The following is a 288,358-nucleotide window of genomic DNA, read 5'->3' on the forward strand; positions in this document are numbered from 1 at the left end:
TCCCAATGTTTAATCACTTTCTACTGTCCCAGGTTATTATGCAGAGACTATAAGTAAACTATTAGTAGGTTGAGTTCCTTTATAAACATGTCGACCAATTCTCTTTTATGGTGCTAGTGGTGCAAAAAATGACACGCTTCTCCTTTAAAAAGCAATAAAGATCTTGTTGTTATGATCCAGTTACCTGCAGGTTAACCATTTTGTTTGTCTTCCACCCAGTGTCCATATACAGACTACACCTTCTGAGAAGACTGTACAATGAAAGTGTTGGAGGAAAATTTATAAAGACAATGCATCTCTTGGAATTGAATTATATTTCCAGATCAAATCTCTTAGAGACAAAGAAAATGAAGATTTGCTTACTTGGAGGCACAGCAGACTGACCCAGAAGTGATATATAGATCCAGCATGGATGCTGGAGGGAGAGTATTTTCTGAGATAGGATTTCTAAAATGGGAAGATTGCAGGACTGAGGAGGCATTTGGGCTGAATTTAAGTGCTTTAGAAAGCTCATAGTCACCTCTCAGCTCTCAATTGTTCTGTTTTGTAGTTCAGCATTCAAAGATAGGAGTTTAAAAGATTCAAACTGGAGACATAAACACAATTAGGAAGATGTTAAGTCCCTTTCACATGACTTGCGTCAGAGCTTCAACACACAAAAGCGCTGCAGATAGTGCCGCAGAAGGGCGAATTTACCATGTTTTGACATTGACTTTGTGCCACGCATTATTTTTTTCTTTGAATGCCTTCGGCTTTATGTCTTACACAACTCTTGACCTAACTCTTGCTAATCTTTAAAGAGAAAAGTGGTCACCTGCAATAGTCACAGTACTTTAAGGAGATATTTCCACCTGATCTAGTTTTGTTACGTGTTTAGATTGATCCGTGATATGTTGAACTCTAGCATCCGTTATTCCTGTAATTCCTTTCAAGAATATTTATTAAATAAATAAACTGGAAATAAAAAATAGAATTACATCGTCAAAAAACGGTGTTGCCCAAATCTTACATTTTGAAAAACTATCAGTTATTGCACCATCATCAAGCATGATTATTGGAACCTTCATTGTTGGAAATATTTAAATTTTATTGTACACTTTGTTCACATTGTTTTTTCGTGACAATTTCTCATTTAGGGTCATGAACATTAGCCTGGTCCTACCAGACTCTTGTACATTTCATTTGTACAAAGAGTCTGGCCTCTCTCCATTGACAAGCGTTAACTTCCTTGAAGGCGGGTACTCTGTTGAAGTTTAAAACTATTGGATCTGCCCAGAGCCACTCTGGATCTGCCATAACCAATCGCTAACGTGTGGTCGTGACGTATGTCAACTCAAACTAGCACACAACCTCAACGTCATCGTTCTCAGCCACTCCCTCTGTTCAATGATTGGACCGGTTAAAAATCGACCGGAGAAAACGCAAGAATACACCGCAATGCCAGACGTAGTTACTGAAGGAAAATGAAAATTGAGCGGAAGTACATAGGAGGGCGGAGCCAGGCTACATAAACATGCCTGCAACGTTTTGACACTCTGAGGTGTTAAGGAATGCGTGTACAAAATTTTGGACGATTTTGATGTTCACGGGTCAATTTTGGTTAACTGCAGCTGCACAGTCCCGAAATTTTTTTTTAAATTTTTTTTTTTATGTCAGTCAGGGTATTTAAATTTACATTTATGCATTTGGCAGACACTTCTATCCAAACAAATGTACACAGCATTGAAGGCGTACATCTTTATCAGTTAAAGAATGGTAATTTCACTGGAAATTGATTGAATGAGTTTTTCTTGAATTGAATTGAATCCAATTAGGGTCAATTTGACCCGCAACATAAAAATCAGACCAAGAATTCAAACCTAATACAAGGTTAGATTTAAATGAAGCCTAGCGCAAGTTCTGCCAGGAAGACTCAATCGTTCACGTCACTTATTACCTTCTCATCTATCCAATCATATCCTAATAGCCCAGTATAAAAGGGTGGTACTTACGCATGTCTGAGTTCGCAGATGCTGTCGCTTCAACCACCTCCATCCTCCCCAACCACCACCAAGACGGGACCTTTCCTCCATCCCCCCCAACACCACTATGTTGGGTCCTCCCCTCCATCCTCTCCAACACCTCCAGACGGGCTCTCCCTTCCATCCTGAAGACGCCAGGATGTCCTCTTCCTCCTTCCTCCTTCCACCCCACCACCACCAGATGGCCCCCTTCCTTACTTCGCAGGGGGTGGGCTGCGCCCCTGCCTTCGTCTTCAGGCAGGATATGCAGATCCGTGCCCTCGGAATGCGAGTTACGGACGGGGCCTACGCCAAAGAACTTGATTGTTTGCTGAGCTCTTAAATAAATGTTCATTGTCACAGTATTAATTCTCCCGAGTCTTTCTGGTAGAACTACATAGCCTACATATGTGCTAAGAAATAAGTAACTTGTGGTTCTTACAGTGATTATTTTTTTTACTTGAATAAAATAATTTGATCTTGTTACCGCATCAAGCACATTGTAAGATAAAATAATGTCAGTGTGAGAATGCTTATGCAAATTATGCGAAAGGGCCTTTAGTCTTATTTATAAAAACTCTGGAAGCCACGATAAAGGAGTAATTTCCATCAGTGCAGCCATAGCTCTGGGTTTAATGATTGGGAAGCTTCATTTATATTTTATATATTGAGATTTCACATGTTTCCTCAAGCATTATCTAACTGCTTTTGCAGCAGGGTCCGGCTAATTTCACTCTCTCTTGTAGTGATTTAATTATTTCAATTATTTGTCACATTCAATGGAAGCATCGTAACATTGTCACAATTTCTTGACAGTAAACCATAATGTATGAACAGAGTGTTTCCCCCCATGTTCTTGATCCATAGTGGAGAATGTTTCCACACAGCAATCTCCAGGGAGTGTTGTCACATTGCACACATTGTGCGTGTCAGGACACAGATATTCAGTACGTATATGTGATATAGCTTAGGGAGCGGCGCACATGGGACGGCAGAGCGGCTCCCCGAGGCAGCATTTTCCACTTTCTGCTTTCCTTATTATGTTTCCTTAAGGATTCATACCATCTCTGTTTTAGCCACTGCAGCTGCTCTTCCACATGGCATAGACACACTAATGGCAGTTGTTTGAATCGCTTCAAAAACAACCTATAGTGAATTTAGGTTGGATTTTTGATATATGTGTGAGCTTAAGATGATTGCAACTTAAAGTAAACATGAAACAGAAGTTGCAAGAGTATTTTCTTCCCTATTGTGACATATGTTCGAGTAAAATACTTGATGTTGTCCATTTGGAATTGGTTGGATGGTTGGATGGTTGTGGTTTGCTATTGGCAGAGGTGGACAAAGTACACAACGTCCTTACTTGAGTGAAAGTACAGATACTACTGGTGAAATATTACTCTGTTACAAGTAAAAGTTGTAAAGACCGATTTTTACTTAAGTAAAAGTACAGAAGTACTCGTTTTTAAAAGTATTAAGTATCAAAAGTAAAAAGTTGTATTATTGTTGCATCATTGTATGTAATACTTACAGTACCTTATGCCTCTGAATCTATGCCTGCCCCTACCCTCATATCAATATCAAATTTATTTCTAGAACACAGTTCCAGTAGTGGGATTGAATGTGAGATTGAATAAGTGCACTCAGTAACGTCCACAAAGGTTTCAGACACCCAAATGGCTGTTCCCTCAAATAGTGCCCTATTTAAAGTTTTTTGGCTTTTAGTATGAATATGTTAGCCTTACTGTTATCTATAAGCTAGTGTGCTCCAAAACAATGACAAAATTTGCATTTAGAAGACCAAACCCAATGCTGAAAATGAAAATCAGGTTGATGTCAGAATCCAACATCAGATTGACGTTAATCTCCAACGTTGGACAGACGTTGTATTGTGGTTGAAAATGAAAATCGGGTTGACGTCAGAAATCATTGGGTGCTGACGTCAACCCAACTTTCATTTCCAAACAAAATGCAACCCCTGCGACCAAAATCATCCCCAGTACGATATTTGTCTTTCAAATGTAGTGAAGTTAAAGTAAAAAGTTTTCAAAAAAAAAAAAAAAAAATTGTGAGTAAAACAAGATATTCCATGAAAAGATGAGGGTAGGATTTGAATTGTTCGGAGTAAGACCAGGGATTTGCGTTAGAAGGGGGTCAGTTTTAATTTATGTTGACTTAAAGGACAGAGATTCGGTGTTGCCTCAAATTTTCTGGAGTAAAATGACTCAAACATGCCACGCACCATTCATATTAAAAAGAAAATGAATAGTGTCAGTTTGGATTTGTTGTTGACTTGTAGTAATTGAGTGGAGGCACCACACTGATTAGTAAATCCTTGCTATACACTCAGCTGAGAGATCAGTTGTGGTGAGAAGGAGATCCAGTCAGATCAACATCAACTTCCAAACCCCAGGGTTCTTCCATAATATCACACCACCAGCTAGCATCACACATATAGTGCTTAAATCCCAGGTTTCTTACTTTATTCTTGGAGTACGAGCCGCTGACATATTGGATGGCTTTATATGATAAATGATGTGCCCCTAAATAAAAAAACAAATCATAACTGGATGCCTTATAAACTGTGTCAGGGGATATTTTATGTGGATTTGTAGAGCAGTGGCTCACATCTCTAGAGGTCCAGGTCTTCAGAATTTATGAATGCTCCGCACAGCATAAATGCTCATTCTGAAGCCATAATGCATCATTTAAAGCGACTATACTGTAATGCTTCAAGCATTCCCTCATTTGATCAGTATGTAAGGATGTTTAAAAGATTGAAGTGAATCCACTTTAACCTTTTATTACAGTTTAATTCTATAGATGATTATAAACCTTTTCAGTATATTTTGATGTAAAACATCACTTTTTTTTTGTCTCCCTTCCATTCCACCAGTCATGATTTTCATGCTGTGCATATTTGCCTGTGATAATCTGTAACCATAGTAACACAGGCTTGTGTAATTTGGTGATGTTAACAGTGCATGAGCACTGTGATAACACAGATGAGCACTACCCTATATTCAAAAACAGTGAATGTAGCCTCATCTCAGTTTTGTATTTTTAACATAGTCAAGGAATAAATAAAGCTTCTGGTCACAGTTTCTTTAGAGTTTTTAAAGTTCAGAATTTGGTTTCATATTAAAACCAATGAATGCGAGGACCTCCTTAGTGGAGGTAATACTGGTTAACTAGTCATTGGTGGTGATCAATCAATGTATATTGACAGCATCTAAAACATTACACTTTTTATGAACAACTATAGAGACAAAGGTATACAAATAATTTGAAGTGCTTAAAATATTGAATTATTGGAATTTATTTGTTGATTTTTATTGTTAATAATATTAAATTGGATTAATTAAATATGAAGGTAATGGTGAAAAAAACTGGCAATTTTAGTTTCAACCACTTTTCAGAAGATTATTTGTGTACATAAAAGATTTTAACATTTTAGATGCTATCAGTGTGTTGACGTCGTATATATTTGAATGTATTTTTCTGTTTTCAGCTGTTTTGAAAGACTGCTGTGATTGTTTAATCAGTTTGTTAATGCAACAGTGATTCGAAACCCTCCAAAATCTGTGCCGTTTCATTGGTCCCTTTTGATTATAAAGGTCATTTCCATCCTATGAACCTGATGGTGGGTACTTGCTTTCAGTTTTCAGTACTGTAACAGTAATAAGTGTCAAATTAATGTGAGGTTGTGCAGATTATTGTGGTCTCTGGTGGATTTTAATGTGAGAATGCATAGTATGGATAGTAAACATACAAATTTACAGTATGTCAGGAGATCCTCTTCTGTCCACGCATAGCAGTAGCTCAGCTTGGAGTGCATGTCTAATCATCCAAAACAAATGTCTTGTTTACTCATAAGAGACTAGATTTTTGTATGGTATAGAGTAGAAACCAATAATGTGTGGACATAGCATAGATTCAGTCAAGGTAGTCTTCATATGATTGAATCATATTTCTTTTTTCATATTTTTTTATGCGAGATGCATGAACATGGGAAGCCACTCGAGCAGACACTATACGCTTATGCTTCAACTAATTCTCTTAGACATCGAGACCCTTAGGGGCAAACTGCTATTGCGAGTAGGAATGTAGCTTGAAACAACAAATTCTCCATGGTGGTTGAGTTCGACCCCTTCTGCTCAACTGTTTCACTGAGGATGTGGTCTCTGTATAATCGTGATCCAAAATATGTCCTTCTGATCACGTTTAACTCAATTCAAACGTGACATGAGTAGTTTCCTTTAATCTTATGTCATAAAGTGACTCTATAATACACATTAGTATAAATTTAGGTGGATAATTATAAAATAATCTTAATCCAATAATGACTGGCTGAACATGGTAAACATTGTGTAAAGCTGACGTGCATTCATTCATAAACAATGCAGTTACTTTATCAGTTTATTTTGAGTTGAAAGTGCCAGACCTTAATCACACTTTCACCTTATGATGATGTGTAAAAGTATTTCCTTTGCTGCATGATCATCAGTTGTTGACAGCGAATTCCTTACTCCCCAAATTAGACACTTGTATAGACTTATGCATGCTTGTATGCTTTAAAGTTATATTTTTAAATAGCATTGTACCCCAACCTACCCTACTTACTCCTTATTATGATGCATACAAGCTGATAATTTGTCATTCGCTACATTCAAATACATTATTTTCTTACACAAATGTATAAACATTTAAAAGGTAGCAAGGTATTTTTCTTTAATCTTATTTAATAAAGTGGTTCTATAAGCATAGTTTTGCCCCGTCACACTACAGCACTTTTGTGTGATTAGCCACATCTCATATGAACTAATTAAAACAACTGAGTATTGTGCTGTATTTCCCCCCCTCATGAGCAACAGGACAAGGTGCAAAACAGCACGTTATGTTCTTAATATTTTCTCTTATGATACTAGATGGCCACACCCCTACAAACGACTGTCAGATTAACGCGCATTCTTTCTCTCACGCGCGCTGCTCTCTCTCTCTCTCTCTCTCTCGTTCGCGCGCGCTCATATCCATCATCCTCTCGCGACTGAGAAAAAAAACCCGCCAGCGCGAAACAGATGGGAAGGCATCCGCGGAATTTGCGACCGTTACCGTGCAGAGAATAACCGCCAAAACTTAACGGACACCGACAAGAAGTTCAGTTCGTCCAGAAGACTTCTGGACTGAGAACTTGAGGGCATTTCACGTCTATTCACGACTGGAAAAGTAAGTTTTGCATTAATGGCACCGTGTTGAACAAAACTTAAGTGTGTGCGGTGAGTTAGTACGTAAAATACGTCGAAGGGAAGCTTTTTGCAGGCTTTATTCGACAAATAATAACTTTAAATCGCAGAACAATGATAAACATTACACGGTATACACTCACTGTTTTGGTCACACTTTACAGCATACATGTGTGTTCATGTTGCAGTGCAGTGTAATTATATAAGTAGGGAGTAATACCAGCATAGATACAAAATAGAAATCAAAATTTAGAAATCTGTTCAGCTTTATTTATATATATATTTTATTAATGTGATGTGCTGCATTAAAGACGCACTGCCTCAGAAGGCTTTATAATAGGCTACGGTGCGTCTATGTTTAAAACCAAATTGTTTTTGTGTGATTATCTTAAAATGCAACAATATTCTATATTATAAATAGCCTAATACAGTATAATTTGTTTATGTTTAATAATAATGATGTTGAAAAGTCATATAGCATGAGTTCCACCTTATTCTGAGGGTCTTAATTCGACGTCTTGATGAGATGAATAACGAAGTTATTAACGCAGCCTACTTGCTTATTTTAGTCTAATAAATTATGCGAATTAGTAATGGGTAAACGTTTGACTACTTGTTGAAAGGAGAGTCCGTGTAAAACCATCGGCCATCATTGAGGGATGATAGACACATGCATTCATTCATAATAAAGACTCTACTTAGTAGTTTAAAAAACCCTTTCTGTGCAAGAGCTTGTTTAATTTAATTTGTTTTGAGAAAGAAGACCATCACATTTTTTCTTTATGATCATGAAGTGTAAAAGTTGACACAAAATACCCCTCCCCAATCCAATTAGTCACTTTTAACAAGCAATTACATTAAGAAATATTCTCTGTATACATTTTTGTCAGTGATTGACCCATTTTTTAAAATTTATTATAAAAAAACCCCACTTAACCAACTCATCAGTGGTTGTCTAAACATAAATGATATATTATTCATCAATGTCAATTATTCATTGTTTTAATGGTGCTTTTATTTGGTGCCCACATAATGTAAATGATAATAGCCATTATGATGTTGCTCCTTTTAATCTTTAGAGTGGTATTGAGATCATTATGCTAAGAGAAAACAGAATAAATAGTGTGTGCATATTCATTTTCTATGTTCTTATCATTTTCACTTTGCATGATGCGATTGTCTGGCTGTATAAAATAGTGATGTTGAGTTGTGCCACATGATAATATGAGCCATTCACCAGAACTGCTTATGCACTCCTATTGGATGTACCATCAGTCCTTTCTGCATATAAATGAAAATAGGAAGGATTGGGTTATAACTATCTAAGTTTGTAGTACTCAAATAAAGAGCTTCATTTGGGCTGTGCAGGCAGTGTTGCTGTCCGTGGTGCTGAAACGTGGCTGACACATAGTAGGCTACTACTCCAGTGATCAACACCAGAGTTCCTCCATACTTGTAGTCAGTTATGTCAGTTATGTGAACAACTACCTCTGGATAGCAGACATCCTCTTCTGTCCATGCATAACAGGAGCTGCTCTGCTGGAAGCACATATCTAGCTAATCCGAAATGACATTAATAGTTTCAGGACATTTAACCTGATTAATAATAATAATAAGAAGAAGAAAAAAAGACTCATACATGGTTCAGTGCTTTTCATGATTATTTTTTTCTGCATTTGAGAATTTATGCAGATGTTTGATTAGCCCTTAGGAGCATATGGGGTCCAACTGTGTCTCAGGTGGTCTTTTAGCAAGTGCTTGTTGGAAACCGTTGACCTCATTTGTTGCTCAGTTTGTGCGTGCTGCTTAATGAGTGTTCTTTAAATGAACATTACATTGTTTTAAATGATTACATGTAGCCTGAATTGTATTTTACGAACTGTGAGTACATCCAGTGGTGATGGAGAGAGCTTTACTCATCTCGTTCTGACAGATCCCTGGCTTTTTATGAGGTCTTCTACCAGAACGAAGTCATTTTCTCCTGAGAGATGGATTATAACGTTTGACATGTGACATAAATATTATTACACTTTTAAAGGGTCCTGAACTGTAATTTGAATTATGGGACTGGGTTTAGTAAAGGGCTTTGTATGGCTAGAGTTGATTGAATACTGCCTTCAAGTAAATGAAATGCTGCCACTTTTATTGATAGGAATGGTAGAGAGAGGACAGGGAATGATATGGGAAAGAGGTGAAATTGTGATCACAAAATGCTGCAAGATTAATGTTGCCTACTAACCACTATGGTGTTGGAGCACTTGTACCAAGCAACGGCTCCTAAGTGAGTTGTGTGGTCTGACTGACTGTATTCCAGTAAGTAGATCCAGACAAATGTTGCATAAAGTGGACAGCAGTTTAAGCCAGCATTAGCTTGGCCATTTTAATGCATGTTTGTAGGGATTTCTATTGGGAATCAGATCAGTAATTTTTATGCACAAGAGGCTAAATAGCATTCTTCAGTTTTGATTGTGCCTCAAAATGACACTGTACAGTTGGAAACGTGGCTGATTTATTGGATTGCTGATGCTTTATGAAAGGCAGTAACATTCAAATGAATCAGTTCTCTGCATAAGGTCTGACATTGCTTTTTTCATCCCGAAGGAATCCAAAAGCGCTTATAGAGTACCATGCTTATTCACTTTTGCTTTGTTTTTAATGCATACTGTAGGCTGAAGCACATTGTACTCTGGCTCAAAAGCATTGAATAGTGTCAAGATATAAAAACAGCTTTTGTGATCAGGTAAAGTCTGCACATACTGTATGCTTCAACTGGATTGTCTGGGAAACAATCCAGACAGAAAAGCCTAATGCTGTGGCACAGACACTGCATCTGTCTTAACACGAAAAGGTGCATTTACACAGGCAGCCTACAGCTTTTCAAAGGCATATATAAATGAATTCACACTTAGAAATAATGCTATGAAATGATATATAGAGTATAGAAATAAAAATATGAAACTATGACTGTCATGACAATTTCAAAAGGCTCCACTGTTTCATTTACACAGAGCTAAGGGGCCGCTCACACAGAATGTGTTCTGGTGTCCATCTGTGCTGTTTTTATTGTTTTTTATGTAAAAATGCTAGATGGATGTCGGCAAGATTTTCAAGTTAAAAGAAATTAAACTTTTAAATGTTTCCTGAGACACCCCGTTCTGTTCCATTCCTCTTTACAGCGCCTCACTGTTGAAAGCAAGAACATGTACGAACGGCTGCTGAGGAGGGTCAGAGCTGGCATATATTAGCTTTTATGCAGCATTAAGTCTTCACGCCAAATTTTAGATGTCATGGAATAGCCTTAACTTGCGTGTGCTCACAAGGTTTAACCATAAAATGTAACCCTTTAGTCACTGCAGAAAAAAGAACAGACAACACTCTTGGCATGCCATCAGCCTGAAAGTGTATAGTTTATGCAAAACTTCAGCCGTCAGGAACCAGCAGGCTCATTTGTATATTTTTTATTGTAAGCCATTAGTGTTCAAGACTTCAGTCAATAGGTAACTGACCCCTGGGGCATTCTGTTGGCATTCCTTTGACCTTTCCTGAGAGATAACAACCAGGGCGAACCTCTTGCTCTCTGTGTCTCCAAGACTATAATAATGATCTGGTGGAGGTTCTAAAAAAAAATCACACAAAGCTGAAAATGTCACACCATCAGCAAAACTGGAGGAAGCAGCCATATTTTGTCTCACTGAATGATTGTGTGTAAAGTAGCTCATGTTGGCCAGGATCATATTAGCTTTAGCACGACCCTGAAATCCTCAGCTAACTTGTATTTTGTGTATTTTTTCTAGTACAGTAATCAGCATAAGCAATGATTTATTCGCCTAATGGTGTTGGAAATTAAGTCGTGTAATAGTTAAAGCTTCATTGATTGGGCCATATGCATAAGAGTCACTGAAACAAAGTGCCACCAGTCTTGGTCGTGTGATGATTAATAGAGATTATATGCTCCCATTCCCTTATTCTTTATGATCTAAGGTAGCCATCATTAATGGCAGCACTGTGTCCCGTAGGGAGAGACTACAAGAGGTCATGGATTTTACTTAAGCCTAGCAATTGTGATAAATTAATCTACTGAATAGTTGTGGCAGGTTTTTATTAGATAACGATTCTGTTCAGTTCTGCACCATTGACTAGGACATACTATTTCAGCTTTGGTAGTATTGAATATGTCCCACCTGAAAGATGAAAGGCTGTAGGCATTTCTCCCATTGTGGGTACAAGGTGATGTGTCCAAAATGGTCCATTGCAGCACGTGTGTCAGTAGTCTTTTGGCAGACCATTCCTTTCTCCAATAGTAAAAAGAATAATAACAACATATATATGCTCAGTCACATTGATCGAAGGGAATTGGTCCTTTAATTTTTTAAACGCGAACAACATAGCCTTCAATGACGTCAAGACTTTCTCAGAGACAAAAGGGTAGTAGGATATAGCTGAAGCATGGCTCTCCGTTGAAAGGGTTACTTGTGGCATGAGGCAACTTCAAAGCTCCACTCCAGCTGATAGCCCCCATAAATAGCGAATTTGAAGGGGAATTTTAAATCAAAAATTGATTAATATTTCACCTCCGCATTGATTCATGCTGCCTCTGAAGACATTTTCATCTCTCTGAATCGTTTGTATGAGGAATTATGATGACTTTATTCCCATGATCCATGACATCATCTGAGCGTCACATCTTTTCTCACATGCTTTTTAAACTTTTTTTTTTTTTTTCTGCAGTGTAACATTTCATTATTTTAAGTTATCCATCATTGTAGGGGTGGGCGATATGGCAAAAATGTAATATCAGTACAGCCAAATTAATTTCCCTATTGTAAAAATGTAGCCTTACAACTGAACTTATTTAACTTTATTTCATTATTTTGTCTTTGTTATTAAAAATGAGAAGAGTAAGAACAAGAATGCAAATTACAAATAAAAGGACAAATGTAATATAAGATAGAAATGTTATAAACAGTGCTTTAATTTTTGCCAGCCAAAGTAGGTCTATTTAACAGCATTCAAGTTAGAAACTGAATAAGCAAATGTAAAAATGAAACACTACACAGACTTTACTGCATGAATATACACTTATTATTATTAAAGCTACTGAAGTTATTCAGTCAAGAGCAATGAGTGATTTTCATTTTGTATTTTGTTTGATAGGTTTAGTAGGCTGCTGTCACTTTAAGACCTGACACACAGATCTAATATACACGCATCCGAAATGTTTGCTTACATTCACTTAAGATATTAATGACTGTGTTTATGCTCTAAACCTTGTGTGTATTTGACAGTTTAAATACAATAAGACGCGAAAGGCAACTTAGTTTAGTAGCTTTTATTGTGCGTGTGCTTCGGTTGTACACACTCAGAACAGTGTGGAAATAAAAAGTTCAACCGGCAAGGCTTTAAAACGCATGCAAATAATAAACCGTCATGATGGCGAAAGACTGCAATGTCATATGAGCGTAACCCTACTGCTGCGTTGCTAAACATGCGATGTGAATGTACATCACATTCTACAGTATGTTAGGACATGGGTGTCAGAACTGCAACTGAATGCACTGTAGCACGATACTACAACCTCTTTTCAAAGGCAGAGATACTTTAATCATTTACTCACTAAAATCATGATATTGCACACCCCTACATCATTGTCAATTTAAGTTCGAGAACTACAGTAAAAGAAATGCATAATTAGACAAGCTATAACAACTATGTTTTAGAAATGCAAATTGTTTTTATGAATCAGAAAGCCTGTTTAATCCACTTATATTTTGGATCTGCTCCCCTCATGTTATCTCAAGGGCACACTGTTTCCTTATTCTGCAGCATTTTTGACGAGATTTATACTGCGCTCAAGGTGTCTTGCATGATCTCGCTCGGTTTCTACTCCAATAAGAATATTCTTTGATTGACAGCGAGCGACACTTTAAAATGTCCATGTGAGTTATTGCCTGTCCTTGTTCTTTTTTTTTTGTTAAGCTAGCTGTCAACAAATGCTGTGATTTAATTATAGGACTCAAGTATTTGGCCTGTGTTTGCATGAATGTCTATAAAGAAATCAATAAAGAGCAATCTCCTCAAGCTCTGACAGGTAGTGGATTTGTACACATAGCTGATGGAGTTACAGCCCACCCTAGTGTGTAAAAGCTGAATGAAGTGCCTGGGTTTCACTCTTGGAACTATTTAAGAAGGCCGTGTGCACTAGACTAGCCGAATGCGATTTCATGTTCCTCTTAAGTTAATAATGCACTTGCACATGGCTGTGCTGACTCTTTTTGAACATGTAGCATGCATAATATAAGATGCGTTCAAAATATGAATAGAACATGTGAAAAAATAAGTTATAACCTCCGTGGTTGCCCCAAAAAGACCCTGTTTAGAGGTTGATATGAAATATTGGCTTTTAATTAATTTTTTATTTGATTAAATTTCAATGCACGCAATTATGGAGGAAGCACTATGTTGAATAATCTTTAGATAAATGTCTCTCTGTAGCATACATGACTATTATTAATCAATGCTGCATTTTATACCGGGTGATTAATTCAAAGAAGGGTGAGACAGATTATCTAGTGAGAAGGAGCAGTTTCATTGATTCACAGAGATGTAGTTGACTTCATCAGGCAGAACATATCCAACAGATGAATTGAGTGTGCGTGGGATATGTTGTCAAATACTTCCAAGCGTATTTGAAAGCTCTAATTCAGAAGGCTTTCATTCACGTGGTTCAGTTACCCACACAAAGACCTCATCTCCATGTGCCTGTCCATTTAAATGTTCTATTTTAACTTCCTGATCTTAGATATAAAAGCGAGTCATTTCCTTTTTTCCCCTCCTAATTCTGAGTGACGGATGTTGGAACAGGCGGCTCCTAAATTTAGCCTTGTATAACATCATGCTCCCAAACCATGTGCGTTTTCTATTTTTTTGCTCTCTGATTTACTGGAACTGTAGAGTGAAATGCCATTGAGGGACTTTGTAACCAAGGCAACAAACAATAGCGGAGCAGAATGGTCAGATTAGTGTGTGAGGAGTGAAGGGCTTAAACTTGAGATATTTTTCCTTTATTTTGCTTAGGTGGGGGAGCCATGCTGTGAAATGACTGCCACACCTCACCCGCAGTGGAGCTGTTTTACATCAAAACATCATTCTGTAGCTTTAAAGACAATTGGATGACAAGAGTGACGCATTAGGGGCTGTTGACACGTGCACTTTTTATGTAAACACATACCATTGTAATGGATGTCTTTGACTGGTGTGATATATTTCACTGTTTGAAAGATGTAACATAAACATAAACAGGAAAATAAACATACAGTGAGATTAGTCAAACAGATTCATAAACTCACAAGTTGTCAATCTTTCAGTCTGATGATTCCTTCACTGATTGAACTCACTGAATCAGTCAGAGAAATTACTGAATCGTCTCGCTGAACTGCAAGTCATCTTTGCTTTCAGGAATGTCTTAAAATGAACTAAAATCTGTATACTTAAGGTTCAGCAACAGTACTGACTGCTTGTTCATATGGCAATGTGTAGTTAAGAAACGCATTTACAACTGAGTTTTATTGTAATAGAACGTGTGAATGGCTGTTTAGGCTGTTGATGATGCACCGTTGTAACCCGGATGTAACAGACGTAGGTCAGTAAGAGCTGTGCATGTAAACCTCACTCCCCCGGTCTCAAGAGGCGCATTAGCGGCCACGGTCTTAGTGTCCTTGTAAGCGCGCCCGCCTCCCACGCCAGAGATCACGGTTCAAATTTCGCTCTAAACGGGGTGAGTACGACCAGTTATGGAATTATTGTTATTTTTTTTTAATCTTTCAAAGCTCAAGAGACTTAATGGAGGAATGGATTTATGTTTAATTTAGCTATCAACCTTTAATTTGGAGTAATACAGCTTGCATGCATTAACAGTAGGGGTGGGACAAAATATCGATTGGGCAATATATCTTTGTCCTTCTCCGTGCGATACGATAATCGATATGCAGGCGCCAAATATCGATATTTTAATTAATAAAATAAGGCACTCTAAATTGATTTTCCTGCTCCCAGTGTCGCTACTTCATGGCTCCTCGAGGTGGCGCTCAACACGTGAATGAGGGAAACGTGAATGTAAGTTAACTTGCCTAAGAAACAGAGGTTTTTAATGGGAGGGCGGACAGCAGTATAAGTAAAATAATAGATGCCCAAACCATGTTTAAGTCCAAAGTCTGGACGTACTTCGGCTTTTATACCATTTATGGGGACGAACATGTTGTAAATAGACATCTTTGACACTCTTCACGATCTTAAATGAAAGAGTTTGGTAAATTTTGAAATGTACCAGGTTTATATAAAATAGTGGATAAGCAGGTAAATGTCAGTTTACACACAAAAAAAGTTTAAGCTTTTAAAAAGAATAAGCATAAAATGTTTAATTGACTTAGAATGTTCAATTTAATTTACAGACTGAAAAACTTTTTGTGCTGTTTTCTAACAGTTTGGACAATTTGGACTGAAAACCTGCACTTAACCTTTTCACAGGCATTTTTTTTTCATAGTTAGATAGATATTGTGATGTATCATTGTAGGATTGTTTAGCAATATATTGATTATTGCAGAATTGCTGTATTGGGATATTATCGGTATTGTGAGCCATGTATCGTGTATCGTATCGTGAGGTACGCTGTGATTCCCATCCCTAATTAAAATTTTAACTCAGATAAGTTGGCTTTGGAGTTATTTAAAGACAAATGTTTTGGCTCAAATTGAAACCTCTGACTTTTAGTTGCAGATTTGGTTATCTTTGTTCATCTTTGTGACATTGTAAATATCTCTTTTGAGACACATCTCCTGAGATAGCTGAGAAGGCAAACGTCTCCATTTAACTTGATTCTTTTCTTGACTGTGACATTGTGACTTTTCTTTTCTGTTGGAAATGTTTGCAGTGTGTTCTGGATAGGCTGTTTCATAGGTGTTGGTTAGGTTTGGCAGACTTCCTGCAGGGTGAGTCTAATAAGCAAACCAACCGTTTCAAAAGAGGCTTTTTTTCAATAGCAACAGCAAAAGCAAAAAATAAACGCTGTCAGATTGCACACAGTGAGCTGCGTCAGCTGGAGCACAGTCAAACAAATGTACGTGCGCGCACACACAAACTCTACATGTATTAGCGTAGCACGACTAACGGGGGCGTTAGTCCTCCATTAACCAAGCTGTTTCTCACCTTCATCGCTCAGCACTCCTCATCCTCCCACCGTGCTGACCTCTGTCATCCGTTCAATGACTCATCCCTCTCTTTCTCTCTCTCTGCAAAGCTGTACTCTCCAATCACACTGTGTACTGACATAAAAACACTGACTAGCCACTGTCCAGTTCAGTCCAACACTACAGCAATGCACCTCCAGTTATATTTAGTTTGCGGGAAAGAAAAAAAAGCTCTTACACTCAATTGACTGGGAGAGATAATCGAGCGAGGTGGGCTCTTTCACCCATGTGGGTGTAAGGATGCTGGAATTCATCCTTTGTAAAGCCTTGTGGGGCTGTTTTGAGCAGTGAAACGGCTTTCAGCTCTATTAACATATGCGGCAGAGGACATTTTTGTTGGCTCACAATGCTGATCTGAAAGCTTATTAGAGCAGCAGTCATTCTTTTATCTTTCACTCCGGATATGACTGCCTTATAATGTAATAAAGTGGACGATAGCTTCATTCCATGCGCATTTGTGCATTACACAATCTTAATTAGGGGAAAAACATAAAAAATCTACAGTATGTGAAGCCATTCCATGAGTTTTGGTCCTAACCAGACACAAGGAGTGACAGGACATTTTGCAGATTGCTTCCTGGGTAGCGGTGAATATTAAGCAGTGTCCTTAATATTTTTAACACAGTATATTAACTTTACACATCTTTGTTTTCAATTACATTGGTGTTCTGGACTCCTTATAATCGTCACTTTTCCTTTTCTTTCCCTATGTTTTTATGTTAATTGTATTATTTTGATTTCTCAGTGCAGCAGGATTTGTTTGTGAAGATAAAAAGTACAGGGTCACTTTCCTGTGTTGCTTAATCTGTTTTCTCAGGTCTTGAATTTAAGGGCAGAGATAGAGAGACAGAGTGAGTGATTGGAAGAGAGGGAGGGAGAGAGAGAAAGTTCCTGCTGTTCTTGGGTAAGAGCTGGCAGTCACCCTTTTGAGCATCCAGGACAGATTTTTGCAGGCAGGATGTGTGAGACATGCTTCAGTTCCCAGAGCACTCTGAGTGTGTGTGTGTGTGTATGCGTATGTGTGCGTGTGCATTTAAACAAAACAGAGGAGTAGATTTTTTGTGTGTGTGTGTAAATGCGTAAAACTCCCAAAAAACTAATAAGAACTACAGAACACAGATTTTTTTAAACTAAATTTAAAAAGAGAAAATATAAAAACAACAAATAATAAAATCTATAATAGTATATCAATGATACTAATAAAAAAATAAAAAAATAAAATTGTGCATTTATCCTTTTGTTAAATTCACATTGCCTATTTTCTTATCAATTAACATCACTTTAAGCTTTGTACTATCTGAAGGTGAAAAGGATACAAGCAACAGCATGTCTGGATGGCAGAGAAGAGCAACATAAAATTATTGGCTTGCCAATGCACAGTGATAACACCACTAAAATAATCAGGCCATGAGAATACATAAAGGCTCAAGTAACTCTTGCAAATTTCAGTCTTTGGCTCTCTTTCCCAGTCTTAATGTGTTTGTGGGCTGCGTCCAATCTAATTACAGCATGTTCCAACACTCTGTGATGTTCAAAGTCAGAACACCAACACTAAAAGACCAAAGCTGATGGATACAGAAATTAGTCATATTAAGACACTAGATAGTGTAGGATAGGAGCTCAGAAGCTGAACCTGAACAAATAAAACATGTTTTGTACTGAAAGTCGTCCTATAGCCTCATAAGGTTCAAAATGACATCTGTTGAGAGCATGTGGTGAAGCTATCCATGAAATAAACAAGCTGATATGCCACAGTTGGCAGTGTTTGTTGCAATTTTTCTGCACACGTTTGCAGTGGCTCACTTAAATATACGTTTAGGTCATTATTTATTAATCTCCATTTCTATAATATGGCATATGAAGATGATTTGTATTAGCTATTGCTCAGTATTCTCTGCTTAATTGGCAAATAACTATCTTTTACCTCTGTTGTCTCAATCTGAGCGTATTCCTGCTTGACTGCTTCTTTATTCTTCTGTAAACCCCACACGCTTTCCACCATTTATATGTGTGCTACAATGTGTCTGACAGATTTAGTTTGAAATGCCATCTTTTTGCTTTGTGAGTCAAAGTGATTTTTCCAAAGGAGTTGGGTCTTTCGGATTTTGGAGATGTCTCTATAAAATATCTCTATACATGTCTCTGTTCATAAGACCACATATTATCACATATTGCAATTCCTCACATAAAGTAATCTATGTATTTGTAAAAAAAATATATATATATTTTTTTCTACATCTAAAGAGCTTGAAATAATAATTTTCTTTGCCTTAGACAGTAACTTTCTCCTTTTCCAATTTTTTAAAAATGTTTTTAGATTTCTTGATTCATTCACTGCACAGTTGTAGAAGTAAACAGTTTTATTTATTATATTTTTTGCTGGATTGACATTTTTCTTTTTAAAACAAAATACGTATTTGTAAAAAAATAAATAAAAATCTTTTATATATTTTATATTTGTCCGAAAATTTTATGGTCTTAGCTCTCAAACTATATGTTTTGTAGAATTAAGGCCTATATCTAAATATTATAAATATTTATAAATATAAATATTAAGTACTGTTGGACCATTTTTGTCTGTTTCAAATCTGTCTGTTAAACTGCTTACTAATGAGTTCTGTTCTGCAAAACTAACATAGCTTGCTTCCTGTTTGATTAAACATCAAAGACCCATGCAGCATCTACCGAGCACAAGAAATCTGTGAGCAAATCCTGTAATGACCATAATGTAATTTTCAATTTAGAGTTATGAAACATGCTTTACATGAAGATGGTGCTAGCTTCCTCCCCTAGTGACTCGACACCAAAGACCCAAACAGCATCAGCCATGCAGGAATGCTGTATGACTCTCCTCATCGATACATAATAGTCATAAAAGTCAGTCTTAATGAGTATTTCATCTCTACCCACTGTTCTCTTCTGATAGAAGATGGAATTCCACAACATAAAGAGAAATATGAATGAAAGCTACAAGGCAGTGCTTTAAAGATTGAAATGGGCGAAAAATATCAGATGGCTCCTTCATCTCCTTTTGAAGGGAAAAGGCATACAAACCCTTAATTAAGACGAGTGCCAGTTATCATATGAATTGACAACAGGGGGCTCCACATGCAAATGTGGCATGGATTGCAAACATAATAGTATGTTTGTTTGTTCTCATTTGTGAACCAAAAACATTTAAACATTTAAAACATTCTACTGTAACGACAGTACCTTAATCATATAAGTAGTAAAGGCATAGTGCAGTTACTTTGCTGCAGCAATTTTTCACCAATGCTGTGCTGCCAAAAGTGCATTTGTTATACTTATTTCCTAGCCTCATAGGTGAAATTTCTTCAATACATTGAAAGGAAGATAATGCGAAAGCAGGCATCATCCATTATGTTTTATCAGTCAACCGTGTCTCCACATAGGAAATAATACATATGAGTAGATGCAGAAATTGGGTTAACCTGAAATATAAACAGTTTCTGCTACACACAATAGTCAATTTGCTCCCATAATACTTTAGTGCACTCTCCATTGTGCAAGCAAATTGCTGGGAGTTGTTTCTTGTCACCTCTATGGAGTCAACATCTGTTACCACCATGAAGAGTTGACGTCAAATATTAGATAACTCAAACTCCCTGGGTCTTACTGTCTTTTTATTTCCATCTGAGAAAAATAAATCAGTTTCTTTTGATAAAGAGAAGAGGTCTACATACTGTATGTGGATAAAAAGGAATAATATAAGACCGGATTAGCTGTGGTCCATCCTAGAGCAAGAAATTAACTCCATGAAAGGAGACTATGTAAGAATACTTAAAAGCTGACGTTTTTTGACTAACGTTTCTTAATGAAAATTATGTTTCTGCAATAATCTGTTTCCTTCAAAAATGCCCTTTATGCTTGATAGGCTGGGAAGTATTATTGGTGCATATTGAGTGAGGCAAATGAGAGTGCAGTTACCCCTGAATAATGTAGAATAGCCATTGATTAGTCATATTATTGATTTCCTTTTATAAGTTACTTTGTTCCATTTTCCTCAGAGCCTTTACTAATGGCACAAATGGGGACTTCAATTCCAGGAGGAAGCTCAGCAGGAAATGAACACAATTAAATCTTAAACACCATTAAACTAAACTTCTTAGCTGGTTACAGAAGTGGAGTGAATGCAATGGCATATGAGAAGTTAGAATAAAACTGAACTGAACTTCTGTGTGTTTGTTCATGTAGTTGTAATGCAGATGGTGCAGTCGCTGCCAGCTGACACTGTAAGACACATCTAACTATATTTAGCATGTGAGAGGCAGACTGTACAACTACAATATAGAGGACAGCAATGGCGAATAGAAGCACAGTGTACTGCAGTGCTCCCCACAGGCCTGTGTGCACCTGTCACAATTGAACACCTTTATATGAGCATGGTAGGATAGGTGCATGCATGCATGAAATGATCTTTAAAACGAGGACTCATTTAAAAATGCAAAAATTGCCTATCAGGTAATTATAAACAGCACATTCTAGAAGGACATTAGATGTTAAATGTGTCTGGTTTTGCGGTGAAAGTATTTGTAAAAGGTTTTATCATGAAAAGGATACTTGGAAGTGATCAGATGAATCTGAAAACACATGCACACTCCTTCAAATTGGATGCCATGCACACTAGAATTTATAGCCTGTAATTTGTCTCGCCTCTCCTGACTACTGCAGTCAGCAATCCGAACGGACCTTCAATTACTGGGCAGCCTGCATTCAAACTGACTTCATTATTATTTATCTGCCGTGTGAGCTTAAAATATTTCTTGTAATGTAAATTTTATACAAGGCAATTAAAAAGTGTGTAGCTGAAGCAGCATATGAGGCATAGAGATCTAATGAGATTAGAGCGTGCATGTGGTTGTTTGGGGTGTGCGCACTCATAAACTCCTTGTTCTGTTATGAAGAGACATATTTATGACAGTGATTTTGGAAAACATCCCCTAGAGTCACTGAAAATGTGCACACGTCACTCCTCACTGCCCTGTAAGATTCATTTGACAATCCTGCAGTGGAATTGCCATCGATGTTAAGCGTAGCAAAAGATGTGAGAAGAGCATATAAAAACAAAGTAAATGCATAACTCTTTCAAATGAGACTGTAAAGTCTGACAGAAGTCGATGATACATCGATGCACGTAAAAATGATCCCTTGCTAGTTTTATTGCTGGAAGTTGCTGTTCAGTGTGTGTATTATATCAGTGTTGGTAAGAGAGCAGTCTGCTGTTGTCATGGAAATACTGGGAAGTGTGTTAGTATTTGTCATCACCCTGTTTATGCTTGTTGCCAGATCTTCTGTTAAGCATAAATGAATCTGTCTGATGTTGTTGCAGAATGTAAATGCAGTCTTTAAAATGCTAAATCAGTCACAGGGTCACTTCACACACACTTTGTGCCACTTTAGACCTTCCTAACTTTTTCTCAGTTGTGAATAAAAAAAAAGATTTCGAACTGCATTTAATTATCAGGATGTCTACATGAGTAGCCTAGCGCATATAATGTGGTGTGTCAACATAATACATTTAATCATGGAATCATTAAAGAGGCAATATTAAAGGGGGGGTTGGTGGGTCTTCTAGAATAAGTTTGCATTCTTGAATGTTCAAAGAACAGAATATTTTTCATTTTACATTGTTGCAGATCTTCCCTTCCCAGTCTGTCAGTAATGCTCTGTTTAGTTCCAGTCTCTGATTGGTCGGCTGGACCAGTGTCTTGAGATTGGTCACTTTGGAAACTTTGAGCATGTTTCGGAAATGTCACACCCCTTACCATAACCGCAAGTTTCAACACACTACTAATGCAACTCAGTTAGGCCTGTTTTTTTGTTTATTTGTTTTTTGTTGTTTTTTTGCATATGCCTTGGGAGGGAATTATTTAAATGAGGAATGTTGTGATGTCTACGTTCCCTGAAGAAAACTCAAGACTACAATCAAGGCGTTTAGAGGAGTTTAAAAACAGCGCTTAATGATATAGAGAAAGATCCTACAGAAATCATTCTAATATGCAGATTTGGTGCTCAAGAATCATTTCTTATTATCAGTGTTGAAAAAAGTTCTGCTGTTTTATATTTTTATGCAAACCTTGATAATTTTTTTACCCCCAAAGGAACAGTATAAAAAATAAAAAATAAAATAGAATCTTTGCATATTAAAAGTATTCATTTAAAAAAAAAATCTTCCTGACCCCAAACCATTGAAAGGTAGTCTATATTAGCATGTGTGAAGCATTTGTCTCCTGATCACTAAGCTGCACTGAGGAGCTCTGCACAGTGCTGTACATTCACAGTTTATATATTTACACAATTCCCTGTACTCTCAGCCTTATGGTCTGAAGTTTAATTTGTAATTGTGTAATCTACATACATTCCAATGTACATCAGCTGTCCTCTACTAAGCCTGGAACAAAAAACAAAAAAACAAACAAAAACAACTCTCTGGCACAGCTGCTGTGATTTAAAAAAATAAGGCATTGCGCTTCAGTGAGAGCTTGCTGCATGGTTTAACCTGTTAGCCAGCAAACCCCACTTTTGAAAAATCCGCAGAAATGACATACCCAAATTAAAACAGATACAGTTCATGAACCCTTTGCACTAAAAGCACAAGTATGATCTCATCTGAAAGCGGACACATGGCAGTTTATTGTAAATTTAGAATTAATTATTGTCATAATGAATTTTTTTATTTTATAAATAGCTTCAAATTTTTGTAAAGTTATTAGAAAAATATTTGTATGAAATATCTTCATGAAGTTGGCATTGTATCAATCTAGAATTGCACTGAGGCTAAAGCCACATGCCTGACCATGTTATATTCAGGGTTCCCACGGGTCCTTGAAATCCTTGAAAGTTTGTGAATCTGACAAAAAAAATTCAAGGCCCTGGAAAGTTTTTGAAAATAAACACACATAGATACAGGTCCTTGAAAGTGCTTGAATTTATTTTGTGCAAGAAGTTTTCTGGAAAAAATTCCATATTATTCCCTCCGGTCCGCTAATGTGTTATTTCGTCAACACTTCGTGGCCCATGCATATTAGCTTGCTTGATTTACCTTAGTTACCCGCATTTACGCATTACGCTAAGTGTTTCCCGCGTAAGGTACTTTGTGTTGTACGTTGCCATGACGTTCACGCGCGCAAAACTTTAACAATGTATCTTAAAAGGTAACACGATATAACCTTGCTCTCACTTGAAATCTGTCCCCACATTAAGTCCTTGAATTTGAGAGTATTGGACCTGGAAAGTCCTTGAAAGGTCCTTGAATTTGAAGTTAACAAAGGTGTGGGAACCCTGTATATTTAACATCTGAAGATAAGTCTAAAACTCTGTATTTAATTAAGCTAAATGTTTTTAAAGATCATGTCATATGACTTTAATTTGATTAGACTCTAAAATGCAAACTGATGTTTATTGTCATCTTCTAAGCATCCATTCAGTCTATTGTCTCTATTGTTTTGTGGTGCAAACATTACATTACATTATATTTAGTCATTTAGCAGACGCATTTGTCAAAAGCGACTTACAAATTAGGACCAAATTAAGTGAGTCATCGTGAAAAGGCAAAAACAACGCAAGAAGTGGTCAAAATACAAAGTGCAGGCATTGCTCAGAGTAGCATAAGCCAGATAAGGGAGGATTAAGGGAAAAGGAAAGAATGTTTATTTATTTTATTTTATGAGATTAAGTGCTCACGGAAGAGATGAGTTTTCAGTTGTCTTTTGAATGTTGTCAGGGATTCTGCATTCCAGATGAGGGTGGGGAGATCATTCCACCAGCATGGAACCGTGAATGAGAATGTTCTGGAGAGAGTGGTAGCCAGTGCAGAGAGATGAACAGAGGAGTGACGTAAGCCCTTTTGGGCTCGTTGTAGACAAGACGAGCTGCAGAATTCTGAATCATTTGTAAAGGTTTAGTTGCACATAGGGCTGGGCGATATGGCCAAAATTTCATATCCCGATATAGCTCATTTGATATCCCGATAATGATATACGTAACGATATAGCAATTTTTCTGTTAATTCAGTTCATGAATAGTCTACCATAAATCCTCTAATATTGGCCTGTATTCCATTACCGGCCGGGTCTCTAACATTGGCCGGTCTTGCTGTTGGCGGAGGTAAATAATTATTAGAACCAACGTTTTTCTGGGCAGGCCACAACATTATGCTTGTGATAGTAACATGCAAATACCACAGGGGGGCAATGTTTGCTAACGAATCCAAGCCATAGCTACGGTAGCCTGGTCATGTCAATCACTTCGCTCTTGACTCGCACGTGACGTGAGACTTCAGTCACCGGTAGGCTAACGTTGTTTACCATGGCAGCCGCGGAGCCAAAGAGGATTTTTGGCGAAAATCTATTTTTTAACCCCCTGGGTTCGACAATCGCGCCGGCGCGATAGTTTTTTTTTCTTATAAGTGCAAAAGAGATTCAAAATTCTGTTGACTTTGATCTTAATTACGGAGAGCGCGCGCTATTCAAACGCAAATAATCTGAGGCGATCCACGCAAACCTGTGAACACCCACAATCAGTTGGATATGTTCACTTTCAGGTTCACCTCGTTTTCATTTCGAGGAGCAACGGATCCGGTTGAGGAATAGGTCAGTTCTATATTTGCTTTGTTCTAATCGCAATAGTGTCTGTACACGCAAAAAGACTGTTTAAATATGAATCGCGTTTCTCTGTGTGTGTGTGTGTGTGTGTGTGTGTGTGTGTGTGTGTGTGTGTGTGTGTGTGTGAGTGAATGAATGAATGCACAGATGCGCGCTGTTGTGGAGCTACTAACGGGTTGGGTTGGCTGGTCATCTAGTTGAGAATTAACTTACCCTGGTCTGAACCGCGTCTACTACCGTCTTCCTCCATGTTTATGTATTGCAGCGTGCATGGGCATGCCGTGAGGTTAATTCTGCCGTAAAACGCCTTATCGTGGCATAAACGATAGAGCCTTATATAAAACGATAGACATTTTCTATCGTCCAGACGATATATTTCGTCATATTGCCCAGCCCTAGTTGCACATGATGGAAGTCCAGTCAGAAGAGCATTGCAGTAATCAAGCCTAGATATGACCAGGGCCTAGACGAGAAGTTGTGTTGCATGCTCAGTTAGGAAAGGCCTGATCTTCCTGATGTTGTGCAGTGCAAACCGGCATGATCAAGCTGTCTTTGTAATTTGGTCTGTGAAGGTCAGCTGGTTATCAAATATTACTCTAAGATTTCTGACCGACCTTGATTGGGTGATTGATGATAAATCTAGCTGGATAGTGAGGTTGTGCTGTAGAGACGGATTGGCAGGGAGGCATAGAAGCTCAGTCTTTGCCAGGTTCAGCTGCAGATGATGTTCCTTCATCCATGCTGAGATGTCCGCCAGACAGCTTGAGATCCGTGCAGCTACTGTGGGATCATCTGGTTGATGATGTGGTCAGTTGATGTGCTTTTGATACCTCGCCTCTCCATGCAACCTTGAAGGATCTACCTGTGAGATAGGACTCAAACCAGTAGAGAGGAGTACCTGTGATGCCCAGTGATGAGAGGGTGGACAGAAGGATCTGATGATTCACAGTGTCGAAGGCAGCAGACAGATCCAGGAGAATGAGAACTGAAGATTTGGAAGCAGCTTTTGCGGTTCGTTGGGCTTCTGTGACCGACAGTAATGCAGTCTCGTTTGAATGCCCTTTCTTGAAGCCAGATTGGTTGACATCCAGCTGGTTGTTCAGAGACAGGAAGGATGTTACTTGGTTGAAAGCAACTCGTTCAAGTGTTTTCGCAATGAATGGTAGGAGAGAGACAGGTCTGTAATTCTCTACAAGTGATGTGTTTAATGTTGATTTTTTAAGCGGTGGAGTTACCCGAGCCTGCTTGAATGCGGTAGGGAAAACGAGCCCCATTCAGTCTCAGTCTCCCCTGCACACATTCACACCTCTCCGGCCAAACTTACTTTTTAATGACTAAATGTGCATAGGGCGCCCTCAGGCTGCCAGTATGGATTGAAAACACAGTACATCAGAGTATCCAGTGCTCATAATGATTACATCGGCCTATTTTGGGTACAAATTCAATAAATGTTATTCCTCTCTATAGAAATCTGACGTAAACCTATGAGAATCTATCATTATTTCTCTAAATCTGCACATTTTTGAGCTAAAAGCCCTGAGGGATGTTGTTTGGTCAAGTGCTTTCATAACGACCGCACAGGAGTTTTTTTTTGAATGGGAGTGGCTGACGCTCATAATTCATTAAAGGTATCGACTCATTTTTTCATTACATAACTCCTGGCACAAATTAATACATAACTGTCACTATAAGTTTCTCAGAATAAAATAGTGGTCAAATACTGAAAATTTATATATTTTGAATGATGTATAGTTTGTCAAGGTAATGACATTAAATCTGATAGTAACTTTGAACTATTTAAACAAAGAACGATTCAGTGCGTCCGCGTCCTTGTGAAGGCTAACAGGTTAAGCGTGTTGTACAGTCTTCTGTTCCCATGCATTACTGACATCTGAACTGTCTCTAACCCTGGATGTTATAATTGGAAAAAATCCTGTCGGAGCTTTCAGAACTTTACATCTTTAGCAAGTCAAAGAATGCTCTGACCAGATTGGTGTATTAAAGACTTTCTACGTGACGATGATGATGATTTCATTCTCTATGTAGTCGACTCACAAAAAAGTAGGGTAAAGCTTCTGCTGCCATACCGTAGCACTCTGTCTTACACAATCCTCCACAGAACAAGATTAATGCAGAGAGAGAATTCTTTTGTCTGATAAAGTTTCAACAGCGGAGTGCCAACCCTGCCAAGCACAAAGGTGTTGTTTGTGTATATGCTGTATGATGCATGAATTGCATTTTTCATTCTCTAACAAAATGATCAATAATAATGGAGTATACACCACTGCAAAACAAACAGCCAGAGGAGAGAGAAGGAGAGAAGCCATGCAGAGGAAAGGAATAACAATGAGGAATCGGAGGAGCCGTTGTTCAACAATACACAGGGAATAACTGAGAGGAGCAGTCGTTCCAGAGCCGGAGAGCTCCCAGAGCCGGAGAGAAACTGTCAGAGAACTGCACTAGACAGAAATAATTGATAGAGTGTTCCTCTCTTATTTCACCCTGCTCATTATTTTGTGTGTTCCTCCGTTGGTCCAACAATGCGATGAGGCTTGGAGCTTCTCGTGGAGGCAGGCACTCTATTTGTGCCGGACTCAAACATCTCATCGCGTTTGAAACTGGCCTCAGAAAGTCTTTGAAAAACACTCCAATGCCCAAACAGGATAGAGTGAAGCCCAAATGACAGCAGATGCTCCTTTATCAATACTCACATTTTTACTCAGATTTGTAAGTAAGAATGTGCCAGGGGGAGCGGTCTAGAGATGAGATCTGAGCGTCACATTGACTGAAGACTAAATCAGAGGACGACTAAGCTAGACGAAGTCTTCAGCGACGTGTCAGTGATGTTCAAGGGCCTTCTAGAGGCCTGGCACAAACAATATTTATACTTCAGTTCAATCTCATCCAGTCTAAACTTTGTATTAGTGGGGCACATTTGCACACTGGAAATTGGTTTATTTAAAGCTATTAAGCTATTTATTTTTTTGCCCATATATCAGCCATAAAAGGAAAATCATAATCTGCTTTAAAAAATAATTTGAACTCTTCAACAGTCTACATGATTTTGAGATATTATTAATATCTGTAGTATATGCATGATGAATCGCTAACTGGATTTTATTACTTAAGGGTTTGTTTAAATCCCCAATTCTAAGTATGAGCCATCTACTTAGAATTGGCCAGTCCCCATTGGCTACATTACATTTTCATCACTAAGTTGTTGAATCATATCAGTGTTTTGCTGGTTGGGGGTTTAGGAGCATTTTCAATGTTTTATGTTATCTTATTAAAAACAATTTTATATCAGCAATAGATCCAAAAACACCTTTTTCTGAGACCATGAACGCAGATATCTGACAGCGACAGGTCAATACTCTCTCTGCAGAGGCTAAACTCATAGCTAAACTAGATAGGCTTGCATGCATATTATGTAGTATATTAGATGTTACACCATGTCTATTACACCGTTGTCTATTATTGGTCTATTACACCATGTCTGTTTACACTGGACGCAGCAAAGCGACCTTTGCAAATCCATTAGTTCTTCATGTCGGAAGTAGCATGAGAGCTTTAAGTACGTCAGAAATAGAAGAGGCATCAGTTTATTGTCGGGAATTTGTTGTGTAGCGCCATGTCGTATCCAGTGTAGACAGCATCACTGATTATAATGGGTCCTATTTGCTTTTGTGGCGTCGCACTGCTCACATCTGGTGTAGACACAGTTAAAAAAAAAAAAAAAATTGAAATATCAAGTGGATTTTTGCCACATTTAATGGTATTTTTACCCCGATCCCTGGTTAATTTGACCCAACTCAGTGTGCAGTAGGATCTCAAAGCGTCTCTGGATCAGATGTCTAAACCACCTGCTGTAAGCCAATCTGTGGGCCATCAGAAGCTCAGCGATCTCCGTCTCGGCCTATCCGTGGCCCAACCTGATGTCATGTATTTACAAACTAAAGGCAGATGGGACTGATAGAGGGAGGCACAGATTTTGCCAGCTCTGAAAAACTGGAGAAGATGGTGTGATTATGAGAGTGAAGTTTCAGCTGGTCGGGTAGCACAATGCCGCAGGATACACGAGATGCTCGATTACTACTTGCAAACCACCCTTCCTGAGAGACGCAGATGCTGGTGTGTGAATAATGAATACTATTGTCTTCTCCTTTTGTCTCTTGTCATTTTATCAATCCTCATGACTCATGATTGATGTGTGTAGCAAGACTATCTCTCTTATTTCTCTCTCCTTCCCTTGCTTATTCCCTACATGAGATTATTATCATTCCCTCTCCCCTAGTTTCTATTTTTTGTATTTCTCTACGGCGTGCAGAAAGGTTGAAACAGAGTCTAATGTACCAGCCACTGGGTTTAATTAGCATTCACAGTGCCCTTGGGAAAGCAAAGGAACTTTCATTTCTTTTTTCTTAGAAGTTTCCCGTTTCGAATTAAGTTCTGGATCGCCTGATTTCTTTCGAGAGGCGGTAATGAGGAGCTGGAGATGATGTTGCAGAATGCAGTTCTACCCCGCTGTAATCTTCCTCCTTCTCGCTCTCTCTGTCGCTCACGTGGTCGGTTTCTCTTGCTTCCTGTTGCTCTCTTCGCTTCTCCAAAAACCTCAAGAGTTTTCAGCCAATTAAGTTCTTTGCTTGTTGCACAGAGGAACGCTTCTTGAAAGAGAGGAAAGCTCTGTAGACCCTGATACATTTGAAGAGGGACTGGTCTTGCAATTATTCAAAATGTATTATGAATTACTGTACGTTATTGTAATTGCATCATTGGAGAGATGAAACCAGGCCAGGAAATTGAAGACAAATTGCTTTTTTGTGTATCATCTTTTAAATGCACAACAGCATTTATTATATATAATATATGCCATTTTACATCACCATTTAAACATTAGCATGGAGTAGAATTACAAAATGCTTATTCAAATATGAAAACTCTTACTCAGAAAATCAATATACACTCTCAGAAAATCAATATATTATGCATTAGCATTTACGGATAAGCATAAGAGTATGAAGATTAATGAAAAAAAAAACTCAATAAACAAGGCATCTGAAGAACATAAACAGTACTTTATCCTTGAGTAGGTAAATATTTATATAATTTGTGTATATAATATTAATAATATTATATATTGATAAAAATGAGAAGCATTCATATAATTAATAACCTAGAGAAATTTAGCTCTCAACCTGCATTAAAAAAAAAAAAAAAAAATCCTTTCAATAGAAAATGACTGATGATACAGAAGCTGATGATATTGGCTAGAGCACACAGGCCGCTGTTAAACATCTCAGTGTATTGATCAACAGATCTGCCCTCTTCCAAAGACCTGCAAGCCAGATCCCTTGACTATAATGCTTAATATACATTATATATTTGTTAACTAATATATTACTAATTAACTAATCCTGGATTGATCATCCTGTGTGTGCTTGTGCCAAACTGCCCATTATGCTGTGTTAGTAATATCAAAGCATATGGATGTGGAGAGAGTGTGCTGTAAAGAGCACAACCCAACATGGGGAACTATATAGTGCCGTACTGGGAAATCAAGAGCAAAAGTGCATCTACATAAGATCAAAGTTAACGTGTTAACACATGCAATTATAATTTATAATTATACTATATTACTGTATTGAATTTTTAATGCCATTAATACATTCATGTTATTAGTAAAATATGATGAAAGACCCTCTTTATGGATCATCCACACAAATTACTTAAATATGCTTTCATTGTATAAATAACAGCAACTTGAGCATTCATCAAAATTTCTCCTTTTGTGTTCCACAGTCGAGGAAAATCATATGGGTTTGGAACAACATAAAAAGAGTAAATGATGACAGAATCTTTATTTTGGTGTGAACTATCCCTTTAAGGACATTTACACAGCAAACAGAAGTGTAATTAATCATAGAGCAAAGAGCTTCATCACTTACATAACAAACTTCTTAGCATTATATGTAGGTTTACAAAACTGAACAAAGAGGGAAGGAACAAGATAAAGTGGAGCACAGCGAGAGGGGAAAAATGAGGAACGAACAATATGAGAGAGGGAGAGAAACAGAGGACGCAATCTGTGTGTCTGAGGATGTACAGTAAATCAGAAAGCTTGTCCTTTTTCTGCTTGACTGTGTGTGTAAATTGTGTCCTGCCTTTCTCTGTGTTTGCATTATTATTTTTGTTTTAGTATATATATATAGGCTACTCTGTAGACCTTGTAGTGCTCATACATTACTGATGATGAAATAATTAAGTCAGCTGTACAATCATTTCCTAGTGTTGGGCCGTGTGTCTTCTAGACTAGTTTCAAATTGCACACTCACGACCAGCTGGAATCCATTCACTGTGACCGTCTGATGCATATTGCACACAAAACTAGCAAGAGCTGGATTGAATTGCCAGGTTAAATCTGGTTGGCTGGTGTTTTAATCATTCCGTCTGGAAACAAAGTCATATTTCATCCTGGATTGATCTTTATAACATTAAGTCTAGCTACATGAAATGTCTTCCAAGCTGTTGATTAACATCACATTGAAATCATCTTTATCAGTGGCTGTGGGATCATCTGGTTGATGATGTGGTCAGTTGATGTGCTTTTGATACCTCGCAAATTGGCTGTGCAATTAATTGAATTTCGATTTCGGCTCCCAACGCTCACTAAAATAGTACAATCGAGTAAAAACGATTATGTTGCCATGTTCTGTTTTGCAAGGACACTCTTATTTTGTCTTGTGTTTTGAATGACACGCGCACTTCCGCCCGTCCCAAAGCCGTAAACTCTCTCAGCTTGAATGTTTAAACTGATAAGACTTAAAGAAGTGAAAATGATTAACTTTAGTTACGATGCAATACTGGCCTGTTTGTGCAAGTGACAATTCCGTCATGTCCCGACTCCTAAACGCGAGAGTGTAGTTTCTAAGCTTGCTTTGTCCAGCCCATTTTAAGAGACACAGAGAGAGAACACTCACGCGGTTTGTGAAATTGCGTCTTTGCGAAAGTTTTGAAATGATAGATTTGATTTGATTATCTGTGTGGATTAATTTAGCCTACTCATACAATCTACTTGCTAAAGTGAATCAATGTTTGTGGGGGAATTTCCCGCATTATAAGACCTGTGGGAAAATTTAAATACTTGTTGAAGTATTATCTGTCATATTATTTATTTTAATAGTTCAAAAAGTACAATAAATGTAAAAAAAGAATTGAATGAAAGAATTGTTGAAAGGTGTCTTTTTAATAAATGCAACACGTTCCCCAAGTCATGTTAATTAATCGTGTTACATAATCGTGATTTCAATACTGACCAAAATAATCGTGATTATGATTTTGTCCCATAATCGAGCAGCCCTAAGTGGCACCTCCAGGATATTTTGAATGGGGTGGCCAGAGGGGCGCAGTAAAAATCCTAGGGTGGCACACTAAAATGTAAACTGGAATGTGTGGTAACCTGTAATTGTAATTTCAATGATCTAACTAAATCATAAAAATGACCTAATTTGTTTATATAGTCAGATTAAAAGAAAATTTTGACTTGCATAAAACCATTTTGATTTCAAACCATGTTTGATGCTTCACCTCCATTCCTCTGTGGTGAAAAGCTAATATATTTTAGTATTGAATTTTGATAATTAAGATAATTTAGTTGCGGTATGGGTGAAACCATTCAAGATTGAATGGGAAATGACATTCTTAATTCAGTTAAAAAATTAAGATTAATATATGAACATATACTAGAATATCAGATTTCCTATTTCGAGTTACAGGGAGTTAAACACTTTGGGTTGACTCAGGGAGACTCAAGGGGGCCGCACACCGGACGCGCAGCTCAGCGCCGCGCCGCGCCGCGCCACGTCTAGGACAACTCACCTGAAAATCCGTTAGCATCAGCAATATTCTGATTTATGTAAATAAATATAAAACTAAATGTATATTGCAGCACACAGTGATGTCCGTATATACATTAACTACGATTTGAGACACATAAATGTAAATTTAATATAAAACTATGTAAATGGCGCTCTGTGGCGCGGCAGGATTTTGAACACGGTCCTGAGCCGTTGCTGGGCGCCGCGGACAGACGCCGAAAGGCGCCGCCGGTGTGTGTACTCTCATAGAGAATAATGTGTTCGAATTTAAAAGACGTGGCGCTGCGCATCCGGTGTGCGACCCCCTTAACGCTATCAAATTCATCTCTTTTACAAGGTACGGTTTTTGCAGTATGATTAAAGCTAGCATACACGAGTAAAGTGGAGGCAGAGTTAGAGTAGGAAATTCTCAATAAACAAATACCAGAGTTTTTTTTGTCCAAGGAAATCATGGGAGGTTTCTAGTCAGCAAAAATCAAAAGTCGATTGGTTCTCAGTTTCCTCTGTACGTGCATGCAAGTTTCAATAAAAACAACTCTACCGACTAGACTGCCAATAAACAAGTCTCACTTTCATCAAAAAAGAAAGTAAGTCTGTTGGCTTGGAAGAAGTGGAACAATGTGATTTAGACTGTAAGTGTGGTAAAAGGTGCACAAAAGTTTTTCGTTTGTCTTCATCACCCCTATTTCCTTTGGCCACAATTATTCAGCTGGATTTCAGTGGATTTCATACTCACATAACATACTCAGAATTAGGGCTGTAGTCAAGACCACCTTTGTCGAGTCCAAGACCAGGACTAGTCGAGTCCAAGTCAAGACCAAGTCCAAAGAGGTTCGAGTCCAAGACAAGACCGAGTCCAAAAAGGTTCAAGTCTGAGTCAAGACCAAGTCCAGGACAGGAAAAAAAAAGTCTTATGCATGACACTATCAAGACAATAATTTTGGGTTATTATTTGTTGATCTAAAAGCAAAAACAGTGTCAAAGAGCCGACTCTATTTTGAAAAATATAGCAAACATTCGTTTCGACTGTCTGATCAGCCTCACATTCTGTTCCTGTCAATCATACACGCGATGTCAACCAATTAAATTGCATGAGGGAGGGCCGAGCCAACACACACACACACACACACTCTAGAGATGTGTATAAACCGCGGATGACGTGACGAAAAATAATATTTTAATTAAATTCGGGCGGGTGGCGGTTGAACCAATCAAATGAAAAAAGTTTGCCACTAAGCAAACCTGCAAGCTATGAGCCCAGCTGTCAGTCCTATTGGAGGAGGCCGCCCATTAATTAGATGTGCAAGGCAAGCAGGCAAGTTTGTTATGGACAATTAAAAATGTGAATATTCACGTTGCACTAGCGGTGGACTTTCAGCGAGTTAAAACATTTATTTTTTAAAGAGCCGTATGTGTGCTTACTGGGAACATAATAAAGACACCTGGACTCGGTCGAGACCAAAAGCCATATTTGGCAAGACCAGTGGCCGAGACCGAGACAAGTCCGAGTCCGAATACCAGCGAGTCCGAGACAAGTCCGAGACCATAGAAAAACGGTCTCGAGTCCAAGACCGGACTCGAGTACTACAGCCCTACTCAGAATTAAGTACATATCTGTTTTCTTTTTAAATCAATATTTTCAAACAGAAAATAAGTTTCTAAAACAGTATGTACAGCTATGTGAAAAAATAAATAAAAATTAATAGGCTACTCAATCAAAAGAGTGAACACAACTACAAGCCAAGTATACTTAGAATAGTTAATTATACTTTTAAGTATATCTCGATCAAAAATTGAGTACAAGTATAGGCCAAATATACTTAGATTTTTATATACTTTTCTGTCAGTATGTCAAATATACTTAAGTGTAATTTTAAGTATATTTCTTAGAAGTACATAAAAATAAACATTATTTTTTTAGTTTAAAAGAAGTATACTAATAGCACACTTTTTTTTTTTTTTTTTGCCTGGCAGACATTAAGAAATCCCATAGACTTGCACAGAAATAGGGTCCCAGGCTAGATGTAGATACAGATGGTGGACAACCAGAATGAGACTTTTACCGCCGCCGTTCCCGCGGCGGCAAAATTGGGATGTGTATTTGCTGCCTTTTACCGCTGAGTGGCGCTGTAATCACAGACTTTGAAAAGTGTCAGTTTATTCTCTTTATGACGTAATCTGCCGCGGCAGTAATCTGAGCTGAGGCCACAGATAAATTCAAGATAAATATTGTAGTTAAACGAATTAAACTTCATTAAATTTAAACAAAGCAGACACACATTAACATTGTGTGCCCAGTTTTTCTATAATTTAGAAAGGCTATGTCAATAGGTTAGGCTACTTGTCAATACTTCGTGTTATTTTAATTTGTAGATTTATTAACTGAAACATAACAGTGAAATAAATTAAAATAATTTACCGTAAAATTAAAACATTTTCAGGACACTTGCAGTTACTAACCGATGTTAGTCGGTTTAAGCATTCTTTGTTATATTCAGAATTAAATAGGCTTACATGTTGTTATGATTATCAATTGAATTCTTTAATAAATAATCAACCACAATGCCTATTAGGCCTACTGCCGCAGCAAAAATAAACCAGTCGAATTTCAAAGTCGTTCGCGAAATGACTAGGCTATACCGGGTGGCGCAAGTGACAGGGCAAAACAGCAGCAACTGCGGCATTTTAAAAGGTAAGTTTCCTATCTGTTTATTTAAAAAATAATAATAATAAATAAAAAAAACGTGGCGCAAGATCTTGTAAAAAAAAAAAAAAAAAAAAAAACTTTTTTCATTATTTGAACAAAAATGAGACTGATTGAATATGTAAAAATATAAACAAACAAAGCAGAGAATAAAACAAACTTTTAGGGAAAAAATATAGGCCTATTATGCTACTACAGAATTGGTTAACATTAACGAAAGCAAAACATGTAAAAATCCATTTCAAACAAAATAAAACAAAACAAATTCGTGACCGAGTGGTAGGCTATAACTATTCAACTATTCTATTCAGACGATAGCTCTGTGGTCAATGCATTAACAATAGCCTTTCGGATCTTCAAACGATCTGAGATCGAATCTCAGTGTAGCCGACAGTGTTTATGTTTTTCCGTTCTTGATGCTTAAATATGCATCTGTTTAAAGTCAATCGTCTTGTTTAATTATCAATTGTACATTACAACATAAATTTGCTACATTCCAATTGAGCCGCTTTTTTGTGTGTGTGTGAATCATTCACGAGATTGAGATGACTGACAGTGATACCCGGCCATAGCAACGGAAGACATTTTTCAAAACAGATCGAACAAATCAGAAAAATACTTTCAATACAGTATTGCTTTCAATTAAAAAAATAAACAATGAAAATGTAAAAGAAAAAGAAAATTAATTAAGTTTGAAAACCCATCGCACATTTCAAGGTACGAATAAAGTGTCAGTTTATTTATTTAAACAGGGTTGCATCGATAGAGTTTATTCCCTTTGTGATGCAAAATAAGAAACACAGAATCTTATTCTTGCAACATTTTAAATTTCTATTGTCAAAGAAATTGCAGCTAAATAAAAAAATTAAAACGGTACAAAACGAAAAAAGTGCAAAGCAACATAAATTAAGAACAGGCGTTTTTCTTTGCCTCTCTCGCGCTGGATATTTTTTTAGTAAGTTTGGTCTCCCTCACTGCGCGCGGCGGGTCTTTCTCGAAATTAAGCATTTCAGCGTAAAAAACACCATACAGCTGATAATACTGTATATGTCGCTGTGTGTCATCCACACAAATCACGAAAGAAAAAACTGTAACAAATAGCTTTTGTTCCTTCAAAGATACAACATGCCTTGCTGAATTCACCTTACAATAAAACGAGGTGGGTCGCGAATTAAAGAGCTCTGTATCTGCTAAATTGAAATTGTGTGTGGAAAACCTTTAAATACAATCAATAAAACTACAATATTTATAATTTAATAACATATGGACTTTTGGAGATTTTGAGATTAATCCTTAGAAGAATTTTGCCTTTGCCTGCTCATCAGGCTGGCTCCGACACTCTCCATATGAAAGACGGAACATTAACACCTCTGTCCTGCACCCCCACGATAAAGCAACTATTGCCTTCTCCAAACCCCCCACAGGCTAGCTGAGTTTGCAAAACAAAACAAAGAGTTTGCCACTCATGGTGTGCCAAAACACTTAATTATAAACTTAAATATTTCATTCAAAACAATCTCAAAACGCTTTGTGACATTTTGAAAAGCCGTGGATGCATTACTGCCACTGGAACCAACGGCACTTGGTGTTTTAAGCCCCCAACGGCGCCTTCCAGGCAGCGAGGGGATGGGTAGGTTTAAGGTTGAGGGTAGGGTTAGTTGCCTCTAAGGAGCCATTGGGGGCTTAAAACACCATCGAGCCCCATGAACGCAACAGAATACTGGTTCTGATTTTATTGTTTGTCGTTTAAACGTCATATATATATATACAAATTTTAACAGAACTGCTTTTGAAATTACGATTGGAATTATTATAGGCTACAGAAGTAATGTCATTGTATAATATTTGTTCCTTAGTGTAAAATGGAAATGCATGGTGATTTTTATTTTGTAAATAGGCTATAAGCAAAAAACTATGTTTTAGAACTAGACAAATCTCTCTGCATCAACAATAGACTATAAAATGCATTAATAGGCTAATATACAAATATCAGTAGTAGTCCAAGTTAGTTCGGGATTCGAACCCGTGTCATCTAAATGATCGTAACGTAAGTTCAACCACTCGGCCACGATTCACTCGTTGCGACCTGGCCTAACGTTCCAGTGTGTGCTCGCTCACACGAGCGAGAAGCGCTCTTCATTCAAATGAACGCGCAGCCGCGTTTGTCGAACACTAATTCAACATGCCAGAATAAAACCTGGCTTTAGAACAATGCATAGCGCCACTCGTCGTGGTGTGCCAAAAAATTTACAATAATTTAGTTTCATTTATTTCAGTGTTAATGTTTGAGTTAAAAAAATTCTCTACAAATTATATTAACACAAAGTCGGCTATAAGAATCCTTTATAGGCTACGTAAAAAAGCAAAGGGCTTACAGTCTTAACATTTAGGCTACTTTGCTTAAATTCGATACATTTATTTTCAGTAGGGCCTAATACATTTGTAGGGATGTAATTTCAGTATGCTTTACCAACGCTATGTATTCAATTAAAGTTCTAAGAGGTCTGGTCTCTATATTTCCTTCCCAGCTGACACTAATATGCAAGTGCACAGCAAAAATCACAACTTGTGCTTGCTGCGAACGCAAGTTATTTAAGGTGTCTCAACTGTACACAGTCTACCCTACAATGTGAATTCGTTACAAGGTTTCATTTAATTAAATTAATGTGCAGCAATTTGTACAAATAGAGTCTATAGGCCTACTATACTGTTGTAGCCATTAAATAATCTCATTTAGTATCATATTTGTTAAAATATTTAATATTTAATAAGTAAGAGAAGCAAATATAACAGACACTAATCATAGAGGCGCCCGCGCGGTCACTTGCATCTCATCCTCCTAACTTAACGAAACTCAGCGTATGCCTCACACAGACATGATAAATACATCAAATACACAGAGCTTGAAATGTCTTCAAACGAAATAATTCAAAACGAAAAGAAAAAGGCTACTCTCTGATTATGTCTATATGTGCATTTCTCTCTAGGTGCGTTCACTACAAATATGGCGATCGTCAACTTTATCTTTGCAGTCGACACTGTCAGAAAACACTTGTTTATTGATAAAAATCAATGCACGCATCACCGGATTTACAAATACACATCTTGCTTGTTGCACGCACACATATTATGTCGAAAAAACGAAATATTATGTTGAAATAACATTATTATTAATAATACATCTTTTAGAATATTTGATTAAATGCTGATTGTTGCGCTTGTTCAATTTAATAAAATTAAAACTTTAATTGTGATAATTAAAATAATTGAAAATTAAATATTTAGTGGCCAAGTTTTGCTAATTTATTATATAGGCTATTATATGCCTATTGCCTATATTAAGTAGGTCATATTAAGACAAGGCATATATTAAGTTATTTTAGCTGTTATGAGAAAAATAAATCTAACGAAATCTAAAATCTAAATCTAATAAATCTAAAACAAAATTCTAACGCCAATTCAACATGCCAGAATAAAACCGGATTTTTGAACAATGCGTAACGCCACTCGGCCTGGTGTGCCAAAACACTACATTTTAAACTTCAATGTTTAATTCAAAACAATCTCAAAACGCGTTGTGACATTTTTTTAAAGCAGTAGCCTAGCCTATATACATTAAGGGCATTGAAACCAGGATCTTAACTAAAACGCGTTCCGCGTAATCTCTCAAAAATGATGCCACACTACTCCATGTATTTTTTTTTTTTTTTAAGGACTGCTTTTGAAATCACTATAAATTACAATGCAATTGTATCGCTCACCAGAGCTCTTCATTTATCTAATTCCTCAATAGAATAGTAAAAATATTCAGCGTCATTGCTCCTAATATCGTCTCTATTTTTAACTTTTGATTCTATTTTTTCAGTTCTAAAATTGATTCTATCTTCGGTTCTATTCTGTTGTAGCCTTATAGGCCTATTTATATATATGAAAAATATGCCTATTAGGCTTAAGGTTTTATATTTAACCCACTTACATTTTAAAATACGGCAATTGCTGCTGTTTTGCACAATGTCCCTGTGCGCCACCTGGCGGTCATTTTGGGAACGACTTTGAAATGCGGCTGGTTTATTTTCGCTGCGGTGATTTCGCCGCGGCAGCTGGCGCGGCGGTATTAGGCATTCTGGTTGTCCACCATCTGTAGCAGATTATCATAAAGAGGTAAGCAACCACCCTACCCTACCAACCAACCAACCAGAACACCATAGGGAAAACAGCAACACATTATATCACAATATAAAACCATACCAACCACATGGAAACCACCTAGAACACCCTAACATCGTGATGGCCTGAAGTTTTGCATGTGCAGCACAACTCACATTTTTCATAAGTTCCATAAATATTGTTTCATTTGAAATTAGATTGGCAGAGAGACGAATCCCTTAGCAGTGCTCATTGTTTGGAATTTGCTACTGAATTTGTTTTGTTTGTGAATGTCAAAGGGGAGTGTTTATGCACAGCTGTTATTTCCCTTCGGAATGAAAAATGTCACAGAATGTGATATGACGTGAACATGCATATTAATCCAGAATAATTGGTGTGACTGAGTAATACATATTCACACAATGTGCAATGAATTAATAGTGTTGATAACTGGAATTAAATGGATCTATTCTCTAACCTCTCTCTCTCTCTCTCTTTCGGGTTCTTTCAAGGGCAGGGTGGGCCATGCCATTCGGCTGTTTAAATCCTGGCGAGAAGAAGGACTACAATAGTCCTACAGAAATTACAGACAAATATGATCTGGGGCAGATTGTTAAAACGTAAGTGAAATATGTTTTTGTGTAATCCGTCCTCTTTATTTGTGCATCTAAGCTGCAGTTGCAAAAGTTGTTCTCAAATGTATATCCGTAAGGGACAATGTGCAGTCAGCCATGATTATCACAAAATTTGTTCATTCAGACTCTTGAATCATGTGAAGGGGTTTATTTTGCAACAATGATTGACTGACTGTGTATGTTATGCCTCTAATTATATGGCTACTTACTAAATAAATGGATATAAAATATTGATTTCAGTTGAAAGGATTTGATTATGTGAGACTGTAGAGTGTTATGAGAGACATGAAACTAGTATAGTCAGAATATGGTAGTCAAGGACAATGGTCAGTTATACAAAATGTTTTACAGCTGAATGATGTCATTGACCAATCAGAATAGAGCTATTTATTAAAAGTTAAGCACTCATGTGGTAATTCTCTGTAGAGTTTCATTTTGGATGAACTGTTCTATAATGTCTATAAATTCTAATGTAATTCATGCAATAAATGTAATTTCTTCTCAAGGGAGGAATTCTGTGAGATCTTCAGGGCGAAGGATAAGAACACTCTGAAAATGTACACCTGCAAAAAATTCCTGAAGAAAGATGGAAGAAAAGTGCGGAAGGCTGCCAAAAATGAGATTTTCATCCTAAAGATGTGAGTTCAACTCAGTTTTCTTTTTCAAAAACCTTTACAATCATTTTGTAGACTGCGGATTCCTCTGCGGTCCTTTGATCTGCTCTTTTGATTTCATTTGGTGGAAAGAGAATCATATTTTATGAATAATGATTTTTAAAGCTCAGTTAAAAACTGTAATTCCTCTGGAATGATTTGTGTATCCCAGAAGCTCACATATCCTCATTCTGCTGGTCACTTTTGGATTTAAAAATGTCAACTGTTTGCATCAATAATTTGCATCAAGCTTGCCGCAGTGCATCGGCAAAACTAATGTCGACACAGTCCTAATCATTTACTTCCACTGCATACTTTATGCAAATCTATGAGTACAAACTTCAAGCTACTGCACATAAGCATGATTTGAATAAAATTACATCCAGTTTAATGGCACAGAGACTTGAGGTTTTGTATTGAACAGACTCTTACGTCTGCTTCAAAAACCCACATAATATTGCTTGCAAATTGCTTATTTTCTTTAATTCTGTAAAAAGTGGAATCCACACAGTCGATTTTAACAAAAAGCTTATTGACTTTGTGGAGCTATGCGTAGCCGGTGTTCATTATCGTGATTTTCAGTCCTCTCAAAGAACAGGAAAGTACACTAAACACCTAATGATGCAATGAATTTTGTTTAATATACCAAACATGTCAAAGCCTTAAGATATTAGAGATAAATGCTTTGCATCAGTGTATGATTATACTGCATCTAAAAGGCTGATCTACCGTGAGTCACTGATGCCACTTTGATCCTGCAGTGCTACATTTGTGTCCCCGCTCACAAATCACAACGGTAAGAGGGATTTCTTTATGAGTTCAACTTTAGTTCCCCTCTCTTTTGCTGGCAGAAGTGCACATTAGCGTCTTCAAAGCATAATCAGTGTATTCATTTCTTAATTAAAAAGTTGGCTGACATAACCACCTTTACAAAATTCTCAAACACTCTTTTACAGTATCCAGGTTGCATAATGAATTAAATCATACGATTATACGTGCTGGATTTAAAATGTAATATGCTCTAAGGGAAGTTTCATGGAAACTTTCAGTTACATCTGCCATTCAGTTCATTTAATTTCATTATAATACATATTCACAAGCAACTTTAAAAATAAGAATAATGCATTACAAACACCCCAGTGATTAGCTAAAGGCAAGAGTGGCCAAGAATATCTCCCCAAGATTTAGTAGATGAAGAAGAAACCTTGGGAGGAACCAAGACTCAGCTGGTGAAGCCTTCTCCTCAGGCTGGCATATATTTGAAAACAATTACACAAATCATACATACATGAATGTTGATTTGAACAGATGTGATACAGCCACAGAGCATTAATGGTAATGCTGACATTTGTTGTTTAATTAAATATGATTACAGCGGATATAGGAACCCATGCGATATGCAAATGCAGGCGTGTATGACTGGCATTGTATGAGTCTGCGGTGGCAGATGGGGCACGGGTGTGGGGTTGATGGTGGGACGGGGTGGATCTGGGCATGACGCTGCATGTGTATCAGCCTCCCATGTGCTGCAAACTGTCTCTTAACTGTTTGTCCATCTCTCCTCCCCAGGGTGAAACACCCCAACATCCTCCAGCTGATCGATGTCTACGAGACCCGGAAAGAGTACTACCTCTTCCTTGAGCTGTAAGTCCTGAAATCAGTTTATGAGGAAATAGTTCTTTACTGTAAAGATTTCAGTAGTTGGTATTTTCTCAGTTCTCAACACCCCAGCTAAACTAATTTGTTCTTCATTATATGTTAAAAGGCATACCTTCAGGTATTTTCAAATTATGTAGACATACAGTATAATACAATGTAATACAATGATGATTGAGAGAAGTACAAATAAATGTTCCTCAAAAGCCTGTTGTAACATATTTATACTCACATTTGAACATAATTTTTAAAAATATGTTTGGATAATCAACTAAACCAAAGTTGCTGCAGTCTAGTAAGTGTTTATCTTGAAATATTACTATCAATATAAAAGTTATTCTTAGGTTTACTTTATTAAAATCAGTAAATATTTCACAACAAAAAGACACGTGTACCATGACCTGAAGGGAGACATTTTAAAAATGATACTAAAAGGCCTTTTGCTTGCTAAAAAAGTATAAAATATGTAGTAGATTGTGTACAACAGGTTTTTCAGCAGAGTTCTGATCATGTTGATCATTTAGAGAACTTAAAAAATTGAGTGTAAATGATACAGTAGGCTTGATAGGGTTATAGTTATAATCTAAAGTTATAGAGATGAGAGCAATTTTCTTTTCTTGTGAATATTTATTGCTGTTTGATTATTATTGATGACATTTGAGACTGGCAGGTCTATTTGGCTTGTATTTACACTGCAATGTGTAATGCACAAATCTACTTTGAAATATCAGACATTTTGTCTCATAACTTTACATTCTGAATCTGTGTACATTAATATTTTGTCAATTAAGACAAGCGTTTTAACCAAGAAGTGCATTTGACTGCTTGCATACAGCACACAGAACATGTGCACAACTTTGCATGTGAGCGACTGCAAGCAGCTGCCTGTTTCTCAGATGACGTGTGGATGCAAAGGGCAAAACAATGAATAAAAAAAAAAAGCCAAATTCCTCCGGCATAGGTTGTTTGGCGACATAGGTTCTCTTCTATAATGTTGATACTGACTTCAAGAGGCTAAATCCGCTGCTGCTGTTGCCTGAGACATAACAGAAATAAACCCTGCGCTTAGACTGTCCTAGCACGATTTTACCGCCTCGTCCTTGTCACATTCCTACCTGCCTGTATGGATTTGCATTCATTATTTTAATGCCTCGTCCCTTCTGTACGCTGTATGTGTGGCGTGGACTGGCTGATTTGTGTCTGCTACACCTGCATGATTAAGTAAAGCTTTTGATGGTGCCAACGTTTAAAGCAGAGTGTGAATAATTCATAATTGCACAGAAGCAGCAGCTCAGCACGTTGTGTGGTTTCTTGCAGAGCCACAGGCCGCGAGGTCTTTGACTGGATCCTGGATCAAGGCTATTATTCTGAGAGGGACACAAGCAATGTTATCAGACAGGTGATGGAGGCAGCTGCTTACCTGCACAGCCTGAAGATCGTTCACAGGAACCTAAAGGTACGTCGCAAAGCGCCCTCTGGTGGACACTAGCGCATATACTTTATAACGAATTAACCCCATAAACTAGAAGCTTTGCTTCCACTGCACTCAGTTCTGTTTTGGTTTCCAAATCCAATCTTTAGAATTGATGTTCGCACTTTCATTTTTTCATTTTTTTATTTTATGCGATGAAATTAGATTTAGTTTGTTGTCAACATACAATATTCATTGTTGTCAATATGTTTATTGTTCTCTAAATATTGTTTTTTATATCAGTTGACAGTGAATTTAGACACATCTCCAAATTCAAAAATGTATAATTTTTTTTTATTGCTGTTCATTGAGAAAAAAACTTTCTTAATCAGTCAATGTTCTTGTTTAGCATCAAACATCCTTTAAACAAGATGAGTAAATTAGATTTGTTTTCAGAGAAATTACGTTGAATTACGATTATTTGTATTACCCTGTTCGCAAATTATGCTTTATTATTACAATTTTCTAGTGGGGAAAGAATAATTTTACTGGAAAACAAAAAAAAATACTGAATATTATCACGGAAAATTATTTTCGCAGTGCAGACTACAAACTACTGAACATATTTAAATCGGATTTTCTTAGATCGTGTGTATCAACATCAAATACATGCTTACTGACAAACAACTACACATAGTTGTGCTATATCTAAATCTTATATACATTCACTAATAATTATTCTTATTCAGTAAAAAGTGTTCCTAAATTTCACTCCAGAATGTTGTTTGTTTTACATCTGTTGTTTTGGAACACAACATGTCATCTTGTCATTCTCATTCCCTCTAGCTTGAGAATTTGGTGTATTACAACCGACTGAAACATTCAAAAATAGTCATCAGTGATTTCCATCTGGCAAAACTGGAGAATGGACTCATCAAGGAGCCGTGTGGAACCCCAGAGTATCTGGGTAAGAAGCTCTTAAAAACAGGCTAAACCTCTTTGAACACTCATGGGGGCAGATGCAACAGATGGTCTTTATTGAGGAACAACGAAGATTACAGAGCGAGCAAACAAAAGTTTCTTACAAGATTTCTTACAAAAATTAGAATAGCGAACAATGGTAACCAGAGCATTTATGTGTCTGTAAATTATTTGACCTCCTCTTTTTTTCAACCAGCCCCAGAGGTTGTTGGGAGACAGAGATATGGCCGACCTGTGGACTGCTGGGCTCTTGGTGTGATCATGTACATACTGTGAGTGTATTCTCCTATAACCAGGAGCTCATAATACCTTTATTTTCTTCTACTCTCCCACAGCTAGACTTTTGATTATCAGCTGAAGTGGCTGATAATCTGATGTAAGGAACCACCCACTTTGACAAGAATTGTCTGTCTGAGGAATACATTTTAAACTGATGATACTGCAGTAATAGATTAGAGTAAATAAAGCAATATCTAATTCACATAATGTTGCTGCAGTCTCCACAAAATCTGTACAATAATTTTAAAAATGCCAATATTGTGCTCATTTTATGAGCAATATGCATCAGACAGTATGTCAGCGAATCTGCCACCCTTCTCACAGTTTGTAACGATTTTCCTCATCTCATGCACAGACTCTCTGGAAATCCTCCATTCTACGATGAAGCAGATGAGGATGACTATGAAAACCATGACAAGAACCTTTTCCGGAAGATTCTTGCTGGAGACTATGAGTTTGACTCACCATACTGGGATGACATTTCAGACTCTGGTACTTTTACTGAAGAATACTGATAAAACCTCACATGCTTAGTATAGCACAAACTTCTCTTTTGTAAACCTTGATTTTAAAGACATGATGTTAAAGTTTGGTTGTGTTTACTGGGTTACATCTTCCATTTTGTTGGTCCGCAGCTAAAAACTTAGTGTCACGTCTTATGGAGGTGGACCAGGACCAGCGATTGACTGCACAAGAAGCCATCAACCATGAATGGTACTTATAGTATCAATATACTTGACAATTACTCAATATATTGGCATTCATAACTATTCAGAGAAGGTTTTGGGGTATAAAATACAATTCAAAAGTCTGGGACCAGTAAGATTTTTTTAAATGTTTTTCAAAGAAGTATCTTATGCTCACCAAGGCTACATTTATTTGATCAGAAAACAAGATTGTAACGTTTTAGTACAATATCAGTTAAAATATCAGTTTTCTATTTGAATATTTTTTAAAACAATTTATTCCTGTGATGTCAAAGCTGAAGTTTCAGCAACGTTACTCCAGTCTTGAGTGTCACATGATCCTTTTGATCAAGTTACTCCATCCTTACTGAATAAAAGTATTAGTTTCTTTCAATAAAAATAAAAAAATAAAAAATCTTACTGACCCCAACCTTTTGAATAGTAGTATATATCTATAAACAACTTTCCAGGCCATATAATAAGCTTTCTTGTACTATTAAAGGATATCTGGAAATGCTGCTTCCGACAAGAACATCAAGGAAAATGTGTGTGCACAAATCGAGAAAAACTTTGCAAAAGCCAAGTGGAAGGTAATTTCTAAAAACATTTTACCCTCAATGACACATTTTTGACACAAGTTGAGTTTGTCTAAATTAAATCTTGATCATCACCTTCCTGCAGAAAGCCGTACGGGTCACGACCATGATGAAGCGTCTCAGGGCACCAGAGCATCAGACGGCGGCAGCAGCGGCAGCAGTACCAGAAGTGGCTAACCCTGCAGCTGGAGCTCAGGAAAACCCCCAGGCTCCATCTGAGGCCTCCACAGCCCAGTCGAGTACTGCTGAAAGCCACTCTGCCAGCACAGAAGCCCCTGTTGTGGAAGCAGTGGCCGCTGCCGCCCCGCCACCAGAAGAGCCTGTTCTCCACGTCCCAGAGCCCGAACAGCCCGATCCCACATCGCGATGCAACGGAGAAGCTTTAGACTCCCTGCCATCGGACACAGGGGAGGAACAGAGCGGTTAATCTCGCTACCTCTCCCACCTGCGTTTAGATCCCACACTCTTGTACATAAGCAGCAAGCATGCTAATACTGATTCCACAGCACATAGCATTAATCTCAACACTTCTAAAGGCCAATTCACACTGCACCGAGACAATCCGAGAGACAGCAACAGACACTTCATCAGGTGTGTTGAATCAGTGTGTTTGATTGGCTCTCGTTTTTGCTGATTGAACATGTTAAATCTGCATTGGACGGATGTCTGAGAAGTGGCGCACTGTAATATGGTGGTTGTCCACGTTGGTCGCCGTCTGTCGGTGCAGTCTGAATTTGCCTTTCAACATTTTCCAGCAAGCATTCTCTTGTTTTCTATTGAATCACAACGCCGTGTGACGCATATCGAATGCTCTGGCCACTTTAACTTCGCGTAAAATAAGAAAAAAGCTGTTTTCCGCTTACATTAAGCCAAGATTGGAAACTTTAGCACTGATCTGCATACATGCTTTAGGATAGATTATCATTGTAGGCCTCATTTTATAGCTACTTTTAATTTTATTTTATTGCAGTTTGTTGACACCTGTCTTGAACTAGTCAGAGGACCACAGAGACACAGCTTCATGTGCAATGTACAGTTTCTGTAAATAGCTTACTTACCTCTGTAGATTAGACGTAGCCAAGAACAGCATGCTTTTTTTTCAAATCTGCTGTTTATGACACACATGTCCAGGTAACTGACACATTCAGCTTCAGCTTTACATGGACATTTCATGTCTTGATCGAACACGCACTCACGAAACGTTAAGAGGATTCATATGAAAAATACTTTTACAGCAACTAAGGCGGCTAAATTCATCTCGTAATGGTGTTTTAGTGGTTGAGACGTGTGGCCCAATAAATGGAGCAGAGTAGGTAAGCATAACTAATACCTCAGATCTGCTTGGTAGCTAGCCACATGAACAGTGGAAAATGTGATTTGTTCTTATAATGTATTATATACTCATTTGCATACATTGTACATGTTTTGAATAATATACCTTTCCATTTTAAAAGTACACAGCCACACACAGTGATCTTTGTTTTTAACAGGATTTCATTGGAGGCATAAATGTACAAGTTACAGTGGCCATTTTATGCCTACTCTGAGACGCTTTCGTTGGGCTGAATATTTACTTATAATCTTTCTATATTTTTCTTGAACCCAAATCTTTTTTGAATTGCAAGTATATAATAGGCATCGGATATTTAGGCCATAGTATTAAGAAGCATTTTCGTCAAGTACACTAAATACAGGTGTAAACGAGGTCTAAAATGTTTTGAGCTTGTCCACTTTCGACCACTTCCAGAGGTGGTCAAAAACACATTCAAACGGATTGCTTTCGTAGTGTAAACACTCATGTGGTCAACCAAAAAGGACCTCCTACTCTCCGCCTACTGACCTAACATGTATGGGAAGCGCGCTAGCCAGACAGGATTTAAACTTTTGTCGGCTGAAGACTTTTATTCTCTCACCATTCCTGATTTCTAACACACAACTCACATTATTCTCTGTTCTGCTGGTCTTGCGGCTATCAGAGCAAAAAGGAAACCCGCTGCTCTCCGTATGTTTTGCTGTCATCTTTGGGCACGTTTATATATAAATTGCACAAGCTTATTTCGTCCATTAGATAAAAAAACCCCTCCTTTCGAAGAAGTCAGGACAGAAGTGGTTGAAAGTGGACAAAAGAGACTAATTAAAATACCAGGTGTAAACGGGTATGTGTCTCCCTCTTCTACTTGTGATCCAGTCGACCAAAACGCATCTTAATACCAGATGTAAATAGGGCCTTATTTATAGTCATTCAACCCTTTGCCACCTTTCCTTTAAGAAAGGCAGATTAGGTCATATAACAAAAAAGTCTCAGTGACAAGTATAGAGTTCTGCAGGAATGAGTTCGAAAACCCAGAAACAAGTTAGCGTTTTTGCACTTCAGATCGTCCTCAAATCAGTGTTTTTTGAATGGGGTTTTGCTTACTCGCCTGAAATAAAGTCTGTGGTTAACAGGCTCGAGATATTTTACATGGCTAAACGGGACTAGAGGTTTCCAGGGACATTAATGGCCTGTTCACACCAAGGACGATAACTGTTGTGTTTTAATAATCGTTCTAATTCTATAACAATAGGGATAATCATCACAATTACAATGATAACGACCGTTGGAATTACTTTCAGAATAAAAAATGTTTCCAGCTGACTAATAATAAACTTTGACAGCCGATCGGAATCCATTTTAAAGACTTTAAGGAGCTTGAGCATTTAAAGCAGCAGACGACAAAACTACAGTACGTGCTTATAATGAGCAGAACCCTAATATAGTTATCTTTATAGTTGTCATAAATGGTGTGAACGGGCCTTAAACATTATACCGAGCAGGAAACTTTACAACTCGTAGATTTTTAAGTCAATAGTCAATAATTTTATCCATTAAAACTCATCTTTGATAATGAAAATGACATATTTAAAAGTTTTTTTTTTTTTCTGTGAAAATATTTGATCTTTGAGTTCGACAGCTGCCTTCTAAAAATCAGCATCCCTAGATGCTTTAAACATCATCGAAAGTCAGTTGAGAAAAGCTGAGGGGACTGGTTATTTTTAGACGGTCTTAATATTTGTCTGTGCTGTCTTCATTTTTTACACGATTAGGTTGTTTTGTTTTCAGTATACAAACATATTTTAGCGCAGAGAAGCGGCAGGTATAAGGATATATAGGATTACTAGAGCTTAACAAAAGCAAAATCGAAACGGTTGACCTCTTTATATGAGCAATAGTCTACAACTGCGATACTGTGATGCTACTGTCAATGTCAGTGTCCATGTGAACACTCTCAATCTCTGATTAGACTGTCCTCCGTTGAAGTTGACAATAGTGACGTCATTCTGGAAGGACGGGAAGGTCAGGACTTGAGCGGGACAGATGAAGCCAGTGCACCTAATGGTGGTCCTATTATTTAGAACTTGTCATACAGGAAAGGTGAACGAAAACAGCGAGTTTCCCCTCCAGTGGCCAACGATTTGTAATTGTTGTGCAGTGGTGACAAGCTGTAATTTTCTAAACATCATAGGAGTCAGTGGAGGTTTGACTGAAGAAGGCATTGATATGCAATTATGCTGTCAGTGCTCTATTGATTTCATAATGATGCTCAGCATGGGTTGCCACAGGTTTCTACTGAAGTCAGCTTTGATATACTTTAGATCTCACGTGTGTCATTGTCATTTTGTAGCTTTCATTTCTCTTTGATCTTATAAAGTGATGTTTCTCTTCTAAAATCTGTCGCATACCTTTATTCGTTCTATCTACCCTGAGACTTTGAGATGTCATTTGTTTTTCTGTCTTTGATTTCGTATAAAAATTCAAAAAAGCGCAAACTGATAAGATCTAAAATAAAAAAGTAGTAATGTTTCATGTAGGTCTGAAAAAAATATATATAATGTTTTTATAGCATTCATGTATACTAAAACCGCAACTAGATACTGTGTTACACAATTCAAAGCAATTTTTTTTAAAATAGTGCTTCACTATTGCCTTTGGTGTTGGGTGTCTGTTGATTTCCTCATTCTCTCAGATGTTCTTCTCAGTTTGGTTGACTGTGAACCTGTGAATACACTGAGGACTGGCCTCTCTCCACTTTAACCTCTGTATTCTTCAAATCACTTTCATGCTTTCAAAATAAACACATCCTTGAATGATCATCCATTAGTAGTCGTAGTTCTTTGTTGTATGCAACAAGTAGTGTTATTCATTTTAGCATGCTTAGAAAGTAGAGTCACATTATGGGCTCATGTGCACAGGGCTCCTAGAGTGAATATTTGCAACCCATTCTGACTGGCAAGGGAGTTACAGTATTTAATTTATTTTTTATAATATATTACATAAGCATAGCCTATAGGATACACCTGTTACTCCAGCAGAGAAGTTCTCCACTTATATGGGCAAAATAATTGTCAAATCCATATGCATATACAGACTTTTATATAAACATTTAGCCTAAATAAATGGCAGAACATTTATAACATAAAATATTATAGCAGTGGCCTACTCCTCCTATGCAGTGCATCAGAAAGCAACCTAGAGGCTTATTAAAGCTTGCCCTCTGCTGGTTCACATCATTTAGTACACATTTGATCCGTAAAGAAAACCAAGTTTATGACAAAGAAAATCAGCCAAACAATCTTGTCTCTCTTCTGTTGATGAGAATATTTTATTGTCTGCTCAAATGCATTACTAATTACAGGCTATATGAAAGTTTGTGGATGATTCCACAATTAGCCTATCGTCTGCATCTAAACCACTTTACAGGATGTTTATAATGACATCAGAGTCTTTTCTGGCTTACTAATGTCCTGTCCAGACCACAAAACATTCCAAACATGACGTCCTGTAGACCCTACATTCGTCATCTCCCCCTTTCATCAGCTGCCTCTTCTTGACACTCACTCCATTCGCTTCCTCTGAGTCTCTGATCTCAGCCTGATAAGACCGGTTAACGTCTCTGATGTCCTTCAAGACTCGTCAGGTTACTTCAAATTAGTTTTTCAGAGCTTTCGTTTCTCACCAGGGTGCTACAATTCTTAAAACATCTGCTTGGAAGTTGGACAAAACATAATCGATAAAAGATAGGCCTATTCTTTTTTGTCGGGCCGATAAAGAGGTTTTGAAACAGTGAACAAAAGACTTTTTAAGCATGAATAAAGGCCTTTCCATAATGACAGCCTATGATGGCATGTTGAAAGGATGGCACCGCTTCCCCCTCTGAGATGGGTCGGGAAGATAAGCATGTGGGTTTCTGAGCCGTTCAGCTATTCACTCCGATAATCATCCATCACCCCCGGTGGGTGAGAACAGCCAGTCACTGCTGACTGATGCGACTGTGCCCACTGCCCACCACCGGCACTGGGAATGATGGGAGCTATCAGATAAGAGACACAGAGGTTTGTGTGTTGGGGAGATACAAATGGGCCAAAAGAGGCTAGTGATGAAGTCTTTTTCTGCCTAGAATGCGATGTCTGGGATGCCCGTGGTGCCCAGAGAACAACAATGCTGCAACCTATGTATTCACTGGAACCATATTCAGTAACCGTGACTCGCAAGTAGCCTAACACCACAGAAAATACACCAATGTGCTGACAAATACAAAATAATTAGGCTAGTTTCTCAAAATCCCGAGTTCATAAAGTACGAATTGGGAGTTATAAACTCGGAATTGCAAGTTATAAAGTCCGACTTACGAGTTATAAAGTCCGACTTTCGAGTTATAAAGTCCGACTTTCGAGTTACAAACTCGCAATTACGAGTTATAAAATCCGACTTCCGAGTTATAAAGTCCTAGTTAGAAATTATAAAAATAAAGGAGATTGTGATTTTTTTTTTTTATCTCACAATTTCGGATTTTTTTTTCTCTCAGAACTACGAGTTTATATCTCAATTCTAAGAAAAAAGTCAGAAATATAATGCCACAATTACCTTTATTTTTTATTCCATGGCAGAAACAAGTTTCCATTTGTTCCCCAAACACTTCCTAATTTTTTTAATTATTGTTTTCTTGACTTAGGCTACCCAAAAGTCACCATTTTCCTTTATTTTTTATTCCATGGCAGAAACGATGTACCCAAACACTTCCTATTTTTAAATACATTTTATCCAAGTAAAAATATTTAAAAAAAAACACATAAAATCTCTTTTATGAATTTTTTTTTTTTTTATGAAAACAAGTTAATATTTTATGCAAGTGTTGCTTTTCATTTTTCAACATAACTGGCTGGTTTGAGTCTAACAAACAATCATTTTTGCCCTTTAACATGAGACTTGCAGAGCGCTTGTTTCGGTAATGTCCAGTTTGGGTAAAGCATCTGCTAAATGCGCTGTGTAAAAACACCTTGCATGTAGACGAATAGGCTAAAGAACACCGGTGTCATGCAGGTTCAAGTTGATATAGCCTATAGTCAGCTTATAAGAGACACTGCAGAAATCTCACTGCAAGATGCTTTGCTCTCACGAAATCTAAATGAACTGCTTATTTTGGTCTGTTCCTCACACAAAGCTACAGTATAAGGCTTTACAACGTACAAATGGAGTAGGCCTACTTTTATGGTACTATTTGAAGCTTGACAGGTAATTATGCTTTCATTGTATGTTAAACATCTTTTGTGTTCAATGGAAGAAAAAGTCACACAGGTTTGGAACGAGTAAATTAATTTTCATTTTTGGATGAACTATACCTATAAAGTTGCTTGATAAATCTGCATCTCTATAGAAATACCAGGACTGTGCCAGCATGCATTATAGTTTCACTGCCTGTCCTGTCGATCCAGGATTCTTCCATAAAAACAATTCATAACCATTCCATGAGTCTGTGATCAAATAAATCAGCTGGTAAAAAAAAAAAAAAAAAAAAAAATGAACAGTTGAATTACTATAAAATATAGAGCTTTAATTTATTAGTTAGCAACAGCAAGAGGGGAAAAAATCATTTACACAATTATCACAGTAACATCACCTGTGCATTTAGTCAAACTGATGACAAAATAAAAACACAAACATTTCTAAAGACACATCTTAAAAATACCAAGAAATTGTACAACCATTTTCTCTCGATGTAAGACACCGCTTCTTACTGGTTTTGGGGCCGTGTGGTGTTTCGCAGGGAAAGTAACAATACCATCGACTGTTGAGGAAACAGTTTGTCATCGTTTTCAGGTGAATAGTTGCCCTCCGTTTTGCATGTGTAAGACCATCAGTCTTCTGCCCAACACTGACCTTACCGTAAAAACATATCAACAGAAAGAACTGTAACGCAGCTAGCTTTAATTTCGTAATTACGATACCACTACATAAATCATGCACACAATGAAAAGCCAGCTTCCCAAGACCTTGAGTAGTTTAAAACCGTGATAAAATGCTCTATACAGTGTGAACACGTTTTGAAAATGAATGTAGCTTTTGTCATACATCAGCATGTGTCTTTTATAATATTGTAGTCTTCAACAGTTCATCTAAATTCATATTTAGGTTATGTGCCATAATTGGCTGAATCTCACAAAAACTGGTCCAGATCATATTTCACCCCGAAATTTTAAATAAAAATATATGAAATGATGTTTTTAGTACCATTGACATTATTTTCAGGACATTTTCCCCATTCAAATCTAATTATAACATTATAAAAAAAATAAATGTGAAGCATTTATAAAAAGTGCCAATTTAAATAAAATGTATTCTACTGAATTTTAGTGTAATTCAGTCAAATAAAATGTGGGAGAAAATATTTTTAGATTTTCAATTAATGGCTTTATTTATTAATGGCCATTCATTTTAAATGGTGAAATATGACCTGGACATATATGACCATGACATCATTGCGGTGCAAGTTGGTTTGTGCTTTTAGTCTTTTCAAAAGTGGCATATAAAACAATAAAAGCTTACTAAGAGCCCTCAGCAGCTGCTTTACATTAGTCAAAACTTGATCGAGTCCATTCACAAAAAAAACACACAAAAAAACATTATTGTGCCATGAAATTCCATTCATTTGTGCAATGAAAACAGAAGAGTTGTGCATATAGAGTGACATTAGGAAGACAATATGAGCTGGTGTCTCATTGTAACCAATGAGAGACCAGAATGCACTTAGGGGTGGGACTAGTGGTGAAGAGCATGATGTCTGTCTTTCTGTTGAAGAGTCCAAGGGCCAGATTTGTCCCCAGTCGCTCGTTCCTCACCCATCAGTTCAACATAGTTCATAGTCTGTGATTTTACGTCAATGCCCGGAAGATGGAAACTGGAGATTTCTTTTGTTTCGTTTGAACTTGTGACAATAAAAATAATATTACAATAATATTTGCCCGTTAGGTACTTATACACAAAGAGCATTCATTTTTTCTATTTAAGTACAAAGAAATCCACAGAATGGTACTATATACAACCTACAATAAATACTGTGTATGATATCATCTTTACGTGTTAAAAGGGAATTCCGTTTGTTTCTTGCAAAGTTCGGTTTCATGTGATGGAAGTTTTTTTTTTTTTTTTTTACATTTTTTCAGGTTTTCCTCTTTTAGAAGTCTTTCCTATAGGACCGAGGAGTGGAAAACCCCCTCATGTCTCCTCTTCGTCCCCGTGATGTCTGCGATTCCGCGGTTTCTTCTGTTCCTTCAGCTCTTTGAGGTCTTTGGCCTTGATGACCCCGGACAGCGGGTCTCCATACTGCCAATAGTCCTGGCAGTACTGGTTTATGAGGCCCATCTCGGGCTGACTGAGGATGGTCAGAAGGTCTTTGTATTGTCCGGCGCTGGGGGTCCAGGCGCTGGACTGGAGCGGAGAGACCGCGGGACGGCCCGTTTCCACCAGGATGTTGTTGACGGCCTGGTTGGTCAAGACCACCAGCTGGAGTTTGACCAAGGTGTGCTTGAAGTTCTTCTCAGTGGCTGTGCAGACGTAGATGCCAGAGTCTGAGGACTGGAGGGAACGTAGGAGCAAGCCTTGATCTGTCTTCAACACGCGCCCATCGGTGCGGACCTGGAGGAACAGATTAATAAATCAGTGAACTTCGTGTGTAGAATTCAGATTGCTTAATTGATATCATTACAATTTCTATATATGTTAAATCTTTTTTTAATACGTCTATACTGTATTTACAAACATGCACTGAAAACTTTAATGTTACAAAATCTTTCTATTTCAGATAAATGCTGTTCTTTTGAACTTTCTATTCATCAAAGAACCCTGAAATCAAACTTTAACATTGATAATAATAAGAAATGAGCATCAAATCATCATATTAGAATGATTTCTGAAGAATCATGTGAATCATATATATATATATATATATATATATATATATATATATATGCAAATATAGCATATATATATATATATGCAAATATAGCATATATAGCAAATAAAGGCATATATATAAATGCATTTATTTGCTTAAAAATACAAAAAAAAACCTAATATTGTGAAATATTATTACAATTTAAATATGTATATATATGTATGTATGTATGTATGTATATATATATATATATATATATATATATATATATATATATATATATATATATATATATATATATATATATATGTATGTATGTATGTATGTATGTATGTATGTATGTATGTATGTATGTATGTATATATCTCTCCATACACTCACCTAAAGGATTATTAGGAACACCATACTAATACTGTGTTTGACCGCCTTTCGCCTTCAGAACTGCCTTAATTCTACGTGGCATTGATTCAACAAGGTGCTGAAAGCATTCTTTAGAAATGTTGGCCCATATTGATAGGATAGCATCTTGCAGTTGATGGAGATTTGTGGGATGCACATCCAGGGCACGAAGCTCCCGTTCCACCACATCCCAAAGATGCTCTATTGGGTTGAGATCTGGTGACTGTGGGGGCCATTTTAGTACAGTGAACTCATTGTCATGTTCACGAAACCAATTTGAAATGATTCGAGCTTTGTGACATGGTGCATTATCCTGCTGGAAGCTATCAGAGGATGGGTACATGGTGGTCATAAAGGGATGGACATGGTCAGAAACAATGCTCAGGTAGGCCGTGGCATTTAAACGATGCCCAATTGGCACTAAGGGGCCTAAAGTGTGCCAAGAAAACATCCCCCACACCATTACACCACCACCACCAGCCTGCACAGGGGTAACAAGGCATGATGGATCCATGTTCTCATTCTGTTTACGCCAAATTCTGACTCTACCATCTGAATGTCTCAACAGAAATCGAGACCAGGCAACATTTTTCCAGTCTTCAACTGTCTAATTTTGGTGAGCTCGTGCAAATTGTAGCCTCTTTTTCCTATTTGTAGTGGAGATGAGTGGTACCCGGTGGGGTCTTCTGCTGTTGTAGCCCATCCACCTCAAGGTTGTGCGTGTTGTGGCTTCACAAATGCTTTGCTGCATACCTCGGTTGTAACGAGTGGTTATTTCAGTCAAAGTTGCTCTTCTATCAGCTTGAATCAGTCGGCCCATTCTCCTCTGACCTCTAGCATCAACAAGGCATTTTCGCTAGAGATGCACCGATTACAATTTTCTAGGCCGATTCCGATTTCCGATTTTTCATTGAGTTTGACCTGCCGATACCGATTTTAGCCGATTCCGATTTGATTTTTTTCTAACCACTTTACAGCACACACAAATATTTATTTTCGATCTTTTCTTTAACCCTTTCACACGTAAGTTTAAAATATTCTAACTGACACCCCCACCCCCAGAGTGAGTTTTTTTCAAGGCGAACGTTCCCTTTAATGTTTCCATGGCGACGCGTCATGTGATACACCGCAGCCACAATAATACTGTATGACAGATGTGTCGCTTTTATTTCGCTTTTCCTTTTTTATTCAAAATATTCACAAACTTGCTTACCATGTCATCAACTAGCCTATCTGATATTCCGATTCTCAAATATGTGTAACGTTAAGTGAGTGTGTTTGGTCGTTTAAAAACCTTTATAAATAATCTTGATCTATAACATGAGATGGGCGCCGCAATGTTGTCCTGTCAGTCGGATTTACAGCACGTGAATTCATCAGTTTCTCCCGAAATAAATGCAAGAAAGTGGCCGGTGAACTGAGAAGAATAGAGTAAACTTTATAGTTCCTTCCACTATGTTTCTCTGATATGAATAACACATGTCAGCTAATTATATTTGATTAGATTGTTATTGCTGCTTCCACAGACATCAGTGTGTATTTTACAAACTCCAAATGTATTGTTTTACTCGTGCTTATGTGTATTTAAATATCTGAAACTTAAAATAAACATTATGAGGTTGAAAACACTGCTTAGTTGTGATTTATCACAGCGCTGAACGCGTCCGACTCTGGCTCAGCGCCAGCCAATGCGCGAAAGCACAGTTTGAATCTGGCAGTTATGCGACGTCACTGATCATTCTAAATGTAGCACCGTACTCTCGGGGCACAGAAATAAAATCCCATATATGAGACCGTACTGCTCAAAAGGTTAATCATGCGGCGCTCGAGTGCAAGTGCATTTGACCGGCATAAAATCGGCATATGTCAGACTGACCGGCCGGTCGCCGGTCATGGCCGATCACGTGAAAATCGGCCAATTCCGGTCACCAGCCGATCAATCGGTGCATCTCTAATTTTCGCCCACAGGACTGCCGCATACTGGATGTTTTTCCCTTTTCACACCATTCTTTGTAAACCCTAGAAATGGTTGTGCGTGAAAATCCCAGTAACTGAGCAGATTGTGAAATACTCAGACCGGCCAGCCTGGCACCAACAACCATGCCACGCTCAAAATTGCTTAAATCACCTTTCTTTCCCATTCTGACATTCAGTTTGGAGTTCAAGAGATTGTCTTGACCAGGACCACACCCCTAAATGCATTGAAGCAACTGCCATGTGATTGGTTGATTAGATAATTGCATTCATGAGAAATTGAACAGGTGTTCCTAATAATCCTTTAGGTGAGTGTATATATATATATATATATATATATATATATATAATCTTTCTAACATACTGTGCATCTATACTATTTATTCATACATGAATATGGATATGTACTGGTGTGTCCTCACCTCTCTCCTCCTGTCGCTGTTGTCACGGTGCAGGTGCCATTTGATGGCGGCGTGAGGAGATCTGGCCTGGCATTCCAAAAACGTGCTGCTTCCCTCCACCCCGTACTGCACCGTCTCTAGAGTGTTCTTATTGGCTGGACAACAACGACAACAACAACACGTCATTTCTCATAGACATCAACACAGCACTACAGCGAGAACGAGAGCTGACCGTGAATTCATACGGCAGAGCCCGTAGAACGTGAGAGCCGTGTCAGTCAAACTGAGGCCATGCGAATAAAACAAATCCAGATCAGAGCGGAATGATGCTTTCTGTTAACAGCTCATAAGGGTTGAATAAAGAAAGCATGACTGAATTTTACATATACGCTTCATTTTTATAAACAAACTTGACAAATTAATGAAAGCGAGTAAAACGGAATTCATGAACTGATGTTGATAAATGTGTCATGATATGAAAACAAGTATTAGCTGTGAATGATTTACTAATAAATTAGTTGTGCATACAACATGTTTATTAGATGGATATATTTACAAACAAAACAGACTGGACTAAATCTATTTATTGATATTATACATTACAATACATTTATGCATTTACAACTATGAGTTAGGCTTACTGTTGGAATTGTATCCTCTGCACTGGCGAATGGGATTCCCGTATTTAACATCCTGTCGCCGACTGCGTCTGAAAGGAAGCCAATATGGCAAGATAAGACATTTATTTCCACCTGTAACTGATTAAGTATGAAAATATATAACTAGACAAAATTTTAGTGGACAGCTCATCTGATTAGCAGATTGGGTTTTTTAACGCTCAACTTTTAGGGTTTTTTCCAACCCAAACAATGTTGCACCATCTACTGCTTCAATAAATCACGCTGTGTGTGCAGTCACGCTAAAGATATGACAGGTTGAATGCTTGTGTAAAGTTCAGAAGAGGAAGCGATGTTCAATGTGTTTCTCTGGGATTTCATCTTTCTGCAACTCAGGGAAAAATCCTTTCCTGTTTCACAACGATAAGACTCACCCGTCCCTAAATGAGGTTCATATGGACACACCAACAACTTCAAACTGATTTCCCCTGAAATTGCCCAAAATGACTAATGCGTCTGACTGCATTCAGTGCACAATGTTCCCAGAAATCAAGCAAATATGACTGTAAATGAGGATCATATTCTTATGATGAATGCTCTTGACTGGGATGTGATCTTTGATTTGTGTGTTTAGTCTTCCTGAAGTGTTTTAGGCATATTTACCTCTTCTGCGAGGCCGAGTATCTAGAGCAGGACTTGCCGTCCCAGGCACAATAAGGGTCTCGGGCTAAACAGCAGTCAGCACAGGCCTCGCCGTACACGTCACACCTGTGCAAGGCCAGATGAGTCACGCCAATCGCTGACGCCACGTACAGTTGTTGCTGCAACAAAGTCAAACGTCATTTAGCATTTGTATTCTCCCTTTGGATGAAACATGGGTTGGTCCGATTAAAATGAACTCGGGTGCGATTGCTCTATTAGTGCGGTTTATTTGAATCAGTGTGAACGCTGCCATCGGAACAAAACAAGAGGACCGAGAACCCTGAAAAGATGGGTCTTGGGCCGCTTTTGTTTTGCATGTTTGACAAGTTCCATCGCAAAATATAAGCCATATTTTTTTTTTATCTTTAGGTTAGGTGTTAAAAATGACAGTGTGAACGCTAAGCGAACCAGGACTAAATCTATCATTTTCCACCCATAATTTGATTTGATCGTGAAAGCACAGGGTAATACATGATCTTCTGTGAAACCCTTTTGGAAAGATGTCAACCTCACGGTCTCGCCTCTAACGTCATGAATTTGAGATGCAGGCAGGTCTGTGCAGGGTTGGAACCGATGATGGAGCTTTTTTCTCCAGCGTTTGGACACTTGGCATTTCTGTTTTTAGGATCAGCTGTTTTGAATCAGTTATTCTGGGAGAACTAGGGTTTAAAATATGGCTTTGTAATGATGTCATACCGCATCTGCCAACAATCCCAATCACGATGAAAGAATAAAACACAAATTGTGTCATAAATTACATTTTTAGACAGATAGCAGCTGCATGTCCGATTTAAATCGGTTTATTGATATCTTCTTTATGGGTTTGGTTATTCATCCAGTATTAATAAGACATCAGCGTTTGTGAACCATTTATATCAGGTTTAGTGTATAGCTAATTCTTACCCGTTTTGAAGAAATCTTCATAGTTGTGATGGGAGTTGGGACCTGAAAGTGACAGATATGAAAACTTTATTGTACATTAACCTTTACTTTTTGGTAATTTGTTTATTAGGTGTAATGTAGACTTTGTTTTTAGTTTGGTGTCAGTACAATATTAGTTTTTTTGAAAGATATTAATACTTTTATTCAGCAAAGATGCATTAAAATGACCAAATAAAATACGTTTCTTTTTCTTTAAAATAAATGCGGTTCTTTTAAACTTTATATTCATCAAAGAATCTTGAAAAAAGGTATCACGATTTCCACAAAAATATTAAGCAACACAACAATAACAATGATAAGAAAATAAAAAGCTTTCCCGTCACAGGAAATTAATACATGTATGTATCACAGTTCACCAGCGAACAGGAAAGTCCCAGGGTTCAGCGCTCACCTTAAAGACCTCCACTTCCTCCAGCACGAGTTCCTCTGTCTGCAGGTCATCTCTTGGCAGGACGATCACCTTCTGCACTGTACCTCTGTCTGTAGGCCAATAGAAAGACAGTCAGATCATTCACTGAGCCAACCACATGTTAAACTGACTCTTTGTCTTTGACCCGAAAACATTCAAAGCACCATGACATTCCTCTGACAACTTTCTGTCTATTCCTTTTTTCCAAGCCTTTTGTCTTTGCATCTTATGCCCTGATGAAAATCACGATTATTATTCGATTATTACTCCAGAGACTCTTGAGTTACTCTTTCTTTCCATCCCATCTAACATGCAGACCCTTCACGTATTCCATCTACCATCCCTTCCTTTTAAAATCCTTCTTTTGTCTTTTGTTTTCACTGCTTTTCACGGCATGCTCATCTTTCAGCTCGGCTGTACCCTGTCAGGCTCCATCTCTACTGGAACGCTGAGGCTTTCCAGCGGCTGCGCCCTACCGAAACGCTTGTTTGATTTAAGCGTGCCCGTTGCATTCCTCTGTGCACGTCGCTGGAGATTTATTGCAACCGGAGCAATACATCTAACCTGAGCTTTGAATGGAGGCGAGCGACAGCAGCTGAAAGCTAGAGACGTTCCTGTGAGTGCTTGTAGGTGCAATGGGGCACGCAGAGTTGATTTAAAAACCCATTAGCCTCTCAGACTCACAAAGCAAGAAAAGCAGACATAAAGGGATAACCTACAGCATGACGAGACCGTGTACAGAAAGAATGATGGCATTCTGACTCTTTAATGTTAAAAGAGAACTAAAAGAGGAGGAGACGAGAGAAAGAGTTTAGCAGATCAGTGTAGGTTGATGGAACAGTGATCCTCCAAAGTCTTAAGGGGCTGCATTCACAGGTTTAATATAAAGAACAGAAAGATGGAAACACGAAACCTTTTTTTGCGTTTGACTTCCATCTAAGTAGAGTCAGATGCTTTTCACCTCATCTGATAAACGTAGAGTTACAGTACACAGAGAAGGAATAAAACTGACTTTTTTTTCTTGATAAAGGTTTAGCGGGAAGGCAAGGTGATAGTTACTGTATCTAAAAAGCTCTTATACACTACTTTATCAGTTATATTGTTAAAAATATATATATATAATTAAAATGAAAACAAACAAATGAAAAATAATTCAAATAAAATAACTGGGATAACGGAAACTAAACTAAAATACATTTGCATGACTCAAAGTAAAATAAAATAATGTCCGTGATGCACAACTAAAATTTAGATTTTTTTGAGACATGGTATATTATTAAACTTAAAACCTTTACATCCTGTCTGCATTAATCATGAAAATGCCATTAGACAGCAATAACACTAGATTGTGTGGAGAGATATAAATTAAAATGAAATTAAATGATATCGTTACTTTTATCTGTAAATATAAAAATTTAGTTTTTAAATAAAACAAACAAGAAAAGACAAATTGAAAATAACATAAAAAAAAAAACAGATATAAAAACTATATAAAATTTGTTAAACTACAATAACCCAGTGCGGAGCATTATATTACTTTTAATGATACCAGTTAGGGCATTAATTGTATTTGTAAATATATTTATAAAAAAAAAAAAATATATATATATATATTTATATATTTATATATATATATATATATATATATATATATATTTATTATATTATATTATATTATATTATATTATATTAATATATTATATTATAATTATATTAAAAATAATAATTAAATATTTAAATACTAGAGCATATACTATGCTCTGCTATACAATACATCTTATTTTAAGTTACTTACATTTAAGTATGCATATTTTATTGCATATAACATGGTAAATTTACATGTAAGAAAAAAAAAAGAAATATGCAAAAATCAGGGTAGTTTCCAAACTCACCGGTACCCAGAAAGAGCACCTCGTAGTTGCCGTCGGCAGCAGTCACCTGGTCCACAGTGATGGTGGTGAACTCATAGTCCACGTTGGTCCTGACCACCAGGGGGCGCTTGTGCACCGGATACACAGTGTTGTACATGGTGGGATGGTTCCGCATGAAGTTGATGACCTCGTCGGGGTAGTCTTTAGTGGACTTCATGTTGGGGGTAAAAGTCCCACCAGGACACTGAAAAAAATGATGAGGATCAATTTCAGCCAATCAGATCCCTGTACTGTCCTAACGCAGCAGCATTAAAGGCTAACTGAAGTTTGAGCTTGTTGTTCAAACCTTCAACATCAGGTCTAGATTAATATCACTACACCGGTGAGACAATAATCCATCTTATTATTGGTATTCTGATTCATTAGAGGGTGAAACTCACTGTTCCTGGACGAGGGTAGGGGATTTTTCCAGTGTAGGCCACCCACTGATAATTGGGACCTTCTTTGTGGGCAAAAGGTCCATTGAACACCATCCGAATGTCCGCCATGGAGTAGACGCAGACCGCAGAGCCTTTGAATACAGAGCTGGGAGGGAAAATATGACAACGTTTTGTTATAAAGTTCATAATATATAAAGTGATGTTTAGAAGTGAACGTGGAAAAAAACAGATGCAAATGTAGTGGACAAATGCCCATGCTAAACAAGCCCTTCCAGTGTTTACTACAGTTCCCAGATGGAGAAAGACCTGGTCTGACACATTCAAACTCACCCTGACACAGAGAAGACCCCATAGATGACTGGATTTTTAGTGTCCTGCGTGGGCTGTATGTACACATCCCCTAAAAGACACAAACATAGAACAGCACTGCAGTGAAAAAGCTGGAGGAACACTTAGCTAATATTTGCAGTGCATAAATCAAACGCATTTACTGAACTTCCTGTGACTCAGAGTTTCTCACTGCATTTCACTCATCAGATTTGTGTCTTGTTTTCAGCATCTCTTTCAATCGGACTTGATTGGGTTATCTCTATTACAAATTATATTCTCAGTCTTAGACCTTGTAACAGTTTGAGACTGGATGTGTAATTTGTGTGTAACCTATCAAAGCAGAGGTTGGCAAATGCAAGATATTTCTCATAAACCTTACAGTTAAAATGTGTGTAGAAACCTCTAACATTATAAGCCACACCAGTATTATACTTATTGTAGTATTTTTGGGAGTCATTTTGTTCCAGTAAACCGGACAGAAAATTAGGTGAAAGACAGTCACTATGATGAAACTTGCTGAGTCGGCTTGCATAAACACTTATGAGTGCATGTGTGTGTAGGGGAATAAGTGAGTGATAGAGGATAGCAAAGCATATGGTTCCTATTGCTTCACACACACATCCTGCCAACCTTTATACAGTATCTGAGTGTATATGTATATGTATAGTGCAGGTGAAGCATCTTGTGTATATGGACAAGGCTTATAAGGCTCAGTCACAGAGCTATAAACTCATGATCACATAAATGAAAAATGAAAAAAAGTATGACAGTTGTGGTATAGTTGCTAATGCACATGTTCCAGACACACTGAGGTGCTTTTGCCGTAAATGCAAGTTAAGCCTGCAACATGTCCCAGCCCATTATTTTTTATGCTTTCATCTAATAACACCTTTAAGACTCTCTCTTGCCCATGCCAATACATAATGGCAACTCGAGGCAAATGTCCTCCCCCTTCCTCCTTCACAACAGGAGAGATGCAGTTAATGGTGTATATCTAAGGATCCTCAAAAGGGATGAACACACATATTTTTAAATGACACCTCTTTACTGATTTTTTTTTTTTAACAAACAATTGGACATCTGGGACGAATTTTCCAAATCCTTAACGTCTTCCAACTGTTCAAACTCCCATAATCTCCTAAAAGTAAAGCCAGAGCCACATGAGCAACTGTATAGAATCTATGTAAAGATCTACACAATGATTCCCAATAACACTGAACAGAAATAATTGAATAATGATGACAATATAGATTAACGTGCACTGAAAATTTGTGAATAATAAGACCAGAAATATTTATTAAGAAGGTACTCTACAGTTTAAAAGCTAAAGATCAGTCCTTTAAAAAAAAAAAAAAAAAAAATTAGTATGACAAAGTATATATATATATATATATATATATATATATATATATATATACATACTTTTATTCAGCAAGGATGCATTTTATTGATCAAAAGTGACAGTAAAGACATTTATAATGTTAAAAAAATTATGTTTTAAATAAATCCTGTTCTTTTCTATTAATTGAATGCTACAAAAATATTAAGCTTTGCATCATAGGAATACATTATTATTTATTATTATTAAATCTAATATTAAAATAGAAAACAGCTTTTTTTAAATTGTAATAATATTTCACAATATTAGGTGCATTATTAGTGAGCATAAGGGACTTCTTTTAAAAACATTCAAATATTTTACCAACCCTAAACTTTTGGGCCGTTGTGAATATATTAGCGATCTTCTGCTTTCCATATAATATACGTGTGATTATATATAATATATTATGATTATAAACATGGCACAGTACTTAAGCACAGCGCTCTCTCTACTCTAATAAAAGCTTAAACCTGTTCATTAGTAGACTGTCACAACTCACAATGTACTACAGCTTTACTACCTTATTAAAAATGCCTGCACATCCCTCCTTCAACACACACACACACACACATCTAAAACCTCTCCACGAGCCTGTGTAAACATCCTCCCCACTAATAAAGAGCCAAACGTGTTTATAAGTGTTGAGCGGCTGTGTTCGGGAGCCCAGACCTGCTCTTTTAATACGAGCAACAGCTATAAATTCCAGCGTGATCATAACCCACCGTTTCCCAACATCACTGGGGCCAATTAGTCTGGAAATGGCTATAAGTGCGAGAGCGAGACCCTTATTGGACCCTGCATTTCTGTCGGTCCACCTGATCCGTCCACAGGGCATGCCCTTCTCTCTGGACGTCATCCGAACTCTCTCCGCAGCTCATGGCACATCTCCCACACCTTCAGCCTTCTCAAAAGAGCCTTTTGTTCGGAGAAAGAAAGGTGGGTTTCTGTAACACCGCTCCGAATAAGCCATTATCCATCTCGGCATATGGACTAGAGGGGAATCTGGTGCCATATGGCAGGGGGGTGAGGTACGTCACCTGGCGCGGTGTAAATGCAGACCTGGAGGCCCACATTAGGGGATCCAGGATGTAGTGGGTGGATGGAGGGTTTGCATGTGGTTTTGTAGTAGGGTGTGGGCGACATTGGACAGGGCCACTGAAACCTGACTAACCAGGAGAGGATCTTTCTCATTCACACACTGCTAAAGTGATCCCTGACTGGCCCGCAGCCAACACAAACCACTTTAAGAGCCGAGATGGGACTTTTCCACTGACGACTTTATCTGTTGGAGATGAAACGGAAATGGAGACTTACTGAGATCGTCGAAATGCGTTTCAATCCCATCAGCTCCTGGGACTGAGCAGATGAGACGGGCTTTCAGGAAGGTGCTCCACTTGTTGACCAAGCAGCAGTGACCGCCATCATCGTTCTGTAAACACACACACGCGCGGTTTGAGCCGAAATCAAAGAGAGGAGAAATAGCTGTATTTAATTCATTGCAAGCCCCTCCGCAGCGGGAGAGAGAGGAACAAACAGCCAGGAAAAGTTAGCTGTGAGAAGACAAGATTGCAAATAGTGTCTCGTCTGATTCACAAAACACACCCATCTGGTCTGATGGCCGGCCAAATTTTAGGAAGAGGTGGCTGAGGAATCCTGATTTATCATCTGACTTCAAATCCCAACCTATTCGTTTGGGAGGTATATATATGAAGGGATAGTTCACCCATAAACAAAAATGCTGTCATTATTTATTCATTGGGTCATACCAAACTGGTTTCACTTACTTTCTTCCATAGAATACAATACAATTTTCTATTCAATTGTAATACAGTAAATGGGGATTGGTGCTTTCAAGCTTCAAAAAGGACACAAAACACCATAAAAGCATCATTAAAGTTGTCTGTAAACTAGATGTTAACCGCTGTGAACAGGAACATTTTAACCAAAATCTTCTTCAGACTTCATTTCTTAAGATAAATTGTAAGATTCTCATAAGAATGTTGGGAAAGTTCATGCAAAAATGAAAATTGCGTCATTTACTCAGTTGTTCCAAAGCTGTTCAAGTTTTTGTTTTGTTGAACACACACAAAAAAAGATATTCTGAAGAATGTTGGTAACCAGACAGTTGACAGGAGCCATTGACTTCCATAGTAGAAAAAAAAAAAAAATACCATGGAAGTCAATGGCTTCCATCAACTGTCTGGTTACCAACATTCTTCAGAATATCTTTTTTTGTGTGTTCAGCTCATACAGGTTTGGAACACCTTGAGGGCGAGTAAATTATCTTGGTGAATTATCACGTTAAGAACAGTTCTTGAAAAATTCTTAAGTTCTCAAACATTTTAATAAGAATTTTTTTTTTTTTTTTTTGGAAACAAAAAACAACAAACTTTGAAGATATTTGATTGTATGACGGGTCTTGTCGAAGACTTGGTGATCAGCTGAATGAAACATTTTCCAAAATCAATTGTACTTCCTGCAGATATTATAATAATAAATGTGCACAATAAATGTGTTTTTTCGGGCGGCAGTGGCTCAGTGGTTCATGTAGATTGTCTACAAACCGGAAGGTTGGTGGTTCAATCCCCAGTTCCACCTGACCAAGTGTCGAGGTGTCCTTGAGCAAGACACCTAACCCCAGCTGCTCCCGACGAGCTGGATCGCCTTGCATGGCTGACACCGCCGTCGGTGTATGAATGAGTGAGTGAATGGGTGAATGTGAGGCAATATTGTAAAGAGCTTTGGTGGCCATTGGGTCTGTGAAAGCGCTATATAAATGCAGTCCATTTACCATTTACCACATTTATAAAAAATAAATAAATTAATAATTACAATTGGCTTGACGGGACAGAAAAAATGTATTCAATTTCTTTCTTTTGGGGATTTAAGACTATTTGGAGGTTATTAGAATTACAATAATTGTAAGAGCATTCTTTTTAGGATTTCAAATTCAATCCATCAAAGTTTTTGCTTTAGAACATTCTTAAGAAATGTTTCTAGGACTATTTATGATCTGGACATCAATAAATTAATACAGCTAGATTTTCAGTGAGTAATGGCTTAAATTTCAATCTGTTCCTTACACAAACTCTTGCATGACTTCAGTAGATTTGGAATATGATGCACAAAGGAGGCCCACATTAGGGGATCCTAATCTTTAGCAACTTTAAGGTGCTTTACTGTAATTTTGTAGCTTGAATTTCCCAGTCCTCGTTCATGTTCATTCAAATTCACCTTTTGTGTTTCCCAGAAAAAAGTATGTCCTTCAGGTTTGGAATGTGATGAGTAAATAATGAAAGATATTAAAATTTTAGGGTGAAACTATACAGATGCAGCTAAATGAGTTGTATACGACAAACCATATACATGATATGAATGATCACACCTAAGGCTATTTCTGCATGCTTCATCTTTGATCGCATGACTCGTTGTTATTAATAAAAGCTAAAGATCTTTGTGAGAGTGTGGATGGTGACCAGATGGGTTCAGATGTGAGATGCAGAATGGCTGGTTCTCCGGAGTGTGATCCATAAAGCCCTGAGTGCAGGGGTGTGTTTGCATGCTAGGTCACCACATGACCCCGACTCATAAACAAAGACCTGGGGGGCCGCACGACAGAGACCACGCACTCATATAAACACACCCGTAAACACAAAACAGAAAGCGGATAAACACAAAAACTCACCCACACAAACACACATGTAATGTCACCACCATGTGGTTCCACATATGAAACAGCTCAATAAACAGATGCATATTAAAATACACATGCACAAATCCATTTGTAAAGACACACACACACAAAAATCATTTTGTATATAGACTACCATTTAAAATGTTGGGGTCATAAAGATTTTTCTTTTATGTAATTACTACTTTTATTAAGCTTTAAATTGATCAAAAGACATATAATGTTCTGAAAGATTTGTAATTAAAATATCATAGAATTCATGAAAATATTAAGCAGCACAACTGTTTTCAACATTGTTAATAAAAATAAGAGTTATTTGAAATTTTAATAATACTTCACAATATTACTGTTTTACTGTATTTTTGATCAAATAAATGCAGCCTTGTTGAGTATAAGAGATTTCTTTCAAAAACATAAAGTCTTACTAGAAACACTATAAAAAAATCATAAAGCTTCAAAGACTTATAAATAGCACCTTTACAGTCATAAGACATTTAGGAACTTTTATTGTATTGTATTGCATAGCAGGCTGGACATTCTGCAATTAATTGACCCATTTATGTGGGTTTTGTACAGTTTAGCTATGTTTGTGGGAAACTTTTCATTATTTAACCCTCCCAATACAGCTAAACAAGAACAAACCCACAAGCTTACATTAAGCCCAAGAAGATGCACCACAAACCCCTGAGTTTACCCCTGTGGCCCAAGCCTGCCGCTCGATGTTTGTTTTCATTGCCCTGCTCAATTTGCAGCTGTGGTCTGGCACTATTTCATTAAGAACTTGTGGTTAAGCTCCACGCTCGGGACAAATGCTTTGGTGCTAGTAAATTAGCAGTCTTTTCCATAGTACGTAAAGAAACTCAGTCATACTCAGAAGGGCTGATCTGACAGGTCAAAAGGTCACAGGTTCAGGGGTCACATGGATAGAGAGACGTATTGTAAGCAGGGAGGTCAAATATGTGTGGATTTCAGCACGTCAGCGGCAAGCAAACAAAAATGCCACAGTCAAGTATCCACAAACCACAGCTCACTCGCTCTCGGCTGTAGCTGGAATCTCTTCCAGAAATGCTGAATGGTATGGAATGTCTCAAACTTTGGGTTGTATTTATCAAATCACATTTTAGGTCAGAGATTTAAGCTCACCAGGCAGATTCGCCCGATGCGTGACTGTGATTTGGGGCTCTGGCCCATCTCGGAAGACTTCTCACGGAAGAAAAAGTAGAGTTTGTCATCGTTTTTCTCATTGCTGTCGGGGATGAGGTGCACATGGACAAATGAGGGGTCTAAGAAAAAAGAGAGAGGGAGAGAAAAATGTAACATGCAATGGCATTTTACAAATTGCACGATTAAACATTTAGTAACTGAGAAACTACAAGGAATCATTAGGACTATTTAAATGACCTGCAAAAAAGCAAAAGGTAATTAAAAAAATGGACAAGCAGACAGAGCACTAATCAACAAACACTTTCTCTAGACAGACAGATAGACAGACCGACAACTACTCATATCCACTTATTTTACATATTTACCATTCAGCCATCTTGAGTTGTATTGGTCGGTACGCATGACTGCGTTTTTCCCCAAAGTTCGGAAAATAGCAGAGTCTGTTCCCATGAAGTCAATATACACCCCTGCATACAGTTCTCCATCTAAGAGATACAGAAACAGAGAGATAAAAAGAAAGAGTCAAATGTAAGAATCTGCAAATGTGAAAGAATGACGCATTTGATTTATGAGCTTTTATGCCGTCTATGATGAAATGTCAGCCACACCCAAAGTCTAACACCGTTCTTTCAACATCTGTGCAGAGATCCATCAGGACACAGATAAAGAGCATTTAACTGATCAACTGTTCAACTTGCAGTGAACTTACAGGGACAATCAGCCAAAATAATGTTTTTGTTTGTTTTAACAAATAAAATACATTAATGATAATAACTTTAATTATGCACATATTAATATGACACCATTCAATGATATAAAGCTTGGCTTGATGGCAACTGCCAACTTACACTGTACACAATTATGCACAAGATTGATGCCCACTGGGTTTCACATGCGCTGGTCATTATGCATGCGCATGTGAGGGGTTATTATTGCCTCTGGAGGAATTTGTTCCTTGTTAAGTAGTGTGGAGGTCAAGTGTGTGTGTGTGTGTGTGTGTGTGTGTGTGTGTCTATGTGTGTGTGTGTAGAACCCAGTTGCAGGCCATTTGAGCAGGTGTCTCAGTGTGTAGTTGGCAGAGGCCATGGCTGTTGAGGAGGGGGGTCGCAGAACCACGGCCAGACGGAGCTCTGTCGCGGCCCTCAAGATTAATTCCTTCTCTGAGGTATCAAGAGCACAGAGCCTGCCCGCTTTTGCCCACACTTGCTTCTGTTTACAGCGGGAGATACGAGTTCAGTTTGTAGAGGAAACGGACTGGATGTAGAATGAGTTTGTTGAAACAGTCTATTTGCTCTGCCCGTTGGCGGTTTTTCCAAAGGCAGATCAAAACTGTTGATTCTTAGGGGAAGTCTAGGTGCCAACCTGTCAGAACGTCTTGTAAATTCAACCAAACAACTCTAATATATGAGGTGGTGGTTAAATACAACAAGGCAGGCAAGCAATAAAGAGTTCTTTCAAGGACTGGCATGCCAAAGTTTGCAAAAGCTTCCTTGTCATGTTTGTTTGTGGCTTTTAAGGTTGTACCTCGTGTAAGCCTGTGATAAATTGCTTTACTGGCTTAGCTAAGTGGTTTTGCTAGTTGTGGGCTTTGCTAAGCTGTGCTGATTAGATGGTTTAGCCAGTTGTTTTCCTAGTCAAGGGTTTTGCTGAATTACCTGCTGTGTAAGTCCTGCTAAATTGGGGTTTTGTGCTGTTGTTTGGTCTTGGCTGATGACCCGCTAGTTTGGAGATCGTTTATTCAGGAGAAAAAAAAAAACTAATATACAAAACTATTTTGTCAGAAAACACTATGGTTTCCACACTCTAACAAACTAATATTGATTAAGGAAAACATTCTTTAACATACTTTATTCAAATACAAAGACACAAATGCTTTGCTAACATGACAATATTCAGGCTGCTTGCTATGCACATTTTTAAAGAAAAAGACTTTCAGATTTTAAAAGAAAGAAAAAAGCAAACCAACGAATGCAACACCTACTTAAAATAACAAGTAAAATTAAGCTTATTTAGCTAGCAGCATCTACGCGGCACGACTTGGGGGGAAATAAACAAATTGCGATTTTTGTTAAAAATTGAGATTGAGATTTAAAATGCAATTTAAAAAAAAGTGCTTATTTGATGGGCTGTAGAATTTGGTAAAAAAAAATGTGTGACTATCAGAATGACTATAAAATTATTATTAGGGGTTCAAGCACGAAGTGCTGAAACCCTATTGTAATTGTACTGATTTTTATTATTATTAGGGGTTCAAGCACGAAGTGCTGAAACCCTATTGTAATTGTACTGATTTTTAGGGGTTCAAGCACGAAGTGCTGAAACCCTATTGTAATTGTGCTGATTTTTATTATTATTAGGGGTTCAAGCACGAAGTGCTGAAACCCTATTGTAATTGCTCTGATTTTTAGGGGTTCAAGCACGAAGTGCTGAAACCCTATTGTAATTGTCCTGATTTTTAGGGGTTCAAGCATGAAATGCTGAAACCCTATTGTAATTGTACTGATTTTTATTAGGGGTTCAAGCATGAAATGCTGAAACCCTATTGTAATTGTAAGGATTCGTAAAACGCATCGTGCAGGACAAACCGTAAGGCCTAGAGACGTGAAACCTGGCCAGATGGTAGGCCTCAATTTGGGGACAACCTATCAGAGTATGACCCCAATTGGCCCATAGGTGGCGCTACAGCAACCAAAAGTACTAAATCGCTCATAACTCTTAGACCGCTTGTCCCAGGATCAAGTGTCTTATATCGTTGGAATCCTTGGCTCAAGGCGGACAAAACGGCTATCTCCGATTTGGATGTAGGCAGGGGAAATTTTCTGCTATGTCGGATTTTGTCCAAAACCTACTTTTGCGAACTAGTCCCTGGTTTTTCGCCCGATCGGAACCAAACCAGTCTAGGACAATTCTCTGGACTCTCTAGATCAATAATTATCGAAAAAAAGTTGAACTTTTGCATTTGGGTGGCTGTAACAGGGTCATTTAGAAAAGGGGCGTGGCAAAATACACTAAAAAGCCTATAAATCCCAAATGAAAACTCAGAACTTCACCAAAATTGATGAGCATATGTGTCAGAACATGGTGAGGAAGCATGCAGAGTTTCATGGAGATCGGACCACAGGTGGCGCTATAACTGGCAAAAAGCCTTCATTCTTATTAGGGGTTCAAGCATGAAATGCTGAAACCCTATTGTAATTGTAAGGATTCGTAAAACGCATCGTGCAGGACAAACCGTAAGGCCTAGAGACTTGAAACCTGGCCAGATGGTAGGCCTCAATTTGGGGACAACCTATCAGAGTATGACCCCGAATGGCCCATAGGTGGCGCTACAGCAACCAAAAGTTCAAAATCGCTCATAACTCTTAGACCGCTTGTCCCAGGATCAAGTGTCTTATATCGTTGGAATCCTTGGCTCAAGGCGGACAAAACGGCTATCTCCGATTTGGATGTAGGCAGGGGAAATTTTCTGCTATGTCGGATTTTGTCCAAAACCTACTTTTGCGAACTAGTCCCTGGTTTTTCGCCCGATCGGAACCAAACCAGTCTAGGACAATTCTCTGGACTCTCTAGATCAATAATTATCGAAAAAAAGTTGAACTTTTGCATTTGGGTGGCTGTAACAGGGTCATTTAGAAAAGGGGCGTGGCAAAATACACTAAAAAGCCTATAAATCCCAAATGAGAACTCAGAACTTCACCAAAATTGATGAGCATATGTGTCAGAACACGGTGAGGAAGCATGCAGAGTTTCATGGAGATCGGACCATAGGTGGCGCTATAACTGGCAAAAAGCCTTCATTCTTATTAGGGGTTCAAGCATGAAATGCTGAAACCCTATTGTAATTGTAAGGATTCGTAAAACGCATCGTGCAGGACAAACCGTAAGGCCTAGAGACGTGAAACCTGGCCAGATGGTAGGCCTCAATTTGGGGACAACCTATCAGAGTATGACCCCAATTGGCCCATAGGTGGCGCTACAGCAACCAAAAGTACTAAATCGCTCATAACTCTTAGACCGCTTGTCCCAGGATCAAGTGTCTTATATCGTTGGAATCCTTGGCTCAAGGCGGACAAAACGGCTATCTCCGATTTGGATGTAGGCAGGGGAAATTTTCTGCTATGTCGGATTTTGTCCAAAACCTACTTTTGCGAACTAGTCCCTGGTTTTTCGCCCGATCGGAACCAAACCAGTCTAGGACAATTCTCTGGACTCTCTAGATCAATAATTATCGAAAAAAAGTTGAACTTTTGCATTTGGGTGGCTGTAACAGGGTCATTTAGAAAAGGGGCGTGGCAAAATACACTAAAAAGCCTATAAATCCCAAATGAAAACTCAGAACTTCACCAAAATTGATGAGCATATGTGTCAGAACATGGTGAGGAAGCATGCAGAGTTTCATGGAGATCGGACCACAGGTGGCGCTATAACTGGCAAAAAGCCTTCATTCTTATTAGGGGTTCAAGCATGAAATGCTGAAACCCTATTGTAATTGTAAGGATTCGTAAAACGCATCGTGCAGGACAAACCGTAAGGCCTAGAGACTTGAAACCTGGCCAGATGGTAGGCCTCAATTTGGGGACAACCTATCAGAGTATGACCCCGAATGGCCCATAGGTGGCGCTACAGCAACCAAAAGTTCAAAATCGCTCATAACTCTTAGACCGCTTGTCCCAGGATCAAGTGTCTTATATCGTTGGAATCCTTGGCTCAAGGCGGACAAAACGGCTATCTCCGATTTGGATGTAGGCAGGGGAAATTTTCTGCTATGTCGGATTTTGTCCAAAACCTACTTTTGCGAACTAGTCCCTGGTTTTTCGCCCGATCGGAACCAAACCAGTCTAGGACAATTCTCTGGACTCTCTAGATCAATAATTATCGAAAAAAAGTTGAACTTTTGCATTTGGGTGGCTGTAACAGGGTCATTTAGAAAAGGGGCGTGGCAAAATACACTAAAAAGCCTATAAATCCCAAATGAGAACTCAGAACTTCACCAAAATTGATGAGCATATGTGTCAGAACACGGTGAGGAAGCATGCAGAGTTTCATGGAGATCGGACCATAGGTGGCGCTATAACTGGCAAAAAGCCTTCATTCTTATTAGGGGTTCAAGCATGAAATGCTGAAACCCTATTGTAATTGTAAGGATTCGTAAAACGCATCGTGCAGGACAAACCGTAAGGCCTAGAGACGTGAAACCTGGCCAGATGGTAGGCCTCAATTTGGGGACAACCTATCAGAGTATGACCCCAATTGGCCCATAGGTGGCGCTACAGCAACCAAAAGTACTAAATCGCTCATAACTCTTAGACCGCTTGTCCCAGGATCAAGTGTCTTATATCGTTGGAATCCTTGGCTCAAGGCGGACAAAACGGCTATCTCCAATTTGGATGTAGGCAGGGGAAATTTTCTGCTATGTCGGATTTTGTCCAAAACCTACTTTTGCGAACTAGTCCCTGGTTTTTCGCCTGTCCAAAACCTACTTTTGCGAACTAGTCCCTGGTTTTTCGCCCGATCGGAACCAAACCAGTCTAGGACAATTCTCTGGACTCTCTAGATCAATAATTATCGAAAAAAAGTTGAACTTTGGCATGTGGGTGGCTGTAACAGGGTCATTTAGAAAAGGGGCGTGGCAAAATACACTAAAAAGCCTATAAATCCCAAATGAAAACTCAGAACTTCACCAAAATTGATGAGCATATGTGTCCGAACATGGTGAGGAAGCATGCAGAGTTTCATGGAGATCGGACCATAGGTGGCGCTATAACTGGCAAAAAGCCTTCATTCTTATTAGGGGTTCAAGCATGAAATGCTGAAACCCTATTGTAATTGTAAGGATTCGTAAAACGCATCGTGCAGGACAAACCGTAAGGCCTAGAGACTTGAAACCTGGCCAGATGGTAGGCCTCAATTTGGGGACAACCTATCAGAGTATGACCCCGATTGGCCCATAGGTGGCGCTACAGCAACCAAAAGTTCAAAATCGCTCATAACTCTTAGACCGTTTGTCCCAGGATCAAGTTTCTTATATCGTTGGAATCCTTGGCTCAAGGCGGACAAAATGGATATCTCCGATTTGGATGTAGGCAGGGAAAAATTTCTGCTATGTCGCATTTTGTCCAAAACCTACTTTTGCGAACTAGTCCCTGGTTTTTCGCCCGATCGGAACCAAACCAGTCTAGGACAATTCTCTGGACTCTCTAGATCAATAATTATCGAAAAAAAGTTGAACTTTGGCATGTGGGTGGCTGTAACAGGGTCATTTAGAAAAGGGGCGTGGCAAAATACACTAAAAAGCCTATAAATCCCAAATGAAAACTCAGAACTTCACCAAAATTGATGAGCATATGTGTCCGAACATGGTGAGGAAGCATGCAGAGTTTCATGGAGATCGGACCATAGGTGGCGCTATAACTGGCAAAAAGCCTTCATTCTTATTAGGGGTTCAAGCATGAAATGCTGAAACCCTATTGTAATTGTAAGGATTCGTAAAACGCATCGTGCAGGACAAACCGTAAGGCCTAGAGACTTGAAACCTGGCCAGATGGTAGGCCTCAATTTGGGGACAACCTATCAGAGTATGACCCCGATTGGCCCATAGGTGGCGCTACAGCAACCAAAAGTTCAAAATCGCTCATAACTCTTAGACCGTTTGTCCCAGAATCAAGTGTCTTATATCGTTGGAATCCCTGGCTCGAGGCAGACAAAATGGCTATCTCCGATTTGCTCGCCCTGCAGGCGCCAATTTCGAGAAAATTGCATTTTTTTGAAAAACCTATTTTTGCGAACTTCTCCTAGGTTTTTGGCCCGATCGGAACCAAACCACTGCAAGAATGTTCTCTGGAGTCTGACAATCAATAATCATCCAAAAAATTCTAAATTTCAATTAACGGTCGATAAGGGGAACCAAAATATTTGATGGCACCAGGGCCACTTTTACTAAAACGGTTATAAATTGTGAACGGAAAGGAATTTTTTTGCTAAACTTGGGATACATCTTCCGGACCTCAACCTGAGATCACTTGAAAAAAATCGCAACAATTGGCCACTTGGTGGCACTATAAAACTGTTATAACTTGTGAACGGAAAGAGATATTTTCACAAAACTTGGGACACATGTTCATGAGCTCATTCTGAGGTCATGTGAAAAAAAAATCATGACAATTGGCCACTTGGTGGCACTATAAAATGGTTATAACTTGTGAGCGGAAAGAGATATTTTCGCTAAACTTGGGACACATGTTCATAAGCTCAATCTGAGTTGGCATGAAAAAAATCGTGACAATTGGCCACTTGGTTGCGCTATAACAGTGAAAAAAATCATGAAAATAGCTATAAGCGCACCCAACTGTTAGTCTACTGAAAATTGGCACGCAGTGTCTTTGTCCAGGGTGCCATAATAGTCTATGAGAACATTGGTGTATCTAAAAAAACTCAGTATACGTCAGTGGCACAATGCCTTGAAGGAGCCTTAGAAGTTTTCTCTCGAAACTTAAAAAATTACATAATTGATAACCAGCTGTGTCAGCATCAGCTCATTTAAAGTCTACAAATGTAATATTGAAGTAAATGTTTTTGACTATGTTGTATATATTTTAGGATGTTATGGTTTTTTGATTCGTTTTTTAATTTATTTAATGTTTTAATATTGTGCACCTGCCCGGGGACTACAGATGGAAAATAGCTTTTGCCAATTCTGGTACAAAACATCTTTTCGAAAGATTAATGTATTTTGTACATTGTCCCTGACAAATAAACTAATAAAATAAAATAAACTAAATAAAGTTTCAAGCCAGTGTTTTTTCACAGGAGTGACCTCCTAAGACTCCTGAATCCTTGCCGAGTCCAACAATACCAAACATGCCAGGTTTCGCCTTATGGTTTTTGTAAGTGTCATTTAGAGCTTTAAAAAATTGTTTATCTTCAAAGCCGTTAGTCCGATCGAGACAACAACAAAAAAACAAAGGAAATTTGAAAACATAGGTAAATAGCTAAACAATAACGCCAAAATGTTAAACTTATGATAGGAACTGACAAAAAAAATTCACCCATGGATCATTTTGATGCTCTCACATGTTTGAAACGAACAATGATGGATTGTGATGAAATTTGTTTTAAATTGGGAGTGGCGAATCCCCGTCCATACTGTCATTGACCATTCGCAAAGACCCGCCCACTTTACTTACTGTTGCTATGTCTGACAAGCGACGCCACTCTCACACCACACCAAGTTCTCACGCAGTGAAAAATACATTGCAGATCAGAGAGGAGACTGCGTGCTGACAGACAAGTACTTTTGATATGAAACAAATGGCGCTTTTCCACTACACAGTACCAGCTCGCCTCGGCTCGGCTCGACTCGACTCGGCTTTGTTTGGTTTTCCACTGTGTAAAAGTTGTGCCTGTACCTGCTTCCAGGTACTTTTTTTCGTACCACCTCCGGTAAGGTTCTAAGCAAGCTGAGGCGATACTAAAATGTGACGTGAAAACACGGCAGACTGCTGATTGGTCAGAGAGAATCGTCACTATTCACACGCCAGACGGAGTATCCTGAATAAAAAACAGCAAAAACAAAAACATCCAAAAACAGCATACACTTGATTTCCTCCATTGTCCTGTGTGTGTGGCAGCGGATGTATCTTGCGTAGAAGATTAAGTCACGGCAGTTTCCTGCGGCGTCGCTATGACGACCAGGTACTATTGTGGAGGTACTATCTGCAATGGAAAACGGAGCGAAAAGCAAGCCGAGCCGAGTCGAGTTGAGCTGGTACTGGTAATGGAAAAGCGCCAAAAGTCTCACCTTTCAAATGTAGTCATTTTTTAGAGACATTTAAACAATAAATACCGTTTTGTGACTCTTTAATGTGTCTGACAGATCGCTGTAGACTCGAGGCTCAGTTAAAGCTGCTCGTGAACCGATCATCTCTTCCTTCTAGTTAATTTATAGCATTAAAATAAACATGAATGAACATAAAAGGAATGTTGTTTTAAAGTGCTAAGACGTCAGTACACTTTGTTTTTCAAATTTAAATCCTCCAAAGTTAATCTACTAACTCTCCTGACTGCTTTGTGGGACAAAATGGAGGATTATGATTAGTCAGATCGCCTGTCAATCAAACTCCCTGCGAAGGGTCAATTGACAATGCCCATGCGCACAATCCTGATCTAATCGACAACTTTGCAGTTGCACATAGGAAAGCCCAGAAAATCCCGCTATAATGTAAGAAAGCATCTTTTTTACATATTTGGACCTAGGCCTAACAATGTTATGGTGCGCTGTCACCAGTGTTTTTTTATTGTTTTTTTTTGGTGAGCGTAGGCTCCTCCTGATTTTGTTTAGTCATCTCATCTCTTATATGCTGTGTATGATCATATCCTGCCCTATTCATGGTAGCCTACTCGCGGACATTGCGTCATCAATGTCATCAATTGCGTCATCAAGGGGCCCGCCTTGATAATCCTACTTAAGGGCCGGTGTTGGCTCGTTACGCCACTGAATATAATTGTCTAAACTCCTTATCAAAATTACATATTTACAACAAATTTGACACATATATATATATATATATATATATATATATATATATATATAGGCACACTTTGAGTACTACTAATAAAAGTGGTGGAGATCAGGCAAGACTGTAAGAAGACTCAGGCAAAAAGGTGCTATAACTAAAATATATAAAATAAAATAAAATATATACTGTAAAAACGCTTTAAAACCATAGATTTCCTATGGCAAACTGCATGTATTGGCTGTAAATTGACTTTTTCATCTATGATGGCAGTTGTTAAATGCTTGCTAAATAAAACGTAATGTCTTTTGATGCTTGTGTGATTAAAGGCCTTAAAGGCCTTAACTGCTTGAACCCCGATAAATGCTGCTTGCAGCTTTAATTATTATTATTATTCTTCTGCCGTAAAACGCATCGTGCAGCCCAAACCGTAAGTGCTAGAGACTTGAAACTTGGCCAGAAGGTAGTACAAAAATCGAGGAGAGGTTCAGAGAGTATGACCCCGATTGGCCCATAGGTGGCGCTATAGTGCCAAAAACCAAAAAAAATCACGGTTTTGCTTAAATCTCCTTAACCCTTTGTCACAGACTCAAGTGTCTTATATCACTGTAATCCTTGTCTCAAGACGGACAAAATGTATATCTTCAATTTCATTTCCGGTATGCAAATTTTTCCGCCATTTTGAATTTTGTCTAAAACCTACTTTTGCAAACTAGTAGAGGGTTTTTTTGGCCAATCGGAACCAAACCAGTGCAGAAATGTTCTCTGGAGTCTGATTATCAGTAATTATCGAAAAAAAGTTGAAATTTCGATCCACGGTTGCTAAGGGGCGTCAAAACGTTCGCAGGAGGCGGAGCCAGTTTACTAAAATGGTTATAACTCATGAACGAAATTAGATATTTTCACCAAACTCGGAACACATGTGTATGAGTTCAATCTGGGGTCACAGTAAAAAAATCGCGACGATTGAACACTAGGTGGCGTTATAACATGAAAAAAACATGAAAAGGGCTATAACCACCTGACCGTTAGTCCAATTGACTTGAAAATTGGTATGCAGTCTCATGGTCCAGGGTGCCATGTATATCTATGATGACATTGGCGTATCTCGAAAAACATGGCCGCCATCGGCCAATGAAGTTGAGCACCTATTAGACAAGGTTAACGGAGGCCGATCGGAACAAAACTCGATGGGCATGTTCAACTCATGGCCCTAGAGGTATGTAAGATTTTTGAAAGAAATCGGCCACTAGTTGGCGCTAACGAGTTTTATGGCTCTGTAATCACGTGGTGTTAAACTTATTGTCACATTATGCATATCATTTGATAGATCTGCTCATGCTGAACAACTTTGCCTCAAGAACCACTACTGTCAATCAAACTGTTCATTAAATATTTGCAAACATGTTAAAAACCTACTTTTGCGAACTAGTCCCTGGTTTTTTGCCCGATCAGAACCAGACCAGTCTAGGGTAATTCTCTGGACTCTCTAGATCAATAATTATCGAAAAAAAGTTGAACTTTTGCATTTGGATGGCTGTAATAGGGTCATTTAGAAAATGGGCGTGGCAAAATACACTAAAAAGCCTATAAATCCTAAATGAAAACTCAGAACTTCACAAAAATTGATGAGCATATGTGACATAACATGCTAAAGAAGCATGGAAATTTTTATGGAGATCGGAGCATAGGTGGCGCTATAACTGTTAAAATGCTTTAAAGCCATATATTTCCTATGGTAAATTGCCTGTATTTGCTGTAAGTGGTGTCTTCTATCTATTATCGTATAATGTTCATATCATAATGTTCAAAACCAGTGCAGCACAATTCTCTGAACTCTCTAGATCAATAATTATCAGAAAAAAAGTTGAACTTCTTCAAAAGGTGATTTTATATGAATATAATGACATATTAAGCCAATAAGTGGTATTTTACTGCCCCCTGCTGTCATTTCATCATACTACTCCCTAATATTGTTATAAAATTCATATTTAGACTTTATAAAATCATTATTTTAACATTTACAATCACATTTTGTCAAAACTCATCTATTGAGTATTACTATTGACAATAGGCTCTATGCACGAACGCTGCTGACGTATTTCCGGTAGGATCTCAGCCAGCGTCTTTACTTCCGCATAGCGCGTTCTATAGGACAATTCACTTCAATAAAATTAATTTTCTCAGAAACGGAGACAACGATTTTAGAAACTGATTCGCTAGTCGGATTTCGCGCGATATGAGAGAATACTCACCCTCAAAGTTGTTGATGTAGCTCGTAATTTATAATTTAAAGAACTTCTCTTTTTTACTCATGTGTGACAGTTTAACTGCCTTACAATATTGTTAACATCATTCACGTTAACCGCTGGAAGTTTTTGTAAACCGCGAGTGTAATTTGCCATTATCTCCACCTAATGCAAAAACTGCTTCTGACGCAGCACCGGATGTAACTGGGCGGGCTGAGACAAAACGCGGAAGCGATCGTGCATAGAGCCTATTGTGTTACACTGAGATATGGAAATGGACGAAAGTAAGTGAATGAAATGAAACGAAAGTATAACGGCATTTAAGCCACGCCCCCGAATACAAATTCATTCATAACTCGAAAACGGAAAGTCGTTGCGCGCTCAAATTTTGATGGTGAGGACATCTCCGGGCTCTTGATCGAAACGTGTCGTCGCGGGCCTCGGGAGCGCGCCCCCCGCGCATCGCCAGTCCGCGGGACCCCCGATTTTGAACGACCATTACTCCCGACCCAGACCACCCCGAACATTGTGTGAGAGCTCGTTGGAAAGGTCCCGTCTTTGGCTAGCTTCGATTCAAATGTGGTGTTATTTGCCCTGGGCATTCCAGAGATAATAGCCCGAACAGATATGCCTTATAACAGCCATAACTCCCAGCCCCAATCGCCCAAAAACACCTTGATGGTCTCATTCAACAGGGCTCCTCAAGCACTATCTATGCTCTGAGTTTCAGAATTTTTCGCCTTTTGGTTCCTGAGATATAAGTAAAAAAACAAATTCCCATTCATTCATTCAAACACTTCAAATGTAAAATGTAAGCTATGATACCACTGTTGTCCACTAGAGGGAGCAGCAGGATTACGCATGATCTTTTAATTCGCTTTCAGTATTGGGAAATAAACAAATGCTTTAAGAAGCAATCTTTTTTATTATGATTTTTTTTTTTTTTATGATATTTGTATATATTTTATTTTTTTATTATGATTATGAACGGTTTGATTGACATTAGTGATTCTTGAGGCAAAGTTGTTCAAGATGAGGAGATGAAGATATTTTCACAATATCACATCCTAAAAACATTGAAAACATATTTGTCTTTGTGTGTGTGTGTGTGTGTGTGTGTGTGTGTGTGTGTGTGTGTGTGTGTGTGTGTGTGTGTGTGTGTGTGTGTGTGGATGTGTTTGTGTGTGTGTCTGTGTGTGTAAGCATGCTTAATGGAAAGAACATGGAGAAACTGCTTTGTTTTACTGGTGGATAAAAAAAGTCTTTCAAATGAAAGTGAGTCAATTAGTGGTCTTCTACTATGGAAGCAGGACATTCTACTTAATAAAATATTTTCATCTGTGCTTTTGCATAAGTTTTTGGACTATATAAAATTATTGCATGAAAATCACCTATTATAACAGTCATGTTTTGTCAAAGTTTATCACTTCATTTTTACTGAGCTCTCAGTTTGAACAATTCTGCCTCTCAGTGATTAATTTGAAATCTGAAAATGGTGTTATACAGAGGAGATTTGCAATTATCATTTTGTTACCTATCTTTTATTTTAAATATCTCCATCTACAACAAAATGTGTGTGCATGTGTGTGTTCAAGCATGGTTAGTGTATTAAGTATTATTGTTTAAGTATTATTGTTTTCATTTACATTTTAACCACCAGATGAAGAACACTCATTGGTTCATTCTGCTCACTAAAATATTATATTTCATTTTTTTTCCATTTGAAATATTATTTAAACTTAATAAAATAATTAAAATAACATTTCAAATCATATTTTGTCTGTTTATAAATCCCACAGACTCACATTGGCTGCAATACTAATGTTTTTGTAAAACACAGACCTGATAGTCTAATCTGTGTGTATTGTGCATATATTATTGATATTATTGCTATTGCAAATCATGTTATTGTAACTCATATCTTAATAGAATATTATTTGTAATTTTAATTCTTTATTTCTTAATTGTTTTTTTATGATTACTACAGATATTATCACCAAAGATATCAACTACACCTTCACTTTTAGTATTGACACGCTGCACACACAGCACAATCACACACTCACTAATGCATTCAAATAAATGTAATCTTACTGTGCTACTTTATTTGTACATGATTAGAATGAACAGAAATCTAAGAATATTTTTCTTCTTTTGTTAAAGCCATTTCAGACTCCAAGTAAGCATTACATTACTAATCATCTATTTTACAGGTGCCATACAATTGAAAACTGTATTTATCTTGGCATAGTTGAATGATAAGAGTTCTGGACATGGAACTGACATACCGTGAGCCTCAAACACCATTGTTTCCTCCTTCATGTGTAAATCTCCTGTTTGCAAAAGACCGCTGAAAAATGAGTGAATCCCACCATAACACCGACTGTGACGTTGGAGTCAGGATCATTAATATTTATACCCCCCAAATTTGCATTTTCCAGTCCATGTTCTAGGCCAGGCAGTGTTAATGTGGACCTGCACAGCCGAATCATCAGAAGATCTGCAGGTATTGTGAAGAAGCAAGCAAGGACAATAGTGAAAATGGCAGATCATGGATATAAATGTTATGTCTGAGGCTGTGCTGTGGATTTGAGAACTTTTCATTCCCTTCCCACAAAACTGTCAACAGGCATGGTTGATGTTTACAACAGGATACCTCACCATTTTAATTCAAAGCTGTTAGTTTGCTCTTAACGGAGGCCGATCAGAACGAAACTCGATGGGCATGTTCGACTCGTGGCCCTAGAGGTCTGTAAGAATTTTGAAAAATCAGCCACTAGTTGATGCTAACAGGTTTTACGGCTATGTAATCATGTGATGCATATCATTTGATAGATCTCCTCATACTGAACAACTTTGCCTCAAGAACTACTGCTGTCAATCAATTTGTTCATTAAATACTTGCGATTATGTTAAAAACCTACTTTTGTGAACTAGTCCTAGGTTTTTCGCCCGATCGGAAATATACCAGTGCAGTACAATTCTCTGGAAGCTCTAGATTATTAATTATATAAAAAACTTTAACTTTATCCATTGGGTAGCCATAACAGGATCATTTAGAAAATGGGTATGGCAAAAAACACTCAAAAGCCTGTAAATCCTAAACAAAAACTCACTAAACTGCCTTATGTGCTTAAAGACCCTAAATGCTTGAACCCCGCTAAATGCTGCTTGCAGCTTTAATTAGGGGTTCAAGCATGAAATGCTGAAACCCTATTGTAATTGTACTGATTTTTATTAGGGGTTCAAGCACGAAGTGCTGAAACCCTATTGTAATTGTACTGATTTTTATTATTATTATTATTCTTCTGCCGTAAAACGCATCGTGCAGCCCAAACCGTAAGTGCTAGAGACTTGAAACTTGGCCAGAAGGTAGTACAAAAATCGAGGAGAGGTTCAGAGAGTATGACCCCGATTGGCCCATAGGTGGCGCTATAGTGCCAAAAACCAAAAAAAATCACGGTTTTGCTTAAATCTCCTTAACCCTTTGTCACAGACTCAAGTGTCTTATATCACTGTAATCCTTGTCTCAAGACGGACAAAATGTATATCTTCAATTTCATTTCCGGTATGCAAATTTTTCCGCCATTTTGAATTTTGTCTAAAACCTACTTTTGCAAACTAGTAGAGGGTTTTTTTGGCCAATCGGAACCAAACCAGTGCAGAAATGTTCTCTGGAGTCTGATTATCAGTAATTATCGAAAAAAAGTTGAAATTTCGATCCACGGTTGCTAAGGGGCGTCAAAACGTTCGCAGGAGGCGGAGCCAGTTTACTAAAATGGTTATAACTCATGAACGAAATTAGATATTTTCACCAAACTCGGAACACATGTGTATGAGTTCAATCTGGGGTCACAGTAAAAAAATCGCGACGATTGAACACTAGGTGGCGTTATAACATGAAAAAAACATGAAAAGGGCTATAACCACCTGACCGTTAGTCCAATTGACTTGAAAATTGGTATGCAGTCTCATGGTCCAGGGTTCCATGTATATCTATGAGGACATTGGCGTATCTCGAAAAACATGGCCGCCATCGGCCAATGAAGTTGAGCACCTATTAGACAAGGTTAACGGAGGCCGATCGGAACAAAACTCGATGGGCATGTTCAACTCATGGCCCTAGAGGTATGTGAGATTTTTGAAAGAAATCGGCCACTAGTTGGCGCTAACGAGTTTTATGGCTCTGTAATCACGTGGTGTTAAACTTATTGTCACATTATGCATATCATTTGATAGATCTGCTCATGCTGAACAACTTTGCCTCAAGAACCACTACTGTCAATCAAACTGTTCATTAAATATTCGCAAACATGTTAAAAACCTACTTTTGCGAACTAGTCCCTGGTTTTTTGCCCGATCAGAACCAGACCAGTCTAGGGTAATTCTCTGGACTCTCTAGATCAATAATTATCGAAAAAAAGTTGAACTTTTGCATTTGGATGGCTGTAATAGGGTCATTTAGAAAATGGGCGTGGCAAAATACACTAAAAAGCCATAAATCCTAAATGAAAACTCAGAACTTCACAAAAATTGATGAGCATATGTGTCAGAACATGCTAAAGAAGCATGGACATTTTTATGGAGATCGGAGCATAGGTGGCGCTATAACTGTTAAAACGCTTTAAAACCATATATTTCCTATGGTAAATTGCCTGTATTTGCTGTAAATGGTGTCTTCTATCATCATATAATGTTCATATCATAATGTTCAAAACCAGTGCAGCACAATTCTCTGAACTCTCTAGATCAATAATTATCAGAAAAAAAGTTTAACTTCTTCAAAAGGTGATTTTATATGAATATAATGACATATTAAGCCAATAAGTGGTATTTTACTGCCCCCTGCTGTCATTTCATCATACTACTCCCTAATATTGTTATAAAATTCATATTTAGACTTTATAAAATCATTATTTTAACATTTACAATCACATTTTGTCAAAACTCATCTATTGAGTATTACTATTGACAATTGTGTTACACTGAGATATGGAAATGGACGAAAGTAAATGAATGAAATGAAACGAAAGTAACGGCATTTAAGCCACGCCCCCGAATACAAATTCATTCATAACTCGAAAACGGAAAGTCGTTGCGCGCTCAAATTTTGATGGTGAGGACCTCTCTGGGCTCTTGATCGAAACGTGTCGTCGCGGGCCTCGGGAGCGCGCCCCCCGCGCATCGCGAATCCGCGGGACCCCCGATTTTGAACGGCCATTACTCCCGACCCAGACCACCCCGAACATTGTGTGAGAGCTCGTTGGAAAGGGCGCGTCCTTGGCTAGCTTCGATTCAAATGTGGTGTTATTTGCCCTGGGCATTCCAGAGATAATAGCCCGAACAGATATGCCTTATAACAATCATAACTCCCAGCCCCAATCGCCCAAAAACACGTTGATGGTCTCATTCAACAGGGCTCCTCAAGCACTATCTATGCTCTGAGTTTCAGAATTTTTCGCCTTTTGGTTCCTGAGATATAAGTAAAAAAACAAATTCCCATTCATTCATTCAAACACTTCAACTGTAAAATGTAAGCTATAATACCACTGTTGTCCACTAGAGGGAGCAGCAGGATTACGCATGATCTTTTAATTCGCTTCAGTATTGGGAAATAAACAAATGCTTTAAGAAGCAATCTTTTTTATTATGATGTTTTTTTTTTATTATGATATTTTTTATACATTTTATTTTTTATTATGATTATGAACGGTTTGATTGACATTAGTGATTCTTGAGGCAAAGTTGTTCAAGATGAGGAGATGAAGATATTTTCACAATATCACATCCTAAAAACATTGAAAACATATTTGTCTTTGTGTGTGTGTGTGTGTGTGTGTGGATGTGTTTGTGTTTGTGTGTGTGTCTGTGTGTGTAAGCATGCTTAATGGAAAGAACATGGAGAAACTGCTTTGTTTTACTGGTGGATAAAAAAGTCTTTCAAATGAAAGTGAGTCAATTAGTGGTCTTCTCCTGCCCTCTGCAGGACATTCTACTTAATAAAATATTTTCATCTGTGCTTTTGCGTTAGTTTTTGGACTATATAAAATTACTTGCATGAAAATCACCTATTATAACACAGTCATGTTTTGTCAAAGTTTATCACTTCATTTTTACTGAGCTCTCAGTTTGAACAATTCTGCCTCTCAGTGATTAATTTGAAATCTGAAAATGGTGTTATACAGAGGAGATTTGCAATTATCATTTTGTTACCTATCTTTTATTTTAAATATCTACATCTACAACAAAATGTGTGTGCATGTGTGTGTTCAAGCATGGTTAGTGTATTAAGTATTATTGTTTAAGTATTATTGTTTTCATTTACATTTTAACCACCAGAAGAAGAACACTCATTGGTTCATTCTGCTCACTAAAATATTATTTTTCATTTTTTTTCCATTTGAAATATTGTTTAAACTTAATAAAATCATTAAAATAACATTTCAAATCATATTTTGTCTGTTTATAAATCCCACAGACTCACATTGGCTGCAATACTAATGTTTTTGTAAAACACAGACCTGATAGTCTAATCTGTGTGTATTGTGCATATATTATTGATATTATTACTATTGCAAATCATATTATTGTAACTCATATCTTAATTGAATATTATTTGTAATTTTAATTCTTTATTTCTTAATTGTTTTTTTATGATTACTACAGATATTATCACCAAAGATATCAACTACACCTTCACTTTTAGTATTGACACGCTGCACACACAGCACAATCACACACTCACTAATGCATTCAAATAAATGGAATCTTATTGTGCTACTTTATTTGTACATGATTAGAATGAACAGAAATCTAAGAATATTTTTCTTCTTTTGTTAAAGCCATTTCAGACTCCAAGTAAGCATTATATTACTAATCATCTATTTTAAAGGTGCCATACAATTGAAAACTGTATTTATCTTGGCATAGTTGAATGATAAGAGTTCTGGACATGGAACTGACATACCTTGAGCCTCAAACACCATTGTTTCCTCCTTCATGTGTAAATCTCCTGTTTGCAAAAGACCGCTGAAAAATGAGTGTTTACAACAGGATACCTCACCATTTTAATTCAAAGCTGTTAGTTTGCTCTTAACGGAGGCCGATCAGAACGAAACTCGGTGGGCATGTTCGACTCGTGGCCCTAGAGGTCTGTAAGAATTTTGAAAAATCAGCCACTAGTTGATGCTAACAGGTTTTACGGCTATGTAATCACGTGATGCATATCATTTGATAGATCTCCTCATACTGAACAACTTTGCCTCAAGAACTACTGCTGTCAATCAATTTGTTCATTAAATACTTGCGATTATGTTAAAAACCTACTTTTGCGAACTAGTCCTAGGTTTTTCGCCCGATCAGAAATATACCAGTGCAGTACAATTCTCTGGAAGCTCTAGATTATTAATTATATAAAAAACTTTAACTTTACCCATTGGGTAGCCATAACAGGATCATTTAGAAAATGGGTATGGCAAAAAACACTCAAAAGCCTGTAAATCCTAAACAAAAACTCACTAAACTGCCTTATGTGCTTAAAGAACCTAAATGCTTGAACCCCGCTAAATGCTGCTTGCAGCTTTAATTATTATTATTATTCTTCTGCCGTAAAACGCATCGTGCAGCCCAAACCGTAAGTGCTAGAGACTTGAAACTTGGCCAGAAGGTAGTACAAAAATCGAGGAGAGGTTCAGAGAGTATGACCCCGATTGGCCCATAGGTGGCGCTATAGTGCCAAAAACCAAAAAAAATCACGGTTTTGCTTAAATCTCCTTAACCCTTTGTCACAGACTCAAGTGTCTTATATCACTGTAATCCTTGTCTCAAGACGGACAAAATGTATATCTTCAATTTCATTTCCGGTATGCAAATTTTTCCGCCATTTTGAATTTTGTCTAAAACCTACTTTTGCAAACTAGTAGAGGGTTTTTTTGGCCAATCGGAACCAAACCAGTGCAGAAATGTTCTCTGGAGTCTGATTATCAGTAATTATCGAAAAAAAGTTGAAATTTCGATCCACGGTTGCTAAGGGGCGTCAAAACGTTTGCAGGAGGCGGAGCCAGTTTACTAAAATGGTTATAACTCATGAACGAAATTAGATATTTTCACCAAACTCGGAACACATATGTATGAGTTCAATCTGGGGTCACAGTAAAAAAATCGCGACGATTGAACACTAGGTGGCGTTATAACATGAAAAAAACATGAAAAGGGCTATAACCACCTGACCGTTAGTCCAATTGACTTGAAAATTGGTATGCAGTCTCATGGTCCAGGGTGCCATGTATATCTATGATGACATTGGCGTATCTCGAAAAACATGGCCGCCATCAGCCAATGAAGTTGAGCACCTATTAGACAAGGTTAACGGAGGCCGATCGGAACAAAACTCGATGGGCATGTTCAACTCATGGCCCTAGAGGTATGTAAGATTTTTGAAAGAAATCGGCCACTAGTTGGCGCTAACGAGTTTTATGGCTCTGTAATCACGTGGTGTTAAACTTATTGTCACATTATGCATATCATTTGATAGATCTGCTCATGCTGAACAACTTTGCCTCAAGAACCACTACTGTCAATCAAACTGTTCATTAAATATTGGCAAACATGTTAAAAACCTACTTTTGCGAACTAGTCCCTGGTTTTTTGCCCGATCAGAACCAGACCAGTCTAGGGTAATTCTCTGGACTCTCTAGATCAATAATTATCGAAAAAAAGTTGAACTTTTGCATTTGGATGGCTGTAATAGGGTCATTTAGAAAATGGGCGTGGCAAAATACACTAAAAAGCCTATAAATCCTAAATGAAAACTCAGAACTTCACAAAAATTGATGAGCATATGTGACATAACATGCTAAAGAAGCATGGACATTTTTATGGAGATCGGAGCATAGGTGGCGCTATAACTGTTAAAATGCTTTAAAGCCATATATTTCCTATGGTAAATTGCCTGTATTTGCTGTAAATGGTGTCTTCTATCTATTATCGTATAATGTTCATATCATAATGTTCAAAACCAGTGCAGCACAATTCTCTGAACTCTCTAGATCAATAATTATCAGAAAAAAAGTTTAACTTCTTCAAAAGGTGATTTTATATGAATATAATGACATATTAAGCCAATAAGTGGTATTTTACTGCCCCCTGCTGTCATTTCATCATACTACTCCCTAATATTGTTATAAAATTCATATTTAGACTTTATAAAATCATTATTTTAACATTTACAATCACATTTTGTCAAAACTCATCTATTGAGTATTACTATTGACAATTGTGTTACACTGAGATATGGAAATGGACGAAAGTAAGTGAATGAAATGAAACGAAAGTATAACGGCATTTAAGCCACGCCCCCGAATACAAATTCATTCATAACTCGAAAACGGAAAGTCGTTGCGCGCTCAAATTTTGATGGTGAGGACCTCTCCGGGCTCTTGATCGAAACGTGTCCTCGCGGGCCTCGGGAGCGCGCCCCCCGCGCATCGCCAGCCCGCGGGACCCCCGATTTTGAACGGCCATTACTCCCGACCCAGACCACCCCGAACATTGTGTAAGAGCTCGTTGGAAAGGGCACGTCCTTGGCTAGCTTCGATTCAAATGTGGTGTTATCTGCCCTGGGCATTCCAGAGATAATAGCTCGAATAGATATGCCTTATAACAGTCATAACTCCCAGCCCCAATCGCCCAAAAACACCCTGATGGTCTCATTCAACAGGGCTCCTCAAGCACTATCTATGCTCTGAGTTTCAGAATTTTTCGCCTTTTGGTTCCTGAGATATAAGTAAAAAAACAAATTCCCATTCATTCATTCAAACACCTCAACTGTAAAATGTAAGCTATAATACCACTGTTGTCCACTAGAGGGAGCAGCAGGATTACGCATGATCTTTTAATTCGCTTCAGTATTGGGAAATAAACAAATGCTTTAAGAAGCAATCTTTTTTATTATGATGTTTTTTTTATTATGATATTTGTATATATTTTATTTTTTTATTATGATTATGAACGGTTTGATTGACATTAGTGATTCTTGAGGCAAAGTTGTTCAAGATGAGGAGATGAAGATATTTTCACAATATCACATCATAAAAACATTGAAAACATATTTGTCTTTGTGTGTGTGTCTGTGTGTGTGTGTGTGTGGATGGATGTGTTTGTGTTTGTGTGTGTGTCTGTGTGTGTAAGCATGCTTAATGGAAATAACATGGAGAAACTGCTTTGTTTTACTGGTGGATAAAAAAGTCTTTCAAATGAAAGTGAGTCAATTAGTGGTCTTCTCCTGCCCTCTGCAGGACATTCTACTTAATAAAATATTTTCATCTGTGCTTTTGCATTAGTTTTTGGACTATATAAAATTACTTGCATGAAAATCACCTATTATAACACAGTCATGTTTTGTCAAAGTTTATCACTTCATTTTTACTGAGCTCTCAGTTTGAACAATTCTGCCTCTCAGTGATTAATTTGAAATCTGAAAATGGTGTTATACAGAGGAGATTTGCAATTATCATTTTGTTACCTATCTTTTATTTTAAATATCTACATCTACAAAAAAAATTGTGTGCATGTGTGTGTTCAAGCATGGTTAGTGTATTAAGTATTATTGTTTAAGTATTATTGTTTTCATTTACATTTTAACCACCAGAAGAAGAACACTCATTGGTTCATTCTGCTCACTAAAATATTATTTTTCATTTTTTTTCCATTTGAAATATTGTTTAAACTTAATAAAATCATTAAAATAACATTTCAAATCATATTTTGTCTGTTTATAAATCCCACAGACTCACATTGGCTGCAATACTAATGTTTTTGTAAAACACAGACCTGATAGTCTAATCTGTGTGTATTGTGCATATATTATTGATATTATTACTATTGCAAATCATGTTATTGTAACTCATATCTTAATAGAATATTATTTGTAATTTTAATTCTTTATTTCTTAATTGTTTTTTTATGATTACTACAGATATTATCACCAAAGATATCAACTACACCTTCACTTTTAGTATTGACACGCTGCACACACAGCACAATCACACACTCACTAATGCATTCAAATAAATGTAATCTTACTGTGCTACTTTATTTGTACATGATTAGAATGAACAGAAATCTAAGAATATTTTTCTTCTTTTGTTAAAGCCATTTCAGACTCCAAGTAAGCATTATATTACTAATCATCTATTTTAAAGGTGCCATACAATTGAAAACTGTATTTATCTTGGCATAGTTGAATGATAAGAGTTCTGGACATGGAACTGACATACCGTGAGCCTCAAACACCATTGTTTCCTCCTTCATGTGTAAATCTCCTGTTTGCAAAAGACCGCTGAAAAATGAGTGAATCCCACCATAACACCGACTGTGACGTTGGAGTCAGGATCATTAATATTTATACCCCCCAAATTTGCATTTTCCAGTCCATGTTCTAGGCCAGGCAGTGTTAATGTGGACCTGCACAGCCAAATCATCAGAAGATCTGCAGGTATTGTGAAGAAGCAAGCAAGGACAATAGTGAAAATGGCAGATCATGGATATAAATGTTATGTCTGAGGCTGTGCTGTGGATTTGAGAACTTTTCATTCCCTTCCCACAAAAGAGAACTGTCAACAGGCATGGTTGATGTTTACAACAGGATAAACTCACCATTTTAATTCAAAGCTGTTAGTTTGCTCTTAACGGAGGCCGATCAGAACGAAACTCGGTGGGCATGTTCGACTTCGTGGCCCTAGAGGTCTGTAAGAATTTTGAAAAATCAGCCACTAGTTGACGCTAACAGGTTTTACGGCTATGTAATCACGTGATGCATATCATTTGATAGATCTCCTCATACTGAACAACTTTGCCTCAAGAACTACTGCTGTCAATCAATTTGTTCATTAAATACTTGCGATTATGTTAAAAACCTACTTTTGCGAACTAGTCCTAGGTTTTTCGCCCGATCGGAAATATACCAGTGCAGTACAATTCTCTGGAAGCTCTAGATTATTAATTATATAAAAAACTTTAACTTTTGCATTGGCCTGGCTGTAACAGGATCATTTAGAAAATGGGTATGGCAAAAAACACTCAAAAGCCTGTAAATCCTAAACAAAAATTCAGACAACTCACTAAACTGCCTTATGTGCTTAAAGACCCTAAATGCTTGAACCCCGCTAAATGCTGCTTGCAGCTTTAATTAGGGGTTCAAGCACGAAGTGCTGAAACCCTATTGTAATTGTACTGATTTTTAGGGGTTCAAGCACGAAGTGCTGAAACCCTATTGTAATTGTGCTGATTTTTATTATTATTATTATTATTATTATTATTATTATTATTATTCCGCCGTAAAACGCATCGTGCAGCCCAAACTGTAAGAGCTGGAACTTTGAAACTTTGACAGATGGTAGTACAAAAATCGAGGAAAGGTTCAGAGATTATGACCCCGATTGGCCCATAGGTGGCGCTATAACAACCAAAAGCGCGAAACTGCTCATAACTCCTAGACCGTATGTCGTAGACTCAAGTGTCTTATATCATTGGAAAGCTAGACGCCTGACGAACAAAACGTATATCTCCGATTTCATTTCCGCCATGATAGATTTTCCGCCATTTTGAATTTTGTCAAAAACCTACTTTTGCGAACTAGTCCCTGGTTTTTTGCCCGATTGGAACCAAACTAGTGCAGAAATGTTCTCTGGAGACTGAATATCAATAATTATCGAAAAAAAGTGGAAATTTCGATTCACGGTCGCTAAGGGGCGCCAAAACGTACGTTGTGGGAGGGGCCTATTTTACTAAAATGGCTATAACTCCCGATGTAAATGAGGTATCTTCACCAAGCTTGGTACACATGTGTATGAGTTTAATCTGGGGTCACAGTAAAAAAATCGCGACGATTGGCCTCATGGTGGCGCTATAAATTGAAAAAAACATAAAACAGGCTATAACCACCTGACCGTTAGTCCGATTGACTTGAAAATTGGTATGCAGTGTCTTGGTCCAAGGTGCCATGTATGTGTATGAGGACATTGGCGTATCTCAAAAAACATGGCCGCCATCGGCCAATGAAGTTTGAGCACCTATTAGACAAGGTTAACGGAGGCCGATCGGAACGAAACTCGATGAGCATGTTCGACTCATGGCCCTAAAGGTCTGTAAGAATTTTGAAAGAAATCGGCCACTAGTTGGCGCTAACGAGTTTTATGGCTCTGTAATCACGTGGTGTTACACTTATCGTCACAAAATGCATATCATTTGATAGATCTGCTCATCCTGAACAACTTTGCCTCTAGAACCATTGCTGTCAATCAAACCGTTCATTAAATATTCATGAATATGTTAAAAACCTACTTTTGCGAACTAGTCCCTGGTTTTTCGCCCGATCGGAACCACACCAGTCTAGGACAATTCTCTGGACTCTCTAGATCAATAATTATCAAAAAAAAGTTTAACTTTTGCATGAGTATGGCTGTAATAGGGTCATTTAGAAAAGGGGCCTGGTAAAATGCACTCAAAAGCCTATAAATCCTAAACGAAAACTCAGAACTTCACAAAAATTGATGAGCATATGTGTCATAACCTGCTAAAGAAGCATGGGAAATTTTATGGAGATCGGACCATAGTTGGCGCTATAACTGTTAAAACGCTTTAAAACCATATATTTCCTATGGTAAATTGCCTGTATTTGCTGTAAATGGTGTCTTCTATCATCATATAATGTTCATATCATAATGTTCAAAACCAGTGCAGCACAATTCTCTGAACTCTCTAGATCAATAATTATCAGAAAAAAAGTTTAACTTCTTCAAAAGGTGATTTTATATGAATATAATGACATATTAAGCCAATAAGTGGTATTTTACTGCCCCCTGCTGTCATTTCATCATACTACTCCCTAATATTGTTATAAAATTCATATTTAGACTTTATAAAATCATTATTTTAACATTTACAATCACATTTTGTCAAAACTCATCTATTGAGTATTACTATTGACAATTGTGTTACACTGAGATATGGAAATGGACGAAAGTAAATGAATGAAATGAAACGAAAGTATAACGGCATTTAAGCCACGCCCCCGAATACAAATTCATTCATAACTCGAAAACGGAAAGTCGTTGCGCGCTCAAATTTTGATGGTGAGGACATCTCCGGGCTCTTGATCGAAACGTGTCGTCGCGGGCCTCGGGAGCGCGCCCCCCGCGCATCGCCAGTCCGCGGGACCCCCGATTTTGAACGACCATTACTCCCGACCCAGACCACCCCGAACATTGTGTGAGAGCTCGTTGGAAAGGTCCCGTCTTTGGCTAGCTTCGATTCAAATGTGGTGTTATTTGCCCTGGGCATTCCAGAGATAATAGCCCGAACAGATATGCCTTATAACAGCCATAACTCCCAGCCCCAATCGCCCAAAAACACCTTGATGGTCTCATTCAACAGGGCTCCTCAAGCACTATCTATGCTCTGAGTTTCAGAATTTTTCGCCTTTTGGTTCCTGAGATATAAGTAAAAAAACAAATTCCCATTCATTCATTCAAACACTTCAACTGTAAAATGTAAGCTATGATACCACTGTTGTCCACTAGAGGGAGCAGCAGGATTACGCATGATCTTTTAATTCGCTTTCAGTATTGGGAAATAAACAAATGCTTTAAGAAGCAATCTTTTTTATTATGATTTTTTTTTTTATTATGATATTTGTATATATTTTATTTTTTTATTATGATTATGAACGGTTTGATTGACATTAGTGATTCTTGAGGCAAAGTTGTTCAAGATGAGGAGATGAAGATATTTTCACAATATCACATCCTAAAAACATTGAAAACATATTTGTCTTTGTGTGTGTGTGTGTGTGTGTGTGTGTGTGTGTGTGTGTGTGTGTGTGGATGTGTTTGTGTGTGTGTCTGTCTGTTTAAGCATGCTTAATGGAAAGAACATGGAGAAACTGCTTTGTTTTACTGGTGGATAAAAAAAGTCTTTCAAATGAAAGTGAGTCAATTAGTGGTCTTCTACTATGGAAGCAGGACATTCTACTTAATAAAATATTTTCATCTGTGCTTTTGCATAAGTTTTTGGACTATATAAAATTATTGCATGAAAATCACCTATTATAACACAGTCATGTTTTGTCAAAGTTTATCACTTCATTTTTACTGAGCTCTCAGTTTGAACAATTCTGCCTCTCAGTGATTAATTTGAAATCTGAAAATGGTGTTATACAGAGGAGATTTGCAATTATCATTTTGTTACCTATCTTTTATTTTAAATATCTACATCTACAACAAAATGTGTGTGCATGTGTGTGTTCAAGCATGGTTAGTGTATTAAGTATTATTGTTTAAGTATTATTGTTTTCATTTACATTTTAACCACCAGAAGAAGAACACTCATTGGTTCATTCTGCTCACTAAAATATTATTTTTCATTTTTTTTCCATTTGAAATATTGTTTAAACTTAATAAAATCATTAAAATAACATTTCAAATCATATTTTGTCTGTTTATAAATCCCACAGACTCACATTGGCTGCAATACTAATGTTTTTGTAAAACACAGACCTGATAGTCTAATCTGTGTGTATTGTGCATATATTATTGATATTATTACTATTGCAAATCATGTTATTATAACTCATATCTTAATAGAATATTATTTGTAATTTTAATTCTTTATTTCTTAATTGTTTTTTTATGATTACTACAGATATTATCACCAAAGATATCAACTACACCTTCACTTTTAGTATTGACATGCTGCACACACAGCACAATCACACACTCACTAATGCATTCAAATAAATGTAATCTTACTGTGCTACTTTATTTGTACATGATTAGAATGAACAGAAATCTAAGACTATTTTTCTTCTTTTGTTAAAGCCATTTCAGACTCCAAGTAAGCATTATATTACTAATCATCTATTTTAAAGGTGCCATACAATTGAAAACTGTATTTATCTTGGCATAGTTGAATGATAAGAGTTCTGGACATGGAACTGACATACCGTGAGCCTCAAACACCATTGTTTCCTCCTTCATGTGTAAATCTCCTGTTTGCAAAAGACCGCTGAAAAATGAGTGAATCCCACCATAACACCGACTGTGACGTTGGAGTCAGGATCATTAATATTTATACCCCCCAAATTTGCATTTCCCAGTCCATTTTCTAGGCCAGGCAGTGTTAATGTGGACCTGCACAGCCAAATCATCAGAAGATCTGCAGGTATTGTGAAGAAGCAAGCAAGGACAATAGTGAAAATGGCAGATCATGGATATAAATGTTATGTCTGAGGCTGTGCTGCGGATTTGAGAACTTTTCATTCCCTTCCCACAAAAGAGAACTGTCAACAGGCATGGTTGATGTTTACAACAGGATACCTCACCATTTTAATTCAAAGCTGTTAGTTTGCTCTTAACGGAGGCCGATCAGAACGAAACTCGGTGGGCATGTTCGACTCGTGGCCCTAGAGGTCTGTAAGAATTTTGAAAAATCAGCCACTAGTTGATGCTAACAGGTTTTACGGCTATGTAATCACGTGATGCATATCATTTGATAGATCTCCTCATACTGAACAACTTTGCCTCAAGAACTACTGCTGTCAATCAATTTGTTCATTAAATACTTGCGATTATGTTAAAAACCTACTTTTGCGAACTAGTCCTAGGTTTTTCGCCCGATCAGAAATATACCAGTGCAGTACAATTCTCTGGAAGCTCTAGATTATTAATTATATAAAAAACTTTAACTTTACCCATTGGGTAGCCATAACAGGATCATTTAGAAAATGGGTATGGCAAAAAACACTCAAAAGCCTGTAAATCCTAAACAAAAACTCACTAAACTGCCTTATGTGCTTAAAGACCCTAAATGCTTGAACCCCGCTAAATGCTGCTTGCAGCTTTAATTATTATTATTATTATTCTTCTGCCGTAAAACGCATCGTGCAGCCCAAACCGTAAGTGCTAGAGACTTGAAACTTGGCCAGAAGGTAGTACAAAAATCGAGGAGAGGTTCAGAGAGTATGACCCCGATTGGCCCATAGGTGGCGCTATAGTGCCAAAAACCAAAAAAAATCACGGTTTTGCTTAAATCTCCTTAACCCTTTGTCACAGACTCAAGTGTCTTATATCACTGTAATCCTTGTCTCAAGACGGACAAAATGTATATCTTCAATTTCATTTCCGGTATGCAAATTTTTCCGCCATTTTGAATTTTGTCTAAAACCTACTTTTGCAAACTAGTAGAGGGTTTTTTTGGCCAATCGGAACCAAACCAGTGCAGAAATGTTCTCTGGAGTCTGATTATCAGTAATTATCGAAAAAAAGTTGAAATTTCGATCCACGGTTGCTAAGGGGCGTCAAAACGTTCGCAGGAGGCGGAGCCAGTTTACTAAAATGGTTATAACTCATGAACGAAATTAGATATTTTCACCAAACTCGGAACACATGTGTATGAGTTCAATCTGGGGTCACAGTAAAAAAATCGCGACGATTGAACACTAGGTGGCGTTATAACATGAAAAAAACATGAAAAGGGCTATAACCACCTGACCGTTAGTCCAATTGACTTGAAAATTGGTATGCAGTCTCATGGTCCAGGGTGCCATGTATATCTATGAGGACATTGGCGTATCTCGAAAAACATGGCCGCCATCGGCCAATGAAGTTGAGCACCTATTAGACAAGGTTAACGGAGGCCGATCGGAACAAAACTCGATGGGCATGTTCAACTCATGGCCCTAGAGGTATGTGAGATTTTTGAAAGAAATCGGCCACTAGTTGGCGCTAACGAGTTTTATGGCTCTGTAATCACGTGGTGTTAAACTTATTGTCACATTATGCATATCATTTGATAGATCTGCTCATGCTGAACAACTTTGCCTCAAGAACCACTACTGTCAATCAAACTGTTCATTAAATATTCGCAAACATGTTAAAAACCTACTTTTGCGAACTAGTCCCTGGTTTTTTGCCCGATCAGAACCAGACCAGTCTAGGGTAATTCTCTGGACTCTCTAGATCAATAATTATCGAAAAAAAGTTGAACTTTTGCATTTGGATGGCTGTAATAGGGTCATTTAGAAAATGGGCGTGGCAAAATACACTAAAAAGCCTATAAATCCTAAATGAAAACTCAGAACTTCACAAAAATTGATGAGCATATGTGTCAGAACATGCTAAAGAAGCATGGACATTTTTATGGAGATCGGAGCATAGGTGGCGCTATAACTGTTAAAACGCTTTAAAACCATATATTTCCTATGGTACATTGCCTGTATTTGCTGTAAATGGTGTCTTCTATCTATTATCGTATAATGTTCATATCATAATGTTCAAAACCAGTGCAGCACAATTCTCTGAACTCTCTAGATCAATAATTATCAGAAAAAAAGTTTAACTTCTTCAAAAGGTGATTTTATATGAATATAATGACATATTAAGCCAATAAGTGGTATTTTACTGCCCCCTGCTGTCATTTCATCATACTACTCCCTAATATTGTTATAAAATTCATATTTAGACTTTATAAAATCATTATTTTAACATTTACAATCACATTTTGTCAAAACTCATCTATTGAGTATTACTATATTGACAATTGTGTTACACTGAGATATGGAAATGGACGAAAGTAAGTGAATGAAATGAAACGAAAGTATAACGGCATTTAAGCCACGCCCCCGAATACAAATTCATTCATAACTCGAAAACGGAAAGTCGTTGCGCGCTCAAATTTTGATGGTGAGGACCTCTCCGGGCTCTTGATCGAAACGTGTCGTCGCGGGCCTCGGGAGCGCGCCCCCCGCGCATCGCCAGCCCGCGGGACCCCCGATTTTGAACGCCCATTACTCCCGACCCAGACCACCCCGAACATTGTGTAAGAGCTCGTTGGAAAGGGCACGTCCTTGGCTAGCTTCGATTCAAATGTGGTGTTATCTGCCCTGGGCATTCCAGAGATAATAGCCCGAACAGATATGCCTTATAACAGTCATAACTCCCAGCCCCAATCGCCCAAAAACACCTTGATGGTCTCATTCAACAGGGCTCCTCAAGCACTATCTATGCTCTGAGTTTCAGAATTGTTCGCCTTTTGGTTCCTGAGATATAAGTAAAAAAACAAATTCCCATTCATTCATTCAAACACCTCAACTGTAAAATGTAAGCTATAATACCACTGTTGTCCACTAGAGGGAGCAGCAGGATTACGCATGATCTTTTAATTCGCTTCAGTATTGGGAAATAAACAAATGCTTTAAGAAGCAATCTTTTTTATTATGATGTTTTTTTTTATTATGATATTTGTATATATTTTATTTTTTTATTATGATTATGAACGGTTTGATTGACATTAGTGATTCTTGAGGCAAAGTTGTTCAAGATGAGGAGATGAAGATATTTTCACAATATCACATCCTAAAAACATTGAAAACATATTTGTCTTTGTGTGTGTGTGTGTGTGTGTGTGTGTGTGTGTGTGTGTGTGTGTGTGTGTGTGTGTGTGTGTGTGTGTGTGTGTGTGTGTGTGTGTGTGTGTGTGTGGATGTGTTTGTGTGTGTGTCTGTCTGTGTAAGCATGCTTAATGGAAAGAACATGGAGAAACTGCTTTGTTTTACTGGTGGATAAAAAGGTCTTTCAAATGAAAGTGAGTCAATTAGTGGTCTTCTACTGCCCTCTGCAGGACATTCTACTTAATAAAATATTTTCATCTGTGCTTTTGCATTAGTTTTTGGACTATATCAAATTACTTGCATGAAAATCACCTATTATAACACAGTCATGTTTTGTCAAAGTTTATCACTTCATTTGTACTGAGCTCTCAGTTTGAACAATTCTGCCTCTCAGTGATTAATTTGAAATCTGAAAATGGTGTTATACAGAGGAGATTTGCAATTATCATTTTGTTACCTATCTTTTATTTTAAATATCTCCATCTACAACAAAATGTGTGTGCATGTGTGTGTTCAAGCATGGTTAGTGTATTAAGTATTATTGTTTAAGTATTATTGTTTTCATTTACATTTTAACCACCAGATGAAGAACACTCATTGGTTCATTCTGCTCACTAAAATATTATATTTCATTTTTTTTCCATTTGAAATATTATTTAAACTTAATAAAATCATTAAAATAACATTTCAAATCATATTTTGTCTGTTTATAAATCCCACAGACTCACATTGGCTGCAATACTAATGTTTTTGTAAAACACAGACCTGATAATCTGTGTGTGCATATATTATTGATATTATTACTATTGCAAATCATGTTATTGTAACTCATATCTTAATAGAATATTATTTGTAATTTTAATTCTTTATTTCTTAATTGTTTTTTTATGATTACTACAGATATTATCACCAAAGATATCAACTACACCTTCACTTTTAGTATTGACACGCTGCACACACAGCACAATCACACACTCACTAATGCATTCAAATAAATGTAATCTTACTGTGCTACTTTATTTGTACATGATTAGAATGAACAGAAATCTAAGAATATTTTTCTTCTTTTGTTAAAGCCATTTCAGACTCCAAGTAAGCATTATATTACTAATCATCTATTTTAAAGGTGCCATACAATTGAAAACTGTATTTATCTTGGCATAGTTGAATGATAAGAGTTCTGGACATGGAACTGTGAGCCTCAAACACCATTGTTTCCTCCTTCATGTGTAAATCTCCTGTTTGCAAAAGACCGCTGAAAAATGAGTGAATCCCACCATAACACCGACTGTGACGTTGGAGTCAGGATCATTAATATTTATACCCCCCAAATTTGCATTTTCCAGTCCATGTTCTAGGCCAGGCAGTGTTAATGTGGACCTGCACAGCCGAATCATCAGAAGATCTGCAGGTATTGTGAAGAAGCAAGCAAGGACAATAGTGAAAATGGCAGATCATGGATATAAATGTTATGTGCTGTGCTGCGGATTTGAGAACTTTTCATTCCCTTCCCACAAAAGAGAACTGTCAACAGTTCAAATTCAAAGTTTAATTCAAAGCTGTTAGTTTGCTCTTAACGGAGGCCGATCAGAACGAAACTCGGTGGGCATGTTCGACTCGTGGCCCTAGAGGTCTGTAAGAATTTTGAAAAATCAGCCACTAGTTGACGCTAACAGGTTTTACGGCTATGTAATCACGTGATGCATATCATTTGGTAGATCTCCTCATACTGAACAACTTTGCCTCAAGAACTACTGCTGTCAATCAATTTGTTCATTAAATACTTGCGATTATGTTAAAAAACCTACTTTTGCAAACTAGTCCTAGGTTTTTCGCCCGATCGGAAATATACCAGTGCAGTACAATTCTCTGGAAGCTCTAGATTATTAATTATATAAAAAAACTTTAACTTTACCCATTGGGTAGCCATAACAGGATCATTTAGAAAATGGGTATGGCAAAAAACACTCAAAAGCCTGTAAATCCTAAACAAAAACTCAGACAACTCACTAAACTGCCTTATGTGCTTAAAGACCCTAAATGCTTGAACCCCGATAAATGCTGCTTGCAGCTTTAATTATTATTATTTTTCTTCTGCCGTAAAACGCATCGTGCAGCCCAAACCGTAAGAGCTGGAACCTTGAAACTTTGCCAGATGGTAGTACAAAAATCGAGGAGAGGTTATCAAATTATGACCCCGATTGGCCCATAGGTGGCGCTATAGCAACCAAAAGCGCGAAACTGCTCAGAACTCCTAGACCGTATGTCGTAGACTCAAGTGTCTTATATCATTGGAAAGCTGGACGCCTGACGAACAAAACGTATATCTCCGATTTCATTTCCGCCATGATAGATTTTCCGCCATTTTTAATTTTGTCAAAAACCTACTTTTGCGAACTAGTCCCTGGTTTTTCGCCCGATCGGAACCAAACCAGTGCAGAAATGTTCTCTAGAAACTGAAGATCAATAATTATCGAAAAAAAGTCGAAATTTCGATTCACGGACGCTAAGGGGCGCCAAAACGTACGTTGTGGGAGGGGCCTATTTTACTAAAATGGCTATAACTCCAGAAGTAAATGAGGTATCTTCACCAAACTCGGTACACGTATGTATGAGCTCAATATGAGGTAACAGTAAAAAAATCGCGACGATTTGCCACATGGTGGCGCTATAATATGAAAAAAACATAAAACAGGCTTTAACCACCTGACCGTTAGTCCGATTGACTTGAAAATTGGTATGCAGTGTCTTGGTCCAAGGTGTCATGTATGTGTATGAGGACATTGGCGTATCTAAAAAAACATGGCCGCCATCGGCCAATGAAGTTTGAGCACCTATTAGACAAGGTTAACGGAGGCCGATCGGAACGAAACTCGGTGGGCATGTTCTACTCATGGCCCTAGAGGTCTGTAAGAATTTTAAAAGAAATCGGCCACTAGTTGGCGCTAACGAGATTTATGGCTCTGTAATCACGTGGTGTTACACTTATTGTCACAAAATGGATACCATTTGATAGATCTCCTCTTGTTGAACAACTTTGCCTCAAGAACCATTGCTGTCAATCAAACCGTTCATTAAATATTTGTAATTATGTTAAAAACCTACTTTTGCGAACTAGTCCTAGGTTTTTCGCCCGATCGGAACCAAACCAGTCTAGGACAATTCTATGGACTCTCTAGGTCAATAATTATCAAAAAAAAGTTGAACTTTTGCATTTTTCGCATGGCTAACAGGGTCATTTAGAAAATGGGCGTGGTAAAATGCACTCAAAAGCCTATAAATCCTAAACGAAAACTCAGAACTTCATGAAAATTGATGAGCATATGTGTCATAACCTGCTTAAGAAGCATGGAAAATTTTATGGAGAGCGGACCATAGTTGGCGCTATAACTGTTAAAACGCTTTAAAACCATATATTTCCTATGGTAAATTGCCTGTATTTGCTGTAAATGGTGTCTTCTATCATATAATGTTCATATCATAATGTTCAAAACCAGTGCAGCACAATTCTCTGAACTCTCTAGATCAATAATTATCAGAAAAAAAGTTTAACTTCTTCAAAAGGTGATTTTATATGAATATAATGACATATTAAGCCAATAAGTGGTATTTTACTGCCCCCTGCTGTCATTTCATCATACTACTCCCTAATATTGTTATAAAATTCATATTTAGACTTTATAAAATCATTATTTTAACATTTACAATCACATTTTGTCAAAACTCATCTATTGAGTATTACTATTGACAATTGTGTTACACTGAGATATGGAAATGGACGAAAGTAAATGAATGAAATGAAACGAAAGTATAACGGCATTTAAGCCACGCCCCCGAATACAAATTCATTCATAACTCGAAAACGGAAAGTCGTTGCGCGCTCAAATTTTGATGGTGAGGACCTCTCCGGGCTCTTGATCGAAACGTGTCGTCGCGGGCCTCGGGAGCGCGCCCCCCGCGCATCGCCAGCCCGCGGGACCCCCGATTTTGAACGGCCATTACTCCCGACCCAGACCACCCCGAACATTGTGTGAGAGCTCGTTGGAAAGGGCACGTCCTTGGCTAGCTTCGATTCAAATGTGGTGTTATCTGCCCTGGGCATTCCAGAGATAATAGCCCGAACAGATATGCCTTATAACAGTCATAACTCCCAGCTCCAATCGCCCAAAAACACCTTGATGGTCTCATTCAACAGGGCTCCTCAAGCACTATCTATGCTCTGAGTTTCAGAATTTTTCGCCTTTTGGTTCCTGAGATATAAGTAAAAAAAACAAATTCCCATTCATTCATTCAAACACTTCAACTGTAAAAAGCTATGATACCACTGTTGTCCACTAGAGGGAGCAGCAGGATTACGCATGATCTTTTAATTAGCTTTCAGTATTGGGAAATAAACAAATGCTTTAAGAAGCAATCTTTTTTATTATGATGTTTTTTTATTTATTATGATATTTGTATATATTTTTTTTTATTATGATTATGAACGGTTTGATTGACATTAGTGATTCTTGAGGCAAAGTTGTTCAAGATGAGGAGATGAAGATATTTTCACAATATCACATCCTAAAAACATTGAAAACATATTTGTCTTTGTGTGTGTGTGTGTGTGTGGATGTGTTTGTGTTTGTGTGTGTGTCTGTGTGTGTAAGCATGCTTAATGGAAAGGATATTACTGGTGGATAAAAAAGTCTTTCAAATGAAAGTGAGTCAATTAGTGGTCTTCTCCTGCCCTCTGCAGGACATTCTACTTAATAAAATATTTTCATCTGTGCTTTTGCATTAGTTTTTGGACTATATAAAATTACTTGCATGAAAATCACCTATTATAACACAGTCATGTTTTGTCAAAGTTTATCACTTCATTTTTACTGAGCTCTCAGTTTGAACAATTCTGCCTCTCAGTGATTAATTTGAAATCTGAAAATGGTGTTATACAGAGGAGATTTGCAATTATCATTTTGTTACCTATCTTTTATTTTAAATATCTACATCTACAAAAAAATGTGTGTGCATGTGTGTGTTCAAGCATGGTTAGTGTATTAAGTATTATTGTTTTCATTTACATTTTAACCACCAGAAGAAGAACACTCGTTGGTTCATTCTGCTCACTAAAATATTATTTTTCATTTTTTTTTCCAATTGAAATATTGTTTAAACTTAATAAAATCATTAAAATAACATTTCAAATCATATTTTGTCTTTTTATAAATCCCACAGACTCACATTGGCTGCAATACTAATGTTTTTGTAAAACACAGACCTGATAGTCTAATCTGTGTGTATTGTGCATATATTATTGATATTATTACTATTGCAAATCATGTTATTGTAACTCATATCTTAATAGAATATTATTTGTAAATTTAATTCTTTATTTCTTAATTTTTTTTTATGATTACTACAGATATTATCACCAAAGATATCAACTACACCTTCACTTTTAGTATTGACACGCTGCACACACAGCACAATCACACACTCACTAATGCATTCAAATAAATGTAATCTTACCGTGCTACTTTATTTGTACATGATTAGAATGAACAGAAATCTAAGAATATTTTTCTTCTTTTGTTAAAGCCATTTCAGACTCCAAGTAAGCATTATATTACTAATCATCTATTTTAAAGGTGCCATACAATTGAAAACTGTATTTATCTTGGCATAGTTGAATGATAAGAGTTCTGGACATGGAACTGACATACCGTGAGCCTCAAACACCATTGTTTCCTCCTTCATGTGTAAATCTCCTGTTTGCAAAAGACCGCTGAAAAATGAGTGAATCCCACCATAACACCGACTGTGACGTTGGAGTCAGGATCATTAATATTTATACCCCCCAAATTTGCATTTTCCAGTCCATGTTCTAGGCCAGGCAGTGTTAATGTGGACCTGCACAGCCGAATCATCAGAAGATCTGCAGGTATTGTGAAGAAGCAAGCAAGGACAATAGTGAAAATGGCAGATCATGGATATAAATGTTATGTCTGAGGCTGTGCTGCGGATTTGAGAACTTTTCATTCCCTTCTCACAAAAGAGAACTGTCAACAGGCATGGTTGATGTTTACAACAGGATACCTCACCATTTTAATTCAAAGCTGTTAGTTTGCTCTTAACGGAGGCCGATCAGAACGAAACTCGGTGGGCATGTTCGACTCGTGGCCCTAGAGGTCTGTAAGAATTTTGAAAAATCAGCCACTAGTTGACGCTAACAGGTTTTACGGCTATGTAATCACGTGATGCATATCATTTGATAGATCTCCTCATACTGAACAACTTTGCCTCAAGAACTACTGCTGTCAATCAATTTGTTCATTAAATACTTGCGATTATGTTAAAAACCTACTTTTGCGAACTAGTCCTAGGTTTTTCGCCCGATCGGAAATATACCAGTGCAGTACAATTCTCTGGAAGCTCTAGATTATTAATTATATAAAAAACTTTAACTTTACCCATTGGGTAGCCATAACAGGATCATTTAGAAAATGGGTATGGCAAAAAACACTCAAAAGCCTGTAAATCCTAAACAAAAACTCAGACAACTCACTAAACTGCCTTATGTGCTTAAAGACCCTAAATGCTTGAACCCCGCTAAATGCTGCTTGCAGCTTTAATTATTATTATTATTTTCCCCTAAAACGCATCGTGCAGCCCAAACCGTAAATGCTGGAGACTTGAAACTCAGCCAAATGGTAGTCCTCAATTTGGGGAGAACCTATCAAAGTATGACCCCGATTGGCCAATAGGTGGCGCTATAGCAAGCAAAAGTATGAAATCAGCCATAACTCCTAGACGGTTTGTCATAGAATCAAGTGTCTTATATCACTGTAATCCTTGGCTCAAGACGGTCAAAACGTATATCTCCGATTTCATTTCCGCCTGGGAAAATTTTCCGCCATTTTGAATTTTGTCAAAAACCTACTTTTGCGAACTAGTCCTAGGTTTTTCGTCCGATTGGAACCAAACCAGTGCAGAAATGTTCTCTGGAGCCTGAATATCAATAATTATCGAAAAAAAGTTGAAATTTCAATTCACGGTCGCTAGGGGGCGCCAAAACGTACGTTGTGGGAGGAGCCTATTTTACTAAAACGGCTATAACTCGAGAAATAAATGAGGTATCTTCACCAAACTCGGTACACATCTGTAATAGTTCAATCTGGGGTCACAGTAAAAAAATCGCGACGATTGAACACTAGGTGGCGCTATAACATGAAAAAAACATAAAACAGGCTATAACCACCTGACCGTTTGTCCGATTGACTTGAAAATTGGTATGCAGTGTCTTGGTCCAAGGTGCCATGTATGTCTATGAGGACATTGGTGTATCTCGAAAAACATGGCCGCCATCGGCCAATGAAGTTTGAGCACCTATTAGACAAGGTTAACGAAGTCCGATCAGAATGAAACTCGGTGGGCATGTTTGGCTCAAGCCCCTAGAGGTCTGTAAGAATTTTGAAAGAAATCGGCCACTAGTTGGCGCTAACGAGTTTTAAGGCTCTGTAATCACGTGGTGTAACAAATTTCGTCACAAAATGCATTATCATTGGATAGACCTCCTCATCCTGAACAACTTTGCCTCAAGAACCATTGCTGTCAATCAAACCGTTCATTAAATATTCATGAATATGTTAAAAACCTACTTTTGCGAACTAGTCCCTGGTTTTTCACCCGATCGGAACCAGACCAGTCTAGGACAATTCTCTGGACTCTCTAGATCAATAATTATCAAAAAAAGTTGAACTTTTGCATTTGGATGGCTGTAATAGGGTCATTTATAAAATGGGCAGGGCAAAATAAATAAAAAACCCTATAAATCATAAATAAAAACTCAGAACTTCACAAAAATTGGTGAACATATGTGAAATAACATCATTAACAAGCATGCCAAATTTTATGGAGATCGGACCAAAGGTGGCGCTATAACTGTTAAAAAGCTTTAAAACCATATATTTCCTATGGTAAATGGTCTTTTTCATCTATTATGTCAGTAGTTACATGCTTGCTAAATAAATCTTAATAACTTTTGATGCTTTTATGCTTAAAGGCCTTAATTGCTTGAACCCCGATAAATGCTGCTTGCAGCTTTAATTATTATTATTATTATTATTATTCCGCCGTAAAACGCATCGTGCAGCCCAAACCGTAAGAGCTGGAACTTTGAAACTTTGACAGATGGTAGTACAAAAATCGAGGAAAGGTTCAGAGATTATGACCCCGATTGGCCCATAGGTGGCGCTATAGCAACCAAAAGCGCGAAACTGTTCATAACTCCTAGACCGTATGTCGTAGACTCAAGTGTCTTATATCATTGGAAAGCTGGATGCCTGACGAACAAAACGTATATCTCCGATTTCATTTCCGCCATGATAGATTTTCCGCCATTTTGAATTTTGTCAAAAACCTACTTTTGCGAACTAGTCCCTGGTTTTTTGCCCGATTGGAACCAAACCAGTGCAGAAATGTTCTCTGGAGTCTGAATATGAATAATTATCGAAAAAAAAGTGGAAATTTCGATTCACGGTCGCTAAGGGGCGCCAAAACGTACGTTGTGGGAGGGGCCTATTTTACTAAAATGGCTATAACTCCCGATGTAAATGAGGTATCTTCACCAAACTTGGTACACATGTGTATGAGTTCAATCTGGGGTCACAGTAAAAAAATCGCGACGATTGGCCTCATGGTGGCGCTATAAAATGAAAAAAACATAAAACAGGCTATAACCACCTGACCGTTAGTCCGATTGACTTGAAAATTGGTATGCAGTGTCTTGGTCCAAGGTGCCATGTATGTGTATGAGGACATTGGCGTATCTCAAAAAACATGGCCGCCATCGGCCAATGAAGTTTGAGCACCTATTAGACAAGGTTAACGGAGGCCGATCGGAACGAAACTCAATGGGCATGTTCAGCTCATGGCCCTAGAGGTCTGTAAGAATTTTGAAAGAAATCGGCCACTAGTTGGCGCTAATGAGTTTTATGGCTCTGTAATCACGTGGTGTTACACTTATCATCACAAAATGCATATCATTTGATAGATCTCCTTATGCTGAACAACTTTGCCTCTAGAACCATTGCTGTCAATCAAACCGTTCATTAAATATTCGCGAACATGTTAAAAACCTACTTTTGCGAACTAGTCCCTGGTTTTTCGCCCGATCGGAACCAAACCAGTCTAGGACAATTCTTTGGACTCTCTAGATCAATAATTATCGAAAAAAAGTTGAACTTTTGCATTTGAATGGCTGTAATAGGGTCATTTATAAAATGGGCGTGGCAAAATACACTAAAAAGTCTATAAATCCTAAATAAAAACTCAGAACTTCACAAAAATTGGTGAGCATATGTGACATAACATCCTTAACAAGCATGCAACATTTCATGGAGATCGGACAATAGGTGGCGCTATAACTGTTAAAACGCTTTAAAATCATATATTATATGGTAAATTGCCCGTATTGGCTGTAAATGGTATTTTCATATAATCATATAATGTTCATATAATAATGTTCAAAACCAGTGCAGTGCAATTCTCTGGACTCTCTAGATCAATAATTATCAGAAAAAGTATAACTTCTTCATTTGGATGGCTATAATAGTGTCACTTCAATATGTAGCCTTGACCAAGTGTCTCCAAAAGCCTATATCTCTTTAATAAAAACAAGTCAGAACATGTGACTCTTAAGAAGTATGAAAAATTTCAGACAGATCGGACAAAATTTGCCTCTATAACAGTTAAAAATGTAAAAAAATATATAACATGGCATATTAAGCCAATAAGTGGTATTGTACTGCCCCCTGCTGTCATTTCATCATACTACTCCCTAATATTGCTATATAATTCATATTTAGACTTTATAAAATCATTATTTTAACATTTACAATCACATTTTGTCAAAACTCATCTATTGAAGTATTACTATTGACAATTGTGTCACATTAATGAATGGAATCCAGAAACGAAAGTAAAAACGGAGGCCGCCATTTAGGCCACGCCCCCCCAGTACAAATTCACTCATAACTCGAAAACGGAAAGTCGCTGCGCGCTCAAATTTTGATGGTAAGGACGTCTCCGGGCTCTTGATCGAAACGTATGGTCGCGGGCCTCGGGAGCGCCCCCCCCCCCCCCCCCGCGGATCGTTAGTCCGCGGGACCCCGACTTTGAACGCCCGTAACTCCCGACCCAGACCACCCCGAACCTTGTGTGAGAGCTCGTTGGAAAGGGCGCGTCCTTGGCTAGCATCGATTCAAATGTGGTGTAATTTGCCCTGGGCATTCCAGAGATAAAAGCCCCAAAATAATATGCCTCATAACTCCCGGGCCCAATCGCCCAAAAACACTGCGATGGTCTCATTCAACAGGACTCCTCAAGCACTATCTATGCTCTGAGTTTCAGAATTTTTCGCCTTCTGGTTCCCGAGATATAAGTGAAAAACCAAATTCCCATTCATTCATTCAAACACTTCAACTGTAAGATGGAGACTGTAATTCCACTGTTGTCCACTAGAGGGAGCAGCAGGATTACGCATGATCTTTTAATTCGCTTTCAGTATTGGTAAATAAACAAATGCTTTAAGAAGCAATCTTTTTTTATGATGTTTTTTTTATTTTATTATGATATTTGTATATATATATATATTTTTTTTTTTATTATGATTATGAACGGTTTGATTGACATTAGTAATTCTTGAGTCAAAGTTGTTCAGGATGAGGAGATGAAGATATTTTCACAATATCACATCCTAAAAACATTGAAAACATTTGTCTTTGTGTGTGTGGATGTGTTTGTGTCTGTGTGTGTGTCTGTGTGTGTAAGCATGCTTAATGGAAAGAACATGGAGAAACTGCTTTGTTTTACTGGTGGATAAAAAAGTCTTTCAAATGAAAGTGAGTCAATTAGTGGTCTTCTACTGCCCTCTGCAGGACATTCTACTTAATAAAATATTTTCATCTGTGCTTTTGCATTAAGTTTTGGACTATATAAAATTACTTGCATGAAAATCACCTATTATAACACAATCATGTTTTGTCAAAGTTTATCACTTCATTTGTACTGAGCTCTCAGTTTGAACAATTCTGCCTCTCAGTGATTAATTTGAAATCTGAAAATGGTGTTATACAGAGGAGATTTGCAATTATCATTTTGTTACCTATCTTTTATTTTAAATATCTACATCTACAACAAAATGTGTGTGCATGTGTGTGTTCAAGCATGGTTAGTGTATTAAGTATTATTGTTTAAGTATTATTGTTTTCATTTACATTTTAACCACCAGAAGAAGAACACTCATTGGTTCATTCTACCCACTAAAATATTATTTTTCATTTTTTTTCCCATTTGAAATATTGTTTAAACTTAATAAAATCATTAAAATAACATTTCAAATCATATTTTGTCTGTTTATAAATCCCACAGACTCACATTGGCTGCAATACTAATGTTTTTGTAAAACACAGACCTGATAGTCTAAACTGTGTGTATTGTGCATATATTATTGATATTATTACTATTACAAATCATGTTATTGTAACTCATATCTTAATAGAATATTATTTGTAATTTTAATTCTTTATTTCTTAATTGTTTTTGTTTTTTATGATTCTGTAATCATATTATATTATCACCAAAGATATCAACTACACCTTCACTTTTAGTATTGATAAGCTGCACACACAGCACAATCACACACTCACTAATGCATTCAAATAAATGTAATCTTACTGTGCTACTTTATTTGTACATGATTAGAATGAACAGAAATCTAAGAATATTTTTCTTCTTTTGTTAAAGCCATTTCAGACTGCAAGTAAGCATTACATTACTAATCATCTATTTTAAAGGTGCCATACAATTGAAAACTGTATTTATCTTGGCATAGTTGAATGATAAGAGTTCTGGACATGGAACTGACATACCGTGAGCCTCAAACACCATTGTTTTCTCCTTCATGTGTAAATCTCCTGTTTGCAAAAGACCGCTGAAAAATGAGTGAATCCCAGCATAACACTGACTGTGACGTTGGAGTCATATATGTCAGTGGTTAAATGCTTGCTAAATAAAACTTAATAACTTTTGATGCTTTTGTGCTTAAAGGTCTTAAAGGCCTTAACTGCTTGAACCCCGATAAATGCTGCTTGCAGCTTTAATTATTATTATTATTATTATTATTATTATTATTATTATTTTTCTTCTGCCGTAAAACTCATCGTGCAGCCCAAACCGTAAGAGCTGGAGCTTTGAAACTTTGCCAGATGGTAGTACAAAAATCGAGGAGAGGTTCAGAGAATATGACCCCAATTGGCCCATAGGTGGCGCTATAGCAACCAAAAGCGCGAAACTGCTCATAACTCCTAGACTGTATGACGTAGACTCAAGTGTCTTATATCACTGGAAAGCTGGAAACCTGAAGGTCAAAACGTATATCTCCGATTTCATTTACTGTATGCAAATTGTCCGCCATTTTGAATTTAGTTAAAAACCTACTTTTGCGAACTAGTCCTAGGTTTTTTGTCCAATTGGATCCAAAACAGTGCAGAAATGTTCTCTGGAGTCTGAATATCAATAATTATCGAAAAAAAGTCGAAATTTCGATTCCTGATCGCCAGGGGGTGATAAATTAATGTTGTGGGAGGAGCCTATTTTACTAAAATGGCTATAACTCGAGAATGAAATTAGATATCTTCACCAAACTTGGTGCACATGTGTATGAGTTCAATCTGGGGTCACAGTAAAAAAATCGCGACGATTGATCACTAGGTGGCGCTATAACATGAAAAAAACATGAAAACGGCTATGACCACGTGACCGTTAGTCCGATTGACTTGAAAATTGGTATGCAGTGTCTTGGTCCAAGGTGCCATGTATGTCTATGAGGACATTGGCGTATCTCGAAAAACATGGCCGCCATCGACCAATGAAATTTGAGCACCTATTAGACAAGGTTAACGGAGGCCGATCGGAACGAAACTCGATGGGCATGTTCGACTCATGGCCCTAGAGGTCTGTAAGAGTTTTGAAAGAAATCGGCCACTAGTTGGCGCTAACGAGTTTTATGGCTCTGTAATCACGTGGTGTTACACTTATCGTCACAAAATGCATATCATCTGATAGATCTGCTCATGCTGAACAACTTTGCCTCAAGAACTAATGCTGTCAATTAAACCGTTTATTAAATATTCGTAATTATGTTAAAAACCTACTTTTACAAACTAGTCCTAGGTTTTTCGCCCGATCGAAACCAGACCAGTCTAGGACAATTCTCTGGACACTCTAGATCAATAATTATCAAAAAAAAGTTGAACTTTTGCATGTAGATGGCTGTAATAGGGTCATTTAGAAAAGGGGCGTGGCAAAAAAAACACTAAAAAGCCTATAAATCCTAAATGAAAACTCAGAACTTCACAAAAATTGGTGAGCATATGTGACATAACATCATTAACAAGCATGCCAATTTTTATGGAGATCGGACCATAGGTGGCGCTATAACTGCTAAAAAGCTTTAAAACCATATATTTCCTATGGTATTTCCTGTAAATGGTCTTTTCCATCTATTATGTCAGTAGTTACATGCTTGCTAAATAAAACTTAATCACTTTTGATGCTTTTGTGCTTAAAGGCCTTAACTGCTTGAACCCCGATAAATGCTGCTTGCAGCTTTAATTATTAGGGGTTCAAGCACGAAGTGCTGAAACCCTATTGTTATTGTAAGGATTTTTAGGGGTTCAAGCACGAAGTGCTGAAACCCTATTGTAATTGTACTGATTTTTATTAGGGGTTCAAGCACGAAGTGCTGAAACCCTATTGTAATTGTGCTGATTTTTATTATTAGGGGTTCAAGCACGAAGTGCTGAAACCCTATTGTAATTGTACTGATTTTTATTATTATTATTATTATTATTATTATTATTATTAGGGGTTCAAGCACGAAGTGCTGAAACCCTATTGTAATTGTACTGATTTTTATTATTATTATTATTCTTCTGCCGTAAAACGCATCGTGCAGCCCAAACCGTAAGTGCTAGAGACTTGAAACTTGGCCAGAAGGTAGTACAAAAATCGAGGAGAGGTTCAGAGAGTATGACCCCGATTGGCCCATAGGTGGCGCTATAGTGCCAAAAACCAAAAAAAATCACGGTTTTGCTTAAATCTCCTTAACCCTTTGTCACAGACTCAAGTGTCTTATATCACTGTAATCCTTGTCTCAAGACGGACAAAATGTATATCTTCAATTTCATTTCCGGTATGCAAATTTTTCCGCCATTTTGAATTTTGTCTAAAACCTACTTTTGCAAACTAGTAGAGGGTTTTTTTGGCCAATCGGAACCAAACCAGTGCAGAAATGTTCTCTGGAGTCTGATTATCAGTAATTATCGAAAAAAAGTTGAAATTTCGATCCACGGTTGCTAAGGGGCGTCAAAACGTTCGCAGGAGGCGGAGCCAGTTTACTAAAATGGTTATAACTCATGAACGAAATTAGATATTTTCACCAAACTCGGAACACATGTGTATGAGTTCAATCTGGGGTCACAGTAAAAAAATCGCGACGATTGAACACTAGGTGGCGTTATAACATGAAAAAAACATGAAAAGGGCTATAACCACCTGACCGTTAGTCCAATTGACTTGAAAATTGGTATGCAGTCTCATGGTCCAGGGTGCCATGTATATCTATGAGGACATTGGCGTATCTCGAAAAACATGGCCGCCATCGGCCAATGAAGTTGAGCACCTATTAGACAAGGTTAACGGAGGCCGATCGGAACAAAACTCGATGGGCATGTTCAACTCATGGCCCTAGAGGTATGTGAGATTTTTGAAAGAAATCGGCCACTAGTTGGCGCTAACGAGTTTTATGGCTCTGTAATCACGTGGTGTTAAACTTATTGTCACATTATGCATATCATTTGATAGATCTGCTCATGCTGAACAACTTTGCCTCAAGAACCACTACTGTCAATCAAACTGTTCATTAAATATTCGCAAACATGTTAAAAACCTACTTTTGCGAACTAGTCCCTGGTTTTTTGCCCGATCAGAACCAGACCAGTCTAGGGTAATTCTCTGGACTCTCTAGATCAATAATTATCGAAAAAAAGTTGAACTTTTGCATTTGGATGGCTGTAATAGGGTCATTTAGAAAATGGGCGTGGCAAAATACACTAAAAAGCCTATAAATCCTAAATGAAAACTCAGAACTTCACAAAAATTGATGAGCATATGTGTCAGAACATGCTAAAGAAGCATGGACATTTTTATGGAGATCGGAGCATAGGTGGCGCTATAACTGTTAAAACGCTTTAAAACCATATATTTCCTATGGTACATTGCCTGTATTTGCTGTAAATGGTGTCTTCTATCTATTATCGTATAATGTTCATATCATAATGTTCAAAACCAGTGCAGCACAATTCTCTGAACTCTCTAGATCAATAATTATCAGAAAAAAAGTTTAACTTCTTCAAAAGGTGATTTTATATGAATATAATGACATATTAAGCCAATAAGTGGTATTTTACTGCCCCCTGCTGTCATTTCATCATACTACTCCCTAATATTGTTATAAAATTCATATTTAGACTTTATAAAATCATTATTTTAACATTTACAATCACATTTTGTCAAAACTCATCTATTGAGTATTACTATATTGACAATTGTGTTACACTGAGATATGGAAATGGACGAAAGTAAGTGAATGAAATGAAACGAAAGTATAACGGCATTTAAGCCACGCCCCCGAATACAAATTCATTCATAACTCGAAAACGGAAAGTCGTTGCGCGCTCAAATTTTGATGGTGAGGACCTCTCCGGGCTCTTGATCGAAACGTGTCGTCGCGGGCCTCGGGAGCGCGCCCCCCGCGCATCGCCAGCCCGCGGGACCCCCGATTTTGAACGCCCATTACTCCCGACCCAGACCACCCCGAACATTGTGTAAGAGCTCGTTGGAAAGGGCACGTCCTTGGCTAGCTTCGATTCAAATGTGGTGTTATCTGCCCTGGGCATTCCAGAGATAATAGCCCGAACAGATATGCCTTATAACAGTCATAACTCCCAGCCCCAATCGCCCAAAAACACCTTGATGGTCTCATTCAACAGGGCTCCTCAAGCACTATCTATGCTCTGAGTTTCAGAATTGTTCGCCTTTTGGTTCCTGAGATATAAGTAAAAAAACAAATTCCCATTCATTCATTCAAACACCTCAACTGTAAAATGTAAGCTATAATACCACTGTTGTCCACTAGAGGGAGCAGCAGGATTACGCATGATCTTTTAATTCGCTTCAGTATTGGGAAATAAACAAATGCTTTAAGAAGCAATCTTTTTTATTATGATGTTTTTTTTTATTATGATATTTGTATATATTTTATTTTTTTATTATGATTATGAACGGTTTGATTGACATTAGTGATTCTTGAGGCAAAGTTGTTCAAGATGAGGAGATGAAGATATTTTCACAATATCACATCCTAAAAACATTGAAAACATATTTGTCTTTGTGTGTGTGTGTGTGTGTGTGTGTGTGTGTGTGTGTGTGTGTGTGTGTGTGTGTGTGTGTGTGTGTGTGTGTGTGTGTGTGTGTGTGTGTGTGTGTGTGGATGTGTTTGTGTGTGTGTCTGTCTGTGTAAGCATGCTTAATGGAAAGAACATGGAGAAACTGCTTTGTTTTACTGGTGGATAAAAAGGTCTTTCAAATGAAAGTGAGTCAATTAGTGGTCTTCTACTGCCCTCTGCAGGACATTCTACTTAATAAAATATTTTCATCTGTGCTTTTGCATTAGTTTTTGGACTATATCAAATTACTTGCATGAAAATCACCTATTATAACACAGTCATGTTTTGTCAAAGTTTATCACTTCATTTGTACTGAGCTCTCAGTTTGAACAATTCTGCCTCTCAGTGATTAATTTGAAATCTGAAAATGGTGTTATACAGAGGAGATTTGCAATTATCATTTTGTTACCTATCTTTTATTTTAAATATCTCCATCTACAACAAAATGTGTGTGCATGTGTGTGTTCAAGCATGGTTAGTGTATTAAGTATTATTGTTTAAGTATTATTGTTTTCATTTACATTTTAACCACCAGATGAAGAACACTCATTGGTTCATTCTGCTCACTAAAATATTATATTTCATTTTTTTTCCATTTGAAATATTATTTAAACTTAATAAAATCATTAAAATAACATTTCAAATCATATTTTGTCTGTTTATAAATCCCACAGACTCACATTGGCTGCAATACTAATGTTTTTGTAAAACACAGACCTGATAATCTGTGTGTGCATATATTATTGATATTATTACTATTGCAAATCATGTTATTGTAACTCATATCTTAATAGAATATTATTTGTAATTTTAATTCTTTATTTCTTAATTGTTTTTTTATGATTACTACAGATATTATCACCAAAGATATCAACTACACCTTCACTTTTAGTATTGACACGCTGCACACACAGCACAATCACACACTCACTAATGCATTCAAATAAATGTAATCTTACTGTGCTACTTTATTTGTACATGATTAGAATGAACAGAAATCTAAGAATATTTTTCTTCTTTTGTTAAAGCCATTTCAGACTCCAAGTAAGCATTATATTACTAATCATCTATTTTAAAGGTGCCATACAATTGAAAACTGTATTTATCTTGGCATAGTTGAATGATAAGAGTTCTGGACATGGAACTGTGAGCCTCAAACACCATTGTTTCCTCCTTCATGTGTAAATCTCCTGTTTGCAAAAGACCGCTGAAAAATGAGTGAATCCCACCATAACACCGACTGTGACGTTGGAGTCAGGATCATTAATATTTATACCCCCCAAATTTGCATTTTCCAGTCCATGTTCTAGGCCAGGCAGTGTTAATGTGGACCTGCACAGCCGAATCATCAGAAGATCTGCAGGTATTGTGAAGAAGCAAGCAAGGACAATAGTGAAAATGGCAGATCATGGATATAAATGTTATGTGCTGTGCTGCGGATTTGAGAACTTTTCATTCCCTTCCCACAAAAGAGAACTGTCAACAGTTCAAATTCAAAGTTTAATTCAAAGCTGTTAGTTTGCTCTTAACGGAGGCCGATCAGAACGAAACTCGGTGGGCATGTTCGACTCGTGGCCCTAGAGGTCTGTAAGAATTTTGAAAAATCAGCCACTAGTTGACGCTAACAGGTTTTACGGCTATGTAATCACGTGATGCATATCATTTGGTAGATCTCCTCATACTGAACAACTTTGCCTCAAGAACTACTGCTGTCAATCAATTTGTTCATTAAATACTTGCGATTATGTTAAAAAACCTACTTTTGCAAACTAGTCCTAGGTTTTTCGCCCGATCGGAAATATACCAGTGCAGTACAATTCTCTGGAAGCTCTAGATTATTAATTATATAAAAAAACTTTAACTTTACCCATTGGGTAGCCATAACAGGATCATTTAGAAAATGGGTATGGCAAAAAACACTCAAAAGCCTGTAAATCCTAAACAAAAACTCAGACAACTCACTAAACTGCCTTATGTGCTTAAAGACCCTAAATGCTTGAACCCCGATAAATGCTGCTTGCAGCTTTAATTATTATTATTTTTCTTCTGCCGTAAAACTCATCGTGCAGCCCAAACCGTAAGAGCTGGAGCTTTGAAACTTTGCCAGATGGTAGTACAAAAATCGAGGAGAGGTTCAGAGAATATGACCCCAATTGGCCCATAGGTGGCGCTATAGCAACCAAAAGCGCGAAACTGCTCATAACTCCTAGACCGTATGACGTAGACTCAAGTGTCTTATATCACTGGAAAGCTGGAAACCTGAAGGTCAAAACGTATATCTCCGATTTCATTTCCTGTATGCAAATTGTCCGCCATTTTGAATTTAGTTAAAAACCTACTTTTGCGAACTAGTCCTAGGTTTTTTGTCCAATTGGATCCAAAACAGTGCAGAAATGTTCTCTGGAGTCTGAATATCAATAATTATCGAAAAAAAGTCGAAATTTCGATTCCTGATCGCCAGGGGGTGATAAATTAATGTTGTGGGAGGAGCCTATTTTACTAAAATGGCTATAACTCGAGAATGAAATTAGATATCTTCACCAAACTTGGTGCACATGTGTATGAGTTCAATCTGGGGTCACAGTAAAAAAATCGCGACGATTGATCACTAGGTGGCGCTATAACATGAAAAAAACACGAAAACGGCTATGACCACGTGACCGTTAGTCCGATTGACTTGAAAATTGGTATGCAGTGTCTTGGTCCAAGGTGCCATGTATGTCTATGAGGACATTGGCGTATCTCGAAAAACATGGCCGCCATCGACCAATGAAATTTGAGCACCTATTAGACAAGGTTAACGGAGGCCGATCGGAACGAAACTCGATGGGCATGTTCGACTCATGGCCCTAGAGGTCTGTAAGAGTTTTGAAAGAAATCGGCCACTAGTTGGCGCTAACGAGTTTTATGGCTCTGTAATCACGTGGTGTTCAACTTATCGTCAAAAAATGCATATCAACTGATAGATCTGCTCATGCTGAACAACTTTGCCTCAAGAACTAATGCTGTCAATTAAACCGTTTATTAAATATTCGTAATTATGTTAAAAACCTACTTTTGCAAACTAGTCCTAGGTTTTTCGCCCGATCGAAACCAGACCAGTCTAGGACAATTCTCTGGACACTCTAGATCAATAATTATCAAAAAAAAGTTGAACTTTTGCATGTAGATGGCTGTAATAGGGTCATTTAGAAAAGGGGCATGGCAAAAAAACACTAAAAAGCCTATAAATCCTAAATGAAAACTCAGAACTTCACAAAAATTGGTGAGCATATGTGACATAACATCATTAACAAGCATGCCAATTTTTATGGAGATCGGACCATAGGTGGCGCTATAACTGCTAAAAAGCTTTAAAACCATATATTTCCTATGGTATTTCCTGTAAATGGTCTTTTCCATCTATTATGTCAGTAGTTACATGCTTGCTAAATAAAACTTAATCACTTTTGATGCTTTTGTGCTTAAAGGCCTTAACTGCTTGAACCCCGATAAATGCTGCTTGCAGCTTTAATTATTAGGGGTTCAAGCACGAAGTGCTGAAACCCTATTGTAATTGTACTGATTTTTATTATTATTTTTCTTCTCCGCTAAAACGCACCGTGCAGCCCAAACCGTAAGACCTGGAACCTTGAAACTTTGCCAGATGGTAGTCCTCAATTTGGGGAGAACCTATCAAAGTATGGCCCAGATTGGCCCATAGGTGGAGCTATAATGACCACATTTACTAAATTGCTCATAACTCCTAGACAGTTTGTCCTAGAATCTCAATTTTAGCATCACTGTGATCCCTGGCTCCAGACGGACAAAATGGCTATCTCCAAATTCCCCTACGAGCAAAAAAAAAATTGTTATGGGCAAATTTGTCCAAAACCTACTTTGGCCAACTAGTCCCTGGTTTTTGACCCAATCGGAACCAGACCAGTCTAGGACAATTCTCTGGACTCTCTAGATCAATAATTATTGAAAAAAAGTTGAACTTTTGCATTGGCCTGGCTGTAACAGGGTCATTTAGGAAAGGGGTGGGACATAAAAACACTCAAAAGCCTATACAACCTAAGGGAAAACCCCAAACTTCACAAAAATCGATGAGCATATGTGTCAGAACATGGTGAAGAAGCATGCCAAGTTTCGTGAAGATCGGACAATAGGTGGCGCTATAACTGTCCAAAACGTCTCTTCTTATTAGGGGTTCAAGCACGAAGTGCTGAAACCCTATTGTAATTGTACTGATTAGGGGTTCAAGCATGAAATGCTGAAACCCTATTGTAATTGTGCTGATTTTTATTATTAGGGGTTCAAGCATGAAATGCTGAAACCCTATTGTAATTGTGCTGATTTTTATTAGGGGTTCAAGCACGAAGTGCTGAAACCCTATTGTAATTGTACTGATTTTTATTATTATTATTATTATTATTATTATTATTATTTTTCTTCTGCCGTAAAACTCATCGTGCAGCCCAAACCGTAAGAGCTGGAGCTTTGAAACTTTGCCAGATGGTAGTACAAAAATCGAGGAGAGGTTCAGAGAATATGACCCCAATTGGCCCATAGGTGGCGCTATAGCAACCAAAAGCGCGAAACTGCTCATAACTCCTAGACTGTATGACGTAGACTCAAGTGTCTTATATCACTGGAAAGCTGGAAACCTGAAGGTCAAAACGTTTATCTCCGATTTCATTTACTCTATGCAAATTGTCCGCCATTTTGAATTTAGTTAAAAACCTACTTTTGCGAACTAGTCCTAGGTTTTTTGTCCAATTGGATCCAAAACAGTGCAGAAATGTTCTCTGGAGTCTGAATATCAATAATTATCGAAAAAAAGTCGAAATTTCGATTCCTGATCGCCAGGGGGTGATAAATTAATGTTGTGGGAGGAGCCTATTTTACTAAAATGGCTATAACTCGAGAATGAAATTAGATATCTTCACCAAACTTGGTGCACATGTGTATGAGTTCAATCTGGGGTCACAGTAAAAAAATCGCGACGATTGATCACTAGGTGGCGCTATAACATGAAAAAAACATGAAAACGGCTATGACCACGTGACCGTTAGTCCGATTGACTTGAAAATTGGTATGCAGTGTCTTGGTCCAAGGTGCCATGTATGTCTATGAGGACATTGGCGTATCTCGAAAAACATGGCCGCCATCGACCAATGAAATTTGAGCACCTATTAGACAAGGTTAACGGAGGCCGATCGGAACGAAACTCGATGGGCATGTTCGACTCATGGCCCTAGAGGTCTGTAAGAGTTTTGAAAGAAATCGGCCACTAGTTGGCGCTAACGAGTTTTATGGCTCTGTAATCACGTGGTGTTACACTTATCGTCACAAAATGCATATCATCTGATAGATCTGCTCATGCTGAACAACTTTGCCTCAAGAACTAATGCTGTCAATTAAACCGTTTATTAAATATTCGTAATTATGTTAAAAACCTACTTTTGCAAACTAGTCCTAGGTTTTTCGCCCGATCGAAACCAGACCAGTCTAGGACAATTCTCTGGACACTCTAGATCAATAATTATCAAAAAAAAGTTGAACTTTTGCATGTAGATGGCTGTAATAGGGTCATTTAGAAAAGGGGCGTGGCAAAAAAAACACTAAAAAGCCTATAAATCCTAAATGAAAACTCAGAACTTCACAAAAATTGGTGAGCATATGTGACATAACATCATTAACAAGCATGCCAATTTTTATGGAGATCGGACCATAGGTGGCGCTATAACTGCTAAAAAGCTTTAAAACCATATATTTCCTATGGTATTTCCTGTAAATGGTCTTTTCCATCTATTATGTCAGTAGTTACATGCTTGCTAAATAAAACTTAATCACTTTTGATGCTTTTGTGCTTAAAGGCCTTAACTGCTTGAACCCCGATAAATGCTGCTTGCAGCTTTAATTATTATTATTATTATTCTGCCGTAAAACGCATCGTGCAGCCTAAACCGTAAGTGCTAGAGACTTGAAACTTGGCCAGAAGGTAGTACAAAAATCGAGGAGAGGTTCAGAGAATATGAGCTAGATTGGCCAATAGGTGGCGCTACAGTGCAAAAAACAAAAAAATGGCATATTTTTGCTTAAATCTCATCAACCCTTTGTCACAGACTCAAGTGTCTTATATCTTTGGAATCCTTGGGTCAAGCCGAACAAAAAAGGCCTCAAGGATTTCATTTCCGGTATGCAAATTTTCCCGCCATTTTGGATTATGTCCAAAACCTACTTTTGCGAACTAGTCCCTGGTTTTTCGCCCGATCGGAACCAAACCAGTGCAGAAATATTCACAGGAGTCTGAAGATCAATAATTATCGAAAAAAATGTAAAATTTCGATCCACGGTTGCTAAGGGGTATCAAAACGTTCGCAGGAGGCGGAGCTAATTATACGAAAATGGCTATAACTCGTGAACAAAATGAGATATTTTCACCAAACTCGGTACACATATGTAAGAGCTCAAGTTGAGGTCACAGTAAAAAAATCGCGGTGATTGGCCTCATGGTGGCGCTATAATATGAAAAAAACATAAAACAGGCTATAACCACCTGACCGTTAGTCCGATTGACTTGAAAATTGGTATGCAGTGTCTTGGTCCAAGGTGCCATGTATGTGTATGAGGACATTGGCGTATCTCAAAAAACATGGCCGCCATCGGCCAATGAAGTTTGAGCACCTATTAGACAAGGTTAACGGAGGCCGATCGGAACGAAACTCAATGGGCATGTTCGGCTCATGGCCCTAGAGGTCTGTAAGAATTTTGAAAGAAATCGGCCACTAGTTGGCGCTAATGAGTTTTATGGCTCTGTAATCACGTGGTGTTACACTTATCATCACAAAATGCATATCATTTGATAGATCTGCTTATGCTGAACAACTTTGCCTCTAGAACCATTGCTGTCAATCAAACAGTTTATTAATTATTCACGAATATGTTAAAAACCTACTTTTGCGAACTAGTCCCTGGTTTTTTGCCCGATCGGAACCAAACGAGTCTAGAACAATTCTCTGGACTCTCTAGATCAATAATTATCAAAAAAAAGTTGAACTTTTGCATTTGGATGGCTGTAATAGGGTCATTTATAAAATGGGCGTGTCAAAATACCTTAAAAAGCCTATAAATCCTAAATAAAAACTCAGAACTTCACAAAAATCGGTCAGCATATGTGACATAACATCATTAACAAGCATGAAAAATTCTATGGAGATCGGACGATAGGTGGCGCTATAACTGTTAAAAAGCTTTAAAATCATATATTTCCTATGGTAAACTGCCTGTATTGGCTGTAAATGGTCTTTTCCATCTCTGATCATATAATTTTCATATCATAATGTTCAAAACTAGTGCAATACAATTCTCTGGACTCACTAGATCAATAATTGTCAGAAAAAGTTGAACTACTTCATTTGGATAGCTATAATAGGTTCACTTCAAAATCTGGCCTTTACCAAGTGTCCCCGAAAGCCTATATCTCTTTAATCAATGCTCAGACCTTCTTAAAAACAAGTCAGAACGTGTGAAATATCACCCTGAACAAGCATGAAAATTTTCAGACAGATCGGACAAAATTTGCCTCTATAACAGTTAAAAAGGTGAAAATGATATGAATTAATGGCATGTTAAGCCAATAAGTGGTATTTTACTGCCCCCTGCTGTTTAAAATAGTCATTTTGTCATATTGGTATTGGTATCAGCCATGGTAAATCATGATAAACTATGGTAAGTGTGTGTGTGTGTGTGTGTGTGTGTGTGTGTGTGTGTGTGGTACAAATATAACAAAGGTTTTATTTTCCAACATGAAAACAAACATAACAGAGTGCTAGTGCACAAACAATAACCGACAATGATAATGGGTGAGAGGGGAACTTAAATACACAGATCAAGACAAGGACAACAGGTGACGGTTATGATGATGAGGAGCAGGTGATGATGATGAGGGTGATGAGGAGCAGGTGCAGGTGATGACGACAGATGGTGAATGTGATGAAGACAGAAGGTGAATGTGATGAAGGTGAATGTGACACCAATATCACTGAAACATTTGTGTGTGTGTGTGTGTGTGTGTGTGTGTGTGTGTGTAGCATTATTGTGTGTAGCATATGTAGCAAGTATGCATTATTGAGTTAACATGGAAACACTGGTTTGCTTTAGTGCAGAAAACTGGTCAAAATCATGAGGTTTAAAGTGAAAGTGAGCCAATAAGTGGTCTTCTACTGCCCTCTGCTGGCCATTCTACTTATTAATTAAATTTTTCCACATGTGCTTGCATTTATACTTGAATACACACTAAAAATCACTTATATAGCAATAACTATTATAACACAATCATATTTTGTCAGTGTTAATCACTTTATTTGCACTGACACTTCAAATAATTGCTAGTAATGTGGTAAATCATGGTAAATCATGGTTAACTATGCTGTGTGTGTGTGTGTGTGTGTGTGTGTGTGTGTGTGTGTGTGTGTGTGTGTGTGTGTAAGCATGCATTGAGTTAACATGGATAAACTGGTTTGCTTTAGTGCAGAAAACTGGTTTAAAGTGAAAGTGAGCCAATAAGTGGTCTTCTACTGCCCTCTGCTGGCCATTCTACTTATTAATGAAATAATTCAACATGTGCTTGCATTCATACTTGAATACACACTAAAAAAATCACTTATATAGCAATAACTATTATAACACAATCATATTTTGTCAGTGTTAATCACTTTATTTGCACTGACACTTCAAATAATTGCTAGTAATGTGATAAATCAGGCTAGAAACATGGTAAATCAAAGTAAATAATACTAGATTGTCGTTTATCTCCTGGTAAATAATACTAGAACGTGGTATATCATGGTAAATCATGGTTAACTATGCTGTGTGTGTGTGTGTGTGTGTGTGTGTGTGTGTGTGTGTGTGTGTGTGTGTGTAAGCATGCATTGAGTTAACATGGAAAAACTGGTTTGCTTTAGTGCAGAAAACTGGTTTAAAGTGAAAGTGAGCCAATAAGTGGTCTTCTAGTGCCCTCTGCTGGCCATTCTACTTAATAATGAAATATTTTACATGTGCTTTTGCATTCATACTTGGACACACACTAAAAATCACGTATATAACTAACTATTATAACACAATAATATTTTGTCAGTGTTCATCACCTCATTTGCACTGACACTTCACATAATTGCTAGTAATGTGGTTAATCATGCTAGAAACATTGTAAATCATAGTAAATAATACTGAAATGAGGTGTATCAAGGTAAATCATGCTAGAATCCTAATAAATCATTCTGGAACATGGTATATGATAGTAAATCATGCTAGAATCATATTAAATAATTCTAGAATGTGGCAAATCGTTGTGGGAGGAGCCTATTTTACTCAAATGGCTATAACTCAAGAAGTAAATGAGATATCTTCACCAAACTCAGTACACATGTGTATGGGTTCAATTTGAGGTCACAGTAAACAATTTTATGGAGATCGGACCATAGGTGGCGCTATAACTGTTAAAAAGCTTTAAAACCATATATATCCCATGGCAAATTGCCTGTATTGGCTGTAAATGGTCTTTTCCATCTATTATGTCAGTGGTTACATGCTTGCTAAATAAATCTTAATAACTTTTGATGCTTTTGTGCTTAAATGCCTAAAAGGCCTTAACTGCTTGAACCCCGATAAATGCTGCTTGCAGCTTTAATTAGGGGTTCAAGCACGAAGTGCTGAAACCCTATTGTAATTGTGCTGATTTTTATTATTATTATTATTATTATTATTATTATTCCGCCGTAAAACGCATCGTGCAGCCCAAACCGTAAGAGCTGGAACTTTGAAACTTTGACAGATGGTAGTACAAAAATCGAGGAAAGGTTCAGAGATTATGACCCCGATTGGCCCATAGGTGGCGCTATAACAACCAAAAGCGCGAAACTGCTCATAACTCCTAGACCGTATGTCGTAGACTCAAGTGTCTTATATCATTGGAAAGCTGGACGCCTGACGAACAAAACGTATATCTCCGATTTCATTTCCGCCATGATAGATTTTCCGCCATTTTGAATTTTGTCAAAAATCTACTTTTGCAAACTAGTCCCTGGTTTTTTGCCCGATTGGAACCAAACTAGTGCAGAAATGTTCTCTGGAGACTGAATATCAATAATTATCGAAAAAAAGTGGAAATTTCGATTCACGGTCGCTAAGGGGCGCCAAAACGTACGTTGTGGGAGGGGCCTATTTTACTAAAATGGCTATAACTCCCGATGTAAATGAGGTATCTTCACCAAACTTGGTACACATGTGTATGAGCTTACTCTGGGGTCACAGTAAAAAAATCGCGACGATTGGCCTCATGGTGGCGCTATAAAATGAAAAAAACATAAAACAGGCTATAACCACCTGACCGTTAGTCCGATTGACTTGAAAATTGGTATGCAGTGTCTTGGTCCAAGGTGCCATGTATGTGTATGAGGACATTGGCGTATCTCAAAAAACATGGCCGCCATCGGCCAACGAAGTTTGAGCACCTATTAGACAAGGTTAACGGAGGCCGATCGGAACGAAACTCAATGGGCATGTTCGGCTCATGGCCCTAAAGGTCTGTAAGAATTTTGAAAGAAATCGGCCACTAGTTGGCGCTAACGAGTTTTACGGCTCTGTAATCACGTGGTGTTACAAATATCCACACAATATGCATATCATTTGATAGATCTCCTCATCCTGAACAACTTTGCCTCAAGAACCATTGCTGTCAATCAAACTGTTCATTAATTATTCATTAATATGTTAAAAACCTACTTTTGCGAACTAGTCCTAGGTTTTTTGCCCGATCGGAACCAGACCAGTCTAGGACAATTCTCTGGACTCTCTAGATCAATAATTATCAAAAAAAAGTTGAACTTTTGCATTTGGATGGCTGTAATAGTGTAATTTATAAAATGGGCGTGTCAAAATACATTAAAAAGCCTATAAATCCTAAATAAAAACTCAGAACTTCACAAAAATTGGTCAGCATATGTGACATAACATCATTAACAAGCATGAAAAATTCTATGGAGATCGGACGATAGGTGGCGCTATAACTGTTAAAAAGCTTTAAAATCATATATTTCCTATGGTAAACTGCCTGTATTGGCTGTAAATGGTCTTTTCCATCTCTGATCATATAATTTTTATATCATAATGTTCAAAACTAGTGCAATACAATTCTCTGGACTCACTAGATCAATAATTGTCAGAAAAAGTTGAACTACTTCATTTGGATAGCTATAATAGGTTCACTTCAAAATCTGGCCTTTACCAAGTGTCCCCGAAAGCCTATATCTCTTTAATCAATGCTCAGACCTTCTTAAAAACAAGTCAGAACGTGTGAAATATCACCCTGAACAAGCATGAAAATTTTCAGACAGATCGGACAAAATTTGCCTCTATAACAGTTAAAAAGGTGAAAATGATATGAATTAATGGCATGTTGAGCCAATAAGTGGTATTTTACTGCCCCCTGCTGTTTAAAATAGTCATTTTCTCATATTGGTATTGGTATCAGCCATGGTAAATCATGATAAATGATGGTGTGTGTGTGTGTGTGTGTGTGTGTGTGTGTGTGTGTGTGTGTGTGTGTGTGTGTGTGTGTGTGTGTGTGTGTGTGTGTGTGTGTGGTACAAATATAACAAAGGTTTTATTTTCCAACATGAAAACAAACATAACAGAGTGCTAGTGCACAAACAATAACCGACAATGATAATGGATGAGAGGGGAACTTAAATACACAGATCAAGACAAGGACAACAGGTGACGGTTATGATGATGAGGAGCAGGTGATGATGAGGAGGGTGATGAGGAGCAGGTGCAGGTGATGACGACAGATGGTGAATGTGATGAAGACAGAAGGTGAATGTGATGAAGGTGAATGTGACACCAATATCACTGAAACATTTGTGTGTGTGTGTGTGTGTGTGTGTGTGTGTGTGTGTGTGTAGCATTATTGTGTGTAGCATATGTAGCAAGTATGCATTATTGAGTTAACATGGAAACACTGGTTTGCTTTAGTGCAGAAAACTGGTCAAAATCATGAGGTTTAAAGTGAAAGTGAGCCAATAAGTGGTCTTCTACTGCCCTCTGCTGGCCATTCTACTTATTAATTAAATTTTTCCACATGTGCTTGCATTTATACTTGAATACACACTAAAAATCACTTATATAGCAATAACTATTATAACACAATCATATTTTGTCAGTGTTAATCACTTTATTTGCACTGACACTTCAAATAATTGCTAGTAATGTGATAAATCAGGCTAGAAACATGGTAAATCAAAGTAAATAATACTAGATTGTCGTTTATCTCCTGGTAAATAATACTAGAACGTGGTATATCATGGTAAATCATGGTTAACTATGCTGTGTGTGTATGTGTGTGTGTGTGTGTGTGTTTGTGTGTGTGTGTGTGTGTGTGTGTGTGTGTGTGTGTGTGTGTGTGTGTGTGTGTGTGTGTGTGTGTGTGTGTGTAAGCATGCATTGAGTTAACATGGAAAAACTGGTTTGCTTTAGTGCAGAAAACTGGTTTAAAGTGAAAGTGAGCCAATAAGTGGTCTTCTAGTGCCCTCTGCTGGCCATTCTACTTAATAATGAAATATTTTACATGTGCTTTTGCATTCATACTTGGACACACACTAAAAATCACGTATATAACTAACTATTATAACACAATAATATTTTGTCAGTGTTCATCACCTCATTTGCACTGACACTTCACATAATTGCTAGTAATGTGGTTAATCATGCTAGAAACATTGTAAATCATAGTAAATAATACTGAAATGAGGTGTATCAAGGTAAATCATGCTAGAATCCTAATAAATCATTCTGGAACATGGTATATGATAGTAAATCATGCTAGAATCATATTAAATAATTCTTGAATGTGGCAAATCGTTGTGGGAGGAGCCTATTTTACTCAAATGGCTATAACTCAAGAAGTAAATGAGATATCTTCACCAAAATCAGTACACATGTGTATGGGTTCAATTTGAGGTCACAATAAACAATTTTATGGCGATCGGACCATAGGTGGCGCTATAACTGTTAAAAAGCTTTAAAACCATATATATCCCATGGCAATTTGCCTGTATTGGCTGTAAATGGTCTTTTCCATCTATTATGTCAGTGGTTACATGCTTGCTAAATAAATCTTAATGACTTTTGATGCTTTTGTGCTTAAATGCCTTAAAGGCCTTAACTGCTTGAACCCCGATAAATGCTGCTTGCAGCTTTAATTATTATTATTATTATTATTCCGCCGTAAAACGCATCGTGCAGCCCAAACCGTAAGAGCTGGAACTTTGAAACTTTGACAGATGGTAGTACAAAAATCGAGGAAAGGTTCAGAGATTATGACCCCGATTGGCCCATAGGTGGCGCTATAGCAACCAAAAGCGCGAAACTGTTCATAACTCCTAGACCGTATGTCGTAGACTCAAGTGTCTTATATCATTGGAAAGCTGGATGCCTGACGAACAAAACGTATATCTCCGATTTCATTTCCGCCATGATAGATTTTCCGCCATTTTGAATTTTGTCAAAAACCTACTTTTGCGAACTAGTCCCTGGTTTTTTGCCCGATTGGAACCAAACCAGTGCAGAAATGTTCTCTGGAGTCTGAATATCAATAATTATCGAAAAAAAGTGGAAATATCGATTCACGGTCGCTAAGGGGCGCCAAAACGTACGTTGTGGGAGGGGCCTATTTTACTAAAATGGCTATAACTCCCGATGTAAATGAGGTATCTTCACCAAACTTGGTACACATGTGTATGAGTTCAATCTGGGGTCACAGTAAAAAAATCGCGACGATTGGCCTCACGGTGGCGCTATAAAATGAAAAAAACATAAAACAGGCTATAACCACCTGACCGTTAGTCCGATTGACTTGAAAATTGGTATGCAGTGTCTTGGTCCAAGGTGCCATGTATGTGTATGAGGACATTGGCGTATCTCAAAAAACATGGCCGCCATCGGCCAATGAAGTTTGAGCACCTATTAGACAAGGTTAACGGAGGCCGATCGGAACGAAACTCAATGGGCATGTTCGGCTCATGGCCCTAGAGGTCTGTAAGAATTTTGAAAGAAATCGGCCACTAGTTGGCGCTAATGAGTTTTATGGCTCTGTAATCACGTGGTGTTACACTTATCATCACAAAATGCATATCATTTGATAGATCTGCTTATGCTGAACAACTTTGCCTCTAGAACCATTGCTGTCAATCAAACAGTTTATTAATTATTCACAAATATGTTAAAAACCTACTTTTGCGAACTAGTCCCTGTTTTTTTGCCCGATCGGAACCAAACGAGTCTAGGACAATTCTCTGGACTCTCTAGATCAATAATTATCAAAAAAAGTTGAACTTTTGCATTTTTCGCATGGGTATAATTGTGTCATAAAGAAAATGGACGTGGCAAAATGCAATCAAAAGCCTATAAATTCTAAACAAAAACTCAGAACATCACGATAATTGGTGAGCATATGTGTCGTACCATGCTAAAGAAGCATGGAAATTTTTATGGAGATCGGACCAAAGGTGGCGCTATAACTGTTAAAAAGCTTTAAAACCATATATTTCCTATGGTAAATTGCCTGTATTGCCTGTGAATGGTCTTTCCCATCTATAATCATAATGTTCATATAATAATGTTCAAAACCAGTGCAGTGCAATTCTCTGGACTCTCTAGATCAATAATTATCAGAAAAAGTATGACTTCTTCATTTGGATGGCTATAATAGTGTCACTTCAATATGTGGCCATTACCAAGTGTCCCCAAAAGCCTATATCTCTTTAATGAATGTTCAAACCTTCTTAAAAACAAGTCAGAACATGTGAAATATCTCTCTGAACATGCATGAAAATTTTCAGACAGATCTGACAAAATTTGCCTCTATAACAGTTAAAAAGGTGAAAATGATATGAATTAATGGCATGTTAAGCCAATAAGTGGTATTTTACTGCCCCCTGCTGTTTAAAATAGTCATTTTCTCATATTGGTATTGGTATCAGCCATGGTAAATCATGATAAACTATGGTAAGTGTGTGTGTGTGTGTGTGTGTGTGTGTGTGTGTGTGTGTGTGTGTGTGTGTGTGTGTGTGTGTGTGTGTGTGTGTGTGTGTGTGTGTGTGTGTGTGTGTGGTACAAATATAACAAAGGTTTTATTTTCCAACATGAAAACAAACATAACAGAGTGCTAGTGCACAAACAATAACCGACAATGATAATGGGTGAGAGGGGAACTTAAATACACAGATCAAGACAAGGACAACAGGTGACGGTTATGATGATGAGGAGCAGGTGATGATGATGAGGGTGATGAGGAGCAGGTGCAGGTGATGACGACAGATGGTGAATGTGATGAAGACAGAAGGTGAATGTGATGAAGGTGAATGTGACACCAATATCACTGAAACATTTGTGTGTGTGTGTGTGTGTGTGTGTGTGTGTGTAGCATTATTGTGTGTAGCATATGTAGCAAGTATGCATTATTGAGTTAACATGGAAACACTGGTTTGCTTTAGTGCAGAAAACTGGTCAAAATCATGAGGTTTAAAGTGAAAGTGAGCCAATAAGTGGTCTTCTACTGCCCTCTGCTGGCCATTCTACTTATTAATGAAATATTTCAACATGTGCTTGCATTCATACTTGAATACACACTAAAAATCACTTATATAGCAATAACTATTATAACACAATCATATTTTGTCAGTGTTAATCACTTTATTTGCACTGACACTTCAAATAATTGCTAGTAATGTGGTAAATCATGGTAAATCATGGTTAACTATGCTGTGTGTGTGTGTGTGTGTGTGTGTATGTGTGTGTGTGTGTGTGTGTGTGTGTGTGTGTGTGTGTGTGTGTGTGTGTGTGTGTGTGTGTGTGTGTAAGCATGCATTGAGTTAACATGGATAAACTGGTTTGCTTTAGTGCAGAAAACTGGTTTAAAGTGAAAGTGAGCCAATAAGTGGTCTTCTACTGCCCTCTGCTGGCCATTCTACTTATTAATGAAATATTTCAACATGTGCTTGCATTCATACTTGAATACACACTAAAAAAATCACTTATATAGCAATAACTATTATAACACAATCATATTTTGTCAGTGTTAATCACTTTATTTGCACTGACACTTCAAATAATTGCTAGTAATGTGATAAATCAGGCTAGAAACATGGTAAATCAAAGTAAATAATACTAGATTGTCGTTTATCTCCTGGTAAATAATACTAGAACGTGGTATATCATGGTAAATCATGGTTAACTATGCTGTGTGTGTATGTATGTGTGTGTGTGTGTGTGTGTGTGTGTGTGTGTGTGTGTGTGTGTGTGTGTGTGTGTGTGTGTGTGTGTGTGTGTGTGTGTGTGTGTGTGTGTGTGTGTGTGTGTGTGTAAGCATGCATTGAGTTAACATGGAAAAACTGGTTTGCTTTAGTGCAGAAAACTGGTTTAAAGTGAAAGTGAGCCAATAAGTGGTCTTCTAGTGCCCTCTGCTGGCCATTCTACTTAATAATGAAATATTTTACATGTGCTTTTGCATTCATACTTGGACACACACTAAAAATCACGTATATAACTAACTATTATAACACAATAATATTTTGTCAGTGTTCATCACCTCATTTGCACTGACACTTCACATAATTGCTAGTAATGTGGTTAATCATGCTAGAAACATTGTAAATCATAGTAAATAATACTGAAATGAGGTGTATCAAGGTAAATCATGCTAGAATCCTAATAAATCATTCTGGAACATGGTATATGATAGTAAATCATGCTAGAATCATATTAAATAATTCTAGAATGTGGCAAATCGTTGTGGGAGGAGCCTATTTTACTCAAATGGCTATAACTCAAGAAGTAAATGAGATATCTTCACCAAACTCAGTACACATGTGTATGGGTTCAATTTGAGGTCACAGTAAACAATTTTATGGAGATCGGACCATAGGTGGCGCTATAACTGGTAAAAAGTTTTAAAACCATATATATCCCATGGCAAATTGCCTGTATTGGCTGTAAATGGTCTTTTCCATCTATTATGTCAGTGGTTACATGCTTGCTAAATAAATCTTAATAACTTTTGATGCTTTTGTGCTTAAATGCCTTAAAGGCCTTAACTGCTTGAACCCCGATAAATGCTGCTTGCAGCTTTAATTATTATTATTATTCTTCTGCCGTAAAACGCATCGTGCAGCCCAAACCGTAAGTGCTAGAGACTTGAAACTTGGCCAGAAGGTAGTACAAAAATCGAGGAGAGGTTCAGAGAGTATGACCCCGATTGGCCCATAGGTGGCGCTATAGTGCCAAAAACCAAAAAAAATCACGGTTTTGCTTAAATCTCCTTAACCCTTTGTCACAGACTCAAGTGTCTTATATCACTGTAATCCTTGTCTCAAGACGGACAAAATGTATATCTTCAATTTCATTTCCGGTATGCAAATTTTTCCGCCATTTTGAATTTTGTCTAAAACCTACTTTTGCAAACTAGTAGAGGGTTTTTTTGGCCAATCGGAACCAAACCAGTGCAGAAATGTTCTCTGGAGTCTGATTATCAGTAATTATCGAAAAAAAGTTGAAATTTCGATCCACGGTTGCTAAGGGGCGTCAAAACGTTCGCAGGAGGCGGAGCCAGTTTACTAAAATGGTTATAACTCATGAACGAAATTAGATATTTTCACCAAACTCGGAACACATGTGTATGAGTTCAATCTGGGGTCACAATAAAAAAATCGCGACGATTGAACACTAGGTGGCGTTATAACATGAAAAAAACATGAAAAGGGCTATAACCACCTGACCGTTAGTCCAATTGACTTGCAAATTGGTATGCAGTCTCATGGTCCAGGGTGCCATGTATATCTATGATGACATTGGCGTATCTCGAAAAACATGGCCGCCATCGGCCAATGAAGTTGAGCACCTATTAGACAAGGTTAACGGAGGCCGATCGGAACAAAACTCGATGGGCATGTTCAACTCATGGCCCTAGAGGTATGTAAGATTTTTGAAAGAAATCGGCCACTAGTTGGCGCTAACGAGTTTTATGGCTCTGTAATCACGTGGTGTTAAACTTATTGTCACATTATGCATATCATTTGATAGATCTGCTCATGCTGAACAACTTTGCCTCAAGAACCACTACTGTCAATCAAACTGTTCATTAAATATTCGCAAACATGTTAAAAACCTACTTTTGCGAACTAGTCCCTGGTTTTTTGCCCGATCAGAACCAGACCAGTCTAGGGTAATTCTCTGGACTCTCTAGATCAATAATTATCAAAAAAAAGTTGAACTTTTGCATTTGGATGGCTGTAATAGGGTCATTTAGAAAATGGGCGTGGCAAAATACACTAAAAAGCCTATAAATCCTAAATGAAAACTCAGAACTTCACAAAAATTGATGAGCATATGTGACATAACATGCTAAAGAAGCATGGACATTTTTATGGAGATCGGAGCATAGGTGGCGCTATAACTGTTAAAATGCTTTAAAGCCATATATTTCCTATGGTAAATTGCCTGTATTTGCTGTAAATGGTGTCTTCTATCTATTATCGTATAATGTTCATATCATAATGTTCAAAACCAGTGCAGCACAATTCTCTGAACTCTCTAGATCAATAATTATCAGAAAAAAGTTTAACTTCTTCAAAAGGTGATTTTATATGAATATAATGACATATTAAGCCAATAAGTGGTATTTTACTGCCCCCTGCTGTCATTTCATCATACTACTCCCTAATATTGTTATAAAATTCATATTTAGACTTTATAAAATCATTATTTTAACATTTACAATCACATTTTGTCAAAACTCATCTATTGAGTATTACTATTGACAATTGTGTTACACTGAGATATGGAAATGGACGAAAGTAAGTGAATGAAATGAAACGAAAGTATAACGGCATTTAAGCCACGCCCCCGAATACAAATTCATTCATAACTCGAAAACGGAAAGTCGTTGTGCGCTCAAATTTTGATGGTGAGGACCTCTCCGGGCTCTTGATCGAAACGTGTCGTCGCGGGCCTCGGGAGCGCGCCCCCCGCGCATCGCCAGCCCGCGGGACCCCCGATTTTGAACGGCCATTACTCCCGACCCAGACCACCCCGAACATTGTGTAAGAGCTCGTTGGAAAGGGCACGTACTTGGCTAGCTTCGATTCAAATGTGGTGTTATCTGCCCTGGGCATTCCAGAGATAATAGCCCGAACAGATATGCCTTATAACAGTCATAACTCCCAGCCCCAATCGCCCAAAAACACCTTGATGGTCTCATTCAACAGGGCTCCTCAAGCACTATCTATGCTCTGAGTTTCAGAATTTTTCGCGTTTTGGTTCCTGAGATATAAGTAAAAAAACAAATTCCCATTCATTCATTCAAACACCTCAACTGTAAAATGTAAGCTATAATACCACTGTTGTCCACTAGAGGGAGCAGCAGGATTACGCATGATCTTTTAATTCGCTTCAGTATTGGGAAATAAACAAATGCTTTAAGAAGCAATCTTTTTTATTATGATGTTTTTTTTATTATGATATTTGTATATATTTTATTTTTTTATTATGATTATGAACGGTTTGATTGACATTAGTGATTCTTGAGGCAAAGTTGTTCAAGATGAGGAGATGAAGATATTTTCACAATATCACATCCTAAAAACATTGAAAACATATTTGTCTTTGTGTGTGTGTGTGTGTGTGTGTGTGGATGTGTTTGTGTTTGTGTGTGTGTCTGTCTGTGTAAGCATGCTTAATGGAAAGAACATGGAGAAACCGCTTTGTTTTACTGGTGGATAAAAAAGTCTTTCAAATGAAAGTGAGTCAATTAGTGGTCTTCTACTGCCCTCTGCAGGACATTCTACTTAATAAAATATTTTCATCTGTGCTTTTGCATTAGTTTTTGGACTATATCAAATTACTTGCATGAAAATCACCTATTATAACACAGTCATGTTTTGTCAAAGTTTATCACTTCATTTGTACTGAGCTCTCAGTTTGAACAATTCTGCCTCTCAGTGATTAATTTGAAATCTGAAAATGGTGTTATACAGAGGAGATTTGCAATTATCATTTTGTTACCTATCTTTTATTTTAAATATCTCCATCTACAACAAAATGTGTGTGCATGTGTGTGTTCAAGCATGGTTAGTGTATTAAGTATTATTGTTTAAGTATTATTGTTTTCATTTACATTTTAACCACCAGAAGAAGAACACTCATTGGTTCATTCTGCTCACTAAAATATTATATTTCATTTTTTTTCCATTTGAAATATTATTTAAACTTAATAAAATCATTAAAATAACATTTCAAATCATATTTTGTCTGTTTATAAATCCCACAGACTCACATTGGCTGCAATACTAATGTTTTTGTAAAACACAGACCTGATAGTCTAATCTGTGTGTATTGTGCATATATTATTGATATAATTACTATTGCAAATCATGTTATTGTAACTCATATCTTAATAGAATATTATTTGTAATTTTAATTCTTTATTTCTTAATTGTTTTTTTATGATTACTACAGATATTATCACCAAAGATATCAACTACACCTTCACTTTTAGTATTGACACGCTGCACACACAGCACAATCACACACTCACTAATGCATTCAAATAAATGTAATCTTACTGTGCTACTTTATTTGTACATGATTAGAATGAACAGAAATCTAAGAATATTTTTCTTCTTTTGTTAAAGCCATTTCAGACTCCAAGTAAGCATTATATTACTAATCATCTATTTTAAAGGTGCCATACAATTGAAAACTGTATTTATCTTGGCATAGTTGAATGATAAGAGTTCTGGACATGGAACTGACATACCGTGAGCCTCAAACACCATTGTTTCCTCCTTCATGTGTAAATCTCTTGTTTGCAAAAGACCGCTGAAAAATGAGTGAATCCCACCATAACACCGACTGTGACGTTGGAGTCAGGATCATTAATATTTATACCCCCCAAATTTGCATTTTCCAGTCCATGTTCTAGGCCAGGCAGTGTTAATGTGGACCTGCACAGCCGAATCATCAGAAGATCTGCAGGTATTGTGAAGAAGCAAGCAAGGACAATAGTGAAAATGGCAGATCATGGATATAAATGTTATGTCTGAGGCTGTGCTGCGGATTTGAGAACTTTTCATTCCCTTCCCACAAAAAAGAACTGTCAACAGGCATGGTTGATGTTTACAACAGGATACCTCACCATTTTAATTCAAAGCTGTTAGTTTGCTCTTAACGGAGGCCGATCAGAACGAAACTCGATGGGCATGTTCGACTCGTGGCCCTAGAGGTCTGTAAGAATTTTGAAAAATCAGCCACTAGTTGATGCTAACAGGTTTTACGGCTATGTAATCATGTGATGCATATCATTTGATAGATCTCCTCATACTGAACAACTTTGCCTCAAGAACTACTGCTGTCAATCAATTTGTTCATTAAATACTTGCGATTATGTTAAAAACCTACTTTTGCGAACTAGTCCTAGGTTTTTCGCCCGATCGGAAATATACCAGTGCAGTACAATTCTCTGGAAGCTCTAGATTATTAATTATATAAAAAACTTTAACTTTATCCATTGGGTAGCCATAACAGGATAATTTAGAAAATGGGTATGGCAAAAAACACTCAAAAGCCTGTAAATCCTAAACAAAAACTCAGACAACTCACTAAACTGCCTTATGTGCTTAAAGACCCTAAATGCTTGAACCCCGCTAAATGCTGCTTGCAGCTTTAATTAGGGGTTCAAGCATGAAATGCTGAAACCCTATTGTAATTGTACTGATTTTTATTATTATTATTATTCTTCTGCCGTAAAACGCATCGTGCAGCCCAAACCGTAAGTGCTAGAGACTTGAAACTTGGCCAGAAGGTAGTACAAAAATCGAGGAGAGGTTCAGAGAGTATGACCCCGATTGGCCCATAGGTGGCGCTATAGTGCCAAAAACCAAAAAAAATCACGGTTTTGCTTAAATCTCCTTAACCCTTTGTCACAGACTCAAGTGTCTTATATCACTGTAATCCTTGTCTCAAGACGGACAAAATGTATATCTTCAATTTCATTTCCGGTATGCAAATTTTTCCGCCATTTTGAATTTTGTCTAAAACCTACTTTTGCAAACTAGTAGAGGGTTTTTTTGGCCAATCGGAACCAAACCAGTGCAGAAATGTTCTCTGGAGTCTGATTATCAGTAATTATCGAAAAAAAGTTGAAATTTCGATCCACGGTTGCTAAGGGGCGTCAAAACGTTCGCAGGAGGCGGAGCCAGTTTACTAAAATGGTTATAACTCATGAACGAAATTAGATATTTTCACCAAACTCGGAACACATGTGTATGAGTTCAATCTGGGGTCACAGTAAAAAAATCGCGACGATTGAACACTAGGTGGCGTTATAACATGAAAAAAACATGAAAAGGGCTATAACCACCTGACCGTTAGTCCAATTGACTTGAAAATTGGTATGCAGTCTCATGGTCCAGGGTGCCATGTATGTGTATGAGGACATTGGCGTATCTCGAAAAACATGGCCGCCATCGGCCAATGAAGTTGAGCACCTATTAGACAAGGTTAACGGAGGCCGATCGGAACAAAACTCGATGGGCATGTTCAACTCATGGCCCTAGAGGTATGTAAGATTTTTGAAAGAAATCGGCCACTAGTTGGCGCTAACGAGTTTTATGGCTCTGTAATCACGTGGTGTTAAACTTATTGTCACATTATGCATATCATTTGATAGATCTGCTCATGCTGAACAACTTTGCCTCAAGAACCACTACTGTCAATCAAACTGTTCATTAAATATTCGCAAACATGTTAAAAACCTACTTTTGCGAACTAGTCCCTGGTTTTTTGCCCGATCAGAACCAGACCAGTCTAGGGTAATTCTCTGGACTCTCTAGATCAATAATTATCGAAAAAAAGTTGAACTTTTGCATTTGGATGGCTGTAATAGGGTCATTTAGAAAATGGGCGTGGCAAAATACACTAAAAAGCCTATAAATCCTAAATGAAAACTCAGAACTTCACAAAAATTGATGAGCATATGTGACATAATATGCTAAAGAATCATGGACATTTTTATGGAGATCGGAGCATAGGTGGCGCTATAACTGTTAAAATGCTTTAAAGCCATATATTTCCTATGGTAAATTGCCTGTATTTGCTGTAAATGGTGTCTTCTATCTATTATCGTATAATGTTCATATCATAATGTTCAAAACCAGTGCAGCACAATTCTCTGAACTCTCTAGATCAATAATTATCAGAAAAAAAGTTGAACTTCTTCAAAAGGTGATTTTATATGAATATAATGACATATTAAGCCAATAAGTGGTATTTTACTGCCCCCTGCTGTCATTTCATCATACTACTCCCTAATATTGTTATAAAATTCATATTTAGACTTTATAAAATCATTATTTTAACATTTACAATCACATTTTGTCAAAACTCATCTATTGAGTATTACTATTGACAATTGTGTTACACTGAGATATGGAAATGGGCGAAAGTAAGTGAATGAAATGAAACGAAAGTATAACGGCATTTAAGCCACGCCCCCGAATACAAATTCATTCATAACTCGAAAACGGAAAGTCGTTGCGCGCTCAAATTTTGATGGTGAGGACCTCTCCGGGCTCTTGATCGAAACGTGTCGTCGCGGGCCTCGGGAGCGCGCCCCCCGCGCATCGCCAGCCCGCGGGACCCCCGATTTTGAACGGCCATTACTCCCGACCCAGACCACCCCGAACATTGTGTAAGAGCTCGTTGGAAAGGGCACGTCCTTGGCTAGCTTCGATTCAAATGTGGTGTTATCTGCCCTGGGCATTCCAGAGATAATAGCCCGAACAGATATGCCTTATAACAGTCATAACTCCCAGCCCCAATCGCCCAAAAACACCTTGATGGTCTCATTCAACAGGGCTCCTCAAGCACTATCTATGCTCTGAGTTTCAGAATTTTTCGCCTTTTGGTTCCTGAGATATAAGTAAAAAAACTAATTCCCATTCATTCATTCAAACACCTCAACTGTAAAATGTAAGCTATAATACCACTGTTGTCCACTAGAGGGAGCAGCAGGATTACGCATGATCTTTTAATTCGCTTCAGTATTGGGAAATAAACAAATGCTTTAAGAAGCAATCTTTTTTATTATGATGTTTTTTTTATTATGATATTTGTATATATTTTATTTTTTTATTATGATTATGAACGGTTTGATTGACATTAGTGATTCTTGAGGCAAAGTTGTTCAAGATGAGGAGATGAAGATATTTTCACAATATCACATCCTAAAAACATTGAAAACATATTTGTCTTTGTGTGTGTGTGTGTGTGTGTGTGTGTGTGTGGATGTGTTTGTGTTTGTGTGTGTGTCTGTGTGTGTAAGCATGCTTAATGGAAAGAACATGGAGAAACTGCTTTGTTTTACTGGTGGATAAAAAAAGTCTTTCAAATGAAAGTGAGTCAATTAGTGGTCTTCTACTATGGAAGCAGGACATTCTACTTAATAAAATATTTTCATCTGTGCTTTTGCATAAGTTTTTGGACTATATAAAATTATTGCATGAAAATCACCTATTATAACACAGTCATGTTTTGTCAAAGTTTATCACTTCATTTTTACTGAGCTCTCAGTTTGAACAATTCTGCCTCTCAGTGATTAATTTGAAATCTGAAAATGGTGTTATACAGAGGAGATTTGCAATTATCATTTTGTTACCTATCTTTTATTTTAAATATCTCCATCTACAACAAAATGTGTGTGCATGTGTGTGTTCAAGCATGGTTAGTGTATTAAGTATTATTGTTTAAGTATTATTGTTTTCATTTACATTTTAACCACCAGAAGAAGAACACTCATTGGTTCATTCTGCTCACTAAAATATTATTTTTCATTTTTTTTCCATTTGAAATATTGTTTAAACTTAATAAAATCATTAAAATAACATTTCAAATCATATTTTGTCTGTTTATAAATCCCACAGACTCACATTGGCTGCAATACTAATGTTTTTGTAAAACACAGACCTGATAGTCTAATCTGTGTGTATTGTGCATATATTATTGATATTATTACTATTGCAAATCATGTTATTATAACTCATATCTTAATAGAATATTATTTGTAATTTTAATTCTTTATTTCTTAATTGTTTTTTTATGATTACTACAGATATTATCACCAAAGATATCAACTACACCTTCACTTTTAGTATTGACATGCTGCACACACAGCACAATCACACACTCACTAATGCATTCAAATAAATGTAATCTTACTGTGCTACTTTATTTGTACATGATTAGAATGAACAGAAATCTAAGACTATTTTTCTTCTTTTGTTAAAGCCATTTCAGACTCCAAGTAAGCATTATATTACTAATCATCTATTTTAAAGGTGCCATACAACTGAAAACTGTATTTATCTTGGCATAGTTGAATGATAAGAGTTCTGGACATGGAACTGACATACCTTGAGCCTCAAACACCATTGTTTCCTCCTTCATGTGTAAATCTCCTGTTTGCAAAAGACCGCTGAAAAATGAGTGAATCCCACCATAACACCGACTGTGACGTTGGAGTCAGGATCATTAATATTTATACCCCCCAAATTTGCATTTCCCAGTCCATTTTCTAGGCCAGGCAGTGTTAATGTGGACCTGCACAGCCAAATCATCAGAAGATCTGCAGGTATTGTGAAGAAGCAAGCAAGGACAATAGTGAAAATGGCAGATCATGGATATAAATGTTATGTCTGAGGCTGTGCTGCGGATTTGAGAACTTTTCATTCCCTTCCCACAAAAGAGAACTGTCAACAGGCATGGTTGATGTTTACAACAGGATACCTCACCATTTTAATTCAAAGCTGTTAGTTTGCTCTTAACGGAGGCCGATCAGAACGAAACTCGGTGGGCATGTTCGACTCGTGGCCCTAGAGGTCTGTAAGAATTTTGAAAAATCAGCCACTAGTTGATGCTAACAGGTTTTACGGCTATGTAATCACGTGATGCATATCATTTGATAGATCTCCTCATACTGAACAACTTTGCCTCAAGAACTACTGCTGTCAATCAATTTGTTCATTAAATACTTGCGATTATGTTAAAAACCTACTTTTGCGAACTAGTCCTAGGTTTTTTGTCCAATTGGATCCAAAACAGTGCAGAAATGTTCTCTGGAGTCTGAATATCAATAATTATCGAAAAAAAGTCGAAATTTCGATTCCTGATCGCCAGGGGGTGATAAATTAATGTTGTGGGAGGAGCCTATTTTACTAAAATGGCTATAACTCGAGAATGAAATTAGATATCTTCACCAAACTTGGTGCACATGTGTATGAGTTCAATCTGGGGTCACAGTAAAAAAATCGCGACGATTGATCACTAGGTGGCGCTATAACATGAAAAAAACATGAAAACGGCTATGACCACGTGACCGTTAGTCCGATTGACTTGAAAATTGGTATGCAGTGTCTTGGTCCAAGGTGCCATGTATGTCTATGAGGACATTGGCGTATCTCGAAAAACATGGCCGCCATCGACCAATGAAATTTGAGCACCTATTAGACAAGGTTAACGGAGGCCGATCGGAACGAAACTCGATGGGCATGTTCGACTCATGGCCCTAGAGGTCTGTAAGAGTTTTGAAAGAAATCGGCCACTAGTTGGCGCTAACGAGTTTTATGGCTCTGTAATCACGTGGTGTTACACTTATCGTCACAAAATGCATATCATCTGATAGATCTGCTCATGCTGAACAACTTTGCCTCAAGAACTAATGCTGTCAATTAAACCGTTTATTAAATATTCGTAATTATGTTAAAAACCTACTTTTACAAACTAGTCCTAGGTTTTTCGCCCGATCGAAACCAGACCAGTCTAGGACAATTCTCTGGACACTCTAGATCAATAATTATCAAAAAAAAGTTGAACTTTTGCATGTAGATGGCTGTAATAGGGTCATTTAGAAAAGGGGCGTGGCAAAAAAAACACTAAAAAGCCTATAAATCCTAAATGAAAACTCAGAACTTCACAAAAATTGGTGAGCATATGTGACATAACATCATTAACAAGCATGCCAATTTTTATGGAGATCGGACCATAGGTGGCGCTATAACTGCTAAAAAGCTTTAAAACCATATATTTCCTATGGTATTTCCTGTAAATGGTCTTTTCCATCTATTATGTCAGTAGTTACATGCTTGCTAAATAAAACTTAATCACTTTTGATGCTTTTGTGCTTAAAGGCCTTAACTGCTTGAACCCCGATAAATGCTGCTTGCAGCTTTAATTATTAGGGGTTCAAGCACGAAGTGCTGAAACCCTATTGTAATTGTACTGATTTTTATTATTATTTTTCTTCTCCGCTAAAACGCACCGTGCAGCCCAAACCGTAAGACCTGGAACCTTGAAACTTTGCCAGATGGTAGTCCTCAATTTGGGGAGAACCTATCAAAGTATGGCCCAGATTGGCCCATAGGTGGAGCTATAATGACCACATTTACTAAATTGCTCATAACTCCTAGACAGTTTGTCCTAGAATCTCAATTTTAGCATCACTGTGATCCCTGGCTCCAGACGGACAAAATGGCTATCTCCAAATTCCCCTACGAGCAAAAAAAAAATTGTTATGGGCAAATTTGTCCAAAACCTACTTTGGCCAACTAGTCCCTGGTTTTTGACCCAATCGGAACCAGACCAGTCTAGGACAATTCTCTGGACTCTCTAGATCAATAATTATTGAAAAAAAGTTGAACTTTTGCATTGGCCTGGCTGTAACAGGGTCATTTAGGAAAGGGGTGGGACATAAAAACACTCAAAAGCCTATACAACCTAAGGGAAAACCCCAAACTTCACAAAAATCGATGAGCATATGTGTCAGAACATGGTGAAGAAGCATGCCAAGTTTCGTGAAGATCGGACAATAGGTGGCGCTATAACTGTCCAAAACGTCTCTTCTTATTAGGGGTTCAAGCACGAAGTGCTGAAACCCTATTGTAATTGTACTGATTAGGGGTTCAAGCATGAAATGCTGAAACCCTATTGTAATTGTGCTGATTTTTATTATTAGGGGTTCAAGCATGAAATGCTGAAACCCTATTGTAATTGTGCTGATTTTTATTAGGGGTTCAAGCACGAAGTGCTGAAACCCTATTGTAATTGTACTGATTTTTATTATTAGGGGTTCAAGCACGAAGTGCTGAAACCCTATTGTAATTGTACTGATTTTTATTATTATTTTTCTTCTCCGCTAAAACGCATCGTGCAGCCCAAACCGTAAGAGCTGGAACCTTGAAACTTTGCCAGATGGTAGTACAAAAATCGAGGAGAGGTTCAGAGAGTATGACCCCGATTGGCCCATAGGTGGCGCTATAGCAACCAAAAGCGCGAAACTGTTCATAACTCCTAGACCGTATGTCGTAGACTCAAGTGTCTTATATCATTGGAAAGCTGGACACTTGAAGAACAAAACGTATATCTCCGATTTCATTTCCGGTATGCAAATTTTTCCGCCATTTTGAATTTTGTTATAAACCTACTTTTGCGAACTAGTCCTAGGTTTTTCGTCCGATCGGAACCAAACCAGTGCAGAAATGTTCTCTGGAGTCTGAATATCAACAATTATCGAAAAAAAGTCGAAATTTCGATTCAGGGTCGCTAAGGGGCGCCAAAATGTATGTTGTGGGAGGAGCCTATTGTACTAAAACAGCTATAACTCCAGAAATGAATGAGGTATCTTCACCAAACTCGGTACGTATATGTAAGAGGTCAATCTGAGGTCACAGTAAAGAAATCGTGGCGATTGGCCACATGGTGGCGCTATAACATGAAAAAAACATAAAACAGGCTATAACCACCTGACCGTTAGTCCGATTGACTTGAAAATTGGCATGCAGTGTCTTGGTCCAAGGCCCCATGTATGTCTATGAGGACATTGGTGTATCTCAAAAAACATGGCCGCCATCGGCCAATGAAGTTTGAGCACCTATTAGACAAGGTTAACGGAGGCCGATCGGAACGAAACTCGGTGGGCATGTTCGACTCATGGCCCTAGAGATCTGTAAGAATTTTGAAAGAAATCGGCCACTAGTTGGCGCTAACGAGTTTTATGACTCTGTAATCACGTGGTGTTACACTTATTGTCACAAAATGCATATCATTTAATAGATCTGCTCATGCTGAACAACTTTGCCTCAAGAACCATTGCTGTCAATCAAACCGTTCATTAATTATTCGCGAATATGTTAAAAACCTACTTTTGCGAACTAGTCCTAGGTTTTTCGCCCGATCGGAACCAGACCAGTCTAGGACAATTCTATGGACTCTCTAGATCAATAATTATCAAAAAAAAGTTGAACTTTTGCATTTTGCGCATGGCTATAATAGGGTCATAAAGAAAATGGGTGTGGCAAAATGCACTAAAAAGCCTATAAATCATAAATGAAAACTCAGAACTTCACAAAAATTGGTGGGAATATGTGCCATAACATCTTTAACAAGCATGCCAAATTTTATGGAGATCGGACCATAGTTGGCGCTATAATTGTTAAAAAGCTTTAAAACCATATATTTCCTATGGTAAATTGCCTGTATTGGCTGCAAATGGTCTGTTTCATCTATGATCAAATAATTTTCATATCATAATGTTCAAAACTAGTGCAGTACAATTCTCTGGACTCTCTAGATCAATAATTATCAGAAAAAGTTGAACTACTTCATTTGGATGACTATAATAGGGTCACTTCAATACGTGGCCTTGACCAAGTGTCCCCGAAAGCTTATATCTTTTAAGATGCTCAGACCTTCTTAAAAACAAGTCAGAACATGTGAAATATCACTCTAAACATGCATGAACATTTTCAGACAGATCACACACACACACACACACAAATGTTGTTTTTTTCAATGCTATTGGGATATGTCATTATGAAAATATATTTGAATGGTCTATAAACACTTCACAAAGTCTTTGTAAACTATTAATCAGATTATTCAGAATTTATTCAGAAACCTAACTTCACATAATTGCTAACAATGTGGTAAATCATGGTAAATCACGCTAAAAACATGGTAAATCATAGTAAATAATACTAGAATGTGGTGTATCAAGGTAAATCATACTATAATCCTGGTACATCATTCTAGAACATGGTATATCATGGTACATCATGCTAGAACATGGTAAATCATGGTAAACGTTGCTAGAACAGGGTAAATCATGGTAAACTATGATAAATCATGATAAACTATGGTGAACCATGCTAGAATCACAGTAAACAATGGTAAATCATACTAGAATGTATGGTAAATCATACTAGAATGTAGTATATCATGGTAAATCCTGCTAGAATATGGCAAATCATGCTAGAATCATAGTAAATAATACTAGAATGTGGTAAATTGTTGTGGGAGGAGCCTATTTTACTAAAATGGCTATAACTCAAGAAGTAAATGAGATATCTTCACCAAACTCAGTACACATGTGTATGGGTTCAATTTGAGGTCACAGTAAACAATTTTATGGAGATCGGACCATAGGTGTCGCTATAACTGTTAAAAAGCTTTAAAACCATATATTTCCTATGGTACATTGCCTGTATTGGCTGTAAATTGTCTTTTTCATATATTATGTCAGTGGTTACATGCTTGCTAAATAAAACTAATAACTTTTGATGCTTTTGTGCTTAAAGGCCTTAAAGGCCTTAACTGCTTGAACCCCGATAAATGCTGCTTGCAGCTTTAATTATTATTATTATTATTATTATTATTATTTTTCTTCTGCCGTAAAACTCATCGTGCAGCCCAAACCGTAAGAGCTGGAGCTTTGAAACTTTGCCAGATGGTAGTACAAAAATCGAGGAGAGGTTCAGAGAATATGACCCCAATTGGCCCATAGGTGGCGCTATAGCAACCAAAAGCGCGAAACTGCTCATAACTCCTAGACTGTATGACGTAGACTCAAGTGTCTTATATCACTGGAAAGCTGGAAACCTGAAGGTCAAAACGTTTATCTCCGATTTCATTTACTCTATGCAAATTGTCCGCCATTTTGAATTTAGTTAAAAACCTACTTTTGCGAACTAGTCCTAGGTTTTTTGTCCAATTGGATCCAAAACAGTGCAGAAATGTTCTCTGGAGTCTGAATATCAATAATTATCGAAAAAAAGTCGAAATTTCGATTCCTGATCGCCAGGGGGTGATAAATTAATGTTGTGGGAGGAGCCTATTTTACTAAAATGGCTATAACTCGAGAATGAAATTAGATATCTTCACCAAACTTGGTGCACATGTGTATGAGTTCAATCTGGGGTCACAGTAAAAAAATCGCGACGATTGATCACTAGGTGGCGCTATAACATGAAAAAAACATGAAAACGGCTATGACCACGTGACCGTTAGTCCGATTGACTTGAAAATTGGTATGCAGTGTCTTGGTCCAAGGTGCCATGTATGTCTATGAGGACATTGGCGTATCTCGAAAAACATGGCCGCCATCGACCAATGAAATTTGAGCACCTATTAGACAAGGTTAACGGAGGCCGATCGGAACGAAACTCGATGGGCATGTTCGACTCATGGCCCTAGAGGTCTGTAAGAGTTTTGAAAGAAATCGGCCACTAGTTGGCGCTAACGAGTTTTATGGCTCTGTAATCACGTGGTGTTACACTTATCGTCACAAAATGCATATCATCTGATAGATCTGCTCATGCTGAACAACTTTGCCTCAAGAACTAATGCTGTCAATTAAACCGTTTATTAAATATTCGTAATTATGTTAAAAACCTACTTTTGCAAACTAGTCCTAGGTTTTTCGCCCGATCGAAACCAGACCAGTCTAGGACAATTCTCTGGACACTCTAGATCAATAATTATCAAAAAAAAGTTGAACTTTTGCATGTAGATGGCTGTAATAGGGTCATTTAGAAAAGGGGCGTGGCAAAAAAAACACTAAAAAGCCTATAAATCCTAAATGAAAACTCAGAACTTCACAAAAATTGGTGAGCATATGTGACATAACATCATTAACAAGCATGCCAATTTTTATGGAGATCGGACCATAGGTGGCGCTATAACTGCTAAAAAGCTTTAAAACCATATATTTCCTATGGTATTTCCTGTAAATGGTCTTTTCCATCTATTATGTCAGTAGTTACATGCTTGCTAAATAAAACTTAATCACTTTTGATGCTTTTGTGCTTAAAGGCCTTAACTGCTTGAACCCCGATAAATGCTGCTTGCAGCTTTAATTATTATTATTATTATTCTGCCGTAAAACGCATCGTGCAGCCTAAACCGTAAGTGCTAGAGACTTGAAACTTGGCCAGAAGGTAGTACAAAAATCGAGGAGAGGTTCAGAGAATATGAGCTAGATTGGCCAATAGGTGGCGCTACAGTGCAAAAAACAAAAAAATGGCATATTTTTGCTTAAATCTCATCAACCCTTTGTCACAGACTCAAGTGTCTTATATCTTTGGAATCCTTGGGTCAAGCCGAACAAAAAAGGCCTCAAGGATTTCATTTCCGGTATGCAAATTTTCCCGCCATTTTGGATTATGTCCAAAACCTACTTTTGCGAACTAGTCCCTGGTTTTTCGCCCGATCGGAACCAAACCAGTGCAGAAATATTCACAGGAGTCTGAAGATCAATAATTATCGAAAAAAATGTAAAATTTCGATCCACGGTTGCTAAGGGGTATCAAAACGTTCGCAGGAGGCGGAGCTAATTATACGAAAATGGCTATAACTCGTGAACAAAATGAGATATTTTCACCAAACTCGGTACACATATGTAAGAGCTCAAGTTGAGGTCACAGTAAAAAAATCGCGGTGATTGGCCTCATGGTGGCGCTATAATATGAAAAAAACATAAAACAGGCTATAACCACCTGACCGTTAGTCCGATTGACTTGAAAATTGGTATGCAGTGTCTTGGTCCAAGGTGCCATGTATGTGTATGAGGACATTGGCGTATCTCAAAAAACATGGCCGCCATCGGCCAATGAAGTTTGAGCACCTATTAGACAAGGTTAACGGAGGCCGATCGGAACGAAACTCAATGGGCATGTTCGGCTCATGGCCCTAGAGGTCTGTAAGAATTTTGAAAGAAATCGGCCACTAGTTGGCGCTAATGAGTTTTATGGCTCTGTAATCACGTGGTGTTACACTTATCATCACAAAATGCATATCATTTGATAGATCTGCTTATGCTGAACAACTTTGCCTCTAGAACCATTGCTGTCAATCAAACAGTTTATTAATTATTCACGAATATGTTAAAAACCTACTTTTGCGAACTAGTCCCTGGTTTTTTGCCCGATCGGAACCAAACGAGTCTAGAACAATTCTCTGGACTCTCTAGATCAATAATTATCAAAAAAAAGTTGAACTTTTGCATTTGGATGGCTGTAATAGGGTCATTTATAAAATGGGCGTGTCAAAATACCTTAAAAAGCCTATAAATCCTAAATAAAAACTCAGAACTTCACAAAAATCGGTCAGCATATGTGACATAACATCATTAACAAGCATGAAAAATTCTATGGAGATCGGACGATAGGTGGCGCTATAACTGTTAAAAAGCTTTAAAATCATATATTTCCTATGGTAAACTGCCTGTATTGGCTGTAAATGGTCTTTTCCATCTCTGATCATATAATTTTCATATCATAATGTTCAAAACTAGTGCAATACAATTCTCTGGACTCACTAGATCAATAATTGTCAGAAAAAGTTGAACTACTTCATTTGGATAGCTATAATAGGTTCACTTCAAAATCTGGCCTTTACCAAGTGTCCCCGAAAGCCTATATCTCTTTAATCAATGCTCAGACCTTCTTAAAAACAAGTCAGAACGTGTGAAATATCACCCTGAACAAGCATGAAAATTTTCAGACAGATCGGACAAAATTTGCCTCTATAACAGTTAAAAAGGTGAAAATGATATGAATTAATGGCATGTTAAGCCAATAAGTGGTATTTTACTGCCCCCTGCTGTTTAAAATAGTCATTTTGTCATATTGGTATTGGTATCAGCCATGGTAAATCATGATAAACTATGGTAAGTGTGTGTGTGTGTGTGTGTGTGTGTGTGTGTGTGTGTGTGGTACAAATATAACAAAGGTTTTATTTTCCAACATGAAAACAAACATAACAGAGTGCTAGTGCACAAACAATAACCGACAATGATAATGGGTGAGAGGGGAACTTAAATACACAGATCAAGACAAGGACAACAGGTGACGGTTATGATGATGAGGAGCAGGTGATGATGATGAGGGTGATGAGGAGCAGGTGCAGGTGATGACGACAGATGGTGAATGTGATGAAGACAGAAGGTGAATGTGATGAAGGTGAATGTGACACCAATATCACTGAAACATTTGTGTGTGTGTGTGTGTGTGTGTGTGTGTGTGTGTGTAGCATTATTGTGTGTAGCATATGTAGCAAGTATGCATTATTGAGTTAACATGGAAACACTGGTTTGCTTTAGTGCAGAAAACTGGTCAAAATCATGAGGTTTAAAGTGAAAGTGAGCCAATAAGTGGTCTTCTACTGCCCTCTGCTGGCCATTCTACTTATTAATTAAATTTTTCCACATGTGCTTGCATTTATACTTGAATACACACTAAAAATCACTTATATAGCAATAACTATTATAACACAATCATATTTTGTCAGTGTTAATCACTTTATTTGCACTGACACTTCAAATAATTGCTAGTAATGTGGTAAATCATGGTAAATCATGGTTAACTATGCTGTGTGTGTGTGTGTGTGTGTGTGTGTGTGTGTGTGTGTGTGTGTGTGTGTGTGTGTAAGCATGCATTGAGTTAACATGGATAAACTGGTTTGCTTTAGTGCAGAAAACTGGTTTAAAGTGAAAGTGAGCCAATAAGTGGTCTTCTACTGCCCTCTGCTGGCCATTCTACTTATTAATGAAATAATTCAACATGTGCTTGCATTCATACTTGAATACACACTAAAAAAATCACTTATATAGCAATAACTATTATAACACAATCATATTTTGTCAGTGTTAATCACTTTATTTGCACTGACACTTCAAATAATTGCTAGTAATGTGATAAATCAGGCTAGAAACATGGTAAATCAAAGTAAATAATACTAGATTGTCGTTTATCTCCTGGTAAATAATACTAGAACGTGGTATATCATGGTAAATCATGGTTAACTATGCTGTGTGTGTGTGTGTGTGTGTGTGTGTGTGTGTGTGTGTGTGTGTGTGTGTGTAAGCATGCATTGAGTTAACATGGAAAAACTGGTTTGCTTTAGTGCAGAAAACTGGTTTAAAGTGAAAGTGAGCCAATAAGTGGTCTTCTAGTGCCCTCTGCTGGCCATTCTACTTAATAATGAAATATTTTACATGTGCTTTTGCATTCATACTTGGACACACACTAAAAATCACGTATATAACTAACTATTATAACACAATAATATTTTGTCAGTGTTCATCACCTCATTTGCACTGACACTTCACATAATTGCTAGTAATGTGGTTAATCATGCTAGAAACATTGTAAATCATAGTAAATAATACTGAAATGAGGTGTATCAAGGTAAATCATGCTAGAATCCTAATAAATCATTCTGGAACATGGTATATGATAGTAAATCATGCTAGAATCATATTAAATAATTCTAGAATGTGGCAAATCGTTGTGGGAGGAGCCTATTTTACTCAAATGGCTATAACTCAAGAAGTAAATGAGATATCTTCACCAAACTCAGTACACATGTGTATGGGTTCAATTTGAGGTCACAGTAAACAATTTTATGGAGATCGGACCATAGGTGGCGCTATAACTGTTAAAAAGCTTTAAAACCATATATATCCCATGGCAAATTGCCTGTATTGGCTGTAAATGGTCTTTTCCATCTATTATGTCAGTGGTTACATGCTTGCTAAATAAATCTTAATAACTTTTGATGCTTTTGTGCTTAAATGCCTAAAAGGCCTTAACTGCTTGAACCCCGATAAATGCTGCTTGCAGCTTTAATTATTATTATTATTATTATTCCGCCGTAAAACGCATCGTGCAGCCCAAACCGTAAGAGCTGGAACTTTGAAACTTTGACAGATGGTAGTACAAAAATCGAGGAAAGGTTCAGAGATTATGACCCCGATTGGCCCATAGGTGGCGCTATAGCAACCAAAAGCGCGAAACTGTTCATAACTCCTAGACCGTATGTCGTAGACTCAAGTGTCTTATATCATTGGAAAGCTGGATGCCTGACGAACAAAACGTATATCTCCGATTTCATTTCCGCCATGATAGATTTTCCGCCATTTTGAATTTTGTCAAAAACCTACTTTTGCGAACTAGTCCCTGGTTTTTTGCCCGATTGGAACCAAACCAGTGCAGAAATGTTCTCTGGAGTCTGAATATCAATAATTATCGAAAAAAAGTGGAAATATCGATTCACGGTCGCTAAGGGGCGCCAAAACGTACGTTGTGGGAGGGGCCTATTTTACTAAAATGGCTATAACTCCCGATGTAAATGAGGTATCTTCACCAAACTTGGTACACATGTGTATGAGTTCAATCTGGGGTCACAGTAAAAAAATCGCGACGATTGGCCTCACGGTGGCGCTATAAAATGAAAAAAACATAAAACAGGCTATAACCACCTGACCGTTAGTCCGATTGACTTGAAAATTGGTATGCAGTGTCTTGGTCCAAGGTGCCATGTATGTGTATGAGGACATTGGCGTATCTCAAAAAACATGGCCGCCATCGGCCAATGAAGTTTGAGCACCTATTAGACAAGGTTAACGGAGGCCGATCGGAACGAAACTCAATGGGCATGTTCGGCTCATGGCCCTAGAGGTCTGTAAGAATTTTGAAAGAAATCGGCCACTAGTTGGCGCTAATGAGTTTTATGGCTCTGTAATCACGTGGTGTTACACTTATCATCACAAAATGCATATCATTTGATAGATCTGCTTATGCTGAACAACTTTGCCTCTAGAACCATTGCTGTCAATCAAACAGTTTATTAATTATTCACAAATATGTTAAAAACCTACTTTTGCGAACTAGTCCCTGTTTTTTTGCCCGATCGGAACCAAACGAGTCTAGGACAATTCTCTGGACTCTCTAGATCAATAATTATCAAAAAAAGTTGAACTTTTGCATTTTTCGCATGGGTATAATTGTGTCATAAAGAAAATGGACGTGGCAAAATGCAATCAAAAGCCTATAAATTCTAAACAAAAACTCAGAACATCACGATAATTGGTGAGCATATGTGTCGTACCATGCTAAAGAAGCATGGAAATTTTTATGGAGATCGGACCAAAGGTGGCGCTATAACTGTTAAAAAGCTTTAAAACCATATATTTCCTATGGTAAATTGCCTGTATTGCCTGTGAATGGTCTTTCCCATCTATAATCATAATGTTCATATAATAATGTTCAAAACCAGTGCAGTGCAATTCTCTGGACTCTCTAGATCAATAATTATCAGAAAAAGTATGACTTCTTCATTTGGATGGCTATAATAGTGTCACTTCAATATGTGGCCATTACCAAGTGTCCCCAAAAGCCTATATCTCTTTAATGAATGTTCAAACCTTCTTAAAAACAAGTCAGAACATGTGAAATATCTCTCTGAACATGCATGAAAATTTTCAGACAGATCTGACAAAATTTGCCTCTATAACAGTTAAAAAGGTGAAAATGATATGAATTAATGGCATGTTAAGCCAATAAGTGGTATTTTACTGCCCCCTGCTGTTTAAAATAGTCATTTTCTCATATTGGTATTGGTATCAGCCATGGTAAATCATGATAAACTATGGTAAGTGTGTGTGTGTGTGTGTGTGTGTGTGTGTGTGTGTGTGTGTGTGTGTGTGTGTGTGTGTGTGTGTGTGTGTGTGTGTGTGTGTGTGTGTGTGTGTGTGTGTGGTACAAATATAACAAAGGTTTTATTTTCCAACATGAAAACAAACATAACAGAGTGCTAGTGCACAAACAATAACCGACAATGATAATGGGTGAGAGGGGAACTTAAATACACAGATCAAGACAAGGACAACAGGTGACGGTTATGATGATGAGGAGCAGGTGATGATGATGAGGGTGATGAGGAGCAGGTGCAGGTGATGACGACAGATGGTGAATGTGATGAAGACAGAAGGTGAATGTGATGAAGGTGAATGTGACACCAATATCACTGAAACATTTGTGTGTGTGTGTGTGTGTGTGTGTGTGTGTGTAGCATTATTGTGTGTAGCATATGTAGCAAGTATGCATTATTGAGTTAACATGGAAACACTGGTTTGCTTTAGTGCAGAAAACTGGTCAAAATCATGAGGTTTAAAGTGAAAGTGAGCCAATAAGTGGTCTTCTACTGCCCTCTGCTGGCCATTCTACTTATTAATGAAATATTTCAACATGTGCTTGCATTCATACTTGAATACACACTAAAAATCACTTATATAGCAATAACTATTATAACACAATCATATTTTGTCAGTGTTAATCACTTTATTTGCACTGACACTTCAAATAATTGCTAGTAATGTGGTAAATCATGGTAAATCATGGTTAACTATGCTGTGTGTGTGTGTGTGTGTGTGTGTATGTGTGTGTGTGTGTGTGTGTGTGTGTGTGTGTGTGTGTGTGTGTGTGTGTGTGTGTGTGTGTGTGTGTAAGCATGCATTGAGTTAACATGGATAAACTGGTTTGCTTTAGTGCAGAAAACTGGTTTAAAGTGAAAGTGAGCCAATAAGTGGTCTTCTACTGCCCTCTGCTGGCCATTCTACTTATTAATGAAATATTTCAACATGTGCTTGCATTCATACTTGAATACACACTAAAAAAATCACTTATATAGCAATAACTATTATAACACAATCATATTTTGTCAGTGTTAATCACTTTATTTGCACTGACACTTCAAATAATTGCTAGTAATGTGATAAATCAGGCTAGAAACATGGTAAATCAAAGTAAATAATACTAGATTGTCGTTTATCTCCTGGTAAATAATACTAGAACGTGGTATATCATGGTAAATCATGGTTAACTATGCTGTGTGTGTATGTATGTGTGTGTGTGTGTGTGTGTGTGTGTGTGTGTGTGTGTGTGTGTGTGTGTGTGTGTGTGTGTGTGTGTGTGTGTGTGTGTGTGTGTGTGTGTGTGTGTGTGTGTGTGTAAGCATGCATTGAGTTAACATGGAAAAACTGGTTTGCTTTAGTGCAGAAAACTGGTTTAAAGTGAAAGTGAGCCAATAAGTGGTCTTCTAGTGCCCTCTGCTGGCCATTCTACTTAATAATGAAATATTTTACATGTGCTTTTGCATTCATACTTGGACACACACTAAAAATCACGTATATAACTAACTATTATAACACAATAATATTTTGTCAGTGTTCATCACCTCATTTGCACTGACACTTCACATAATTGCTAGTAATGTGGTTAATCATGCTAGAAACATTGTAAATCATAGTAAATAATACTGAAATGAGGTGTATCAAGGTAAATCATGCTAGAATCCTAATAAATCATTCTGGAACATGGTATATGATAGTAAATCATGCTAGAATCATATTAAATAATTCTAGAATGTGGCAAATCGTTGTGGGAGGAGCCTATTTTACTCAAATGGCTATAACTCAAGAAGTAAATGAGATATCTTCACCAAACTCAGTACACATGTGTATGGGTTCAATTTGAGGTCACAGTAAACAATTTTATGGAGATCGGACCATAGGTGGCGCTATAACTGGTAAAAAGTTTTAAAACCATATATATCCCATGGCAAATTGCCTGTATTGGCTGTAAATGGTCTTTTCCATCTATTATGTCAGTGGTTACATGCTTGCTAAATAAATCTTAATAACTTTTGATGCTTTTGTGCTTAAATGCCTTAAAGGCCTTAACTGCTTGAACCCCGATAAATGCTGCTTGCAGCTTTAATTATTATTATTATTCTTCTGCCGTAAAACGCATCGTGCAGCCCAAACCGTAAGTGCTAGAGACTTGAAACTTGGCCAGAAGGTAGTACAAAAATCGAGGAGAGGTTCAGAGAGTATGACCCCGATTGGCCCATAGGTGGCGCTATAGTGCCAAAAACCAAAAAAAATCACGGTTTTGCTTAAATCTCCTTAACCCTTTGTCACAGACTCAAGTGTCTTATATCACTGTAATCCTTGTCTCAAGACGGACAAAATGTATATCTTCAATTTCATTTCCGGTATGCAAATTTTTCCGCCATTTTGAATTTTGTCTAAAACCTACTTTTGCAAACTAGTAGAGGGTTTTTTTGGCCAATCGGAACCAAACCAGTGCAGAAATGTTCTCTGGAGTCTGATTATCAGTAATTATCGAAAAAAAGTTGAAATTTCGATCCACGGTTGCTAAGGGGCGTCAAAACGTTCGCAGGAGGCGGAGCCAGTTTACTAAAATGGTTATAACTCATGAACGAAATTAGATATTTTCACCAAACTCGGAACACATGTGTATGAGTTCAATCTGGGGTCACAATAAAAAAATCGCGACGATTGAACACTAGGTGGCGTTATAACATGAAAAAAACATGAAAAGGGCTATAACCACCTGACCGTTAGTCCAATTGACTTGCAAATTGGTATGCAGTCTCATGGTCCAGGGTGCCATGTATATCTATGATGACATTGGCGTATCTCGAAAAACATGGCCGCCATCGGCCAATGAAGTTGAGCACCTATTAGACAAGGTTAACGGAGGCCGATCGGAACAAAACTCGATGGGCATGTTCAACTCATGGCCCTAGAGGTATGTAAGATTTTTGAAAGAAATCGGCCACTAGTTGGCGCTAACGAGTTTTATGGCTCTGTAATCACGTGGTGTTAAACTTATTGTCACATTATGCATATCATTTGATAGATCTGCTCATGCTGAACAACTTTGCCTCAAGAACCACTACTGTCAATCAAACTGTTCATTAAATATTCGCAAACATGTTAAAAACCTACTTTTGCGAACTAGTCCCTGGTTTTTTGCCCGATCAGAACCAGACCAGTCTAGGGTAATTCTCTGGACTCTCTAGATCAATAATTATCAAAAAAAAGTTGAACTTTTGCATTTGGATGGCTGTAATAGGGTCATTTAGAAAATGGGCGTGGCAAAATACACTAAAAAGCCTATAAATCCTAAATGAAAACTCAGAACTTCACAAAAATTGATGAGCATATGTGACATAACATGCTAAAGAAGCATGGACATTTTTATGGAGATCGGAGCATAGGTGGCGCTATAACTGTTAAAATGCTTTAAAGCCATATATTTCCTATGGTAAATTGCCTGTATTTGCTGTAAATGGTGTCTTCTATCTATTATCGTATAATGTTCATATCATAATGTTCAAAACCAGTGCAGCACAATTCTCTGAACTCTCTAGATCAATAATTATCAGAAAAAAGTTTAACTTCTTCAAAAGGTGATTTTATATGAATATAATGACATATTAAGCCAATAAGTGGTATTTTACTGCCCCCTGCTGTCATTTCATCATACTACTCCCTAATATTGTTATAAAATTCATATTTAGACTTTATAAAATCATTATTTTAACATTTACAATCACATTTTGTCAAAACTCATCTATTGAGTATTACTATTGACAATTGTGTTACACTGAGATATGGAAATGGACGAAAGTAAGTGAATGAAATGAAACGAAAGTATAACGGCATTTAAGCCACGCCCCCGAATACAAATTCATTCATAACTCGAAAACGGAAAGTCGTTGTGCGCTCAAATTTTGATGGTGAGGACCTCTCCGGGCTCTTGATCGAAACGTGTCGTCGCGGGCCTCGGGAGCGCGCCCCCCGCGCATCGCCAGCCCGCGGGACCCCCGATTTTGAACGGCCATTACTCCCGACCCAGACCACCCCGAACATTGTGTAAGAGCTCGTTGGAAAGGGCACGTACTTGGCTAGCTTCGATTCAAATGTGGTGTTATCTGCCCTGGGCATTCCAGAGATAATAGCCCGAACAGATATGCCTTATAACAGTCATAACTCCCAGCCCCAATCGCCCAAAAACACCTTGATGGTCTCATTCAACAGGGCTCCTCAAGCACTATCTATGCTCTGAGTTTCAGAATTTTTCGCGTTTTGGTTCCTGAGATATAAGTAAAAAAACAAATTCCCATTCATTCATTCAAACACCTCAACTGTAAAATGTAAGCTATAATACCACTGTTGTCCACTAGAGGGAGCAGCAGGATTACGCATGATCTTTTAATTCGCTTCAGTATTGGGAAATAAACAAATGCTTTAAGAAGCAATCTTTTTTATTATGATGTTTTTTTTATTATGATATTTGTATATATTTTATTTTTTTATTATGATTATGAACGGTTTGATTGACATTAGTGATTCTTGAGGCAAAGTTGTTCAAGATGAGGAGATGAAGATATTTTCACAATATCACATCCTAAAAACATTGAAAACATATTTGTCTTTGTGTGTGTGTGTGTGTGTGTGTGTGGATGTGTTTGTGTTTGTGTGTGTGTCTGTCTGTGTAAGCATGCTTAATGGAAAGAACATGGAGAAACCGCTTTGTTTTACTGGTGGATAAAAAAGTCTTTCAAATGAAAGTGAGTCAATTAGTGGTCTTCTACTGCCCTCTGCAGGACATTCTACTTAATAAAATATTTTCATCTGTGCTTTTGCATTAGTTTTTGGACTATATCAAATTACTTGCATGAAAATCACCTATTATAACACAGTCATGTTTTGTCAAAGTTTATCACTTCATTTGTACTGAGCTCTCAGTTTGAACAATTCTGCCTCTCAGTGATTAATTTGAAATCTGAAAATGGTGTTATACAGAGGAGATTTGCAATTATCATTTTGTTACCTATCTTTTATTTTAAATATCTCCATCTACAACAAAATGTGTGTGCATGTGTGTGTTCAAGCATGGTTAGTGTATTAAGTATTATTGTTTAAGTATTATTGTTTTCATTTACATTTTAACCACCAGAAGAAGAACACTCATTGGTTCATTCTGCTCACTAAAATATTATATTTCATTTTTTTTCCATTTGAAATATTATTTAAACTTAATAAAATCATTAAAATAACATTTCAAATCATATTTTGTCTGTTTATAAATCCCACAGACTCACATTGGCTGCAATACTAATGTTTTTGTAAAACACAGACCTGATAGTCTAATCTGTGTGTATTGTGCATATATTATTGATATAATTACTATTGCAAATCATGTTATTGTAACTCATATCTTAATAGAATATTATTTGTAATTTTAATTCTTTATTTCTTAATTGTTTTTTTATGATTACTACAGATATTATCACCAAAGATATCAACTACACCTTCACTTTTAGTATTGACACGCTGCACACACAGCACAATCACACACTCACTAATGCATTCAAATAAATGTAATCTTACTGTGCTACTTTATTTGTACATGATTAGAATGAACAGAAATCTAAGAATATTTTTCTTCTTTTGTTAAAGCCATTTCAGACTCCAAGTAAGCATTATATTACTAATCATCTATTTTAAAGGTGCCATACAATTGAAAACTGTATTTATCTTGGCATAGTTGAATGATAAGAGTTCTGGACATGGAACTGACATACCGTGAGCCTCAAACACCATTGTTTCCTCCTTCATGTGTAAATCTCTTGTTTGCAAAAGACCGCTGAAAAATGAGTGAATCCCACCATAACACCGACTGTGACGTTGGAGTCAGGATCATTAATATTTATACCCCCCAAATTTGCATTTTCCAGTCCATGTTCTAGGCCAGGCAGTGTTAATGTGGACCTGCACAGCCGAATCATCAGAAGATCTGCAGGTATTGTGAAGAAGCAAGCAAGGACAATAGTGAAAATGGCAGATCATGGATATAAATGTTATGTCTGAGGCTGTGCTGCGGATTTGAGAACTTTTCATTCCCTTCCCACAAAAAAGAACTGTCAACAGGCATGGTTGATGTTTACAACAGGATACCTCACCATTTTAATTCAAAGCTGTTAGTTTGCTCTTAACGGAGGCCGATCAGAACGAAACTCGATGGGCATGTTCGACTCGTGGCCCTAGAGGTCTGTAAGAATTTTGAAAAATCAGCCACTAGTTGATGCTAACAGGTTTTACGGCTATGTAATCATGTGATGCATATCATTTGATAGATCTCCTCATACTGAACAACTTTGCCTCAAGAACTACTGCTGTCAATCAATTTGTTCATTAAATACTTGCGATTATGTTAAAAACCTACTTTTGCGAACTAGTCCTAGGTTTTTCGCCCGATCGGAAATATACCAGTGCAGTACAATTCTCTGGAAGCTCTAGATTATTAATTATATAAAAAACTTTAACTTTATCCATTGGGTAGCCATAACAGGATAATTTAGAAAATGGGTATGGCAAAAAACACTCAAAAGCCTGTAAATCCTAAACAAAAACTCAGACAACTCACTAAACTGCCTTATGTGCTTAAAGACCCTAAATGCTTGAACCCCGCTAAATGCTGCTTGCAGCTTTAATTAGGGGTTCAAGCATGAAATGCTGAAACCCTATTGTAATTGTACTGATTTTTATTATTATTATTATTCTTCTGCCGTAAAACGCATCGTGCAGCCCAAACCGTAAGTGCTAGAGACTTGAAACTTGGCCAGAAGGTAGTACAAAAATCGAGGAGAGGTTCAGAGAGTATGACCCCGATTGGCCCATAGGTGGCGCTATAGTGCCAAAAACCAAAAAAAATCACGGTTTTGCTTAAATCTCCTTAACCCTTTGTCACAGACTCAAGTGTCTTATATCACTGTAATCCTTGTCTCAAGACGGACAAAATGTATATCTTCAATTTCATTTCCGGTATGCAAATTTTTCCGCCATTTTGAATTTTGTCTAAAACCTACTTTTGCAAACTAGTAGAGGGTTTTTTTGGCCAATCGGAACCAAACCAGTGCAGAAATGTTCTCTGGAGTCTGATTATCAGTAATTATCGAAAAAAAGTTGAAATTTCGATCCACGGTTGCTAAGGGGCGTCAAAACGTTCGCAGGAGGCGGAGCCAGTTTACTAAAATGGTTATAACTCATGAACGAAATTAGATATTTTCACCAAACTCGGAACACATGTGTATGAGTTCAATCTGGGGTCACAGTAAAAAAATCGCGACGATTGAACACTAGGTGGCGTTATAACATGAAAAAAACATGAAAAGGGCTATAACCACCTGACCGTTAGTCCAATTGACTTGAAAATTGGTATGCAGTCTCATGGTCCAGGGTGCCATGTATGTGTATGAGGACATTGGCGTATCTCGAAAAACATGGCCGCCATCGGCCAATGAAGTTGAGCACCTATTAGACAAGGTTAACGGAGGCCGATCGGAACAAAACTCGATGGGCATGTTCAACTCATGGCCCTAGAGGTATGTAAGATTTTTGAAAGAAATCGGCCACTAGTTGGCGCTAACGAGTTTTATGGCTCTGTAATCACGTGGTGTTAAACTTATTGTCACATTATGCATATCATTTGATAGATCTGCTCATGCTGAACAACTTTGCCTCAAGAACCACTACTGTCAATCAAACTGTTCATTAAATATTCGCAAACATGTTAAAAACCTACTTTTGCGAACTAGTCCCTGGTTTTTTGCCCGATCAGAACCAGACCAGTCTAGGGTAATTCTCTGGACTCTCTAGATCAATAATTATCGAAAAAAAGTTGAACTTTTGCATTTGGATGGCTGTAATAGGGTCATTTAGAAAATGGGCGTGGCAAAATACACTAAAAAGCCTATAAATCCTAAATGAAAACTCAGAACTTCACAAAAATTGATGAGCATATGTGACATAATATGCTAAAGAATCATGGACATTTTTATGGAGATCGGAGCATAGGTGGCGCTATAACTGTTAAAATGCTTTAAAGCCATATATTTCCTATGGTAAATTGCCTGTATTTGCTGTAAATGGTGTCTTCTATCTATTATCGTATAATGTTCATATCATAATGTTCAAAACCAGTGCAGCACAATTCTCTGAACTCTCTAGATCAATAATTATCAGAAAAAAAGTTGAACTTCTTCAAAAGGTGATTTTATATGAATATAATGACATATTAAGCCAATAAGTGGTATTTTACTGCCCCCTGCTGTCATTTCATCATACTACTCCCTAATATTGTTATAAAATTCATATTTAGACTTTATAAAATCATTATTTTAACATTTACAATCACATTTTGTCAAAACTCATCTATTGAGTATTACTATTGACAATTGTGTTACACTGAGATATGGAAATGGGCGAAAGTAAGTGAATGAAATGAAACGAAAGTATAACGGCATTTAAGCCACGCCCCCGAATACAAATTCATTCATAACTCGAAAACGGAAAGTCGTTGCGCGCTCAAATTTTGATGGTGAGGACCTCTCCGGGCTCTTGATCGAAACGTGTCGTCGCGGGCCTCGGGAGCGCGCCCCCCGCGCATCGCCAGCCCGCGGGACCCCCGATTTTGAACGGCCATTACTCCCGACCCAGACCACCCCGAACATTGTGTAAGAGCTCGTTGGAAAGGGCACGTCCTTGGCTAGCTTCGATTCAAATGTGGTGTTATCTGCCCTGGGCATTCCAGAGATAATAGCCCGAACAGATATGCCTTATAACAGTCATAACTCCCAGCCCCAATCGCCCAAAAACACCTTGATGGTCTCATTCAACAGGGCTCCTCAAGCACTATCTATGCTCTGAGTTTCAGAATTTTTCGCCTTTTGGTTCCTGAGATATAAGTAAAAAAACTAATTCCCATTCATTCATTCAAACACCTCAACTGTAAAATGTAAGCTATAATACCACTGTTGTCCACTAGAGGGAGCAGCAGGATTACGCATGATCTTTTAATTCGCTTCAGTATTGGGAAATAAACAAATGCTTTAAGAAGCAATCTTTTTTATTATGATGTTTTTTTTATTATGATATTTGTATATATTTTATTTTTTTATTATGATTATGAACGGTTTGATTGACATTAGTGATTCTTGAGGCAAAGTTGTTCAAGATGAGGAGATGAAGATATTTTCACAATATCACATCCTAAAAACATTGAAAACATATTTGTCTTTGTGTGTGTGTGTGTGTGTGTGTGTGTGTGTGGATGTGTTTGTGTTTGTGTGTGTGTCTGTGTGTGTAAGCATGCTTAATGGAAAGAACATGGAGAAACTGCTTTGTTTTACTGGTGGATAAAAAAAGTCTTTCAAATGAAAGTGAGTCAATTAGTGGTCTTCTACTATGGAAGCAGGACATTCTACTTAATAAAATATTTTCATCTGTGCTTTTGCATAAGTTTTTGGACTATATAAAATTATTGCATGAAAATCACCTATTATAACACAGTCATGTTTTGTCAAAGTTTATCACTTCATTTTTACTGAGCTCTCAGTTTGAACAATTCTGCCTCTCAGTGATTAATTTGAAATCTGAAAATGGTGTTATACAGAGGAGATTTGCAATTATCATTTTGTTACCTATCTTTTATTTTAAATATCTCCATCTACAACAAAATGTGTGTGCATGTGTGTGTTCAAGCATGGTTAGTGTATTAAGTATTATTGTTTAAGTATTATTGTTTTCATTTACATTTTAACCACCAGAAGAAGAACACTCATTGGTTCATTCTGCTCACTAAAATATTATTTTTCATTTTTTTTCCATTTGAAATATTGTTTAAACTTAATAAAATCATTAAAATAACATTTCAAATCATATTTTGTCTGTTTATAAATCCCACAGACTCACATTGGCTGCAATACTAATGTTTTTGTAAAACACAGACCTGATAGTCTAATCTGTGTGTATTGTGCATATATTATTGATATTATTACTATTGCAAATCATGTTATTATAACTCATATCTTAATAGAATATTATTTGTAATTTTAATTCTTTATTTCTTAATTGTTTTTTTATGATTACTACAGATATTATCACCAAAGATATCAACTACACCTTCACTTTTAGTATTGACATGCTGCACACACAGCACAATCACACACTCACTAATGCATTCAAATAAATGTAATCTTACTGTGCTACTTTATTTGTACATGATTAGAATGAACAGAAATCTAAGACTATTTTTCTTCTTTTGTTAAAGCCATTTCAGACTCCAAGTAAGCATTATATTACTAATCATCTATTTTAAAGGTGCCATACAACTGAAAACTGTATTTATCTTGGCATAGTTGAATGATAAGAGTTCTGGACATGGAACTGACATACCTTGAGCCTCAAACACCATTGTTTCCTCCTTCATGTGTAAATCTCCTGTTTGCAAAAGACCGCTGAAAAATGAGTGAATCCCACCATAACACCGACTGTGACGTTGGAGTCAGGATCATTAATATTTATACCCCCCAAATTTGCATTTCCCAGTCCATGTTCTAGGCCAGGCAGTGTTAATGTGGACCTGCACAGCCAAATCATCAGAAGATCTGCAGGTATTGTGAAGAAGCAAGCAAGGACAATAGTGAAAATGGCAGATCATGGATATAAATGTTATGTCTGAGGCTGTGCTGCGGATTTGAGAACTTTTCATTCCCTTCCCACAAAAGAGAACTGTCAACAGGCATGGTTGATGTTTACAACAGGATACCTCACCATTTTAATTCAAAGCTGTTAGTTTGCTCTTAACGGAGGCCGATCAGAACGAAACTCGGTGGGCATGTTCGACTCGTGGCCCTAGAGGTCTGTAAGAATTTTGAAAAATCAGCCACTAGTTGATGCTAACAGGTTTTACGGCTATGTAATCACGTGATGCATATCATTTGATAGATCTCCTCATACTGAACAACTTTGCCTCAAGAACTACTGCTGTCAATCAATTTGTTCATTAAATACTTGCGATTATGTTAAAAACCTACTTTTGCGAACTAGTCCTAGGTTTTTCGCCCGATCAGAAATATACCAGTGCAGTACAATTCTCTGGAAGCTCTAGATTATTAATTATATAAAAAACTTTAACTTTACCCATTGGGTAGCCATAACAGGATCATTTAGAAAATGGGTATGGCAAAAAACACTCAAAAGCCTGTAAATCCTAAACAAAAACTCACTAAACTGCCTTATGTGCTTAAAGACCCTAAATGCTTGAACCCCGCTAAATGCTGCTTGCAGCTTTAATTATTATTATTATTATTATTTTCCCCTAAAACGCATCGTACAGCCCAAACCGTAAGTGCTAGAGACTTGAAACTTTGCCAGATGGTAGTACAAAAATCGAGGAGAGGTTCAGAGAATATGAGCCAGATTGGCCTATAGGTGGCGCTACAGTGCAAAAACCAAAAAAATGGCATATTTTTGCTTAAATCTCACCAACCCTTTGTCACAGACTCAAGTGTCTTATATCATTGGAATCCTTGGCTCAAGTCGAACAAAAAAGGCCTCAAAGATTTCCTTTCCGGTATGCAAATTTTCCGCCATTTTGGATTTTGTCCAAAACCTACTTTTGCGAACTAGTCCTAGGTTTTTTGTCCGATCGGAACTAAACCAGTGCAGAAATGTTCTCTGGAGTCTGAATATAAATAATTATTAAAAAAAAGTTTAAATTTCGATTCACGGTCGCTAAGGGGCGCCAAAACGTTCGAAGGAGGCGGAGCTAGTTTTACTAAAATGGCTATAACTCCAGAAGTAAATGAGTTATCTTCACCAAACTTGGTACACATGTGTAAGAGGTCAATCTAAGGTCACAGTAAAGAAATCGCGGTGATTAGCCACATGGTGGCGCTATAACATTAAAAAAACATAAAACAGGCTATAACCACCTGACCGTTTGTCCGATTGACTTGAAAATTGGTATGCAGTGTCTTGGTCCAAGGTGCCATGTATGTCTATGAGGACATTGGTGTATCTCGAAAAACATGGCCGCCATCGGCCAATGAAGTTTGAGCACCTATTAGACAAGGTTAACGGAGGCCAATCAGAACGAAACTCAGTGGGCATGTTCGGCTCAAGCCCCTAGAGGTCTGTACGAATTTTGAAAGAAATCGGCCACTAGTTGGCGCTAACGAGTTTAATGGCTCTGTAATCACGTGGTGTTACACTTATTGTCACAAAATGCATATCATTTGATAGATCTGCTCATGCTGAACAACTTTGCCTCAAGAACTATTGCTGTCAATCAAACCGTTCATTAAATATTTATAATTATGTTAAAAACCTACTTTTGCGAACTAGTCCTAGGTTTTTCGCCCGATCGGAACCAAACAAGTCTAGGACAATTCTATGGACTCTCTAGATAAATAATTATCAAAAAAAAGTTGAACTTTAGCATTTTTCGCATGGGTATATTGGGTCATAAAGAAAATGGGCGTGGCAAAATGCACTCAAAAGCTTATAAATCCTAAACGAAAACTCAGAACTTCACGAAAATTGGTGAGCATATGTGCCATAACATTCTAAACAAGCATGTAAAATTTCATGAAGATCGGACGATAGGTGGCGCTATAACTGTTAAAAAGCTTGCCTGTATTGGCTGTAAATGGACTTTTCCATCTATTATTTCAGTGGTTAAAAGCTTTCTAAATAAATCTTAATGTCTTAAATGCTTATGTGCTTAAAGGCCTTAAATGCTTGAACCCCGATAAATGCTGCTTGCAGCTTTAATTATTATTATTATTATTATTTTCCCCTTAAACTCATCGTGCAGACCAAACCGTAAGAGCTGGAACCTTGAAACTTGGCCAAATGGTAGTCCTCAATTTGGGGAGAACCTATAAAAGTATGACCCCGATTGGCCCATAGGTGGCGCTATAGCAACCAAAAGCGCAAAACTGCTCATAACTACTAGACCGTATGACATAGACTCAAGTGTCTTATATCATTGGAAAGCTGGACGCCTGACGAACAAAACGTATATCTCCGATTTCATTTCCGCCATGATAGATTTTCCGCCATTTTGAATTTTGTCAAAAACCTACTTTTGCGAACTAGTCCTAGGTTTTTCACCCGATCGGAACCAATCCAGTGCAGAAATGTTCTCTTGAGTCTGAATATCAAAAACTATCGAAAAAAAGTTGAAATTTCGATTCACGGACGCTAAGGGGCGCCAAAACGTACATTGTGGGCAGGGCCTATTTTACTAAAATGGCTATAACTCCAGAAGTAAATGAGGTATCTTCACCAAACTTGGTACACATGTGTAAGAGGTCAATCTGAGGTCACAGTAAAAAAACCGCGGCGATTGGCCACATGGTGGCGCTATAACATGAAAAAAACATAAAACAGGCTATAACCACCTGACCGTTAGTCCGATTGACTTGAAAATTGGTATGCAGTGTCTTGGTCCAAGGTGCCATGTATGTGTATGAGGACATTGGCGTATCTCAAAAAACATGGCCGCCATCGGCCAATGAAATTTGAGCACCTATTAGACAAGGTTAACGGAGGCCGATCGGAACGAAACTCGATGGGCATGTTCGACTCAAGGCCCTAGAGGTCTGTAAGAATTTTGAAAGAAATCGGCCACTAGTTGGCGCTAACGAGTTTTATGGCTCTGTAATCACGTGGTGTTACAAATATCCACACAATATGCATATCATTTGATAGATCTCCTCATCCTGAACAACTTTGCCTCAAGAACCATTGCTGTCAATCAAACCGTTGTTTAAATATTCGCAAACATGTTAAAAACCTACTTTTGCGAACTAGTCCTAGGTTTTTCGCCCGATCGGAACCAGACCAGTCTAGGACAATTCTCTGGACTCTCTAGATCAAAAACTATCAAAAAAAAGTTGAACTTTTGCATTTGGATGGCTGTAATAGGGTAATTTATAATATGGGCGTGGCAAAATACATTAAAAATCCTATAAATCCTAAATGAAAACTCAGAACTTCACAAAAATCGGTGAGCATATGTGACATAACATCATTAACAAGCCTGCCAAATTTTATGGAGATCGGACCATAGGTGGCGCTATAACTGTTAAAAAGCTTTAAAACCATATATTTCCTATGGTACATTGCCTGTATTGGCTGTAAATGGTCTTTTTCATCTCTGATCATATAATTTTCATATCATAATGTTCAAAACTAGTGCAATACAATTCTCTGGACTCACTAGATCAATAATTGTCAGAAAAAGTTGAACTACTTCATTTGGATAGCTATAATAGGTTCACTTCAAAATCTGGCCTTTACCAAGTGTCCCCGAAAGCCTATATCTCTTTAATCAATGCTCAGACCTTCTTAAAAACAAGTCAGAACGTGTGAAATATCACCCTGAACAAGCATGAAAATTTTCAGACAGATCGGACAAAATTTGCCTCTATAACAGTTAAAAAGGTGAAAATGATATGAATTAATGGCATGTTAAGCCAATAAGTGGTATTTTACTGCCCCCTGCTGTTTAAAATAGTCATTTTCTCATATTGGTATTGGTATCAGCCATGGTAAATCATGATAAATGATGGTGTGTGTGTGTGTGTGGTACAAATATAACAAAGGTTTTATTTTCCAACATGAAAACAAACATAACAGAGTGCTAGTGCACAAACAATAACCGACAATGATAATGGATGAGAGGGGAACTTAAATACACAGATCAAGACAAGGACAACAGGTGACGGTTATGATGATGAGGAGCAGGTGATGATGAGGAGCAGGTGCAGGTGATGACGACAGATGGTGAATGTGATGAAGACAGAAGGTGAATGTGATGAAGGTGAATGTGACACCAATATCACTGAAACATTTGTGTGTGTGTGTGTGTGTGTGTGTGTGTGTGTGTGTGTGTGTAGCATTATTGTGTGTAGCATATGTAGCAAGTATGCATTATTGAGTTAACATGGAAACACTGGTTTGCTTTAGTGCAGAAAACTGGTCAAAATCATGAGGTTTAAAGTGAAAGTGAGCCAATAAGTGGTCTTCTACTGCCCTCTGCTGGCCATTCTACTTATTAATTAAATTTTTCCACATGTGCTTGCATTTATACTTGAATACACACTAAAAATCACTTATATAGCAATAACTATTATAACACAATCATATTTTGTCAGTGTTAATCACTTTATTTGCACTGACACTTCAAATAATTGCTAGTAAATCAGGCTAGAAACATGGTAAATCAAAGTAAATAATACTACATTGTCGTTTATCTCCTGGTAAATAATACTAGAACGTGGTATATCATGGTAAATCATGGTTAACTATGCTGTGTGTGTATGTGTGTGTGTGTGTGTGTGTGTGTGTGTGTGTGTGTGTGTGTGTAAGCATGCATTGAGTTAACATGGAAAAACTGGTTTGCTTTAGTGCAGAAAACTGGTTTAAAGTGAAAGTGAGCCAATAAGTGGTCTTCTAGTGCCCTCTGCTGGCCATTCTACTTAATAATTAAATATTTTACATGTGCTTTTGCATTCATACTTGGACACACACTAAAAACCACGTATATAACTAACTATTATAACACAATAATATTTTGTCAGTGTTCATCACCTCATTTGCACTGACACTTCACATAATTGCTAGTAATGTGGTTAATCATGCTAGAAACATTGTAAATCATAGTAAATAATACTGAAATGAGGTGTATCAAGGTAAATCATGCTAGAATCCTAATAAATCATTCTGGAACATGGTATATGATAGTAAATCATGCTAGAATCATATTAAATAATTCTAGAATGTGGCAAATCGTTGTGGGAGGAGCCTATTTTACTCAAATGGCTATAACTCAAGAAGTAAATGAGATATCTTCACCAAACTCAGTACACATGTGTATGGGTTCAATTTGAGGTCACAGTAAACAATTTTATGGAGATCGGACCATAGGTGGCGCCATAACTGTTAAAAAGCTTTAAAACAATATATATCCCATGGCAAATTGCCTGTATTGGCTGTAAATGGTCTTTTCCATCTATTATGTCAGTGGTTACATGCTTGCTAAATAAATCTTAATAACTTTTGATGCTTTTGTGCTTAAATGCCTTAAAGGCCTTAACTGCTTGAACCCCGATAAATGCTGCTTGCAGCTTTAATTAATATTAATATTGTTATTATAAACACCTGATCCTGAGATGCTCACGTGTAAACATGCAGAACTTACATATATTGAATTAAAAAACAGCATTTGCAATATGATAATTGCACTAAACCACATTGCGATTTCGGTTTTATTTAACGTAATAGTGCGGCTCTATTTCTATGTTTCATACCTAATTTAACTACAAGGAGCCAAATAAAACAAAGCCGTCTTTTCCTCAACATTATGCTGTTTCTCTTTGAATATGGAACATATCTAAATGCGAAAAGCTTTTTTCCCCTCAAGCACTATTCTGAAATGACCCGTTACCAATGATCTATAAACCGTTGAGTTTGGTAGTGCATGAAGAGTCGCAGTGAGAAGCATCGTTAGAGGGCTTGTTAAAACACACCGTGCACTTCATTGATTCGCATGGTTCAATATAAACAGCTTTCACTGCCATCTGAGTTCTCCATCAAGAGTTACTCAAATCATGGATAATAAAACGCATAACTAATAATCCCATGGTTTCTCCATTTAATTAAATTTTCATTCAGTTACATTTTTTTCACCATCTTATGGGAAAATGCAGGAATGCAGGAAAAAAAGAACAATGCTTAGGAGCTAGTCGCTTTTTTTAGGGCAGCAGTTGAGCAATAGCTCTCTATAAAGCGATTAGCTCTGATTAGTCATTTAAAGAGCGTTCACAAGAATACAAGATGACGTTTTTTGGAGCAGGACACTGCACGTTCAACACCCAACTCTCTGAAGTGGAAATATATTTTCCATCATTTTTAAGGGACTTACTAATCAAAGCGGAGACGCTGTTCAGTTTTGGATCATATGGGCACTTTCCCTTCCCAGAATCCTCTCTGCCGGGCTCCAAATGGAACACGTATTCCTGAAAGGGAAAGAAATTGAAAGCAAAGATTAGATCTCTCTGTCTTACAATCAATAATCCAGAAAAAAAACACTGTAGTCTTCAGTCCTCAGATCCCTACAAAACATGACATGGACTTAGGCAACAGGGTTAGGCATGTGACAAAAAAGACTGATGCACAACAGTGAAAGAGAGAAGCAATGATGCAAAATGAACTAATCTCAGAGTTGGATCTCTGAATATAATGCGCAGATATAAAGTTTCACTATCCAAACTTCTCTGCTCGTCCGTAGCCTGCAACACCTGTCTAATCCTGCACAGCGAGCGTGGCGGAATGGCTTACTGACACCGGCCCATCCCAGCATCCCTCGGGCATGATATAGAAACACTGACTGACAGGTATTTGGATGTGCGATTTAGGAATTGCCACGAGCGTGCGCTGACATGCCCCGGAGACTCGCCATGAGCCAGATCCTTAAGTTTTCTAACCCGAGATTTTCCTTTACCGTCAAAGATGCAGATGGAGGAGTGGAAGACATTTCTAATCTTATCCATCAACATTCATTTAAATGAGAGCGGAAAAGCTGTCAAAATATTCAGTGCTGTCCAGCTTTAACAGATTCCCTTTCACCGTTATTAAAATCAACACTGCAGAAACAACGGCGCTGGCAGATCCTTAAGTGCCTTAAATTAGAAATATTGGTATGTAAAAATTGTGACAGATGCCCTATATTCTTCTGTTTGGCAGAGGAGATTGAATGGAAATTATAGTGAGCTAAAAATATTTTGCGACAAACTTTTGTGAGAATTACCTGAATAACCATTTCTAAGAAAAGTTTTTAAATGTCTTATTTCATACATGTGCTTGCCATCAGTTCAAGCCAATTTTTTTTGTACTTGTTTCTCTAATGTTGTTTTTCCCTCACTATGTTGTTATTATTATTATTAATATGTATATGTGGTATATGTATATTATGTACAGGTCACAAGAGGGTCAAGCGCTTTTTCTTGTGATGTGAAATGTAGGACGGCTAAAGTATTTGAGTAATGTTTAGCTCTGAAGGTCTATTATTTCCTCTGCTTCTTTGTGTTTGCTCTGAATCAACTGCCTGTGTGTGTGTGTGTGTGTGTGTGTGTGTGTGTATTTAGCATTTACTTTGATGGTATGAACATTATGTATTGCAAGTTAGTTAATCATAAAGAAATAGCAAGGTCCAGAAAAAAAAGAAATAGAGTTGCGAAATATCTTACAAATTAACTTGAAAAGTTAGGTTAGCAGGTAGAAAGGGTACAAAGAAAGAAACATTTAACAAGCTAAGACACTATAGAAGAACAGAAATTAAACAAAGATCAGCTATTAGCCATTAAGACATACTAAAACTAAAAGAAAGTGACTTAATGCACACAAAACAAGATGTGGGCCACAGAACAAAGCTTTAAAAAAAAAAAAACATGTTAGAAAGGCATGACAGTTAGAGTCAACAACAACAACAAAAAACTCCAGACATCAGACAGATGAGACGGAACAGGAAAAACACAGAGGAACAAAGAGCATGCAGGTTAATGCATCTTTAGACAACGGGGAGCCAGCAGCAGACGTCCACATCCGTGTCCCACCTGTAGTCCTGTCTCATCAAACACGATTTCAGGTTCAGCAGCACGACTAGTTCTTCCTCTGGTCTGGGGCATCTGGAGATGCATGGCCGTCTAAAACACAACATAGTTGCATGATCTATGATGTTACCCACTTACCAAGTAAGGTCCCCCTTTTTAGCACCCCCCTATATATAAAAAAAAAAAAATAATATATATATGGACAATAATCATGTGTGCCATGTATTTTAAAGCTTTGGGAAGTGATCTCCAGTAAACAGTATAAACCAGCCTTAAGGTGGTTTAAGTTGTTCAAGTTAGTCCTCCAGTCTGGACTAGCTGGTCAGCCAGCTAAAAAGTGTCTAAAACAGTCTAACAAATCACATGGTTTACTGTATACTGTTTTTCATCATGTCCACACGGTTCACTAAGTTGCCGAAGAGAGTTAGTGTGCGAAAGATATTAGGCACTATAGATATCTTGAAGTGTAAATCAAAACCCGTCTGGGATTGTGGTGTCATGTGTTCGAGTCAAGGGTGTTATCGTAGCGTGCTGCTGTCGAATGGTTTGACCATTATGGGTTGCACAGCTGGCTTTCGGAAAACCCCAAAAATCAACATTGTGAGTCAGCACGTCTGCTGCGGCCACATGTGTTTCTTTCAACATACTGTCTTGGGTACAGTCTGAATGCAAAGCATGGACTAGCACGCCAAAGACCTGCTGCAGTTGGCCACATCTGGATGTCTTTGGGTTAATGTGCGTCTGTATGTGTTAGACATGATGTGTCATGCTCATTGGCACAGACATGGAGATGTTTGCCTGGCTGGAGGACTTTGTGGACGCAGTCTGTGACCCAGGTTTCCTGTCTAGAAAGAGCAGGGTGTTAAGGGGTATATCACATCACCTCTCAGCTCTTGTACCAACATTCACACGCGGAGGGCATTAAAAGGATGTGTGCCAGTTAAAAATTCCTGGGAAAAGTTGAGGCAATTCATTATGATGGGAAATAGACCTCCAGCACCATACTGAGACGCTATAATGGGAGCTCCCAAAGCATAACACCCTACATAATACTGCTTTCAGAATTAAAACTGGGAAATTATAGGAATAATTCTGTCATTATTAACTCGCACTCAATTCCAAACCCATGAGACTTTCTGAAGAACATCTAATGGAGGTATTTTCCATACAACTAGTGACTACAGCTGTTAATCTCTGAATCAAAAAAAAAAAAAAACTGACGGAATCATTGAGTCAGTGAGTTAAATCAAAGACTTTAGATATACAAAGATGGTGCACTCATATTACTACTGAAATATACAATTTATGGTACAGTTCGTGTCCGATTTTGTTGCTGATTTGAAATATGTTATTTAATTGAGAGTTCGGCAAGCCGTTTTTGAGATTCCAGGATTTCCCCATTCAAATAGATAGGACTTGGTCTTGGATGCCCGGAATAACTGCCCGGATATGTTGCAAATATGGCCGCTGAGTGAACAGACTTTCCTTGAAAGGGACTTTGGTTGAATTCCAACTTATGAACAAATCTGTTCACTCTTGTTTGTGAAACGAATCAACTATTTCACTAACAAGAACCATCTAAAGTTAAACATTTTGAACAGCAGTACAAAGGCATTTAAATGTAGTTGATTCATTAAATGGTTCATCATAAATTATCAGTAAACACTGACATTTAAATCTGTCCGAAATAAAACTTTGTGAAGGTTTGAGATAAAGTTGCAAAAATAACTTGCATTTTCGGGTTAATTATTTCTTTACGAAATGCATCGCTACATAGTATAAGTATAGGTGTGATTTTATAAGTGTGTGCGCGTTAAAGAATAAAAAGCCAACTTCTGACTTCTATTAATTCTATACTTTAAACGTCCCTGGACCGTCATTAGAGAACAAGTGTTGTGTTTAGAGAGACAAAGTGCTAGCTGTACAAGCAAGGGTCCTAAAAAGGCAAAGAGGGTCCACAGAGTGATGCCTGGCTCGAGCGAAGAAACTCAAGCTCCTCAATTAAAGAGTAAGACTAAACAGGAGAGAGAGTTATAGTGCGCTGGGGAAGGCAGCTGTGAGGGTGAACGCCAGCCAACACCTGGAGGGTTTTTACCGGGGGAAGGAGGTCACACAGGGGGACGGTGAGTGACAAATCACTGTTGATGGACTGTAAGAGTCGGTAATGGATAGATTTGTGGAGAAATCTGGAAAAGGCGTATCTATTAATACAGGAAGAACACCTGTGCCCCACAGGTATCCAGGTGTACCCGCTACGTTTAAGACACACCTCTCATGCCCTGTTACCCCACTCTCAGAAAAGGCTATTTACCATTGGCTTGCGTCCTCTGTTGACATAAGTGCATATTGGGTTGTAGGCGCCCGTCCCGCACACGTACAAGTGCGTCCTGTTCCATGGCTCGATCAGACGGATGAAATTACCACACTCGCCCTGAGAGAGGAAACAATCACGTTAACTATTTTCACACATGTCTATGACAGACTGAACAAAAGACCCATTAGGCCAGACATTAAAAAGCCAGTGAATTTACAATGTGAGTTTTATGGCTTTTAGCTCACATTAGTGCTATGTGCTACATGCTACCGCTAAATAAACTTTAAGAAGATATAAACATTTGAAATTTAGTCCTAAACTTCTGGGAAAATGGACCAAAATGTTGATTTCTGCATGCAGAGGCATTTGGTCCAAAAACGAGAACTGTACCAAAGCCAAAAACATAGTATGCTAGTATGCATACACAGATGCTAATGTTTGACCAGCACATTCAGGTATTCGGGTAGCTAGCTATAAACATGCCAGAATTTTAACTGATTTCAAACTTATACTTCTCAATCTGTTGCTCCACTCTCACTGTAGTTGACATAAGAGAAAACAGCTGTAGAATACTTTGTAATATGATAGTTTATCATAACACTTAAATATGATGCAGTTGCACCATTACTTTTGTTCTGACATACACTGCCTTTCAAAGGTCTGTGGTCGGTAAGATTTATTTGATCAAAAGTACAGTAAAAACAGTAATATTGTGAAATGTTATTACAATTAAAAACAGTTGTTTACCATTTATTATTGAATTAAGTCTGGTGATGCAAAGCTGAATTTTCAGCATCATTCTTCCAGTTTGCAATGCCACATGATCCTTCAGAAACATTTTAATATTCTGATTTGCAGCTCAAGAAACATTTCTGATTATTATGTTGAAAACAGTTGTGCTGCTTAATATTTTTGAAGAAACGCTCTGATGAATACAAAGTTCAGAAGAACAGCATTTATTTGAAATAGAAAACTTTTTTTAACGTTTTAAATGTCTTTACTGTCACTTTTGATCAATTTAATGCATCTTTGCTGAATACAAGTATTCATTTCTTTGAAATCTTACTGTGTTGTTTTTACACAGAATATTTTTCAGGCCTAATACTATCCATCACTAACTAGCAACCGCATGCAGCTAATCATGGTTTTGTTGGCAGTTAATTTTTTTTATAATTTCATGTTTCAATAGGAAATCACAGGAAAGAATAACCCAACTACTTCTTTGTCTTTAAACTTAGGACTGGAAGTGATTTCAGCAACCCTATGTTAAGTTCAAAAGAGTCAAATCAGCTATCAGAAAAGCACCTCTAGAGAGCTACATGTGGATTCATTTCACAGCAAGTGTATTCAACATTATGAATAACTCATGAGCTGTGGTAAAACCCATAATGTCCCACTACCATACCAGACACTAAGTACCATACCAGTGCACAACCAAACACCCCCTTCCCTGCAGATGTGCAGATGATCAGGTGAAGCTCACAGTTTCTTTACCAGACCACTAAACCACACACCCAATTCCATATGTCCGCAAATCCAGGAATTTGACTGGTTCAAATTCGTTTCATGCTGGATCTCGCATCTGTTTTCCTTCTCTGAATATCTATGAGTGCATGTGTTTTAGTGTGTGGTGTCTGACCAGGAGGGTTGAGGTTTGTAACACATATATTTGACCTCAACACTATTCCTAAACCTGAATATCTCACTTTCACTTCATTTATATCAGCATATATATAGCTTGAGGGTTGTAGACCCTGACCAAATGGTTTTATACAAGCAGTGCATTTGTAATGACATATACAGCTAAAACACAAACTTTAAGCAGATTTCACATGCAAAGCCATAGAGTTTCATAAGTGAGAGCTGGCTGGAGTTGAGTTAAGATGTCTAAACAAAGATATTTTGCGAGCAAATGAAGACCAACTGTAAACTGAGAAACTGGTTGTGTATATTGTCATAACACTTTCTGTAACAATTCTTGGAGGTCTTAAAAACAAATGAGACAACATTTAGTTCCAGTCCTGTTATTTGATGGGTTGCAAGAGTACTATTCTTCGTTTTCACACTGTTCCTGATCAGAGTATGTGAGTGGTGTGGAAGCAAAGCAATTGAAAAAGAAGGCACTCACGTTTGTGTCTTTGCCACTTAAAATACACTCCGTCTTCCTCTGCGGGGAAACAGGCCAGTGTATCTGAAAGAGAGAGTACGAAAGAGAGAGAAGGGTCAATCCCATTTGTCACAACAACGACACACTATCTCAGAAACAATCCCATTTAACTCAACAACCTTTCACCATAATGAGCTGAACTAGCCAGGGAATGTTCACCCTGCATTTTTATAAGGCCCCAGGGTTCCCCCCATATCCAGGCTTTAGTTTTATAGAATTTAATAGTCAGTTTCCTGCATTGCTGTGAGCTAATCAGTAAAAAGTAACAGTGATACAGGAATGACCCTTGGAGCCTGTTGTGATTTAGGTTATGGCTTGTGCTTGTCCAGGAACTAAAGCCAAAACAGGGTGAACAGTGTGGAAAAAAGAAAGAAAAATAATTTAAATAAAAAAAGTAAATAATAAAATAAATACAAGCCTTAAAATTAAAACTAAACAGTTAAAAAAAAAAGAAAAAAAAGAAAAAAGAATAATTAATTATTATTTACTACTACTACTGCTGCTGCTGCTGCTACTACTACTACTAATAATAATACTTGCATAAATACTAATAATAATAATTATTATGTAAATAAATAAAATAACAAAAGTAAATACATAAATATAATAAACAAACAAAAATAATGAAAAAAATAAAGAAAAAACATAAATGTATAATAATGTATACATTTATAATAAATACATAATAATACATTTAAAATAAATTATAAATAAATAAATAAATCGCTCCATCCATTCATCCATTATTATTATTATTTTTAGTAGCAGTATGTAAATAAATGAATAATACAAAAATAAATGAATAAATAAAAATAAAATACAACAGTAAAAAACTAAATACAAAAGGAAACAATACACATATTACAAAACAAACCAATAATTTTTTTAATTAAAATTAATAAAAATGAAAACAATAAAAAATGTAATTGTAATAAATAAATGGAGTGTTTTGTGCTGGTTCTTACTATGAGTGGCTCTCGGTTTATGTCGTGAAGGTCCAGAGAAAGGATGTAGTCTTTGCTGCCCACATACATGCGGTCGTGATCCTCATCCATGCGCAAGATGCGATAGTCTGATGTGTTCAACAGGAAAGAGAAGTAATGGGCTGTACCTGTAGACCTCATATCTGCAGAGAGAGAGACAGAGACAATTCAGTCAAAATCAGACAAAAACAGACAAGACATTTAATGCTGTGATATTGTTTTAGAAAGATTTACATAGAAGTAAAGAGAGAAAGTGTTTCCACTCCCAGTTTTTTTTAATACGTCTCATAAAACCATGGTAACTTGAATATAACATATAACAATAGTTTTGGCTACAATTCTTCTACTCCATCTATTTCATCTAATTCAATTAAATTCAATTAAATTCAAATTTATTTGTATAGCGCTTTTCAGTTAGTTAATCATGTATTAATTTGATTAATAATGAGACAATGAGATACTAATGAGATAATCCAGAGTTTGTTATTGCATACACAAAACATGGCAAACTGTAATTATGTCTTCACGTTTTTCCATCAAGTCTTACAGAGACACATACGAACATTTGAGGTCTAGAAGATGCACCCCTTTGAAAAAAAAAAAATTCACCTTGTTTCCAAAGAAAAAGGAAGTTATCAAAAAAAAATTTTTTGTGTGTGTTAAGCCCTGACTTCATTTTATGGAGTGAAAGAATAAGATATTACAAATATTACAATTTTGGGCGTAAAGCATTACTCAACGGATAGTTAACAGACAGCAGTTAACCTGTTGTTACCATCTTTGTACACGCAGTTTCACAGAGGACAAGGAAAACACCCATATACACACATTCACACGCACGCACACACGCACGCACACACGCACACACACACACACCTCTTCTGTGTTTTTACCACTCAACACCCTGCAGAGATAAGATTACAAATAAATTCTAATCTTAGTAATTCATCAAAACAAATGCAATGTAAAATTACCGGTTTATCTGCCTGACAGGCCCCGAATTTACTAGCATAATACACTGATTAATCACATTACCATTGCTCTATTTGTATAGTTTGATTTAATAAATCCTTGAGCGAGGGTTGTGTTTTGAGGTCAGGGATTTGATTGACAGCTGTCCGAATGGTGTGTGAGAGCCTCCGTCAGTGAGATTATTTGTGTTTGAGCTCAAGCCGGAACAATCAATCCACCATGTAGACTGCATGAAGATAGACATGAACAGACAGACAGAAAGAAAGAGACAGAAAAAGCAAGAAAAGAGACAAGCGTAAAAGACAGAAAGGTGTGAAAGAAAGAAATATAGAAAAGGAAAAGAATGAGAAAGAGAAAGAAATAAGGAGAGAAAATAAGAGTGAAAGAACGAGCAAGAAAAAGAAAGAAAGAGCAAAAGAGAGAGCGAAAGAGAGAGCGAAAGAAAGAATAAAAGAAATAAACGAGCGAAAGAGAATGAAAGAAAGAAAGAATGAGCAAAAGAGAGCGAGCGAGCGAGCGAAAGAAAGAGAGCGAAAGAAAGAAAGAAAGAAAGAAAGAAAGAAAGAAAGAAAGAAAGAAAGAAAGAAAGAAAGAAAGAAAGAAAGAGCAAAAGAGAGCGAGCGTGCGAGCGAAAAAGAAAGAGCGAAAGAAAGGAAGAGCAAAAGAAATAAAGAAAGAACGAGCGAAAGAAAGAACTAAAGAAAGAAAGAACTAAAGAAAGAAAGAATGAATGAGTGAGTGAGTGAGTGAGTGAGTGAGTGAGTGAGTGAGTGAGTGAGTGAGTGAGTGAGTGAGTGAGTGAGTGAGTGAGTGAGTGAGTGAGTGAGTGAGTGAGTGAGTGAGTGAAAGAAAGAATGAGCGAAAGAAAGGGCGAGCGAGTGAAAGAAATAAGAAATCAAGAGTAAAAAAGGTAAACAGGCCCGACCACTTGCCAATAAAAAAAAGCAAAAGAAAGAGTGTGAAAGACAGAGTAAAAGAAAGTGCACAAAAAAGAAAGAGAAGTAAAGAAAAGAGCGAAAGAAAGAGAAGTAGATTCAATATAGTAGTTCCAGCTCCTCTCAGTAAGAGTAAAAGAACGAGCAAGAAAAAGAAAGAAAGAGCAAAAGAACGAGTGAAAGAGAGAGAGCGAAAGAAAGAATAAAAGAAAGAAACGAGCGAAAGAGAATGAAAGAAAGAAAGAAAGAGAGCGAGTGAGCGAGAGAGCGAAAGAAAGAAAGAGAGAGCGAAAGAAAGAAAGAGAGAAAGACAGAAAGAACAAAAGAAAGAAAGAGTGAAAGAGAATGAAAGAAAGAACCAGCGAAAGAAAGCGTGAGCGAAAGAAGGAAGATCGAGCGAAATAACTAAAAGAAAGAAAGGGTGAGTGAGTGAAAGTAAGAATGAGTGAAAGAAAGGGCGAGCGAGTGAAAGAAATGATAAGAAATCAAGAGCAAAAAAGGTAAACAGGCCCGACCACTTGCCAATAAAAAAGTGTGAAAGAAAGAGTAAAATAAAAAGTGCACAAAAAAAGAAAGAGCAAAAGAAAGAGAAGTAGATTCAATAGCAGTTCCAGCTCCTCTCAGCATGTCTGTCAGCGTCTCCTAAACATCTGTTTGACTGACCATCTTTCACTGAAGACAGATTAAGCTTTCACACACAAGACCATGAGCTCCATCATTACACACTACATGCCAAAGCTGGCACCATGATGCTGGGATGTTCTGAGTGGTTGTTAGGGTGTTGCTAAGTGGTTGCTTAGTAAAGTAATAGCACACTTCTCAATAAACCACACATCTTGAGTTATCATTCATGTCCGTCGCACAAACAGAGCATCATTAACGGTTAATACCTAAGGTTAGGGATCTGTTCAAATCTTTGCCTCAGCAAGCAGCTCTAATAAGACCGTACAGCCAATCTGTCCGCCACATAACCTAAATATAACACTTCCACAGGATATTCTCCACGTGTATTCAATGATTTTTGCCGAGCCGTGCAGCAAATCCAGTTCCTGAAGCCCTCAAAGAAAACACTAGTGTTTAAAGTCTGGAATGTTCTACTGGGAGGGGAAAATGTAAGTTTACTATTGTTGGAATTCAAGTATGCACTGTGTCTCTGAATGCACAAAGCTTGCTTCAGCTCCAAGGCTTGGCATATGGTCGAAACCAGAGTAAATACGGAGCGGAGGCTGTGCATGCCAAAAAACTAAATGCTACTCTTATCTCCTCCTTTTCTTGTTCTCTCCCTTGATTTTCAACTCCCTCCTCTTTCTCGTTCTGTCCTTTTCTCTCTTGCAAGACAGAGGGCCACCTGTGGAAACAAGACCAACTGGCTAAAGATCCTTGTACTCCAATACCAACAGCTCCATGTCTATCTGGGATCTATCCGGACACATGAGCCGACAGCTTCCTTCAGACAATATCAGGCTAGAGTCTACCTAGAAGGCAATACAAGCTACTACCTACTATGGTGTCTGATTTGGATTAAGCTAAAGACAGGTCAGAGAGACTGATAAAACAGCAGAGGTGCTGAAATATTGCAAGAACAACCACAAATTTGATCTACAAGGCCAACGTCTACCACAACCACAACATTCTTCGATAGATCCTCTTTCAACCTTTAGGTACAAGACCTGTGAAAATCCAGTCAAGTGGATCCAGATAAAGCCTGGAGGAACACCATTGCCCGGTGTAGTCTTAGTGGCTAACTACTGGGGGGTCTGTTTTACACACATACACACACTGGGGACTTTGTGTTGAGAAAGGCCCCTCTCTATGCTTCGCCTCCGTAGCATGAAATGGCCTGTTGGAGGGGAACTAGAACTTGGTCCTGCTAACGAGCAAGTAACCGGACCCTTACTTGCACTTTTTAGCCTTTTTTTTATTTTAAACCCCTCTCTCACGGATACATGCCCACCCTGTTTCTTTGCATGAGCAGTGTAGCAGGAAGAGACAGAGGGATATTCGTTCCGAAATACGGCTGCTACGTTCTCCTCCCTCTCTGCTTTTACATTCTCACATGGTCTTGTTCGCACAGAGTTTCTCCAATCAACTGAAAACCTTTTTGCTTCCTTCACGCCGTGTGCACTGTTAAACCCTAGGGAAGGTAATGTAACCTGGTGTGGGTATGTGAGATCAGCTCTAATCCATGCTTGCTATACATGATGGTACCAAGATCTCCAGAACTGACCTCTTTCTTCCTGACTGGCTTTTCCATTTGCTGGCCAAAGACAATCACAGCCATGCATGGCCACATCTAAGACCGAACAATGGGTCAACTCTGCTCCAAAGCCCACAAAGGTACATGTTCCCATAGCATTACAATCATATGCTGTCAGATAAAGTCACTTCCCATAAGACGTTCTTTTACTTAGTTGCATTTAACTCTAGTATGGTTCAGTCCACGGACCTTCGAAAGTCCACAATGGTCACTTTATTGGCTGCAAAGAAGACTGCCCAACTACAGAACATCTGGCTTAGTTGCTTTCAGAAAGTGTGCTTGACATTGGTGTTACACTCAAGAAGTGAAAAACTATATACAATATTGTTCTAACAATGGCAAAACTACTTTTCCAAAATGCTTTCCACTTCTGAGAGACATACAAAGTTCATATTCAGAGATTTTTTTACTGTATTACAAAGACAAAACAGCTGGTGAGTGGTGAATACCATAAGCACATAAGTTACTCTTTTTTCCCCCATCTATTGGTCAGCTGTTCGCGTTGTGCCGCCAAGTTATGCTTGGTTTTGGCAGCGGGAGCAGATATTACGAAAGGTCTCATCCCTTTTGTTGACGCCACCGTAGGACATTTCTAGCTTGGGGAACACTTATCTCTGAATACAAACTTTACACAAAACGTCTTCATGTGTTATTCCTCATACTTTTTTTCGTAGGAGTATTTGTGAATTCTGTCGTACTACATAAACCAGTATTGTTTGGTTTAAATGTTTTTATGTATGCCTATTTACACATACTCAAACATCATTAACTCCAGAATGTATATATTTGGAAGCACAAATGGTCATGGGTTTAGAGGCACAAATGGGACTAATAATAATAATAATAACAATAATAAAAAATAAAAAAAAAATGGAAAAAAGGTCAGAAAAAAAGTGACAAAAATATGGAATATCTAAATAACTAGCAATGTGGCATATGCTGGAGTAAAACTAGAGGGGGAAACACATGAAGACTGAGATGTCAAAAAGGTTAAATTTTGATCTGATTTTGACTTGGCTTCATTTTATTCATGTTAAAAAATATATATATATATATATTTGAGAGCGGAAACGTTGTTCTAACAATAACAATCATTCAACAACATCACTACTTGTGAGTCCAGGTCGCTAGCAGTGCGGTTATCTTGATACCGCCTGAAATTACAGTCCATCCGGCGGCAGATTTCTCCAGTTTCAAATTTTGTTAAATTAAAGAGCCTCTGCCAAGGCCTGCGGAGCGAGTTCCTGCACGAAACTCAGTCTGGCCTTGAAGAGAGGAGAGGTGCTTGGAAGAGGAAGAGAGAGATGAGGGTGGTTTGGGATTAGCGTGACACCATGTATGCAGGCGGTCCGCGGACAAAGCCAGAACCCACATCATCACTCTTCGCGGCGTATGCCGTATGACTGTGCTGGCTCACTCGCTCACACGCACAACACAAGCAGAAGTGACATACTGTACACTTATAGAGTGATAATTACAGTTTAAGAGGAGCAGGTGACACATAAAGCACAGGTTCCACCTAGTCACACACACACACACAAAATCAAAAGAATGACAACAGCATCTTCCAAGTCAAGATATACCTTAACTTATCTATAACCAGCCGTTAAGTCTATGTAATTGAGTGGTATTTGGTTGAGCTTGTCCTACACAAGTGTCAAAAAAAAAAAAGCAGAAAAGTAGCCAAAACTAACAGCTACATTAGTAAAAAATGGATGGCAATAATGTCTGTTTTTAATGAGACTGGCTCGTACATTGAGCAGACAGCTGTGTTTAAGAGTCTTGCTTAGCAGCCATTAAAATGTGCACGTTTTAACACATTCATTTTTTTTTTTTTATAATATCTTGCTTTGTCCAAAACGTCACTTTGCACTAAAATTTATGATGTGAAGTTTTGCTAAACCCTGACAACAGCCAAACATCTGCTATATGTATATACTGTATGTCTACTTGAAATCTGTAACATGACTCTGATTGGTAAATTATAACTATAAAAGAAGGGGATTGGGGCCTAAATGGGACATTTGAGGAAAAAGGGATGTGAGGGTGAGCAGTGCCCATTAAAAAGAAAATCTATGCATTTAAACTAGTTTTGGATCATGACAGGATTGTTTAATTCTTTCATTTATACATTTAGCTGACTTTTTTTTTTTTATCAAAAGTGACTTACCAAGAGCAACAAAAAGCAATTTGTCAGAGCCAACAATATTTGTAATACACAATGCCACGATAATTGGACAACTAGATCAGGAAGCAAGCTAGAGAAGAGCAGAAATGCAAGAAAAAAGAAAAAAAAATCAGATTTTTTAATGAGTTTTAAATACTTCAGTTGCCCACCCCACACATCCAAAATGCCAATAACTCTAATTAGATAATAAGATTTTAATAAGATAATTTAAGAGTATAATGCCATAATTAGCAAGTCTACTGAGTATTAGCAACATCACAGATACTGCAAATGTGTGTCTTTTCTGCCAACCTTTAAGCCCTTTAAAGTGTGATTACTGTATAGTCATGTGACCCTCCTCAATGCCCATCCATGTAGAACAGCTTGCCTTGTGTCTACGTGTGGTAAAGTGGGCAGACCAACACACACTCTCACACACACAGATGGAAGCAGTCCAACCCACTGTATGCCGCAGTGCTCTTGTGTTATTGTTCTGACAACTCACACATGCTGATTTCCTGTAAGACTCTGATAAGAGCTCAGAGCGCTGTCTTTATCCCTAATATGTTCCAGCCGGATGTTGCACCTGATTCATATCTAAAGTTCTGGAAGCCTGGTTGTATATGAGGTAAGCTGTGTCTTTATCTGCTCACAGTACAGTTACATTACTCCTGAAGCTATGACTCATGCTGTTAAAAGTCTTGCCTTAAGAGCAATATCCTTTTGTGTCATAAATTAATACATACTTGTTCCTCAGCCTCTCTCTCTGACACACACACACGCACACACACACAGTTTTTGTTGGCCTCCAGGATCAAAAGATGATCCAACGGAGAAGGAATGCTTCTATAACTACTGAAAAGCAGGTCTGGTGTACTCTTTACTGTTTAGTTTGGACCTGTTTTAATCACAGCTGAGAACCACAGAAAGACCATTACAAAATACATAAGCGTGGAGAGGAACAGACGTTCGCCCCTGATGTGATACACACACACAATATGTATACACATTTATAAATGCACATTTATTTATCTGACACAAAAAAAAGGATAAGGATTAGATAAGGATAGAATAAGTAATTCCTCACTTAATGGTTTGAAATTAACAAAGGATGGTATGAAGGAATGAATTAAGGACAGAATGAATGAACAAATGAAGGATGGACAGAATGAACAAATGATAGATGGAGTGAAAGAAAGAGGATGGACGGAATGAACGAACAAATGAACAAAGATCTTAGGATAAATCACTTGTAAAATACCTCACTGGCTGCTTTGGATTGAAGACTAAATTGTATTAAGTTAATGTAAAACAGACTGTGAACTGGGGACAGATCTTTCTGTTGTAAATATTAGCGCATGTCTACAGTGCATCAAACTCTTTTATCATGATGTCCTTTTTAAACCCCCGTCTGGTTTCTGGGGTAGCAAATAAAAACACATTGAGGGTCTTTATCTTTCATTCAGTCAGTAAAATTAGAGATCATGGTCTCATGTTTTGGCCTCTATCATCTGTGTGACCTTATAAATCTGCAGAATTTAGATGGTGTACAATTCTTTTGCACTTTAAAATGCACATGTGTTTTGAGGTGTTTTCAGGTACACTCCATTTCTTCGCTGGTGATTTCATCAGCAATGAGCAAGTCTAATAAACTACATCTGCAGATGTCTTTCTACCCACTGACTAAACTATGCGCCGCTGTGTGTCACATCAGTTCTGTTTCAGGATCATTTAAAATGTTTTAAAAAACCACCTCCAACCCAAACTCTCGAACTCACCATTCTCAAAGATATAATTAGCACCCAGTGCAACAAACAATATAATAGCATCCATTTGTCTTAAAGAAAAAAATATACAGGCTTTTAAACATTTTAAAGGATCAGAACCATACTCTTCGCAAGTATGCCAATGTGAATGCTAGATCATTGCGTAAAATACCCATGGTTAAAACATATGCTAACATTAAAAATTATCATATATCTGCCAATACGACGATTGGTGGACGATATATTGTTCAAATAGCAGTTTAAATGTTTTATGTTTACATAGTTTATAATATTTATTCTGTTCATAAATCGACCAAGGTGAACATATTTAGACTGTTTTGTGAACCCTGTTTTGTTCTTTCAAGAAAAAGAAAAAAAAGTCCAGCACAAACGTTACTGCTGCTCATCAACGGCTTTGCTAGGTGACAAGAGCAATCCTCTGTTGGCTAGACCGTCCCATTTAACAGAGCTTGGTCTGAACTTCAAGGACTTCAAAGGTGTGGCCTTTGAAGTGCGCATCCTTTGAATTGGGACGCAGCTTATGTCAATGGCTACTATAGCACCCCTTGTGGCAACAGCGAGAATAAAATGCATAATGCAACAAAAAATACACATGAAATTGAGCTTGCATAGCTAGAAGCATAACCATAAAAACCCAAATTTCAACCACTTCCTCTTCCTGTTTGATACTAAAGACGAAATAAATGGCAGGTGAAATCAATGAAAGCATCACTGGTGTTTAAATCTGCTCATCTGATGGAAAATCCATTTCCTACAGGAAAAGCTTGAATGTCAACAAACCGCAGAGAGTTTTCTCTCTCAGCGCAAGGTATCTGTTAAGAAGGCTTCAATTGTGAAGGAGAGAGACAGCTTGCTTTGAATTAGACACATCTGTGAAAACACGGCTCTCTATCACCACAGACATGTTTTATTAACAAGCGCTCTCTCAACAGCGATCAATCTCGGACGTCTGCCTCTCACACGCGTTGCCCTCTTGTGCCCTGACCCCAGGAGGGTGGGCGGCCTCGGATGTCCAGGGATCAGGTGCATGTTGGAAAAAGACACCTTTAGATTGGCAAAATATTGCAAAAAACATCAGCGGGATCAGCGGATTTTGAAATATTAGATTGTCCGAGAAGGGTGAACCAGAAAGAAACTGAACAGCTGTTCTTTCTGTACTCTCCTTTCTTTCTCAATCTCAGAGAAACACTCATTCCCGCCAACGTAAATACATCAGACACCGGAGCGCCAGGGCTCAGAAGTCGTGAGGCAGCAGCAAAGACTGCTTGAGCTTGAGATTAATCCAGGATTAGCCCCGGGGTCAGGGTCACTGGCCCCGACCTGAGCGGAATCAGGAAGCAGGGATTACACAAACAAAGTGGCATTACTGCAAAGAATCCCAATGAGGTTTCCAAGCAAAAGTGAAATAGAAAAAGGGAAAGTCCACTACAGTCTAAAAATTTGGGGTCAGTAAGGTTAAAAAACAAACAAAAAGGAAATGAATACTTTTATTCAGCAAGGACGCATTAAATTGATCAAAAATGACAGTAAAAGACATTTAAACTTTCTATTCATCAAAGAATTCTGAAAGAAATGTATCATGTGTGTATTACTGTTTTTACTGTATTTATAATCAAATAAATGCAGCCTAGGTGAGTATAAAAGCCTTCTTTCAAAAACATTATATTAAGTAAAATCTTACCGACCCCACAATTTTGAACGGTAATGTATATTCAAAAGAGTAAAGACGTGCTCACGAGGATTTTACAGAATATACATTATTTCAAACTCAGCAGCTGTTTTGAATTGGTGTCTAATAGTTAAGTAAATAATATTCCTAACTGATGACAATTTGAGGTCCAGGCTGCAAATGAACTTACTTTGAAACGAATCATATTAGTTTGATTGAGCTTTTTTTTGGTCTTCTGAGACTACAGGCCACCCTTACTTTGTTTCCAAACTGCCAAAAGCCATACACACTTTCATAGTATCAGTATGAAGATGTTTGACTTGGCGTCGACCAGAAGGAAGTTTAAATTCAGCAAAAATGTTCCACTTCATTGACCCTTGTTATTATTAAAGAACGGAGATTTGAAGACCGCGCTGAAAGGGTTGAGCCTCAATAGCTCTCAAAACAAAAACGTGAGGAAAGGGTTTGATTTCATTTGGTATACTTTTTCCATTCAGGTGTCCAAAGAGGTATACTAATATAGTTTTGATTGTGACATGAGAGTCGAGGGAAGATTTGCACTTACGAGAAGGACAGATGTCTGCACCATAGTCCCTTACTAAAAAAAGGTTACCCAAAAGGACGCCACAGGCAGAACTGCTACAGTACATCATCTTTACAATGAAACAATGTCCTCCTTATATAAACACAAGCACCTAAAAAGCCTCAGGAAAGGGGAACGGAGGAGAAGTGCTTCGTCAGCAACACAGAAAGATTTTCAAAATGCTGAATGCCTGAGACTAGCAGGTTTTCTGCGAGAGTTCCTGTCAGTATCCTGTGACACGTCGACGGCTAATTTACGATCACGGACATCTAGGAAGGTGATCTCTTGTGGCTCCTGGAGGTGATGGGAAATGTCCTACGTACACCCTGGTGGAAGCCTCCGACTGCTGGACTATCACAACAGAAGCTGAGGGGTCAAGGCACGGCAGAGGTGCCCGTGGAATTGTTCCCCCGTTTCCTCTGAGGCAGACGGGAAGGAATGCTAAAAGTGACAGAAGCCATTGTGTAGAAGTTCTATCCTTCGGCTACTCTCCCGCTGATGCCTGTGTTTACCGCCCGCTGCTGGGTCTCTATAGCGCTGCCTCGTTACTTGTCACTACAACCTATGGGACCTGAAGAGATGACTGTTGCTTTTGTAAAATGGAAAAGTTTATATATAGAATGACTCTTTTCACACTATTCATCCTATAAGACCTATAAGAGCCAATGCATGAGAGAAAGCCAACATTGGTGTTACATTTGGCAGATGCTTTGGATGCGATCAGGGCTACATATGTTCCGTTTCCCAGGCCAGACAGGAAGGAAGCAGGATTAGGATTGAGTCAACATGTTCATCTATTTCGCCCTGTCGCTCTTCCTCTCCATTTGCACAAGCGCTCATCTGAGAATGAGGTGATTAGCTGCGGACAAACAGCAATGAGGTTTGGTGCGCCACACTTTCACCCGGCACCCCACACACACACGCCCTCCCATGGGAATAAAATGCCAGATGGTTAACCCTTTCAGGACAGGTTCTGTCACCACGGGTAGGAGTTCATTCTGAGGGAGAGCTGGACAGACAGGTGTCACGAGCCTACAGGGTCCCTGTTGGTAAGCCTTGCAAAATGACAGGCTCAAACTGCCCACGTTGACTGTGAGAAAGATGCAAGATCTGTCTAATGAGGGAAGAAAAACAAATACAACATGTATGTAATGTTTTTTTTAGAACATAAAAGGAATACACAAAGTTTCTTTCCATACAATGAAAATAAATGGATGTTGTCAACCTTAAAAAAAAGCCATTTGACCAGAACTTCTTGCCTGTCTACACTTGACTGTCCTATAAAATAAAGAATTTATTAGTAAAAATAATGAATAAAAATAAGACTAATAAAGCCAAAGAAGGTGAATAAACTACAACTAAATTATCTAAAACATGAATTGAGGTACATAAAACCTATAAACAAAAATTCTAATTAATTAATTAAAATTCAGTAAGTAAGTAAATAAATAAATAAATAGGAATGACATAAGGATGAGTAAATTATGATTTTTGACAACTATGAACATGCCAATTCAGTTAATATTCAAACAGAATTTAGCTTAAGCTATAAGAAAGCAAACATGGCAATAGTTAATTTATCCATTTGGGAAATCAACATAGGAGTGATTGTACATGGGTGTTACTTGGTAACATGCTATGAGATAGAGCTACTTGGGAAAGATCTGTTATCCTGAATACACTGCAAGTGCATATTAGCACATAGATTCCTTTTTTAAACCTGGTAAATTTAGTACCTTCACTTTCACATGTCTTTAGGAGTCATTATAACACCTAATTCTAATGCACTTATAGCTAATTCCCTTATATATTATCTAGCACTAACTAATTCTGACATGAGGATACAAGCCAGTATGTCCTCATTGGAAAGAGGAAGGACTTGACAGACTGAAAGGAAGGAAGAAGGGCAAGATAAAGCAGATAGTAAGAAGAGGAGGCCGATTTAGTGACTCCCTGTTTGCTGGTAATCGGCTGAGAGAGAGAGATTACCAACAACATGACCGTGAAAGTGGCAAAAAAAAAAAAAAAACATTCCAAGACCCATTCCAGAAATGAGTGCAAACAGAAAGGTGCATGAAAATTACAAAGGGTTCAAGAAATAAATTGGTTCAAGTGGTTGTCACTCTCACTCATGGGGAGAAGACGGCTGAACCCCTTTAAACTCCAAAACCAAATTATAATCAGCGAGTCAGTATTAAACACTCTTTTTGAAGGAGAGCAGAGCCTGAGAGAAACGACGAAAAGAGAACCATTTCAATTACAGGTATGGAAAAATTCAGCCCTATGAATAGTTTACAGTACTTGGAGGCGAATGAGGTAACCATGCAATCAGACCTGGCATGGAAGGTAACTGTCAGATGATTTACAACCCAAACCTTGCCAACTTCAAGACACAATGTTGAACAAATACTTCTGCGTATAAGGAATGATGTGTTGCTGTAGGGTCCACCATCACGAAGACCTGCGAAATGAGCTTGCTGGCTCATTTTTGTTAAAGGTTTGAAAATTAGTAGGAAAGAGAGTGCATGACATCTTGAAACGATCTTCTGGTTACCATCAGTTCAAAATTTACACTATAGGGTGTAATGAATAATGAACAATATAACGTTTATAAACTTAAAACAATATTTTTTAAAAAAAAAGCCATTGAGTGAAAATCAGTTAGCAGCTGTACGGCGAGTGTGGATTCATTCACAAGAACATAGACTAATTTTTCTTTAAATAATAGCCCAATTGCAATAGCAGAAAGTCATTATAGAGAGCTACAATTCACTTTCGTGTTGTTTTAAATCCAGCTGGGTGGTTGAAGGTTCCTAAAAGCTGGTTTGATCAATGATGTGTGAGAAACAAGTTCATGACATTTTTTGATTTATCGATGCAATTCCCCAGAGCCTAAATTGGGCTTGATGAACTCGCTTTACGTTCTCACCCAGAAACTTAGAATTGATATTGATTTACCATGTTGCTACACCATCAGGAAGACTATGCTTTAGTTTTTATATGAAATGATCAATATCAGACCTTTAGCTTGCATACAAGTCCAACAGTCCATTAGGAAACATTGACAAAGCAGCACATTTTCTCAGCTAAAAAAAATACCAGCATGAATTTCCATGCTGGTTTATGCTGGTCTAGCTGGTGGAACATTGCCAAAAATGCCAGTTAACCACCACAGTCTTTCTGGTTAATCTGGTTGACCAAGGTTAATGCTGTGGGAACAAATGCTTTCCTAAAAAAGGCCTAACAGACAGTGTCTTCTAATAAATCCCTTCAATGACACACTCCGTGCGAGTCTCTCGCTGTGTTTTAGATATAGAAAGCATCCCGATTAGCTTCCAGCGGGAGCAGGGTCGTAGGGTTATCATAGCACTGCGTTCAGACGGCCAGTAGACACGGAGGGTCACAGGCTGTCCAACCTCGTCCAATGATAGTACGCCCAACACTTCAACCTCATCCTCTTGTCTCCATCTTTAACTTCAGCTCTAGATAACACCACATCAACCAGAATGCTGCAAGTGCCAAACAAAACCAGAGATAAATGAGAGGATTTCTATGATATTAAAATTGTATTATGATGCCCTTGGTGGCCTGCTCAACCGGGCCAAATTGATCTCTGACACAGTTTGCAGTCGGCATAATGGACTCTCACATAAGCTGACTGATGCGAAAGAGATTTGGCAAGATTTGGCAGTTGCTATTGATTTTCTAAAGAGAAATGCAAAGCAATGAGCAATACTCTTGATTTTTTCACTCCATTAAACATGAGTGAATTGCTGTTGTCCATTGAGGATTTTATTTTAATAGCAACAAAAATATATTCACTTTAAGTATATTACGATTTAGAAAAATGAGCTTAGAATCAGAAAGATGGAAACTAATGCATAAAACACACAATTTCATTTCGGAGGTAGTGTTTCTGTAATCATATGCGAGCAATATAATCCTCTTTATCCTTCAACTAAAACCCAAAGACCTGTTGCTCGGACTAAAAATCATTCCACCATAAAACCTGATATCTGCATGCACACCTTTCACAAAATGTATATATATATATATATATTTTAAATATCTTCTAAATATCTGTGTTTTTCCTGGAAAGTTTGGATGTTCCAAATCCACTAGAAATCCTACTATGCATTTGAACAGCAAGGCCAAGAACAGAACATGTGTTTTTATGAGAATTTCAGGCCTTTTCATTAAGTTTAACCACGATTGCGGTAGGGCATGTGGATGAACTTTACAAAACATGTCCAGGTCATATTCAAAGGAACACTATGTAGCTTTTCAACCTTCATAATATATTTCCAAGACCCTTGTGATGGTACATCAACTTACAATAGGTTGAATGACACGTCTGCCATAGCCTGACGGGGTCTGTATCGCTTTGACTGGCACTACGTAACTTCGGGGTTCGGGTAGTAACCCGAGCACAAAAAGAACTACAAAATTCGACTGCTTTACGGCATACGTCACTTCCCTCACCACTTCCTCAAATTTGGACGTGAGAGGCCAAGCAACCAGCGTTTGTTTTCGCCGGCTTTCGTGCGTATGTTTTTGTCATGGGGGCTGTTTACACCAGGCCACTTCATGCGTTTTCTCAGATCGGATAACTATCTGATCGTGAAAAGACCAGGTGTAAATGCCCTCCGAAACGCATTCAAGACGGATTTGAATCCGATCGCTCAAACCACTTCAGGAGGAGGTCTGTGCCGCATTCCAGACGAAACTGGACAAGTGTAAATGCATCTGGTTGTTGAAACCACATATGTAAATTGTAATCCTCCCAAAAATGCTAAAAAAAACAAATAAAAAAAAAACGTGTGAGAGCGTGTTATAGGCTATATGTTATAGCCAGATATGACGACGCTACTGGAACACGCATCACCGCAGATGAGCAACCGAGCATATTCATCAAGACAACGTGCAAACTATCGCAAATCAAAGTGAAAGTATTTACGACAGTGCAAGTATTCCACAGCGACTCTAGGGGTCGCTATTTGACAAAAACACAATTTCTACACAGTGTGCCTTTAACCACTACCATCATGTCTAAATACCTTCTAATTTCAGTAATAGGAATGAGATTTTTTTTGCATTTACAGTATGCAGAATTGGGCTTAAGAATTGGGAGAAATGTAGTTTAATAATTTATACGCCTTTAGATTCAGGAGGTGAAATATTACCCAGACATGTTCTTGACCGGTTCACTCATGCACATGCCATATAAGACAAAACTTTGTTCTGCACTCCTAGATTCCTGTATCTTACCCCATATACTGTTTTACACTACAGTGAGATTTGGATACCCAACAAACCCAATTCCTCCCACAGAAGTGCACTTATAGGTCTGTTCTCAGGAGAGGGAAGCTGAGAAGAGAGAGCTCTCATCCATCATCAGAGGTCTACCTGGATTATCCAGGCCTCATAACTTCCCAGTGCCGAGCAGTGGTGTAAACCTTCCCTCCCCGCCCTTTATCATCCGAATCCCAACCATCCATTCTCCCTATCAGCCATTAGGAGTATCCTTGGGTTGACCTCACACTTCCAATTAATAACAAAAAAAAATAAGCCAACACCACCTTCTTAAAGTGCATGCACAGACAGGGGTTTCATGGAGATGTAATCTATTACCCAAGGTGCAATGGGAGTAGTATGGTAGTCATGAAAAAGAGGACAGAAAGGAATATGTAGGAGGAAATAGGGTCTGAATAAAAAAAAATATATACAATTCCCTAGACTCTATACAAGAACTCAGGAAATGGAATCCTACTAGTCCTACTCAAATGAACATGACAACAATTCAGCATTCATTTGATGGTTAATAATCTAGGAATAATTATCCAGGAGCACAGATTTTATGAGGGGGCAATTTCTTGATAATATTGAGACATCATAATATATAGATTTTGAACGGTAGGGCATTATATATTTTAAAGGAGTATCACCTGCAACTGATATTTCAATTGCATTCAACATTCTGCCTCCAGGAACAGCTAACCACAGTCAGGCCTGTCAGATATCCCAAAATATCTCCCCCAACTCATAAAACTCCAGCCCCTGAGGCTCAGGTCTCACACGTTTGGGGTGAAAGATAAACAGCGAGGGGAAAGAGTGACAGCCCAATAAATTAACACCCATCTAAGGAGCTCGTTTATCTTTACCATCTCTCCCCTACCAGCAATCTCAACCCTCACAAAGTCTCGAACCTGTCAGAGCTCATTCTAGTTACACATGATTGACAGATGAAACACCCAATCAGGCTTGACAGGCAGGCAGGACATCCTAAACCATGACCTAACGGTTGACCTCTCACCTCTAGCAGTCAGGTTGCTAGACTGCCGTAAGATGAAGACATGAGATACTGCTGTATTTCCCCCCACGTATTCTGAGTTAGCGTCTCGGTTAACAGGGAAATATTCGATTTTTTTCCATAGCTTCATACTTTAGGTTGCAAAAACTTAAGCCAACCTTACACTTATGTGATTTTCTTGAAATAATAAATACCCAAAAGGAAACCATTGTCCACAAGTCAGTATGTGGTAAAAAAAAAAAAAAAAAAAAAAACACAAAACCAACGAATCAGAGGCTTTGTAATTAAAACCGAACTATGCTATATAATGAAGTACCTATGGCTAAGAATCTCCAAAGCCCATTGAGTTCCAGTGGAGGGGAAAATGAGCGTTGTTCCTAAATCTTGGAGGCAAAGATCTCTCTATCTGGGTCTCTGGTCACGGTTCAGCAAGATCAAGTGAAGAAGAACCTCCCTTTTTCTCACACTCCTTTGTGGTCTCCAAGTTTTTCAGAATTAAGCATAAAATGAGCGTAACCGTCTCCATTGAGAATGCCCCCTTGTCCAGCGAACGAGATTAATGAAATTCCCACACAGTGCCAAAGCGAACAAATACCTAGCGTCACTGAGTTAGCCATTAATACTGCTTGTTATTGTTGGCTTCATTTTACAACAAAACAGCGAAACCCTCATAAAAGCTCATAAATTTCAATCACAACAGCCATACTGAGAGGCCACGTCAAGGTAATTTCTCCGATTACTGTCAAACTGATCAGAGTTAGATGAAATCTGAATATGTTTTTAATAATGGCCATGTATTTCAACTGAAAACTAACCAAATTTGACTTTAAATTAGCAGGTTGTGAAGTAACTTATGTGCAAAATCCCAAATCTCTCAAGTAATTTTCTATCGCAATATCAGCAAAGCTACCTGCAGCATCGGCATGTAATCTGTCAAAGCCTTTTCATGTTAAAATCTCGGCAACATCCTTAAATCAAGATGGCAGAGTTTAGCCTCTCTTTCTCCGGGTGATTTGCTAATCATATTTGGGAAAGAGCCAATGGTTTTTTCCCCTCTTGTTTGTTGTGTTTCGCTAGACTTTTCTTCTGCAGCTCTTCCAGAGATAACAGTGTGCCAAAACGGAGTAAAAGAGAGAGACCGCCGAGGTGCCACCCCATGATGTTCAGCAGAAAACATTTTAATTGCTTTAGCAATTAAGCAAGATGAGTCAAAAACCGAGCATGCCTGAAAATTCCCACAGCAAGACGTTAATCTACCTCCTCGGGCAAAACTGTTCCTCAATGGAACGAGCCAGCGAGAGAAGGAGGTGTTTCGTTTTCTAAGAGAGGAGAGCTGCACAAAATAGAGAAAATTAAAAACAGATAAGTTCTATGTTAATCTTCGTCAAACAGTATGTCACTCTGTGTTTATAGATTCAAACATATATATTTCAATCTGCAAAGTTTTGTTGGACCTATTCAGCCAATGGCATCAATAAAGTGAACTAACTGTTTTACAGATGGTATTACGGTTTCTTCTTGACAAGTTTTTAGATGCTGGTTATTTAGTTGTTCTAAGAGAGCTCAAATATGTAAATTGTGATTCTTCTGTATATAAAATGTACAATATAAACTAGAAAGGAATTACCTAAAAAGGAGAAGTCTACCAAACATCTAATGAAGATATCCCAGTTGCTGCCATGCACTGGTGCTCTATGCATGTGCACTGAATCTGAGAGTGTATGCATTTGTGTGTGTGTGTTCAATCTGGGTGGTACATTAGAGAGAGGGGAATGGTATCAGTCTCCAACTTCTTGTTCGACAGATTACAGCACAAAGTATTTCATTAAAGGGATTAAGTCGTAATTCAGTCCTCCAAGGATTCACTGCAAACTCTGGCTTGTGGATCGTAAATCCCAGTCTTTTGGCTGAACATCTCTAAAGTGTGTTTTCCTTTAGCCTACATAAAATATGTTCAAAATATATTTAAGACAACTTGGATGTATCCCGTTACCAGCTTTCCTTGGCACATTAAGATGTGGACATTTATTATGTAAATGGTCAATTTAGATTTTTTTTTTTGTCATGTCTCTAAGTTTAGGCCCCAATATACTTCAAGTGCAACAGAAGAACATACTAGTGTGACCTCATTTTGAAAAACTTAGTTTGGAGTTTGTTTTAGGAGATTAAAACATCATCTTTCTAAAGCGATATTTAAGTTCACTCCGGCTGGCAAACCCTTTCGTACTGCCATTGATCCATGGCGACCACATAATAGGTGTGCTCTGAAGCTCAGCCTTTATAGAGACGTGGAAATATTCTCCCGTTCATTTCATCTGTTCAGTCCGTCGAGGTTGGACGTCCACAAGTGAAAACATGCATGAACACAAACGGAGAGATGCTTCAAGTTGTAATTCTAATTGAAAGAGACACTGACACTGTTTCATGTTTAAAACTGTAGAGCTGCTTGTGTTTAAGCAATCTATTGTATAAAGTGCTATATAAATAAATGCAACGTGACTTTACTGGAGTGCCGAATTGCAAAGCTTGTGCAAACATCAACATCGCTATGATCAGATGCTTTCTTAACTGCGGTTTACCCCCCGCTGTAATTTCTGTTGTGCGTTTATTTTGTTATTGAGAGGAAAGCACCCATTGCACAGATTTCAGTCCAATAAAACTCTCTAGAATGGTCCCTCCTCTTGATTCCACAGTCATCCATCCAACAAGCAACTAGTAAATAATTTCATGATGTAATTAAAGCCTATTTGCTACTGAGAAATATAAATAGTACGAACCCAAAATGATCAGGTTTCACTAGGAAATTCATTAAAGCAGCTCACTGTACTTTGGCTTTGAGAACAATTATTCTGAATATGTGTTGTCACCGAGAATGTAAATCCTTAATTTTACAATCATTTTGATTTGTAATGGCTTCTTTTATCCACTCATAAAAGATCACATTTTCATCGTTTTAATTTGCAGTGAAAATACTGTTCTACTGAGAGACTTCTGACTGGCTATGGGAGAAAACGGTCTTGTTCATATCAAAATAATAAACGTGTGAACTCTAAATCAAGTTGGACTCCATCTGGGAACAGATCTCTCATAGAACTGAACTCTAGTCCAAAACCAACCCTCTGTTTCTGCATACAGCCGAGCCATTATAAGCACAACTGGAAATAATACAAATCACCTACAGCGAGACGTAGCGAGAGAAACAAATTGAAGTCTATGTTGAGAAGTGCATGGGCCTGAGATGACAAGTTTTAAACATCATATTTTCCAGCGGTTTCCGTGACCATCGGCGTGATGTGATTGCCATCAAACAGCGCTGGACTTGCGTGCCCTCTTAACCGTAGCTTGTCAAAACTAAGAACCGAATCTTAGAAGAGGTCGTCCATCTAGCTCCACTTGAAGTTTCCAGCAATTAATTCTGTCACAGAGTAAAGAGCGGTGAAGACCTTGGACACAGTGGACCAGCCACAAGATCTTGTAGTGCTTTTTCCTGCATTCTAATGAAATGCCATAAATCAGAACAGATGAAGGCTGTTAAAGTCACCTCTCAGTTGTTAGACGTCGTCGACTGATGCCAGCTCTGTAACTCCAAGCAAACTGTTAGTTTTTTCCAGGCCTGAACAGGGACCGCTTTGGCAATGCACGCTGGCACATAACCAAGAGAGGGCTGTAACGCAGGTCTGTCATGGCTGGACAAATGTGTCCTGATCTAGAGCAGGTTTGGGCTTCAGGTAAGAGATTTTTGGCACGAGTGCATGTTGTACTTTAATTAACATAATCAGTAGTGACACCATGACTTAGGAACTTGCTCAAGCAAAACATGCCTCGCTGCCACCATAATAATAATTTAAAATACATTCACACTTTTCAACTAAATCCTAACTAAATAATTGGTTCTAATAATATCAGATCTAGCAATGACATATACAGTGGAGTAATGGTATTCTTCAGACACCCACCAAAAAAAAAAAAAAAAACAGTTTTCACAGGTAAATAACTTGCTAAAATACATAGAATTTTAAGATCCACCATTAGAGAAGCGTAACAGAAAAAAATGAAAATAACGCCATAATAATAATAATAATAAATGTATTATTATGATTATTATTAATATATAAAATATCATTAACAATATTTTTTATATGCTTAATGTTATTTATTCATTATTATTAAATAATATAATTAAACATCATGTTTAATATTTTATTATTATTAAATAACATTAATACAAACAATTAATATATTAATATTATTAATAATAATAATAATAATAATAATAATAATAAATAATATAATTATTATAAACCTAAAATATTTAATATAATAAATTAATTACTACTGTTATTATTATTATTATTATTATTATTTAGTAGTAGTAGTAGTAGTAGTAGTAGTAGTAGTAGTAGTAGTAGTAGTAGTATAAACCAATATAAACAAAATTAACAATATTGTCAATAGATAATATCAAACAATATCTACACTTATATAGGCCCAACGTAGCAAAAATGACTACATCTTTCAGTTGTCAGTCACCAAAATGAACCGTTCTAAAGTGGTCTGATTACTATAGGTCTTAGGGATCATTTAAAGGGCGATGAGGAACTTATGAACTCAGCCTTAAAGAGACGTAAACACGCATACATGAGAACAAACCTTGCCTGGCCTTTTAAACGAGTTCCTCTGACATTTATTTTCCCCTAGAGTGTCATTAGAAGAGTCTCTGCTCATCATTGTTTATCTCTACACTGCTAATTAGTTCCAATCAATTAAAGTTGATCAATTCTGCGTCACTGGGGCAAGCGTTGCTCTTTTTGCTTCTTTGCATGATGAACATTAGGAACATAAGGAACACTTTAATACTGAACTATCACTAACACTGAATTTTAACAAGGTGCAACACAAAACATCAAGCAACAAATCAAATCTCTTCTATGTTTTTTTTTGTCTTGCCTTAACCAGCCACAAAATCAGAAGCCCAGAAAGACAACTTGACCCTCAAAATTCATCACATTAAACCAAGTTAGAGGAAAGTGACGTTATTATTTCCGTTGGGTGGATTGGTTTTAGATTTCCACATATTGTAAAAACATTTCAATGAGTCATGAATATGATGCAATATGAAAATAAGTTTCCAAAAAAATTATTTCTGAAAGCATTGGGATATTTAAATAGTCCATTATCATCACTGCAGCTGTTCTACTGGCTAATTGATGGAGTTATTAGTCATTTTGTACAGAAAATAAACCATGAGAAGTGGGTGATGACAATCATAATCCCGTGGCAGCGGTCACACACTTACACGTTAACACAAATACAATCCCTGTGAGTCAGGATATGTTCTTAATGGCAGTGAGAATAAAAATGATGGCTTCCACACACATCTGGAGCACAGCCTGATTATACACTTGCTTCACGACACCCAAGAGCCACCAGCACACATTTACTCAACAGCAAGAATATAGACTGTAACTCAACGCTCACATTAACAAGTGTGTGCACGGAAGATAAATTCTAAACATGTCCAAACAGGACCGACGTAACAGGAAGATTGCTGAGGCATCAACCTTAGGGTCTGGAGGGAAATCTGATTCCTACTGTATCCCCATCCTGGACAACCACACAAACACACACACACACACACACCAAAGCAAATTCAACTCCTGCCCCCTTCCATGCACGCCATCCTCCTTTGCAATCTCTCTGCTCTCGTCTTTGTGTGTGCAAGTCTTTCCCTCACTTGTACTCATCCCACGTTTGTGTTTTCCACAGAAAGGAAATGCAAATGTGTCGTTTCCCCACTTCTCTGGGAAACGCCACAGGGCGCCTGGATTGAGAAATTAAACTAAGTCGCCGTGATGCATGCGGCAAAGTGGCAATAAAGTATTCATTAACAACCATTCAGACGCTAAGCGGGGCAACAAGTGGTCAAGTTAAGAAGTTAAACAGGGACTTTATGTGGCAAAACCTCCCCTGGGCTTATATATTTACAAAACAAAAGAGCTCCTTTGACGGGTCTCGCGGAGCAGTGCACCTTGCTTGGGGGGAAACGGGCTATGTGAATGGGACTTGGAATAAAGTGCGTTTACCTACTGAGTGGCCTTGCTTTGATGTGAGAGGAGTGGGTTAAAACATACACCATCAGAGAAAAGACCCATCATTTTGCATTTTGAAGGACTCTGGTCTTGGCCGTTAGATGCAAGGAGGAGTTTGGGGTGAAATGACAATGCCTTTCTTAAAGAAACACAAATAAGTTGAAAATCTCTCCTTACTTTGGTTATATGGTACATCTGGGGTGGAACCAAATTAGCAATAGACTGATATAAAGTTCAGGAAGATTAATTGGACAAGGTGTGGACATTTGGAAATTATCTGCATCAATCATTAACAACATTTGCTGTCAGTAAATTATATAAAATAATAAACAAAACATTAATAATAAGCCACACTGCTCTCTAGGCTTTGGCCACCATTGAGTTCTAAACTGGCTTGAATTTCTATAAGATATATCAGTTCTCAAAGATCTTGATGCTAGTTCAAAGGTGTATGTTGTCTTGGTTCAGAATGCCATAAAAAACTATATGAATCAGCATGTGCAAGGCATTTGACTTCCATAATGTGACATATATCTGAGTCTAATAGAATATTTAGTCAGAAATATAGGGCTGACACAACCTAATTGAAATTAATGTGAATATTTGGTGATTTAAGCATTTTACAGCTACTAAATTCCATCTGATATAAAAAAAAGAAAAACTTCTAAATAACAAATGAATCAAAACACAATAAGACCAGGGACAATTATAAGAAAATGAAATTGGGTCAGCTTTGAATTTATGTCTTTAAGCAACACATACAACTAATTCAGATGCTGCATGCTCTTCAGATTGAATTTATTTTTTGATCGATGACATTCATTTCAAAGTTTCCTTTCTACACAAATTCTGCCATCCTCCGTTCCCTCTATACGTTCATAAGTTAGAGGTTAATGTGTATGTGTAAAGTGTGTGTGTTGCTCTGTGGCACACTGTGCAAGGCACTCATTGATGGAAAATAAAGGCCCAGTGCCAGTCACAAGCCCACCCCCAGATCTCCCAGAATGTGAATGAACTGCTGTGAATGGAACGATGAACCCACACAAATGCCCTCTCACCACTCACGCCCGCCCGCTCGCCCTTCTTATGTGGATGAACGCAGGGGCGAGACGAAACAACAACAACAAGGGATGTGTGAAGCCCCGTCCCATTTTCATTCCATCCTTTTGGACCCCTAGGTCTACAATACGCCCCCGACTCCTGGCCAATTCCACAGTCCACAGGGAACTTAAAAAGTTGATCTTCTCACAAAGCCATACCTCCACCCATTTCCCACCAGGAACAGGGGTGGATTGTGGGTGGAGGGTCAGTGGTGGAGACTAGGGAGGACCTGGCACGGCTTCAATGAGAGCAGATGAGAGCTCATCTCCTTCCATGACAATTGCCACCCACTCGAAAAGCATGCAGTGTCGGGTGACTGAAGAACGTGAATCAGCATCTCAATGAAGGCTTCAAAGTCTCCTGATGCAGGGGCGGACGCTGAGTTCCACACTTCACAAATGTTGTGTCCTCTCCACACCACTACAGACTGAAAGGCTGGGGGACTGATTGAGAACAAGATTAAGTAAAGCAGGAGGGTTAGAAAACATTGGATATTTTTTCATGTTTTGGCTTCCTTCTTTAGAGCTCATTCCATGAACTGTCATTCTGGTTCCCGATGACTCATTATTGACTTTGAGAAAAACTTATAACAAGTTTCTTCATGTTGCATGGTTTAATCAACTGAGAAATGAGCATTATTTTCAGGCATACACACTGTAAATCAGGCAAACTAAAGCAAATCCAGATCATCTCTAGAATCTAAATCTGAAAATATCTGAGATGAGCAGATCTAGTGGGTGAATGACTGACAGCGTGCTGATTAATGATGCCCAGCTCATTAAATAGAGCGTGCTCTTGACCCCATCCCACGGAGAGGTCAGAGCTCCTCCAAAACTTCACAGGAGGACGTTCTGGGAAAATTTTCCAAACTCTGAATGATGCTGAACTGTAGACATTATAACAGCACATGTTCTGCCTTATATTTTGCATTAAAATGAATCAAACAATATGTGCAATAAAATGTCTTGTGAACCATACAAATACAAATTTCTACCTTTCAAATAAGAAAATCCATTCAGTTCTATATTTTTTAGATAATTATAATCAAAACTGTGATTTTCTCATTGGTCACTATCATTTCATGGGTGGCCAATGACAGCACAGCGATTCAGGATTTCTTTATCCTACTATGACGATCAAATGGTTATGAAATACAAATTATACTCTAAATGTATATAAAACTCATAGACATGATCGAAATTATGGCTCAAACTAGATATGAGAGACAATTCTCTGGTCAAGACCTAATTAAGACATGCTAAAAATCACCTCTCACCCCCCCCCACTGAGCATTCTCAGCTTATTTTCCACTGCATTCCACTCACACACACAACGTTTCCGCTCACGGCACAACAAACACGTGTCAGTAATAATCACTCTCTCTTAATCCCACTAGACCATTATTCTATCCGACACTTTAATCTGAGAACGATAGCATTAGATCTAAATATACTCCATTTAAATCTAGGGTTGAATTCAAAGCCACAGGTATCTTAGATAAAGAGTCAGTTTTGTAGGCAAGTGATTTCAGATTTTCAATATTTGGTCATTTGCTGTTGTTGCTGGTTGCATAGTTTGTTCCTATTAGAAAGAATCTACAGATAAACTTCACAAAACACTGCAATTGTTTTTGTAATAAAATCATCATAAAGGCAATTTAATAATAAATTCAATTATGTATAGATCATTTTAATTAATATTTTTCACATTACAGTATGGAGAATCAGCAGTGAGTGCTTAATTGTAATTGCAAAATCTTAATTTTGTGAAACCCACCGATATTTCTTGGGTGATATCGTGACAACAATGAGAAAAATAACTGACTCAGTTATTGTTCAAGTTAAACATGAATGTGATTTCCTGAGTCACTCTCCAGTGTGGCACATAGACCAGAAGGAATGAAATAAAGAAGTGTGGAGTGGCATCCCTGAGTGTTCCTGCTGAGGAATGATCCCAGTTTAATCACAGCTGAGCTCTGACAGACGGCGAAACCCAAAACCCCCAGAAGCGCACAGGTGAGAGTCCAGAAGGGAGGCCACGGTAAACTCAACATCACTCTTCCTGTGAGAGCTAAAAGTGTGCACTGCTGCCGCCCCAAGAATTCAGAGTATTCGGCCTCCCTGAGATTCCCCCGTGTCAACGGATCAGATGAGAGAAGAGAAAGGAGTTATGGGGAAAGACAAAAAGAGAGTGAGAAGACAGAAAGAGAGAAAACGAGAGAGAACCAAGGCAAAATGCAAGAGAAAATATACATGCAAGTATAGTCAAGTCAAATATACAAGTGCTAATGTATAGTCAGATGGTCATTATCGCAAAATAAACTAGATTTTATCACGCTGAAAGGGTTTATTTTGTGATAATGACATGGATCCCTCTTATTTCACGGCTACTAACCAAATAAACAAAACTGATTGAAATATAAAATACTGACCAACATGAAGTATTGATTTGAGTTGACTCAACAAAATACAGGATATTTAAACTAGCACAGCTGTGTAGAAATTGGTTGCCTGGGACAAGATACAAACATTTTTTACAGCAGAATGAAGTGACTGACCAATTAAAATCAAGTAGGCCAATTCTAAAGAGCCATTTTGTAGTGAACATACAGTCACCTATAGTTCCTGTGACCTCAGATGAATAAACACTTCATTAAGTGAGAATCCCTATGGCTGTATGTGCGCAAGTACGACACACTTCATCCTCACCAGGTGTCTACATAAACATCCATCTCCAGCATCTGCAGACAGACCAGCAGTAAATCCCATGGAACACACAAACAGACAGACACACACAGACACACAATGAGAAATGAGGACCACCTATGCGAGTTCTGATATGCAGACGCACCATAAAAATTTCCAGTGTTGGACACATCTGACTGTATGAAATAACTAGTAGCATCCAGTGCCTATAAACAGGAAATCTTCCCAAATATAAAAGCTTTATCATCATTGACTCAGCACATGTCATTCTAAACCCCTTTGACCTAAAGGAATGTCCTTTTAAACTAAAGGAATACCATGACAAATTATATTAAGAAACACTCTGAGTGGACAAGTTTGTTTTAAGACTAAGATATTTTTAAAAGAACGAAAACATTTGGGGTGGGGGTTTAAAAAAAATTGCCGGGGTCATATTTCACCCAAAAATCTAAAGAACAACAAACAGAATAAGAAAATATTTTCAGCATAAAGAAAATGAAGGATTTTGCATTGCAGCAATGATGATTCTCATTGCATTCTAATTATTGTAAATGTAATTAAAATGGCAGTTAAAATAAAGGTTAGTAAAATGTTTTACTTAAAATATTCAAATGGTAATACAGCAAAAAAATAAAAAAAGTATTTTATTTATTTTCTTTAAATAAAATAAGCATAAAGGCAATACAACAAATATTTAAATGATAATTTGCAATTTAAATTAATAAATGATTAAATAATATTTCCTTTGCATTACAGTATTGAGAATAGAGGTAAGGTGCTTGATTATCATTCTTAAAATAATTAGAGATTTGATGCCTTTGGCAGAGAGATTCATCATATCGCAGCCTCAGAAGCCGTTCCCTCTATCTACAGTCACACTGAACCGGCTGACCTGAAACTCGTGTGAAAGGGCAGTGATAATCCGCTGACCTCACTCTGAGCGCTTGCAGTGCATGCTCCGGGTTTGTGAGGTTTTTTTTTTAGGTCCAGCTGCTGCCCGTGTCCTGATGAGATGCAAACGGCCTGCATTATGATGCAGCTACACGGATTAGAGCAGAGGTTTGTGGGAAAGAGTCAAGACATCATCATATCACTCCAGATTAATGAACCATGCCGGCCTGTGCAGTCAGATACACTGAATGTGGGTCAATGGTGTTGAGCAACCAAAATTGCTGGTCATATTCCCCTGTTTTAGAGCGGTTCTGTGCATGTCAGCAGAATCTGATCTGTGCATGAAGTGGATCAAAGCAATTGTTCTGTTTAGTCTGCAACAGAATAAATTCATTTTGAGTAGGACTGATTGATATACTATTACAGCCTTTGTACTTTGTACATATACTGTAGTAGCATGATAAATGGCACGGAATGACTTTCCATGACAGTAAATGAATGAGTTTGAACTGATTCATGTAAATGAATTAAAAATACATACTCTAACACCATTTTTGCTACTGGCATTTTATCAAAAAACCTGTTAAACCATCTTAACACTTCCATATGCACAAATCGCAAGACAAGGAAGAATTAACACACCATACATAGACAGCCACATATAAAGCACATTAACAACACAGCAATATTGCTTACTTTTATAAAGAAAAGAAAGAAAATTGTTCTTGAAAGTGCCCTTTCTGTGATTGTAAGTACTCGTAGGGGCCAGTAAGTCTGCACTACTTATCTTTACCCAGAGCAGCTATTTTAATACAGGACTATGACCTAGCCCATTTGTGCATAGAGGGCAGGAACACCCTCACAGGGTTAACGGTCTCACAGTCTCGAATGCCAAAGGCCCTCAAAGTGAATTGGAGCCTCCAGTGTCGCAAGACAGTGTTTTCCTGAAATCCGAACAGCCTCTGAGGAAATGGCTTAGATGGAAAGAAAGAGAAAAAGAGCTAGAAAATAAGAAAGAGGGACTCTTCCAAATGGCTCTTTTCCCCTTATCATCCATCTGTCTATTCATCCTTATCAGATCTCCTCTTGAGATCCTCATGTGGTCGCAATGCCAGGTTTGAATGATCATTACCCCTCTCAAATACAATGCGTCCAGTGTTCCTCCTATAAAAGCGGATACTTAAAGGCCTGGAGAACAAATCACTCTCGACTGACTTCATTTCAAATGACCTGATTTTACATGACAGCACAGAACTGTTTATAGAGATCGGATGACATCAGACACATTAGAGGGAGATCACGGAGCGCTGAAATAAAAAAGAATGCTCAAAAGTGCAGCTACAGAAATGAAGCCCCATCTTTTAATTAAAAGAGCCAATGAGTTTCTGATAATAATAATGATTTACTCTAGAAGGTGCATGTGCATTAGCTGGAAAAACACCTGGAAATATTTTTTAGTGTTGTGGTGTACCTAGATATATGACTCCGCTGGTAAAAAATAAATATTCCCACTTGCCCATAACCTGTCCATAAGCAGTTCTGTTTTCATCATATAAGTGCTGTTTCCCCTGCTGGCAGACACTTTTAGCACACTAATTATAGTGTATTATGGCTATATTTGTTATTGTTGTATTGGGTGTAATAGTCAATGAGACGTGTAATGTTCACCACCACTTTGGCCAAAACCGACACCTCAAAGTAGTTATTTTACGAAATTAAAAATGATATTTTATGGGCAACTATGAATGCCACATGTGTGGCATAGCGGTTAACCGCATAAGTAAAAACAAGCTGAGACTGGTATGGGGCTCCCTGGTTTCGTCCAGTTCCCAAGGTTCAATTCTGATCAAAATGCAGGTCACTTAAAAGCTGAGATGTTACTTGAAGAACAAAAAAAAAAAAAAACTAACTTCTACATGTGTCCAATTGTATTTTTAAATGTAGAAAGTATGTGTACATTATGAATTAGTAAACTGTGCCACTCAAAGACATGACAATGATCCATGCTACTTAACTTCAGAACATTTGCATGGGGGTTTTCAACGCCCTTTTTGCTGATCTGACAACAGTGTTGCTGATTTTGTCACAATATCAACTGGATTATTGGTAAACCGCTCTAAGATCAGTGTAAAAATGGCATCCATTGAAATAAACTGGGATGCAAAAACAATGACCAAATTACCACCAATTTTTCTGATTGGCTGACAATTTTTTTGGTGGACTTTTTCTCATTGACTTTACCCCTGCATTAAAATATAATAAACCTGGCATAAACTGAGATCTGTACATGTTGCTATCTGCTACCCTTTACAATTCAATAAAAAAAGAATACAGAAATGATCACAGTACTGTGAACAGACCCAATCTACCCCTAATTCACACTGCCACCAGGCTCAAATTATTCTTTTAAACTGGCTTTGCAGAAAAAATATCAGCAGAAAGCCTACTATGGTTTTGTGCCAGGATGAATTTAAACCCAATGTCACCTGTACAATACCATTTACCGGGGTCAAACTGAAACAGGGAGCATATTTCACATGCATGTCATTAAAAGCTTTAAAGTCAACTTTGAACGCTATTGCGTCACAACAGCATGAGCTCAACGGTTCCACCTATGAATTCTCCAAGCACGAGAACTTAAACATTTTAGGACATCACTCTTTTACACTTATCCAGAGCCATGTTTACTTACTCTAATCAGTCCCAGACCCTTTTAGAAAAGCAGCAATACTGACATCAGATTAGCAAGTTAAGCCAACACTAGCCAAAGCACCCAGTGGGATGTGTGTGTGTCCGTATAGTTGAAGGGGTCAGAACCCCCTAGAGGGAAGCTGGCGACACAGACTCCTACGGCTCTAAATCAATTGTGCATGCTGGGTTACCTTTCAACGTTGGGGACAAGACACGGAATTAAATCACACATTCAAACAGCGTCAATTTACATCAAATGAGCTGTGGTTGATAACCCTCCGTTGGCTCAAATAATTAACTCATGCATACAATACGACTGAAAACGGGCATCTGGATCCAGCCAACGGTTTGATTAATCATCACTGAATCAGTGTCATCTCATTTACCATGACAATCCATTTCTACACAGACCAAACAGGATTGGGTTTCTCCTAAATCTGATATGGAAAAGGTACCACATCTGCCACTGGTTTAAAAACCCTCACCGTTGGCATCATGGGAGATTTTCCCGAGGGAAACAACCTTGACGAAGTTCAACGCAAGGGGGAAGGAAGTTGCAAAGCTCAAAGAATAATTAAGATGCTTTTGATTTACTCTCCAAGTGGGGTGGAACCGCTTTACTAGAAAAGTGAGCTGCTCTCGTGTGAGGGGTCGCAACTCTTGACCCCTAAAGTGGGTTGACAGAGCAATTCGATTTAAGGCATCATAGACAGTCGGACATTTTACTCACAGAGAAACAAAAACGAGATTCATGAGGCTTAAACGTGTTCAGCTTGGCATGGTATACTTATGTCACGGAGTTCCTGAGAATAATAGCACTGTAAAGTGGAAAACCTGATAACGTATCTAAGAGCGGTCGACGTATTGACACAGCTAACTTAAACAAAGACGGGTTGGGTTTTAGATCTTCAAAGCTTTGAGAGCTACTCAAGGAAAGTTTTAGGGAAACGCTTCAATGATCATATAATGCACACAAATTGAACTCAAGTGAGAAGGGAGGTTTAGAAATCTAAAAATGGGCATGGGTTAGACAATAATTAGCACATTCCTGTGCTTGCTGTGAGGTGTTATGTGGTGAAAACAGTAGGCCTGCAGTTTGGGGTGGACTGCAGGTGCTGTCTTATGATGAGGTTTGCAGTTGCTCTCCAAAACCAATTAAAAGCGCTAAATGCGAGTTTGGCTCGAGAGCTCTGCGACTGCAGGATCCAAAAAACGCTGCGCCCAACTTGATGGGGTATGCAAGTAAGCAATGAATCAGCTTTTTCTCAAGAGAACCCGCAAAATGACAAATCCATGACCCTTTCAACCATAACCACATTAGATCCTGTTGGTAGCAATACATGTACAATTTACACATCATGGAGCTAATAGACTGTGTGGGTGCAGGGTTCTAGCATAGCACAGCTTCATGAGGTAAAGCGATTTCTGAGGGACCAATATTTGAAATCCTTCAAAAATGACTGGATCTACAAACATGCTCAGTGGAGTGTTAAATCCATCTTGATTAAAGCGGGGGGAAAAGCCTTGAATAACGAACTGTGCCGGGGAATTTGGCAAACAGTGGAATTGCGTAGTCCCTTCTCTGAAACGGCTAATCGCAGGACGGATCTCCAGCAGTGCAGACCTGAGGCATATTGATGTGCATGGCTGATCTAGACAATTTAACTCTACAAGATGCTTTTAAAACCCCAGACACAGCCTGGCCAATTGAACTCTTAAAACTAAAGCTTCTTTAATGCTTTTTGCAACACATTAGAATCAATCAAAACTAACTTTAGCTGGACAATAACTTTATTCTAGAGCTGCTGTAAAGTCAAAACAATCTCTGTTACTGTAATTTCCTATTATCACTGTAAAGCTGCTTTGAAACAATCTATATTGTTAAAAGCGCTATATAAATGAAGGTAACTTGACATTAGGTTCAGCGAGACACATTTTTCATTCTATAAGGTTACAGAGTTTGCTATACGGATTTTTGGGTTTAAAAGTTGAACTTGATGTTGTACAAGTACTTGATGTACGCTATTAAAAATAAATAGTTTTTGGTTCCTCAAAGAACCTTTCAGTGAACGGTTCTTAAAATAACCATTATTTTTCTTAGTGTGAAGAAAAACATTTTATATAATCAAAAGAACATTTGTTCTGTATGTTAAATGTTCTTCATGGAACCACAGATGCCAATAAAGAAGCTCTATTTTAAAGAGTGTACATTATTGTTTTTTTTAGGTCAGAATGGAACTGACTTTGAAATGAAAAGGTTATCTTATGGCATCAGGCTGTAAAAACCTTTTAAGCAGCTTGAAGCGTGAATCTGTGAGAGAGTACAGGCCCTGAGCTAAAACAGTAGGCTCATCTGCCATCATTTCATCACTAACTTCTCACATCTCCTGTTTTGCATCTGCAATTGATTATTTCAGAAATGTGCTTAAAAACATACTACCGAAAATAACCGAGACGGCGTGTTCGGCTTTCTGTAAATTTCTCTGACCTGTGTTGAAGTTTCGGAATGATTGTTTCTTCAACTCTTGTTTGTGTCTTTAATTACTCTGACACCGGATAAAAGTGGACGCAGCTGGCTGGGAGAAAAAAAATCGAAGATGTTTGATGGGAAAGCCATTAGGAACACACGGAGGGTTTTCACTCATTCGGCGTGCGGTTAGACCGGAGAATCCATCTACGCTGTGAATTTCCCGCCGAACCTAAAAACATTTATCAACTCATCAAATTCAGTCATGAAAACCAGAAGGTAGCATGTGAAAAAAAGTATACTCCAGAACGTTCACACGGTTCCTCCAAACCACAGGCCACACAACTGGAGCTGCAATCCCTAAAAGAAAACCAGAAGCAAATCAAGAGAAAGCCAAACAGCCAACCTACCTTTGAAGGACAAGAAGACCCGGGGGGCGCTCTGAGGTTCGCTGTCCAAACCCAACGTCAGGACAGACAGAGCCAGGAGAACCTGGACTGACCAAGGATTGCCCAACAGCATGGTGCATCCGTTGAAGTCAGAAAGACACAATTGCAGAGGCCACTGGCGAAAGAAAACACATGATTGTAAATTATATGACTTCATATACTGCTTTCCAAAGGTAAAGCATGGCTCAAACAGAATGATAAAAAGTTAATTTCTTTGGGTTACAGACTGTAGGTCGAATTCGAATTTGCATGCCGTATATCAGAGCACATTTATTTGATTTATTCACTAAACACTCGCAAAACAAAAGTGCTGTAATAGCACTGCTCTGTATTCAAATTAAGTCACTGTCATTCTTCAAAGCACAAACCTCCTTTCAATGTAAATTAGGTTCATTATAATTTAACCTTATTCACAAAACTCACAGCTGATTTCTTTTAGTTAAAGCTGCACACAGAAAGCAGGTGGAAAACTTTTTTAAAGAAATATTTACACATTTGATTTTATATTAATGATCACATCAGCAATAACTTATCAAATGAAGAACAAAAGATTAAGACAAATATGCAATGAATTTTCCCTATGCATTCTCTAAATGTCTAAGAAAAATCCAAAGTTATATCTGAAATCTTGTTCGCGTGTACTATATGTAGGCTATTCCAGATAGTTTAAAGTTCCAGTTTTACCTCTGGGCTCCCTGCTTTATTAAGAGAAGCTAAGAGGCCCTCCACAGTAAACATTTCACCAAAAAATAAGGGTTTGGTTACATTTGTTTGAAACATACAGCAAAGGGATATTCCCCAAGGGACTATGTTGACAAACCCCACTGCTGCCACATAGTCCATCTCTTTCACATGGGCAGGAACAAGGCTGCCACCCATAGAGGGGCTGCACTCGTGTTGCTCAGTGGTGGCGTGACATAACCTTAAAACCTTAAATCTGTTCGGATAACTGAATCAACGAGACCGTTCCCAAACCCACATAGCATTGACATCAATCACAACTGTATATGCGTCATATTTTCTTTCTTATTTTTTAAGAAGGAGCAAACATCTCAGAACAGAAAAAGTAGTTCTGGCGGAAGACGATCTGTCCAAAAAGCGCTGCCTGGCCGCAGAGCGTTTATGAGTGGAAGCAGCTGTTTAAACCTCAGCTATTTGCAGGCAATTTGTTAACTGTCCGGCTGTTTATCTAAATTCTCTGCCTCTTTACCTCACACAAGCCAGTGAAATTAAACAACAATTATATGAACACAAGTGCATACAGACACAGTTGGAGGTAAGCAATTATGGATACAATCTCACAAATACACTGAAAGAATGAATCAATCCATAAACCCCAAAATATATGGCTTTTAATGCTTTTTTAAGAACAGGCAAAATATTAAGTGAAAAAAATGTGGGATAGCAAGAAACATTTAGTCCCATTTCTTTTTACTTTTTGATCTTTTAATTAGTTCTAATCTTAAAATGCCACTTAAAGAGGATTCTATCAATTTCTTTTTTTTTTTTTAATAAATAAATAAATAAGGCTTATCCTTTTAAGCCTTATTTATTTATTAACTATATTAAAAAAAAAACGATTTACCGATTTAATCAATTCTGATGACAAATTTAAAACATAAAATCTAGATTCAATAAAAATATGAATAGAATGGTCTCTTCTGCTACTTGTAACTCAAGAAAGTCAGATTTGGCTTGTAAATTCAGCCTTCCTGGTACACATTGAAAGTTGTCAACATTTGTAAGGACTTGTTATGACTGATCAGCAAGATGACTGGTCTCACTTATTTTTATGCAACTCTTGCTTTCTGCATGTTGTTACCCCATTTGGCACTAGAATAGCTATATTTACTGTGTTTGTTTAATGCTAGTTTCTGAAATTGTTACAGTGTTTATTTTGTACATGCACTCTGGCCCCTGGAGATATTGTATTTTGTTTCTTTTTCCTGCCACCCAGCCGAGAACTGAAAATAAACTACTTTGACTCGGTCTTAAATGCCTATTGTGCTGTTATATATACAGGAGCTCTCAGTGTATGGTTAACTTATTTTAGAAAAACACTGGGAAACAGCATGAAAGGAGATGTGCAAAGCAAAGCAATTTCGTCTCCCAGTGAAGAGTAATATAAGTGACAATGCAAAGAATTATTTAAGGTTATTTAGTGTGCATACTGCCATATGAATGTTTGTGGGTAATACAACTTCAGAGCATGCGTTATTCTTAATCTAACCAACATTGACATGAAATGTCAAGCAGTTTCTGCATAGTCCTTTGGCATGACATTCTGCAATTCATCTGAAACTACTTCTGTATGTGTTTAGGACCATATTACATTAAGGTACTATGTGGAATATTTTGTACTTTTAAAAAGCAATGTCACCAATGAATACGTTGGTGGATACATAGGATACATAAAAAAATAAAAAAAAATAAAAAAAGGAAATATTTCTGCCAACACTGACTGTTATATTGGAAAATAATTATTATAAGATACCATTTTAACAGGAGTCTGCATTCATTGCAAAGTCAACTGAGATCAAAAGATGCATTTAGAAATTAATGTGAAATGTGACTCATACTAAAACAGTACGATGATAGTGTTGAGAAAATGAAAACAAAAGAAATTAATGTTTACCTGCTTTCTCCAAACTGTCCAAAAGCAACTTTGAGCTCAACTCAAAGAGTGAATCCAGTAAATGCCAGAGTTCTTGTGTATGTTCGTGTGTTTATGTCCCAGGTTCTGCAGGTAATGTGAGGTACAGTCCTTATCTCTCTGAACACCTGAGCGCGGTGTGCTTCTTCTCTATTATAGTGTTCATTTGGCACAGTTGTTATAAAATCCCGTTTGATATCGCGCTAAGAATCGTTAAAGAAGCGTAAAAGCCACCTGACAACTCCGAGAAGAGCTTCAGCGCTGTGACTGCCAGTCTGAATATCTCCAAACACAAGCGCACTCCTGCCCGCACTCATTCGCTCGCCTCAAATGCTGCCCAAACAGCTTGGCAGGTGGATGCAGTGTCGCTCATTTGCATACGACACACCCACGGGGCGAGGTTTACCTTGGAGCTCCGCCCCCTTCAGCGCGAGTCGCTGTGATTATCTTCAACTGTACTGTCACTGCGATTACATTCATGTTTCATTAGGTGGAGTAAACTCAGGAAGTATTCACAAGAACTTAGATATGAAGTGCAATTACTGTGTGGAACGCTATATTTGTGCATTTTTTACATTGTGTGGTGTACACTGTAGTTCATAATAATCCTCTTAAATGACAAACAAAAACAAATTCTCCAAACTTTGGTATAGCCTACTTTGTTTGCTATTGAATAACACAATAAAACTACACTAGCATACATTCAAACAAAAGTCATCTAAAGGTTGAATTATGTTCTGAAAGACGGTGTATTTTTTATAATATACTGCTAATAATGTACTTTTTTTTAATCACAATATTTTCTGGTCAAAACAGTGATTTTACATTTTTGTATGTTAGATGTTGCTTTCATTAATTATTATGTTTTTTACAATTGTTATAGTTTTGTGAAAAGCTTTTAATAGGCCATTTATTTTAAAAAAGGGGACAACTTACCCCTTTACTTACTCAAAAAATGTCAATGTGTGTACTGTATTTAAAAAACAATATTCAATATCTTTTTTGTAGCTGCAATATTAAGTTGTATTGTGTACACAGAAATTGAATTATTGTATTATATAGAGAAACAGTCACCAGAGTGAGATAAGCAGCCTCTATTATTTATCCATGTAATATTTATCCATCTATCGATATAGCTATGACACATGACCTTAAAAAGACACTTATTAAGGTCTGTGAGCGAGAGCAGTAGAAGTTTCTCATGGCCAAAATATGTTATTTGTTTACATATTAAAGGTCAGAAAATTGTGCAAGATGAAGATATGTTTTAACTTAGTGTTTTCCCTTGAGGAACTGCAGCAGTGAAAACCTTCACTCTAGTAACTCTAAGAGCTTTGCAACTCACTTTTGTAGCTTGAGTTTGTGACACTGGAATCATCACTTCCAGTTTCGCTGCTTCTTTCAAACAGGTCTTTGCTTTGAAACTCATATAAAAGATAAGCAATAAGATGCAATTAAAGTTACAGAGCCCCAGGCTTGATTTATCTATGACCGTTTGCACACCACATACACACACGTATTCAAGTCCCTTCAGCTCAGCCCGTAAGCAGAAACATTCTTGTATTAGGGAGTAAATGCTTTTGCATGTTAATACATGACACAGGGTTTTAGATAAAAGGCATACCAATGCTTAAAGGTTGAAAAACTTCCTGCACATGATTTACAGAATATCAGCATGCAACTTTTCTACTTTCTCAGAGCAGCTCGTAGAGATACAGGAATGAGGTTCTACTCTCTTTGATGCAAACCATGCAGTGACATAACTTAACGACATTCATCTTTGGGAAATTATCATGTGTGTCTTCTTCAATTAAGGTGATATGAGCATGGTGCCATTATAGCATTCAGACTGCTTGATATAGAGAGTGTTGTCCCTATGTGGAATGCTTGGGAAAACCTCTGGGAGAAATCAGGACAGATATTCTGGCATGTATCTTTCTTACAACATGATGAAGTTAGTTAGAAGATCATTTTTTTAATGCACATTGATGGCAGACAAAGCAGAGCAATCTAACATGATACAAATTATGCAATGTTGGTTGATTTTTTGTTTTTGAAAGCATTGTGCGGTGAATTTTGTCATATAACTACAGTACAATGTTTTTGAAAGAAGATGCTCATCAAGACATTTATTTGATCACAAATAGGTTAGTAAAATAAAGTAAATTAGTAAATTAGCAAAACAGTAATATTGTGAAATATTATTATAATTTAAAATATTATTGTTTTTCAATTTGAATATATTCATCACTCAGTCTTCAGTGTCACATGATCCTTCAGAAATCATTCTATGCTGATTTGGTGCTCAAGAAACATTTCTTATATTATCATTCATATATATATACATATATATTGTCCCTTCATCATCATTTTAATCATTTTAATTGTGCAAAATGCCACAGCATAGTCAATTTACAGATATACAGTATATACAGTATATATAATGTTCAACATATCAGATGGCTGCAAACTCAACTGTCAACTTGAAGCAAATTTCTCATTGTTCAGCAAACTTTTTGAACAGAACAAATTCCTTTTTGGTCAGCAGAATCTACAGGATGGCCCCCAAAAAAAAAAAAAAAGGTGAGACATCAACATGGATGAAGTGTTCAGCAGCGGTCGGTATACAGAGCCCTACATCTTTGTCTCTCACGTCATGAAGTTATTTGAAAACCTTCGACTTGAGGCGACTAATGAAAAGTCATTCCGCTATTGTCAAAAAAAGATTGAAAAAGCTAAATCCAGGCTTCGCATTGCTGCACTTCTGTCGCTCACTTTCCGTGGGCCACATTCTTTATTAGCCTCCTATTTCATCTACGTTCGCCGCAAAAAAAATTCACATTACGGTCACAATGCAGCCTTGCCGGTGAGATTGGGCTCGGGCTAAAAATGTTGAATGGACAGAACCGGAGAATGAAGGGGGAATCTGTCCTTTTCAGCACCGTCGAACCATTCACCCCTCCCTCCTCTCTCGCACCGACCTGCAATAAAACTGTTTTCAAAGACGACTTGGCAGAGGTCAAATGGAAGATGTCTGTAAATGAAAGCAGACTGACTTTGTCTCCCTCCAGGCGAACTCTGACAACTTCGACAACTTATCTTTTCAGAGTGGGGCTTCTGGAGGAGGCAGGTCTACACAACTGTCTCAGAACCCTTCACCCCATCCTTTATGTGGAAATAAAAGGCATTTCAGATGTCAAGACTGGATGTGGAGTCTGAGTGAGCCTGTGAACTTGTTTCCACCATGCTATTGTCTTTCATCCAGTTTGCTGTATTGACATCGGATCTTCCCTTGAGGGCTGGTCCTCTAATACGGCTGCAGAAATATTGGTCGAATGTTTCAGTGGGATGACATGACTAGTTCATGCTGAGCCACCTCGCGCTACAGAAAGAATTGGCTTGCGTTCCTGTGGTGCGGTAAAGCCCTGAGGCTTCAGGTGTTATTGTACCTGTGCGCATCTGCGATCTGAGGGTGATAATGAAGGGTCCAGACACTTTAGTCACAAGTGCTCACACTGTGATTACCTCAGGGGTCAATAACCTGACACATTTTCCCACAGCGGAGGTGTGTGTTGAAAACTGGGCCCTTTAGTTCTGTGCTTTTGTGCTGATAGAGTTTAGCTGAAAAATATGTCCCCAGAAGAAATCTTAGTAAACAGATAGTTTTTTTAAATATTGTAAATTGTTTATTTTTTTTATTCTAAAACATGTAAATATTCAGAACATTTTTTATTCATTTAATAATTCCTTTAAATTAGGAATTACCTGAAAATAAATTCATTTTATTTAAAGGAATAATTCTGTCATCATTCACTCACCATCACGTCGCTCCAAACCTGTATGATTTTCTTTCTTCTCTGGAACATATAAAGAGATGTTTTGCAGAAATATTACAAATGCATTATAAAAGTACCATGACAATAGCCCATAAGACTCTTGTGCTCAAGTTTGGGGTTGGTAAGATGTTTTTGAAAGTGTCTTCTGCTCACCAAGACTGCATTTATTTGATTTAAAAATTACAGTAAAAACAGTAATACTGTGAAATGTGGATCCAACAGCAAATGTATTATATATAATATACATTTATTTTTTTAAATGTTTTAAAAACTTTTCTAGATTTAAGATATTTATGACTGTGAAAATGCGTCATCACATTCTGTGAAAAGGTTCCATTATTGCAATTTAAAATAACTGTTTTCTATTTGAATATATATATAACATTTTATATTAATATATACACTGTAAAAAAATTGCTGTAGTTATGCAGCTGTTTGCCAGTAACTTACTGTAGATTTAAATTTATGCTATTTACTGGCAACAGTTTGTTCAAAGTTAAATGAACATTAAACATTAACAAGTCTTTGTCTTTACAGAATAAAACTATAAAATAACAATCTAATGCAAAGCATTCTGGGAACCAGAAATCTTCATCAACCTTTTTCTGTTTTTCCTTCAGATTTTGGTTCCCAGAATGCTTTGCATGAGGCTGTTATTTTAGTTTTATTCTGTAAAGATAAAGACTTGTTAATGTTTAATGTTCATTTAATTTTGAACAAATTGTTGCCAGTAAATAACATCAATTTAAATCTACGGTAAGTGGCAAGTAGCTGCCAGTAATACTGTAATTTCTACAGATTTGTCTAACAGTGTATATTAACATGTAATTTATTTCATGTGTTGCAAAGCTGAATTTTCAACATCCTTACTCCCGTCTTCAGTGCCACGTGATCCTTCAGAAATCATTCTATGCTGATTTGTTGCTCCAATAAGAAAAATGTCTTATTATTATCAATGTTAAAAACAGTTGTGCTGTTCTGTTATGATATTTTTGTTTTTTTGTATAACCATGCCTATACTGTCACTTTTGACTAAGAAAAAAATCTTACTGACCCCCAACTTTGTATATTCCAAGGCAAAATTGACTACAGAAAACAGACCACTTCCAATATGATTTTCTATTAAATATGTTTTTTAGCTGTCTAAGATCCTCAATTGGCTGCAGTCATGGAAATCAAGCGTAGCATCAGTTCTGGCAGGTCACGTTAGTCAAGCTCGCGTCAGCTGACTCTCAACTGATCCACGTCTACCTATACGAATACGACGCCTATCACTGTATGTATATATAAGCTCCTTCCGTATTATCAGCAGATATCGCGTTTCTCAGGAGCTAATTACCCTCCTCCATCCCCAGCTCCTCCTCTCGTCCGTCAGTATGGCATTCTGATTCCCCTTGAATCAGAATAAATTCTCGAATTATGAAATCTTGCATTAATGATATCTGCAATACATTCATGTTGGTGCTGTTCTGTTCTTATCCATGCTAGGTTGCATGGATGCGCAGGGAGTTCTTGCCCAGAATGGAACCACACCGCCAATCCTAACTGTATGCTAATTGTCAATCGTATTTGACGATAGTAGTCCTGACAGAAACATTATACTGACATCTTTCAAGAAACTGGAGAAAACAGCTTTATTTTCTCTGAAGAAGTCCTACTGTCATCTTGACAAACAGACAAAAGATCTCTATTCCTGTTCAGCCTGATACAACCTTGAGCTTCCCTTTACTTAAGTACTGTAAAAAGCAACGATTGTTCCTTGAACCATTCGTTGGAGTCCGTCTCAGCGCTAATGGTCCCGATTAGTCTCCTGTACTGGTTTCCCTCAGGTGCTAGGAGATTTGGAAGCCATCCTTTACTCTTTCTCAATTCGTGGAGGTCTAAAAGTCACTCTTGTCTCAGTGCTTAAGAGGTTCTGTTGAATAGGGCTCTATTTGTACCCAATCAAAGAAGACATATCACATCAGCCATTTGAATCACTCAGGAGGCATTAGCCCTGTTAGCGCTTGTAAATAAACACCGGTCTCAGGGTTTTTCTCTGGGGAATACCTGTTTTCTGGAGACTCAAAACCAAACTCGGTCACCCGCAGCAGTTCCTTACTTTTACGGGGAAGAAAAAAACAGTGCCAAGATCACGAAAGCTCTCTTGGCTTCTCAACGCAAAGTTTTTGGGTCAATGCTAACACGCTATCTATGTACTCATAACAATGAATATGGCTGGATAAGAACAGCCTTTGTTTCTTAGAGTCAGAAAAGCTGCTCAGAAACTGATGTTAAAACAATTTATAATCTTGGAGACAAAAAAATAGAGTGCTGACGAACAAATATTATAACATTCTGTACTTCATCAGCATGAATAGTTCGCGTAAAATGTAATGTTTCATCATCAGTTGCTCGCTGTCAGTCATGTCATTCACTAAAATAGAATATTTATAATATTATATAATATTAAATATAATATTATTTTCATCCCACCAAGAAACACAAGATGTTTCCAGAATATCTATCTATCTATCTATCTATCTATCTATCTATCTATCTATCTATCTATCTATCTATCTATCTATCTATCTATCTATCTATCTATCTATCTATCTATCTATCTATCTATCTATCTATCTATCTATCTATCTATCTATCTACCCATCCACCCATCCATCCATCCATCCATCCAAGTGAACATTCAAAGTTTGTTAAAAATTAGTCAAATAATTCTATACTTCTGTCTTATATTCAAATTCAAATTGCAATTCTTCAACCTGTTTGCTACCCTAATTCAAATTCAATTTAAATCTAGAACTGTAGATGATTCTCAGATCATTTCTGAATGGCGCATCACCCTGATGATAACTTTGGATGCCAAGCTCCAACATTCTATATGGACCAGATTGAACAAAACTACAGTGTAAGTATTCTTCAGTGATGGACACACACTCAATAACTTATATGTACAATACACACACACGCGCACGCACACACACACACACACACACACCCTCAAACAGTACGACAGATTAAATGTTTGAATTAATGAGAGAACATGTAGTAATCTCACAGCCTCAATAGGAACCTTAAGCTGTGACAAGATATGACATGAAAAAGGCCTCCTGACAACCCAGCGGTAGAGCTGATGTCCTGTCTCTCTCATTAGCATATATATGAGAAAAGTTCTCTGCCTCACCTTGAGCATTCACAGGTCTTCATCTCCACTCAAATAACTCAAAGCAGAGTTTATACATCTTTCCCAAAGTTCAGATTTTTTTGTCTCATTTTCTTTTTGCAGCTGTGAAAACACGTTTTATATGAGAATCGTGGACAGTCAAACTCTTTGTCAACTTTCAAAATAAGAAGTGAAGGTTTATTGAGGCCGTTCTACTTTGGCAGAATGAAATATTATGAGTCACCATCACTGAGGTCCTGTATACAGGGTGAGGACATAAAATGTGTTGGACCTGCAAGAGAGGAAACATTTATGTTTCAGCTGTTTGTCATTTGTATATAATGTACTTGGCTGAAGCTTATTTAAATCAAGAAAAATGTATCTCTCGTGCGCTTGTGCTGTTCTTAAGTCTGAGCTCAGTGGATTTGTTTGCACTATAGATTGGGTTGTCAATTTTTGGTATTCGTATCAAATTCTCTGAAGCATTTTAGACATTGTGATAATAAGCAGCGATGGTGGAATGGCGCCTTGTGTATTCGTTTTCTTCTTCCACTCATGAAATCTCTGGCAGCCCATAGAACCGCTTGGGGGAAAATAATGAAATTTGGCACACAGATATAGGACAGTCTGAACATTAACCACAGCAATTTTGGAGTCTCTAACTCAATCCCTCTAGCGCCACCAACTGTCCAAATCTGCACTCATGTTTGTGTTAATTGCTTTTGAACTGTAAGGGCTAGAAGCATGTTTTTCTGAAACATGTTTTACAGATTATTTTCCTTTACTGAAACATTGACCTGGTTCCTTTGGGTTTTCATTCAGACCATCCCATTAGCATCTATATTCACCCCAATCAGTCAAAACTATAATTTCAACACAATTATATATATCTGAGGACACAATGAACAATGTGGGGATCAAACCCGCAAGGTTAAGGTTTTACTTAGCCTAAAGGCCAATTCACACCGCACCGACAGACACAGACACGACGCCGGGTTTTGTCGGATCAGTGTGTTACCCCTGACGGAGTCTGTTGGCATCTGTAGGAGCTTGTTTCCGCCCGTTTGAACATGCTTAATCAGAATTAGAATTGACGTGCTGTAATTTGGTGAAATCTGTAATCTGTCGGAATTGGCCTTTAAAGGGATAGTTCACTTTGAAAATAAATGTTGATATGTTTTAGCTTACCTCAAGGGCATCCAAGATGTAGGTGTCTTTGTTTCCGCAGTAGTTTCAATTTTGATATTTTTAGGTCAAACCGTTCTTGTCTGTCAGTCATATAATGCAGGTCTATGGTCACTGTCTCAAAACCCAAGCACAGAGTCCAAATTAAAACAATTCCCCATCGTCCAAATGAAACAATTCCCCATCATAAGTACACATTGATGGCCTAAGACACAAAACGAGCGGTTTGTGTGAGAAAACGAACAGTATTTATATCGTTGTTATCTCTTGAAAACAGCACACGTCCAAATGATCTGACGGCGCGGGCGGGTATAGATATATACATAGATGTCGCCTTGGCTACTGCAGTTCATTGGAACAAAACCGTAGCCAAGGCGACTTCTATGTATATATCTATACCCGCCCGCGCCGTCAGATCATTTGGACGTGTGCTGTTTTCAAGAGATAACAACGATATAAATACTGTTCGTTTTCTCACACAAACCGCTCGTTTCGTGTCTTAGGCCATCAATGTGTACTTATGATGGGGAATTGTTTAATTTGGACGATGGGGAATTGTTTTAATTTGGACTTTGTGCATGCTCTTTGAGACAGTGACCGTAGACCTGCATGAAATGACTGACAGACAAGAACGGTTTGACCTAAAAATATCCAAATTGAAACTACTGCGGAAACAAAGACACCTACATCTTGGATGCCCTTGAGGTAAGCTAAAACATATCAAAATTTATTTTCAAAGTGAACTATCCCTTTAAATACTATGCCACACCATCTTTATTGAATAACTGGATAGAATTTAAGAGCTTGTATTTTGACTGACAATTGTGCCAAATAATGGGAAACTATATAAAAGGATCTAGTAGTCTTAGATGGCTCTTTCAGTTTACTCACACTTTTTACCCAAAAAGTTGAATCCGCTGTCCACAGACCAGCAGACCAAGCTCTAGAGAGTGCTGGTCTGGAAGAGAGCCACCTCCAAGAGTGTGTGTGCCAGTTCACTCACTCACAGATTCAAATGTAAAACTAGACTTTCATCCTCCACCGCACAGAATCAATGTTTAAAAATGCCTTATAAATACACCTTAATTGAATAAAACCACAAACCAGAGTTCTCTGGTGCACTACTTATTCAACAGTTCTTTGTAATGTATTTCAGACCAGTCCAGACTTCATCCTGGCTCGTTCTGTGGGAACACACACTGACGTGTGAGGTGAGGTGTGTTGGGGGGTATGAAAGGTTCAAACACTGATTTAATTCAGTGCAACTTGAACAACCTTGACAAAGAGAGGCAAATGCATGTGTAAATCATAGGAGGGTTATGTTATGATTCATTTATGCGTCAAGGGTTTGGGTTCGGTCCAAGGGAGGCACAGGTCTGGTTTGTGGGCACATGCTATGACCACTGAATTAAAAAAAATTCTGACATCTCACCATTGACCATGACTGTTTAAAGGAGTTTGAAGTGCAGAAGAATGATGAAGTGAGTGAAGGGCAGAAGTGAGATGAAATGCTAGTAATTTTGACTGATTATGATTATGCTGATTGGATGGTCTGAATGATATTTTGGCCATCATTATTAAAAAAAGTTTTGGAAACAAAGTTTTAATGTATTTAAAGTTTATACAACTTTGTCAAGTAACCATGAATGAAAGTCAAATGTAAAACAATCCAAGCATTTTTGTAAGTAAGGCCTAAAATACACAGAGTAATTCCTATCAAAACACTTTCAGGCTTCAGTTCAAGTGTTTATATCAATTAAGCCATGCGGAAAAGGGTAACCAGGTTTGGCTTGTTTATCCAAAATGGAGAGACCAAAATGTCTTACATTCAGCTCAGATATATAGACTCAGATTCAGAATATATATACTGTGTGCAAACACACACACCTACACCCCCCCCCCCCACACACACACACACTATAGATCAGTCCTTCTGGAGTAACCGAAGGTCATGCTCAAGAGCACAATATTGATTGATGGATCAACTCTTGAGGGATTTGAACCTACAACAATGAAACCTTTTGATCATCAAAATCGTTGATGCACAGGCTACATGACACTAAGAAAATGTAGATTTAAGGTGGAGAAGGGATGCTGGATGAATTCATGGAAGGAATGAGGTAAGTAGCCGTGTACATATTATTTTCTTTATGACCGCTGCCATAATAAGCATCAATACACTCCTCCCAAACTCATGAGGAGAATGATCCATCCCCATTTTTAATCACTTTTAAGTTGTGACAATCTCCTCAGAGAGATCTTTAAATGGGTGGGGGATGCAGTATCGTGCAGTGACATGCTAAACAATGTACTTGGTCATCTTCATCCTTGTTTAATCTGTATCTCCGCCATGTAAAAAGTAAACAAACAGTGATCAACCACTACAGAAGTGTCATGCCATGAGGGTCAAATCAAATCATACTTGATCCTGATAAAGCTTGCAATTATAGAGTCAACAATCACCAAAATCTGTTTGTGGTCCTTGCTCACATCAAGCTCAAAGAGGAAGTGGAATACTGTCTATTGTGCTGCAACCTTGGCGGGCACAGTGTGTGCCTATCCTTCCTAAGGACACAGTGTGTGTGGCAAGCCCCGGTAGGGAGGAAAGGCTCATGCTATTACAGAGTTTTTGCTTTTTTGTAGTTCATCTCGGTGGCATTTCAGCTGGTGGCCTCCCTTCCTGCTACCAGAAACCAACATCAAAGGCAAAGTTCTTGTGTGTGTCAATGCTAATGCGAGTAACAAAACCTTGCCAATCTCAATTAAGAATAATGACTAGCACTTTTGCCATGGGCCAAACCTCCCAGCATAACTGCCATTGTAAAAATCATATAAATACTCCATCATAAAGAACCGCAAACAATGAAGCAGGCAGACAACATTGAATGTGTTTGCAGAACACAAAAAGATATTTCTATAGAAACCTTTGACTGATAGACAGCGTAAACGGCTTGTTAAATTGCATAATTAAGCATGCACAATTAGAAGAGTCTGAATGAAGAAATGAAAACAATGATCTCACTGTTTGAGGTTTTGAAATTGTCTTATCTACGCCAGATAGAGTACAAAAAGGAGCCCTTTTGTGAATTTAAGGTCATCTAAATGACATCATGTTTGTCAATGCAACATTAAGTTAATTAGAAAATGGACAAATTGGAAACTATAAAGCAAGGATTGTTGTCTTAAACTTGGATTTTATGCTGTTGTGACATAACTCTCTCTCTCTCTCTCTCTCTCTCTCTCTCTCTCTCTCTCTCTCTCTCTCTCTCTCACTCTCTCTCTCTCACTCTCTCTCTGTTTTTTTTCCTCTAATGGCACCAACTCACACCCAGAACAATGGCGGAACACCCCAGAACACAAAGACTTGGACTATGTTGGGGAGAAAACCCAAACTCCTGCAAGCAATAAACTCTCCATAACAGAGCTGTTTCACATGAAGCATTAAGGCAAGCCGCAGAGGAGAAAAAACCTGAATCAGAAAAACACAGCATCATGCATAATGTTAAATGCAATCATTACTGTCTTGGGTTGCAGTGCTCAAAGAGCATTGCATGTATCTTAAAACCTCAAAAAAGCCACCAGTGTGTTTCATTTATGCATTTGGCAGGCATTTTTATCCCAATATAGGCTCATTGAAAATAAGTGTCTCTACCTACGTTTTTGCAAAACACCAAAAACACACCCATCACTGCAGTTTCCAGCTAAAATGAACATTATTGTCAGTTAAACCCCTTTTATTCTTTTTCACACAAATGATGACTATGGGAGTAGATTACTTGCTCAATACAATGTTATGATTTCAAAACACACTTTTACCATAGTGCTTGATTTATAAACTACTACATTTTCACGTTTACATCACATACATGTATGCACTGTAAAACTTTACTGTAAATTTACAGCGAATTTCCTACAGAATTGTACTGTATTTCCATAATACAGTATTCGGCTGTATCTTTTACAGAACAGCTGTAAATATACAGCACATTTCTGTTTTCAACCGGATAAATTCGTAATACAGTATCATACTGTAAAAGCACTGCATTGTGGGATTGATTTCTTTCGCGCTCAATTCAGTTCAAATGTGACGCGAGCAGACAGTAGCTACTACAGGCAAACTTAGCTGGATTCAACTGAACAGAAAAATCATTCCTGTGATCAAGATAAACAGTGTCTGCGAATCTGTGAGCAATTTTTAAGCTTTTGTGAGCTTCGGTTCGTGTTTCAAACATTAGTTGCCTGTGACGCAGCAGAAAATGGGAGACTTTAACGTACATGAAGACGGATGGAAGAATTTGTCATCTGAATAACCTGCGCCTGTGACGATTAGTGGGATTTAGAGTTTGAGAAGATGGAAAATTGTTCAACTGAGTGATACGGTAAGCCAATATATATATATATATATATTTTTTGCGTTCGCATTTCTAACATACGTTGATTTCACGAATGCTTATTTGGTTTGAAGTTGCGAACGCGGTTTTCTGCCGCGGCCGCGCAAACAATTCACTCTGTTCCACCTGTTTACCAAGTAACGTTAACGTTAACTTCGATATTTCACATAATAGACAACATATAAGTTACCATGTTATTTGCATGACCTGCTTTTGATATATATATATATATATATATTTCGTTTCAGGCTTTGTAATCTGATGACGGTCCAGTGCTAATGTAAGTACTTTTAAGTAGTGTTACAGTTATAGTCTATGTGGTAAAAAAAAAAAAAAATGCCATCAAATGCTGTCAGTTCTGTGATCGTGCTTTTGAATCGTTGTCATAATATTGCTAGCACAAGAAAATCCATGTTCCTAATGCTGTTTTCAAATGTAGTATTCCTGATTGCCATGCCATGGTCCTACAACTAACAATTCAAAGAGAAGTTCGACGGTGTTATCCTTCAAGCAGATAAGTAGAGATTATTCACCAAATCTCATTAATCTGTAATATTTTTTATGTTTTGGTTCTGTTGATCATGGCTGTTCTGTCCTTTTTAAAAATTGTTTCAGGAATTTGCAACGCTGATGTCCAGCAATCTACACTTGCCAGAGAGTCCATGCCTTATTTCCTGGTATGTAAACATTAAAGGGGTAGTTTAAACCTAAAATGAAAAGCCATCATTTACTCACCCCACTGCAAAATATATTTTTCTTAATTAGTGTTTTTTTTCTTGTTTCCAGTCCAGATATATAAAATTCTTACATGAAGAAGCATTTAATAGACAAGTAAAAATTGTCTTGTTTTCTGAAAGAATATGTCAAAATTTAGTGAGTTTATGCTTAAAACAAGCAAAATAATATGGCAGTGCGTTTTAGTGTTCTAACCCTAATCAATTTTAATTTTTAGGTGAAAAATTTAATTTATAGAACTATGAATAGATAGACAACTACATCGAACCACAGTGGAACCCACAATAGTTATTTTAATTATTAATATTATTTATTAATTCATTTTATTATTATTTTTTCAATTACAGGTCAATCTCTAAGCAACCAGTGCTGGACATTACGTTTGGAAGGTCAAGGTGTGTGTGAAAGGATCACAGCCTCTTCATCACTGGCCTGGCAGCGCTGTTTGCCTCCTCCTATAACTTCAGCTTGCAGTACCAGGAAGAGGCAGCACCTTGAGTTTGTTCAGAGGTTAGTCATTAGCATATTTGCCATTCATATAAATATTAGACTGAATTGTGACTTGTCTTGACAGTATTTATTATGTTGAATGACTACTGGTATGAACAATATGGCCCTGGTTTCCATACTGGGCTTAGCTTAAGACAGGTCTAGGCCTTAATAAAATTAGGGTATTTAAGCAGCTTTTATAAAAATGTCTAATAAAAAAAAAAAACATTACTGGTGTGCATCTTGAGACAAAACAGTGACAGTCACATATTTCAGATATGTCAGTGCAAGTTGTTTTCAGTTGAAGGATTAGTGAAAATTCTGTCATTAATTACTCACCCTCATGTCGTTCCAAACCTGTAAGACCTTCGTTCATCTTCAGAACACAAAGTAAGATATTTTTGATGAAATCTGAGAGGTTTCTGAACCAGCCATAGACAGAAACATCTTTGTAACTTTCAAGGCCCAGAAAGCTAGTAAAAACAAATTGTTTAAATAATCCATGTAACTACAGTGGTGCAACCTTAATATTATGAAGCGATGAGAATACCTTTTGTGCACAAAAAACCCCAAATAACGACATTATTCAACAATCTCTACTCTTTCACGTCATTCTCCTACGCTGTTGACGTAGTGTAAACAGTGTCAAGTCACCTTCATTTATATAGCGCTTTTAACAATATAGATTGTTTCAAAGCAGCTTTACAGTGATAATAGGAAATTACAGTAACATAGATTGTTTTGGCTTTACAGCAGCTCTAGAATAAAGTTATTAGATCGACTATTTTTGACTGTCAAAATGCAGGCGGACACAGTTTCCGTGAGTTGTTCAAAATCTTTATTTTTAGTAAACTCTGTGTACACAAACAATGTTCTCAATGCTGGAGTTCATGTGTAGAGCCTCTGGTGATACTGAGAGCACAGTTTCATGTTGTGTCGAACCTTCTTAGTGTTTTAAAAAATAGCGATTTTTAATGCTATCATAGTCGTGCCACAAGCACTCCCATTCAAAAGGCAATTTGACCGAAAACGAAAATACGGTCAAACTTAAAAGTGGCGTTTCCATCCTAATTATGCTTTTAAACGAAGGTTTGCCTCTGGTAGATTAACAAAAAGAACCCTAGGTTGCATTTTGGCAAGAGTTATCCTTTAATACACTCCGGCCCACTCATCCTCACAAAACAGTGTAGGAGAATGACATGTAAAAGAAGATATTATTCAACAATGTCGTTATTTTGGGGTTATTTTGCACACAAAAAGTATTCTCGTCACTTCATAATATTAAGGTTGAACCACTGTAGTTATATGTACTATTTACCAATGTTTTTACCACCTTTCTGGGCTTTGACAGTTGCAATGACATTGATGTCAATGGAGGGACAGAAACCTCCCAGATTTCATCAAAAATATCTTAATTTGTGTTTCGAAGATGAACGAAAGTGTTAAGGATGAGCAATAATGACAGAATTTTCATTTTTCGGTGCAAACATGCATTTTAGTCTGGTAAATGTCATGTTTAACATTATCATGTAGTCATGTATGCAATAAACATTGCAAGGCTTGCAATTAAAATTAAATTATTTCTGTCACAAAGGTTTGGGCTGGATTCTGGCAATGTGTGCTCTATATAAACAGAGTCTATGGCTGCCTTTCCACTGATACTCTGATGGGACCTGATGAGGGGATGATATTAAAAGTTGTAGAATAAAACTTTAAATCTGGCAACCCCACTTCCAAAAGTTTAGTTAGTTGACAGTGCACATGTAAACAGACACATTGAGTTGATGTATTTTAACCAGGGCAGAAAAAAATATCAGTTATTGATCACAACATCCAACATTGCATTTTTTTTTTCATGTTGTTCAGTTTTATCCAAACAGTTTAGTCGTTAAAACCGATATCTGGTTTTTATTTACACATCTTTTGTGCTGTCTCTCTTTGTCAAAATATATAAACTCAGTCCATAATATTTCATTGTTTTTTTTCCCTTTCTTTTCTGCCTTTTAGACGATTTCCTGACATCAATCCTGAACGTGGATCAAAAACAAAGAAAGGACAAGTAACTTCAAAGAAAACTGGCCAAGTTGTGCAAAAAAAGAACACTGTAAGCCTACAGGTGTCCTCACTTCTGCGAAACCTTGAAGACTTTGAATGGGATTTCGTTTGCACTTGTATGGACTTCAAAACAGAAACAGCAATTCACTGCCATTATAAAGCTTGGAAGAGCCAGGACATTTTTTTAATATAACTCCGATTGTATTCGTCTGAAAGAAGAATGTCATATAGACCTAGGATGACTTGAGGGTGAGTAAATCATGAGCTAATTAAAAATTTTGGGTGAATTATCCTTTTAATTAAGTGCTAAGTGTTACCTGTTTGTTGTTAAGTGTTAAAATTGCATTTTATGTTTAAAAAAAATTCAGCCAACATGTTCACAGAAGGCAATTTTCTGATCTTTGCTTTTAACCAAAATAAATGTTTTAAAACCCAGAAAATGTTGTTTTCTTTTTCATAGTGTGACTACTATACAATTTATTGCTGTAGACAAGTTTAATATTGTAAAATTATGTGGTATATACTGTATTTGGTAATTACAGTGGAGTACTGTAAATGCTGTTTACTGTACTAGTGCTGTAAAAATACAGTATGTGGCTGGCAACCCAGCTGCCAGTATTTTACTGTAAATTTACAGTGAAAAGTTTTACAGTGTGGCTTTTCTGATGTAGTAAACTTGCTTGGTAGCTCACCTGGTACAACATTGCACTTGTGATGCACCATGCACCGGTAAAACACATCTCGCAATCAAAGAGCTCAAAGATTTGCAGTAGCAATTTTATTTCACAATAATAATTTTATTTCATTATAAGTTAGGTTTAGGGTAGAGTTTAGTGTAGGTGCTACATTATTTTCAAAAATGATAATTAGACAATTACCTTTAATGTAATCTCATAAATGTGCCAGAACTTAAATGTTAGTCATAAATATCATTGTTAATGATATTTATTAATGGTGTGGTTAATAATACTGGGGGTAATACTTAACTGATGCTTTAGCCAAAGAAAGAGAGAGAAAGCAGCCTACAGTACATTATTCCTCCACTTTAATCAGATGCCAATGTCCCTTTAAGGCAAGGTAGTTTGCTCAGAGGCCATCTTGGCAGCGTCCCCAGGCTGCTATTTTCTAGTCATGTAAGTATGAAGAAAGACTGAAGAAAGACTGAACTATCCAAGACTGTTGGATAAGCTTACATTTCAATAACATGTCAAATCACCAATATAATCCGACAACTGGCATAATAAAAGTCGCTTTTTAGCTCAATTAAGGCTAAACCAATAGGGCCCTATTTTAACGATCTGAAACGCAAGTGTCAAAGCGCAAAGCGCAAGTAACTTTGTGGGCGGGTCTTGGCGCTGTTGCTATTTTCCCGGCGGGATAAATGACTCTTGCGCCCGACGCAAATCTAAAAGGGGTTGGTCTGAAGTAGCTTCATTATTCATAGGTGTGGTTTGGGCGTAACGTGAAATAAACCAATCAGAGCGACATCTCACATTCCCTTTAAGAGCAGGCGCGCTTTTTCTAAGCGGATTCCTATTATAACGGCGGATTTGCCAGGCGCGCGCCAGGAGCGGTTCACAGCCGAGGAGACCGACGTCCTCGTCACGGCCGTAAAACACAGAGAAGTAACATTGGGGATGGAGAAACAAACACACCCAAATTGGCTTCGGTTAAACTGGCGTATGATAATTTGGGCGTATGATTAAATGTGTAAGCTAGATTTATGCCTATTTTAATTTCACATCTTCATGGACACAACAATGATTTCCCTCGTGTATTAATATGAATAAATGAATGAAATCTTTATTTCGAACAATTAAAAAATAAATTAAACCAAAGACAGCAACACATTAAATATCCATCAATAAAAATAAAACAAAATCAAGAAAAACAAAACCTTTTTTTTTTTTTTGCATAATAATCACACTGTTCGTAAAGGGATACGTAGAAGCCCTAGGCTTATCAAGACCTACAAGACCTAATATTTTTCCTAGTAATAATGTATGATTTGCAAAAATGAAAACGGCTGCTTCTGTGTAGATGAGAGCATCAAATTGTAATGCGCGTTGTGCACACGCTACATTGATTATGGCCAAGCATGCGCCCTTAAAATAGCATGAATAACATGCCCAACGCGCCACTGACTTTAGACTAGGTTTTTCCTGGTCACTGGCGGAATTGTTTTCTAAACCTGCAAAATAGCATGAGGGAACGTTTGCGCCGAAACACGCCTCCTCTTTGCGCTGAACCGCCCCGGGGAGCGCAAGTGTATTTGCTAGTTAACCGACGTGCTTCTGTGGAGGGAAAAGTCCGCTTTGCGCGGGTGCAAAATAGGAATGATACATGCGTCAGTGTACAAAGTCAATTGCGCTGGGTGCAAGATAGGGCCCATAGAGTGGTGCAGGGATGATGTGATTTTTGTACGCCAAAACCCGGAAATGAGTTAGCATTTAGCAGTCCTGGGGCCCTATCTTGCACCCAGCGCAATTGACTTTGTACACCGACGCATGTTTCATTCCTATTTTGCACCCGCGCAAAGCGCGCTTTTCCCTCCACAGAAGCACGTCGCTAAACTAGGGAATGAACTTGCGCTCTCTGGGCGGTTCAGCGCAAAAAAGGAGGCGTGTTTTGGCGCAAACGTTCCCTGGTGCTATTTTACTGTTCCATAAAACAATTGCGCCACTGGCCAGAAAAAACCTAGTCTAAAGTCAGTGGCGCGTTGCGCGTTGTTCATTATGCTATTTTAAGGGCGCATGCTTGACCATAATGTATAGAGTGCACAAACGCTCATACACTGTGATTCTCTAATCTACACAGAAGCAGCAGTTTTCATTTTTGCAAATTATATTATTACAAACGATAGATAGATAGATAGATAGATAGATAGATAGATAGATAGATAGATAGATAGATAATTTATTATAAATATAATAATTTATTATAAAAGCATACATCTAGCTTACACATTTACCCACATTATTATATGCCTGTTTAGCCGAAGCTAATTTGGGTGTGTTTCTCCATCCCCAATGTCACTTCTCTCTCTTTTACGGCCGTGACGAGAGCGTTGCTCTCCTCGGCTGTGAACCGCTCTTGACGCGCGCCTGGCAAATCCGCCGTTATAATAGCAATACGCCAAGGAAAAAGTGCGTCTGCTCTTAAAGGGAATGTGAGATGATGCTCTGATTGGTTTATTTCACGTTACGCCCAAACCACACCTATGAATAATGAAGCTACTTCAGACCAACCCCTTTTAGATTTGCGTCGGGCGCAAGAGTCATTTATCCCGCCGGGAAAATAGCAACAGCGCCGAGACCCGCCCACAAAGTTACTTGCGCTTTGCGCTTTGACACTTGCGTTTCAGATCGTTAAAATAGGGCCCCTGAAGTGTTTTTTTTGGTTAAATGATTGAAATTAGGTCTGTGGTGAACACAAGCTCAAGATATTTTTACGTTTTATTCTACGATATAAAATACATCAGTAATACCCTCTTTTGATTTTTCTTGTCTTGTAAAAGGTGGTTGCTAACAATTTTACTAAAGGGGACTACAGAGGTTATTGGAGACATTAAATGTCATCAGTCGAATAGGTAAACTCATCTACTCACTAGTCACTTTTACAGCCACATTGGGTTTATAAATTGCACACTTGAAAACAATTACTCGAACTTTCAGGGAAAATGTTTTTAGATAATGACTGAAAGAGATGTTGAGGCTTAGTGATGGTGACATCGTTTATAGCCTACGTTTAGCTTTTGACTTCTGCCGGTTGTATTGAATTGTACATTTACATGACAACAATGTACTAAAAACAGAAAGGTTTTTTCCTTTGCATTTTTGACGTATAGACGACAACGTTGTCAAAATGACCCCCGTTCACATGGATCCACGAAAACGATTCAAAACGCTGTAATATACTGCCAGGCCAGTAGTTGGCGATGTCAATTCGTAAGGAACAACTACGCACATATAGACTGAACACGTAATATGTATGCGTCACGTCACATCACGTTTTTGAAGTTTACATGGAGACAATAACGATATCGTTTTCAAAAACGTGCACTTTGAAACTCGTTATAAAAAGTTTGCATTTTCAGGCCTCGAAAACACCATTGTCATGTAAATGAACGGCCAAAAGGCATAAAATGTTTTCCGTTTTTAGTTTAAAACGGTGTTGTGTATACGGCCCCTGGATGAAGGTGCACCATGGCGGTGACTCTTTGGTCTAGTGTGAATGGAAAGCTCAGGACTCTGGCAGTCAGGAGCCAGAAGGATTAGGCGTGTTGGAAATGCTTTTGTTTCCGAGGCACTGTGGCTGTTGACTTAGGCACTTCTGCCTGGTTGCCTCGGGTTGGTTGCATCAGATCAGTAAATGTCAGCGAGAGCCGCTTTATTGTTGTCGATGGCACTAATAGTTGATGAATACATGTTGACGCACTGTGGTACGTTAATGGTAGTTTACGGTACTTTTTTTGTCTCACATTTACTTCCCCTCCTTTTCCGGGCCGCAGGATGAGAACAAGGGTCCCTCAGTTGCCAGGTGGGATGTGATGATGTCACAGTGTGCTTTTACAGTTACATTTACCTCACGACTCTAATACACACTGCTCTAGAAGCCTGGAAACACATGTGACATCAGAGCAGGAAACATTATCTTTTTTTACAATGGCTTCCTGAAACCACCCTCTTCCCTTAAAACTGCTTTGTCAGATCCACATTCACGCAACTTCCCTGCTTTGTCACCTCCTGTGACGCTGGTACACACCTCATGTTGGTAATGACATAATATAGTTTAACATCCATTTTGCAAGCTGCGATTTTATTTATAAATCAAGTGTACGATTTGAACTTAAATGCAATGGATCTGATCCTGTAGTAAAAGGAACAAACAGTATTTAGAATGAAAGAACAAAATGTCAAGTTGAAAGTTGAGTTAGCGAATCAGTGAGTCAGTTTTAGGATCAGAGAGAGAGTCATTCTTTTCTACAAATTACATTTGAACTAAATGATTTGTTCATGCAAACCTACCATATGGCTGGACTTGGAATATAGCACACAAGTCATATTGGCTATATTTTGATTTTTAGGTTGTTTTATGGAAAAAGAGTGTTTTTTTATATATCATATTTTTAGGAGTGACATGTCCGTGACTAAATAATGATAGAATTGTTGAATGAACTATTCCTTTAAATAAATAAATTAAGCATCTTTTTAAAACTTGCTTGTAGGAATATTCAAGACTTTATTGTGCATTTACTTTTAGGATTATACAATCATCTTTATAAATGAGGCTCCAGGTCTCCAAATCTCCCAGAGGGACATCAGAAACTCCTCAGCCTCTTTAAAAGTCTTCAAAAAAAGTGTTTTTCTTTTTAGCACAGGTTTTACAACATCAAGGTGAAAACTGCCGAAATGTAATTACCCCAAAACCAGCCCGGGGCAGGAAGGATATCTGAAAACACAGCAAAGTTGTCAAAGCAACAGAGATTTAGTCAGAATATGTTAAGAGAACTATTACAAGGTCTGCCATAGTGCTGGAGGGAGTGGAAACATGCAAGCCTGGGCCTTTCAGTGTTTTAGTATCCGAGTATATATAAATATGTTCATTGTTAAATCTGTTTCAATAAAAAAGTGGCCTAAATACAGTATTAATGATGTCATGGGAGTGGCGTTTGACTAAAAGAAGACATATCTACAAAGAGAGAGAGGTAGACAGTGAAAGCAGCAGAGACAGAATTAGAAAGCACTGGGGATGTTTTTAATTTTCACTTTTCTCTCACAGACATACTATCCGTGGCGCTGCTGCCAGGAAATTAGCCAGCATGATTCCCCCCAAACCCCAAGACACTCAAACCCCAGTGTACTGCATTCAGAATGTTACGAACCAGGTCAAGACTTGGGCTCACATGGGTATACAAATCAGACATCTCATTTTTCTTCTCTTTTTTTGGGGCACAATTTAGGTGTTAGCTCATGGTACTGGCAGCAGTCAGCCTGTCAAAGCCAGTGAGAAGCAAATTTGAAGCCACATAAAAAATTCTGAGAGTTCTTGAATTCTGAGAGAGAGTATTGCTTCCCTGAGTTTCTCAAAATCATCTCCAATAAATTATATCAACTGACACTGACTAGCAAATAGCATATTATGGTTTCTCAGGGTGACTTTTCTTGTATTAAATACATTACTTGATTTCAATATATCTGTTATTTTGCATGTGATCAATAAAGCATTTAGGCTACCAAGACATAAAAACTCGCTAAATGTTGTCTGTCAGATGATAAGCAGATGTTTCATCACTTTTTTCACATATACACAACCGTTCATAAATTTGGATTTGGTAAAATTTTGTTTTTTAAATTTTGGCTCTTATGCTCATCAACTGTATCAAATATAGAGTGTCACAGTAACATTGTGGAATATTATTACAATTTAAAAACTGTGTACTGTTTTTGTAGCAATATAAAAGCCTTTACCGTCACTTTACATCAATCTAAAGCCTCCTTGCTGAACAGAAGTATTAATTTCTTTCCAAAAAATAAATAAAAATCTTATGCATATATATATACACTCACCTAAAGGATTATTAGGAACACCTGTTCAATTTCTCATTAATGCAATTATCTAATCAACCAATCACATGGCAGTTGCTTCAATGCATTTAGGGGTGTGGTCCTGGTCAAGACAATCTCCTGAACTCCAAACTGAATGTCAGAATGGGAAAGAATGGTGATTTAAGCAATTTTGAGCGTGGCATGGTTGTTGGTGCCAGACGGGCCGGTCTGAGTATTTCACAATCTGCTCAGTTACTGGGATTTTCACGCACAACCATTTCTAGGGTTTACAAAGAATGGTGTGAAAATGGAAAAACATCCAGTATGCGGCAGTCCTGTGGGCGAAAATGCCTTGTTGATGCTAGAGGTCAGAGGAGAATGGGCCGACTGATTCAAGCTGATAGAAGAGCAACTTTGACTGAAATAACCACTCGTTACAACCGAGGTATGCAGCAAAGCATTTGTGAAGCCACAACACGCACAACCTTGAGGCGGATGGGCTACAACAGCAGAAGACCCCACCGGGTACCACTCATCTCCACTACAAATAGGAAAAAGAGGCTACAATTTGCACGAGCTCACCAAAATTGGACAGTTGAAGACTGGAAAAATGTTGCCTGGTCTGATGAGTCTCGATTTCTATTGAGACATTCAGATGGTAGAGTCAGAATTTGGCGTAAACAGAATGAGAACAAGGATCCATCATGCCTTGTTACCACTGTGCAGGCTGGTGGTGGTGGTGTAATGGTGTGGGGGATGTTTTCTTGGCACACTTTAGGCCCCTTAGATCCAATTGGGCATCGTTTAAATGCCACGGCCTACCTGAGCATTGTTTCTGACCATGTCCATCCCTTTATGACCACCATGTACCCATCCTCTGATAGCTACTTCCAGCAGGATAATGCACCATGTCACAAAGCTCGAATCATTTCAAATTGGTTTCTTGAACATGACAATGAGTTCACTGTACTAAAATGGCCCCCACAGTCACCAGATCTCAACCCAATAGAGCATCTTTGGGATGTGGTGGAACGGGAGCTTCGTCCCCTGTATGTGCATCCCACAAATCTCCATCAACTGCAAGATGCTATCCTATCAATATGGGCCAACATTTCTAAAGAATGCTTTCAGCACCTTGTTGAATCAATGCCATGTAGAATTAAGGCAGTTCTGAAGGCGAAAGGGGGTCAAACACAGTATTAGTATGGTGTTCCTAATAATCCTTTAGGTGAGTGTATATATTGCACATATGCACTCACATATGCATTCTAGGAGTAGCAAACTTTTAATATAAAACAGCAAACTAAATCTGAAAACAATTAGTTCACATGGTCAAAGACAACATTATTGAGGAATGACTGGATTGTCAGATGAAAATAGCACATCATGGAAAATGTTGAGGAAAAAAGACTCCCATTATTTTTTGACTCACACAAGCATGTTTGAGGTTAAAACTTCAATAAAAAGTATGTTTTGATTGTTTCTTCACAAAACATCAAAGCATTCCAGCCACTTCCTCTGCAACCAATTTATGGCTGTGAAAACAAGTAATGTATGAGCTTTAATACAAGAAAAGTCATCCTGAGAAACCATAATACTCTATTTGTTAGTCAGTGTCAGTTGATATAATTTATCGGAGATGATTTTGAGAAACTCAGGGAAGCAATACTCTCTCTCAGAATTCAAGAACTCTCAGAATTGTTTTATGTGGCTTCAAATTTGCTTCTCACTGGCTTTGACAGGCTGACTGCTGCCAGTACCATGAGCTAGTAAGGGAATTGTGCCCCCCAAAAAATGAGGTCTGATTTGTATACCCATGTGAGCCCAAGTCTTGACCTGGTTCGTAACATCCAGAATGCAGTACACTGGGGTTTGTGTGTCTTGGGGTTTGTGGGGAATCATGCTGTCTAATTTCCTCTTGCATAATTATGGAAGATTTTTTATTTTATTTTCTGGAACAAAAAGTCTGTAAAAATGCGCTACATTAGATTTGAAATCCGCTTCTTTCATATTTTTAATAGATTTTAAATGTTCCTTTCTGTTATTACTTGAGAATTGCATGTCTCATTTGTTGTCGTTCTTAAGGCAATGAAACTTGCTTTAATCAAACAACTGATGGATAAAATTCCCTGCTGTGACATCAAAGTGTTGTGGAGTGGTAAGCGGCCCTTCTAACTATGAGTGAAGACAAACAGATCTGTTTTGCTGGTCTTAAACAAAGAGCCAGCAGATAATATCTCAGCAGACAAGATGACATGCATAGAGGATGAGGGCGATTCCCTGTCGTGGTCTGGGTGGTATTTGGGAGTATTCGCGTGAGAGAGTGTGTGTGTGTTCGTGTGAGTGCTGAGGGTCTTTTCCGTCACTAATGCTCATGTCAAGCATTCCTCGCTTCTGTCCCCAAAAGATCATGATATAATTCACATGCCAAACATCAGCCTGTCCCACCCAGCCCTTTGTGTGACTGCGTGCTACGGTATCTCCACCTTAACAGGTCCTAAATCTAGATCCTCTCACGCTAATACCTCAGTGCAAAGATCCGGCAGCTTATCAGATCCACCGTTTGACTGCAAGGAGATTTGGGGAAACACAATTCACCTGGTCTCCACCCTCGGCTTACAATCTGACTCTGTAATAATAATTGGCAACTTCCTTTTTACTTGTGCTTATCTCATTGTATTGTTAGAAGAACACTGTTTTATCCCCTCTTTGTGTTTGTCATTAACGGCTTGTTGTAGGGAGGACAGTACGACCCAGGGCTGTATTACAGGACAGATTTACACTATTGGTGTTTCCAGTATTGTCATTGCCCTGAAGGGAAACAACAAAGGCCGTCTTTCATCTGGAATTGTTGGAAGGAAGGCTTCCCCACCTCAGCTTGTTTACTGACACATACACGTGGGAAGTGATTTCCTGTAGCTTCACCTTCAATAACGACTCAATAAACGCATGCGTTTAATACACCTGCAACTGAGGACCATCTACAATGTGAAAGACTGAGTCTCTCTGAGGTTAGAAACTCTAGATTTAAGTCAATCTGAAGTACTGAATTTCATAAGTTACTCGCTCTCTATGCTACAGACGTCAACAATACCTCAAAATGTGTGGCTTATGGAGCAGAGGTGTACTTTTCTAGATCGTTTCTAAAAGATCAGGCTTTCGTTTTTGTTTTCCACACTATATAAGAGAGTGCATTTTCTGTTACGTTTTAATAGACTTGTATGCATTTATGATAGAAAAAGAATATAAGCTTTAGCCATATTCCAAAACCAGGACTTTTTGACTGCTCTGTTTTCATTTAAACACTCAGATCATATTCCCAGATGGCAAGTTTTTATTTTTCTGCAAAGCATGTTGATACACATTATTCTGCATATAAGATGTTTCATTGTTTCCACATGTTGAAAACGTAATTATTCCATCAGAAAAAACACAACACTCTGTGATGATCCTACATGACTTTTAGATATTCCGAAGGAAGGATTTTAAAATCGCTCTAACACATTTTGATTGCCTTATTAATAGGAAGACATCAAAGAAGTGGTGTGAACTCGGAAAATACATAGCTTGAGGTTTGGAAGGCACAGCTTGTTCCTGCCTGCAGAGAAGTCCTGTCAACATCATTACGCTTGTGTTTGTGCAATGCAAAGAACTGCCCATGTCAAGGTCAGGGTGGCATGTCTAATCAACCCATGTGGCAGGAGTTAGAGATCAGTGCCAAGCTGCCAGCAGTTGAGATGGCATGTGGGTTGAGATGGCACAGTGCCTTAAAGGGAAGAGGAAAGCTTTCTTGAAAATGTGTTTGTTTGGGTTCATTATGAGGTCCTCAACCCGCTGGCGCTCTCTGTCTATCAATGATGTTTAAGTTTCCCACCATAAGATGACACATAATCTGAACATGTAAACACAGAGAGATCCAGGATCCAGATAGAATCATAGATAGACTGAGCTTAACTTTCTAAAATTACCCTGGGACCGTTTCTGTACTTAAACTCTCACTCACCCTTAAAAAAATAAATCAATACACTTTTACCACAAACCCTTAAGCAAAAGTAAATCAGTGTTTTAGTTTTTTTTTTTACCATTTAATTAGTAGTGTCTGTGAGTGAGCCATTGCTGCTGAATGCTGTAATTATGTCTATATGAACCAAGCAGTTAGTACAGCATTTTCCCCGCTCAAGATAAAAAAATAAAAACTTTCATTTTACAAGGAAATAATTTCCTGATTGTGATGATTGAACACGTAATTGCATGTAGAGCATATAACTTTTTAATTAGCTTGAAGACTTAAGCTTAAAATATGTCTTAAAGGGATAGTTCACCCAAAAATGAAAATGCTGTCATAAATTACTCACCCTCATGTCCTTCTAAACCCGAAAGACTTTTGTTCATCTTCAGAACACAAATTAAGTTATTTTTTATGAAATCTGAGAGCTTTCTTACCTCTCACTTACAATAACATTTTACTTATGACCTAACTCTTTACAATAAGTCCCATTAGTTAATATTATTTAATGCATTGACAATGAACAATACATTACAGTAGTTATTATTCTTTATTAAGATTAGCTAATAAAAAATAAAAAACAGTTTATTGTTAGTTCATGTTAGCTCATGTCCAATACATAATATTAACAGATGCGACTTTTGATTTTAATGCATTAATAAATGTTGAAATTAACATCAACTAAGATTGTTTCTGTAAACTAATGAATGAACTAATGTTAACAAATAGAACCTTAAGTGTCACTGTTACATTTCTATTTTACTGCTTAAAATTAGAAAGAAAGAGGGCAAGAAAGAAAGAGCACAAGAAAGAAAGAAAGAAAGAAAGAAAGAAAGAAAGAAAGAAAGAAAGAAAGAAAGAAAGAAAGAAAGAAAGAAAGAAAGAAAGAAAGAAAGAAAGAAAGAAAGAAAGAAAGAATACACACTTACACTGACACACTGAATGAGTTTAAAGGTGTGTGTGTGTGTGTGTGTGTGTGTGTGTGTGTGTGTGTGTGTGTGTGTGTGTGTGTGTGTGTGTGTGTGTGTGTGTGTGTGTGTGTGTTCCCCGCTGCTACATGCTGTTGTTATTTACATGAGAAACATCCACAGGAGCCCGAAGCATTCACAGAGAATCATTTGAGGCAGATGTCCTGTGGTCAGTCCTCACTAATCAAAGCCTTTAATTGGCATTTGTCCCGCTCACATGAAGACCTGTTAATGTTTCTCTCCCCGTGACACACTTACAGGAGCTTTGTTGCTTTGAATGCGTAATGTGTTATTGCTCGAGGCAGCCTCCAAACTAAAGTCTGACCCACTGCCCTGATGACACATGGAACAACAACGGTAGTTTTCAAATTAAACTTTACCTTTCATTTAATAAAAATAAAGCTTAATGTTTTTTTGTAGTCATGCACCATTAAAATTTGAACATTGCAACATCTATTAAATACAGTATGTTCAGTTTGGCATAATTGGCAATCATTATTATTGGCATAATAAGTAATCCTTTATTTACCCTTTTGTCAAAAATATATATATTTTTTTACTGAAAAGCATGTAAAAATGCATCTTTTTAAAGATAAAATTAAAAGAAAAATATGTAAGAGTTTTTTAACTCTAAAAACTAAAAGATATCGTAAAACAAATCAATATGAACCTGCCAGTTTATTCCAAATTTTCTGAAGAGACTTGATCGCTTTATATTATGAACAGATATAGTTGTGGTGTGCTATTCTTTTATATTTAGAATGATTTTTAGAACTACATCTTTATCATTATTGTTATAGTTATTATGTGAACTGGCCTTTACCGTTAAAAATCTGAAAGAATACATTAAAAAAAAAAAAAAAAAAAAATTCAGACCTGTGTGTAGAGCCAAGATATAATGCATAAATTGAAAAAAAGCAAGACTCTCCTTCCTCTCTGACTATCTCTGCTGTCTCTCTGTCTTTCTCTCTAGAGGATTCCAGCAAAAGGAATAGCTGATAAAAACAGAAAAAAATGAGAGAAGGGGACTGCTGGCTGTCTGGAAATCCTGCCGAGTAGTGAATTAGTAATGGAGAAGTCTTGTTGGTTTGCTTTGAGTGTGTTTGTGTGTGCAGGTATGTGAATTTCTCTCAGGTGCTTCTCTACTGACAGCCAAATGTATTATGGAATATGTTGCCAGATATCTCCTTCTGCATTCGATATTCAGCGCCTGAAGGAATATAATATCATTTCAGTAAAGACCCCCAAACTGCTTTGGACACAAGAATCAAACCCCAGTCAGACACCAGAAGCACAGTCTGTCTGTGTAAATGGACTTGGGCCAAGGAAGACACATTTGTCCCCTTTGAGAGCTGTATTAGTGGCCTGATAGGGTTTCAAGCAGGAGTATTTACATACACCCCTTGCTTAGTGTGTAGCAGTCACTCATACTAGACAGCTGTACGTAGCACTCATCTGCCAAATGAAGTTGAGATGACCATGAACAAAAATCACTGGAGTTCTGCTGACACTCAGTATTGTCAGTGCCAATGACTAGCTAAAAGAGGGCCTGAGCATTCAAATGGCAATGTGACGGCATAGTCATGCATAGGCACGGTTCATCACGTATCAAAATGGGTCGCGTTGCGTCCCGAAGGACCTTGGGTTGTCTGCATTCAGGCCAGGCTGGTAACTCGAAGCCCAAACTGTATTGTAGATCACAACTTGAAATACTTCTCTCTTCATCCAGAACCCCGAGGAGCATCAGGTGATAGCTAATGACCTGCTAAATGCACATTAGCATAGGCACCATTCTTAACTGAAGGGTACGAGCAGCAGATTCCAGCTCTATCAATGCAGACAACCCAATATAGTTAATACAGTCACATAATATATAAATTCTCTCTCTCTCTCTCTCTCTCTCTCACACACACACACATAGGATTATGAGGTTATTGATAACTTGAGTCCACAGTAAACCAAGATCATAACAAATCAAGCTAAATGCATTTTATGTATAATAAATTGGCTATATTCAGAATGAAATATTTGCAGTTGCTTACTTCATAGTATATAGAGTAGTATATAGTGCTAATTATTTGTATACTTTGTGAAAAAATATTCAGTAGGCAGCAGTTAAACATTTCAAACAATAATATGCTATAATATAGTCAAATAATATCACTATGTTGATGCTTCATAAATAAATAGATAGATACATACACACATACACACATACATTAACACCCGTAACCCACGAAATGCGGGTGGATTTCAGCAGTGTTGAGCAATTTTATATATAATATACATTTTTCAATTGTAGTCCTTTAAAAAGCTGAAATAGTCACAAGTCGCACACAGGTATATTTGTGGCAATAGCCAACAATACATTGTATGGGTCAAAATTATAGATTTTTCTTTTAAGCCAAAAATCATTAGGATATTAAGTAAAGATCATGTTCCACGAAGATATTTTGTAAATTTCCTACTGTAAATGTATAAAACATTTATTTTTGTGAGTGAATGCCGCACAATCGCGAACATAAATGGACAACTTTAACAGGTGATTTTCTCAATGTTTCGATTTTTTTGCACCCTCAGATTCCAGATTTTCTAATAGTTGTATCTCGGCCAAGTATTGTCATATCCTAACAAATCAATGCATCAATGAAAAGTATAATTATTCAGCTTTCAGATTATGTATACATCTCAATTTCATAAAATTGACCCATGTGACTGGTTTTGTGGTCCAGGGACACATATAAATTCTTCTATACATATCGATACTGAAATATCTGGAACGCTTCCAATACTCATTTTCTGAGTATTGAAAGTATATTTGGGTACACACCCAAAGTGTGCGCACATTAAGCTCAAGTGTACTCAAGATGTAGACTATATTACACAAATATGGAAAAATATAATAAGTTGCGCAGGTATATCATGCATATACATAATACAATAAAGTTTAGGGTTGTTAGGATGCTTTATGCTTTTAAGGCTGGATTTATTTGAAAATTTGACAACATTCAAAAAAAAAATTGTTGTTATATTTTTGTGGAAACCTTGATACTTTTTTTTCCAGGATTCTTTGATGAACAGAAAGTTCAAAAGAACAGCATTTATTTAAAAAAGAAACATTTTGTAACATTTGTCACTTTTAATCAATTTAATGCATCCTTGCTAAATACAAATATATCTATCTTGTTTAATCTTACTGATCCCAAACTTCTGAATGGTGTATATCCATTTGCATACATTATACATATTGCATAATTGCAATGGCAGAACAATAGACTGATGTACTGATGTTGTACTAACATAAGGTGACTATAAGAAGGACCACACATTACATAAATATAGACAGTGGTTCTTCATCTCTCTTCTCAACATCTCATGTAAGGAGACAAGCACTCTAAACAAGAGAGAACAAGTTCATCTAAGGCGTCCAAACAACTTTAGGTTAAAAAAAACCTTGACACCTCAGTGTTGGTAGAGAACGAGCACAGCGTTGACTTTCCACACTTCAAAGGCTCTTAATGGCTCTTAATTTACGGCCTCTTCAGCTAAAGAGCGTGCCATTTTTCTGTCGTAAACCATCATTATTCACAGCCTTGTCATCTCACGCTTCTCACATGCTCCGTTGACACTAGCTGGCGCATGTGTGTGTGTGTGTGTGTATCAACCGCTGACGTGGACTCCAACAACACAAACATACAAAGACTTTTAAAATGGTGAAGTCACTGCATTTATGCTCATTATCCTGACAAGAAACTATTCATATGTTCAACATTCAGTTTAGGATTGAATGGAGGATTAATATTATAATATAAGACAGAAGTCAAGTCTTATAACACAGTGTTTGATATGTGATAACTTAAAATGTTGCAACAAAGATTAATCCAACAAAAATTATTGAAATATTTTAGTCTTTCTACTTTGAAATTTCATGTATAATTCAATGTACAATGTCTTTATGAAATTTACTAGCAATTTCTGGGTGAAAACGGTTTTATGACAATTTTGTGTGTGTAGCAAATATTAATCAAGTCAAGCCACCTTTATTTATATAGCAAATTTTGATTAGCATTAGCATTACTCTGACATCTAAGTTGTTCTAGCATGTTCCTTTAGCAATTTATACAGTACACAGATAACACAATAAAAAAGTTTTGGTAGTGCCTTTTCTTAAATGTTTGATTTTCTCAGTTGTCATTTGGCGTTGAACACGTGTTGACCTCTAGACTAGCGGCTAACAACACGCTATAGCATGAGGTGCTTTCAGGACACACACCCTTGAGCTTTCCCACGCTAAACATGACAGACACATGGCACTATGGCTTATTTCATTCTGAGGACAGCTGTGAACAGCAGCCCGGTCCGTCACACATGGCGCTACATTGAAAGCATTAGCTTCACAGCTAACAACTGGAAACAAACCATCAGGGCTATGGAAACAGATTTACACTTTCACCTGTTTAACAATCATTCACCTGTTAATCAGTCAATCAAGGCTACTGACCGGAGATGCTACTGAAATAGTTTTGTGATGAATAGTTCATTTGTATTTGCATATCGTCAAATATGGATCAAAATGCATCATGCCATATTGACATCAATGATGGCAAACGCTTTTAGATGTCAGAATGTCAACAGAATCATGATTTTTGAAGTAAAATAATATTTTTATATTAATGACATTAAATGCTTATTAAAGCAGTGCTATTTTAGTACTATTATAGTATGTATTAATAGTTTATATATTTTAAAATTATATATTTATATAATTTTAGTTTAAATTTCAGTAAATTTAGTAAAAAAAAATACATTTTTGTTTTTATTAAATATTAATATTTAGCTATATTTTTATTCCAGTTTTAATTTAAGCAATTGTATTATGTTTAATGTTGCACAAAAGAAAGCAATATGTTGGATTTTATTTCAGTTAGCGGCCAAAGCAACTTTTCTCAAAAAAATTTCAAATAAAATTTTCAAATACTTTAAGTTCAAGTTTTTGGTCAAATATTTATATTTTATTAAAGCTTTTTTTTTTTTATGAGCAAAAAATAGTTTTTATAGTTTTAGTTTAAGAAAACAATAGCAACACTGCATAAAAAAAAAATCATATAAATTGCAATTAATCACATATATATCAAAATATTTTTAATTGTTATCTACGTGCACATTTTGTTTACGGTTTTCTTGGCATTTCACACCATCAGCACAATAAATATTCCTTATGAATACAAACAATTGCATTAAAAGTCTGCATGAAATGGAAGCTGCGATAGTCTTTTCTTCCTATTGCGACGCATATACGAGAAAAATGGCTTCTCGTACAAGAAAAAATGTAGGGTGGGACTTGATTTTGTCCATGGGGAATTGATTGGATGGTTGTGGTTTGCTATTGGTCGATCTCATATGAGTCACAGGTTGCCCCGGATAAAAAAATTATGTGCACAGATAAATTATTTATAATAAATACTGCAATATTCTATAAGAAAGAAAAAAAAAACGTCAAATTTGATTTCACGGTGACTACGTTTTCAATTGCATTTTTCAAAATATGTATTTGCACTAAATCTACACGCTAAATGGTGTAGAAAATATTGTTAAACAAAATATTTTGCTTTTTTTTTTTTTTTATCAAATTTTCAAATATTCATTTTCCAGCTGAGTTTGTTCATCCCACTGTGCCATGCTTTGTTTCAGTGATCCCCTCCTCACTAACATCTTACATAATCTTTCTGAGCTACCTTAATCTAAAGCCCTAAAATGGGGTCCAATTCTATTACTCAAATTCAACTTGTTTTGGTGAAAAGGGTACCGCTGGGATGGTGTTTATGTATTTAGTCTTTGAAGCTCTGTCAAACCCTGATCTCCAAACCCCCTCAGACCAAACAAGTCAAGCAGACCTTATTAGCCGAGCGTCAGACTGGCTATGGCGGTGGCGTCAAACCACCAGAGAGGATATGACCTCTGACCCCAGCTTGTGCTTTTAATTAATGAATAGCACTTAACAATGGCCTTGAGCTGTCTACACACCCAGTGGCTGTATTTTACTCTCACAAGTCCAATTCATCACCCTCCCACCTGGTAGTAAAATATTAAGGACCAGTGTCCACTGCATAGATCTATTACCATAATGTAAGCTTTTTAGTAACATATAGCCTCTAATACACTATTCTCATGTCTAAATGTATTTAGTTAAGTAATTTACACTGCACTGACCCCAAAAAGAGAAGAGGGTGTTGACAGCCTGCAAGTGTGTAAAAGCATTCATTTTCAACGTAATGCCCTCTACGGGGTCACACTGAAACCGATTTATAACAGAGAGGGCAAATATTTCTGAGACACATACACACTTCCCTCTGGCCTCTTTCAGACCAGCTCCCTGTAATTACACAACTTCCACTGAATGACAGTTCGGCCCCTCACACTTCAAAGTACCGGACCCTTCACACTTCCAGTCAAAGGGAGGTTCAGTGACACAAACATGTAAATCCCCCCCCCCCCCCCCCTGTTAGATGTTAACAGAGCTCACCATGAAATCAAAATGGACAATTATTTGTATTTATTTTATGGAATATTGCAGTATTTATCATAAAAGATTTATCAGTGCACATCTTTTTTTTTATTATTCATGTGCCCTATAATTAAAATAACTTCCCCTTTCTCTTGCAGCATCTCTTCTCTTCTCTGATGATGTGTTTACTGTCGCGAGGGCGGGGCAACCTGTCACTCACATGAGATCCACCAATAGCAAACCACAACCATCCAATCTGATGGACAAAACCAAGAACCGCCCTTCATTTGTTCTTGTTCGAGAAACCAGACCAGCTCCAATGTTAATAATCTTCTGTTGAGCCATCAATCAATTCAATTCAATTCAAATTTATTTGTATAGCGCTTTTCACAATACATATTGTTTCAAAGCAGCTTTACAGAAAGTGCATTTCAGAAATGTAAATACAGTTAGTTAATCATGTATTGATTTAGGGCATAAACATATCGCCAGCATCGAGTCGTCTCTTCACGGGCGTCGAGTCGTCTCTTCACGGGCTTCGAGTCGTCTCTTCACGGGCTTCGAGTCGTCTCTTCACGGGCGTCGAGTCGTCTCTTCACGGGCGTTGGGGCATCTGTAGTTTCCATGGGAGGCTGGATACAAACTGGAATCAGCATCATTTTAACTTCAAATTGTATTTAAATGACCAAATTCCACGTGTAAAACTACACTACCCATGAATACCTGATAAGAAAGGTCCACGAAACCAGGATTCACAACAAACAAATCAAGACCAAAGAACCCAGGAGAGAACTATACCACAAACCTTTGCATATGATTTCATTGAGTCAAATGACAAGCTCAAACTTAAGAAGTCTACATATACACTACCATTCAAAAGTTTGGGGTCAGTAAGATATTAATGTTTTTGAAAGAAGCCTCTTATGCTCATCAAGGTTGCATTTATTTGATCAAAAATACATTAAAAAGCAGTAATATTGTGAAATATTATTACAATTTAAAAATATTTTCTATTTGAATATATTTTAAGATGTAATTTATTTGTGAGGCAAAGCTTTTAGTGTCACATGATCCTTCAGAAATCATTCGAATATGCTGATTTGCTGCTCAAGAAGCATGTATTATTATTATCATCAATGTTGTGATGCTTAATATTTGTGGAAATTCTGAGATTTATTTTTGAGCATAAAAGGACAAAAGTTGTGTAATATTGTCTTATTTTAATCAATTTAATTTGTCCTTGCTGAATAAAAGTATTCAATTTAATTCACTTTTTTTTTTTTTTTTCTGACCTCAAACTTTTGAATGGTAGTAAATTTCATAATTGTGTGATTCATCTTGGAGCTGATGGTTTGTGTTATGTATTTGAACTCTTTATTTAATACTTTTTTTTTTTAAATCCCTTTGGAGAAAATGAAGGCCAAGGCCACTGAAAAAATGAACAGTCACTGTTGTTGGACATTATTCATGTGATTGACACAATTATCCAATCAGATGATGTTCTCCTTTCCTTTAGTTTCTGTAATCACAAAGATGCTCTGAATTGAATAAATGGAATTAAACAGCATTGCTATATACATCCTGTGGCAAACGATTGTGAAAAATTGCATATCATTATAGTCCGTGCAAGCTGAGATCTCTAAATGATGCATTGGAGTACATGCTCTGGTGAGGGTTTTTAACAGGTAACAGATGTGTTCTGGCTCGGTTTCCTCCAGTACCGTGTGTTTATTTGACTGTGTGCGTGGTGTGTCAGGACCCCGGGGTCTCCAGCAAACTCCCAGTCCTAATAAATTTTCATTTATTAAAGTTACACTGACATTACCCTAAACAGTCAAACTGGCTTGTACTTCCGTTAATTGGAAATGTGCAGCATGCAATCACAAATCGACACACACATTGTGCAGCACACCATATTGGCAGCTATAAAACCTGACTTGCAATAACAAGGTGGAAAGACATTTGAAATGTACTGTTCCAAATGTAAATATGCCCATCCCGTCCTCAAATTCATCTGATTGTTCTAAAAGTGACTCTGATCCTCTTTCCTGCATATGAAAAGCTCAACTATAAAAAAATGACGAAAAAAGATCATCACAAATCTTTTCTCTAAGATTCAAAGTGTGAAGAACAACTGAATAATCTGAATAACCTTTTCACACTATAAAGAATCTTTTGTGCAACAGAAAGAGGTTCCATGGATGTTTAAAGGACAAGTTCGGTATTTTACATAGGTGCACTGGAACAATCCTTCCTAAAACGCATTCAACTTTCGTTTACAAAGACGTGAAACTCACCGAGTGGTCAGGGGTGTTCACTGATATGCTCACACAAAAATCGCTGCAAAAGATGCTTTCCAACAGGTATTTTACCATTCGTTGTAAAACTGTGGACCTATTTTTCCAAACGCCTCACACCCGTACATTCTTCCGTTGAGAGCTTGAATAATAGACACTCCAGCCCAGTTGGTTGGTCGTTTCCAGCGGCGGAGTAATACCGTACCTCACAGCACATCCAATACAAGTCAATGGAGTTGGACAAAAACTACGATAAAACCTGTTGGAATTTTGTGTGAGCATATCAGTGAACACCCCTCACCACTCGGTGAGTTTCACGTCTTTGTAAACGAAAGTTTAATGCGTTTTAGGAAGGATTGTTCCAGTGCACCTATGCAGCCATTGTGGAGGTGGGGGGGTGCTACCACAGAAACCGAAAATTCTCGGGCCAGCAGTGTCCAAATGTCAATCTTAACCGTTCTATTTCATCAGAAACGATCTGAAAACAGGGCTTTAAGTGTAAAATAACGAACTTGTTCTTTAAGGGACAACCTAGGGTCCTTTGCACCATGACCTCGAGCCAAACACCCCACAAATAATGGAAGTGACCTCGACGTCCGGGTTAGCGGTAGCATGAGCCATCAGGCAAGTGTTATTTAAATAAACTCCTGACGTACTTACTAGAGTTCTCAACGGGCCTGAAAATAACAACCCGACCCGACCCGGCCCGTGGCTTTTAAAGCCCGGACCCGATGTAACCCGACACATCAACATGAATTATCTGCCCGAACCCGGCCCGCGGCCCAACGCTGCGTCGGATTTTTTTTTTTCTCATACACGTATTATCATGACCAGCAGACGGAAATTCAAATCAACCTTTAATGTTCACGCCTTTTAACAATACAAACAACTGAAACAATAAACTTTAAATATATAAATAGGCTGTAGTAGCGACGGTGAATTCACCTGAGGCAAGTTTACTTTTCACCAACTCCATCTTCTTCTCCAGGCTAAAGGCGACGGCGTGCACGCAGCGGCGTCAGGTCTGCCCCCGCCCCTCTCCGTGATGCGCTTGCACGCAGCAGCCAGACTTTCTTTACGGTGAACAGCAGCGATGATTAATAAATGTTGTTTTTTTTTCACTGACTGGAAAAGATTAAGCCCGAGGTCCAACCCGACCCGAGTCATTTGATTATATTTTCGACCCGAACCCGGCCCGAACCCGCGGGTCCCGTCGGGTTTGTCGGGCCGACCCGACCCGTTGAGAACTCTAGTACTTACAAACTTTCCAATGCCTCGTTTTATGAGAACAGAACCTATTTGTACTACTGTAGAAGTTTGGTACCATTCTGGGCATTATTAGTGGGGTAATTTACGAGATACATCCTTGGATCCATTAGCGCCTGCACTAAGCCATTCGGCTGATATCTCTAAATAAGCTCTAACTTTAATAATGTTCGACCAAGGGGAAAAAAGGCTTCTGGGGGGGGTGTTTGGCTCGAGGTCATGGTGCAAAGGACTCTAGGCTGATTTTACTCCGAACCATCCCTTTAATGGTTCTTCATGGAACCATAGATAATAATAAAGAATCTTTGCTTTTAGGAGTGTAGCATGTTTACACTGACCAACCATTAAAAATGTGTGCAGTTGAACACTATGTCCTGTGAACGGCTCTTAGGCCTGCTCAGAGTGCATGGTGGTTTAAGTTGGAGTTGACTGGTTTGTGTCTTAAAAAAAAGAGGAATGAGAGAAGACAGCTTTGACAGTGATCACATAACTTGCCCTTTCTACATTAACCTCTGACCTTTTGTCTTATAATGGTTAAAGAGTGGATTTGGGTAAGGAAACTGATCGAATATCAGAGTACATGTAAATTAGATCATGCTTGCCTTAGCACACACAGTATGAGCAATAAAAACAGCAAAAACCCACAAAAATCCTCACGTTACGATCCCTCTTGAGCTTCTGAAGATGTGTAGTTCAGTTCATAAAACAAGGGCAAAATAAGTGTGAAGGGAGAACTGTTATTGCCATAGCTCTTAGTGGATATTAGAGAAGATGAATCAAAGAGAGAGAGAATGAGTTTTGACCGTACAAGAATCCAAGAAATTCCTCTGAGGTTTTAAAGAACCTAAATCCTGCTCAGAGACATTGTTTTCTTTAGAGTATTGCAACAGTATATTGCTTCATATCACCATTCTGAGAATTGAAAAATATTAGAGTTTGCCCCAGAAAACGGTTTATCGCGGCAATAAATTGAAGAGAGAGACAAAAAGGGAAAGGCACTATTTAGGGAAACATTCCTTGTGGAAACAACACTGAGAAAGCTAAAATGTTTCCTATTTCAGAATGTTTAAGGCAGAGAAAATGACTTTTTAAAGGATTTTTACTTGTTACTTTTAAAGGATTCATTCTCCCAAAAATAAAAACTATTGCTTTAAATGCCCCATAATCCTTTTTTTTTTTTTTTTTTTTTTGGCGTTTTCGAGATGCCAAGAGCTCCACATCCGCGACTAACTTCGACTTGACGAGACACCGCTCTTGCATGTACTTTATGTGACAGGTGAGCAAAATAACATTATAACTTTTAACACACTCAAATGCAGTTTAGTATGATAGTGTAGACCAAGTGAAACCTGTGTGTGTTACCTCGTAGACCAAGTGAAGTGTTACCTCACAAGTTTAATTCGTCACATAAACCTTTATATCCGCGGGACTCGCTCTCTGTATGAAATCTGTATCTCATTAGCAATCGCGCCCTGCTTCATACAACAGTCATGTTAAAAAACATCAGTGTATTCACTCATCCATAAACATTACTAGATCCATCAGCATGACGACAAGTTCCATAATTCCACTTATGCGTCATCAACCTACGCCTTTGTTATTGTAAGAGGTTAGCGACCCCTAGCGGCAAAAGAAATTACATATTGTAGATTTAATTCCATGTGGAGTGTGACATATTACCCAAACGTTCCTAAACAACAAATTGTGAAAGAGTTAGTTTCAGTTTGTTGAAAGTTTCACCGTCTCTGGGCGTGTGTGTTATTCAGAAGACAAGAACGCCATCCCAGCGTCTCGGTTCATTGATGCTGCTATGAATATATTTTCATTCTGCCAAAAATATCTCCCTCCCCTCACTATTTAAAAACAGAGAGGCTTCCAAAACTCTCGGAAACATTTAAAAGGGGGGTCTGAATGCGTCTTCCCTCCACCTGTGCCTGGCTTCCACCAAAAGAAAGTATCATTGAAAGATATGATATTTATTATGCATTAAACCAAACATCTCTAAACACAAACACTCCCATATCAGAATTAATGTGCAAACGCTCAATGGTGCTTTGGCAAAAGAGGTGGAATAACAAATTACAAAGAGAGATAAGGAGTGAAAGAAGGGCTGGCAAAATGAAATAATGGCATAGGAGGAATGAGTGAGAAGAAACGATGCGTTGTAGAGAATACATCAGTATTTGTGCCTTCCATTAGTGGACCAACACTGGTACGTCTCCCCATTTCAAATTTAACTAATCGTTTTACTGTAGTAATTTGATATGGCTGGTAAAACAGTGCATTGTAATTAACCTTACCCTTTAAATCTGTCCAATAGAGGAACATTAGTTCTTCTACGGCGCAAGCGAATGAAAACCAGCTGGAAGGAAACAGACTCGCAGTCCAACAACAAAGCTTGAATCTGATTAGGATACAAGGACGAATGACAGAATTAAGCCCGGGGCATATAAATGAACACTCAGCCCTTGTGGAAAGTCTAACGCTTCATCCGAGGAGAGAGGAGGAAGGCACGTTGTTTGATTTAGTGGAGCTCCTGTCCGAAAAACAGCGGCCAACAAAGACTCAGCTAAACTCCTCTAGGAGTCGTTTTGAACAGGAGCCAGGTCAGGATGAGGGTTATGTGGAGTAGAAAAATTAAACAATGGCGGCATGAAAGGTTTGGATGTGAACACAGGGAACAGGAGTGCTGGGTTTCATAATGAGGCTAAACTGCAAAGACAGAATGATCCTGTAATCAATGTGGTGAGGATATTGTGCTGTGTAGTGATAAGCATACACACACAAACATTATATATATATAATGCACTTACTCTACCATTTCTGTCATGACAACTCTCGGAAAGATTGGCATGGTATAGAGATTGGCATGGTTATGGATATGGCAATGTCTTAGCGGAATAGATCTGCTACGCTTCTGCTGCAGAGCAAGTACCGAGACTTGCTACTGCCGATACATTCACAGACATTAACTGTGAGCATACAAGACATGCTGCTGCACATGTAACATACATGAAATAACCCCGTAGCAGATCTATACAGGTGGAGCTGGGGAAGATTGCTAAGATTGCGCGCCGCAGACTGCTAAAGCAAAGCTTTTGAAAACTCAGGTCCCAGTTCCATAAAGTGCATGACAAAAATATAGAGATAACTATCAATCAGGAAGAGACATACCTGTGCACATGTGGTGCAGCTGCTAAAGATGAAAGTCTATGATAAGGATGTTGTATGCTTTGCAGAGAGAAAGTTTGACCATTGTCAGGCTAAACAGCAAGAATGAACTAAACTGTACTAGTTAAGTTGGCCATAACTGGTCAAACCTCACTCATATCCACTCATGTTTTTGTGTCCAGGCATATTATGAGAACCAGTTGTGGTACCACTTGGTTTTATAGGCACTGTATTGATGGTTAGCCGTCATTTACTCCTCACGGATCTCCCAAGGTCCTGTGATCAGAGGGGGGTGTTCATTCCCTGTGTGTTTCCCTCCACGCTCCTGATCACCAACCAAAACAACAGCCCTATGCGGTGGACCTACTCACGAATATTTTGGAATGCTCTGCATGCGATGTGCAGAGTCCCATATGGCTTGTGGTTGTGCAACTGCTGTTGGTGTGTGTGCATGTATGTGTTTTCATATGCATGCATGGGGTTATTGGTGTAGAACAGCCCTGAGGTGGGTTTAGAACATAAATACAATAGCGAGAAAATAAATAAGATCCATTTAAGGAAACTGCTTCATTTCAACAGCGTGACTCCCTCCAAAATGACAAATACGATAAGCCTTAATTAATGACCAGTAAGTGACCCCTCTGATTACGTGGCCGTACTATAGATTTATCTTATTTTAGCTGCATCGTAGATAAAGACGGGATTACTCATTCAGTGATAAAAATGACTGTTGTTAAAGTACATCTCAGGTTGCAGTCATGAGAAGGGTCTCTGATGCAGTGCCATTGCATGTCAGTCACTCCTCGATACAAATTAATTTCTATTGGGCTAGAATTTAAGATTGAGCGGCCTCTTGCATCATCTTGTGTGGCCGAAACCAAAGCCAAGACATCCAACCATCAAGCCAAGACATCTGGCAAGAGGTCGTTTTCACTTTAAGATTAGACTTGTAACAATGGGAACAGCTGTACGTCAAAAGTCTCTGTGGATTGGTGACTTTTTCCTTTCTTCACACACACACATTGTGTTTTCATGTTTTATGGGTTATGCGTATTAATGTGTGTCGTATTTCCAGCTCCTTTAAAACTATTACTATTAGATAATCAGCACCAAAAAAATCCACAGGGCATCTGAACCTTCTTATGAATATTCTTGCCAGTGAAATATTGACCTATATAGGTTCTATTAGTTATATTTTTTGCGCATAAGTGTTTGCAGATAATGCATATGACAATAAGCTGCTTTGGGTCTGAGCTGGAGTGATTCTGACCCCTAAACTTTGGCTAATGGATTCAGGCCTTCAGACTTCAGATCTACTGTGGGCAATTAGACTTTATGTTTGGAACAAACCGCACACAAACAATTAGCTGTGGACTATACAGTGTGCGTATGTGTGTGTGTGTTCCTCAGTATGTCTATAGGGGCCCGTGAGAGTACTTAACCTTATGTTTATGTTTAGATCCCTGCCTCGCGTGTGTGTTGATGTGCGTGTGTGCGAGCGGCTCTCTCCAGGGTCACGAGTGTTTACGGCTTGGTCGTTCTTGTAATTACCAGCATGTCTGAGGTACACTCTGATTGTCTCACTTCTCCCTCGAGATAAATCGCATTAGTCAGCGATATCCCTCTCCCCTAATTTATCTTAATCTCACCCCTAATTTCTCCCTTTGGGTGCTACCCGCTTTTTCCTTTGTGCATCTTATCTTACAGTCTTCAGAACCAAAAGAAATTCTGAAAAGAAACAATGTGTCGGCAAAGTAGTGCAGGTTACCATTTGTCTTTCCATCGCTTTCTCCCAGGCACGGCACTCCAGTGTCTCTTGTTTCTCGCACGAGAAAGCAAAAGCCTTCTGGGAAGAGCCTTTGTAGTGGTTGAGAGTCGAATAGGGGTATTTGAGTAAGATGGGACGATTTCTCGACGGATGTGTCTACGGGTGACATGCAACTCTGCCCCACCCTTCTTTAGTGCTTAAGTTCAGAAATGATCATCACTATTAGTACTGAGTATCTCAAATCAGGTTCTTCTTAGTGAATCAAAAACATAAAATAAAGGTTCTTGGCATCGATGGTCCAATGAAGAATCTTTAACATCCACTGAACCTTTCCTTTGCACAAAAGGTTCTTCAGATTATTAAAATGTTCTTCACACTAAGAAAAGTCCTTTTAAGAACTGTTCACTGGTTATTTGGGGAGCCAAAAATGGTTCTTCTATGGCATTGCTGCAAAAACTTTATTTTTAAGAGTGTATTTCAAAGGTGATTAATTTCTGTGCCAGATAAACATGTTTTTTATCTCTGTGACTGTCAGTGTCTACATGCTTTGTGTTTGACATTTCAGAGCTGATGGATGTAAATTATGATCATTAGTCCATGTGGATTAGGTTCAGAGGGTCTGGAGTGTGTCAGACCCTGATTAGTGTGGATTACAGCCCACCTGATTCAGGTACACAACTCGTAGATTAATTGCCATCAGACTAAAGACCTTCACCTTATCAGCAGTGTGGGAAAGTGGAGAGAGACAGACAGGATCCTCCTACAGATTTCATCGAGTTTTGTGTATTATGGTCTAGACCTTTATCTGAATGAAAGCAGACATACAAAAATAAACTTACTTTAGACAAACTGCCATTTTTGGAACAGACACAGTGGCCAGGGATACAGGGATAATTCACTCAAAATTATAATGTTGTCATCGTTTACTCACCCTACTGTAAAAAAAAAAAGCTGAAGCCTCAAATTTTTAAGTATAATCACCTTGGATGTTTAAGCTATTTCACCTTAAATTACATTAAACTGACTTTAAAAAATGAAAATTGCTTAACTTATTTTGATGAGTTAAAGCAATGTAAAAATATATGTTGTTATAACTTATTGATCATATAATTATTTTTACAGTTACAATTCCAATTTATTTAGTGTTTTTGTAAAAGGTTTCTTATGCTCACCCAGACTGTTTATTTGATGAAAAATACAGTAAAACCAGTAATATTGTGAAACATGACTACAATTTAAAATGTTTTCCATATTAATACATTTTAAAACTTAATTTATTCCTGTGATGCACAGCTGAATTTTCAGCATCATTACTCCAGTCTTCAGTGTCACATGATCCTTCAGAAATCATTCTAATACGCAAATTATTTTAAATATTAGGTCAGTATTTCCCAATATTACTGATTTTACTGTATTTATAATCAAATAAATGCAGTCTAGGTGAGCATTAAAGACTTAAAAATCTTTAAAAATCCAGGTTCTGACCGTTATAGTGTATTTATAAAAATGTCTCTGTGTTTGTTAACAGAATAAAAGTCCACAGGATCCAGTGTTGTTTCAGACAGCATTGATTTTCACTGTGTGAACAAAAACAGTAAAATAGGAATAAAGAAATGCATACGGGCTTGAAGAAAAAAACATGAGGGTGAGTAAATGATGTCAGAATCTAGTGAACTCTCCTTTTAAGCCACACTTAAAAATCTCTAAATGTCATGGCAGAGAGACAAGAGAGATAGCACAAGCACATTTTAAGCAAAACATCTCTTAAAACTAAATGATATGATTGACTGCTCAAAATGATGACTAAATGAAGCACTAAGTAAAAATGATGTGTATATGTGTCAGTGTTCTGTCACTTCAACCAGGTTATATTCTTGGGATGGTGACAGAGCTCTGACACTCTTATCGTCTTGACTTTGTGTGATGCGTGGTGTTCAGATCCAGGCACTTTGGTCTAGTTCAGTTTAGGTTCAGGGCTGGGGTTTGGACATTCATGCTCCATGTGTTTGTCTTCCGTTGTGAGTGCACAAGATGAGCATTCGCTCGAAGCCGTCCGCTCACACAAAGACAAAACGATAGAAGTGTCACAGCTGTCACCATCCAAAGAAAAAAACCTGACCGAAGTGACAGAACCCTAATATATGTATTCATTAAATGCATACAAAGACTTCACAGAGCACATTATATGTGAGGCACCGCACACATCAAGACAAGTTCTAGAGATGCCACACATGCCTGACTAATACAAAGGCTTAAATGGCCCATTTTTTAACATAAACAGGATTGCCCTCCGCTAACGGCCCATCATTATTGCACAAATGAGGTCATCTGTGTTTAGATTCGCTGCATGTATGAGCCTATCCCACTGAAGCAACACAAAGAAATCATATAACACCATAGAGCACTGTCAAACCTCACCCTATCTAATCACTTGGCCCTCTGCTTGAAGCAACAACGCTTATAGGACGCTGGTCTATTTAGGGGAAAGCACTCGGGGTCCCACCATTGCTCTTTTGTCCAATGGCAGGCGGAAAAGATAACCCTGACCTGATAAATCTAGCTGTGATTGAATCCAGAGGGAAGCCTTAGCTGTTGGAGGGAGGGAAGGAATATGTGTCCAGTTTCTCAGTATTATTGAAGATGTCCAGAAAACAACCCCATTATGCATTTCGGCATTGGGATAATCTTTTATAAGCGCCCAACCAATCTGTCACTGAGACACAACTTTTAACTCGAACTGCTCACAGGATGGAAATATCAATGGAGATATCTTAGCAGTTTTATGAGGTAATGCTCTTGCAATAGTAAAATCCCTTTCATACCAATGCGAACTGTCATGCTGGTAAATGTAGCCGTGTTCTCAATGTCAGAGCCGCCGAAGCAGAGCGTCATGATGAATGAAGCCGGCAAAGACCAAGAATTTCTTTTTCAGTTTAAATTACATTGTGATGAAACAACGCAGCACGCAAAAAAATGTAATGCTTAGATCAGATTTTGATTTTAATTGTCCAGTGATGCAATGCCATCTGGATGGACAAGGATGTAACAGAGATTCAGATAGATAAGTGGTCAGTCCTGCAGCCTTTCTATCTCTATGGCCATCCAGTCAAAAAGAAAACAGCGTAATATCTGTCTCATCTTCATAATGAAATCAGTCTGTTTTGGTGCAACGTGCATGTGGGTTTGTGTAGATATATTTTGTGGACAAAACTCCCCTCAGATGTTAGCTAAATATGCCTTTGGAGATGTCTTCTAAATGTAAAAATGTACAAAAGTTAAAAATGCTAAATGTTTTGTTTTTCTTTAGTAATACTGTGCACAGAACATATTAATGTTTTTTTTGTTTTTTTTCAAACAAGTAGCGCACCTCTCGATTTCTTAAAAGTGAATGTGAATTGCTGTTTACAACCCATTTTACTTTAAAGGAGAACTCGGGTCAATTTTAACATTGAGCTCATTTTTTTATACATTTGGAGTGCTGTCAGTACAGAGAACAACGTCAAAAATCGGTGTTGCCTACACCGTGTTATCCTCGTTTTAAAATTTGCACCCTGCTTTAAACCTGCTTTTAGCCTCTTAACATCCTTGATGTGTCATTACAAGTGCACAGGTCATGTGAGTGATTCCTTCGGAGTGAACGCGGGTGAATCTGACTGCAGTAGATGTGAAAGAAATATATAAAAAATTATGTTTAGGTTAGTTAGGTTTAGTACCTATGATCACGCGCGTGAACTCGACAATCGACTACTGTGGACTTCGACCGAAAACAGGATGTAAATACAGGTATGTGCGCTGGCTGAATTAACATCATTTTTTATATATTTCTTTCACATCTACTGCAGTCAGATTCACCCGCGTTCACTCAGAAGGAATCACTCACGTGACCTGTGCACTTGTAATGACACATCAAGGATGTTAAGAGGCTAAAAGCAGGTTTAAAACTTGCCCCATTGAAGTCAACAGGGTGCAGATTTTAAAACGAGGATAACACGGTGTAGGCAACACCGATTTTTGTCGTTGTTCTCTGTACTGACAGCACTCCAAATGTATAAAAAAATGAGCTCAATGTTAAAATTGACCCGAGTTCTCCTTTAATAATGTGGCAGTTAAAGAGGAAACTGGATATTCAACAAGTGAAACAGCTAGACGAGACCTGATTTTATGCATTGGGAATTGATTGGATTATGAGAAGTAGATGTTACATACCATAATGTAGAAAGACTGAATCAGAGTATGCTAAAGTAACATTTATTTAGACATTGTTTATCATTATCTAATGAGAATTCTGCCCTAAAACGCTTAGAACACTCTTGTTTTCTGTTGTTTATGCAAATAAGTGATTGCCTAGTTCTGTCATTAAACAAGATGACGCAGACTAATGAGTCCTTAACGCAAGCTGATGATATTTACCGAATATATATAATTATATAGCACTTCCAAGAGTAACATTTCTTGCAATCCAAATATTGTGCTTCTTAAGCTGATGGTGAGAAAAAGAAATGCTAAAGTGTTTTCCATAAAAACTAACAATATAATGCCATTCAGTCAATAAATAATGCAATAATGCAATAATGTAACATTAGTTTGAAAGTAACAATGCTTGAGGTTTTATATCTTTATACAAAACCAACAGAAATCATGGCAATTCATAACTATTGTATGTTTTAGCAAATTGATCTGCTTACATGATGGTTATGTTAAGGCGTGGGGTTAGGTTTGGATCTTCATGCTTACCTTTTGTAAAAAAATAATAATAATTATGTTTTCGTATGATTCACATTGTACAAATTCATATGAAATCGCCACCTATAAATATGTAGTTTTCCTGTGAGGATCGGTTGGTGCATACTTGATTATATAGCTACAGCAGGTAAACGTGTGTGTGTGTGTGTGTGTGTGTGTAGGACGAGTAGTGATTCTGAATGGGTCTCTGGGATAAGGTTCCTGCAGTGGTGGGATGCCCATGAGGACATGGATAAGGGTGGATCCTCGTCGGCTTGCTTATATTCTAGGCATTCCCAGAATGCCGCGCTGGGAACGTGGTATAGGATCTCCTTTCTGGTTCACGCATCTGCCCCCAACCCGTCATCGCCCCCAGAATCACGAGCCGCAGCGTTTTGACTCTGTAATAGAGGAATCAGAGGATACCCAGAAAGACAGACAGAATTCAAAAGAAGACGAGAACCACAGAAATAGAGTGAGAGGTCAACGGGATATAACTGGGCTCGTATCACGGCTGGAGAGTGTGAGTGTCTCTGTGTGTGTGTGCGTCGTTCTGTCTGTGACAAGCGGCGTTCTGTCTGTAACAGGATAGAGTTGCACTACAACTTGTTGCGTGATGCTAAATAAATGCTGGCATGTGTGGCCAGAAACATGACGCTTTGGCTGAAAAGGGTCACTCACCTCATGTCCACAGTGCCTGCTGATGCACAAGTCTCTCTGCATTAATGACAAACCATGGATCGCAGCCTTTATATTCCTCTGCTGTCCCATCAACACCATTATGTGACAGGGCAAAGGTTTGCTAACAAGGACATCAGTGAGATAATACAGGTCTTTAAACTCACTCTCACTTCTCCATGGCTCCGCTCCAGAGCTGTCATGATATCTACAGTCTACATGATCATCAACCTTAAAGCAGCATCCTAACGGAAAATAAACCTGGTAAGGGAAGAAGAAAAGATGTAAGTAGAGAAATAAAGATGAGCATTAAAAGTATATACAAAGTATATAAAAAGAGATAAGTATACAATATGCCCCTCAAGTGCACAAGACCTGATCCTGATGTTAGCATGTTGCTAAGCTAATGACACAATACAATAGATTGAACTATTTTAGCAATAATTTGTGATGCCTTGGTCAAATGAATGAATGCAAAATAAAATAATGCATGTAAACAAATTTACATACCACTGCTTATTATTTTAAGTTTTCTATTTGAATATTTAAAAATGTAGTTTAGCCTATTCCTGTGATGCAAAGCTGAATTTTCAGCATTATTACTCCAGTCACATGATCCTTCAGAAATCCTTTTCATTTGATGATCTGGTGCTCAAGACACATTTTGAATTAGCAATGTTGAAAACGTTTTAATATTTGCTTAATATTTTTGTGAAATAGGCAACTTTGTGGATCATTTTTGATTAATAGAATGGTCAAAAGAACCAAATTTTCTTTTTTTGACAATGTCACTTTTCATAAATTGAATGCATGCTTTATTTGACAGATAATTATAAGAGATCGCCACATATTTTTGGGCATGTAGTGTACATTACCGTATAGTAAGTTTATTGTGCCAGATACATCACACTGCTCAAATCCATTTCTAATCCTCTCTTGCCCCACTCGGGCAGCTCTGTTATTCCAAATGGATATATTGACCCACCTTCGGCCCATTAGCCCAGTAACACAAGGTCACAGAGATGCACATTCACCCATGTGTTTTCTGCTCTAGCTTTGCCAGATCTCCCTCAAGTCATTATAGGCCAAGTTCATTAGCTCTCGAGTTGTCTGTGATCAATAGCGCCTCTGTACCGAATCCCCCAAACTGTTCCGCAGGCTCTGTTATTGACTAGAACAAAGTGAATATATTATACAAACACAACTATGATCAATGACTCACGCTGCCTATCAGGTCGGACTAATGGAGGATACAAGCGCTTTCAGAGAAGGGTCAAACCCTCCGATGGACTTAATTAGCAAGAAATTCCGATAAGCTCTCTGAATGGCATGCAGCACTGATGTGATAATGATGGACACATTCATTATAATTTACTGCACAAGGTCTCATCGCTAGTGATGATATATGAGTGAATATATCAAAGATGGATCAAACACTATGACTGGATTGACTGTGGCCAATTAAATATACATGATGAATATGTGGTGGAAACATAAATCCTAAATTAAAGTGGTTACTTAAGACTATCTTTTCAAATATTTAATCGTAATGATGAAAATACATAAAATAACCTAATTTTGAGATGGTAGCAAATCTGTAAAAAAAAAAATAATAATAATAATAATAGTTGTATTTATAAATTATGTTAGAAGTATAAAAAAAATTAAAATCTTTAAGATCAAAATTTTGTAACACATGTAATATGATTTTCACACAAAAAGGCAGCACAAGTGTTTTCAACATTAATAATAATAATAAGAAATGTTTCTTGAGCAGCAAATCATATAGACTGATTTCTGAAGGATCATGTGACTGAAGACTGGAGTAATGATGCTGAACATTCAGCTTTGCATCACAGGAATAAATGAATGTGACATTATTAAATCAAACACAAAATACATTAAAATAGAAAACAGGTATTTTAAATTGTAATTTCACAATATTAATGCTTTTACTGTATTTTTGGTCAAATAAATGCAGCATTGGTGAGCATGAGAAACTTCTTTCAAAAACATGAAAAAATCTACAAACCCCAAACTATACCCAATATATACACAAGCTATGCTGCAGTCTGTTCCAATATAACTGGAAATTGTGTTAGATGTTATGGTTGTAATTATGCCTTGTGGAAGGATGAGAAATGTGTACTCTGGCCTGAACAACCAAAGAACACCTGCTACCATAGTGTGAAATTTGGCCTCTTTCTAAATCACTCCATAAACACACACATTATACACAGAGCAGCACAGGAAGGAGATGGTCTCTCATAAGACACTGACATTGGCATTTAAGCAGGTGTGTGTGGTGGTGGGGGGGGGGGGGGGGTCTTTCTAGGGCCACACATCAAACACAGCTGTACGCTTACAGATGATGATCCTGAGACTGCAACTGTTCCTGCATCTGTCCGCACCTCTGGTACGTGTGTGTATGTGTATTCCTGTGCTTGAGTCCACATGGAAACAGCTAACATGCATATATCACTTTACAGACACCAGGAAACATGTAAATCCAGAATGTGTTCAGTCATAACTTACTGCTGTCTGCATGTTATCCACTTTAATCATGACACAATTGTGTCTTTCACTCTGAGCTGACATGTAACAAGGAGACAGACAGACAGACAGACAGACAGAATACAGATAGAACAACAGAATGAATAAACAACAGATAAAACGACAGATAGAATGATAAAACAAATGATAGTAAGACAGAACAAACAATAGATTGACAGAACAACAGAAAAAACTAAGGAACGATAGATCGAACTAACGATAGATGGAACGACAGAACGAATGATAGATAAAACGACAGATCAACAGAATTAACAAAAATTAGTGATAGACAGAAACAAACGATGGATGGATGGATGGATGGATGGATGGATGGATGGATGGATGGATGGATGGATGGATGGATGGATGGATGGATGGATGGATGGATGGATGGATGGATGGATGGATGGATGGATGGATGGATGGATGGATGGATGGATGGATGGATGGATGGATGGATGGATGGATGGATGGATGGATGGATGGATGGATGCAAAGACAAAACAATACAGATAATGACAGAACTAACGAACAAAAGATTGACAGAACAAACTAATGAACAAACTAAGATCGAACTAACGATATACGTAACGACAGAACAAATGATAGATATAACGACAGAACAAACGATAGATCAACATAATTAACAAAAAACATGTGAAAGAAAGAAAGAACAAATGCTAGATAGATAGATAGATAGATAGATAGATAGATAGATAGATAGATAGATAGATAGATAGATAGATAGATAGATAGATAGATAGATAGATAGATAGATAGATAGATAGATGATAGATAGATAGATAGATAGATAGATAGATCAATATGGCTTTAAAAAAGTTACAGTGACAACTAAGGGAAAAAACATGCAACAATGGAAAGGCGAGTACAGAGTCTGGAAAATATGCATCCATCATTGTTGGGGGAATTTCATGGAAGCCCACAGATCCACTCCCAAACCCTTTGAGAACTTATTTAGTGTAACAATGACTCTGCTAATCTCACAGAGTGAAACCGTCATGCTAAAGGATAATGTTAAAAAGAAGCATTTCATACAAGCACAGGATGACAGCTAAAGTATCTGAGAAAGAACCGGTGAAATATGGGAACAATTAATTGTTCCCATCATGTGCTGCTTCAAGCTGTCTATACTGGCCAAACCAAACCATTATAGGAAAACTGCGGTTTCAAATGATCCTCTTCTGACTGGAGAAAATACAGAGTTGTTCAGTAGCATTCACCCAAATGTTTGTCATAGGATACATAATCCTTCTCTCCCCACCACTGAAAAATCACAGAACTCACATGATTGCTAACATAATATTTGGTTAACTCGAGGAGAAGAGCTTTGTAATGGAATGGAGAGATGGCCTCTTGTTTTCAATCATCCGCTTAATTAAGGCTTTATTTCTCCCTGGACAGCTGTAATTATTGATGGGTTCCATAGCAATGAACTTGTGGGGCCACATTTATCATGTTCAAGCTATCATGCTAATTGTTCGTTTTTGTGTGAGCTTAAACCCAGTTGACATTAAAAGAATGAAATAACGTATGTCTTTAGTTCTGTTCTCCTAGAAACTGACCAGGCCAGCTACAGTACAATTGTTTCCCTTTCAGGCTTTTTCCATCAATGCTAATGCTGCACTTGCAAAAAAATAAGCTTTAACCATAGACTGTAAAAAGAGAAACTATGGACATAGTGTCAGTGACGTTACTCGTAGGTTTCTGAAGAGCGATTTTGAGGCCCAAAGTGGGCGGAGCCGGCCGTCGTCCATCTTGGCAGCGCGTCACCACGCATCACTCCTGGATAACCGAAAATGGGCAAAGAGGCGGGATTAGCTAAGGTGACGCCTTACGGCTAGTAGTGACAGCAGCGGTAATCCACCTGTCACTCAAGTGGCCACGCCCTTAATTATGCAGAACTTTACGGCTTAATATAATTTAAACAGATGAGATATAACAAAGTTCACCCCCCTAACAGTTGTCATGAAGGGCAAAATTAGCTATATAGACCAAAACCACTTTTTGTACCAGGCTGTAAACATATTGTTTTTTTTATTACCATGATATTACCATGGGGGGGGTCTATGGGATTGACTCTCTTTTGCAGCCTGTCTCTAGCGGCCAGTCGATGAATTGCAGTTTAAGTCACTTCCGTTTTGGATTCAAGAGACCACAAGGTTTCCGCTTGGCTTAAACCAGCCTAAGGGGGTATGCTGGTCTTAGCTGGTCTACCAAGCTTGCCGACTTAAACTTTGGAACGCAGTGAAATTCACATGAGCCTGCATTTCCTTTCTTCCACATTCGCATGCATATAAATCAAAGTCAGTGGAAAGAAATTTATGGTGTGTCACTTAATCCTTAAAAACACAGATATTAGCGTAGAGGGACTGAACTTGATCCAGTCTAGTCTTTATCTGTTTAAATCGCCATAAGCCTGCGGCTTCCCTGACTCATCTTATGTCTTCGAGTCTGCCCCTACCACCAAGGTCACACCAGGTCACCACACTACAAGTATACTTACCCGTGTAATATTTGAGAACAAGGTCGAGAGATACTATAACCAAGCCAGGTTTGAACTGGGCCCACTTTAATGACCAAATCAACTCAGGTTACAAATGAGAAGGGGCCTCCCGAGCCCCAGTGCTCGCCACCTCATGCTCTCCTCAACAATGCCCCGTTAAAAACCCCACCGCGGCCTGACGACGACTCCTCTTTCCCACGGTGAAGAGCGCCTGGCCCCGTGCCCCCCTCCACAGCATATAAAACAGCCAAACTTGAGAGGAGGCCAGCTTTGGAGAAAGATGGGGCGCCATGCTGTAGCGTACATCATAAATTATGGGCTCCCCAACACACACACACACATACAGTTGCAAACTATAAGAAGTGTGCCCTCTTGTAGCCGCCCTGCGGTCTGTGGTCGTGACACCGTGCTCTCGTTCCAGACATAATAGGATATCTCATAATAATCAATGGCTCAGGTAAGGGTGGGAACATTTTGTCTTAATAAGGAGACGGGAGAGCATTAAGTTGCAGGTTTATTAAACTTATTAATGGTGAAATATAGCTGTGTCCAGCCTTAGATGGATTATTAGGGCGCCTAGAGTTTACACTGCATCAGAGAACAACGCTAATTGATTTCAATGGGGATGGCGTGCACAAGAGTTTGCAAATGTGATGCTCTATCATGCAAGTAAAATCAAAACTTTTGCTGCAACATCAGTGAGTATAATTCATTACAAATAAGTAAAATCAAATACATTTAGAATAGAATATAAAATAAATATCTCTGACAACATCCAAGTTCATTTACTGTTGCACAGTCACACGGATATAACGTATCACACTATCAAATTGAACTGACAAGACTCTAGCAACAAATAATTGTTTATTAGCCGTGCAATGCATAAAAGTCATTGTTAGCCCGCACTGGTGTGTATCGTACGTGCACTTTGTGAGGGAACTAAGGAAATGCATATACTCAACTGTCGGCCAACACAAACTTTCGCTTTATAGCTAGCTGGGACTTATATTGTCCTCTGCTTCTACAAAAACCACTCAAGCATGGTGAAAGTTCTCAGAAGACTGATTCAGGTTACATGCCTCCAATTGAAAGTCGTCTTTCTACACTTTAACCCATTACATATGTTAAAAACTGCCCAGTTACACACACACACACACACACACACACACAAAAACCTAACTACACATTTTTTTTTACTGTAATTAAAGACCATTAGTGATACTTCAACAACAAATGACTTCAGATAAAGCTGACTCGGGCCAAATGGGTTCAACCAGAAATGCAATTCAATAGACTTCTAATTACTAAACCTACTGTTTCAGCAAATTCCCCATTATGAGTTAAACGAATTTGTGCTGGGTTGTTTTGCTTCGTGAGCAATATCAGTGAAAATTTGGCTGTTGTAAAACTAGTCAAATCTGAATCATTGAGCAGATGTTGTAGACGAAAAGCGATGTTTGTTTAACCTTCTTTAACTAAACTCTGCTGTACTGTGACTACTACCAGGGGTTGTTTATTTGTGCCTAAAGGTTCATTTGCTTGATTATGTATGTGTATTTCTCATTCCTGCGGCCTGTATATCCCACAGCAATCTTGATTCTGTCAATGTTGACTCTGTGAATTTGGGAAATCAGTCAATAGTGCAGTGCACTGGGAATTTTCAGTGTCAAGCATCAGGACAACTTCTCAATGACAGACACCAGCTCTCTAAGCTAAACCACATCACTCGACATCATTGCAAAGGAGGTTTGCTTTGTCAGCATCCATAGTCGGGCCTTTTTCTGGCAGGTTAACCGAAACTGCTTCGAAAGGGTTGTGCCCCTTTCCCTCGATTATTTCCTGTCTCCTGATCTCTCTTGGCCTTTCATGCATCTTACGCTAACTCCTTATGCAAGGTTGACAGGGAACAGGGTTTGGTCGAGACCTAGACCGTTGACATAGAACGGCATAGATCTATCACCAACCTTTCACTCTTTCTCTATCCTCACAGATGAAAGGAGATGAGTTTTATCCATCAGAACCATACAGATGCAGTCAGCATTAGAGATATGACCTTGAATAAAAAGAAATCCATCAGATGTTCAACAAAAAACCTAAAGAATAAAAGTTCCTTTTTTATGTTCCTTTCATGATGAGAGAAACGAAGACATACATTTTTTTTTTTTTTTTTTTAGTCGTAATTTTAGTTATTCGTTTAAACTTATTTTAGTTAGTTGTAACATCTCTAATTTTTAAGTTGAAGTACTAACAACTAAAACTGAAATACAAGTTGAAGTGATACAGAAATCTTTATTTTAAATCTAGAATTTTTTTTACAAAACCACATAACAAACTGACTAAAACTTTCTAATTTCATATTTCTCATTTTAGTTTAAGTTTTAGTAATTTTGTTATGTACTTTTGTAATTTTTACTAGATAATAATTTTTTTTTATGGCTTTAATTTATTTCAGTTATTCAACTTAAAGTTATTTTAGTTAGTAAGTTAAAGTACTAGTACTAATAACTAAACCTGAAATAAAAGTAAAATATAGAAATATTCATTTTCATATTCATTCATAAATATTATAAATATTCATTCATTTTCTAGTAAAAATTACAAAAGCAAAAAAAAAAAAGCAAATTTAAAATTTGGTCACACTTTTGTTAGGGTCCAATTCTCACGATTAACTAACTATTAACTATGACTTTTGACTCATTTTCTAATTACTGGTTATTAATAGTTAGTAAGGTAGTTGTTAAGATTAGGTATTGGGTAGGATTAGGCATGTAAAATATGGTCATGCAGAATAAGGCATTAATAGGCGCTTTATAATAAACAGCCAATATCCTATAGTAATTTGCATGCTATAATAAGCAACTAGTTAATAGTAAGAATTGGACCCTAAACTAAAGTGTTGCCCAAATTTTTTATAAAAAGTTAATATCGGTGAGTTATCAAACACAAGAACCTCAAGTATTGCCTCCATTATCGTATCAGATTTTCTTGTTCTGTAACTCTACTCTTCAGTCGTTCCTGTAACGAGAGCTTGATTTGGTTGATTTTTATCATGGAAGACGATGGATGTTCTGTCAAATTTTGTACAAAGACACCCTCTTTTCCATCCTCACGTCCCCCTTCACTCGCTCTCCTCCTATTTCTTCCTCTTTTGTAGCTCTCGTTCTCCGTCTCCTGTTCTCTTGTTGGACGCTGAGAGAAAAGATACGACGCAGAATCTGAAAGCAGGTATTTGTTCGGGGGTCAAGGGGATGGATTGACTGTGTGAAGAGACAGGTGGGTCTGGTGAACTGAATCAATTGACCCATTGAAAACCAGTCAACCTGTTGAAATTGTTAATCTAATATTCCCCAATTTCATTTCCTTCCACAGTGGTCATAGTTTGATAAACCAATAGTAAATGGTGGCTTTGAATGGAGTTGATTGATTAAAAAAATTATGACAGTATAACATACAATCAAACTGATTGGTAAACAAATGAACCTCACATTAAAAAGAGAGATAATGAAAATAACAATGTGAACAAAAATGGGGGGTGAGAGACAGAACTGTGATAATCAGTCCAGCTTCATTTCACTAGTCACTCAGTCAAGCAGAAAACAAGCTCACCATCTGATAAAGGCAGATGCTGCCTCAGAGAAATCACATACTTTTACCAGCTTCAGTTGCGTAGCTTCACTTCTTAACATTTAAACATTTAACCTTAACATTTTAAATCTTAAGCATTAGAATCTTTAACATTTAGAATCTATAGCATTCATAATCTTAGGAAATTTAGGATAAGAAAAAAAATGTTAAACGTTAACATTTACAGTACACTACCGTTCAAAAGTTTAGGGTCAGCATGTTTTTTTTCTTCTTTGAAATAAATTTGTCCTTTTAATCGTCAAGGATGCATTGAATTGGTCAAAAGTGACAGTAAATACATTTATAATTGTAAAAATATATATATATTTTAAATATTTTTTTCTTTTGAACTTTGTTCATCAAAGAATCCTGAATAAAATGCATCACAGTTTCCACAAGAACATTAAGAGGCACAATTGTTTTTAACATCGATAATAATAATAAATGTTGTTTGAGCAGCAAATCGGCATGTTAGAATGATTTCTGAAGGATCATGTGACACTGAAGACTGGAGAAATTATGCTGAAAATTCAGATTTGCATCACAAGAATAAATGACATTTTAAAATATATTAAAACAGAAAACTTATTTTAAACTGTAAAAATATTACTGTTTTTACTGTATTTTGGATCAGATAAATGCAGCCTTGGTGAGCAGAAGATACTTTAGAATCATCTTTAGCATTAGAATCTTTTTTAATCTTATGATTTGAAATCTTCAGCATTAAAATATTTTGAATCTTCAGCATGTAGAATCTATAGCATTCATGCACTTAGAATCTTTACCATTATGAATCTTTAGAACTCATTTAGATCTTAGAATCTTTAACATTTACAATCTATAGATTAACATAATTGTTTCTGTCTCCAAGCTCAGGTCTGTCATATCTAGATATCCATATCTCATCACCTGCAGCAAACCTTCAGATGCTCATCTCATCCAAAACCCTTGATTCTTTCTAGATCAGCGGTGAACCGTCTACACCAACAGGGGCTCCACTGCGAGAATCCCACCGGCATCGCAGTCTAGTCAGGTTCCCACTGCTTCCAGAGCCGCCAGCAGCCAAACCCTGAAACCAACTCCCAGCAAGACAGAAAACAACAACCTCTGATTTCTTCACATGCTTGCATGGGCCCGTGATGAAAGGCTTCAGCATCTATAGATCTCCTCTCTGTAGTTTGGCTGGGATTTTTCTTTATTTTATTTCTCTTAGCAGGACAGAGCTGAAAAGGAAAGATTCTCTGAGGGCTGCGTAAGAGATCAGAAGTGTGTTCTTGAGAGTCGAAAAACCTGAAGTGCATTCATGTTGTAAGAGACATCCGACTTTTCCGCAGAATGAGCATCTTGGGTAATGAGATCAAAACACTTGGCCCAGTGTGATGTGGAGAGTTTGAGAGGTTAGTTGTCTGGCTGCCCAAAGTAAAGTGACTGACAACGTTTCTGAAATTTATAAGACATACAATATCTCTTCTTTTCACTTTCTTTAAATCTTTATCCATGAATGAAGCTAAAGCATGATCTTCATCATGCTAACCCTGTACCAGCTCTTTCACAATGATCCACGCTTATCTCATTAAAACTGTGGCTGTGTTCTAAACCCTAGTGCAATGGCTCAGTCCACAGAGGCTGCTAACTGAAATGGAACCTCCTGACTAAATTTAAATCATGTACATTGGCAGCAACTTTGGTTCACAAACATGTACCACACAAATACTGTAGCACAAAAATAGAGACTGATATTAGCATGCTGCATGACAGAAATTCCATTTTTGGGTGAACTAATGCTTTAAAATGAATAAACAACACAATATTATATCCAACATTTCCCATTCTGAGAATGCATTGTGGGATTGCATTGTCCTTAAGTGATACAAACGATGCTGCTTTTAGACAGCATAACTTTGCTAACAAACGTTTCGGAATAGCATTTGTGTTGGGAATGATGTCCAACAATGCTGTAAGTAAATATGTTTCCATCTCTGATGCACAGGCTTAAGTCAAACTGAGGGAACTGCCCCACAGCTGCCCCTCAGAGGTACTTACAACATGACCACAACCACAACCACAGCCAGTCTGCTCGTACAAGGCACTACTCGAAACCAGGCAAGACAAGCGGACATTGAAAACAGTGACGTGAGGTATCTGGCACCAACCACAAGTCTTAATTCAGAAGATGATGTTACTTCATTTGGCAGAAGAAGAGAAAGAATCAGAGAGAGAAAATTAAGAAATTATTGCTTAAGATTACTGGCAGATGAAGATTCTTAAATACTTGGAATGAAAGTGTCCTGCAGTCTGAGTTTGTACACAAAGTGTATTCATCAAAACTCCATCTGCTGACCTCGGTCAGCGCAAAGGAATGCTCAGAGCCTTTAATAAGGGGTCATTGTTGTTGAGGATCTTCTCTCGGTATTTCCCAGCTATACACTGAGGAGAAATGAGAGACAAGGAATGGTGTTTTTATATAGGTTTTTTTGAGGCATCCACCCTTGAGTACACACACGTGCCGGGTCACACCGGCCCATCTGGAACCCACATGTAAAGTTGGGCGTGTCAGACATAACCACAGTAACCCAGTTGAGACCACTCTGGGAAAGTTTAGGTTCGGCATGTCTGTGGCGCTTGACATATAACACATGCCTTGTGGAGCTGTGAATATCTGGGTCATTTTTAGGATTAAATGTATTATTCTAAAAATCACTTTCAAAAGAATAAAATGATAGACCTGCACAATAAACACTATTTCACCTGATATCAATTCTAAAAGGACTGCATTTGATTTATTACTTAAAGTCAATGTGAAATGACATTATACTTCCATCATACTTCCAATATGTGACATATTGTAAGTGAAAAAGGATATTCAACAAGAAAAAAGAAAAAAAAAGTGAAACTTGAATTCACCCATTGAGAATTGATTGGATTGTAAAAAGTGTCTGTTTCATATTAGAATGATGTATGCAGTCAAATTTGCAGGTTATTCCCCTCCTAAAACATCACCAGCTCTTCTAAGGAGACTTTTAGAGTGAGATGGGGATGTAGAAAATCAGTTTTGAAAGTATCTCAATGGTAACAAAACCCATCATAATTTACTATTGCTGTAACTTTGATTGCATTCTGAGCCTGAACCAGCAATAAATTACTGCAATAACTGTTACCAAGATTTTAGAAAGGCTGCATTACCAACGCTATCGCACGGCTAATTCGTATGAATTCGTACAAGTGAGTACGATTTATCTAAACCCCAGTGATGGGTAGGTTTGGGGATGGGGTCAGGGGGAGGTCATTCGTACGAATTCATACGAATTGGGCAACTCGTAAAATATGTACGATTTAGCAAAAATCGTACAAGTTCGTACGAGTGAGGTCGTATGAATTCGTATGAATTAGCCACCTCGTAAAATACGTATGAATTGCCGTGAGATCGGGCAAAGGCAGCCTAAATAATGACTAAATCGCAAAGTTTTAGTCCACCTTTTAGTAAATAACAATACAATACAATGCCAGCAATTCAACAGATTACACAGATGTCTGATAGCAAACCCTCTAGCTCTCTTTGTGACCTCCTAAAATTATTTCATGAGTGATCCTCACACCAAACATCTTTCATAAACACCTTTTTCAGCACATGACCCCTGAGAGGAAGCTGACAGTGATGGATGACCTGCGTGAATTGTGTGTGGCAACACCACCCAAAAAAACTGATAATGGCCTTAACTCTCCAACAAGCTGTAAAGACTTAAACGCCTCGCTTCACTATTTTACTATGACATAAGTCCCTTTGTGAGCAAGCCACGGTGAGGTAACCAGATAATTTCACGGCACCTTCGGGATGCAGCTGCTCCTGCCAACCCTGGAATTACAATTCTCTCTCATTCTCTCCCCTGTCTAAGGATGTCCCACAGCGTCAGACGTTTCTCAGGGAACAGTGTTCCTGGAACATTTCGGCTTTCCAAATCAGCCATGAACGTGTGGGCTAACAGTTGAGAGGAGTAATTAAAGATGAATTTTTATTATTTATTTACAAGCAAAATGGTAAGCATTGCATTTGACAATCACAATACATTTTTACCTAATACAGTCTCATATGCTTTAAATCAAAAGTGCAGAACTGTCGGCAGTGGAGGTAAATGTGAACGATCAATCACTTTTGGATTATTAACTTTCCATATTTGCCCAATCAATTGACCTTCTGTACCTGAGTTGACAAATTGATTTTGATTTCCAAAAACTGTGAATATATAGCGGACCTGCAATACCACCACAGACCACATGAAAAAGACCCCATCCTTAGTGCATGATTTCACATGAGTTGATACAAAATAAAATGTTAAGCAAATGTTTTATATAAATACTTCTCACAAGTTGCACGTTAATAGCTCTCACTATTAAATATCAATTTTGTCTCGGATATTTCTAAAAAAAAATTGTAGAAGTTTGATGAGAAATGTTTCATATAGTTCATATATTGAGATCTCTGATATCTCACTGCATACTGTTTTGACAAATCGGAGTACAATTTGAGTCCATGATGAGAACTCTACTGAAACTCAAGAGAAGATGAATGTGAGATTATGGGTCCATTATTTCTCAGGATAAAAATAAGCAGGGGATGAAACAAATGTCTCCAATTGCAATTGCTCTCATATAATTTCATTATCTCAGCGGTTTCTAGGAGAAAAGGTTGAGATGTTGAACAGATCTTTATTATAGAGCATATTAGTACATACACTCACCTAAAGGATTATTAGGAACACCATACTAATACTTTGTTTGACCCCCTTTCGCCTTCAGAACTGCCTTAATTCTACGTGGCATTGATTCAACAAGGTGCTGAAAGCATTCTTTAGAAATGTTGGCCCATATTGATAGGATAGCATCTTGCAGTTGATGGAGATTTGTGGGATGCACATCCAGGGCACGAAGCTCCCGTTCCACCACATCCCAAAGATGCTCTATTGGGTTGAGATCTGGTGACTGTGGGGGCCATTTTAGTACAGTGAACTCATTGTCATGTTCAAGAAACCAATTTGAAATGATTCGAGCTTTGTGACATGGTGCATTATCCTGCTGGAAGTAGCCATCAGAGGATGGGTACATGGTGGTCATAAAGGGATGGACATGGTCAGAAACAATGCTCAGGTAGGCCGTGGCATTTAAATCGATGCCCAATTGGCACTAAGGGGCCTAAAGTGTGCCAAGAAAACATCCCCCACACCATTACACCACCACCACCAGCCTGCACAGTGGTAACCAGGCATGATGGATCCATGTTCTCATTCTGTTTACGCCAAATTCTGACTCTACCATCTGAATGTCTCAACAGAAATCGAGACTCATCAGACCAGGCAACATTTTTCCAGTCTTCAACTGTCCAATTTTGGTGAGCTCGTGCAAATTGTAGCCTCTTTTTCCTATTTGTAGTGGAGATGAGTGGTACCCGGTGGGGTCTTCTGCTGTTGTAGCCCATCCGCCTCAAGGTTGTGCGTGTTGTGGCTTCACAAATGCTTTGCTGCATACCTCGGTTGTAACGAGTGGTTATTTCAGTCAAAGTTGCTCTTCTATCAGCTTGAATCAGTCGGCCCATTCTCCTTTGACCTCTAGCATCAACAAGGCATTTTCGCCCACAGAACTGACGCATACTGGATATTTTTCCCTTTTCACACCATTCTTTCTAAACCCTAGAAATGGTTGTGCGTGAAAATCCCAGTAACTGAGCAGATTGTGAAATACTCAGACCGGCCCGTCTGGCACCAACAACCATGCCACACTCAAAATTGCTTAAATCACCTTTCTTTCCCATTCTGACATTCAGTTTGGAGTTCAGGAGATTGTCTTGGCCAGGACCACACCCCTAAATGCATTGAAGCAACTGCCATGTGATTGGTTGATTAGATAATTGCATTAATGAGAAATTGATCAGGTGTTCCTAATAATCCTTTAGGTGAGTGTACACTTCCAATCAAACATTTAGGGTGAGTAAAATTTGTATTTAAGAAATTAATACTTTGATTAAGCAACGATGCATTCAATTTCTCAAAAGTGAAAGTAAAGAGATTATACATTTTTTAAAAAGATTTTAAACTTTCTATTCATCAAAAAAAATGTATCACAGTTTCCACAAAAATATGAAGCAGCACAACTGTTTTCAACATTGATTATAATAAGAAGAAATGTTTCTTGAGCAGTAAATCAGCATATTAGAATGATTTCTGAAGGATCATGTGACACTGAAGACTGGAGTAATGATGCTGAAAATGCAGCTTTGATCATAGGAATATATTACATTTTAAATTATATTCAAATAAAAAAAGTAAAATAAATGTATTTTAAATTGTAATAATATTTCACAATATTGCTGTTTTTACGGTTTGAAAAAGTCTTTCTTACTACAAACTTTGTATGCGTATTGTGTTGTATTGTTAAAGTATATTTATGGGATATTTATCCGAGAACAATAAGTACTTTAAGCAAAAAAAGGACCTCTTAGTAGGTGGAGACAAATGCACAGAAATGTGGAACATTTTCCAGGAGGTCTGTAGTATGACAGAAGACTTTTTTACTATAGATTACTGTCAGAGGGACACATGGAACAACTTACCTCTAACCCACGGCCAAAATCTGTGAGCACACACAGTAAACGCTAGAAGGAACCTGTCACATTTATAGATAAAATCTACAACGAATCTACAAAATATAGAGCATTTTATTTTTATATGACATTTCCAGACCTCTATGATATTATTTGTGAGCTTTACTGTCACAAAGTACAGTATATTTACAGTAGTGCTCAAATTTACCACCTCTCTCACATTTTTCTGTGTATGTGTCAGCACAATCGTGAGATCTCTTTACAAGCTCAGTTGACTCATGCCTGGCACAAATTGTTCAGAAAATGAGATACCTGATACTTTTTCTTTTCCCGAGTCTTAATAAAGGAAAATTGCAGCACTCTTGAAGGAAATGGTCCTTTTAAAATCTTTACTTTAAAAACACCCATTCAAAGATTGTCAAGTCATATCAAATACTACACAGATGTAGGTTTGTAGGGTTGGAGTAAGACAGGAAGTGGAATCCTTGTGAAAAATGAGGCCACTTGTACACAAGTTATGAAACTTGAACTCTTGAGGTTAGTTACGATTGGCCAAAGTTCTACTACACTTGACCCCCCGTAATACACACTGAGTAAACAGAGGGAAGACACAAGGTGTATTATTTACACTCTTACATTCACACTCATGCATACAGTAGTCTGATAAAACACGCCTGAAAGCACAACACAATAAAATAGCAGAATAACAGAAAATATCTGAAGTTTAATTTTCAGGGTTGGGGGTTTGTTAAAATACTCAACACCAAGTATGAGCATAAGTGATAGTATACTAAATATACAATACCATTTGTATAGAGAACTAGCACACACATAATGTGGGTGGTCTTTCAAACCCCTGGAGATTTTCAGATGTGTGAACGTGAATATGATGTGGTGAGAACATGAGTTTGTGGCCAACGTACAAAGAGAGAGAGAGAAAGAAAGAGAGTCAGAGTCAGTCATTGACCGGGTCAGGATATGAACATCAATAAGTTAAAGCCGATCATGTTACCGAGTCTGATTTATGAACAAGCAGCTGCAGTAAAGTATGAGATGGCAAACAAAGAGTAACTCACAAACGAACGCTAAACTGTATCACTGCACACTGCAAACTAAGTACCTGATACGCTATCAGTATCTTTACACTGTAAATCAATGCAGGCCAGCATGTGACTCAAAACAGGGATGTCTGAGGTTGGAAATAGACACGTCTTTGGTTTAAAGGGATCTGATCTATCTCATTCACACGTATTGAAATGAATATGCTAACGTTTGGTGTCTGGACTTCAAAGAACTTCATTATTTACCGTATTACACATCTCCTTATCTATATCCTATGTAAAGAGACATTTATATAATTGTAGGGTGAATTCAGGTTGATTGGGACACTTTTTTCTACATGCACCCCAACCACATCATTTTATGCAGACACAATTTTGTGTAGGTAGCCTAGATAAGTTTGTTTGTTTTTCAGGCTAAAAATTATAGACACATATAAAAAAAGGTGTAAAAAAAAAAAGAAATACATAAAATAGAAATACAATACAATTATATATATAAAGTTCTATTTTATGTATTTATTTTATTCTTACTTTATTATATTAATAAAAATAATGACATGAGGCGAATATGTGTTATGCTGACTTTGAATAAAATAAATGCATACAATCTGCACAAGTCAAGAATACATAAGCTAATGTTTCAATGGGAACAAACTCAACAAGTAGTTTTTACTGTATACTCACTCTTGTTATGATCATACTCTGCATTTCATATGCTTTACAGGCAGATCAAAGTATTTGAAAGCCTTTACTGTGACAGAGAGCAGCATAAATCTTTCCATCATGTGTGTCTGTATCAGTCCACTGGCTCCTTTCCAACAGGATTGAGAACAATGAGCGTGAACAGTCCCGGCAAAATCTCTTTAGTCTGAAAGTACTTAACTAGATTTACTAACCTGCTCATTGTGAGCTGTTTTACAAGAGCTAAATAAAGTCCAAGAGGCATGCCAAGAGATATGTAATGTCACAGCGACGAATCGTGTCACTATAAAGGCCTGTGCAAAAATCTTAGCATGTGCCAAAGACTTTGATTAATCTACACATAAACTCCAGTCCCATGTTCATGAGATCCTTCTAATGACACACCACACATTCTAAGTCCCATACAAACGGCAAAGGGCGAGCAACTGCACTACTTAACATTATAAATACACCCTTTGGCCCCCAAGGGGGCACTTACTCTCACTTCTGCCCGGCTCTGGTTTCACACAACCCCGCTGAGAGCTCCACAGCTCTGGGGCTATTGTTGCTTGAGCTTCCCTGATGCCTGGTTCTCAAACAGGCCTCAATGGTCTTCCTCATCCAGACGCGCTCATCCGTAACGGCCTTAACTGAAAGCGAGGCTGGCGATGTGGGTGTAGGCAGCTCTAGGAGCCTGGTGTTGACCTCTGGGTAATTTACTGCAAGTAGTGATGGGAGAGCGTGTGGCTGTTTGGTGCTATCCGCAGAAAAGGCCAAGGAGGGTTTAGTGGGAATATAAAGCACCATGATTGGACACCATACTGCCAACACAGTTCATAAAATATCACCATCTCTGTAACTGATACAAGAAAAGTCAGCAGGTGACGACGCTCTGTATTGTTGGGATTGCTAATAAAATGTAATTGTGCAGTCGTAGGCCTCAGTGGTATACAGACAGCGCAACTGCAAATGCCGTGAAACACCTGGTGAATCATTGGGGTTTTTAAAATAACAGGAGAAATGTTCATAAACGTCAGTAGTTGAGAAAACAGGGACTTGAGAATGACTAGTTGTACCAATAGCCAAATGTTAACACTTCTGAGAACACTTCAAAAAAATAAAATAAAAGTCATATTTTGCCTTATTTTCCAGTTAAAAAAACTTAATTTTTAAAACATGCAACACTGGATATCAACACATTTTTATACATTTAAGTATTCTTTGTCTTTCTGAATTGGAAGATTTTTTCCACTTTTTTAGGTATTGACAAGGTAAAAAAATGTTTTATAAAAAAACACCTGCCACTGCAGTAAGACAATATACAGGTATTCAATGTACAAAGTATTAATATCTTAAAATCTGCAGTAAATTTATCTTTTAAGGATAATTTTATAGTCAAAAGATAAATCAAAGAAAGTCTGTGCAATGAATAAAGGATGAATATTGTCACTATCTTACTGTATATGAACAAATCATCACTATTTTCAGCTCAGGGATTTTAGGGAGAGTAGATGCATTGTCGTAAATTACTGTAATTACGAGATTCCAACTTGTACAAATCATTGACCTCCTTGTAGAACTCGTAATTACAACTTGTAAACTGTAGTTTTAGTTCCTACTTGTACCATGTGACTGCTGTACCATCTGACTGTTGTAGAACAGTCTATTCTATTTTATGTAGAATAGAATAGTGTTATCATCTTGAAATTACGGTAATTACGACATGGCGTGACCGCAGAAAAACATCCCAGTCAGAGTTGATGCTTTGATTTTTCTGAGCTTTGCAAGAGCAACCTCTGAAAGATGTGTATGTGACCCTGGATCACAAAACCAGTCACAAGTCACACAGGTATATTTGTGGCAATAACCAACAATGCATTGTATGGGTCAAAATGATCGATTTTTCTTTTATGGCAAAAATCATTAGGATATTAAGTAAAGATCATATTCCATGAAGATATTTTGTAAATTTCTTACCGCAAATATATAAAACATTTATATTTGTGAGTGAATATTTTTTTGCACCCTCAGATTTCAGATTTTCAAATAGTTGTATCTCGACCAAATATTGTCCTATCCTAACAAACCATACATCAATGGAAACTTATTTATTCAGCTTTCGGATGATGTATAATTCTCAATTTCAAAAAAGTGACCCATGTGACTGGTTTTGTAGTCGAGGGTCACATTTATTATTAAACTGTTAGCTTAGCAACATGCTAATGTCAAACTCTATGAAAATCAATTGCATTGTAGAGCAGTTATGAGTTTACACAATGTCCTTTTACCTTTGTCTTTATGAGACACCACAGAGCTGATTTAGGAGAACCGCTAACTCATCTCTTCAAAGGGACCGTGGGACAGTTGAGAATAACTGCTGTTCTAACACCATTATCACAGTGCAGACAGAAGGCTGCTCCTCCACAGAAACACCTCCCTATCTCCTCATTGTGCTTTAAGTGCTGGGGAGTCTTGGCATCTGCCTGAGAGCGATGAAAGACAAATGAGACAGAGAAACTACAGATGAAGGACAAACTCAGGGAGGTCAATGCTGTATAGAGGACTACTGCTGCACTGGGTTTACTGATGATGCTTCAATTTACTGTATTTTTGTCACTATGGAAGACATGCAAACTGGATTAGAAAGCATAGTTGCATGTGGCCATTAAAAAGTACCGTGTACACGCACAGACATACGACCAAATAATTTGTTACTGTATCTTTATACCCTCTCTAACTTATCTCATTAAAGCCAATTTATTAGGGATTTTAAAATGCAATTGTGTGTTCATATTTCATTCGAATCACACCTAAGTTCATTTGGAAGTGGACTGAGATACATCTTTTCAGCAGTCTCTGTCCGCTTGTGGGTTCGTTTTATTGGAACAAAACATTCTTGAACAATGATTGTGAATCAAATGTTGTAAGGGTCAATTTAAATATTTAGTGCGATTTTAATGTTACTTATAACGAATAAACCAGACTATGAGCCATATGAAAAACAAGATTTCCAACAAGCTCAAAAAGGCACGAATGCTTGATTTAGCCTCTGCGTCCAGCCATATGGGCAGGCATAAACAGACCTGATATTTTCATAACCCGGCATCTGTGAGGTAAGGAGCTATAAGCGACAGACACTAACATAGAGATACAAGTTCTCGACAGCTGCCTCTGATATGACATCTTTCCTGGACCTTGATCTTGTAACAGCAGGACGGTTCCCAAAATAGAGCCAGCAGCCTTCCAACACCAGCGTTCAAAAAGGTGAAGAGCACCAACTCTCGAATGTGTTTATATTGAGCAAATCCTGAGCTGGGAACTTCAGTGATGTAATTGCAGTTCTACATCATTTGGTTTTAGCGCCAGACGGTATAAGACTGTCCACACTATTGATCAGATGTCTGACCAGCGGTCAGTATACAAATGGTGTGTGTGAATGCCAGACTTTTCTCAACAAAGAAAAATTCTTTGCTGATTAAATATCAGCTTTTGCCATCAGATCAATTAGTCATTAAGACAGCAAATAACTATAAATTGCTCTTGTACAAAGCCACAGGAAACGCACTTATTTGTTTAAATCCCTGTTAAAAAGTATTAAACTTTGTGCTACGAACATGAATGATATCTCAAATAATGCAGCAAACGTACCTTGCAATCAGATTTACAGTTACAGATAATAAAAAATCCCACAGACTTAAACTGAAGGACCGACTTGAGCCAAATTTACAGACTTTTATACAGGCCCTTTTTGACTTGAGCCAGCAAGAAACAACCCAGATTACTCTAACAACCACAAAGCAAGTTCAAACTGAATATTAGAATGGGGAAGGAAAGTGATTTAAGTGACTTTGAATGTGGCATGGTTGTTGGTTGTTGGAGTATTTCAGAAACTGCTGATCTACTGGGATTTTCACGCACAATTATCTTGAGGGTTTACAAAGAATAGTCCGAAAAAGAGAAAATATCCAGTTAGTGGCAGTTCTGTTGGAGAAAATGCCTTGTTAATGCCAGAGGTCAGAGGAGAATGGCCAGAATGGTTCAAACTGATAGAAAGGCAACTGTAATTCAAATAAGCACTCGTTACAACCGAGGTCTGCAGAATGAGTCTCTGATGAGTCTCGATTTCTGCTGCAATAGTGTCACAATTTAGCGTAAACAACATGAAAAAATGGATCCATCCTGCCTTTATCACTTGTTTAGTCTAGTGGTGTAATGGTGTGGGGGATGTTTTTCTATTTACACAACACCGTTTTCAACTAAAAACGTAAAACTTTTTATGCGTTTTGGCCGTTCGTTAACACGACAACGAAATTTTGGGTGCCTGAAAAGGCAAACTTTTGAAAACGGGTTTCAAAGTGCAAGTTTTTGAAATCGGTATCCGTGTAAACAACAAAAACGCGAATCTCTGAAGACAATGATGTCATGCACATGCGTATTACCTGTTCAAGTCAATAGTATTTCATCGCCATCTTATGGCCTGGCAGCAGAATACAGGGTTTTTAGTCGTTTTCGCGGATCTGTGTGAATGGGGATCGTTTTGACAATGGTGTACGCGGAAAACTCAAAGGAAAAACTTCTCAGTTTTAAGCATATCGTTGACTATCTCCCTCCCTTTGTGACCACAGTGTACCCATCTTCTGATGGTTGCTTCCAGCTGGATAACGCGCCATGTCACAAAGCTCAAATCGTTCCAAACAAGTTTCTTGAACATGACAATAAGTTCACTCAGGGCCATCCCAAGCATAGAGTGGGGCCCAGTGCGAGGCAGCAGAAGCGGATCGTGTTCGAGATCGTGTTCCTTGGGTGAGATATATGTGAAGACTCATTTGCTATAATGTAGCACTGTGTCCATAGCTGTAAGAATCAAACACAGGGATAATGCTTATCCCACAGCAGAAACAGGTGCTCATGCCAGTATTCTGCAGGGGCAACGCGGCTCTGCCAGTCTGCCCAGCGGGCAAGGTGCAAACACATTTACCACTCCCCTGGGCGACATTAGCCCTGCTAGAGGGAGACATGTCAAAGCCTGTGGTGACAGTTAACCTTGGTAGAGACAGGGCATTCTGCCAACCGCCGCACAGCAGACCCGCAGACAGACACAAGAGGACTTAATGAGGTCTGTCTCAAAGCCAGCAGGGGAACAGAGTCAGGTGTCTGCCGTTTTGGAAACACACTGCATTTACTGGACACATAGCTCACAAATGCAAAATACTACACCCATGGCATGAAGAATATGTCTCCAGATGAGATTTAAACTGATATTGAAGTTCATAACAGTGGGTAAATACATTTTGCATTGTGTTTATGCAAAGTTTTCGGCACTTAAAGTTTCTACAAATTACTCACAAACATCAATCATGTTCAGAGTCCTGCAATCACTGCTAACAATTTAGTTAAAATCCTATGAAGCATAAACATATAACATCACTTAAATACCTCTAAGCTTATTGTAGATCTGTTTTGAGAGGTTTATATATTATTACTAAAAATAATATATAAAATGTCTCTATGGAGATGTTACGCTCTATACAGGTTGTTTGAGTGTTAGTCTTTTACTTGCCCTGAAGCCGTACAGAACAACAGTGCTGATCAGATTTCCTTTTCTCAATGTCAGTGTAAATGACATGCCCACAATAACGCCATGACACCAGTCTTTAAAGACCGCCATTGTAATTTTATCTGGAATCTCATCTTTTCTAAACCCTAATATTAGAATCCTTTGAGGTGTTCAAAGTTTACTAGGTGCAGTGAATAATTTCTGTGATTGATTAATCAACTTCCCCAAAAATATTTTTACATTAGGAAAAAACACTTGAGTGTAAAAAAAATTCCATTTTTCTTTTGTGATGCCCTGCAACTGTAGGCAGACCGCACTCAGAAACTCACTGAGTCGAAAAACAGAGACTTTGCACTTAGCATACACTGATGACAGATAAAAAGGTGATGATCCCTCATGTTTTGGCAGTTTTGTGAGGAAAGGTGTTGACATTTCTTTACTTTCAGAACAGGAAGCTGCTATTATCTTCCTACTAGCGATAGTTAATGGAGGAAAAAGAGGGATGTGCTCTCATCTGCACATAGCGAGAGGACTGTGTACATCAGATGGGTGAGAGTGCAGCATTTAGCCTACCTGAGATTATTTAAAAAGTAGAGAAAAGCTTTTAAAATAGTCAAAGAGAATGAGGTCACAATGATCAACTGCAGCATATGGTGTAAACTGTCAAGTGCCCTTTGTATTTGGATACTTAAAGGGATAGTTCACTTAAAAGTGAAAATTTTGTCATCACTACCCTCATGTTGTTCCATACCTGTTTGAGTTCCTATCTTCTGTTGAATAAAAAAGGAGATATTTTCAAGAATGTAGGTAATCAAACAGTTGACGATAGCCATCTACTTTCATAGTAGATAAAAAAAAATGCCAATGGCTACCTTCAGCTTTATGGATACCAACATTCTTTTAAGATATCTTCTTTTGTGTTCAACAGAGGAAATAAACTCATACAGGTTTGGAACAACATGAGGGTGAATAAGTGATGACCAATGAACAATCCCTTTAAGTCATACTTTTAAGTGTCTGAATGACATAGCATTAGATAGCAAAATATCAAAGCATTTGAGTTCACACAGAATTCAGTTCAACTTTTTGATGCCAAGGCCTCCAAATATGATGATGTCCTTGCCTTTTCAAAAATACAAAGCAGCTATATATTTTCATGCACAAAAATCAAGTGTGATAGTATATAGACAACTGAGCTAAATAATTGGCTTTTACACTGACATTATACTGAAGCAAACTGTTGAAATATCACCTGTACTTTTTTTGTTGTCGACAAAACTGTGCTTCTTTAATATCAACTGGTAGACCAATCCAAATTTTACCATTCTTTTGCAACACACGATTTGAAAACAGTTAAAAACTTAAAGGTAAGTATGCTCAGTAGTGTGTATATGATGTTTTAAATGTCCAAATACTTTACAGAGCCACTGTATAACCCAGTCAGGTCACAATGATAAACTAATTACAAACTGAAGGACTCTAGCGATCAACACATCAAAGACTCCAAGTCGTGAGTTAAGATATTTAATCACATCAATCTACTTTTAGCCCATAATTACTTCATACTGAGTGAAACCTGGATTCTTTAAAAACCTACCACAATCCACACTGTACCTACACCAAGCTCTAGCAGAAAACCTGATGATAGACATTATATATCAGCAACGTGTATTAGCTATTAATAAGGCTCACACGCGTGTGCGGTTGCCAGGTTTCATTTAGTGCAGTGTTCCGTTCCACTTAATCCGTATGGTAATGATATCGTATTCACATCAGCACAATACCCCTATTGAGTGTGTCCAAACAGGCGCTGACACTGTGCCAAGCAATCCACATCTGTTCTCTGTTTTCACCTGTGGAGGCATATCTGAGCACAGCCCTGGCCCCATATGTTGAAATGACTCACGGGACGAGTGCTGATTTTGGATCAGCTTCCCTGTCTTCGTTTTGTCTTATTTAACGAGGACACAGGAGGTATATTGGCCCTTTTGTGCATGCTGCTGTAGTGTCATGTGACCTCTGAGTGGATTAGAGGGATGATGGCCGGCTCAGGTTTATGGCAACACTCATAGACACAGCAGGGAAACGAGTCATGGGACGTATAGTGTCTGTTACTGATGAGGTGAGTGCTGAAGAGGAAGAGGAAGAGAGAAATTGGATGAAGGATGCTAAAAAAAAATTAAAAAAAAAGAGTCAAAAAGAGAAAGATTCTCCTAAAAATCCTAACAAGAAAAAT

At 37.7% G+C, this 288,358-nt stretch overlaps 2 protein-coding genes and 1 long non-coding RNA gene across 5 annotated transcripts; 2 read left to right on the top strand and 1 right to left on the bottom strand.

Annotated features, from left to right (window-relative positions):
• The first annotated feature begins 7,063 nt into the window (after nucleotides 1-7,063).
• On the top strand, nucleotides 7,064-50,861 carry camkvb (CaM kinase-like vesicle-associated b). Its single transcript, XM_084394441.1, has 11 exons — nucleotides 7,064-7,226; nucleotides 40,347-40,454; nucleotides 40,976-41,107; nucleotides 42,692-42,766; nucleotides 44,096-44,234; nucleotides 45,036-45,156; nucleotides 45,367-45,442; nucleotides 45,805-45,941; nucleotides 46,085-46,163; nucleotides 46,638-46,725; nucleotides 46,817-50,861. The coding sequence occupies exons 2-11, from the start codon at nucleotides 40,360-40,362 to the stop codon at nucleotides 47,156-47,158; spliced, it is 1,284 nt and encodes a 427-aa protein (XP_084250567.1). The 5' UTR covers nucleotides 7,064-7,226; nucleotides 40,347-40,359; the 3' UTR covers nucleotides 47,159-50,861.
• Nucleotides 50,862-54,674: 3,813 nt separating this feature from the next.
• Nucleotides 54,675-216,082, bottom strand: sema3fb (sema domain, immunoglobulin domain (Ig), short basic domain, secreted, (semaphorin) 3Fb). 2 transcript variants are annotated; one of them, XM_084395713.1, is made up of 19 exons: nucleotides 215,733-216,082; nucleotides 213,059-213,212; nucleotides 180,007-180,167; nucleotides 179,003-179,065; nucleotides 176,872-176,991; nucleotides 174,564-174,653; nucleotides 172,874-172,967; nucleotides 70,627-70,746; nucleotides 70,241-70,380; nucleotides 66,721-66,835; nucleotides 64,026-64,095; nucleotides 63,696-63,840; nucleotides 63,277-63,499; nucleotides 61,367-61,455; nucleotides 60,937-60,978; nucleotides 59,995-60,152; nucleotides 59,356-59,423; nucleotides 58,736-58,869; nucleotides 54,675-55,681 (listed from the first exon to the last, which is right to left on the bottom strand). In XM_084395713.1, exons 2-19 carry the CDS (start codon nucleotides 213,168-213,170, stop codon nucleotides 55,262-55,264), a joined length of 2,364 nt encoding a protein of 787 aa, XP_084251839.1. In that variant the 5' UTR covers nucleotides 213,171-213,212; nucleotides 215,733-216,082; the 3' UTR covers nucleotides 54,675-55,261. The 2 variants fall into 2 exon arrangements, with proteins under 2 accessions (XP_084251839.1, XP_084251840.1); XM_084395714.1 differs by lacking the exon at nucleotides 174,564-174,653.
• Nucleotides 216,083-228,006: 11,924 nt separating this feature from the next.
• LOC311282230 lies at nucleotides 228,007-232,186 on the top strand. 2 transcript variants are annotated; one of them, XR_014625898.1, is made up of 4 exons: nucleotides 228,007-228,310; nucleotides 228,571-228,602; nucleotides 229,405-229,567; nucleotides 231,554-232,186. It is a non-coding gene; the product is annotated as an uncharacterized lncRNA (long non-coding RNA). The 2 variants fall into 2 exon arrangements; XR_014625899.1 differs by lacking the exons at nucleotides 228,007-228,310; nucleotides 228,571-228,602 and adding an exon at nucleotides 228,869-228,999.
• The last annotated feature ends 56,172 nt before the right edge of the window (nucleotides 232,187-288,358 follow it).

This window comes from Rutilus rutilus (assembly GCF_951802725.1).
Source record: "Rutilus rutilus genome assembly, chromosome: 22".
Classification (NCBI taxonomy): Eukaryota; Metazoa; Chordata; class Actinopteri; order Cypriniformes; family Leuciscidae; genus Rutilus; species Rutilus rutilus.

Excerpts from the sequence above, each read along its gene's own strand:
- camkvb (XM_084394441.1), top strand. The coding sequence starts at position 40,360 with ATGCCATTCGGCTGTTTAAATCCTGGCGAGAAGAAGGACTACAATAGT. Across the intron at positions 40,455-40,975 it reads CTGGGGCAGATTGTTAAAAC|GGAGGAATTCTGTGAGATCT; the intron begins GTAAGTGAAATA and ends TTTCTTCTCAAG. Across the intron at positions 45,157-45,366 it reads TGGAACCCCAGAGTATCTGG|CCCCAGAGGTTGTTGGGAGA; the intron begins GTAAGAAGCTCT and ends TTTTTCAACCAG.
- sema3fb (XM_084395713.1), bottom strand. The coding sequence starts at position 213,170 with ATGCTGTTGGGCAATCCTTGGTCAGTCCAGGTTCTCCTGGCTCTGTCT. Across the intron at positions 179,066-180,006 it reads TAAACCGAGAGCCACTCATA|ATACACTGGCCTGTTTCCCC; the intron begins GTAAGAACCAGC and ends TCTCTCTTTCAG. Across the intron at positions 70,747-172,873 it reads CAGCGTCTCCGCTTTGATTA|ATGGAGAACTGTATGCAGGG; the intron begins GTAAGTCCCTTA and ends TGTATCTCTTAG.